The sequence below is a fragment of the Mesoplodon mirus genome (genome assembly GCF_964341445.2).
Source record: "Mesoplodon mirus genome assembly, chromosome: 8".
In the NCBI taxonomy this organism is placed as follows: domain Eukaryota; kingdom Metazoa; phylum Chordata; class Mammalia; order Artiodactyla; family Ziphiidae; genus Mesoplodon; species Mesoplodon mirus.
Genome location: NC_138984.1, coordinates 2768359 through 3005073, shown reverse-complemented (window position 1 = coordinate 3005073; position 236715 = coordinate 2768359). Strand labels below are relative to the sequence as shown.

The 236715-nt window shown below is 51.7% G+C and overlaps 6 protein-coding genes and 1 pseudogene across 18 annotated transcripts; 6 read left to right on the top strand and 1 right to left on the bottom strand.

The window, feature by feature from the left end:
* Nucleotides 1-34594: 34594 nt before the first annotated feature.
* On the top strand, nt 34595-86395 carry UBE2F (ubiquitin conjugating enzyme E2 F (putative)). 2 transcript variants are annotated; one of them, XM_082630471.1, is made up of 10 exons: nt 34595-34730; nt 40531-40664; nt 49924-49953; nt 54013-54078; nt 67366-67433; nt 74545-74615; nt 78365-78422; nt 79998-80030; nt 82267-82329; nt 85616-86395. In XM_082630471.1, the coding sequence occupies exons 2-10, from the start codon at nt 40547-40549 to the stop codon at nt 85664-85666; spliced, it is 558 nt and encodes a 185-aa protein (XP_082486597.1). In that variant the 5' UTR covers nt 34595-34730; nt 40531-40546; the 3' UTR covers nt 85667-86395. The 2 variants fall into 2 exon arrangements, with proteins under 2 accessions (XP_082486597.1, XP_082486598.1); XM_082630472.1 differs by lacking the exon at nt 54013-54078.
* Nucleotides 86396-99593: 13198 nt separating this feature from the next.
* SCLY (selenocysteine lyase) lies at nt 99594-129060 on the top strand. 6 transcript variants are annotated; one of them, XM_082630086.1, is made up of 12 exons: nt 99594-99873; nt 102668-102780; nt 108988-109088; nt 113539-113719; nt 116928-117055; nt 117236-117400; nt 118415-118521; nt 122146-122182; nt 124872-124955; nt 125426-125525; nt 127012-127087; nt 128009-129060. In XM_082630086.1, exons 1-12 carry the CDS (start codon nt 99785-99787, stop codon nt 128160-128162), a joined length of 1335 nt encoding a protein of 444 aa, XP_082486212.1. In that variant the 5' UTR covers nt 99594-99784; the 3' UTR covers nt 128163-129060. The 6 variants fall into 6 exon arrangements, with proteins under 6 accessions (XP_082486212.1, XP_082486211.1, XP_082486215.1 ...); XM_082630085.1 differs by having other exon boundaries at nt 102665-102780; XM_082630087.1 differs by lacking the exon at nt 99594-99873 and adding an exon at nt 102106-102333 and having other exon boundaries at nt 102665-102780.
* A 910-nt stretch (nt 129061-129970) lies between these two features.
* ESPNL (espin like) lies at nt 129971-158655 on the top strand (the record flags this gene model as incomplete). Its single annotated transcript, XM_082630833.1, has 9 exons — nt 129971-130374; nt 131675-131865; nt 133493-133679; nt 136600-136782; nt 146253-146384; nt 152597-152714; nt 153743-153852; nt 154736-154930; nt 157051-158655. Exons 1-9 carry the CDS (start codon nt 130081-130083, stop codon nt 158653-158655), a joined length of 3015 nt encoding a protein of 1004 aa, XP_082486959.1. The 5' UTR covers nt 129971-130080.
* A 5789-nt stretch (nt 158656-164444) lies between these two features.
* On the top strand, nt 164445-175682 carry KLHL30 (kelch like family member 30). The gene is made up of 8 exons (XM_082631317.1): nt 164445-164598; nt 166458-167271; nt 168539-168677; nt 170603-170689; nt 171225-171380; nt 172557-172773; nt 173279-173426; nt 174814-175682. The coding sequence occupies exons 2-8, from the start codon at nt 166498-166500 to the stop codon at nt 175063-175065; spliced, it is 1773 nt and encodes a 590-aa protein (XP_082487443.1). The 5' UTR covers nt 164445-164598; nt 166458-166497; the 3' UTR covers nt 175066-175682.
* Nucleotides 175683-182615: 6933 nt separating this feature from the next.
* Nucleotides 182616-191572, top strand: ERFE (erythroferrone). Of its 3 annotated transcripts, none has more exons than XM_082631131.1 (8): nt 182616-182847; nt 185285-185401; nt 186630-186732; nt 187952-188211; nt 188284-188392; nt 188485-188575; nt 189336-189414; nt 190673-191572. In XM_082631131.1, exons 1-8 carry the CDS (start codon nt 182677-182679, stop codon nt 190769-190771), a joined length of 1029 nt encoding a protein of 342 aa, XP_082487257.1. In that variant the 5' UTR covers nt 182616-182676; the 3' UTR covers nt 190772-191572. The 3 variants fall into 3 exon arrangements, with proteins under 3 accessions (XP_082487257.1, XP_082487256.1, XP_082487255.1); XM_082631130.1 differs by having other exon boundaries at nt 185285-185407; nt 187952-188208; XM_082631129.1 differs by having other exon boundaries at nt 185285-185407.
* A 1811-nt stretch (nt 191573-193383) lies between these two features.
* Nucleotides 193384-222583, bottom strand: ILKAP (ILK associated serine/threonine phosphatase). 4 transcript variants are annotated; one of them, XM_082629831.1, is made up of 12 exons: nt 222459-222583; nt 213825-213890; nt 213295-213351; nt 209737-209856; nt 208082-208208; nt 206561-206667; nt 206066-206159; nt 205694-205781; nt 204207-204328; nt 197106-197225; nt 193914-193995; nt 193384-193658 (listed from the first exon to the last, which is right to left on the bottom strand). In XM_082629831.1, the coding sequence occupies exons 1-12, from the start codon at nt 222511-222513 to the stop codon at nt 193518-193520; spliced, it is 1179 nt and encodes a 392-aa protein (XP_082485957.1). In that variant the 5' UTR covers nt 222514-222583; the 3' UTR covers nt 193384-193517. The 4 variants fall into 4 exon arrangements, 3 of the variants coding, with proteins under 3 accessions (XP_082485957.1, XP_082485958.1, XP_082485959.1); XR_014294804.1 differs by having other exon boundaries at nt 193624-193658; nt 197084-197225; XM_082629832.1 differs by lacking the exons at nt 213295-213351; nt 213825-213890; nt 222459-222583 and adding an exon at nt 211852-211945.
* On the top strand, nt 214583-216566 carry LOC309809095 (heterogeneous nuclear ribonucleoprotein A1-like; annotated as a pseudogene). Its single transcript has one exon. The product of its transcript is annotated as a heterogeneous nuclear ribonucleoprotein A1-like (transcript).
* Nucleotides 222584-236715: the final 14132 nt, after the last annotated feature.

Sequence of the window (236715 nt, the reverse complement as noted above, 5' to 3'; positions counted from 1 at the left end):
ACCTTTGGAAGTGTATTTCCTGCCATCATAGCCTATGAAGACTAATCGTGTTAAACCCGACAGAAAAGGCCAAGCTCAGCCACGCGACAGCCTTCCTACTGTGCCCCCCCCATGGCTCTGTGCCCTGCACCTCCTCGTCCATAAAGTGTAGAGGGTAATGGGGTCTCCCTCGAAGGGGTATGCGTTAATTAAGTAAAATGTCTTAGCCCCAGGTTTCCGCCCGCATGGGATTCTGGTGAGGCGGTTGTTGGCACAGCACCTATGAGCTGGGGAAGGTTCTAGATGCCATGTGATCTCAGGAGGGTCGGCGAAGCCATGGGGGTCCCTGTGCCAAAGCCCGCGGCCCGGAGCCCCGGCGAGCAGGCCTGCCTTGACCTGCCTGCCCCCCGCTCTCGCGAAGGGCCTCGTGGAGTGTGGCCTGCAGATAAAGGCCCGATGGGTAGCAGGGCTGGCAGGGGGCCGTGGGGCAGCCCCACTCCCGGTGATGGAGGGCCTGCCAGACTCTTCCTCAGGAACCACCCCCGCAAAGCGCAGAGCGCAGGCACGTGCTGCACGCTCGATGGTAGCTGTTAGTATTAAAACGTTTTACAGCCGGTGTCACTAACACTAAACAATATCATTATTTTAAAATTATCCAAGCTAATGGAAGAGAACAGTGATTGATCATTTTAAAGTATCTTTCAGGTTTATTAAATTTTTTTGTTTTTTTTTTTTGCGATACGCGGGCCTCTCGCTGTTGTGGCCTCTCCCGTTGCGGAGCACAGGCTCTGGACGCGCAGGCTCTAAATATGTTTTAAAGTACAAAAAAATTGGGTCTTGTCTTTAGAGACAATTTTTTTTTTAATTGAAGTATAGTTGATTTACAGTGTTGTGTTTCTGGTGTATAGCAAAGTGATTCAGTTATAAATATGCATATATATTCTTTTTCACATTGTTTTCCATTATAGGTTATTACAAGATATTGAATGTAGTTCTCGGTGCTATACGGTAGGACCTTGTTGTTTACCTATTTTATATATAGTAGTTTGTATCTGCTAATCCCAGACTTCTAATTTATATCCCCCCTTCCCCTTTGGTAACCATAAGTTTGCTTTCCATGTCTGTGAGTCTGTTTCCGTCTTGTAAATAAGTTCATTTGTATAATTTTTTTTAGATTCCACATATAAGTGCTATCATATGATATTTGTCTTTGTCTATATGACTTATTTCACTTAGTATGCTAATATCTAGGTCCCTCCATGTTGCTGCAAATGGCATTATTTCATTCTTTCTTGTGGCTGAGTAATATTCCATTGTATATGTGTACCACATCTTCTTTATCCATTCGTCTGTCAGTGGACATTGAGGTTGCTTCCATGTCCTGGCTATTGTAAATAGTGCTGCAATGAACATTTTGGTACATGACTCTTTTTGAATTATGGTTTTCTCAGGGTATATGCCCAGTAGTGGGATTGCTGGATCATATGGTAATTCTATTTTTAGTTTTTTAAGGAACCTCCATACTGTTCTCCATAGTGGCTGTATCAATTTACATTCCCACCAACAGTGCAGGAGGGTTCCCTTTTCTCCACACCCTCTCTAGCATTTGTTGTCTGTAGATTTTTTGATGATGGCCATTCTGATGGGTGTGAGTTGATACCTCAAGGTAGTTTTGATTTGCATTTCTCTAATGATTAGCGACATTGAGCCTCTTTTCATGTGCCCGTTGGCCACCTGTGTGACACAGAATCTTTTTTGCTAGATAAAGTTTCGCTAGATGTTGCGTTGTTGTATGCACACATGGCGTGCGGTCTCTACCCTCTCAGCAGGGTTTCAGGCGTTCAGTGGCGTCTTGTTCGCTGTCGGTGTGATGCCGTGCACCAGGTCTCCAGAACTGATTGATGTTGCTTCACTGAAATTCTGTGCCCCTTGATTAGCAGCTCCCCATTTCCGTCTCCCCACAGCCCTTGGCAACCACCATTCCACTCTTTGATTCTATGAATTTGACTGTTTTAGGTACCTCTTGTAAATAGAGTTCTGCAGTATTTGTCTTTATTTGACTGGCTTATCCCATTTAGCATAATGTCTTCAAGATTCATCCATGTTGTCACATATGACAAGATTTCCCTCCTTTTTAAGGCCAAGTAATATTCCACTGTATGGATAGACCACACTTTGTTTATCCCTTCATCTCTTGATGGACATATAGGTTGTTTGCACAGCTTGGCTATTGTGGATAATTTTTAAACATTTAGGTTGGACTTTGGAATGTGTGTTTGTAAGTACATTTGAGTATATGTGCACCTGATCTGGAACTTTCCTTCAAGTGAAATAGTTCTGCTGTAAAGCTTTAGGAGGACCCAGAGAGCATTCAGGTTTCCCTCTTCCTCGTCAGGTCACCAGTCTTGGCTGGCATGGAGGCCAGGTTCTGCTCGCCAGGGGCTTTCTGTCCAGTTCGAGTTTGTGGTCAAGCGTCTGCACATCACAGGGCTGAGGGCAAAGAACCCAACACTAGTGAATAAGGTGCTTAATGAGAATTAATAAACCAAACCAGAATTTTTGTATTATTAGTTTGTTTGTTATTATTAGTCACACAAATGACTTTCTTATTACACTCAGCCCTTCTGCATCCCCAGATAGAGGGCCAGTTGCAAGGGACTTGAGCCTCTGCAGATTTTGGTATGTATGGGGGTCCTGAACCCCATCCCCTGAGGATACCAAGGGACAATTGTAGTTTTCTAGGCCTGCCTTTAACAAATTATCAGAAGCTAGGTGGCTTAAAAACGACATGTGTTTTCCCTCACAGTTTTCTGGAGGCTAGATGTCCCGAGATCGAGGTCCTGTCAGGGCCACGCTCTCTCTCAGGGCTCCAGGGGAGGGTCCTTCCCACCTCTTCCAGCCTCTGCTCATGTCAGCATTCCTCGGTGTTCCCCAGCTCCGAGCTGCGTCCCACCAGTTCTTGCCACCTTCTGTCTGTGTGTCTTTGTGTCTTCCCTTCTTATAAGGTCACCAGTCACATTGGGTTGGGCCCACCCTAATCCAGCATGACCTCATTTTAACTTAACTAATTACATCTGCAAAGACCCTATTTCCAATGAAGGTCACATGCTGAGGTTCCACGTGAGCATGAATTTGGTGGGGGACACTGTTCAATCCAGTACACTCAAGAGCTGGTGCCACCTCGGTCCTCCCCTTTGTCCGGGCCATGAGAGGGGACAACATCTAATAACCTGCTGCAGAGGCTGTTTCCAAAGCCCAACCAATCAGGTGATAGAACGAGACCAGGTGTCCCAGGAACTCCTGAGAAATATGCCTTGTCCCGAAGGCTAGGGTGCAGGCCATTGTTCCCATAGACAGACCACTCTAACAGCTGCTTCAGGTTTGCCTTTGAGAGCCAGGGACCACTCCATGTGTGTGTGTGTGTGCACGTGCATGCGTGTGTACATGTGTGTATGTGCGTGTGTCTGCGCATGCACGTATGTGTGTGTGTCTTTGCATGTGTGCATGTGTGCACATGCGTATGTCTGGGTGTGTGTCTTTTCATGTATGTGTGGGTGTCGATGCATGTGTATGTCTGAGTGTGTGTCTTTGCATGTGTGTGTGTCCGTGCAGTGCATATGTCTGGGTGTGTGTCTTTGTGTGTGTGTGTCCGTGCATGTGCGTATGTCTGGGTGTTTGTCTTTGCGTGTGTGTCCGTGCATGTGCATATGTCTGGGTGTGTGTCTTTGCGTGTGTGTGTGTCTGTGCATGTGCGTATGTCTGAGTGTGTGTCTTTGCATGTGTGTGTGTGTCATGCATGTGTGTATGTCTGGGTGTGTGTCGTTGCGTGTGTGTGTGTCCGTGCATGTGCGTATGTCTGGGTGTGTGTCTTTGCGTGTGTGTGTCCGTGCACGTGCGTATGTCTGCGTTTGTGTCTTTGCGTGTGTGTGTCCGTGCACGTGCGTATGCGTGTGTGTCTTTGCGTGTGTGTGTGTCCGTGCATGTGCGTATGTCTGGGTGTGTGTCTTTGCATGTGTGTGTGTCCGTGCATGTGCATATGTCTGGGTGTGTGTCTTTGCGTGTGTGTGTGTCCGTGCAGTGCATGTGTCTTGGTGTGTGTCTTTGCGTGTGTGTGTCCGTGCATGTGCATATGTCTGGGTGTGTGTCCGTGCACGTGCGTATGTCATGTCTGGGTGTGTGTCTTTGTGTGTGTGTGTCCGTGCATGTGCATATGTCTGGGTGTGTGTCTTTGCGTGTGTGTGTGTGTCCATGCATGTGCGTATGTCTGGGTGTGTGTCTTTGCGTGTGTGTGTCCGTGCATGTGCATATGTCTGGGTGTGTGTCCGTGCATGTGCGTATGTCTGGGTGTGTGTCTTTGCGTGTGTGTCTTTGCGTGTGTGTGTGTCCGTGCATGTGCGTATGTCTGGGTGTGTGCACACATGGGTGAGGTAAGCAGAGGCCTCTGGCAGCTCTGTCCTGGCCCCCAGCCCTAGTCCTCTGGGCAGAAGCCACTCTCAACCACTTCCGTCCCACACCCCGGGCTGTGAGGGCCCCTCCCACGTTATCTCCTGGAGGGTCACTGAGTAGATGGTTGACTTTTCCAGGAAACGAGTTTCTAAGATGCCTTGAGAAGTGTTCCTGGAATTGCTATTGTGAGTCGCCCATCCCCTGAAGAGGTGCGGGCAGGGGGCAAGAGCCGTGTGAGGCGTCCGACCTTGGCAGCTGCTGTTGCAGAATGGGCACCTGCCAGGGTCACGTGGGATGATGCCAGACTCCCCAGGGCCACCTCAGGCAGGAGCTGTGGGGCTCCTCAGGTTCCCCCTGCTCAGGGGTCCGCCGTGGGGTGGGGTCGGGGAAGAAAGCGGGAGCTGTGGGCCCTCCCCACAGAGGGGCACTGCTCAGGCCCAGGGTGAGCCGGGGAGGCAAGGGGTGATGTGCACACATGACATCACCACGCCGGGCACTGCTCTCCCTCTGCCCCCCTGTGTTCTGCACTCTTCTCATGAGTCTTTCCCTGGGGCTGCCTGGAAAGTCAAAGAGGGACAGTGGTGGATTACACACCATCACAAACGATCACCCTCCTGTTTTCCCACCAGGAGCGCCCAGCCGAGCAGGTGGGCCCCTGGAGGGCTGCATGGAAGCAGCTAACCTTCTTTGGCTTCCCTGACAGGCCAACAGGGATTTCCGCTAAGCTGGCCAGGGAAGCTGAGGACAGTTTTAATTTGAAAAATAAGATGAACTAGCTTTATTTGTGTCCCAAGCTAGGTAAATGGCCCCTTCTCCAGAGCTTTGTCATGGAAATCCCCAGAAAATACTTGGTTGGAAGTCAAAGAACCCAAAAAAACAAAAGGAAAGGATTTGGGAAGTGGACTTGGCCAGGTATGTATTGTTCCCAAATTGCTCACATTAATGAGCTCCCTGGAATACAATTGCTCTGGAGACAGGGCTTCCTGCAAGCCAAGAAGCAGCTCTGAACTGAGATCATCTTCACAGAAAGGACATCCCTGATGGAGATGGCAGCTCAGGAGAGTGCAACAGCCTGGAGCCAAGAGAACTAAGATCCAGCAGAATGTAGAGTGAGCCTCAGGCTGGACACATGGCATTCCCTCTGGAGAAAAACCCTGAGTCTCCTGGAGATGAAATTCCCTCTTGTGCATCAAATATGAAAATCAGTACAGTCTTCGTGGAGGACAAATTAGATATATGTACCAAAAGTCTTGAAATGTTTCTTCCCAGTAATTTCCTTCCTAGGAATGTATTCCAAGGTCATAATTAGAGACGTGCTAAAGGACTTGTGTGGAATGACCTGCCCCCAGGGTTATTTATATGAGAGTGAGTGGAAATGTCCTGAGTGCCCGCACTAGATGGCTGTTCAAGTAGATTAAATGCAGATGATGGTGAAAAACTTTAAAAATTAAGTACATGGGAAATGTTTCTCACAGTATAGAGTTGATTGGAAAGGGCCGATTACAAAACAAGGAAACGAGATGATCTCAATTTGGGGTACGTGTATGATTGTGTGTGTGAGAGAGTGTGTGTCCCCAGGCCATACCTAACCAGGAAAAGACGGTATAATATGACTCACAGAAATGGTAACGACACACTACAGTTTGGATCTAGCTGCCCTGCTGTAATTGCTGGGATGGAAGGCCATTTAGAGCCGTGGTCGGGGGTCCCAGGGCTAGACTCAAGCTCGCTGGGATCTGGCTGGACCCCTGTCCACCTGTGTGGCTTTGAGCAGCTTCTTCATCCCTCTGATGAGTTTACGTGCTTGGAAAAGATGGCCTATCATCCGTCATAAGCTCCATCCCAAGGACTATGTTTAAGCACCAAAGAGCAGGCCCCTGGCCAGAGGATCCATATGTTTGTGGGGTAGGGGTGGAGGTGGGGTGTGGAGAACAAACAGTAGGCTGGGGGCTTTGAGAGAGCGAGAGGAAAGAGGTTTTAAGACACTTTTCTCTCTTTTATGAGCGTAACTGCCCTTTGGTTCCTTGTAAAACAAATTGAGGAAAGATCTGCAGTATTTCTCAAGGCGATTTTTGGAGTTGAACTTGGATCTGACTTTGGTTTCTTCTCCCTAGGAACATGTTGAGATGGGCCGTGAGGTTGCCCATCTTTACTTGGTTTCATAAATGTGCTACAGGGAGAGAGGACACCAGACTGATGGCAGCTTGAAGAATAGTTTGTGTATGGCCCTCAAAAGCACCCCTCCTGGCTAACGTCCCCCAGCCACAATCCCTGGGCTGTGGATGGCTACTGAGGAGCTCCTTCCCTGCGTTGGGCCCTCCTCCCAACAGACACGCTCACAGGAGGCTGGGCAGATGGCTCCCTGACTGTTTTCTGAGTGGGGGTGGAGACAGGCAGGGGTGCCTGCAGGTCAGTGCAGCCCATTATCATGATGGCACCTACATCCCAACACCTGCCCAGGCTCCCCAAGGTCACACCAAGAGGCTACTCAGCCTCTCACCCTAGCACCTTCTCCTTACGAGAAACAGTCCACAGTAAGAAAGAAAAAACTGGTAGTATAGAGGCGACGGCACCGAACTGCCTGCGATCGAATTGAATCCCAGCTCTGCACAGTAAAAACGGTCCTCAGTTTCCTCACCTGTAAAGGGATGGCCACAGGTGCTTTGGGGCGTCGCTGTAGAAAACCCCTGACACTGTGCCCAGCACAGCATAAACCCTCTTTCACTTGGCCATAGTGATGCATTTTCACGAAGGATCTGGGGCCTGATGGCTGCGGGGGTGTGTGAATGCACGTGCCTGGGTATCCATTTCTGTCTCTCAGTGTGGTTCCAGCCCCACTGCACAGAGGGCCGGAGGTGTGTAAAGGGACAAGAATCATGATAATTCAAGTGGTGACATTTGGGGATTCTCTCCCACTCCTGGGGTCCATCCCATTCGGTGCAGGCAGAGCTGTGTTAGTCAGCTCGGGCTGCTGTAGCAAAGTACCACAGATTGGGCCGCTTAAACAACAGAAATTTATTTTCTCACAGTTCTGGAGGCTGGAAATCCAAGATCAAGGTGTCATCGGGGTTGGTTTCTTGTGAGGCCTCCCTCCTTGGCTTGTAGACAGCCACCTTGCCCCTGTATCTTCACATGGTCGTCCCTCTGTGCATCTCTGTGTCCTAACCCCCTCTTCTTATGAGGACACCAGTCATATGGGATATGGGATTAGGGCCTACCCCAGTGACCTCTTTTCACCTTATTACCTCTTTAAAGACCTCATCTCCGGGGACTTCCCTGGTGGCGCAGTGGTTAAGAATCCGCCTGCCAATGTAGGGGTCACAGGTTCGAGCCCTGGTCTGGGGAGATCCCACATGCCACGGAGCAACTAAGCCCATGCGCCACAACTACTGAGCCTGCACTCTAGAGCCCACAAGCCACAACTACTGAGACTGTGTGCTGCAACTGCTGAAGCCCATGCGCCTAGAGCCATTGCTCCGCAACAAGAGAAGCCACCGCAATGAGAAGCCCATGCACCGCAATGAAGAGTAGCTCCCACTTGCCGCAACTAGAGAAAGCCCGCATGCAGCAATGAAAACCCGATGCAGCCAAAAATCAATAAATGTATTAAAAAAAAAAAAGATCCTATCTCTTGGACTTCCCTGGTGGCACAGTAGCTAAGGCTCTGCACTCCCAATGCAGGGGGCCTGGGTTCGATCCCTGGTCAGGGAACTAGATCCCATATGCCACAACTAAGGAGCCCACCTGCCGCAACTAAGACCCGGCACAACCAAATAAATAAATGAAAAATAAAAAAATAAATAAATAAAGACCCTATCTCCAAATATACTCACATTCTGAAAAACTGGGAGTTAGGACTTCAACACATGAACTGGGGGTGAGGGGGACACAACTCAGCCCTAACAAGGGCCCACCTTCCCCAGCCATGGAACTGCCACTCAGGTGGCGGTCAGCTTTTCCATTTGGCCTACAGCAGCCAATTTAAGCTGCAACAGAACTAAAGGGCTGTAATTCACCATGAAAATTAGCAGAAAACAGCATTGTAGCAAGGTGATTGCTATAGAAATATCACAAGATCAAATAAAAAACCTGCTTTAAGATGCATTACACATTCCTTCTGGGAGAGAGCAAGGCTTCAGGGGCAGGGGAAGATCTCGGTGGTGATTCCTAAGAGGCTCCCAGAGATGGTGCATTTGAGGGCATTGGCAGTTTGGCAACATAGACTTTTCATCTTGTCTTTTTTTGAAAAAGGGGCAGTTCTCCTCTTGCCTGATGCTGGCGTTTCTGCACAATAATTTTTCTTCCTTTTTTTTTTTTTCTTTTTTGGGCCCAGAAATTGAACAAAGAAATGAAGGGCTAAGGAGAGAGGAAGAAAAAGTACAGATGTTTTTCTTGAGTTAACCAGGTCAACCTTCAGGAGAGCAGGGAAAAGAGGAAGACTGTTAGAGAATGTTAAAGAGATGCCTGCAGAATCAGCCTGCTGTGAGCTGCGGGGAAGGAGGGCGGGCGAGGGCAGCCTGGGCCTACTTCCCGAGGGTGAGGGTGAGAGATGCCAGCCAGCCACCTACAGCAGGCCAGGCCGGGGAGAAGCACCACGGTGAAGGATGCTCTTGACTTATCTCTGCTCTTCTAGCCTTCATCGGACTGGGAAGTTAGGCCCATTTTGCAGATAAGGAGACTGAGGCACAGAGAGGTGACAACACACGCCCAGCTGTCCCTGACCGTGGGTGCTGGGGCCGAGGTTTGAAGCTGGAGCCTTCTGGCCCCCAGACCCCCGGTTCTCTCACCTGTGCCACCTCCCTTGGTTCAGGAGAGTGGAGAACAGTCAGGAACTGAGGGTTCCAAGAGGGCGACAGGGAGAGGTGGGTCACAACTGGGTGTTTGCGACTCCAGGTGGCTCGAGTACAAGTGGGCCCCCCTCTGCAGGACTCGTGCTCCTTCCTCCCCAAGCCCTCCTGGCCCTCCTCTGTCCCCACACAGCAGCCTCACGACTGATCCTTTGGGAAACCGTGGGATGGAGACCACCTTGGGGAGGCCCCATCCATCCCCTGCAGCCCCACGAGGTGCTCTGGTTCTCCAGGGCCCACCAGGTTGGAGGAAGGCTCTCCGTCTTGCCTGGGGGAAGGAACTGGGAGGCCTCTTGGTCCTTCCACCCCGCCTCTCCCCAGAGCTTATGGAAAGGAGAGGGTGTTAATAAGTCTTCCTGCCTCTCAGCCTCCTGTGCCCCCAGGAAGGATGACAGCTTGCCCCCCAACCAGAACAAGCTGTGCTTAAACTTTGGGGACATAAGGTGGCGTGTCTGAGGGAGGAATGTTTGTGTAGCCCAGGAGTAGGGCTCAGTCCCCTGTCCCAGGAGTAAGGGGCCAAGCAGACACCCCGCCCCGGGCCTCCTGCTGCCTTGTTCAGCCTCCACATCCTAATAGGCCCCCAGCCCCCAACCCAAACCCAAGGTTGCCAATGGGAACATTCCTTTCCATCACTGTTCTTTCTTCTCAATCCCCAATTTTCAATTAAAAAATTTTTTTTTCCAAAACTGGTACCAATAGAACAGTGATTTTCTGTTGATGGGTTTGGATGAGGGACTTTCTTAGTTCATAGTTTCCTTCCTTGTGATTTTAAAAAGATAACTGCTTTCTGGTTTTCAAGTCCTGGCCCTGTAGAAGGTCATGTACAGCTGGAAATGATTTTACGGATCAGGAAACAGGCTGGAGAGGCACCCACTCAGACGCGGCCTGTGCCCGGATGCCTTTTCTGCCCGTTTATCAGCCTGGGGGACACCTGGCTGCCACTGGCTGGGTCCTGACTTGGCTCCGTGGAGGTCGGGGGACTCTGGAAAGAAAACTGGGGTGCAGTTCAGGCAGTGCCTGCCTGGCGTTGCCTGGCTTAGCCGACAAGGTAAGAAACCCTGCACCAGGTGTTCGGCCCTCCGCTAGGGGCGCTCGCGAGTCGGAGGCCGCGGCTGGCGTGGGGCGGGGCGGGGGAGACCCAAGGCAGGAGGCGACCTGTCAGCTGAGCAGCAGCGCCTGCCACCTGCCCAGCCCAGGACCCGTCTTTACTTCTCTCTCTTTCTCCAGTCCCTTATCTTTTTCACTAAGGGCTTAGTCACATGTACAGCGCAGAACAGCTAAAGAACTTCCCAGTGTTTAAAGCAGTGCCCTGCACACGGTTGGCACTCAAAAAGTACTTATTGAATTAACTCACTGTAATTATCGATAATAACAGTGAATTGCAACCTCATCAGCCAATCCTGCATTGTCAGGCGTTTAACGTATTAGCAGTTTCCCTCTATTTCTATTGTCTTCCCAATAATAAGTAACTTTTATTATATCAATAGAAGTAACCTGTACATTGTAGAAACAAAATAAAATAAGCAAATAAAAAGCCTTCATTCTTACCATTCAGGTAATTCTAACACACGTTTTGGCATACAGTCTTCCAAACTTTAATTTGTACTTAGGTAGTACATGGATGATAGATAAACCAAAAAAACAAACAAACAATAAAATGGGCCCATACAGTTTTGTAAATGACGTTTTAAATTTTTAAAACGTCATTTAACAAAATGACTACACAGTCTTTATAAATTTCTAAAGACGGGGTTTGTCTGTTTTGCTTATTGCTGTGTAAAAATAATGCTCGGATGTGCATGTCCTTATTCTATTCCTTAAAACAAGTGTTTAGAAATAGAATTTGGGGAGCAAGTGGATTCAAGCTTTCTGTGAATATCGCTAGATCCATTTTGAACGTTTGCATCACCCACCCACCAGCGCCTGAGTCTCTACTCGCATAGACTGCTTTTTGTGTTGTGCATATCTGGTTACCTCGAGGCCAGCCTTTTCTTGGATACTGCCCATGGGAGTCTTCTGGAGCAAATTACCTCCCAGGTCCTTTACCCATTTCCAGATGATTTCACTCCACAATAGCACTCTGATTGCACAACTTGACTATATACACATTTTCAGGAACATATTTAATGCACAAAATGCCTCTGTTTTCTTTAGCGTTCTTGCATGTATATTCTTAAGTGCGTCTGTAGTTTTTTTCTGGGGAATCCTTTTGTCATGATTTTGTGTGTTGTGATCAGATTTGTGTTACCATGTTATTCTGTGCCCTGGAATGGTTTACAGAGCATGAGGAATGCAGAGAAAGAAAATGGAAATATATGAGTAAATGTATGAAAAGGTATGTGACAAATGTATGATAAGTATATGAAAAGATGCCCTTCCTCAAGGGGATCAGGGAAATGCAAATTCAAGCAATAATTCCTCAAGGGGATCAGGGAATGCATTATTCAAACAATAATGATACTATTTTTTGTACATCATGTTGGCAAAATTTTGAGTCATAATATCCAATATGACAGTTCACCATTTAATTCAGCAATTCCACTTTGAGGTATATATTTAAGAGAATTGAAAACATATATCCTATATACAATGGAATATTACTCAGCCATAAAGAAGAATGAAGTAATGCCATTTGCAGCAATATGGATGGACCTAGAGATTGTCATACTAAGTGAAGTAAGTCAGAAAGAGAAAGACAAATATCATATGATATTGCTTATATGTGGAATCGAAAAAAAGAGATACAAATGAACTTATTAACAAAGCAGAAATAGACCCACAAACATAAAAAACAAACTTATGGTTACCAAAGGGGAAGGCAGGGAGGGATAAATTAGGAGTCTGGAATGAATATATACACACTACTATATATAAAATAGATAAACAACAAGGACCTACTGTATAGCACAAGAAACTATACTCAATATTTTGTAATAAGCTATATTACAAAATATTGAGTATACACATATATATCTGAATCACTGTGCTGTACACCTGAAATTAGCATGATGTAAATCAACTATACTTCGATAAAAACAGATTCAATAATTGAAAAAAGAACTTGTATGTGAATGTTCATAGCAGCATTATTTGTAACAGGCAAAAAGTGAAAACAGGGCTTCCCTGGTGGCGCAGTGGTTGGGAGTCCGCCTGCCGATGCAGGGGACACGGGTTCGTGCCCCGGTCCAGGAAGATCCCACATGTTGCGGAGTGGCTGGGTCCGTGAGCCATGGCCGCTGAGCCTGCGCGTCCAAATCCTGTGCCCCGCAACGAGAGAGGCCACAACAGTGAGAGGCCCGCGTACCGCAAAAAAAAAAAAAAAAAGTGAAAACAACCCAAATGTTCATCAAGTATAAATGGATAAACAAATGTGGTCTGTCCATACAATGGAATATATTAATCCATAAAAGGAATGAAGAATTGACACATGCTACAACACAGCTGAATCTTGAAAACGTACCAAGTGAAAGAAGCCAGACATAAATGGCCGCATATTGTATGATTCAATTTATATGAAATGTTCAGAAAAGGCAAATCCATAGAGACAGAAAGTGGATTAGTGGTTGCCAGGGGCTGGCTAGAGGGGAATGGGGAGTGACTGTTAATAGGTATGGGTTTCTTTTGGTAATAATGAAAATGTTCTAGAATTAGACAGTGGTGATGTCTGCACAAAATTGGCAATATATTAAAAGCAACTGAATTGGATACTTTAAAATGGTGAGTTTTTGTTTCTTTTTAAAATTTATTTATTTATTTTTGGCTGCATTGGGTCTTCGTTGGTGTGCACGGACTTTTTCTAATTGCGGCGAGCGGGGGCTACTCTTCGTTGTGGTGCGCAGGCTTCTCATTGTGGTGGCTTCTCTTGTTGCGGAGCACGGGCTCTAGGCACGTGGGCTTCAGTAGTTGTGCCACACGGGCTCAGTAGTTGTGGCTTGTGGGCTCTAGACTGCAGGCTCAGTAGTTGTGGTGCATGGGCTTAGTTGTCCCGCAGCATGTGGGATCTTCCCGGGCCAGGGTTCGAACCTGTGTCCCCTGCATTGGCAGGCGGATTCTTAACCACTGCGCCACCAGGGAAGTCCTAAAATGGTGAGTTTTATGTTAAGTGAATTATATCTCAATTTTTTTAATTGCCAAAAAAAACCACAACTAATGGTAAAATAAAAGTAACCTTACAGTAGAGAATCCTGGCAGACACACGCTGAGCTGGCTGGTGACAGTTCACATCATCAGCGGTGACTCATGTTGATCATAGTATTCTTAATATAATGTGCTTCACCTCCTTGGTTTTCCTCCCCCAAAATGATAAGCTCCATCTAATCATGAAAAAAAACATCAAACAAATTCAAACTGAGGGACTATGTGACCAAACCTGTCTAGATCATCAAAAACTGAAAAAACCGTTACAGCCAAAAAGAGCCTTAGGAGACATGACAACAACATGTCATGTAGTGTCCTAGGTGGGATCTAGAATATAAAAAGGACTTTAGGGGAAAACCAAGGAAATCTGAATAAAGTATAAACTTTAGTTAATAATGATGTGTGTCCATACTGGCTCACTGATTGTTGCAAATGTACCATTGCTGATGTAAGATGTTAATAACAGGACTGACGGTGTGGGCTGTGTGGGAACTCTGCACTCTCTGCAGCTGTTCTGTAAATCTAAATCTATCCTGAAATAAAAACATTTATTTTTAAAAAGACAAAAACTGTGGCTGTCCCTCTGCCACCAGTCTTTGTGAGTCAGTGTCCCTGTAGATTGTTGAGTGCAAATATCCAACACTGCAATTAAAAATGATGCAAAGGGACTCCCCAGGTGGTGCAGTGGTTAAGAATCTGCCTGCCCATGCAGGGGACACGGGTTCAAGCCCTGGTCCAGGAAGATCCCACATGCCACGGAGCAACTAAGCTCATGAGCCACAACTACTGAGCCTGCGTTCTAGAGCCCACGAGCCACAGCTACTGAGCCCGCGTGCCACAGCTACTGAAGCCTGCACGCCTAGAGCCTGTGCTCTGCAACAAGAGAAGCCACCGCAATGAGAAGCCCGTGCACCGCAACGAAGAGCAGCCCCCGCTCGCCGCAACTAGAGAACGCCCGCATGCAAAAAGGAAGACCCAACACGGCCAAAAATTTAAAATTAATTAATTAATGTGATGCAAAAATGACAGTGGAGGTGGGTCAAGAGAATGACTTAAATATTAAAGGTCTTAGAGAGGCACTGAGAAAGCTGATGGAGCAGTTCTGCAAACCTGCCCCTCTTTCTTGGGCAAGTCAAGCATGCTGGGCAGGACGTCACATCACACTGGCCAACCTCATGGCTGCTGAGACCCCAGTCAATGCTTGATGGAGTCTTTGTTCTGAGAATCTGCAGGTGGCACCATCCCCAGGAAAAGGATGGGTCCTGGTTCCTGGAGCTGCACTTGGAGCTCAGCCCATGATGGCCTGGCGGCCTGGATCACTTGAATCCACCTGGGCTCTACTTAGGAGGGATGCCCAGGGACACCAGGGCCCCAAACCCACAGGGCTACAGGCTCTAAATATACAGCTGCAACTTGAAGAACACAGACCTCACGGCGGATGCTATCAAGGCCTTCTCTGGCTCTCCTGGGGTGGGCCGGAGGGGGCCTCCGTGGTTACAGGTGCACCCCACACCTGGAGCAGGGAAGGGGCTGGACGTACGTGTGTGTGTGTGTGTGTGTTTGGCAGTGGGGTGCTGGGAGATGGGCGGGAAGAATAGGGCGGTCCATTGTTTGCAAGTAGCAAGCAGATCTCTCTTTAGGATGGAGAGAATTAGCTCTGGCGCCACCTCTTTCTATGCTTTGAGAAAACCACTAGCATCAGCCTTTGGTTACAAACCCTCAAAGCTGCTCCCAAAATTCTTCTCGGGGGCAGCCTGGCCGCAGGAGCCTCACAGGGTCTGGAGTGGGGTGAACTTGGGGTTGGCTGAGCCGGAGCTGTGGCTGAGGTTTTTGTCTCCCCTTCCTCAGGCGAGAGTAGATGACTTTGTGTGTGAATTGAGATCACCTTGACCTTGAACTGTGGCTTGTTCTGGAGGATCTTGAGTGTTTTGCCAGGGAGGGCCGACACAGTAAACACACATCCACCCATACGACGGACAACCATGTAGCCACTACAAAGAACAGGGCAGATGCGTGAATACTGATGAGTGAAAAGAGCATAACAATATGATCCCATTTGTGCACTGAAAATGTCTAGAAGGTCAAACTGGAAACTTAACAGTGGTTGCCTTTGGGGGACAGTTACTGGGGACCGAGTTAGGAAGGGAACTTGTGTACCCTCTTAAACTGTTAGAATATTATAGGTTCATGTATTACATAATATTTCATGTGTAACATTATAACTTTTAAAATCTAACCAAACCAAACGGGGTCCAAAGGTTAAAAATGATACCAACAACCCTTTTCACACCAGTTAATGGTACAAGAATGCTCCAAGCAAACATCCTTTCAACAAGCCAGGTTCCAGTCCTGCCTCCCCCTCCTCCAGGTTCCTGGGCCCAGTTCTGAGTCCCAGGGTGGCCCGTAGGGACTTTAGCTACCATGATTCCATCTGCACTCCCATGTCACCCCAAATGAACACATAATTTAACACAAAATAGCATGTTCACCACCTGAAGACAAATTTCTTCCCTATGTCTTTCACCTATTTTCCAATTCCAACTGAACTGTATTCCCAAGACCCTCTGCATCAGCTACCTATTGCTGTGTAACAAAGCACCACAAACTCAGCACTGCGAACAACAGATGATTCTTATCTGGTCATAGTCCAAGCATGGCCTCACTGGGTCCTCGGAGACTGCAGCATCTCACAAGCCTATAACACAGGTGTTGGCCAGGCTGCGTTCTCATCTGGAGGCCTAACTGGGGAAGGACCTGCTTCCAAGTGCATTCAGGTTGTTGGCAGAATTCGTCTTCTTTTGGCTGAGTGACTGAGGGTGCTGCATTTTGCTGGCTGTCGACTGGAGGTCCCCCGCCCCCGTCAGGTCCTTGCTAGGTTCCTTGCTAAGTGAACTTCCAGAATATGTCTCTCCTTACTTTATCAAGCCAGCAAGGAGACTCTCTAGTGTGTGCTAGTAAGACAGTCTTACACAACTACATCGTAACATAGTCATGGGGGTGACACATCATCACCTTCCCCATATTCTATGGGTTATAAGCAAGTCACCAGTTCCACCCACCCTCAAGGGGAGGAGGGGATTATGCATTACAAGGCATGAACTTGGGGCCACCCTAGGGTCTGTCTGCCACACTCCCCACAAGGAGATTTTGGAGCTGCCTCTGGGAGGGCGCTTGGGGAAGAGTTCTGGGATGCCACACTGCAAGGGTCAGGGGAGCCTTGCAGTGTTTGTGCCCTGGCAGGCTCTCAGGTTCACAGTGGCTTGCTGAGAAAGGCATTTAGCACAGTAAGATCAAAAGGCTGCATCCTAGCCAAAACTTTTGCCAAGTAAGATTATGTGTGATATTAATGGTGGCCCTGAGTTGTGCAGTGCACACCTGCACAACTTTCCCTGGCAGCCCGGAATCACACCTGCAGATGAGAGGCTTTTTCAGAGCCTTACCTCTCTGAGGAGTAATATATGGTCTGACTCCAGTTCCACCAATGGACCATATGTCTGTACAGCTGAGTTTACTTTACACTACACCCTCTTTCCTAGCTAGTCCTTGACTTTTCTATTCCCCAAACACATCCAGAAAGCTTGAAATATTTTCTCTGGAATTTTTGACTGTTTTTACCCAAGGCAGTCCAAAACTCACAGCTTCTGAGTGTTTGTTTATTTTCTCCCACTGCTGGGTGGGTCTCTAGAAATGGAGCATCAAATTGAGTTGGAGTCTCCAATGAAAATCCTGATCCTTCCAGAGCAATGGTTGTCACAGCTGTCACATGGGTGGGGACGGCCCACTGCCACAATACATCTCAGTTGCAATGTCGCAATTACATGCTATGACATTGATATTATGATATAAAACCTCAGGTTGTTAAATTATTCCCAGACGTTTGGCACGGCCCAAGACTGCTTTTCAATTAACAATAAACATACAAGGTGCAGAATTTCAGGACAGCAGTCCTTTTTCTTGTGTCATCCTTAATTCTTATAATTCACGACAATGCCACCCATTTATTGAGCACTTACCATGTTTTACATATTTCTCCTAATGGTCTTCTAAGACAGGTACAATTATAAATACCAATTTACAGATGGAAAGATGAAAAACTGTGGCTTGAAGAGGCTTAGACCCTTGTCAAGGGAAGGGTGGGATGGCAAGGTCTGTCTGGCACAGAGCCTGGTTCCACCTGCGGGACACCAATACCTGTGCATTATGAGCGCAAACCCCTCACCTGGACCTGTGTGAGCAGTGCCCCTGGGTTGCCCCCATCCTGCGGTGACTGGTTAACGCTGACATGAATCTCTCCAACCTGCATGAACGTCGGCCGCTAGAACTACACATAACCCACCACTAATGGGTGGAAAATCAGGCGGGACACCTTTATTTCCATGGATTAATAGCGCCTGCTTCGCACTCCCTGGTGCAATGATTTCTGCCAGCTTTAACTTTTTTTTTTAACATATGTGATGCCAAATAACAGGCTCAGTAAAAAAGCGATCCCCCTCCCAAAACAAAGCGACCCAAACCTGGCCCTCAGTTTCCCAAGCAAAATTTTTATTTTGACTTTGCTCACCTGGAGTCCTGTTCCTCCATAGCTTTTTTTTTTTTTTTTTTTTTTTTTTTTTGGCTACGCCATGCGGGATCTTAGTTCTCCAACCAGGGATCAAACCTGTGCCCCCTGCACTGGAAGCGCAGAGTCTTAACCACTGGACTGCCAGGGAAGTCCCCTTCCGTAGCTTTCGTGTGTTCACCTTTGACCCGGGACAGGGGAGCTGCTGGCCAAGGGCACTGCCCCCACTGTGTCCCTCCCCCACAGGTTTCCTCCCCCCAGGCTTGGGCACTGTGCCCCCTCCCGGGTCTGCAGGCCCACCCAACCCTAGGCCTCCAACCACTCTTGCCTCTACTTCTGAGGAAGAAAGCGGGGGACTCCCCTAGAGAACTTGGGAGTGGCAAAGATCAAGAACCTCCCTGCTTTCAGGGCACCTGGCAGAGGCCGGGCAGGGCGGCTATTGGGAAGCCCGGCCCCTGCCGCTGGGGTTCATTTCAGGAAGGTGAAGGGCCAGGAGACTCAATTCCCTGGGCTCCAGCCTTAGAGAAGAAATGAATTTTGTGCTCAAAAATGTCTGTCTCAGCACATGTCTAGTCTTACAAACCCGTGACCCCAAGAAGGGCCCTTTGTGCCTCCCAGGGCTACAGAGGAGGGACCAGCCCTCTCTCGGGTGCTCTTGAATTCTTCAGCCCTGCTCCTCCCCACGCTCCCCACATTCCCCCCCTCACTCTCAGCTGATGACCTGGCTTCCTAGTGACTGACGCACAGCAGGGACCATCCACGTGCCCTGCCTTCCCTGTCACTGTGGCTTTCTGCTTAAAGCCCCACCCTCTCCTGTCAAGGACATCCCATAAGCAATGATCCTGTACCTCTCTCTGGCATCCTCAATGTTTCCCTCTTTGATTCCTACTGATAGCCTACAAATAAACTACAAAACCTCCCACCCTTAATGAACCCTCCTTGGACACGCCCACATCTCCCTCCTGTTACCCCATTTCTCCATTATCTGTTATAGAAAATTCCTTTGAAGCATTTTCTAACCCTGCCGTCTCCAACTCCTTTCCTCCTATTTTCCCTTGAAGTGACACAAGGCAGGCTTGCATCCCTGCTACTCCTCCGAAATAGCTCCTGCAGGAACACCAACGACTTCACTGTGGCCAATTCTCAGGTCACCTAACTTGAGCAATCAGAGATTTTCAATGCAGTTTTCTCACCTCCTTGAAGTATGTTCCTCATTTGGCTTTCAAGGCACCATAGCCTCTTGTTTCTCCTCCTGTTTCACTGGCCACTGCCTCTCAACCTCCTTTACTGGACATCACCCCACCAATTCCGCCACCTTCTAAAGTTCGAAGTGACCCAGGGCTTGGTCCTTTTCTGGATCCCCACTCACTCCATGGTTCTCATGGATTTAAATACCATCTATTATATTTCTAGAAGACTCCTAAATTTATTCTGCCATCCCAGACTTCTTCCTTCAACTCCAAATACACACATCTAACTATGGCCTCAATATTTCCATCTGGATGTTTGCTGGGCATCTCAGGAGACTCTGACTCTGGCCAGGATGTTGTCACAGGGACCAGATTTATGCAGCTGCCTGGAACACCACCAAATAAATCCGGACAAAATATACGAAAGAATAATTTTCAAGACACTGCATGCCAGACAAGGTGGACAGTGATCTCTGAGAGACGGGTAACAAACAAGGGGAGCCCCATGATGGCCCCAGCTCTCTGCCCGGGGAGTTCCCAGGCTGCAGCACAGGAAGGAGGACTGAAGCAGAGCCTGGTGGACCTGGAGTTGAGGAGATGGAGCTGAGAGTCCAGGGAGACCAAGGAGGCTGGAGTTCTCAGGACAGAGCCCCGGAGAGGGGCGAGCACAGAGAGAGCATTCAGCGCTGATCAGCACATGTGTGTGAGGAAACTACCCGAAGCTGAAACGGCCAAAGGGAGCAGAGGGAAGGGTGCCTGGAGGTCACGTCAACCTGGGAATAGCGCCGGTGCCCACGAGCCAAACTGGAAAACATTATGACTCCTGGGACCCTGGGTAGAGTACACAGAGGGGTTAGCTCAGTAGTGGGAATAATTAGCCTAATCTGAGCACTGCTCTGGTCCAGTCTAGCAAGTCTTAAAAGCAAGACCCAGGAGAATCAAACGGTTTCCAAGCAACTTAACTGCATCCCAGAACAAAGCTCAAGGATATTTCTAGGAGTTGTCGATATCCACCACTTGACAATGTGAAATTCACAATACTGGGCATCCAAGCAAATAGTACCAGGTATGGAAAGAAACAGGAAAATGTGACCCATGATGTGGACAAAACCAATCAATTGAAACTGATGGAGAGTTGACACAGGTGTTAGAATTAGTAGATGGGAATCTGTAGACAGTTATCCTGACTGATGCCAGTAATCAATTCATCGCCTCTCAGCTCCAAATTCACCCTTCAGTGCCTGCCCTGCAGTGATGGAGTAATTCCTTTAAGCCTTTCCCCTCACAGTGAGCAGTGTTAAACTCCCCAGCAGAGGGCGCTGTAGGGACACATCAAGAAGAAAGGTTCACCTGCCTGCAGCTGCTGTAGGATGGGTCCGCGGGCTGCTGCTCTGTCCCCAGCATGTACTGAGGACACATATGCCTTGTACATATACCTTGCAGCCTGATCTGGTGACAACTTTCCTATGGTCCCCCTGATACACCACGAGCTCCAGGTCTCCTGCCACACCAGTGCCCCGATCCCGTCTGCTCACCCACACACCTGGCCCCTGACTATGTCTTACCTGCATCCTCTTGCACCCGGAGGATTAACACTAGCCCCCACTCCCTCTGTGTGCCTGCCTGGGCATTGGTAGCTGATGGCCTGTTCTCAGCCGGAGCTCTGGAGGATAGCTTCCCACTAGCCCCGTGACTGCAGACCAATTCTGACCAGGATAAACCAGCAAACCTCTCCGGTATCCAGTGGGCTGTGCCTATAGCTTCTCCAACCAGGTCCAAACCCCAGTAGCAATGGGCATTCCAAGCACCCAGACACTGGCTTCTTTATTTATTTATTTTTTTTGGTCTGCATTGGGCCTTCATTGCTGTGCATGGTCTTTCTCTAGTTGCGGCAAGCGGGGGCTACTCTTCCTTGTGGTGCGCGGGCTTATTGTGATGGCTTCTCTTGTCATGGAGGACGGGCTCTAGGCGCACGGGCTTCAGTAGTTGTGGCGCATGGGCTCTAGGGCACAGGCTCAGTAATTGTGGCGCACGGGTTCAGTAGTTGTGGCTCACGGGCTTAGTTGCTCCGCGGCCTGTGGGATCTTCCCGGACCAGGGCTCGAACCTGTGTCCCTTGCCTTGGCAGGCGGATTCTTAACCACTGCGCCACCAGGGAAGCTCCAGATGTGGGTTTCTAACACCATTCTCCAAGAAAAGGAATCGAGCTTTTGGGTTAGTCTGTCATTTGCCCCACCTGTTAACCATCACCTCTGGCAGCAGCAACCCACCTGTGAATATTTTTGACAAACACCCCGTACAGGATGGCTTAAGCCCCGGGCCGAGTTCCAAGTCAGGAGAAACGAGGGTAAGTCTTTTGAGCTGGTCTTTCAGGGAGTTAGTTACCAGGTAGGTCAGATAATGACAATTCTTTGTGAAGGTCTGTTCTTCCCCCTGCCGGGAACGTGGGCTGTTATTTTTGTGAAAGTCAACAAAGACCAACCAAATGAGAAGAGCAAAGCCTATCTATTCATAACCATTAAAGTGTATAATAAATAGTATGTAGTAGGATAGACAGATAATAACACCCACACATACATATATGCCCCTTTCATAGTATTAATTATACTCAGTTATATTTAGGAACAGGTTGTGTAATTATTAATAAATGTAAGTTTTATATTTTAAACATCTCTTAAAAAAAAAAAAGCTTATCTATTCAGAGCCTGCTGTAGTAAGAGGGTCAACCACCATCATTTGTGTTTGACAGAGACTCAAAGACAGGCAGAGGAGCGGGAGAGCTTTCCAGTGGGAGACAGGGAAGGCTCCAGAGTGCCTGATGGGGCCATGGGCCTGGGGTGGCCCGTGTGATTAGTATTTTTGGCTTTCTCTGGTTGGTCCTTAGCTGGACATGAGGACAAAAATTAGGGAAGCTGTCAGTTATTAATCCAGTCCTGGCCATTTGGGGCAGATTGTTACAGAAGTAATTGTTTAGCTTCCTGGATTGTTACTAGAGACAACAATCCCATTCCCTGCAAGTCTGACTTACAGAAAGCCGGCTTCCTGCACTGTGTACTGTCGAGAAGGGGTTAGTGACCTGGGCCGCTGCTGCAGGCTGTGGGCCAGAGTTCTATTTTTATACACGGGCTGGCCATTGTCTGTTTATATTTCAGTCTCTCTCATTTTTCGGCTACTGCTGGGCTGGGGAGCCGGGGATGGGACCAGTGTAAGTTGACACCCACAAGTTCTAACTGTTCTTGCTGAGATTTGCCTGCTCCTTTTTTTTTTTTTTTTTTAGATGTTGAGGGTAGGAGTTTATTAATTTATTTATGTATTTTTGCTGTGTTGGGTCTTCGTTTCTGTGCGAGGGCTTTCTCTAGTTGTGGCAAGCAGGGGCCACTCTTCGTCGCATTGCATGGGCCTCTCACTATCGCGGCCTCTCTTGTTGCGGAGCACAGGCTCCAGACACACAGGCTCAGTAGTTGTGGCTCACAGGCCTAGTTGCTTCGCGGCATGTGGGATCTTCCCGGACCAGGGCACAAACCCGTGTCCCCTGCATCGGCAGGGGGACTCTCAACCACTGCGCCAACAGGGAAGCCCCCATATTCATTTTTTAAAAGGCACAGAGAAGGCTTCCCTGGTGGCTCAGTGGTTAAGAATCCGCCTGCCATGCAGGAGACACGGGTTCGAGAAGATCCCACATGCCGTGGAGGAACTGAGCCCACGTGCCACGACTACTGAGGCCTGCACGCCTAGAACCTGTGCTCCGTAACAAGAGAAGCCACAGCAACAAGAAGCCCGCGCACTGCAACCAAGAGTAGCCCCCTCTCGCAGCAACTAGAGAAAGCCCGCACGCAGCAACGAAGACCCAACGCAGTCAAAAATAAAATAAATAAAATAAACTTAAAAGGCACAGAGAATGGTCATTTTATAAGGGGAGTGTTCTCTGGAGGTTATGTTCACATTAGCTGACTTTTGCTTTCCAACCTGATCTTGTCATGGTGGGTAACGAGGCCCCCTCTGTGATTCCTATCTGTGCTGCCCAGATCCCGCTAAGCATGTAAACTGCCTGCCCTCAACCTTTAGTCAAAAGTACGTGCCTACCTTGTCTTTTTATCAACCCAGCATCAAGGTTTTTATCAACTATGATAAAAACCTAGCACAAGGTCTGATGCATGCTATCTAACTAATAAATTGGGTGGCTAGATAAGCCCCCTCTTGGCTGACATATTATTTCTTGGAACTCAGCACCCACCAGTCCTATGGGTGGCCATGGGAGCAGGTAGACATTGCTGGGCTTCCCACCGGGCAGAGGGAGCCTGATGAGGAGGGAGCAAGTGGTGGAGAGGCAGGACCGAGCAAGCCTCCTAGAAGCTTCCATTCCTGAAGGCCTCCTAGTATCCTGACGCTTGCTGGCTGATCTGCCCCCAGTTTAGAGATGCCAAGCTTGGAAGCAAGTTAGAGTGCGTTTCTGGGTGTTGCTACCAAAGAATCTTGACTAAAGCAAGGTGGGTTAATGGAAGGTAGAACCAAAGACAGGACGTGCAGGCAGCACGTGGATCGTCTGCCGTGTTGGTGTTTGCGTGCTATTGTGGGCCTCGATGTACATATGCCTTGACCCCTGAACCCCCAGAAACTCCCCCCTCCCCTCTCCCCCGCTAATGTTGCAGAGTAATTGAGCAGCACAGACCATGTCTGCAAGGCAGCTGTGCATTAGGGTGGGGTGGGGCTGGGGGTAGCACTTGGGTGTGGGTGACCCCACTTCCCCGGGGTCTGGGGGAGCAGTGGGAATGCTCATGAGCGTCAACACTGCGAGCCTTTAACACAAGTGAGGTGCTCTGCGTGTGCGTATAGAAAAGACCTTCAGGACTGTTGTTAGCTGGGAAAAGGGGCAAAGCAAGCTGCCGAGCCCAGGTAGAGTGTGACCCTGCTTGTGTAAGAGATGGTTCTAGAGGTAGCTATGGAGACAAGGCTGTGTGTGTGCTCTTCCTTCTGTAACAAATGACCCCAAGCCCAGTGGCTTCAAACAACACACTCTTGCTCTCTTATCATTCTGGAGGTGAGAATGCTGAAATCAGGGGGTCTGCAGTGCTGTGTTCCTTCTGGAGACTTTGGGGGGAAATCCGTTTCTTTGCCTTTTTCAGCTCCCAGAGGCTGCCTGTTTCTCTTGGCTTGTGGCCCTCTTCCTTCATCTTCAAAACTAGCAGCACAACATCTTCAAATCACTCTCTCTCCGACCTTCCATCCTCACATCTCTCTCCCTCTGACTTTGACCTTCCTGCCCCCTTCTTGTAAGGACCCTTATGATTACATTTAGGGACCACCCAGATAATCCAGGCTCATCTCCCCATTTTAAACCTGTCACTTAATCATATATGCAAAATCCCTTTGGCCAAGGGAGGTAACATATTCATAGGTTCCAAGGATTAGGATAAGGATATCTTGGTGTTAAGTGGCGTGTGTGTGTGTGTGTGTGTGTGTGCAATATTCTGCATATCACAATGGCTATAAAAACTTGGAGAAGTTTGTTATATAGTGGTGGGGGGCTCTTTAAGAAGACATTCAATTATGACTACAAAATTAGAGATGAAAGTAAACATTATTTAGAATGAGAAAGTAAGTTGCAAATACCACAAACATGAAAAAACAGAAAAAGATATAACTCACATATTGTATTTACTTATAATTTTATTTTATATACTATAAAATAAAATTTTATATTATATATTAAGTAAAATAAATATATTCTATTAAATAAATAAATTTTATATTATATATTACATATTATATATAAATATTATGTGATCATATTTTTGGGGTTTCATAATATTTTTAGTATTTATTATTTATTTTCTCACTCTAAATGAATATTCACTTTCATCTCTAACATTGAATTCTTTAAGTATACTTTGTATACCAACTTTATATAATTGAGTATAATCTTTCTTAAAGAGGGCTCCAAACTGTACATTGAGCCATAGACCCCCAAAACCTGATCTGCCCTGGAGTACTTTTTTTGGGGCCACGTGGCTTGCAGGATCTTAGTTCCCTGACCAGGGCACCAGGGGTGCCCTGGCAGTGAAAGCACCAAGTCCTAACCACTGGACTGCCAGGGAATTCCCAAGCCCTGGAGTATTTTTATAAAGAAAAATTTAATTGTTTTCTTAAGTCAGAATCAGGATGTGATTCAATTCAAATCCAATACATATTCAGAAAGAATTAGAAAAGCTGATTTTAAAATTCATATGGAAGAGTAAAGATTTTAGAACTGCTAAGGCATTTCTGGCAGGGTGCAGGGGAAGGATGATGAATTTGTGAAGGGAATTCGTGCTACCTGAGATTAAGATCTACCATCATAAAACTAATAATGAGAAGAGGGTAGTATTGGTGGGAAGATACATAGCTCAGTGGAACAGATTAGTGAGTCCAGAAACAGCCCCAAACACATTTGGGTACTTGACATATGATTGACATGACGTTACACTTCAGCGGGGAAAGAGCTGACAGCTCAATGACATACCGTTGGAACAACTGGTTTTCTGTACAGAAAAAAATGCAATATTTGCCTTTCCTGACGACTAGTGAGGAGGCATGTGTCATGTGCTTCTTGCCATTTGAGTAATCTTGTCTGCATGGCGCCTGTCCAAGTCTCTGGCTGGTTTTTCTTTGGGAATTTCTCCCTGTTCTTGTTTATCTGCAGAATCTTTATAGGTTCTGGACTTGAAGCCTTTGTGGAGTACACATATTGCAAATATATTCTTCCCCTCTATGGCTTTTTTTTTTTTTTTTTTTACTATTCTAATGGTATCATTTGATGAAGAGAAAGTCTCAATTTTAATGTAGTCCGTGGTATTCTTTTTGTTCTTTATGGTTAGTGCTTTTTGGGTTCCGTTTAAGGAATCTTTGCCTTCTCCGAGTAAAGTATTCTGAGTTCTTCTAAAGCATTATTACCATTCACATTTAGATCTACAGTCCACCTGTAACGGAAACACTTTGCGATCTCTCATGTGAGGTGGTGAGTAATTGTGGCGGGAGGGCTGGGATCGGGGTCCTAAAGTCCATCCTGGGAGGGGTAGCCGCCCTCCCCCGTGCAGGGAAGCTCTTCCCAAAGGTGTATAAAGCGTCTCCCTTCACGGATTTTCCTCTTCTCTGCTTCTCCACGGCTCCTCTAGATGCCCCCTGGAGGCTGGTCCTGCCCTGCAGCCAGCTCCTAAAGCCTCCTCCGAGGCCAGGACAGCCGGCTGCGGGAACACAGTTCGCAGCCCTGGGCTGGGCTGTCGGCCCTGCGGGCCCCGCCCTGCCCGCGACCGTCTCAGGCCCACCCTTGGAGCCACGCTCGGCGGCCCACAGCCCGAGTGCGGTTCCCACCCAGCCCCAGGCGGCCCGGGCTGCGGGATCTGGCAAAACTGCGGCGCTGGGCCACCTCCTGCGTGGAGCCGGGGAGAGGCCACTGCGCTCACCATCCGGAGGGCGCCCGAGAAGGGGGCCCCCGGGGGGTGGTGTCAGCGGCCGGGCGGTGCCCCCAGCCGCGCCCCGAGCGACCGTACGCTCCGGACCACCGCGCCCCCTGTAACCCCACGTCCCGTGTCCCCTAGTCCAGGGTAACCGCATGCCTTTGCGGTCAGCGCGCCCATGGTCCGGGGGAGCACGGCGTCCACCGGGTGGGCACCCGGCCTTCCGGGTCGCACCGAACCGGAGTCTCCCGAGGGTCTGGACCCCAGCAGCCCGGCCGAGTCTAAGGCCTGAGCCGAGAAGGGCATCCAGAGCGGCCGCGAGTGCCCCGCTGGTGTAGACGCGGTGGCCCAGGATGCCCGAGGTACCTCCGTGTTCCCCACGGGCTACCCTGGCAGGCAGGCAGGCACCTCGCACACTATCGCCCTGGTGGAAGGACACCCCTCGGGGCCCGGCCCTGGCGGCGCCTCCACGTGGCCTCGGAGAGGCAAGCGGGTTCGGGTGGAGCTGGGGGTGGGCGGCTTCCCCCTCTCCAGCCCCTCCACCCCCGGAAGAGGTGGGGAAGCTGCGGGCCTAGCCCTGCCCAGCAGCCTGCCTCCCCTCCCCTCCCCCTCCCCTCCCCTCCCCTCCCCTCCCCCTCCCCTTCTCCCTCCCCTCCCTCCCCTCCCCTCCCCCTCCCCTTCTCCCTCCCCTCCCTCCCCTCCCCCCTCTCCCCTCCCCTCCCCCCTCTCCCCTCCCCTCCCCCCTCTCCCCTCCCCTCCCCCTCCTCCTCCCTTTCCCCGTCCTCCAAAAGACGCCAAGTGACAGGAGATGGGGGGAGGCTATCTCGCTCGGGACTGCCTGGTCTCAGACCCTTACCTTCCCAGACCACTTACAGAGGTCTCTGAGATGTTCTCTGAGCCCCAGGGCTGTTCTGCCCCCAGCTCCCCACGTCAGGCGGGCCCAGGGACCTCCAATCGGGCAGTGTCCCCACCATCCACGACCGGGCTGCCTATGTGGCTTTGGAACCTGGAAGGTGAGCAGCTCCCACCCCTCTCAGCACTTGATGGGCAATATTTTGAACAAGGTCCTAGACTCTCCCTCCCTCCCCACCGCATACAAATCCCAACAGGGCAGGGTTCTAAGAAGTGAAAAACCAGGTTTCCACCTCCACCCCATCCCATAGCCCAGAGCAACTGTCAGCAGTCGGTGTATAAGTGTTACGAGTGGAATTGTGTCCCCTCTAAATTTATGTTGGAGCCCTAACCCCTGGACCCTCAAAATGTGACCTTATTTAGAGATTGGGCCTTTACAGATTTAATTAAAATAAAATGAGGTCATTGGGGTGGGGCCCAATCCAGTATGACTGGTGTCCTTGTAAGAAGGGGACATTTGTGCACAGGCATGCACAGAGGGAAGATGAGGTGAGGACAGAGGGAGAAGACACAAGCCAAGGAGAGAGGCCTGAACAGATTCCCCCTCGAGACATCGCCGACACCTTAGTCTCGGGCTTCCAGGCTCCAGAGCTGAGAGACAATGAATTTCTTTTGTTTAAGCCACTCCACTTACAGTACTTTGTTTCATCAGCTCTAGCAAACTAATACAATATGCTTCTAAATATTTTCTAATAGTTTGTAAACTTATCTCTAAACAGACTATTTTTACACAGTCATTATACTATTCATGAAATTATGCCACTAATTTTTCCATTTTATGATAGATGGTGGACACATTTCCATGCCAGGAGGTGCCCGTCTGCTGCTTCTGTGAGTAGCTACCTAACCTCACCCCCTGAAGCACCTGATTTCCTCAAGGACCTGTGGGTAGAGTCTTAGGTCGCTTCCAGGCTGATGCTGCTGAGAACAGTACAGCAGTGATGGGGTGATAGTAACCTGCTCTCTACCTGACATCCCATGTGGGCTCTAACCAGGCTCAGGTCCCACTCTCCCCTGCTAGCTAGTTCTCAATGGCTCCTTCACGTGATATGGGCTTCTCCATGCAGACGATGTCTTCAAACTCTTCCCTGATCAAGACATGTACATTCTGAGAAATGTAAAGTCTGTAATTTTCTTTACCCAGGTCATGCCTCTTTGCCATCAAGCTTATTTAAATATTTTACAGCTTTCTCTCCCCTCCCCCCCATTGTGAAAAGGGTTTCTTGATAACTTCTAATCGGTTGATGTTGGTACATAAAATTTACCTATTGATTTTTTTTTAATTTGAGTCACTTTGTTCAGTTTTAGTTTTTTACTAAACTAAAACTTTTTTAGTTTTCAGTTGCCTCTTGGATATTCTAGGGAGCCAATCACATTGTCTCATTATGTAATGCCACATTGCCTAGGTTTTGTGGCATTCTTCCCATATCACTCACCGGAACGGACAATGTCAGATACTTAGAACAACAAAAACTATAGGTATTATACAAAATATAAAACCCAGGCAGCAGCACCTCACTGCAAGAGTGGTCTGAGCATCCTGAATCCCTATGAATGTGTCATTATGAGCCCTGGGCTGATGGCACCTGCCCAGTCCTCCAGGGAGTCGCCTTAACACCCAGATTCTAGGCTGCCCTTGAAGCCACCAACCACCATTCTTGGCACGATTCCTGGAGACACTGTGCATGAGCTTCCTATGGGTACCATAACCAACAGTGGTTTAAAACACGTATTTATTCTCTAGCGGTCCTGAAACTCAGAAATCCAAAATCAGGGTGTGTACAGGGCCCTGTTCTTTCCAGAGGATTCAGGGGAGACATGTTCTTGCCTTTTTCAGCTTCTAGAGGCCACTTGTACTCCTTGGCTCAGGCCTCTTCCTCCAATCACCCCCACCTCTGCTTCCATTGTCACATCCTCTACTAGTAACTCTGATGTCCTTTCTCCTGTAAGGACCTTGTGATTATGATGGGCCCACCTGGATAATCCCCATTTTAGTCCATTTAGGCTACTATAACAAAATACCACAAACTGGGTGGTTATAAACAACAGAAATTTACTTCTCATGGTTCTGGAGGCTGGAATTCCAAGATCAAGGTGTCGGCAGATTTGGTAACAGGGGAGGTTCCACTTTCTGATTCATAGATGGCCACCTTCTCTCTGTGTCCCCACATGGCAGGAGGGACAAGGGAACTCTCTGACTTTTTTTAATAAAGTCATTAATCCCATTCATGAGGGTTCCACCCTGATGACCTAATCACCTCACGAAGTCCCCACCTCCTAATATAATCACCTTGGGGGCTAGGACTTCAACATCTGAATTTGGGGGGGGACATAAACATTCCATGTGTAGCACTCCCCATCTCAAAATCCTTAACTTAATCATAACTGCAAAGTCCATTTTACTATGTAAAGTAACATATTCACAGGTTCTAGTAATTAGTTCAAGGAGGCCTTCAGGGGGCTATTATTCAGCTTAGCATGTATGGTCACACACACACACACACACACCCCTACTATTCATGTCCCCTACCAGAACTGAACTATAAAAACTTTTCATCAGCAGCATAAAAATACCTGAAAACATGAACAGACTTCAGTCAGTGACTAATACAAAAGAATATGCAATGCAAAACAGGAGAGAGTGTGACAAAGCCAGATGATTTTAATATATTTTCCTGAGAAAGTAAAAGCAAAAGCCTCAGAGAAAGGCAGCTTCTCTCTTGTGTAATGCTCCCAGGGCTTTTCCACATAGGGGCCTGATCTGACGGGGTGACCTGAAGGGGGAAGAATCACAGAAGTGCAGTCTGCAGGAAGGAGCAGCAGGGACCACGGGGAGCTGACTGTACGATGTCTCCATTCCAGTTACAACGCACAACCCTCGTTAAAATGTGCCCAGTGTGGCTTTAGGGTGAGTGAGAAAATCTCAGTCCTGTAATAGTTAAAACACTGCTTTGAATCAGTCCCTTTTCAGGAAAGCTGTCGCAGCCCATTTATTATTTTTTAAAGGAATAAAAGGAAACATGATGCTTCCCCTGGAGGCCAGTTACGGAGCAGAGTCAAAAGCTAATTATACTAGACGTGTAGTTAGAGTCATACTACTTAGAATCCAATTGCCTGCTGCCTGGATGATAGCTGCTTCCACCATCATCATCATCATCACCAACGTTCAAGCCCCGATCTGGCCCAACTATAAGGGGCTTGCCCCTCCCTCAGGTTACAAAGGATCCCAGAACTGGTCGAACAAGGAGGCTGATGCGTCTTGGTTGACAACCTCTCCCGGTACCCCACAACCACTGCCAGCCACTGTTTGTCTGGTCTTGTCTTTGCTTCATCCTCTGCTCTCCAGATTAGACCCAGGGCACTGCCTTTCACCGTAAAAGGCCCAATAAAGCTTTTCCTAACAGTAACGTACCATCTCTACTTTTAGCATCAGAAAGCGCCAGGAGGACCTTGGGTTTTGTCCATTCGTCTTCAGCCTCCCCAGTTGGACTCTAAGGCATAGCTGTCCTCCCTCCCTCCTTCCCCCAACAGCCTCTAAACTCAAGTGGGACTGCGGAGTCGCTGATCTGCTGTGTGCAGAGCAAACCTTGAGTCCCAGTTGTATCCCTCATTCTATCATGATTCACCAGTACTAGTTCTCCAAGGAGCTCATGGTTTGGGAGGGCAGGGTCTGTGCTTTATACATTCTGTCCCCTTCCAGCACTCAGCACTTGGTAGATGCTCATGATACAGTTCTTGACTTACTGACATATTTTTCGGAAGAACCTGTAGGGACATGGGCCTGTGTGTGTCCAGGCCTGCTCTTCAGTGCCCTGGGCCTTACTCCCTAGGAGAATAGGGCCTGTTTGGAGGGTAGGATGCATGCCCTGGAATAACCTGGAACAACACAGAACAGGTTGGAGCATGTACCAGCTGAGGGTTGAGCTGGACCCTTCCATCCACGTCTACTCCACACCTAGTGTTGCCCGTGCAGTTTCCCAGTCCACGCAAGGGGCTGGGTTTGGAACATCGCTGAGGTCTCGCCCTGGCAAAGGCTTCGAGTCCACAGGACGGTGCAGGGCAGAGCAGCCTTCCACTGGAACACGGAGCCAGGAATGTCTTCCCCGATCGGGTGCCACTGGTGTGGGAGAGCTGTGCTCCGTCCACGGCGTGTGCAGGAGGGAGGAGTGGAGGCAATGGCTAAGGAAGGCGTATGCCCCTTAGGGCTTCCCTAGGCTTTTCCTGCCTAGGAAGCCCTGCCCTAACACAGCAGGCACCCAGGCCCTTGCACCAGACGATGTTAACCAGCTGGCAGGCTGCCCCAGGCTGAAGAGTGCCCAGAGCCCTGGCTTGGTGGTAGCATGTCACCCAGGTCAGTCCCAGGCCAGGCCTGGACAGCTTCTGGGACAGCCTGTGCAGCTGTGTCCAGAGACAGGAATGGCTGAAAAGTTAGGGGACATCTCCCCTTCCCTGTTCCAGCCAGAAGCCCTGGGTTGAGCTTCTCAGGGTAGGGGTGAAGGAGGTGGGAAGGACACCTAATGAGTTGTGTCCACTGGCTCATCCCCTGGCACCAGTACTATCCTGGGAGGCTTGTTACCGAGTCCAAGCTCATGCTGCTCACTGCACGACAGGCCAATAAATCAAGAGACAAGTTGTTGGGGAAAGGAATAGTGACTTTATTCAGGAAGCCAGCAAACCGAGAAGGTGGTGGACCAGTGTCCCAAAGAACCATCTCACCCAAGTTAGAATTCAGGCTTCTTTTATACTAAAAGGGAGGGGGTAAAGTCCCGGTTCTGGTCAGCCTCCCAAAGGGATGTGTTAATTTCTTCCTTTCTGCAGCCATTCACAGGTGGGCCTGGTCAGGATGTTTCCTGTGAGCTAAACACAGGCATTGTAGCTTAATGCTCATTACCTGGGAGGCAGGGTTCCCAGTGATGGGCCATTACGTGTAATTTAAGCTTCTAGGCAACATCCCTTTCGTGATTAACTTGTAATAAAATACAAAGGTTCTTCCCTATTAGAGGCTTACGATTGGTCCTTTACCCCTTCCTCTCATATGTTCGGGTGCGCGTGCGCACGCACACGCAGACACACACACACACACACACGCACAAGCAGGCACATGATCTGAGCCCAGCCATTCTCTCCCGGAAAATGTGAAATTGGGAGGGAAGGGACGGCCCCCTCTGTGGCCTGGATTGTAAAGATGTATCTGAGGCCAGGCCCCAGCTCCATTGAGGCATCTGGGAGGACAAGGCCAGCCCCCAGAGGCCAGGACTCAGATGGAGCCACAGAGAGCTAGAGGCCGGGCTCCCAGTTGCCTCCTTAGATCCTATGAGCGTATCTTGTCTTCTAAATCTTTTGTGCTTAAGCTAGTGAAAGTTCGGGTCTGAAGGAGCCGCAGATGAACATAAATTGCTTCTTCAGGAAGCAGGAGGGCCAGCTTTGCCCCTCTCCTGCCACCTAATGGACATGGTGCATTGGTTGAGGGCAAATCCCAGCTCTGCCTTATCAGGCAGACTACTTAATGTCTGTGCCTCGGTTTCCTCATCTGTAAAATGGGGATAATAAAACACCTGTTTCATGAGGTTGTTGTGAGGATTACATGAGTCAATAACTTAGTAAACCCTAAATAAGGCTCAGGGGAAGGCATGAGGCAGCCTCATGAAATGAAGCTTCATTTATCCACAGTGGTGAGATTTGGGCCATCACGGGCCCATGTGCGCTCAGGCTGTCCTATAGACAGTGTTCCTTAGCAAGACAAATACTCAAGCCAATGCACTGTACCTTAACTTGCTGCCTTGCTTCAGGCCTTATCTTCTCTCGCCAGGACTGCTGCTACAAGCTCATGCAGATGTGCTTGACCCGGCAGATGTGTTTTGACCACCTGTCGCCAGGATCGGGGAGGAGTGTTAGAAGGATGGGAAACACAGAAGAGGAGGACATGAGGAGCTGAGCTCAGGGAAACAGGCATTGACAGTGTCTTGAGCACCAGGAATGCGGAAGCACTGGGCTTCAGCAAAGTCACAGAAGGGCACCTGCCTCTCCCAGACCTTGGGCCCTCTCTGAGCAAGTGGTGTCTAAACTTAGGAAAATTTAGGAGTTAGCCAGGTGAAGAAGGAGAAAACTGTTCCCAGACAGAAGGAATACCGTGAATTTTGTCCATGACTGGTCTTCCTCACTCGGGTCTCCTCTCTGCCTGGCGCCCCTCCCACCAGCTCTCTCAGAGCCAGAAGCCTCTTTCAGAAAGGAAACTTGATATTGTCACTCCACCGTTTAAAGCCTATCAGTGGGGCTTCTGGAAATAAAATTCTAACTCCTTGGCTCTTTTGTCCCTGTCCACGAAGTGAACCTCCTCTCTCAGATGGCTCACTCCTCCAGGAGCCCTAACTGACCCTGCCAGAGCGCCTATTACCAACCACACCAGGACGCGAATGGACGGGAGAATAATTTGTATTCAACGAGCTAGAAATTAGAACAATTTGAAACAGATTTTTTAAAGTAAGTACTTTGCAAAAGTGTAAGAGCTAAAACAAGGCATGAAAACCGTAAGACAACAGGAAAGCGCCCACCCATTCCACTGCAGTCTCCCCGGAGCACCCCGGGGGTTGGTGGCTGCACGGCTCACCGCCCGGCCCCGCTCACTCCCGACACTGCGGGCTGTGGGGCGGCCGCTCCTCTGCATCCTGAGCACTGTGATGGGAACACAGCGGGCGCCCCATCCACCGAGGCAGTCAGTACCAGCCTAGCAGCCCCTGCAGGCCACGCTGCGCGGGGATCCTCGCAGCCGCAGGCCTAGACTTAGCACACGGCCAAGCGAATGGAGGTAGAAACACTGCGCAGACCCCCGGCCCTTCGGCGCGCAGGCTCGGAAACTGACTGGGCGACCTCGCCCCCGGTCGCCGCTGGCCAATCAACGCGGGCCGCTAGATCCATGCCCGCCCCAGACCGCGCCCGCAGCCAATGAGAGAGGCCCGAGAGGCCGGACCCCGAGCCCAGCCCCGGCCGGCGCACTGTGCTGTTCGCTTGTCAGGCTCCAAATAAAGTTCTTCGGGGCTTTGAATTTTTTTTTTAAAGCGCCCTCTGCAGTCTAGGCCGCCGCGAGCGAGAGCGGCCGAGTCCCCGCCCCGCCACTTCCGGTCTCGCCGCCCGGAGCCGGTGCGGCTGTGAGGGGCTGCGTTTCGCCGCCGCCGGCCGGCCGGGCATGGTGTTGGGCGCCGGGCCCGCCTCGCCTGTCTCGGGGTGCCCAGGTGAGGAGCGCGCGGCCATGCGGCGGGCGAGGGGCTGCCGCGGGCTGGAGGGTGGCTCGGCTCCCGCGGCGCCGCTGCACCCGGCGGGCGGGCCGGAGGGCGGGCGGCGCCGGGGCCGCCACAGGCCGTGCGGGTCCTCACGGCCGGGCGTCGGGGGCCTGAGGGCGGGCGGACGCTGTGGGGTGTGGGCCGGGGGGCTGGGGCTGGGTCCGGGGCGCTGGCTGCGGCCGGGCTCCAGGGGCAGCGCGCCCCGAGCCCGGACCTGTGCCGGGCACACACACGGCCTCGCTTGCGCCCGCCGTCGCGGGGGAGCTGCGAGACGCATTGTCCGGGAGAAAACGCAGCGCCGAGTGGGCCCAAGGTCACCGGCCCGACGTGGCCGGAGGCAACGGGACTCGGACTCGGGCAGCCGGACTCCTGATCGTCTGGGAATCGGGCTAGGCCAGGGGGACGCTGAGGGTGAGGAGGAGCCCGGCTGCCGCCTCGCCAACTTGCCTGCGACTTCCCCACAGCCGGGGGCGACCACGGCTGGTTTGGAGGGTCTTCCCGGGCCAGAGGAGCGGGGAGGACATCTTGGACCGATCCGTACGGCCAAGTCTGGTGTGTAATCTTGGGTGTGGCCCCACCCTCCCTGGGTTTCAGTTCCCTCATCCGTCCCACGAGGGGATCGGGTCCGCCCTTCTGCCTTCCCTCCAGCGCCGGAGTGGGGTCAGGATGGACTGGAGTGGCCGGAGAAGGCTTCTTGGAGGGGAGGTAGGAATCTGGATAGTCATCTGTTATCCTAAGGAAGCAGCAGGGTTAGGTGGTGAAGGGAAGGGAGGGCATTCCAGACCTGAATGTCAGAGTGAGCAGAAGCTTCCAGAAATGAGCGGGGTGTTGTTGAGGAACAGGGAGGAGGCCCACCTACCTTGTGCAGAGGATTCATGGCTGGGTAAGGGGATGAAGGCAGGGGAAGGGCACGGGTGGGGGAGATGTTCAAAGACAGAAATCATCACCAGGCTAAGTGGTGCAGGGCTGGACATACCTGCTGCTCAGGTAGTAGGCAGTGCAGGAGGAGGCAGGTTTACTGCTCAGGTAGAAGGGTTGGGCTCCAAAGGTCATCAGTCAGCCAGCCATGGAGCCAGGTGGGAGGTTCCTTGGGCCCTGGCATTCTAAAGGAGAAGGGTGGGGTGTGGACTTTTTTGTGTCCTGATCTGGGCCTCTTTGGCTGGAGAAGTTGGTTGTCCCCTAGTGACCTGCAGTTCCATCTTTTACACTTAGGTTGGGACTTGTCCAGGGCAGGAAGAATCGTAAATGAGGAGTTCCTCACCCCGTGAGCTGACTGGCCCCTGCACGGGTGACAGGGCCTGATTTTGCCACTAGAGGCAGGAACACTGAGTCAGTACTGCTCGATGATGAGCCTAGTAAATACGGCACATCAGAATCTTCTTTGGACAGTCTGCAAGCAGGTCCCACCCAGAGGAAGAACTTAAATGGGCCAATTACAACTTGTGGAATTTAGAGACTGAGGGTTCTGTTACCGAAAATGCTGCCATAGTCAAAGTGTAATTTGCAGTAAAGGGGAAGTTTAGTTTTAAATCACGTCTTCAAGGGGTGAAGCATACTGAAGAAAGAAAAGAGAATTCTGAAGCAAACTGCAGGTGTTCAGCTAACCTGACAGCTTGAATAATTATTTTCGTTCAGATCTCTTTGTATAGAGTTAGATTAACAGCTGTGTAGCATCCCCCAATTAGGCCTTTGGTTTATCCCTAAAGTGGTGTGTGAAAATGATACAGATGATGGGGAAATAGATGGTCATTATATACTTAGATTTCTTAGAATGTTAGGAAACTAAGTTTTGTTTTCTACAGAAAACAGAACAGTGTTTTCTTTTATATCTTGCATAGTCAGTGTCCAGTGTATTTTATTAAGGGCCACAAACTTGTTGAAGATTGAAAACCAGGAATCTGACTCTAGATGGAATTGAGTATGGGGCGTACTCTGCCCACAGGGAAGAATTCGGTGTGGGGTAGGAGTATAAGAGAATTAAGCAGAGTCCTCAGACTGCAGCCACACGGAAGAGTGCCTTGGTGTGAGCCTTTCTTTGTATGAGTGAGTCTTGCCAGGACCCTCTGAGCAGCTCCTTCGGTGCGGGTCTGCAGGGAGCTGGGTGCGGACCAGCCATGTGCCCTAGGACTCCCCTTTCTCCGGGGCTCTTTATTATGACTGTCCTAGGGTGCTGCCTACAGAACTCTCTTCACACACGCTGGGCTTTTATTGCTTGACGTGTTTGTATTAGCAAGGTCAGCTAGAGGATAGAAACCAAGGGGGCTTCGTGATTGATGCATATCTTGGCCCACCATCAGGTGACCCCGTCGATGGGCGAGAGTGATGTGTTCAGGTGTGGGTGCCTGGCAGTGGGCTTGCTGGGGAGGCAGACACTGCTTTGGGATCCAGATCTGCTTGAGGGATTCCTGGCAGCATCGTTTGGGGGCCGCTGAGCAGTGGGGGGCTGGCTCTAGCTGGTGCTGCTGTGTCTGGTAGCTTGTGGGCTGGAGCCTCCGCAGGAGCTCCCGACTCCGTCCCTCCCACCCCCCGCCCTCCCTTGTGAGGGCGCTTGGTAAACCGAACCATTAGTCCCCTGCCCTGGGTGAAGCTGGGAAGGTGTGTGTCCATCGGTGATGGTCCTCTCCATGGGTCCACCTGGGGTAGAGTGGGAATAAAGAAACTAGCGATGGTTTGGTTTCACATTTCTTTTCAATGTTCTTGAGGTATCACGGAAGTACACTAAACTGTACGTACGTAAACTGTGCAGTTTGATCAGTCTTGAGGTACGTATGTACCCCTGAAACCATCACCACATTCAGGGTAAAAACATTCCCATCATCTACATGAGGGAAACTAGTGTTTCGTGGTGACCTCTTCCAGCAGCTGAGTGGCCTCAGACAACCCAGTTCCTGGGCCCTGGTTGTCCCAGAGTCCACATCCATAAAATAGAGCGGGAGTCGGGGGAGAAGTCCTTCGCAGATTTGAAATTCTAGGAGCGTGTGAGCGCTTATGTGTAATAGAACTATCTCTTGAAGCATTTAGACCGGTGACTCTTTTTTTTTTTTTTTTTTTTTTTTGCGGTACGCGGGCCTCTCACCGTTGTGGCCCCTCCCGTTGCGGAGCACAGGCTCTGGACGCGCAGACTCAGCCGCCATGGCTCACGGGCCCAGCTGCTCCGCGGCATGTGGGATCTTCCCAGACCGGGTCACGAACCCGTGTCCCCTGCATCGGCAGGCGGACTCCCAACCACTGCGCCACCAGGGAAGTCCAGTGACTCTTTTTTAAAATTATTTATTTATTTGTTCGTTTATTTATTTATTTAGGCTGCATTGGGTCTTCATTGCTGCACGTGGGATTTCTCTAGTTGCGGCGAGCGGGGGCTACTCTTCGCTGTGGTGCACGGGCTTCTCATTGCCGATCACGGGCTCTAGGAGCGCGGGCTTCAGTAGTTGTGGCACGCGGGCTCAGTAGCTGTGGCTTATGGGCTGTAGAGCACAGGTTCGGTATTTGTAGCACATGGGCTTAGTTGCTCTGTGGCATGTGGGATCTTCCCGGACCAGGGCTCGAACCCATGTCCCCTGCATTGGCAGGTGGATTCTTAACCACTGTGCCACCAGGGAAGTCCCTAGACCAGTGACTCTTAAAGGGATTAGGTGTGTGTGTGTTTGTGCGTAGGTCCTGTACAATTCAGAAGATCACATTCAATATGTTGTTTTCATGGTACAAATAATAGAAAATTAAATCTTACAGCCTTTGTGGGCTGGGGGAATACACAGAAGATGGTGTGAAAAGCTCTGTGAGGGACCTGGGTTTAAATGGTTAAAAATACTGATGGGAGGAGAGTTATTCTTATAGTTTGGCTTTCAGGATCTTGGCTTCAGCCCCTGGCTGGCAGTGCAGAGGCTGCATGATGCCTAGAGTTTCTTGTAAAAGACGTGAACCAGCGGGAGTTCGTCAGAGCTCTGGCAGCCTTCCTCAGAAAGTCCGGAAGCTGAAAGTCCCTGAATGGGTGGACACTGTCAAGCTGGCCAAGCATAAAGGGCTCGCTCCCTACGATGAGAACTGGTTCTACACACGAGCTGCTTCCACAGCACGGCACCTGTACCTCCCGGGCGGTGCCGGGGTTGGTGCCATGACCAAGATCTATGGGGGGCGTCAGAGACATGGCGCCATGCCCAGCCACTTCAGCAGAGGCTCCAAGAGCGTGGCCCATTGGGTCCTCCAAGCCCTGGAGGGGCTGAAAACGGTGGAAAAGGACCAAGATGGGGGCCACAAACTAACACCTCAGGGACAGAGAAATCTGGACAGAATCGCTGGACAGGTGACAGCTGCCAAGAAGAAGCATCAGAACAAATGATGCTGGGTTAATAAATTGCCTCATTCGTAAAAACAAACAAACAAACAAACAAGATCTTGGCTTCAAACTAAAAGTTCTGTGTCATGTTTTTCATCTGGAAGCTTTTAGATCATTTTCTTTTGAAAATGATCAGAGTGGTATTGAAAGGAAATTACATTAAAGCAACAAAGGAAAATATGAAAATATTGAGCTAGTGACCAATTTTTGTCCTCAATCAAAAGAAGTTCCAGGGCTTCCCTGGTGGAGCATTGGTTAAGAATCTGCCTGCCAATGCAGGGGACACGGGTTCGAGCCCTGGTCCAGGAAGATCCACATGGCGCGGGGCAGCTAAGCCCGTGCGCCACAACTACTGACCCTGCACTCTAGCGCCCATGAGCCACAACTACTGAACCCCTGCGCCTAGAGCCTGTGCTCCGCAACAAGGGAAGCCACCACAGTGAGAAGCCTGTGCACCACAATGCAGAGTAGCCCCCGCTCGCTGCAACTAGAGAAAGCCCACACACAGCAACGAAGACCCAACACAGCCAAAAATAAAAATAAATAAAATTTAAAAATTAACAAAAAAAAGAAAGTTCCAGAATTCCTCTCCAACTGGTAAAGCAAGCAAGAAGAGTTAGGAGGCCTGTCAGATGAATGGCGGTTTATGTTAGAAACAGAAGGCAGATTCTAGAGGACAACTCTATCTGTAAACATTGCTGACATCTTTAGTCCTCTCTCCGAAGCAGTCAGGTGCATCACCTATTTTTGGTCTTTATCATCCTTCCCAGTGAGCTGTCAGTGAGGGAACCTGAAACATAGGTGGGTTGGAAGTAGCCAAGTGAAAAGAATCTAGTTTGGAGCATTAATTATAACTTAATTATGTTGCTATTGCCTAGCAATATAAATACAATGCAACGTAAATAAATGTGAAGATACTTATTAAGGTTCTAGCCACACCTTTACTAAAGGAAGGAGGAAAGAAAGCATTGCCGTGCTCCCTCCTCACCAGAGGTGGACACTCCCTTCAGTCTGTGCTGGGCCAGGCCCTGGGGCCACACCCTCAGGTGCACGGTCCACACAGCAGGGATGGGCAGACTTACCAGTGGACAGCGGTGGGCCTATGTGAGGCCCGTCAGCGGAGGTTGCCCTAGACCATGAGCGCCCAGGAACATTGCCACTGCTACATCCCAGGGCCTGGTGCCCAGTGAGTGTTAAATGCTTGGCTCTCCCTTGTTAAATTTTCATTCAGACTTTAAAACATGAGATTTAGAGAGGCATAGAGATTATCCAAATTCGTTATGAAGGAATGCAGTGTTATTAATGTATCTTACATGCTAAATTTTTCTATAACTAAATTATGGGAAAAATATTAAAAACCACCTTACGTCATTGTCTTCGCTGTCCAGTCACTGTCTTAACCTGCTTTTGGCCTTTCAGGATAAAGGTAGCAGTGATGCTGACGCTGGCAAGCAAACTGAAGCGGGATGACGGTCTCAAAGGGTCCCGGGCGTCAGCCACAGCCTCTGACTCCACTCGGCGGGTTTCTGTGAGAGACAGGCTGCTTGTCAAAGGTAATGACCATCCATGTGAGCTGTTTTTCTATCCCATAACAAAATGAAGTCTGGCTGGAGGCTCTTCTGGGATACGAAGCAACCTGTTGCTGAATAGAAGTACCTCTTTGAAAATATTTTGAAATATAATTGCTGTCACATACAACAGAAGCACTTTGTACTCTGCACACACTATGGGAATGCTGATGGCAAGAAAACGGTATTAAAACTGGTGTGTCTTATACACTTGGGATACTCTCTGTATGGGCTGCCGGGATGCTAGGGGAAGGAGTAAGGTCCTAGGAACCAGCAGACTGATGGCTCTGGTCTCATGCTCTCATTATCCGGCTGGGGTGGGGGTGGGGCTGGGGAGTTGGGGAGGTTCTTCCGTTCTGGACTCCTCAGCACCAGAGTGTCTGACCTGTAAAGGGAGGGAGTGGAGTTCGGTAATCTCTTAGGATCCTTCTCTCTTTTATTTATTCACAGCCTGAGGACAGCCTTGTGCAAAATTGGTTCTTGTCCCAGAATTAATAATAGAGTGTCCTAGAGCAGTAGTCTTTGGAGAAGGGTTACGTGGTGTGTGTGTGACTATGCGAGTGTTTGTGTGGAACTTTTGCATGTATTCGTTGAACAGATTTACAGCTATTGAGCGCAAAGGCCGTTTCCTAGGGTCATGAGGACTACGAAAGATCAGTTTCTGCCTTGAAGGAGCACTCTTTACTTTATGACACGTGTTTACATTTTTTAAGTATAAGGAGCTAGGAAGCACAGAGGGTTAAATGATTTGTTAGAACTGTCTGTTTTCATGTTGTGTTAGGTGGACACGGTGGGGGTGGCTGGCATCTGCATGTCCAGGAACAGATCTGATGGTGGGAAACCTGGCGTTAATGAATGCCCCGTGTTGGGCCTTCTCAGAAGCAAAACACGGCTGCGTTTGGGAAGGGGTGGGGACAGGAGATGCCGGGTTCAGGGAGACGTCAGTGGTGTACTCTTCCCTGTTCTCCCTCTGCCCCTGGATCGTGACTGAGCTCTGGCTTTCCCAGCCTGATGGGTGATAGGTTAAAGATGGAGTCAGAATCGTTTTTGACATTTTGGCAAAATACCTTCTGTGTCAGGGAGAGCGTTAGACTGAATTTCGTTTGTCACAACACAGGAAGGTTTACCCTGCGGGGTCTGGGGCTGTGGCCTGGGCTGCAGCCCCTCACTTGGGTGGTCTGATAGGACTTGAGTCTCTTTCCTGGATGCTGGCTCAAGGGTTCCACCTGCAGAGGAAGCCAGGAGCCAAGCAAGCCAGGGAAGGGGTTTGATGCGTGGGTCACAGTCCTTCGAGGGGAGGGTGTTCTGATGCCGGGGAGTGGCGGTGAGGAGGGGGGTTGCAGCTGAGGAGGAGCGGGTGGGAAGCTGGCAAGTAGACGGTGCCATCTTCTTTCCCATGTCCTCATCATGGCTGACAGCAGCGCCTGTCTGCTGAGCACTTGGGGCCAGGCCCTCTGTTGGGTACTGTATAGGGGCAGTTCTTGTTTGACTTTCGCTAAGCCTTGCCAGGTGGGTGGTTCATTTTACAGCTCAAGAACTGAGACTCGGAGGTTCAATAACTTGCCCAGGTCACAGCTTTATTGCAGCAAGACAGCCAGACCCGCATTTTGGGGTAAGGCAGGCACTTGGGGAACAGACCCAGCACGCAGAAACCGAAGGAGCAGAACAGAAGCGTGAGTCCCCAGAAGAGAGAATTCAGGGAGGCACAGAGGCTCCACCACACGCCCTCCTGCTCAGGGATTCCCTGAGAGCTCTCAAATGAGTCGGGGCCCTCACGCGGCCCAGGGGAGCCCACTGAGGCCCATGAAGCTGGACTCTGCGCCAGGCCTAGGACAGGAGATGTCTTTGGCTGGGTTTACAGGACCCAGCTGAGGTCCTTTGATTTTGTGAGGCTTATCAAGGAGAGGTGCAAAACCTCCGCAAGAGCCACCTGTTTCCATTCTCTCAGAGACACTGGGGGTTATTAGGTTTCTGGGCCCAGAGCACTTGCAGTTGACGGGTGGTTGTGCAGCACGGCTCAGTGTAACACGCCCCTTGTGTGGCCTGCTCTCTCCGTCTGCCTCGGGGGTGGCCAGGCCAGTGTGGGCCGGGCTGACTGAGTGGTGAGTAGTTTGGGCTCGTGGTGGAGGGTAGGTGGAGAGGAAGGGTGGGCCTGACCTGAGAGAGGAAGCTGTAACAAGAGTGTAACAGCGTAATAAAGAACGCTCTGATTGCTGGTGATGGTTTGGTCGGCACCTAGAGCGCTCCTTCAGACGGTGGCAGCGGCCTTCGTTCTGGGGATTTCTGATGGTCCGGTGGGGCCAGGCGGAGTCCACGGCTGTCGTGGGCCTGGAGAGGCACTTGGAGGGGTCGTTATTGTGAGAGTCCCTTCTAGCGGAAACTCCCCTTGGGGACTTTGAGAAAAGTCGGTTATCCGAGTTCAGTGAGATTGCTGCAGTTGGGACTGTCATCTGGGGCTGGGGCTGGGGCTGGGGCTCACGTGAGAACGTCACTCATGAGGGTCAATGAGTAGTAGAGCAGTGTAGTCATGTGTCTTTGGGGCTCGGTGCCATGGGCTGGGTTCCCGGGAGTGGGGAATTGGGCGTGCGGGGTCGTTATTAAAGGGTATCCTTGGGACTGATGCCTGTGGAGGGTGGTGAAGGGAGCAGGAGCAGGCGTGGCCCTTCCCAGCTGTCCCCACTCAGGTGAGATGGTCAGGCCTTCCTGCTCTGCTCGACCAGTCGTCATATGGGTCTGGCCTGAGGTGGGGCTCTGGGCAGCCCACACAGTCCCTGGAAGGGTCGAGAGCTGAAGGCCATCTGCTGAGAGCCCTTGCCGACAGGGCATCTGGGCCATGTGTCCATCGCCCAGAGGAAAGACCACAGACACTTAGAGGCAAAAATATGTTTTTAGCTGATCCACTGCCATGCTTGACTGACCATACATGGTGGAGATCTGGCTTGGTGCGGATGGCTGTAAGGTTAATGTGGGAGATCGGAGGTTGACAGGGACACTTGCCCCTAGTGGTGAGGGCCAGTGGTAGCTGCAGAACTGAAGCCCTGTTCTTTTTCTTGGGATAGTGGGCCCAGTTCTGAAGGTGACAGGTGGAGTCAGCTGTCCCTGGAATACTGTGGCCTGCCTCGGAGCAGCTGGCCAGTGTGAGGCTCTACCACACTGGCACCTGGGCCATACCAGCTTTTCATTGGCACCCCTGGGGTCATTCTCAAGGACATCCTCCAGGCTGGAACTGGAGAGATGCTTGCAGCAGCAGTCCCTGGAGGGTATAGAACGATCAGATGTTTCTGGGCGAGGACTGAGGGCTGCCCTGAATCCTGGGAGTTGGGGACACTGGGGAGAGAGAGTTTCAGATCTGCGCATTTCCTTTTGGCCCCAGCTCAGGTCTGGGCCTCTCTGGGAGCCATCACCAGTGTTTTCAGCCACAGGGCAGATGGCACTGCTTTTCTGGTGGACCCTTGTGGTTCCACCGAGTCCATCAATTTCTGAGTCTGATGATGCTCCCCACCTTCCAAAAAAGCCTCTGGGCAGAATGACCTACTTTCTTGTCTGTCTGAAGCTTGGCACTTTTCATATAATGGGAGCATGATTGTGTGTCTCCCTGTCCTTTGACCTGTTCACGTGACAAAGATTTTAGTGCCTGGTGTGTGCCAGCCTCCTGTTAGTGGCCCCTGAATACCTCAAGGGGCTCCAGGCAGGCTGGCCGGAAGCTTTTGCTAAATGTGGAGATTTGGAATTGAGCTGACTGAGTTCAGGGCCAGGTCTGGAGTTGGGAATGAACCTACAGCCATTGTTCAATCAACCCATGCGCTCCGTGTGGCTCCTGGTGTTCTCTTGTTTCAGCAGCTGTGGCGGCTCTCCATACTCTGAGCCCACTCTGCAGAGCAGAGAGGCCTGGCTGCCCTCCTGCATGGGCTTCCCAGCATTCAAGGTGCAGGTGTCTCCACGAGGTGCCTCACAGGGCCTCCTTTGGGTGAGCACTTCTGTGTCCACATGAGCGGTCTGGTCATGTGGTATAGGAACGGCTCCGGTTCAGGGCGCTTCCTGGAAGAATGGGCGAAAGAGAACCATTTATTGTTCTCTAGAGCTGCTCTCTCCATGCCAGGCCCTGGCCAGGACTCTGGAGGTGGGCTCAGGGTTGGCTTGTCATGTTGGCAGGGTATTCAGAGCACTTAGCAGCGTTTGAAGCTGTGGCTGTGTGTTCCAATATGTGTTCTAAAAACGAGGGCAGTGGCCCAAAGAGGAGGAGTCCTGCTAACGTGGAGTAAGGCAGCTGGCCCAAGCCTAACCTTTAAATGCTTGGCTGCAGGGTTAAACACCAGTGAAACTGCTCAGGGAATTTGGTGGCCCTCAGGTGTGCCGGACAGCCCAGGAATGGGGGTGGGCAGGGAGGATCTGTAGAAGACACACGAGGGCTCAAGTCAGCTCTGTCTGTTCATGTTGAAAGTGGGTGATACGAGGCCTTGGGGCTCCATTCCCAGAGACCGCTACGGGGCTGTGCTGGCTTTCGGGGTTACATCCTAGCTTCCCCACAGTGTGGAGGGAGGGGGCAGTGAGTACTCTGGGCCTGCACTCTGCAGTGTGCTGCTAGAAGGCCCTTGGAATGAGTGGAAGGGCTGATGTGGGGCTTGGTGGGACTCTTGGGCAGTAGCCATGCCGTCTCTGGGGATAGGATGATGCCGCTGGGGCAAGTGCCTCCCCCATAAGGGCACTGTGCATGGATGCTGCTGGTGCAGAAGAGGGGCTCAAGGCGTAAAGACAGACAGGAGGCTAAGAGATAAAGTTCTAGTTCAAGACATCGAAGAGGTAGTGGTTCAGGTGGAAAGAGGTAATCAAGTCTCATGGGACATAGCTGCCAGCTCTACCTGGGTCAAAGGGCACAGCTGCCCTGCCTGATGTTGCCTGATGGGGCTCGGAGCTGGCTCTTGCTAAGAACCATCTGCATCTGTGATTGGCCTTTGTCTTAGTCAGCTCAGGCTACCATAATAAAATACCATAGACTGGGGGGCTTAACCAATACACATTTATTTCTCATGGTTCTGGAGGCTGGGAAGTCCAAGATCAAGGCATCGGCAGATGCAGTTCCTGGTGAGGGCCCTCTTCCTGGCTTGTAAGCACCTGGTGTCTTTTCCCATAAGGGCACGAATCTCATCATGAGGGCCCCACCCTCCTGACCTCATTTGACCCTAATTACCTCCCAAAGGCCCCACCTCATACCATCACATGGTGGGTAGGGGTTTAGGGCTTCAGCATAAGAACTTGGGCGGGGGACACGGTTCAGTCCACAGCACCTTTGGAATGCCTCAGTCCCCAACTGTCTGAGGAGAAAGGCTCCCCACGTCTCAGGATTTTCACACTGAGAGTACTGCCACCCTGCTGGCAAGTGTGCTTGTTTGTCGAGCATTTCCTGAGCACTCCAAGTGTGCCAAGCTCAGGCCCAGGCACTGGGGTCCCAGGGCTGGGCCAGAATCTACAGCCCCCACCATGAAAAGGGCACAGGTTCGAGTGGCAGGTGGTGCGGAAACAGCTAGAGCACTGTGTTGTGGGCAGCCTACGGCAGAAGGGGGTGAATACGTGCTGTGTGGGGGCCATTGTGGTAATGGGGTGGATTTTGTAATCTGATATTTCAGGGCAGTCATGCTTCAAGTGGGCTCTGTGGTTTGATCTGTAGTTAGAAAGGAAAAGCATCTAATTTCTCAGAAAGAAGTTGTGCAGCCACTTAATTGTGCAAGGTGCCAGGTGCCTCCCCAAAGGCTGGGCCGGTGAGCTAGAGAGGTGTTAGCATCTTTGGAACAGGCGAGACTTTAGCAGTTTAAAAATATCTGAACTTCTTGTTACCTTCCAGGTGGGGGTAGTGTCCTTTGGGCATTGAGGTTATACACGGAAGGACTGCTGCTTTGCCAAGAGGCCTCTTGAGCATGTAAAGCAAATCACTGGTTTCTTTGGTCATAGTCTACTTGTAGGTGGATTCTGAGGTTATTACTATCGATGTCAATGAATTATTATTTGCCATCATTTGAATTATTATTTGCCATCAAACTACTTGTCATTTGTGACAACTCCCTGAGAGGAACACTGCGTTGTAGGTCGTTTATCTTCTATACTGGGCTGGACTAAAATGCCAGGCGACTTTAATGAAATCCTTCTGCCTCCAAGGTCATATTCCTTGCTCACACTGGTTCTTGGACCAGAAGTCTGCAGAGGCCCTGACTGTGGTGGGGGTCATCACTGGCCTAGGTCTGAGGGCTCTCCTCTTTGGAGTTTAATTCTAGACCACAGTGTGAAATTATGGAATCCATCTGTGTAAATAATTTAGCTTGGCAGAGTAGCGTACAGCAGTTCCTATACCTGGAGGAATAAAACATTCAGAGGCCTAGGCCCCAGCTAGGACTTTTGGTGTAATTGGTCTGGATAGGGTGGGGTGGCAGGGTTTGCTCAGCAGGTGCTAGGTTGTGGGGATGGATACACAGCTCCAAATTTTACTAAAAATCATTGACTTATACACTTAAAGTTGGTCTATTTTATAGTATGTAAATTGTACCTCACCAAAGCTGTTTATTTAAAAAAAAAAAAAAAAGCAAAAAAATTCCCCAGATGATTGTGTGCAGCCAGGGCGGAGAATCCCTGTCCTACAGTGAGGCGTCCTCTGGCCTAGAGCCCACACTAGGTCCCTGTAATGCAGCATCCGGTTCTGTTGCTCGGTCATCACGACACCCTGGTCAGTGCATCCTTGCCCTCCTATGTCCAGGCCTCACCTCTTCCCTGTTCCTTGGCAGTAGACTGTCTTCTCAAATTTTTCACTTCCGTCATGTGGCCCCATTTCACATCCTCTGGGCATGTTTTCTATTTCACTGGGTTTTTGTAAAACTGAATGACCAGAGTTCTCATGACAGGAGTCAGGATAGGCCCGCCAGAGAAAACCGGGTTCCAGTGGCCAGCATTAGTCTCTCAAAAGAAGGGTCCTCAAGAAGAGTTTCTTGTGAACTCTTATCAACAAAAAGTTAAGTACTAGTATAATAAATATGTAAATAGTATTCATCTTAAAACCATCTAGATTTAATTATGTGGATAACATTTATTAAAAGTGATTAATACACATGACTCACTTGATAAAAGGTGTGCTTTTTTGATAAAATGCGTGCCCTGTGTGGGCTGTTGGAGAAGAGCCTGGCTCGGACCCCATCCTGGCTGGAGGGCTGGGGTGGGTGGCCTCAGAGTGTGTCTTCACCCCGTGCCCTGCTAGAGTGAAAGGCGAAACTAAAGATCGCCGTGGTCGTTGTAAGTGTGATGCTAGTGAACCTTCCATAGGCTCTTCGTCATTTTGTTTGAAGCGCATATATTCTAGTATAAACCCTAACAGCAGACTGCCAGGGCTGCATCCTGAGCCTCTCCCTCCTCTGCCTCGCCTCACTTGTCTGGATTCCCATCCCGAGCGCCTGGAACCCAGAGCTAATACCTTTAGTGGGCCACCCGTCTCTACCCAGGTTCTCAACTAGCTGATGTCAGAGGCCTGTGCCTTTCCTAAACCCTTAGCCTCAAAATAGCCATCTGCCAGTCTCCCCACTAACGCACTCAGCTTTGCAAACATTGTGGCCTCTCCCTTCCCACCCATTCCCCCCTCGCCACGCCCGCCCTGCACTTGAAGGAGTCATTTGCTTCTTAGTGTTTTGTAGACTGGTTTCGTCTTTCCACTTACCTTCCTGTTGTTTTGAATGCCCTCAGGAGGGTCCAATCCACATCCCATGGCCTTGCCTCAGGCCTCATTCCCCTCGGACCAGTCTCTCCTCTCTACTGAATCATTCCTACTTTTCCTCCTGTCTCTCATCGATGACTTTCCCTGCTCCTGTCCTCTGCTTTCTGCCAAAGTTCGTTCTTCTCACCAGTCTCTCCCCTTTGTTGGTCCCATGACGTCAGGTGGCATCACTCTGCAGGGCTCCCCAGCCCCCGCCCTGGTCGTGCACCCAGACTTCAACTCCCCCACCCGCCCCCCTCAACTTCCCCAGCCCTCAAACACACACACACACACACACACACACACACACACACACGCACGCGCGCGCGCGGCAGAGCCTTCGTCCTCTGCTGTTAGGCACGCTGGCTCTCCCCACCTCTGCTGAGTCCTTGTTGCCTCTCAGCACCCACCTCACGGGTCACCTGGCCTCCGCTTTTCCCTTTCTAAAGGTGTCCTCTTGAGGCAAAGCTTAGGGACTTTTGTTCAGAAATCTCCCTTGGCTCCCTATTGCTGCAGAATAAAGTTGAGAATTCGGGGCCCTCCCCATCCTGGCCCTGGTTTTCCACCTTGTTTCCCATTGCTCTGGCTGCACTGCATACCATCTGGTTTCTGTGCTTGTCTGCGTTCTATGCTTCTGCACATTGCTAACTTATCTCCTTGAAATACCCTTTTCCCCACCTCTGTGGGACTGAATTCTACTGGTTCTTTAAAGTCCAGCTTGAAAACCTCCTCCTTCCTTTAGTCTCCACAGCTGGAGAGTCGCCAGAGCACGTTATGTTATGTCAGAGGCACAGACGACTTGCCTGCCCGGTTTCTTGTGGGTGCTCCCCCAGACCTCAGCTCGCTAATAGCAGGATTGGTGGGAGCCTTGCAGCTTGTCCTGGCGGAGGGGTGCTGGGCTTGAATGCCGAATGAGTGACTGATAGAAGAGGTCCCAGAGGAGAGCGCTAGGGCTGAGGAATGCAGCTCCCAGGAGGAGGCTTCCTTGGGTATCAGCTTGCCCAGGCTTCCTTGGGTATCAGATGGCAGGGGCAACACACGGGCCCAGCAGGAGGTAGAGAGTTTTCTCTCCCTGGAAAAGTTCTAGCGCAAACTGGGCAAGCCCTCACGGGAAGACAAATCCGGAAAAACTGGAAGAGGCAGAGATATAAATATAAGTCAGATTTTGAGGGCAGTAGTTCCACTACTTGGGGGAACAAGATTTTCAAAAACGCTTTAGTGACTGTTTACCTATAGATAATTTCTATGTTAATTTTGAGTAATTTTCATTCATGCTGAAGCAAAATTTCAAGGGCCCTTGACTGCACTTGTTGGCATCCTGCAAGTCACTTTGTATCTTTGAAAGCAACTTCATGGCTTAAAGTCTAAACTTTAGACCAAGTGTAGATTTCTGTTAATTCAGTTTTTTGTTTGTTTGTTTGTTTTCTTCATTGTTCTGGAGGGAATTGCCAGTTTAGAGCTGGTGATTTTATGTGGAGCAATTGACTAATATTAACAATAATCTCTTTGTTTCTACAGAGGTTGCAGAACTTGAAGCTAATTTACCTTGTAAGTATAGCATCCCCAAACATTAAATGCTGTAAAATAATTGCATGGAGAAGCTTGTTTTATGTTTTGATAACTTTGCCTAGCAAAAAGCCCGTTGTATATGTATGTTAGGAACAAACAGGATGTTTTTCGAGGCTCTGATAAGAAGGAGAATGTGGCACAGCAGTACTTCCTCTCCGTCCTGTTGCAGAGGTGCGTTTGGTTAGGGTTTGTTCCTCTTACACAGCATTCTGTCCCACGTCCTCTTCTGGTGAAAAGGCATGTAAATCAATGGTGGACAGTCCTATTTTTGTTAGTGACAATACCATGTTTTTGGCCCGAAAAGTGCTTATTTGTAATTTATCATTGTGCCCAAGGTAGGACAGCTGTGCTGCCTTGATGTCTCCAGGTCGCCTCACCTTGCTAGGTCCTTCTTGCCCCAGCACACAGGGACTGACTGCGGGCCTCACTCGTGAGCAGGCTCGCTTACCAGCCAGTTAACTCCTGTGATACGTGTCAGTGTTTCTTTTTTTCCCTATCATTGATGCCTTCCCAAGCCATTATACTTTGTAAGACCATCAAAGTCTGAAAGCTTCGACCATTTTAGTATTTTTTGAAATTAGAACTTTTTATCATTATACTTGGTTAAGGCTGAATATATTTATCAATATGAGTGAACTGTTGGGCTTCCCTGGTGGCGCAGTGGTTGAGAGTCCTCCTGCTGATGCGGGGGACACGGGTTCGTGCCCCGGTCCGGGAGGATCCCACATGCCGCGGGGCGGCTGGGCCCGTGAGCCATGGCTGCTGAGCCTGCGCGTCCGGAGCCTGTGCTCCGCAACGGGAGAGGCCACAACAGTGAGAGGCCCGTGTACCAAAAAAAAAATATATATGAGTGAACTATTTTATATGTGGGTCTCCTAGTCTGGGCGAATGCTTGAGAGAGTTTGATACGGAGGCCATCTGACACAGGGTGAGAGAGGGCCCATCCCAGCCTCCACCTAAAGTTGGAAAGGTAATTGTGGGGTGCAACCCTTAAGTGGTTGTGTAATCAGTGTGTAAGGGTAAGTACATATTGTTCCTTGAAAAATTATTTTTAATATATAGTATTTATGTATGAGTATAGTGGGTTGTGCTATAAAATATATTTTAGTGTAAGTCAAAAATGTCTGGATTTTTGACTTCAAAGTTGCTTGACTTCAAAGTTTTCTTCTAGTCAGAACTAGAAGGAAATATCTTGGCTTTCTATTAAAAGGTTATCTTTCCACCTACTGAAGTATTTACAAATGATTTGCTTTAAAACGTTCCAGGAAAACAAATAACTGTGTGTGGGTAGGACAGACGAAGCAAGATTAGTAGAATACCGAAGCTGGGTGATGGATTCATTATACTGTTCTCCCTCTTTTTTACTATTCTTTTCAGATTATATAATAATCTAATAAAGTCCAATTAAAAAGGAAAATGAAGTAATCCTTCTATTTTCCACCCCCATCATATCTTCCCCCTGGCCCTCCATCTTGAACATATATACACATGCAGACATTTAATCAAAGACCATAAAAAACTTCCAACTTACACCCAGTTTATTTTGTCCTTGTATGTTAATCTTACAGAGATAGTTGGTTTGTAACTAATAGAGTATAGTTTAGCGTTATCTAAATGTTTGGTTTAAAAACAATAAAACTGTAATTGGCTTTCAAACCAGGACTTTAACTAAAAACCTTAGGTTTGAAAAAGGCATGTGCCCCATCTTACTTGTCCTTATAGCTAAGATGTCAGATTTTAAAAACTACATGCTATATGCTTCCTTTCTCTTCTTCTCCCTGCCTATTCTCTCAAAGTGAGGGGACATGTAAATCAGTTTATACAAGTAAGCCAGGCTTTCCAAAAGTATGCAACTCACTAAGGAGGAAACAAGAAACCACCAAAGAATACATCTTTACTATCTGATTAATAATCTTTCTAAAATATTAAGGCAAACAAAATAACTTGCCATATAGCAGTGCTGCTTAGTAATGATTCAGAACTAGTTCAGGAGCTCTGTTCATGCATGTTTGTAGAGGTTTCTCTGTTTGCAAAAAGTAGAAGACATCTCTTTCAGATGGACGGAGATACTGTGAGAGCCTTAGCCTGTGCTTGCAGAGAAGAAAAGCTAGGTTCTGGAGTTTTAATAAAGCTGCTGCATTGAACTAAAACAAGAAGCTGACTTTTAACCTTTTGTTGTCATTGTTAGAACTTAAGACTTCTTTTTAGCTTTAAAATGTTTGGTTCTTTTTAGAAGTTTTATTGTTATTTTTAATCCATCTCAATAATTTCTTTATTCTTGGTGGGCCAGTCTATATTAGAAGGATTGATTTCTACATCTGTACTTTTATTAAAACAAACAAAGGAGAATACTAGACATTAAAAACAAATGGATGCTGCCAACTTTAATCAATGAAACATTTCCTAAGCCCTTGTCATATGTTTTTGTTACATATATTTCACTAGAAAAATGGTGTTTATCTTTCCAAGTTAAGATTAGGAAAAACGAATGCCATTTAAATTATTCCACACAGTTCAAGTGTGTGGTTTGGGTGAAAGCCTTGAACTCTTTGGCCCCTGGTTTCTTTATTTTGAAAACAAGGAAAATGACAATGTAACCTCTGAGACCCTTTCCTGTTCTTCTAGATGGAGTTGCCTTTCACTCTGCAGCGATTTTTCTGAGGGATTAGTCAGAAAAAGAAATCCCACTAACAGTTCTGCATTGTTTTTATGTGTCATCTCTGGCATGTTCATGAAGTAATGAAATGAGGCATGAACTAGTTTTTAATTTGGGAACTAAACTTCCTTCTGTTGATAACCTGTGTGGTCTGGGGCTGGTCACTGAACTTCTCTGGACCTTCATGTCATCTCTCACGATTGATGATGTTGGATTAGATGGTCTCTAAGGCTGTTTCCAAGGCTAAATTTGAATTGTCCTATTTTTGATGAAAATTCATACCATGTAAAACTAGGCAAATATTTTCATCAGGACTTGTAAGAAATAGCAGACGACCCAAGGAATCTAGCATAATATTTTCCAGGTTTATAAAATACAGACAATTTCTATGTATATTCCCTCCACATTCCTTCAGTATTTATCCCTTGGGTATTTACCCCTCTTCTGCATCGTTTGTCTGAAGGAGGCAGATGTAGGATGTCTTGCCCTGTCTGCACCTCTGCAGTAGCTCTTCTCCAGTGGAACTACTTGGGTCTCCTGATCCAGACCGTTCTGGTGCAGTGCACATACGCTTAGAGTGTTGCCGTCCAAGTCAGCAGAGCATCCTGTCACCAGCAAAACCAAGCTGAACTACCGGTCGGGTTGTGAAGACATTAAAAAAAAAAAAAAGAGGGCTTCCCTGGTGGCGCAGTGGTTGAGACTCCGCCTGCCGATGCAGGGGACACGGGTTCGTGCCCCAGTCCAGGAAGATCCCACATGCGGCTGGGCCCGTGAGCCATGGCCGCTGAGCCTGAGCGTCCGGAGCCTGTTGCTCCACAACGGGAGAGGCCACGACAGTGAGAGGCCCGCGTACCGCAAAAAAAGAAAAAAGAAAAGCCGTGGTCTGGGTGTGAGCTACCTTAGCTGGCACAGTTGCTTTTAACTTCTCTTTGCTGTGGTGGGTACAGATGACTGTGGTGCTGGGTGAACAGACCAGAAGTTTGGCCTGGGCTCTTTTTCTGTTTTTTCTGTGTTTAGTTAGCCTTTACCCACATACATTAATCTCCTTGAGGTATGGTTTCTTCTTTTCAAAGTAAAGTAGCATCATTCTTGAAATTAATGGAAAGATCTCTATTTTTAGGGACCATTTAAAGGGTTAAAGATAACATCCCAATTTGGAACTAACTAATAAAAAACTGTAAGGAGGAAAACACAAAGCAAATATCACTGGTTTGCAACTTCAGCACATTGGCATAATTATTATTAAACAGATGGGGAAATATACCGGTTTAGTCTGTAGATTCCTCAGCACCGTTAAACTTTCCCATGTGTTTCAAAGTTAGCCTCAACGTAAGGACTGCTGCTAACTGTCAGACCTTCATGACGGCCTGTTTCTTTTGCAGGTACGTGTAAAGTGTATTTTCCTGATCCAAACAAGCTTCATTGCTTTCAGCTAACTGTCACCCCAGGTAATATTCTTACATGTGTAAGTATTAAAGTGATCTTCAAACAGCAAATTCCAAAGGCTTTTGAAATCTATAATATTTGGTTTGATTTGTCCTCCAACTTTTTGAAAGTTATGACGGTAATGACCATTCCATACGAAGACGAGATACATGCTCTAGTCCAATAAAGCATAGGGAAGTGCTCTGAGGCATGTGGTGTGTACCCAGTAACTAGGTGCAGACATTAACGCCCCCAGCGAATGACAACGAAGGCTCCTGGTGTAGGGTGGAGAGTATGAGCTCTGAGGTCATAACTGGATTCAGATCCTGCTCTGCCATTTAGCAACAGTGTGGCCATGGTTAAATTTCTTAATAACGTCTCAGCTGCAGCCTACCCAGCTATACAGAGTGGGGATCAAATAGAACCTATCTCATGGGACTGTTGTGAGGATTAAATAGATAATGGGTGTGAAGCACTTCAGCCCGGCCTGTTACAGGCACCAGGAAGCAAGCAGATTACCAGCTGTCCTTGTTAGCACTGATCAAGTGTCCAAGCTCCAAGTGCTCCGAGCTGGTAGATATTTCTCCTTGGTCACACTGCGCAGCTAGAGGGAGGGCTTGGGTTTTTCCTGGTTACAGTGCAGCTCTGGGAGTTGCACGTTTCAACAGTGCAGCCCTGGCGTTTATGTTGACAATGGGTGCCATGGTCAGTGGAGCTGCTGTGGGCTGGGTGGTGAAGGAAGAAAGCAGGACAGAGGGAATTAACAAGAGGGGAAGCAGTGTTGTGGAGGAAGTAGAGGGTGTTATTTTATTTGGGGGAGGGAAAGGGAGTGAGAAACCGAGAATAATGAGTCACTAGCTAATTTAATTAAAAAGTGAAAGAACGCAGAATTTCAGTAGGTGGTAATGAACCCACAAATAAGCCCTGGCATTGTCTCCCTGCAGGTAGGATGGAAGATGTTGTATTATAACAGGAGAAATACCATTTTCAAAATGTGCTTGAAAACTTTAAAAAATTCATTTAGTCTGTGTGGTGGTTCTGCAGACGACTCTGGGGCGTATCCATAAATTCAGTCTGGTACCATTTCCATTTCTAAGATGAGTGAGTACTAGGGTAGAGATACTAACATCAGATCATCGTTCTCAGAAATGGGCGTTCCACAAGCCTGACCTCGAGAGAGGACTGAAGCTCAGGACTTTTAACTGTGAAGTGATGGAGGTTCTAACCATTCTTTGACCACCTTCATAAACACATTGCAAGTTCTGCCCTTTTTAGTGAGGGATACTGAGCACACTCTGTTACCAGGTGACCAGAGGTCACCATTATGAACGTCAGTTACCATTACTGTTAAGCAATGCAGGGTATTTTCAGAAATTGTGGCAATTCAGATCGGTTCTCTGTTTACTAAGTAGTCTCACACTTGGGTGTTTGTGGTAAAAATATTTTCTTCTCTCTGCCTTTTTAGGGCATTTGTGAGAGCTTTGTGATTCTCAGCTATTCAGAGACCTTATTTGCTTTTGCCAGGCTTATTACTGTCTTACATGAGTGAGTTTGTGTGGAGTCCAACCAACCTTTTTTTTGTTTTTTAACTGAATTTTTTTTACTAAATTACATGGATGTTGTTCTTATTGAGATTATGTCTATGACACCATCTTTGGTGTTCTTATTATTCTTGAAACTGCAGCCTTATTGTTTGTTACAGTTTTTGTGTTCACTATTCCATCAGGTAAAAAAGGAATTTGTGTTTTGGTGCCTGTAACTGCTTAGTACTTGAGCATTTATATTTGTGGAAGTGCACACATGGAGCTGTGTGTGGTGTGCTCTTTAGGTGCTGTGTGTGTGCCCATATTTTGTGGTGTCAGTGACTCAGAAAGCTGCTGTGGCTCTTGTCCTTTGTGATTAAGCGAAGCATGGCAGAGATCTGCCAACCCTAAAAACTTGCCCAATATCCTGGTTTTTTAAAAAACTTTTTGGAGTCATGCTCTTCTTAGTTATTAAAGGAAAACTATAGAGATAGGTCTAAGTAGTAAAGTTTTAACAGTATATGGAGCAGATGGTATTGAAACTGGCTCATTTGCAGCCAGTAATACTGGGGCTGAGTCTGAAAACTCAATAATATAGAGATCTAGATATTTAGGTGGTCAGGGTGGAAGAATTGCATCTGCGCTTGAAGCTCAAAGCTCTTCTTTATCTGGCTCCTGGCAAGATAGTTCCTGTTCGTACTTGGTAACATTTTTATAGTTTTGTTTGTTTTTGGAATGTCCCTCATGCTTGGGAATAAATGTACTCTTCAGAGAAAAGATGAAAATGTGATTTGGTGATAGAGGAAAAGAAAAGAAATGAACTTAGAAGAAAAAAATCCCCACATCAACTCACAAAACAAGAAACAATACTAGAAAGTAAAATAAAACAAAAGAAAGCAAAAATCTAAAGACTGGCTGAAATACCACCTGAGTCTTCTGTGAAGTTAGAGGGATGATTTAAAAAACTGGGCCAGGTCAGAGTTGCCCAGTTGACTTGTGGAGGTCCCCTCAGCCTGCTCCCACTGTGACATGGTGGCTTGTAGGCAGAGGGGACCATGGACCTTTTTTTTTTAATTTTACTTTTTACTTTTTAAATAAATTTTGCTGAGGTATAAAATTACAAACAATAAAATGTACTAACTTGAACTGTAGAGCATAATAAGTTTTGCAAAATGGATACACATCCCTGTGTAACCACAATCCCAGTAAACATATTTCCAGCATTCCCAAAGTTCCCTTCTTCCTCTTTGCAGTCAATTCCTCACTCCCTGCTACCCACCCAAAATTGCTTTCTGATTTCTCTTACCATAAATTAGTTTTGTAAGTTCTTGAATTTCATATAAATGGAATCATATTATGTATTCTTATTCTCTGGCTTCTTTCATGTAACATGTTTTTAAATTCATATGTATTGTGGTGGGTAGCAGTATTTGTTGTATGAATATGATGTAATTATTTATTTTCCTATTGATGGGCCTTTGAATTCTTTCCAGCTTTTGGCTATGATGAGTAACACTGCTCTTAGCATTCTCATACCATCCAAAGTTGTTTGGAATATTTTCTTATTAGTCTATTGATGTCTGTGGGATCTGTACTGATGTCCCTGTTTTTATTCCTGATGTTGGTTTATTTGGATCTTCTCTTTTTTTCCTTTATCATGTTAGCTTGAGGCTTATCCAGTTGATCTTTTACAAGAGCAAGTTTTTGTTTTTTCTCAGTTGTTTATCCATTTTATTGGTTTCTGCTCTTTATTATTTCCTTCCTTATACCTTGGGTTTAATTTGCTTTTCTTTTTCTACCTTCCTAAGGTGGAAACTTAGATTGATTTAAAAAAAATTTTTTAAGCAATGTTGATTGAGGTATAAGTTACATTATTTTAGTCAGCATAATGCTTTTGAGTTTCATCTATGTGGTATTTTGTATCTTTTTATTGATGGGCTGTATTCTATTGTATGGGTGTATTCCAGTTTATTTATAACAGGTTATTGATGGACCTTTGTGTTATTTCCACTTCTGGGCCATTGTGAATAAAGCTGCTGTAAACCTTTGTGGGCAGGTCTTCGTTTGCCAGTGTTTTTTATTTCTCCTGGCAGTGCAATTACTAGGTTATGTGATAAGAGTAAGTTTAACTGCATAAAACACTGCCATGCTCTTTTCCAAAACGAAAGTACTATTTTGCATTCCTGCTAGCAATGAATGAGAATTCCAGTTACGCTACATTCTTGCCAATAGCTGGTATTATCAGTCTTTTCAATTTTAGCCATTCTGTTAGGCATGTGTCTCACTGTGACTTTAATTTGCATTTCCCTAGTGACTAAAGATGTTGGGCATCATTTCCCAAGCTTGTTTACTCTCTGTATATCTCCTTTGTTCAAGTGTCTATTCAAATATTTTACCCATTTAAAAATTGTATTGCTTGTCTCATTATCAAGTTGTAAGTTTTATATACCTGGTATAAGTTCTTTATTAGATATGGGAGGTTGTTTCTTTGTTTGTTTGTTTTTTTGGGTTTTTTTTTTGCAGTACGCGGGCCTCTCACTGTTGTGGCCTCTCCCGTTGCGGAGCACAGGCTGCGGACGCACAGGCTCAGCGGCCATGGCTTACGGGCCCAGCCGCTCCGCGGCATGTGGGATCTTCCCGAACCGGGACACGAACCCGCGTCCCCTGCATCGGCAGGTGGACTCCCAACCACTGCGCCACCAGGGAAGCCCTGTTTTTTTGTTTTTTAATTTTATTTATTTTTGGCTGCGTTGGGTCTCAGTTGCTGCACGTGGGCTTTCTCTAGTTGCGGTGAGCACGGGCTACTCTTCAGTGTGGTGCGCTGGCTTCTCATTGTGGTGACTTGTTGTGGAGCACAGGCTCTAGGCGCGCGGGCTCTGTAGTTGTGGCACACGGGCTTAGTTGCTCCGTGGCACGTGGGATCTCCCCAGACCAGGGATCGAACCTGTGTCCCCTGCATTGGCAGGCGGATTCTTAACCACTGTGCCACCAGGAAAGTCCCTGTGAGAGGTTTTTTTAATGGTTAATAACATCCTTTTTATTATTGTTACATATATTAAAAATTCTGATTAGGGAATTCTATAGCTACATTGTAAATCTTGTATATTTATGTGTATATTCACATAAGTATGTTTTTAAATGTGTTGATTATTAGATTTGTCATGTTTTCTTAATTTTAACATTTAATTTATAAAAACTCCCTAACTGATGAGCATGATAATAAAAGTGTGCCTTACACTGAATCATGAAATTTAAATTGTTTTATCTGTTATCCCCATTATGTTTGGTTCTTAGTTATTCTAAGCTTTGTTTCAGAGCTTTGGAGTTATAGAAGGAAAAATTTCTTAGTGTGAAATAAAGTAAGATTCCCAGTTTCTGAGCAAAGAAATATGGTTAGTGAGCCTGAAACACAGGTTTGGTTCCACACATGAACATTTTGGAACAACATTTAAATAATCATGGACGTGTTAAAAGATACAGAAATGGGTCAGAGCACTGAAGCAGGCCTTTGGCTTGACCACCACCCCAGTCTCATAGTAGTTTGTGTGTATTTTACTGTTAATATGTCACGGTTTCAGACACAGAATGTGTACTCTCATCCCTGGTTCTTTCTAGGTTGATTTTTAGCTTTATATGGATACCCATCATGAGGGACAGACTTTTTCCTGATGGAGACTTTTCTTGCAAATAATCCTGGAAATGCAGGTGGCAATTCTTCTCCTTTCATATATAATAGATATGTGGTGATTGCTCTTGAGACAGTCGGTTATCTGCCTTCACATCAGCTAACTTTTCTTAGGGAAACATTCACTGCTCTTTTCCTTGCTGCTTGCAAGAACTGTGTTGAAGCAATATGTCTCTGCTTACTGCTGAGTAGGTGACATGTTGTCCGATATATACCGTTCTTCCACTGATTTCTGCCCTCTGCCTCGCACGTAAAACTGAGGCAACTTCTCTCTTGGGATGCTCAGGTTTCTAGGAGTGGGTGTGAAATTAAATGTCTGGCGTACTGTTTTAGAAGCCATTCATTACCACAGTTAAATATATATTCTTTGGTTACCAGTAAAAACGTGTATAATTATATAAAATATTTAAAAATGACACACTGTTTAAATGTTGAGCTTTTGGCATCGTAAAAATTGCCAGCGCTCCTTCATTTTCCTGGACCACCTGATGGTGCCTTTTATGTAGCAGGCTTTACCTTTATCTTTTTTAAAAATCATGTTTAGTGAGGTATAATTTACAGACAGTAAAGCCACTGTTCTTAGGTGTACTGTTCTCTACATTTTGACAGACACATACAGTTGTGTAAAACACCAACACAATCAAGATACACATAAAATATTTCCATCAGCTCAAAAGTTGGGCCCCTTTGTAGTCAGTTTCCTCTCCTCACCCCCAGCCCCTGGCAATCATTGATCTGAATTCTGCCCTGTTGTTTTACCTTTTCCAGAATGTCATATAAATGGCCCCAACCAGTATGTAGCATTTTGTCCATGGCTTCTTTCACTGAGCACAGTGCTTTTGAGAGTCATCCATGTTGTTGCATGTGTTATTATTTCCATTGGCCGTCAGTGACTTTGAAGGTGGAGGAAGGGGCTGTGAGCCAAGGAATACAGGTGGCTGCTTAAAGCTGGAAAGTGAGGGAAATGGATTTTTCCTAGAGCCACCAGAAAGAGATGCAGCCCTGCCAACTCTTACGTTAGCCCAGTGAGATTCGTTTTGGACAAATGACCTACAAAAGATAGTAAGTTTTTATTGTTTAAGCTGCTACGTTTGTGGTAATTTATTACAGCAACCAATACAAAACTAATACAGTGCTTTTTGTGTCCTAAGAAATCTTTGTCTAAGAAATGCAAAGATTTCCTTTTTTTTTTTTTTTAAGGCATTTTATAGCTTTAGGTTTTAAAGTTAGGTCTGTGAGTCATTTTGAGTTAATTTTTGCATATGGTGCAAGATAAGGCTCTAGTTTCTTTCCTTCCCCTCCCCTCCTTACTCTTCCTGGGATGAATGGGGAAGTGTAACCTTCTGTTTCCTGGAAGAGTTTTATGTAGAATTACTATTAATTCTTTATTAAATGGTAGAATTCGCCAGTAAAGCCACCTAGGTCTAGTATTTTGTTGTTTTTGTTTTTGTGGTAAGAGTTTAAGTACACTATGAATAAAAGTTCTTAAATAGATAAGGGTTACTTGGACTTCTTATTTTTGAGTGAGCTTTGGTGATTTGTATGTTTCAAAGAATTTGTTCATACATCTACATTTTCAAATTTATTGGTATAAGGTTGCTCTTAATATCTTCTGACCCTTTTAAGTTCTGTAGAGTCTGTGTTGATATCCCCTCTTTAATTCCTGCCATTGAAAATTTCTGTTTTCTGTATTCTTGATGAAGTTAGCTAGAGGTTATCAATTTTTTTTTTGTGGTACGCGGGCCTCTCACTGTTGTGGCCTCTCCTGTTGTGGAGCAAAGGCTCCGGACGCGCAGGCTCAGCGGCCATGGCTCACGGGCCCAGCCGCTCCGTGGCATGTGGGATCTTCCCAGACTGGGGCACGAACCCGTGTCCCCTGCATCGACAGGCGGACCCTCAACCACTGCACCACCAGGGAAGCCCTAGGTTATCAATTTTATTGGTCTCTGCAAGGAACCAGTTTTTGGTTTCATTGACTTTCCTCTAATATTTTTTTTGTTTTCTGCTCATATTTGCTTGTTTTCAGTTTAATTTGCCCTTCTTTCTTTAGTTCTTAAGGTGGAAGCTTAGACTAATATTGCTATACTTCCATTTCCCCATCCAACCCTTTATCTTATAGTCTCATTTACTGTACATTTGTTATAACCCAGAATACGTTATTATTTTTGTTTTAGATATATTTTCTTCATATATTTATCAACATATTTACCACTTAACAACGTTCATTCCTTTTTGTAGATCTGAGTTCCCATCTGTTATTTTTCTTCTGCCTGAAGAACATCCTTGGATTTTTTTTTGTAGTGCAGATTTTCTGAATGATGAATTCTGCCAGCTTTGCTGAATATTGAATTCTTAAGCTGACAATTTCCACATTTTAAGGATATCATTCTACTGCCTTCTGACATTTTTTTTTTTCTTATAAGAAGTTAGTGGTAATTCTTTGTTTCATTTTATGTGATGTGCATTTTATTCTCTGGCTGTTTTTAATGTTCTCTCTTTGTCACAGTTTTTAGCAGTGTTATTATGATGTGCTTTGATGTGGTTTTCTTTCTGTTTATCTCACTTGGGGTTTATTGACCTTTTTGGATCTGTGAGTTACAGTTTTCATAAAATTTAGAAATAACTGACCAACATTTCTTTCAGTATTTTATCTATAACCCCTTTATGGGACTCCAGTTAGATATACGAATGTTAATATCTCTTACCTAGGGACTTCCCTGGCGGTCCAGTGGTAAAGAATTCGCCTTCCAATGCAGGGAAGCGGGTTCAATCCCTGGTCGGGGAACTAAGATCCCACATGCTGCAGGGCATCTAAGCCCCCATGTCACAACTACTGAGCTCAAGCACGTCAACTAGAGAGCCTGTGTGCCACAAACTACAGAGCCCACGTGCTCTGGAGCCCGTGTGCCGCAGCTGGAGAAGAGAAAACCTGCATGCCGCAACTAGAGAGAAGCCCGAGCGCCACAACGAAGAGCCCACGTGCAACTAACACCCGACACAGCCAAAAAAAAAAAAAAAGATAATAAATAAATAAAATAAATATTTAAAAAGTATGCATATCCCCAAGTAAAACTTAAAAAAAGATATATCTCTTACCTATATATTCCCTGTACATATAAACTAGACCTCCATTGGGGTCACAAGGTTTTGTTCACTTTTCTCTCTGTGCCTCACTGTGGTCGTTTCTGTTTCTGCTGAGTTTTGTTTGCTTTGTTTTTGGCCACACTGCACAGCTTGTGGAATCTTAGTTCCCTGACCAGGGATTGAACCTGTGCCCTTGGCAGTGAGAGCTCCGAGTCCTAACCACAGGACGCCAGGGAAATCCCTGCAGCATTCGATTGACTCTGAGGCTCATCCAGTGAAGTGTTCGTTTCAGATATTATGTTTTTTAGCTCTTGATATTCTGTTTACTACATCTCAAAAGCCTTCTCCATTTCTTTCCTCACGTTCGCGGTTTCCTCTGAATCTCAGCACCCCTGTCTCACAGCTGACTCGGGGTCTGTCTGCAGCTCCGCCCGGCCTGGCTCCTTCTCTGCTCCCAGCGGCCTTCCTCTCTATGCTCCCCTCACCACCCACCCCCAACTCTGTCTCCTTTCCCCTGACCGGCTCATCCCCAGGTCCCTGTGGCACAGCCTGATGTGAAGCGGCCCGCCAGCCGTGGAGCAGCGGGTACTCAGTCCCTGTGCCTCAGTGGCTCCTTGAAAGCAGCCGCGGTGTGGCTGACTGGGCCGTGAGCAGAGCTTCCGGCGGCTGCACGTGGTCCACGCTCCACGTGCCCGCGTGCCTGTTGCTGTGCTGCCGCTGGTACTTGTCTTCAGGTCTTCTCTAACGCCCGCCCCACAGGCTCCCCTGACTAGCCCAGCCCACAGCGTCTCTCCCTCTTAAGTGAGCCCGCTGCACGGGTGCTCCGTGTCACTCAGCTTGGCGCCGCAGTTTTGTTTTGCTATATTTTCACCTGCATGTGGGCAAGCCAAGCCTGTGAGCCAAAGCCCACCCCAGGCCAGTTGTCGTGCAGCCCTCGAGCTGAGAATGGTTTCTGCATTTTTAAAGGGCTATTTAAAAAAATAAAAAATAAAACAGTATATGACAGAGGCCTGTAGCCCAAAGCCCCAAGTACGTAGCGCCTGGCCCTTTTCAGAGAGAGTTTGCCAACCCCCGATCTACAAGGTTATCTTGGCAGGGATTGTGTTTTTCCTGCCCTTAAGTTTAAAATTTGCATAGAGTGTAATTTCCAGTGTGCTGTAAATATTGACATTTAAAGGGGAAAGTATTATTTGACTCTTGAAAATGTTTCCAGTAGAATCTAAATACCATGGCTACACCCACCATCATGCATTAAAAAAATACATATATATATGAACAAGCTCCACTTTAATGGTTGGAAAATGTTCGTGGCTGCTTTTTCTCCTTGCACTCATATATTTTTATTTCACTTGTCTCATAGAATTTTATCCTGATATAAACATTCCTCTGCCTCTAAGAATTTTTTCACCCTGTCGTACTGTTTCGTAACTATATATTTATATTTAATTATTTCAGAAGTTCCTATCACCGTGAGACTCCTGGGTGTTGAGCATGTTCTTCTGAACGATTGTTGCCGTTGTTTGTACCAGCTCCTGGCTCCCGCTTTTCTTCTGTTGCTGCCACTGGCCCTCCTGTCCCGTCTCCTGACCCAAGTCGGGGATGCCTCAAGGCTTTGCACTGTCCTTGGACCTCCATAGTCAGGTCCTTGGGGACCTCGCCAGCTCATGAAATCTGGATGCTCCTATACACAGCTCCTGAACCTCGCATGCAGCCCTGACCTCTCCCCTACACTCCAGAAAGCTCTACCCAGAAAGCTCTGTCGGCTGCCGATCAGGGTCTCCACTTGGTTGTTGACGTGAAATCTCAAATTAATCTCAAGTCCGACGTTGGACTTGGCGCACCTGTGCCCTCTGCAGTCTTTTTATCTTCGAGGTGACGGCTCTGCCCTTCTCCATTGCAGGGTCAAACAGCGCAGCGCTTCGACTCCTTTCTTCCCCGCCCCACCCCTAATCTGCCAGCAAATCCTGGTGTTGCTACCATCCCAGTATCTCTACTCCAGCCGCTCCTACCCTGCTCCTAACCAGCATGATGTTTCTGTGGTCCTGCACCTCCTCTGCTCAGGCCCCTCTTGTGGCTCCCTGCCTTGCTGAATAAAAGCCAGCGCACTTGACAGTGGCCGGCGAGGCCAGGGCTGCTACCTCTGCAGCCGCAGCTTCCCCTTCCCCTGCCTCACCGTCTGGCCTCTGCGTGTCCCCTGAATGCATCAGGCCCTCTCACGGGTCTCTCACCACGCTTCCGTACCTGGAGTGTTCCTCTCCCGGATACCCTCCGTTTTCAAGCCTTCACTCTCAGACCTCCCACCTCCTGGCCCCTCAGCTCTTTTTCACTTTCTGTTATATGATTAGCTTCCTTACTTTGTTCTTCCCACTAGAATGTAAGTTTCTTGAGGGCAGGAAGGTCTCTTGCTGGTGGTGCCTGGAACAGTGCCTGACACATAGTCGCATTCATCAAATGTTTGTTGGATAAATAGTGATGGTTACTAAACAAAATAGCATTTCATCGGAAATGTATCTGAGAATGAGAGGCTACTCTTAGCATTTTTCTGATTTAGTTGATGTGCTTGTGAACGATGTTACTTAATGCCGGAAAGAAGGGGTCAATATCAGTTTTATTCCTTCCTTTTGTCTTGGTAGGTGTAGACACTGAGAGCTGCTTGTTCATATAAATAAGTAGGCAGGCACGGAAGGTGTTTGTTGTCACTACGTCTTTGTGTCCCTGGACTTCAAAGTTAGGGGCCAAAAATCATACAAGGTATTTTACTGTGGTCTTTCAGCTGATTACTAGATTAGGTTCCTTCTTATATTTTGTTGAAAGCAAAGAGTTGGGAACCACCTGGTTGGAAAATGGCTTTACAAACCCAGTCATCAGAATCCCTTTGTGTCGCATTTTCCGAGGTACGCACCAAAACCACTTTCCTAAGACCTGCCAACTGACCGCTAATCATACCCATCATTCTTCACTGGACGGCCTCTCATGTTACCTGAAATATTCAGAAAGCATTGAGAAAATTGTGATATTAATTTCTTCATACCCCTACCAATATAATATTAAAAACTTAGGCTTTACAAAAACTCGTGGCTGCAGATTTAGCTTATTCAGTGTATCAGAAATTTCTGCCTTGTGCATCAATAGGCAGGACCAGTTCTAACTGCCCAGACTCCCTCTTTGGCAAAGGCTCTAAATTAAGATGTGTCTCCAACAGCTACCTTACTTCAAGTTTAACCCCTAGTGGAGAGGTGAGGTGTGGGGCTGGCACCACGCGGGGGAAGGCACGGGCCTCTTGCTTCTTGGCACCCTCTTTGCTTGCGTCTCGTGGGGGTGAGGCATTCTGTTCCAGTAGTCCCATGATTGACGGTACTAAATGAAATCTAATCATCCCTGCCATCGGGCTCCACGGTGTGTCTAACTTCCAGACATTCCAGCTTGAACTGGGACATCTTATCTTTAATGCCATGCTTTGCCCTTTACAGAAATGGGTGTAAGATAGGGAAAGACACAGCCCCGCATGGTGCCTCGATTCAAGGAGCTTTATTCTGACCAGTGCATCACACCTTGGTGCAGTGCATCATAGGAAGAGGCTGGATGAGCAGTAGGCCTTCTTTTACAAGTGGGAGAAAGACAGTGGAAGGGGAGTTGGGAAGGGACAGCTGGCGGGACTCCTTGACCTCACAAGTACTGCTGGGCAGACTCATTTCATGATAGGGCACTCACGGACACTGGCCGTCTAGAAGTGGGTTCTCTTAAAGCCGTCAGTGCCCACAGACCCCGTGGAGAGTGTGTCCTCCCCACAGTACCCGTACCCTGGCTGGAAGACACTGGCATATGGTTCCTGGCAGGAAGCGGGGAGTAGGCTCCAGGGCACAGAGGGCTCCCTGTGTAACACAGCGAGATAAGGCGAGTTCTCACTGCGGGACAGACATAAATGTTGATGCAATCTCAACGCCCTTAAAGAAGAAAAATGGTTTTTTAGTGGTGGCTGGTTTGAGACCAACAACTTCCTATTAAATGTTCGTTGTATATAAAAAGCTGAGGGAAGTGATAAATGAAATATTGCTGATTTGTTCACGATGATAATAGTTTAGAGGAAGTTGAACATTCGTTTTAAAGATGGTGGTAATTTTATCAAATTGGGAAGTTCAGAGTAATTTAACTCCCGTGGGGGGCATTCATGCTGGAGCGCCCTCTGTTGGCAGCCACGCCAGCGGCGCTTGCAACTCAGCCGAGCCCACCGCCGGCGGACTCCAGGAGAGGCGGAGAGGTGGGCGGCGCAGCGAGGGAGTGGGACTGAGCTGTGGGGCCTGCAGACCTGGGGGGGCGGGGGGACACGGCGGTGCCGCTCTGACCCTGGACATTCTTCTGCGTGCCCTCCAGCCCCTTTCCAGAGGGCCTGCTCTGTTCTGAAGGCTGTACCAAGCCCCCGGCCAGCCAGCCCACGACTGCTGACTGGGCACAGTTGCTGAGACGGTGATTTTGTGTGTCTGGTTCACTGCTGTGTCCCCGGCCAGGGTCTGGAGCAGGGCCTGGCAGAGGGTCCATGCTCAGTCAGTGTTTACCGAGTGACTGGAAGCCACGTGCCAGGCACCGGGAAAAAAGCAGTCAACACAAGCCTGCCTCCCCCGTGGAACTGACCTCTCATGGGGAGACCAGCGGCAAACAGGTGACCAAGCGCTGAAGCAAGGTGGTTACCTGTCATGAGCTGTGCTTGAGGGGAGGCACTGGGTGCTGCGGGCCGGGATCGAGGGGCTGAGCGGAGGGAGGGGGCCAGTCTCCCAGGGGAGGCCTCCCCTTTCCCCGAGGGCGCGTGGCCAGTGAGGAGAGCACTGCAGGCGCCGGTCAGTGTGACTTGTAACCGTCAGGTCAGGGGCGAGGCTGGTGAAGTAACAAAGGAGCCCTGCAGTCCTCTCTTTCAACTCTTAATTCTCTGTATTTGCCATATGCTAACATAGTGTTTGCCTTTTGTTTCCTTTTTTTTTTTTAATTTAAAGGATTTTTTTGTTTTGTTTTGTGTTTTTTGATAGATGAGGGTTACTACCAGGGTGGAAAATTTCAGTTTGAAACTGAAGTTCCTGATGCATACAACATGGTGGTGAGTAGCCCGCGCTTGAGCTGTTGTTCCCCCTTCTTGTGGCGGGTGGCCGTCACAGGGCCCGGCAGTCCCCCTGCGTTGTGTCCGAGTGCAGCCCACCCGGTCCTGGGGATGAACACGAAATGGCTGACATTTGTGTGGTTAATGCCCCTCATCAGCACTATTGAGAGTTTTAGTGGAGAGGTTCCTTTTCTCAACAAGTGTTTGCGAGTACCGTGTGCCAGTGCGTGCTGGGGTGCAGCTCTGCCGAGGCTGGAATTACCGCCCCGAGGCTGGCACCTTTACAGGGGGCTGCTTGGGTATTTCATGCAAATCTTGTTAGATTCTGGCGCTGGAGAAAAGAGCATTTTATTTAAAACTGTAGTTCTGTTTATGGTATCACACCACAATTCCAGAAGTGTGAGAATGTGCATTTTAGAATTTTGGAAAAGAATAATGACCTGTAGTTTCAAATTATGAGTGACTTACACCCCTGGCTACGTGTTGGTCCCCCCGGGACCCTCCCAAGTGCTGTCACATCTGTCTTTGCCTTTAAGGAACGTGCTGACCCATTAGGAAGGGGAGAGAAAGTGTAGAACGTTATCATAAAATGACAAAAGTGGTAAGTAGCAGACAGCGATATTGGTTAATAATAGGAAAATGCTTTAGAGGAATTCAGAGAAGGAAGGGAGAGGGTCACTTTTGGAAAGTGGTCGGGGCCAGTTAAGCTTCTGAGGAGAGCTAGAATTGGAGTCGTCCTGCCTAGGGTTGGCTCACGCACAACTGGGGCGGGTGTCCTAGGTGACGAGGACGTCTCTGCAACTGTGTCAGCGGGTATGGAAATGAGAGCTGGCCACCTGTGTACAGGTCAAGTTGACCAGGTCTACTTAAATGAAGAATCAGGGTTGGGGAATAGTGGAGAGGTGAGAAAACTCAGATTTGGGGGTTTGGGGGCATTTTCCCTGTGGCTGTGAGAAATCATTGAAGGTTCGGGACAGCACCGCACACCCCTGAGTCAGGCGCTGGAGTGGGCATGGTACGCGGGCCCTCTCCGTCCCTGACCTGCCGAGGTTGGCACGTGGCCAGCTCTGCCGATGTTATGTACATCATTTCCCCCCTGACGTTCCTCAGCCTTCTCTGGCCTGTCGACTAGGAAAGAAAAATCTGACGGTGAAGTTCAGTCTCCTGTTAACCTGAGGCTGTGGGAATCGGGCACAGCGTGTGTCCCATTGCTTTCCCTGCAGTAACTGCTCCCTCCTTTCTGACAGTGGGAATCGCCTGCTCCCCGCGACCTCGGCCCATCTCCACCGCCCAGGTCTAGTTCAGTGGCTGTAACACTTGTTTGTTTAAAGCCGAACTTTTATCTATGGAAATTGATCTTCACTGGACTACTGTATTAAATGTTCTTTTGGAAACGTAATTTATGAGGATGGAAGAGTTAGCAATCCAAGAAAAACAAAAAATAAATTTAATTTTTAAGTGAAGACAGGAAAATATGCATTTCAGGTCTTTGTCAAGCCAGCCAGCCAGCCACCCGCTGAGACTTCCCCTGTTTCCCTGATCACCAACAGGGGAGCCCGGCCTGACACAGCACTGCACTCCCTCAGGTGAGAGCAGTTGGAGAACTTGGTTTAAGTGCACATAGGAAGGATTTGGGGCTATTTTGAGGGTTTCTGGAAATAACCCGATGTGCGGTACTTAAAACTCTAGACTCTCTAACCTTCTGGACATATGCCATATCTGTGGGTTACTCATCTAAAGAATGTTAAAATTAAAGGGCGGTGAGTTTGTGACAGTCTTCATTCAGAAAAGCAGTGAATTTGGCGGGGCTGAGAACCGTAGTTCGGGTGCGTCGGCATCATTTAGTGGCAGAGTGTCTTTTTCCCAGTGTGAGGAGAAAGCCAAACCTCGGAAACGTCAAGGAAGGAACAGAGTTTTGTTGAGGGCTCCTGTGTGTCAGGTGCTTCCCCTCAGTTTTACCTTATGTCACTCTCCAGTAGTTCTCTCGGTGACATTAATGTTCATACCTTTACCCATCAGGAAGTTAGGGCTCAGAAAGGTAAAGTTAAGAACTTGTGGGCTTTGCCGGTCTAGGTGGCTCAACTGCCCAAGCCGATTCTTGTCCAGAGCTGCCCGGCTTCCTAATGTGTGCCCTTCCCACCGCCCCTGGGGGCCACTTGGTAGTGAGAAGATGTTTGTCCTACGGCCCCGTTTAAGAAGCAGACGAGTAGGAGGTGAACTACACAGAGGAGAGAAAGCCACTGAGCCTCACAGTCACTGTTCCTGTATTAATTGGCGGCGTATAAAGACCTTACATGTTTATGGTTTAGTTTCTGTCTCCTTTGCAAAATTTCTAAATGATGGGCTAGTCCTGTTTCATCAGGAAGGAGACCCATGTTCTCCGGCCAGGAAGCACTGAGAGGCCAGGCCCTCGGGGCTGTATCCACACGCCACCCTGCCGCCGGGAGGGCCTCTCTGCCTCTCATCCAGGCAGAGGTGGCGCAGCTGCCTTAGCAGCAGGCCGGTGAGGGTCACAAGCTCACACAGGGCGCACAGGGCAGCCCTGCCCCCAGGGAGCGTGAGGTGAAGTGCTTCACTGATACAGAGGTAGTTGTGTTCACCTCTTCTGCGGTTAAGCTTTATCTACAGAATTCTCCTTAGCGTCTTTCTTCACTAGACCATCTGCTCCCTGAAGGAAGAGTCTGGAGGTGTCTTAATCTCCCTGTATTTCCAGTGCTGGGCGGGGGCTGCTACACCAGGCATGCCGTACGCATTTGTCCAGTGCTTGGCATGCTCTCTGTCCCTCAACAAGTTTATGGTGTTGCAGATTCAACCAGCATATGAAAATACATAGGTTACAGGCAACTGGGGTAGAGATTATGAGAGCAGACTTTAAGGAATTCATGTTTCATCTGGATGAGGAGATACAGCCAGTTTTTAGCAGGTCAGCCTGAAAGGGCTTTGTGGAGCTTTCTCAGGATGCATTTGCTCTAATGCCATAATTTACATGATTTCTGCACTTCATAAGGAATTTTTTTTAACCCCTAACACTTACAGTTCCTATAATTAAGGTCAGTTATTAAGGTTGTGAATGAAAACCTTTGAAGCAGTAAAGTAGATCATTATTTTAGAATAAGCTTTTTTAGAAAAGAAAGAATACACCTATTTGGTATCCCCCACCCCTCACACCCCTCTGCCCCAGCAGCTGAAAGGCAGATATTTCCTCTGGATCTTTGTCCTTTTTTCCCTGAACTTTATCTCACAGCCTCCAGCTGCCTCATAATTTCTCTCAGTCCTAGAAATAGGCTGCAATGATTGACTGACGTTTAATGAGCTCCTAAAATGCTCTGGGTTCTGTGTCAGACACTGTAGGCTGGAGAGGAGAGTCGAGCGGCCTTTGAAGAAGCTCAGTCTCTGGACACAGACACAGAAACAGTGACGAACCAAGGTGATGGGGATGCCCAGAGGAGGAGGAGGCCTGAGTGCAGATGGCAGCTTGGCTGTGATGGGACACAGTCCCAGGCCTCATGATGCTCCCATGGCACTTTGCTGTGAGTGGTCAGAGGAAACCGTGTGCTGAAGCAGGAGAAAGGAATGCGGCTTTTCTCTCCCCCTGGAAGTGAGGTTATGTGATGCGACCAAATCGAGTAATGTGACCGTGACCAGCCCTGAAAGGGGTCGGGAAGGGCTGCCCTGCCACGTTTCCAGAAGGAGGAGAACCGGAGGTACCACAAGTAACACTTGAATACCCAGTCGCCCCTCTTCTTTTTATGTAATTTATTATACTCTGTGGCAAATTGAGAAAATACCACTATGCAAAAATAGAATATTAACCACCTGTTATCTCTCCATCCAGAGATGATCACCGTTAACTTTTTGATGTATGTTATGCACAATATATAATCATACATATGAGTGGGATCACGCTACACATAGCTTGGTAACTTGGGGTTTTTTAACATTATAGTATAGGCCAATATGTCATCATATCGTGAGAACATATGTTCTCATGCCAATTAATATATAATTACATCATCATTAGTAAGAACACTTAACTGTATGATGTATCATGGTTTTAAACTAATCCTTTATAGTTGATCACTGGCTGACCAATATTTTGATTATATGAGCCAGACTTTATGTAAAGGGCAAAATAGTAAATATTTTAGGCCTTGTGGACCATATATGGTCTCTGTCATATATTCTTTTTTTAAAACAACCTTTTAAAACTGTAAAGGCCATGCTTAGATCATAGACCACGTGAAAACAAACCTGGCCTTGTTTGGTCCATGGGCTGTAGTTTACTGACCCCTGGAATAAGCAGTGCTGTGACACATGTCCTAGACAACGGCTTGTGCATGCTTGCCTCTGTCTTTGGATAAATTCTTAGAAGTGGAATTACAGGTACTGAGTAGCTGATGCTAATTTTAAGGCGTTTTATCAGAACTGTCCAGTTACCCTCCAGAGAGCTTTTCCAGTCGACATCCCCACCATCAGTGTGTGAAAATTCCCTTTTTCCTAAACCCTTACCAACATGGGATATTTTCATTATTTTTTTTCTTTTTGCTATTTTGGGAGGAAATAAATGGTATCTAAATGTCATTTGAATTTTCATTTCTTAAATAAGTGGGATGCTAATTTTTTTCCTACTTATTAGCTCTTTATGTCTTTTATGAGCTGTTGTTATGTGCTTAGCCCTTTTTTTCTGTTGAGGTATTTTTTTTTATTATAAGAGTTCTTATACAGAAATTATATGAAACTTTTTTCTTAGTTTACTTTGCTGTGCTGTAAACATTTTCCTGTTTTTCATTTTTTTTGTTGTTCTATAAAAGTTTTTGTTTTTTTGTTTCACCACTGTAGTCAAATCTACTTTTCCTTATTGAATTTTTCATGCTGTGAAATGCTTAAAACAGGCCTTCAGACCCCAAGATAACTCATCCACGTTTTCTTCTAGTCCTCTTAGAGTTCTGTGTCGTTTATGTGGAATAAAGCTCTAAGTGAGTATCTAACTGTACTTTTCCGAATGGTTAGCCAGTTGTCCACTGAAGAATCCCTGCTTCCCCATTGATTTGCACTGCAGTCTTTGTCATATACTAAACCCTTAGCTGTGTGATGGGATGGCTAGTCATGCCACCACTGAGGTAGGAGGTGGAGCTGGTATTTCTTGGTCTTGCTTTGTGGGTGGTAAGGGTCTACAAGAATGGTTCACTTTGGAAAGTGTGTGTCAGAATCCAGGACCACAGTTCTGGTGCAGTGGTTTGCTCTCTTTGTGGGGGACCGCTGTTACGAGGGCCATTGGCCCGGGAGGCGGCTGCACCAACATCTAACTGTGGACGGTGTGAGGGGACAAGGAGGAGAGGGGCAAGTGCAGTCGGACCCTTGGAGCCGCGTGGACACTCGGCGGGGCGACTGTGTCTCGGGGCCTCAGAGGAGGGAGGGGGTGAGCCTTCCGTCCCATCAGATACTGAGTCGGTGACGCGTTCTACCCAGTAGGTTACCTGTGTTCAGTGTTCATTAGAGAGATTTACCAATATGTACAGCGCCAGTGAGGCTGGCCTTCCCTCTTCAGCCTGAAGGCCTTGCTGAAAGTACAGGCCATGCTAGCATTCCTTCTGTGGAATGCATTCCTATTTACTTGCAGAAAAGCAAATTAGCATATTCAGTTGATTTCAACTCACTCTGAACCTAAATTCTGTAATCCTCAGACGTCTACATCCGCATGGTTGGATTAATCATTTGGGGGAGTGTAGGTGACATGACATATTTGACATTCTGATGTCATGATGTTTTGAAATCAGGAAGAAAACTTAGGAGGGTACTGAAAAATATGTTTGTTTTATACAAATAAGAAGCTGAAACTATTAGAGTACTAGAAATAGTACAGGAGAAGATCTGGATGGTGAAATATTTTCTAGATTGGTATCAAAGATAAAATTTGATGGCAAAGATTTCATATCTGTGAGATGACCTGTCTGGTGAGATTCTGTGAGACAACTGTCAAGCTCCTCAAAGCAAGGCCACCTCGCAGTGGAACTGGGCCTGGGGAAGAGGCGCACCCGCTGCAGGTGGGGTGGGCTCGCGGCCTTTCTGGAGGCAAGGGTACTTGGCGCTGAATCCGCAGCCTGCTCTCTGGCCAGCCCCTCCCCTTCCTGGCCTTCATCCTGGGGAAATATTTCATGTGGATGCGAATGAAGACAGCGTTGATTTAGCAGGTTTGTAGTGGAAGTGGACCTAAACGTCCAATAATAGGGAACTGGCTTGTTAAATACTAGTGTTTGTACCGTGGAATGCATAGAAGCCCAAAGTCATCGGAAATGGTGACAAAAATTAATGTGGAAAAGAAATATATAGCACATTTCCCTACTTCCATAAAGAAAAATGAATGTGCATCACACACACCTGTGTGTCGCCTAGAAAAGAGGCTCCAAAATATGCATCAGGTATTAACAGAGATTATTTCCGGGTAGAGTTTTATATATCTCTATATCTATATACATAGATATCTTTCCTTTTTGTTTTTTTCTTAGATGAGTATGGATTGCTTTTAAAACAGAGTAATATTAAAAGAACAATTTTATCCAAACATGCTTCACCCTAAGTAATGTTGATGTGCCTTATTCCCATGTACTTGTTTTCATTCTCTCTCCCTCCTTTAAGTATAAAGTGGACTAGGATTTGCATCTAGAAGAAAGTAAATGACAATAATGCCTTCAGAAACACCCACAGAGGGAACCAACGCTGCTGTGAGGGGCAATATTTCAGCCGCAGCTCAGCAACGTAGCGTCAAGGAGGCCGTGGGCTCCCGTAGGCAGTGGGGCCTGGAGGGTGCAGCGCTCCTCCCCGGAGGGCACCGTGGCTCCTCCTGCACAGCCTAGGCACAGGCGGGGTCAGAGGATGCAGAAGCCCAGCCGCCGGCACCAGCCGCCGGCAGCCCCGCGGCCTGTAGAGGGGTCCTGTTAGGGGTGCGGGCAGGCTTTACCCGTGAGAGCAGCACGGTGCGTGCAGTGTGCAGACACTGCCGCGGGGGTGACGGAGCCAGTGCCTGATGAGCCAAGTGAGCGGTGAGACAGGCACTAGGCGGGGTACATGGAAGGCTCTGGAGAGCCTGTGACCTCTTCCTTCTGTGTTGCAGCCTCCTAAAGTGAAATGCTTGACCAGGATCTGGCACCCCAATATCACAGAGACAGGCGAGATATGTCTCAGGTGAGTTCATCTCCGTTCCCGTCTTCCGTGTTGTGAGCACCGTGTGTGAGTGAAGGGCTTTCTACGTGGTATCTCCCCCGAGAGGAGATTTTGAGGCTGGACCAAGGTTAGGGAGGCTTCTGGCTGCACTCAAGTAACTGGAGTGGCCTCCCAGCTTCCCCAGCCCAGCCCGGCCTCTGCAGTCCACCCAGGTGCCCCCCTCTGAGGGCCCTTACCCTTTTCCCTCCATGTGGCTGATTTTAGCTAAGAGGGGAAAATGTGAATAATGGAATCCAGGGTGGGGGAAATGTGGATGGGAGGCTTCAGAAGACCCAAGCACTTGTATTTAAATGTCTTCTCTTTCCCAAAATAGTCTTGATGCGCATAGGAGCACTTTCGTAGCAGGATAAGCTTTCCCAGTTGTGCCTGGGTCCCCACCCTTCCAATGGCAGATGGTCAGGGGTCAGTGACTTCCTGCCTCTTAAGCTTGCTGGTCACTAACGTAGAGAACTGGAGGAGTTGTGTGGGGTGTTGGTGGTTGTCGTTTTTAAGTAAATTTAGCTTGTGGGCTTTATTTTTCTGCCTCTTGCGCTTTCTCTGGTAGGGCAGTGAGGTCAACTTGTGGGGCCTCTGGTGCTGGAGCCCCGGGCCAAGCCCCAGCCCCACCGCTGCCAGCTTCGGGACTGCGGGAGCCTGGAGAGCAGGCAGACAGGGTTTCTCCGGCGTGTCCTTTGCTTTCTTACTGTGATCTAGTCCCTCCTCAGGCCCTGCCTCTATATCCTGTCCTTTTACCCTCTTCTCCCCACACGTGCACTGTGACCGCTCCTCCCTGCGAGGACGACGATTAGGACTCATTTCCCCATTTTATTTTGTATGTGGAGCCCCCTTTTCTTTCATATCAGCTTCATTTTTTAATAGATAGTTAACGGGAATTCCCTGGTGGTCCAGTGGTTGGGTCTCCATGCTCTCACTGCCAAGGACCCAGGTTCAGTCCCCGGTTGGGGAACCACGATCCCGCCCCCAAAAAAAAGATAGTTAAAAATACACTTTATAAGTCAGTCATCTTCCCTTTTAAGTATCTGTCCTTTAAGTATTGAAACTTTAAAAATCTGTGATCTTCAGGTCCAGATTGTAAGTGGTTTCTGGTCCGGCCTTGTCTCCCCAGGCTTTTCACCTGTGCCCACTCTCCTGGGGGCTCCCCACACTCCACTTCCTGTCACGTCCCCTTCTCCGGTCAGAATTAGGTCCAGAGAGGGCATTTCTCTACTCACTTTTGCAGTCTTCTGAGAAATCAGATTATTAGCAAAGTATAATAGGAATTTAACAGATGGTTAAATTTAAATTTGGTTAAATTTGTAGTTAAATTTGGTTAAATTTGTAGCCTGCTACAAAAGACAGAAACTTTAAAGGAAAACCATTGATAGGTTTAGCCACATTAAAATTACAAAAGCACAAAATTGAAAGAGAAAAGATCAGCAAGATTACATCCATTGTATGTAAATAGTCCTTTCAATCAATATGAAAAAGATGTGACATATCCACTGGAAAAATGAGCATTGCCTACAAGTAGGTGATTCATAGAAGGAGAAATACAGTGGGTGGTAAGCATTTGCTTGATGCTCAGTCTCCTTGGTGATCAGAGGACACGTGGAAGCAAGGGGATGCCGCTCACCACTTCTCAGACTGGCAGATACAAAAGCAAAGTGTGTGTGAGAACAGGCTCCCTCATTCCACTGGAGGGTGCATGTACCTGTACACCTTTCATTGGTCCTTCAGCCATAAGGCCTACATTTAACTTGTATATACCCTCGGACCTGTCAGCTGCACCTCTGGGAATTTAACTGAGGGAAGTAATGTGCCAGGTTTATGTACAAAGACTACCTCTTTGTGAAAAACTAGACAGTGTCCAGCGATGGTTTTGGGCACAGCCGCCTCACGGCATCTCCTGAATAAAGGAAACGACGTGCCTTGCGCTCCGTGGGGCCTGGTCTAGTCACAGGGGTGCTTGCTTCTCTTAGTGAGACTTGCCCTGCTCCCACCAAGGGCCCACACCCTGCACTTGGCTCAGGGCCAGCAGTGCTGTGTCTGTGGGGTTGGAGGGACCAGAGCCATGAACCCGGCGGTTGCACTTCAGATTTTTTTTCTCCTAGAACCCGAGTTTCCAATGTAGTCCCTGGGGCATCCTCTGTCCCCTTGCCTGTACCCTCTCTGATGGCCACATGGCTGTCACCTGAGCTCCCTCGGGACTGCCATCTGCTCAGGCTGGGCCCGAACCTCCATGGTGTCACCCTGCCCAGATCTGTGGCCCCCAGACATGGGCACACCTGGCCTCCAGGGGCAGAGGCCTCCTGCTCTGTCTGTGCTTGTTGACAGAGAAGCTCAGAGGGCGCTGACTGGTCGCCCAGTCTGCCCACCTGCCTTCCATCAGCTAATGTTGGTTGAGCCCAGACACGGTGGGGAGCAGTTCTCTGCTTTATGGGGTTTGCCAGCTGGTGGGGAGACAGGCATTAAACAAGTAAACAAGCAAGGGTATAGCTGAAATTGCAATAAGGTCTATAAATGAAAAGGATAAGCTAGATCAGAAATAATTCGTTCCCCTGTCTTAGTAAAGAAGTCTCTCGTTGGATCATATAAACCACCAGGATTGGGCAGTTGGTTCCCAAAAAGTTATTAAAAAGTTGTAGAGATTTTATCTCAACAACTCACTGATACCTCTGCAGGGTGGAAAGATGTCCCCCGGGTAGATGGGAGTAGGGTACATGATGTGAGTTTTCTTTTTAGTGCTCGAAGTAAGCTGTAGGTTAGTTTTATTTATTCTAACTGATCTTCATGGGCAATTAAGATTATGGCATTGATTCAAATTCTGCATATTTGTATTTTCTCCTGATCGTCATTGATTTTTGTGAATTTGAACGTGTTCTGATTCAAAAATTTTCTTAACAGTAACAAGTATGACCTGGAAAGCCTCATATTGACGTGTTAGCTTAGGAGCTGTTAGCTTCAGGTGAAAGCAACAGTGTGATATAATTCAACAATGCCAAGCTCCTTTTTTCACCAGAAGGAAACTAGGCAGTAAGTGGTAATTTTTCAAAGTATGGAATGGTTATTTATATGAGAGTATATGCTGTGCATTTGCAGTTGATAGAACAGTCATGAAAATGACTCTTAGGTCAGCTCATATCACATACCCCTGGAGCCCACGTGACCTTCCCTGAGCCCACGGGTGAGCACCTTCCAGAATTTTGTGTTAATCTGCTTTTATTATTTAAACAGCTATTAAAATCATGTGCTAGGTGCGCACGTGGGTGTGAGTCCACAGCTCCATCTGGGGGCGCGTGCCCTGGGGCGGGTGCTGCCCTGTGCCTTGGTTTCTCCTCTGTAGCGTGGGACCCCTCCCTCTTTGGTCTTGGGGCACTGGGTGAGTGTTGGGTCCTGCTGACGCACAAACAGGAAGCTCTGCGGTCATTGTTGTCACCGTTCTTTTCCGAATGTTAAATTGACAGATGCGCTCTGTATGTTCTGATTTAAGCATGCTTTTCCCCTGCTGAGTGTACAGTATATAAAAATAACACTCGGGATTAGACTGGAGGACCCGTACAGGCGTGAGGCAGAGAAGGCCTTCTGCAGCGACACAGGAAACTGTGGAGCCACAGAGGAGAGACGGACTGCATGAGACATGCGCCTCCGTTCCGACAGAAATCACGCTGAGCAGCTCGCGGGACTGGAGGCTGCTCCCTGCTGACCGCTGTGCCTTTCTGTGTCTGTTTCAGTTTACTGAGAGAACATTCGATTGATGGCACCGGCTGGGCCCCCACGAGGACACTGAAGGTAGAGTGTCCTTTGCCCACAGCCTCCCCGGATGCCCCTCCGTCGGCAACCAGCCTCCTGTAAGGACAGCGATGTCCACGCTGTCCCGTCTGCATGGGTGGACGGGCCCACGCTGCTCACCCGCCACCCCCCGCCTGGGGCTGCTGGCCAAGCGCTGGCCCTGCTCAGCTCCTCGGTCCCCACTCCTCTTCGGTTGGGGGCGGGGATTAGGGTGTCGGGTCCTCTCCTCTCCCCTCTGCCCTTTACCATTTGTGCTTCGGTGGTTTACTGTTTCTACCCTTGTCTTGCTATTCGCCCCAGTCTTTGATAGTTGTCTCCCCCTTTAAGCAGTGGAGACTCGCCAGGCGTGGGTAGAGACGGAGGAAGGAAAGGCTGGATGTTCTGTGTCTGCTCTGAGTTACACTGGACGGAGAAGGGGTGGCAGGGTGCAGCCAGGTGTGCTGCACGGGGGCCCCTCTGCCGGGGCAGGGGGTGGAAAGGGGAGCCACGGGGACTAAATAAGTGGCCCCAGTTGCTTCTCCAACACGGCTTGAGTGGGTTTCAGGGGTGCATGTCGTGGGTACCCACGTGAGGCCGCCGGCTGTGCTTCCCCTCAGGGCTTTTCCATGGTGCTGTCCATAGGCACCTGCAGTTTCTTCCCATGCCTGACCTTTTATCAGAAGGAGTCGGGACTTTTGGCCAGTGTTCACCTAGTAGTAAGCAGCTACCTGACTTTTGCCATCTTCTTTGACTGAGTGGTGAACTGGGCCCACACGGTCGTAGCCTCTGCCGCCTGCTGAGGGATCGATCCTGCCCAGAAGAGCGATCACCTGGGACTGGGTTTGGGGGCAGCCATGCTCCCAGCCTGCACTTCAGCACAAAGGCATGGTCTTCTGAGCCAGGCCCGTCTTCCCTGGTGACCGTCCTGCTGCTCTGACGCTGATGGTCCCACCTTTCAACTTGAAAGGGCCGTGGGCGTCCAGTCAGCCTGTTTGTGAAGCTCTGAGAGCTGCGTGGCGTATCACACGTGCCGTCTCCCTGCCTCTCTCTCTCGTAACGTTTTTCCACACATGTCCACTTTGGCTCAGTCAGGCATGGATTATAAACGCTGTCCCAACTAAAACCACTCGTAGGTCTAAGTCTGTGCCAAGTGCACAAAAAGCGAGCAATGGCTGGTAACAGCTGCTGCGCTGGATGCTGTCCCCCAGGTTGCAAGGGGGAGCCTGAGATTGACTTTCTAGGCCCTACCTTTTTTTTTTTTTTTTTTTTTTTTTTGGCGGCACGCGGGCCTCTCACTGTTGTGGCCTCCCCCGTCGCGGAGCACAGGCTCCGGACGCACAGGCTCAGCGGCCATGGCTCATGGGCCCAGCCGCTCCGCGGCATGTGGGATCCTTCCGGACTGGGGCACGAACCCGTGTCCCCTGCATCGGCAGGCGGACTCTCAACCACTGCGCCTCCAGGGAAGCCCTAGGCCCTACCTTTTAAAATAACTCCTGCAGAAAACTAACCTCCTCCACTATATGCTGACTTAACTGGTTCATCTCTTAGAGACCATCCCCAGCTGAAACTTGTTTTCGTCTTTCTTTCTCATTTCAGGATGTTGTTTGGGGATTAAACTCTTTGTTTACTGTAAGTATGTTGACCAGAATCCGAAGCTTTTCTTGATTCCTCTGCCTCCTGGTTTTTTATAGATCACGTCAAGGATAACACGAGGGAGTCAAACAGCGGCGTGGGCGCACTGAAGCCCTCTTTTCTTTGGCACTTCTGTGAATCAGAAGAGCAGTGAGACAAGAACTGAGGGGCCTTTGGAGCCACACTCTGGGAGGTCCTGGGGCCGGGAGGGGCGGGAGCAGACCGTCCCCACTTCCGCCCTGCTGTCGTGGCCGCCTCGCTCCGGGGGGCCGGCGCGGGCCAGTTCTGCTCTCTGTGGTCTCCTCCACGCAGGCCCCTCTGGGAGCGCCTGGCCCACCTCACACTGTCCGCTCTCACCGGCAGCCAGTCCACAGCTTCCTTCGCTCCCAGGAGCTCGGTTTGGGAGAAGGAGTGTGTAGTCACCAACCTTTAGGCTTTTCACAAACCCAGAACCTTAGAATTATTCTCTTAATCAGTGAAGTTTGCTGTCCTCAGAGAACAGCACCTCGCAGGCAGGGGCTGGAGGGCGGGAAGAGGCATAGGAGAAGGGGAAAGGGGGAAAGCTGGTATTTGGATTTTTCTATGTATTATTTGTTCCTTTGAGTTTTGGCTTTTTGATCATAAAGAAGCTCTGAAAGAAATAAGCTTCAGGGATCTGTCTCTGGGCAAAAAAAAAAAAAATCTCTGCTACTTTTGGTAAAACCTAAGCCCCCCCATGAGAACGAGCCCATCCTGGACAGCCCCCAGGACGGTGGGACTGCTCCCTCACCCTGCCGTCCTCAGCCAGTGAAAACAGCAGAGCAGAGCCTCAGAGGAGACCCCTAAGTGCCTGCCCCCCCTGCCTTCTCGGCTGATGTCACCAGGTGGTCTGGTAACACCTCCTGATTTCAGGACCTGCCGTAATCTCCAGGAGAAGGCAATACCCAAGGGGTACCGGGCCATCTGGACAGTTTTCTGCTGGTCTCAGCCGTTTTGTTGTGATTGTTTTTGGCTTTTCCATTGAAGTGAATGAAGTTTTACTTCAGGAGATGAAGAGGCTGGAGCATGATTTAAAACCTGCCTGGCAGTTGTGCTGCTTTTCTTTTGAAGGACGTCTGGTGGGTCCCCATCTCTCCAAGCACTCCAAACCTTCCAAATTCTAAAGAGCCCATCAGACTTGCTAATGAAGTCTATAATGGTTATTCCAACTCATATATTCATTTTAGGTAAAATATATGGTAAAGAAGATAAAGAATTCTGTAGGTCTGGTGTAAGGCTTCATATGCACCGGGATTCTCATATAATATGTGCTTTATATTTTTGCCTATTTCTGGGACTTGGAACTAATTTCCCAGCTGCTAATGATCATAGAGATTTATAATTTTTCCTGGCTGTATTTGTGACATATTGGTCACACCGATATTTATTTCCAAATCAGGAATACAATCCCCAGATTAAACATTTCTCCTGAGGAGAAATAACAGTTGTCTTTACAGCGATCCATCAATGGCTTTGGAAAGCAGTGACTCATCATAAGCAATGTTTCTACCCTGATCTTTAAGAAGAGGAATAGGTAGTATAAAGGAAAGACATGGTCTTCAATCTAAAATCCGTCGTTATTCTTGGGGTCGGGGGGGGAGTAACATTCCAGGGCTCTTCTAAGGTGGAAAGGGTCTGGTGCTGGTTCCCTGGGGCCAGGGAGCACTGGCCCCAATGGCACCATCCTGCGTTGTTAGGTCGGGTTGCAGACATCCTTCCTACTGGATTGTGAGTGCCGTGCTTGTGGAGGTGAGTTAAAGGTGAAGGGAGAGTCTAGGCAAAGTCAGAATAGAAACATAGACTTAGAAGGCAGAGTTGTTAATCACAAAATAAAGGAGAAAATGAATTTTTAAGGAAAAATGAATAGGATTTTTATTTAGAAATGCTCATAATAAGAGTGGTTTGTCATTCCCCAAGTATCAAAACTAGCATTAGAAATTAGTGTGATCGCTGTTTCCTCACCAAACGGTGGATAATCGTGAGTAAACACATCCCTGCCTTCTTACAGTGGACCGTTAATCACCGTTCTGAAAAAGTATCTCACGTTCAGTGCTCCTGCATCAAAAGGAACTTTAGTTCTCAGGAGTTTTTTCAACTCTCTAGGTCGTTCTGTCATTTGATTAGGTTTCTGTTGCCTGCTTCATAAAATGAAGACTTGCAACAGCAGAAACACAGATTCTTCCCATTGTTTACTTTGAGTTTCTCTCTTTTTAAGGATCTTTTGAATTTTGATGACCCACTGAATATTGAAGCTGCAGAACATCATTTGAGGGACAAGGTAAGCTAGGAACAGGAGTATTCTAGGTTGATGTATTTGGTGAAAAGATAATTACTGCCCCTTGATTAAATAAGTATGACATTGAGAATGGTGACTAGAATTTAACTAGAATTAAATCCCATTGAATTAAATGGGACTAGAATGTAAAACAATTTATGAGTGATGTATTACAATACATGTGAGTGGTCTCAGAAAAGCGTTTGACCCAGGGTCAGACAGAAGTGTTTTTAGGTGTGGTTTCCTGGTAGAGTTCAGTGTGAGTGATCTACAGACCTACAACAGGCGGCTGTCACTTTACCGCATGATGGCGTAGGAGCACAGAAGGGAGAACGAAGGGTGTTGCCCCCGCCCCCCACCCCCACCCCCACCCCCGCCACCTCCGCCGCCACCCAGCGGGCTGACCGCCCTCCACACCCTCCCAGAGCGCAGGCACACGCGAGCCCATGGCGATGGGGTCGTGTTTGTTTTGTTGTTCGTGTATTTTCGCTTTTTCCCTTCAAGTCAGTGCATAAACTATCACTCGTTCATTTTAGGGGCTGTTGAATAATAATATCCCGCGGTGTGGCTCTACCGTACTTTTCTCAAGCATCCTCCTATGGCTGGGCACTCAGGTTTTTTCCACGGGATTATTTTCCAGCTACAGACAGCGCTGCAGTAATGCCCTTCGTACACACGTCCTTACCGCGTGCGGGCACAAGGCACAGGGCCTGGGGCGGGAGCCCGGGAGGCTGCTGGAGGTTGTTCAGAGCTGGTCGGGCCTAAGCAGACAGCTCTGCGGCGCTGACTCCGTTTAGTCACAGGACCTCATGTTTTGTTTTCTGAGTCACATTCCCTGCGAATCCTTGCCCCGCCCAGGAGTCAGCCACCTAACGCTGCTGGATCGGCTGGCGTGGCTCTGAACGTAGGACATTCCAAAGGCCATCAAGTTGGATCTAAATGCCGTGCTTAATGTTGAGGGCAGCTGCTTCTGTTCATGTAAGACCTACTGTGTGCCAGAGTGCGTGGGCGTTTTAAACGTGCCACGTGTGGTGTTCACCACAGCCTGCCTTATCAGGGCCCTGAAGCGCAGGCAGAAGGGCCCCCCAGCACATGTCCCGGCATGCGGGGAGCAGAGAGCCAGGTGGTGGCCCCGGAGGGTCAGCGGCTGCCTCTGGTCGGGCGGGCAGAGGAGGCCATGTCCTGCTGAGCAGGCCGGGAGGCAGCCGAGGTCTTAAGTCTCGCCTCGCCGGCAGTCAGCTGTCTGCACCCTTGGGGCAGCCCTGGCAGGGAGGAGGAGCCTTCGTTTGTCCGCCCATGCTGACAAGCCTTGCAGGCGGGCCCCCAGGAGGCTCTGTTCATGTTCTGACTCCACCTGTCATTGTCATCTGCCTGACAAGGATGTCCCCACTCAGCACTAACTAACTCTTGTAGCCCCTGTGGACTAAACCTTGTCGGGGAGGGAACACCCTTATAGAGCCAGGAGGAGAAAAAACATGTTAACGATTGTTTACTTTTTATTGTGCTTGGAAGGGTGTTTCCTGCTCTTTGTATGAAATAGGAAGAGGCTTGCAGCTTACAGCAGACTTCATTTGATTGTGCTTCGCAGATATGGGTGTTGCTGCTTTATGTCGGGTTCTCAGGGAAAGCCCTTCTGGTAACAAGATGTGAGTAGAGGCCGGTTGTGAACCACGTGGGCCTCAGGCAGGAGTGTTCCAGAGGCCTCAGCAGCAGCGCAAAGGCCCTGAGGCAGGACTGTGCTCCTGGTGCTCGGGGATGCTCCAGAGGCCCCGTGTGACTGGGGCAGGGCAGCAGGAGGGCAGTGGTGACGTGGAATAGCAGCAGCCCTGCGTGGCCCTCCAGGTGCCAGGCAGTCATACCTGCTCCCAGACACATTTGTTTCCCCGACAATCCACGAAGGAGGGACCCTTGCCCTTGATACGCTGCTGAGGGAGCAGGGCCACCAAGACGTGAAAGACTTGCAAGGAAGGGGCGGGGCCCAAGATTTGAACCCGGGCAGTTTGGCCCCAGAGCTCATGGTCTTCTCACTGCCGAGAGCAAAGGGGATTAGGGCTGAGCGGAGGCACCTGTGGTCCTGGGTCAGACGTTGAGGGGTTATAGGGGTGTCTGGGATCGTCACTCCACATCCCGGGGGCTTTGGCCACGCTCCCTGGGAGCCGATGGTATGTCGGCAGCTGGGTACTGTGGAGGTGACCTTGTGAGAGTTTTGCTGAAGGCAGCCAGGGCTTCTGTGCAGCCCGTGTTGGCTGTGGGCAGACGGCTGTGAGGGAGCCTTTGAGCACAGTCCTGGGCCACTTGGTGGCGACCACAGGTGTCCCCTTCTCCCCTTTCCCTGAACCCGCCCCACCCTGAAAGAGTGACTTCAGCGTGGCCAAGGAGAGCAGGCCCGTTCCGCCCGCACCTCCCAGGGTGGCCCCTACAGCAGGCAGGGCCTGGGGCTGTTCCTCTTGCTGGATGGGACTGAAGCCTGGGACCCTGTGTGCAGCTGTGGGTGGGAGTGAAAGGGTTGAGAGCCCGCCTTCAGGTCACAGGCTGTCCCGCCACCAATGCGGGCGGATGTTCTGAGGTGGACAGGCTCCAAGTCACTCGTGGCTCAGACAGTCCCAGGGGCCCTTCCTAGTCCTGTAAGGCCAGGGAATTTTGCTCCTGACCTTAGAGAGAAAAGACCTGGGGACACACTTGGGGTGTTGGCTCAGATCTGAGATGGCTTTCCCGTCCGCGCTGGCCTGGAAGATACCTGCATCCACACAGCGTTTTTACACCTGAGGGATCAGCCCAGGCCCCCAGGTGGCCTCTGCTTAATGCCCAAGGAGGGCCCTCTGTAGCAAGCCCGCCTCTCCTCTCAGGCAGGGTGGTCACCCTGATGGCGGACTGCACTTGGGCCACAGTAGCAGGGTCCTGGGGAGACAGATCAGGACACAAGGTTCTTCCTGAGAGCAGCAGCCAAGGCTCATGCCCATTTGTGGTCCAGAGTCCCAGCCGGACCCTCATCGTGACCTTGACCACACTGGTGAATCTCACTCTCCCCGTTCGCACAACGAAGGGTCTTCGGTTCCCTTCTGCCCCGAGCTTGTTTGTGTCCCCTCCCGGCACCCAGAGTGGCAGGGAGATGGCACTTAGCCCTGTGGGTCTCTGAGTCTCCTGCCACCTTGGCGACTGGAGGATTGGAGGCCGGACCCTGCACACCTCCCGAGAGCTGGCGGGGGTCCTTGGCTCAGGGGCACGCAGCTTGTCCCTGAAGTGTCGCCCTGTGCTGACTCACGCCCCCTTCCTCCCCTCTGCCCCCCAGGAGGACTTCCGGAATAAAGTTGAAGACTACATTAAGCGCTACGCCAGATGACAGGAGGAGAGGGCTGCGGGGCCGTGGACCGTGTGTTACCAGTTTGTCTCCAGCTGAAACGAGAAGGGAGTCTCCTCCCGTCCTCGGCTCCCCTCAGTCCCGCTGGGCCGCCCCAGTCCTGCGACCATGCTGTCCTGAGGAAGAACCTCTTCACGACCGCCCATTGTAGACAGAGAGTTCCACATAAATACAGCCAGAAAATGTGCTTCGGGTTCTAAAGAGTTGTCTGCTTACCTTAACATGTTTACTTTTTTGAAACTGTACTGTATAGGCTGTTAATGAGATTCTCGAGAAGTTGTGATGAACTCGGCATTGAGGCTAGAGCTTGCTTCTCCCCTTTCCCCACAGTCAGTCCCCGCACAGGTGATGCTAATGATGTGCTCAGTGTAGCTCGCAGATTGGCGACCAGAAACCCGCTACAAACTGTGATTGGACGCGAATTCTCTTAGCTCCTTCCACGAATGTTGGCCCTGCCTAGATGTCGTGAAGCTTCCCAGAATGCATAGTCATTCACTGTAGATCTCTTACTGAAATGCGTATTTTATTTAATGTAAGTATATTTTGGAACAGATTTGTAATTTGTACAATTTAATGCTTTAATTATTTTTTTCTATTCTCATTTAGTTTGTATTTTCATTGTATAGAGCAGACAGAAAGATGTTGGGTCAAGCAACTATTGAAGAGAAATACAAAGAAAATATAAAAGACACAGTATTCGTTCTCTCCAAATGCAGCGAGAATTTGGCTTTTGAAAATCCGCTCCTGTTTCCAGGTCCAGATGGGGCAAAGAAGTTTAGGGACCCTTTGAAGCTAGATCTGGATGAATTAAAAAAATAATAATAATCATAGCGGGGAGCCCTTTCTCACGTGCTGCCCCGAGGAAACTGGCTGGAGCGCAGTCCCACCCAGGGCGTGGTGTTGCTGCCGTGGTCATGTGTCTGTGAGCCACTGTGCAAGAAAGACAGACCCTCGTGTTCTGGGGGCGGGAGACCTCAGGAATCGGCCCAAACAATGTCTGATGCTACTGAGACCGCCCCTGTGGCCTTCCGAGTTCCTCTGGTTCTGGGCCCTGTCTCGGGGGTGAGTCTCCCAGGCCTTGGAGGGCCAGGAATCAGCACCACTTAGCCATTCCCGGGTCAGGTCAGTGCACTTCAGAGTCAGAACACCGAGGAGAGGTGAGTGGCTTTATTACAGCGTTGGACATCTGAACCCTTAGAATCAAATGCAAAATAAATATCTGTATGGTTTCGTCTGCTGCTCACCTAACACGCTCCGGTTTACCTGACAGCCTCCTTAGGCCTCTGGATTCCCCCGTCTACCAGGTAACCAGTCTGGCTTGTTTTTCTTAATTTATAACATAATCCCAGATTAGGAGATCAGTCTGTCCTGGAGATCAGCAGGGGAGGAATTCGGGCCATGCTTCCCATTTGTAACCAGGAATCATGCCCATTAGACTGGAGGGTGACCCTGGCTGACGGGCCACTCCATCAGGTGTGCAGAGCAGGAAGGATGGGGCTGGTTAAGGGCATGGTGGCGTCTCTGCGGCCCAGAGCCTGTCAGGCACAGTCACCCTGGGAGGGGCGCTCCAGTTCACATACTTCAACTCACCAGCTGGCCTCAGAGCCATCCTCTGCCGGGTGGGTCAGGAGGGCAGCAGCTGGCCGTCCACACGCCTGACTGGTGCCCCTGTGACCCAGGGCGCGCTGCTCTCTGCCAGCTCTAGCCTGAGCCATTTCACATCCCCCAGCTCTCCCGGCGGCACCCTCCCCTGGTGGTGCGGACAGAGGCGGAAGAAATGACGGCAGCGCCCGAAGTGAAATGGAAGCGTGTGTGATGCAGGTGAGGACTGTGCCCTCTGCACCAGACTGAGAGGGAGAGGATCCCTTGTTAATTCTGACCTCACACAATATAGAAAAATACTTTGCTTATCAGGGGTCAAGCAGTTCTTCAAAAAGGACATTTCCACGTAACTGGATCATCCCTTTCTGTGCAGTGGCGATCTCAGAGGCGTTTTACCTCCCTGCCCCCTCCCATCTTGTTAAGGAGCCCACCCAGCTTGGCCCATCTCCGTGGGCCAGTGGTACTGTGCTGGGTGCTTGGCCAGCGGGGCCCGTGGCACCTTTTGGTGGCTGCGGGACACTGACCTCCAGGACTTTTCGTTTCCTGGGGTCTTTTTCTCACTCTTAGGCCAAAGTAACATTTCTGGCTGCCATCCATGTGCCCCACCAGCCCAGAGACAGTTGATGATTTCTGATTTGCAGGGGGGTGGGATGCCGAGCCTCTGGCCAGCCAGACTAGCCCTGGGGCCGGGTGGGGTGGGGCAGGCCTGGGGAATGAAGCTGTGGCACAGCTGACTCTGAAAGTCAGTTGGATCCCCACGACTCTACTGTTTAAAATGGGGTATGTCAGCTGCGTGTTTTTCAGGCACACTTGGAAGGAAACAGCTCCCCAGGGTAGCCCTCTCAGAAGGAGAAGGCTCACATCTCGCCTCTCACCTTCCCTCAAACACACCACCTGCAGCTACCTCCTCTGCAGCCTTTCTAAGGAGCTGGGCCGAGTGTAACTCGGGTGTTGAGCACTGACCTCCCGGCTTTGTGTCTCCTCTTTCCCTGCAGTCCTGGTCTTTGCACCTCCTGTGTGTTTTCAGCCACTGTGCCTTGTTGCAGAACGCTGGCCCCAGGGAGCAGTGTGTCGTGGGTTATGGGTAGCTTCACGAGACTCCCTGCTTTACCTGCCCTCACCTCCAAGCACTGAAAGCCTCAGAGGCCTGTTTGTCTGATCGACCGACCTCAGATAAGTCGGGCTTTGCACATGGCTGGAGAAGTCTGCAGTACAAACTTCATGTTAAAACGTTGCCCTATTCAGACCATTTGCAGTAGCTAAACTATTTTGAATGTAGTCTTTGAGAGGAACACGTCCCTTCGTGTTTGCCAGTTTCAGTGCTCCGAAGTGTCCGTGCACGTCTTCCTCTGCCCTTCGTGACACTCCCGGGGCTTGCACACTCGTCTAGGAAGACTTCACAACTTCGGGAGGCGACAGCGCCCTTCCCCGTGGCTTGGCCGCAGCCAGGCCGCTCTCAGGACATCTGGGGGCAGAGGCAGCATGTCTTTGTCTTAGGGCAGCAGAAGCGGATTCAGCAGTCCTGCCGGATGCTGGAGCTTAGCAAAATAATCTCGGAGGGCAAACTCCCAGGCAGTGGTGATCATCACGATGTGTTACTTGTCTTCAGGGGACAAATCCCACTGTTCCCTGGGTTGCTCCGTTAGCCCCACCCTTCTTTCTTTAAAGAACTGCTGTGAAAAAAACCAAATTCCTGTTACCATTGGACTTTTTGCTGATTTGATTATCAGATCAAGCAGAATTTTTTTCATATAAAAAGCCCAGGGGCTTCCCTGGTGGCACAGTGGTTGAGAGTCCGCCTGCCGATGCCGGGGACGTGGGTTCGTGCCCCTGCCTGGGGAGATCCCACATGCCACGGAGCAGCTGGGCCTGTAAGCCATGGCTGCTGAGCTTGTGCATCCGGAGCCTGTGCTCCGCAACGGGAGAGGCCACACAGTGAGAGGCCCGTGTACCGCAAAAAAAAAAAAAAAAAAGTCCAACAAGATGTTAGCCACCACAGGGGACACAGGTTCGAGCCCTGGTCAAGGAAGATCCCACATGCTGCAGAGCAACTAAGCCCATGTGCCACAACTCCTGAACCTGTGCTCTAGAGCCTGCAAGCCTAGAGCCCACAACCGCAACAGGAGAAGCCACCGCAATGGGAAGCCTGCACTCTGCAACTAGAGAAAGCCCGCATACAGCAACGAAGACCCAACACAGCCAGAAATAAATAAATAAGTTAATTAATTAAAAAAAAAAAAAGACGTTGACCACCAATGGCAGCTTTAATGAGACCCTTTCCCAGGTGGTGCAATCTGTTCCGGGGTTGTTTCACTTCCATCCACCTAAAAATGTTTAATCTTGGAAAGTCAGGTTTGCTACAAGTTCATTATTCTTCATAAAATAAAGTGTCTAGTAAGATGCTAATATATAGTTTTAGTAAAATAGTGTTTTCCTTTGCCAAAGAAGAACTCGGAAAATGAGAAAACCTGTCACACCCTTCTTCCCCATGCTCCCGTGGCCTGGCCTCAAGCAAATCCAGCAGGCTGGAGGGGCCATTGCAGAGGGGTCCATATCACCTGCTGAAGTTACCGCTCATGCCCTGGGGTTCCATGGGTTACCAAAATTGATTTATTGAAAGAATTGTAGTTTGAAAAAGTTCTTCAAAAAACTCCATGATAGAGGCCTTTGGGGACCTTGCATTGTTAAGAATGTCTGTTTATTCATGTCAAGCTGTATAAACTGAATTATCTCTTTTTAAATATCCATCTTAGGTCTCATTCACTTTCATTACCAAATGCACTGGGCCAGAGCCCTTCTGGTAAATTCACTGTTCCTTTAGGTTTGGTTTTGGTTTGGTTTTTAACTTATGGCCAGTTGGAAGAAATAATCCATGTCCCACGAGTTCCCGGTGCTGGAGGGGAGACTACGGACAGGCCCTGTGCACTGCAGTCGAGGACAAATGCTGGTCCGGGGCCAGGGGTCCGGAGAGAGCGTTAGCACTGGCTGCACATGGGCCGGCACCTCGTGTGGCCCCCCACAGGTCACATCCAGGGATGCTCCCCCTGCTCTGTACCCGAGTGAGGCCTGTTGGGTCTCCTCTCCGCCTGGCAGGACTCACTCATCTGCGTTGTATTTTTCGGCGCTGGATCCTCATCGCCTCGGTGTCAGCCTTCACCTTCCTCACGACGCATCGTTCCCAGGAGATGCGCGGTGCTTGATGGCCAAAGATAGTTTTGTCTCTTACGCCAGTCGTTACCAAACAGCTCTTTTTAAAAAATTGTTCCAACCTCAGTGCCCCTGTTCACCTGCGTCCTCCCTTCCCCCAACCAGGGTGAGGCTGGGAGCCACAGCTGGGGGCAGCGCTCGGGAAAAAGAGCCTTTGCTGCAGCCTATGCCGAAGCAGTGTCAACCTCAGGTTACAGTCTGAGCAGAGGAAGCCTGTGTCCCGGGCGAGCGCTGTGACTGTGGAGCCAGTGTGGTCGCTGGTGTCTCGCCAGGCCAGTGACCGGGGTGTGACACGGACCGCAGTCTCTGCAGAAGAGCAGCAGTGGAGGAAGGCCCGGCCACAGCCGGCTGAGACCAAAGCAGACGTGGGGCGGCCACCTCACGTGCTGCCAGAGGGCTTCCTACAAGAGTCCGTCCCGTGCCACGTCTTCCCACGCATCCAGAAGAAGCACCTGGGCCTGGCACACGGAGCCCACTGTGACTGGGCCTGTCCACCCTGCCGGCCACTGTGCCGGGGACCCTGGCCTCAGAGCAGTGCTTTCCCACCTTGTGGTGAGGCCCGGTCTCCCCAGACTCTGAGCTTCCCTCCTGGGACTCCTTTCAGGATTCAGTTCAGGTGGTGCCCCCCGTGAAGCCTGTCTCACAGGCAGATGGGCAGTTCCTGGAGTGTCCTCATCTCGCCCAGGCTTCAGGAAGCACCGAGGAAGTGGTCCACGCTGGCTCGCAGATGTATTTCTGCCTGTCCCGGGCATCGGTCAGCACCTGGAGCACACAGCCTCACCTTAGTCACCCGGCAGTAACTGAGTAGGTTCTTACGCTGTGATGACTAACGTTGAGTAGATGTAGCAGGAGCTTCAGAGCACGAGTCCGCCAGAGGCAGGCCTGCTCAGGACAGGCCCCTGCCCGGAGACGGGGCACGCCGGCAGGCCCAGGCCCCACGGGCCGGCAGACCACCTGCCCTTCAGCTGACAGATGCCATGCCTGAACTGCTTGCTTAGCTTGAGTAAACAGCTCCGTGGAAAATCCTGCAGAGAAAGAAGGAAAAATATCCAGCAGACTCAGGATAAACATGAAGCTGGGAATGAAGTGTAGGATTTAAAGAAACTTCTTCAGGGGAAAAGAAGTCCACATGTTTAGGAAAATGCAGTAAACAGCACCTTTGACCCAGAATGAAAAATTCATAAGGAGACTACAGGCTAAGATGAAATGGCAACAGAATGAAACTATAACCATAATAATAAATGCACAACAGTACAGGGCAGGACTGATCCTGGGAAAACAGAGCAATGATGTGGAGACAAACTTGATTAATTCTCCCAGAATGCAGACAAGGACAACAGAGACAAAAGCCATCTGCAGACAGGGGATTACAGGACAGAGAGGACTCGTGCTTGTGGCTAAGATGGAGCAACGGGACTGGATTAATCTCTGTGTACTAGGAACAGGGACAAAGATGAACTATACATACTGTAAACAATATCATGATTAGTCATTAGCGAAATGCAAATCAAGACCACACCCACAAAGATGGCTAAAATTTAAAAAATAAAAGTTTTTTTTTTTTTTTTTTTTTTTTTTTTGTGGTACACGGGCCTCTCACTGCTGTGGCCTCTCCCGTTGCAGAGCACAGGCTCCCGACGCGCAGGCTCAGCGGCCATGGCTCACGGGCCCAGCCGCTCCGCGGCATGTGGGATCTTCCCGGACCGGGGCACGAACCCGTGTCCCCTGCCTCGGCAGGCAGACTCTCAACCACCGCGCCACCAGGGAAGCCCAAAAAATAAAAGTTTTTAAATTAAAAACAAAACAAAACAACCAGGCATCAGATGTTGCTGAGGATGCTGAGAAATTGGAATCCTCAGGTTAAATATAAAATTACCATATTTACCCAGCAATTCCACTCCTAATTATATAAGCAAGAGACCTGAAAATACATCTCCACGTGAAAACTTGTACATGAACGCTCAGAGCGGCATCCTTTATAATAGTCAAAAACTGGAGAAAATCCAAATGCCCATCAAGTGATGAATGGAAAAGCGGAATGTGGTATAGCCAGGCAAAGGAATAGTAATCATCAGCAAAAAGGAATTACTGATACATGCTACCACCTGGACTGAAACCTTGAAAACATTTTCCTAACTGAAAGAAGCTAGACACAAAAGGCCACATGCTGTATGATTCCATTTGTATGAAGCACCCAGAAAAGGCAAATCTATAGAGATAGAAAGTGGCTTGTTGACAGGGGTTGTGGTGAGGAGGAAGAGGGGACTGAATGCTAACGAGTACAGTGTTTCTTTTTTGGGTGATGAAAATGTGGGAGTAGACGGTGATAGGTGCATACCCTTGTGAATACGAAGTTTTACACTGTAAAAGGGTGAAATTTATGGTATGTGAATTATATCTTTGAGAAATTAAGATGGAAAACTAAAAAATGTTCAGTTACCCACAGGAAGGCAAGCAAAAAGAAACAGAGTTGAGAACCAGATGAAACAGATAGAAAGCAGATCATACAATGGTAGATTTAAGATTTATTACCATGTAATAATTATATGTAAATGGTCTAATACACCCAAAGACGAAGACTTACAGAGTGGAGTACTGTAGTGTGGAGAGGTGTTACCATTGTGGGAAACTGGGTGAGGGACTCTGTATCATTCTTACAACTGCATGAAACCTACAAGGATCTCAATAAAATTTTAAATTAAACTATATACCCAGCACCCTAGAAGGTATTGATAAAACTGACAATACCTAGTAATCAATACAAAATTTCAATGTATGCAAAGAGGCAAGAAAACAAGAGCCACGGCTAGAGGGGAGAAAAATCAGTCAGAACAGACCCAGAAATGACAAATATGTTAGGGACCAGAGCATTAAAACAGTTCCATAATAGAGAAAAGATTATTCATGTTAAGAGATGGAAAATATAAGACACAAAATAAGCCTCCTGAAGAAAAACACAAATGTGTGATGAAGAGTACACTGGATGGATGGGTTTAACAACAGATTACATATTGATGAAAAGATTCATGAACTTGAAGATACAGCAATTATAAAAACAAAATGAAAAACGGGGTGGGATCTAGGAAGAAAACAACCCTCAGAACTTCAGTGAGCTGTGGGAAAACGTCATACAGCCCAATCAACTTGTAATTAGAGTTTCTCAAAGGAGCAGGGGAGAGAGAAAACTATTTGAAGATATAATTACTGACAAATTTCCAACTTGATAAACACTACAAACCCACGGATACCAGCTTCAAAGCACAATAACATGAAGAAAGTTACATCAAATCACATTCTAAGTTGCTTAAAATCAGTGACAGCAAAAATATTAAAAGCAGTCAAGGAATAAAGACACATAATTTTTAAAGGGTGATCGCACATTTCTTGTTGGAAACAATGCGAGCAAGAAAACTGGAGAAAAATCTTTATTGAAAGAAAAAGCTCAAGCTGGAATTCTATACCTAGGGAAGATATCAAAGATGAAGGCAAAGTAAAGATTTTTCTCATACGTACAAAAGCTGAGAGTCGTACCAGCAGACTATCACTGCTAGAAACTGAACAAAGTCCTCAGGCAGAAGGACGTGATGCCAAGTGGGAATATGGAACCACATCAGGGTTTGTCAGCCACAGCACTATTGACGTTTGGGGCCAGATTTGGCCCCCGTTGGGCTATCCAGTGCATTGTAGGGTGGTTGGCAGCATATATGGCCTCCACTCACTAGATCCCAGAAGCACCGACCCTCAGTTACAACGGCTAACATTGTCTCTACACATTGTCAAATGTCCCCTGGTGGGAAAGTCACTCCCAGTTGAGAATCACTATTAGATGGATGTTTCTTTTCTTTCATATTTTTCATCTCTTTATGCTTTTGAGCAATAATCTGAGAGAATTCCTATGCTCGGGCATTTAGTGCATTAATTCACTTTTTATGCCTATTCTATTCAGCCCATCTATGGATTTAAAAAAATATTTATGTATTTGGCTGCGCTGGGTCTTTGTTGCAGCATGTGGGATCCTCCATTGTGACGTGTGGGCTTCTCTAGTTGTGGTGTGCGGGTTTTCTCTTCTTTAGTCGTGGTGTGCAGGCTCCAGAGCGTGTGGACTCCGTGTGTGGCATGCGGGCTCTCTCATTGAGGCGTGTGGGCTCAGTAGTTGTGGCGTGTAGGCTAAGTTGCCCCGCAGCACATGGGATCTTAATTCCCCAACCAGGGGTTGAACCCGCATCCCCTGAATTGGAAGGTGGATTCTTTACCACTGGACCACCAAGGAAGTCCCTCTATTGATTTTTTAAAAACAGACTTTATTTTTCAGAGCAGTTTTAGGTTCCCAGGAAAACTGAGCAGGACAGAGTTCCCGTATAACCCTGTCCCTATATGTCTAACCTCGTCTACTACCGAGATCCCACAAAGGTAACATTTGTTACAACGAATGAACCTACATGGACACATCATTGTCCCCCACATGTTACATTGGGGTTCACTCTTGGCGTTGTACATGAGTTTTCACAACTGTATAATTACATCTGTCTATTATGGTATCATTCAAAATGGTTTCACTGCCCTAAAAATCCTGTGCTCTACCTATCCATCCTTCCCTTCCCCCCAATCCCTGGCAACTCTATTGTTTTTAAACCTCAATTATATTTTATTTATTTATTTATGTATTTATTTATTTTGGGCTGCACTGGGTCTTTGTTGCTGCGCATGGGCTTTCTCTGGTTGCGGCGAGGGGGCTGCTCTTCATTGCAGTGTGTGGGCTTCTCATGGCAGTGGCTTCTCTTGTTGTGGAGCATGGGCTCTAGGTGCGAGGGCTTCAGTAGTTGTGGCATGTGGGTTCAGTAGTTGTGGCTCACGGGCTCTAGAGCGCAGGCTCAGTAGTTGTGGCGCACGGGCTTAGTTGCTCCACAGTATGTGGCATCTTCCCAGACCAGGGCTTGAAACTGTGTCCCCTGCATTGGCAGGAGGATTCTTAACCACTGTGCCACCAGGGAAGCCCTAAACCTCGATTATTATAGTTTCTGTCAGATATGGGGTTTGTTTTTGTTTTTGTTTTTGTTTTTTGCCTCACCACTCAGCATGCGGGATCTTAGTTCCCCAACCAGGGGTTGAACCTGCGCCCCCTGCAGTGGGAGCGCAGAGTCTTCACCACCCGGCTGCCAGGGAAGTCCCGATATGTTTTTGTTTTTTCTTTTGAGGTACGCGAGCCTCTCACTGTTGTGGCCTCTCCCGTTGCGGAGCACAGGCTCCGGACGCGCAGGCTCAGCGGCCATGGCTCACGGGCCCAGCCGCTCCGCGGCATGTGGGATCCTCCCGGACCGGGGCATGAACCCGTGTCCCCTGCATCGGCAGGTGGACTCTCAACCACTGCAGCACCAGGGAAGGCCCCGATATGTTTTTTTAATTGTTGTTTGTTCCTGTTTTATGACTGCCTTTTTAAAAAATAAGATATACGCCCTTCTCTCCTTGTAGACCTTTCCTGTACTGAAGACACTGAGTGCTGTATGCCTTTTTCTCCTCGTAGACCTTTCCTGTACTGAAGACACTGAGTGCTGTATGCCTTTTTCTCCTCGTAGACCTTTCCTGTACTGAAGACACTGAGTGCTGTATGCCTTTTTCTCCTCGTAGACCTTTCCTGTACTGAAGACACTGAGTGCTGTATGCCTTTTTCTCCTCGTAGACCTTTCCTGTACTGAAGACACTGAGTGCTGTATGCCTTTTTCTCCTCGTAGACCTTTCCTGTACTGAAGACACTGAGTGCTGTATGCCTTTTTCTCCTCGTAGACCTTTCCTGTACTGAAGACACTGAGTGCTGTATGCCTTTTTCTCCTCGTAGACCTTTCCTGTACTGAAGACACTGAGTGCTGTATGCCTTTTTCTCCTCGTAGACCTTTCCTGTACTGAAGACACTGAGTGCTGTATGCCTTTTTCTCCTCGTAGACCTTTCCTGTACTGAAGACACTGAGTGCTGTATGCCTTTTTCTCCTCGTAGACCTTTCCTGTACTGAAGACACTGAGTGCTGTATGCCTTTTTCTCCTCGTAGACCTTTCCTGTACTGAAGACACTGAGTGCTGTATGCCTTTTTCTCCTCGTAGACCTTTCCTGTACTGAAGACACTGAGTGCTGTATGCCTTTTTCTCCTCGTAGACCTTTCCTGTACTGAAGACACTGAGTGCTGTATGCCTTTTTCTCCTCGTAGACCTTTCCTGTACTGAAGACACTGAGTGCTGTATGCCTTTTTCTCCTCGTAGACCTTTCCTGTACTGAAGACACTGAGTGCTGTATGCCTTTTTCTCCTCGTAGACCTTTCCTGTACTGAAGACACTGAGTGCTGTATGCCTTTTTCTCCTCGTAGACCTTTCCTGTACTGAAGACACTGAGTGCTGTATGCCTTTTTCTCCTCGTAGACCTTTCCTGTACTGAAGACACTGAGTGCTGTATGCCTTTTTCTCCTCGTAGACCTTTCCTGTACTGAAGACACTGAGTGCTGTATGCCCTTCTCTCCTTGTAGACCTTTCCTGTACTGAAGACACTGAGTGCTGTATATGCCTTTTTTCCCTTAGGTGTGAGCGCTGTTTGGTGCAGTTACTACCTCATGTCCATGGAGATGGCATTCCTCAAATGTTTGTCTGTATTGGGCACTGATTTCATAGTTAAGACACCCTGTTAGGGCACCTGTTGCATCTGTCTGACCAGCCCACTTGGAATCGTGGTGGCTGCTACCGCTTGTAGGAAGAGTGGAGAAGAGGCCACTGGTCCTCTGTGTGTGGGTATCGCCAGCCACATGGGGCGCTGTCTTGTCTCTGACTTCACCACTACACTCACTATATCCACCTGGAAACACAAACCCTCTAACCGCTGCCTAACTGGTCCAAGGGGGGCTGGAGATGAATCAACCCCCTTGTCAGTGGTCCCTGGGCCCCTCCAGCTCCCACCCTTATGGCCTTCCATATAGACTTAGAGAATGAAACATGCCCCCCACCTTTGCTCTTGACCTCGTGCCCGCTCACTGCCTCCAGGACTTTACCTCTTCTTTCTCTTTTATCTTCAGCTTCCTTGTTAGCTACCTCCCGTCAGCTATAAACATGCTCAGCCTCTAAAGCATTTCCCCTTCATCTTGTACCCCTTTTACCTCCTTCCTCCACCTTTTGATGAGCTGACTGCCTTCTCCACTCTTTCTTGTCCTGTTCTTTCCTCAGCTCTGAATCACCCCTGCCCGACCACTGCTCTACTGAAATTCCTCTCGCTGAAACCATCAGTGTCTCCTGATTCACTACTGAGTATCAGCAGACACTTCAGATTTCCTCTCAGCTGCACTTACACTACCTTCTGTATTTTGACACTTCCTTCATTCCCTTTCCTTTCCTCCTCTTTTGACTGGCCTTGAGCTTCTGTATATCTATTTGCTTCTTTTTTATTATTATTATTTTAATTCAAAAAGGTATTTTTAAAAATTAATTTATTTTGGCTGTGCTGGGTCTTCGTTGCTGCACGTGGGCTTTCTCTAGTTGCAGCGAGCAGGAGCTACTCTTCCTTGCGGTGCGAGGGCTTCTCATTGTGGTGGCTTCTCTTGTTGCAGAGCACAGTTCTAAGCGCCCAGGCTTCAGGAGTTGTGGCTTGTGGGCTCTAGAGCACAGGCTCAGTAGTTGTGGCGCATGTGCTTAGTTGCTCCGCGGCATGTGGCATCTTCCTGGACCAGGGCTCGAACCCGTGTCCCCTGCATTGGCAAGCGGATTCTTAACCATTGGGCCACCAGGGAAGCCCTCTATTTGCTTCTTAAATGTTGGTGTGTCCTTTGCTCCTGGCCGCATTTGGCAAGAAATGAGCTCGGTTTGCAAGCAAGAATGAAAGAAAATAAAGAGTCCAGAAATATGGAAACTTGAAGAGCTGGAAAAAAACAACTTCTTCTGGACCCCAACAGGAGATTAAATTGAGCAAGTCTACAAACATCCAATTAAAATTCAATTTTTTTTTTTTTTTTTTGCGGTACGCGGGCCTCTCTCTGCTGTGGCCTCTCCCACTGTGGAGCACAGGCTCCAGACGCGCAGGCTCAGTGACCATGGGTCACGAGCCCAGCCGCTCCGCGGCATGTGGGATCTTCCCGGACCGGGGCACGAACCCGTGTCCCCTGCATTAGCAGGCGAACTCTCAACCACTGCGCCACCAGGGAAGCCCCAAAATTCAATTTCTTGACAAAGCATTCCTGCATTCAAATTCTGGCTCCATTACTCCCCGTGTAAAGTTGGGCAAGATGCTGACCTTTTCTGTACCTGACTTTCCTCATACATAAAGTGGGGATAAAGGCACCCACTTGATAAGGGTGTTATCAAGAGGAAACTAGTGAATACAGGAAAGGCGCTTGGAACAGTGCCTGACACATGCTCAGGGCTCAATTAAACTTAGAAATTGTTATTTTGTCAAAAGGGCGAGACGGGGGGTGGCTTCATTAGAATTCAAGCATCTGGATCTTTGCCCTCTCTCACCGCTTTCGCAACTGACTTGTGTTATGGTTGGCAGGATACACGAATGCTAGACATGTCCATTTGGCTGCCTCTCAGACAAAGCAACAGGTCGGAAACTCAGCCCATCACCTTCCCCGCCCCGGGGCTCCTTCCTGTCCGGGTAAAGGGACTAACATCCTCCTCCCTCACCCTCCCGCGTGCCCCACATTCAGCAGACCCCGTTCCCTAAATCTGTCCCGGATCCATCTTTCCTGCGTTTTGCGCCCGGGCCTGGTGTTCCTCGTGTCTTGCCTTGGCTCCTGTAACAGCCTCCACTCCAGACCCCTCAGATCCACCCGCAGGAAATGAGCCCTAATTTCACCCGAAGTCACCCAAGCAGAGGGTCGGATCATGGTGGAGCCCCCCGGGACAGCGGTGACGTAGGGCGTGGCCCGCCGGCCTCGGAGGACCGGGGCTCCCGCTCCAGCCGGGCGGAAGCACGCTGACCCCTCGCTCCCCGGCCGCCCCCGGGCCCCCGCCGCCCTCGCTCCCGGTGCCGCCTACCCGCTCACCGCCCAGGGCCCGCGCACAGAACTTCCATCCGCGCTCCGCCGCCGGGACCACGCCCCCTGTGACGCGCCTGCAGCCCCGCCCCCTGACCGCACGCTGCCGGGGCCCCGCCTCCCGGCGGAACGCCACTGAAGCGCGAGGATTGGCTGGGAGGGCGCACCTCAGCCAATCCGGACTCGGCCCGGCCCTCGTGGCCCCGCCTCCTCCCGGTGGCGCTCCTGGCAGCTGCATGCTCTGCGGGTTGGGGCCGAGCCCGGGGCGGCCGGGCTGGGAGGTGTTGGGATGGAGGCGGCCGGGCCGCGGAACAGGGACGCGCGGGGGCGAGCGGCGAGTCAGCCTGGCAGCCGAGCAGAAAAGAGCCCGCCGGAGAGGTGCGCTCCTTGAGCGGAAGGCAGGGGAAGCCGTCGGCGCCCTCCTCCAGGAAGCCCTCCAGGCGCCGCGTGGCGAGGTCTGAGGGTGGCGGCCGGCCGGTGGTCACTCCCTGAGGGAGGGGGCGGTCAGATGGTGGTCACTTTCCAGGGGAGGGGTCCTTCCCGGAGAGGGGCCGCCAGCTGGCCGGTCTCTCGCGGGCATGAGGGTCCGCGCGGGGATGCAGCGCCGCCCGGCTGTCCGCGCGGGAGGCCTAAAGCAGGGATGAGCGCTGGGAGGACGAGCGGATGCGAGGCGTGGCCTGCAAAGGGCTCCGGGAAGGTGACGCTTGGGCTAAAACCTGAGTGACATCCAGGAGTGAGCCGCACAAGTTCTGGGAGCGAGCGCGCGGGGAAGAGGAAACCGCAGCAAAGGACCCGAGGGCAGGAACGAGCCCTCGGCGTCCAGGGCAGCGAAAACTGCGGAGCGGAGGGGCTTGGGGCCACTGTCCGCGAGCAGAGCCGCAGAGCCCAGGAAGGACTTGGGGTGTCCTGGAGGTTTGAGAGGGGAGTGACGTCATTTAATTATATTACAAATTACTACTTTATATTTTAAAGGAATCCTTCTGGCTGCTTTGTAGGGAGTAGGGGTTGCAGGTAGCAGGGAAGCCAGTTGGGAATCTTTTGTCCTAATCGAGGAGGGAGAGGCGGTGTGGACCGCAGTGGTGGCAGGGGTGGCGGGAGGAGGGTTTGTACTGAGAATAAACCCGCACTTGCTGATGCGTCCTCCGAGTAGGGGGGAGATGGGGTTAAGAAGGATGCCCCGAGGCTGCTGGCCTGAGCACCTGGCAGAGTGGGGGTGAAGACAGGGGGCCACTCCAGCCCACAGAGCTGTTCCAGCCTGCTGGGACCTTCCCCTAGGTGGGGGGGGGGGGAATGCATCTTTGTTTGTTTGTTTGTGAGTCTTCACCCTCAATCCAGGAATTTGTTAAATACTTTCTGGGTAGGAAGGGTAATCCTCTCTACCTGAGTATGAGGAGCGGGTGTGTGTCTTTAAAATGTGGGTCCAGGCCTAAATCTGCCACGTCTTTCGTTAGGTCTCATTTGCTTGGAACTGAGAAAAGGGAGCGGGGAGAATGTACTGAGTGGAGAAGAGATTCGTGATGCCTTTTTCATTTTGGTTACGACCTTAATGAAGTTAAGCTTTCCGTGGAATACTTACAGAAGTAACAAATGATGGGGCGGAGGGATCTCCGAAGTGTTCTGAAGTTCAGGCTTTGAATGAGCTTGGCCAAGCAGGAGAGGGAAGAGCTGTGGTCACTAGTAGTTTGAGTCATTTTGGAATACTTATCATTGGAAGTGAGAGCAGAGTTAGGGGCACGTGCAGGTTTAAGACTCAACAGGACCCAGGGATTCCTAATACCCGGGTGGCCAAGGATGGCTGCTCAGACTTCCCAAGCCCCAAAGCCTTGTGCTTGGGCATCTTAGAGACAAGATGCTGCATTAAAACACTCCATGGGGGAGCTTCCCTGGTGGTCCAGTGGTTAAGAGGCCTCACTTACATTGCAGGGGCCACGGGTTTGATCCCTGGTCGGGGAACTAAGATCCCACATGCTGCAAGGCGCGACCAAAAGAAAAACACTCCATGGGTTAAAGAACCTGCGTTTTAACAGCCACCATTGGAAATTGTGCTTGAATTTTCATGTGGATTGGTTTAAATGCTATTGCTGACTTTAAAGTCAGGTGAAATAATTAATGGTATCTGGCAGGATTGCCTACTATTACATATTCACGAAAGTTTCTGAAAGTTTTTGATACTGGTAAAAAGATATACGGATAAATTTCACTTAGGGGTCTTTCAGGGGCTGTGCACTTGCTGTGACATTTGTCATCTTGTAAACCGAGCCCCTACGCTGTGCCAGCCGTTGTCCTCAGTGTTGGCGACAGAGCTGGGAGGAAAACGGGGGCTTGTGGAGCTGCTGTTCTGTTACTTTCTGTTGATATAGAGAATAAACAAGGGACAAGTCTAGTGTGTTAGATGATGGGGTGCCTTGGAGAAACGGGGTGCCAGGGGGCACAGCCCTGGGGAGGAGGGCATGGGTGGCTGCAATTTTATTTAGAGCCCAGTTTGCCTCACAAGAAGGTCAAGTTGGAGCAAAGACCTAAAAAGTAAGGGGGGGTGTGTCGGTGTGGTCATTCTAGGCGAAGAAAACGGAGAGTGCAAAGGGAGGAGAAGCAAGCCTGCACATGCCCCCCACCCCGCAGAGGAGACTGCAGCTCAGGGGAAGCAGAGTGGGGAGAGGGGGAGCAGTGGTCGCCTAGATCACCCGAGCCTCACAGCCATCGCAGGCACTGCAGGGAAACAAAGGAAAACTACTGGTGAAGTGGTGAAGTTGAAAAACCAGGGGAAAAGCCCTGGGGAATGTGTGGCTCCCTGGGACTGCAAGGTTCCCCTGCTTCCTTCAGGAGGAAGGCCGGAGTCAGGTAGGTAGCCGAGGCCCAGCGGGCCACCCCTCCTACCAAGCGGTGGAAAGAAGTTTTGAAAGTTTTGAAAGTCCAAAGGGACAATTTCCTAACAGTGATAAAGGAAACTAGCAAATACTATTGATAGATGGTTGGAAAACACGTATACATTTTCCATAAATAATGAAGATGTGGAGACTTCTGAGCACAGCTTGTAGAATCCGGCACATGTAAATGCAGAGAAGCACCCTAACCTTGACATTATTTGCTCCTGTTGATATGATAGGGTGCAGCTGTGTTTCCAGATTTCACCTTCTTTTCCCTAATAGGCACGTCTTTATTTTCTCTCCAGCAGGAAAGTGTATATGGACTATAATGCAACCACCCCCCTGGAGCCAGAAGTCATCCAGGCCATGACTGAAGCCATGCAGGAAGCCTGGGGAAATCCCAGCAGCCCTTACCCGGCAGGTAATTCTGGAAGACACACACAGATCAGAGACGTGGGGGGCAGAGGTACTCTTAGAGAAATTGTGTACCACGTGGTATGACTCGGTTTTGGATAGATTTTCTGTTCACGGCAAATCTTTAGCTGTGATTTTGGGTAGTTTTTTCCTGAGAAGCCCAAATTTGAGTCTTGTTGATGCCATAATCTTTCATCTTTAACATACTCTCCTGTCCTCCTTTCCCAGATGAAAAAGCTGTCTTATTAAGAGTTGTTTGTAGTGACAGTGCCTATTAAAACCCTGTCACGTATCTGTCTCAGTCAACCATTACAAAATTTACAAAATAGATCTTTTGCAACATCAGGATCACATAGAATCCTGGTCTCCTTTTTTTAAAAATAAAAATGACTTTCAAATTCTTTAATTATAAATATTCTTCTATGTTTCTCGTTTATTCTTGTTTTAATGTAGAGCATTAAATTGGGGGTCTTGGAAAAGAATTTGCTTCAAATCAGGAGTTACATGGCAGAGTCACGTTGTGTCTTTCAGACAGTGAGCTGAAGCTGTGTCTTATTTAATGCTTTATCAGGGATAGTGAAGATAAACTGTCTTAACTGTGGATCACGATGAACTAAAATAACTTTCAGACTACTACCACGCCCTAGGATTTAGCAATACCTGTGTACAAATTTATAGGCTTTTGTGGGTTTTCATGTCAGTTTGCTTATTGAAAGCTTCACAACTTGATAACTAAAAGCTTTTGCAAAATCAGATACTAGTCATTCATTAACTTTGTTGTTGGTTTATCTTATACATATGTTCTGGCTAATCTGGACGTTGCCTTGTAGCTAATCTTTCCTGTAGTGAAACTGAAGTTTCTGACGCATAAAACTGGAGAATCCAGAGAACAGTTAAGTGCTAATAAAAAGCATTTATCATGAAGAAATTTAGGAATAACCCTCAGGGAGAAATAGCCCTTCTAGACCTGATGAACCTTGTCTGTGGACTGCATGTTGCCTTGACAGCCTTTGTTTCCACAAATTAAGAACCATAACTAAAAATGCATTGCAGTAATTCTCTGTTGACACTCAGGTAGAAATGGAAAAGAAAAAAAAAAAGGAAAGAAAGAAAAAATCACCGTATGATAGAATGGTTTAATTATTTTCACAATATTATGATTTAATAATGATAATAATTCCTTGGAGGGTAATCTGTTTTAAGGCAGATATTAAGGCAGTATGGGAAGAGTTTAGAAACCCAAGATGTTTTTTACTACCTTGCTTATAAACTCAGTGTCCATCAGTCAAGGATGGATCACATAAAGTATGCAGAAGCCCTGGCGTGAGTTCTGGTCCCCCTTAAAGCAATGGTGTGGACTATATTGATGACCTAGGAGGAGAGTTGCGGCATTTGGCCCAAGTGGAAAATGCACGTTATAAATGTGCAGTGTGATTGATTTGCCCTGCCCACCACCCAAGAAAAAATTATGTAGAGCAAGTATGGAAAATGTATTGTTTTGCTGTGAGAGACAGAAACTCCCAAATAACTGTAGATTAAACAGCTTGAAATTTATTTCTTTCACAATCCAGAGCCCATGTGGCTGCTCAGCCACTACCAGAGACCCAGCTCCTTCTATCTTAAAACTTTTTCCATCTTTAACATGCACCTGCCCCTTGGGGTCAAGATGGCTCCTGCAGTTCAAGCCATCATGTAAGCAGTCCGACCTGTGGGACGGAGAGAAAGAGGAGGAGAAAGGGCTGCCTGAGTCCTTCAGAGACACTTCTGGAAGTTGCAAGTACCACTCTGGCCTGTAACCCATTGCCAGAGGTTGGTCCCATGGCCACGCGTTGGCATTTCAGTTGCAGTGGAAGTTGGGAAATGGGGTCTAAATTCTTAACTCATCTAAGACTTTCTTCATTTAAATGTGGCCTTAATTAAGATGTGTTCCAGCTGAAAATGGCTCTGTGGTAGAGGGAGGGAGAGTGGCAGCAAGGGCAGCCCCAGCGCAGATGGGACGCCCACCGGATACTCCTGCCGCAGTTATCTTGGAGTAGCGGGATTGCAGGAGGTTTTGAGTATTTTCTTTTTGTATCATGGTATTTAATTCTTCTACAATCAGCATGCCTAGGGTAATGAGAAGAAAACTTTACTAAAGCCAAGCTTCTGTCTCTTCAAAACTCTGTTTCTTAGCTGACACGGCAGCACACACGCTGTGCTATGACGTTCCCTGGCTCACCCCCCAGCGCTTGTGGGTGCCTCTGGCTGTGGAAGTGCGGGGAGGGTCACTGTGTGCACAGTGAGTTAGGTTGATGGTGCTCTCGCATGCACCCACTTCTCTTATTAGTGAGAACCTGCATGGTGGGTGGGGATCAGAGCTCAGGTTCACAGCTGAGGGCGTCCTCTCTCAGAGTGGGCCAGCGGCCTGCAGCATCTCGGGCTGGTCCCCAGATGGAACCCAGCTCTCCTAGCCCTGGATTCTGGGGTTTTCCCACCATCACCCCTCCTGCTGCAGTCAGGGATTCCCTAGGGCCTTTTCCCCAGGTGTCTTCTGACGCACTCAAGGGCAGCCCTCCCTCAGGAGGGAGGGTCTGGGGCTCACCTTCAAGGGCTCCAGTCCTCCCCTGTGAGCCGTCCACTCAGCTTGCCTGGAGGGCGCTTACTCTGTGTCTGGTGGGTGGAGCAGCCAACAGACAAAGGTCCTGCTCTTGGGAGGGGGCAGCGGGCAGTTAACAGATGTAAGTGTGTGAGGTGGACAAAGCCCTGTGGGGAGCAGTGAAGCCGGATAAAGGGCAGACAGTTCTGGGGGAGGGGTCCCGCTTTGCAGAGGATGATCCTAATCTCGGATGACATACGTTTGCAGACATGAGGAGGGGACACCTGGGGAGGCACTGCAGGCAGAGGGTTGTGGGTGACAGCAGGGGCTTCGGGGGACCAAGGGGTTTGGGGGCAGTGCCACGCTGGGCTGTGGAGGCCACTGTGAGGTGAGAGCCGGCTCTCGTGGGCCTGGGGTGGAGTGCGTCTGGAGGGCCTGAGCAGAGGGGTGACATAACTGAGGTCACTCACGAGACCCCACACTCTGAAAACGTATTAAGGACCCCAAAGAGCCTCTGCTTATGCACGCTTTGTCTGTAGATATTTGCCATATCAGAACTTAACACTAAAAAACTTTAGATACGTATCTATTCATTAAAAGTAACAATAATAAATCCATTACGTGTTAACTTTTTTTTTATGAAAAAGAAACTATCTTTTCCAAAACAGAACAAATTTAGTGAGAAGAATGGCACTGTTGTACATGTTTGAAAATCTTCAAGGTCTGGATAAACAGAAGATGTTTGGGTCCCATACCTGGCTCTGTATCCAGTCCATTGCAATATTCACATCACGTAGCCTCTGGAGGGCTTCCTTACATACCTGTGAGAAAATGAGTGAAAAAAAGGCAAATGATGTCTCAGTATTATTATGAAAATAGCTTTGACTTTGTGGACCCCCAGAGTTCCCCAGACCACACTTTGAACACAGGTGATTTAACCAATATTGGTTGAGTACCTACTGTGTGCTGAGCATTGTTCCCGGTGAGGGAAAAGCACAGAGCACAAAGAATTGTTGGGTTTTCAAGGTATTACTTTGGCCGCTTTGTGGAGAATGGACCACAGTGGGGTCCGTGGAGTTGGGGTCATGCCAGGGGAATATCACAGCAGTGGCCTTGACTCAGCTGGTGGCTGGGGCAGGGGGAGGTGGGGTTGGATTCTGGATATTTTTGACGGCAGTTCCTACAGGATTTGATAATGGGTTGGGTGATGGGGTAGGAGAAAGACAGGAGCTTTCACCCTGGTCCCCTGGAAGGATTGAGTTGCCGTTTACTTACTGAAAAAGGAAAGGCTGGGAGCCTTTGAGAAAGGAGCCAGTTTGGGGGGAGGGAGGCAGGCATTCAGCTTTTTTGTTTGTTTGTTTTTGTTTTTAAATTTATTATTTATTTATTTTTGGCTGCATTGGGTCTTCATTGCTGCGCACGGGCTTTCTCTAGTTGCGGCGAGCGGGGGCTACTTTTCATTGCGGTGCGCGGGCTTCTCATTGCGGTGACTTCTCTTGTTGCAGAGCACGGGCTCTAGGCGCGTGGGCTTCAGTAGTTGTGGCACGTGGGCTCAGTAGTTGTGGCTCGCGGGCTCTAGAGCGCAGGCTCAGTAGTTGCGGCACACGGGCTTAGTTGCTCTGCAGCATGTGGGATCTTCCCGGACCAGGGCTCGAACCCGTGTCCCCTGCCTTGGCAGGCGGATTCTTAACCACTGCGCCACCAGGGAAGTCCCCGGACGTTCAGCTTTGAATGTATGTAGTTTCAGATGCCTGTTGGACATCCAGGTAGGGTGAGTGGCATCCAGAACAAGGTCTGGGTTGGAATTTTGGGCATATGTTGATGTACAAGTTGTGGACATCACCTTCTTTTTTCTTGGGTAAACACTATTTGCCATAAACACCTAGGAGCAGAACGGCGGGGTCAGATGGGAGGTGTAAGTTTGACTTCCTAAGGAACTGCTGTGCTCTCTCCAAAGTGCTTGTACCCGTTTCTGTTCCCACTGATGTGAATGAGAGTTGCGTTTTCTCCACATCCTCCCGACCACTTGGACTGACCAATCTCTTCATTTTAGCTGTTCCAATAGGTACATCACGGTGGTGAGGTAGCCCCCCGAATCCTTGTGTAGAAGGGTCTCCAAGACTTGTCGATAAGTGGAAAGGGAAGGTGTTTTGGGGTTTTTGTTTGTTTGTTTGTTTGTTTGTTTGTTTTTGTAGTACGCAGGCCTCTCACTGTTGTGGCCTCTCCCGTTGTGGAGCACAGGATCCAGACGCACAGGCTCAGAGGCTATGGCTCACGGGCCCAGCCACTCCGCGGCACATGGGATCTTCCCAGACCGGGGCACGAACCTGTGTCCCCTGTATCGGCAGGTGGACTCTCAATCACTGCGCCACCAGGGAAGCCCTGAAAGGGAAGTTTTTGCAAACCAATTTGTAAATTATGAAACCCATTTTTGAAAAGGAAAAAGAAAACCCTGTGAAATGCTTATATGAAGGTCTACAGGCACATCGAAACAGGCTCTGGGGGCTACATGCCACATGGGCCACCCGATTGTCCTGGGAAGGGCAGTGGGGCATGGGCAAGGGACCTGCCGCTGTGGGACCAGCCCAGCAGCCCCTCAGAGGGGGCTTCTCAGCAGAATCCTGGAAGAAGAGTGGGCCGTGAGCTGGTGGACGGGCTTTGAGCGGCACTCAGGAGGAGCTAACAGTGTACCGGGCCGGGGTCCTGGCCAAACTGATTGACGTTTACTGCAGTCTTTTAAAGTATCACTGACTGAAAGGACTGGGTTTCCTAGACACCCCAGACCTTCATTGCTTGTAATTAGAACCTACACAGTAGTCTTAAGGAGTGTGTGGATTACTTTGTATATTTATTTTTACCACATCGTTTTACATTTCTATCTTTACATATGTTTTATTATTTATATGTTTATTTTAGTGGTACCTGCTCAAAAATTTTTTTTTATAAATAGGACCGAATAGTCAAAGTTTGGAGTCTACTGGTCTACAGACTAAAAATGGTCATCAAAATTTTCAGAATTCCCATCCCAGAGCCTTTCTTTCTCTGCCACATGAAGTTTGATTCCTGTTTTCCTGCTCTCCAGTGAAACTGGGAGTAGCTGGGCTCCTAGCAGCTGTTTGAAAGCAAACGTGTCCCTGAGGCGGTGACCTTTCTCGTTACCTAGGGGACGGGCAGTATGACATATGGCATTGGGCTTTGTGTCGAGGAGTCACAAGTTCTATTTTTGCTTATTTTTGTTGTTTTGCAGCGTGATCTTAAGCAAATTATTCTATCCTTTCATTCTCCTGTCCTGACGGATGGGAAGCAAGGCAAATGGCCACAGCTTCCCCTCTCCCGTAGCATCCGGTAAGAAGGAAACCATGTCTCAGGGAATTTTAGGGTTCCCAGGCATCATCCCATATTTGTTTCTGGCTCTTACTAAGTTACTGAAATCTCAGTAGTTTTCACTGATTTGCTCACATCTTACAGCTGCCCCTTGGCCGAGTGATTTCTGGTTGTAGCTCACGTAGGTGGAGCACGTTTTGTCTTAGAACTGCCCACTCAGATCTCTCGCTCCTTCATGTCTGGTTGTTCTTTTAAACATGTGTTGATTGGACTTGGTGAAGCAAAGTTAATGAATTTCCACTTTGGTCCCTCAAGGTAGGAAGGCCAAGGAGATTATCAATGCAGCTCGGGAAAACCTTGCCAAGATGATAGGTGGGAGACCTCAAGACATGATCTTCACTTCCGGGGGCACAGAGGTAAACAGTCTCAACAGTCTCATGTTCTTTTAGCTGTAAGTTATTTTTTTAAAAAAGTAGAAGGTGACTGCCTCTTGGTATTATTGTTTTTTGAAGAAAGAGTAATACTTTGTCCTTGATATAATTAGCCAACATTTATCCTATAAGTGAATTCCAGGGGGCTGATAGGATATTTGTTACATAACGTATAAATTAATTTGCTTTGCATTGCTATTTCAATAAAGAGAGTTTCCCCTTCATTTTGGCCTGTAATCATTCCTTTGAATCCCACTAAGTTGCTTACCTTGTTAAGAGTGAGGTTTCCAGTCAGAATGGCCATCATCAGAACATCTACAAATAATAAATGTGGAGAGGGTGTGGAGAAGAGAGGACCCTTCTACATTGTTGGTAGGAATGTAAATTGGTGCAGCCACCATGGAGAACAGTACGGAGGTTCCTTAAAAAACTAAAAATAGAACTGCCATATGACCCAGCAATCCCACTCCTGGTCATATATCTGGAAAAGACAAAAACTCTAATTCGAAAAGATACATGCACCCCAATGTTGATAGCAGCACTATTTACAATAACCAAGACATGGGAACAACCTGAATGTCCATGGACAGATGAATGGATCAAGATGTGGCACATATACACAACGGAATACTACTCAGCCATAAAAAAAGAATGAAATAATGCCATTTGCAGCAACATGGATGGACCTAGAGATTATCATACTGAGTGAAGTAAGTCAGAGAAAGACAAATATAATGTGATATCACTTATATGTGGAACCTTGAAAAATGATTTAAATGAACTTATTTACAAAACAAATAGACTCACAGACACAGAAAACAAACTAAGGGTTATCAAAGGGGAAATGGGGGAGAGATAAATTAGGAGTTTGGGATTAACAGATACACACTACTTTATATAAAATAAACAACCAACAAGGACCTACTGTATAGCACAGGGAACTATATTCAGTATCTGGTAATAATCTGTAATGGAAGAGAATCTGAAAAAGAACATATGTATAATGGAATCACTTTGCTGTAACCTGAAACTAACACATTGTAAATCAACTCTACTTCAATTAAAAAAAAACACAAAAGAGCTTGAGGTTTGACCCGATTTCAAAGGTACTTCTTTTTAAATTGATAGAAGATACTCAGTGACAGTGTGATGATGTCAAGGTCTACTCAAGTAGTAATTCTCACCATCTCATTTCCTTATTGGAGAAGAAGGTCATCCACAGGTGATGTGACTGTCCACATAAAAAACCAAGAGAATCTGCAGCTAGATTATTAGAGTTAGTAAGTAAATTCAGCAAAGTTATTAGATAAAAAAATCAACTGTATTTTTATGTACCAGCAACAAACAGGTATTTACCAGAGCACCAAAAAATATCAAATACTTAGGAAATAAATCTAGTAAAAAAGCTTTTGTAAGACATCTGCACACACACGTTGGGAAAGGAATAGAAACATGACCGAGAGCTTTCAAAGAAGTTCTAAATAAATGCAGCATATACCATGTTCACAGATGGGAAGACTCAGTATGATAAGTATGTCAGCTCTTTCCAGATGGATCTGTAGATTGAAAGCAACTTCAGTCAAAATTCTGACTCTTCTTTGATGGAATCTCGCAAACTAATTTATATGGAAATACACAATGCCAAGAATAGCCAAATCTTCAAGATTAAGAACACAGTGAATTGTTGTACTAATTAAGGCAGACGGTCTTGGGGCAAGGAGAGACACGAGGCCCAAAACGGCCATCCATACCTGGATGGGTCCTTGTCACGTGACAAGGCCTGGCCTTTGTGATGTTGAAGAGGTGGATTTCTTAGATAAAATACAGAAAACTTTAATCATAAAAGAAGAGGTCGATGAATTCTCCCACCACCACCACCACTAAACAATTTGTAGTTCATCAGAGAACCTTGGAGGAAATCAGAAGACCAGCCTGACAGTGGGCGAAGATGGTAGAAAAATGGGCGAGAAAAGTGAACATGCACTTCACAGAGAAACCCCTGTGGTTTCTACGTGGGAGAAGGTGCTCAGCCTCATTACGTGGTCAGAATACAAAGGTAAACAACAACATGGGTCGCCTCTGCCCACCCATCAGGACGGTAACAATTAAGAAGTCCAACGGCAGGAAGTATCAGCAAAGGATGCACAGCAGCGAGCACGCACGGCGCTGGCAGGAGTGTAGACTGGAAACCGTTCTGGAAGGTGGGTTGGCATCACCTCGTGAAGTCGAGGCCACGCCGCCCTATCAGCCAGCAGCTCCTCTCAGGTACGTACCATAGAAGAACGGGGCACGTGGGCCGCAGGGGCAGGCAGGACTGTCAGTGGTAGCGTTCACGACAGCCAGAGACTGGGGACAGCGCAGATGTCCCTCCAAGTAGCACGGACCAATATTCACACCTCTGCTGCAGTCCCGGGTGGAAGGGTACCACACAGTCCCCTGCAGCCGCGCGGAGGGATGGTGAGTGTGGAGCGGAGGGCGTCAGCCAGAGGCTGTGCTGAGCCGGGCCGGGCCGGGCCAAGCTGACCAGAGGGGAGGGGAGCTGCTGCCAGGCCCCTGGGCACCGACCACCCCCCAGGACCAGACTCTGGTGCCCCGCAAGGGGCCGCCCCAGCTGCCCTGTGGGCCGTCCTGGTCTTGCCTGGGGCCAGGTGCTGAGGGGCCTGGGTGCCTGGGGGCATGTGGTACATTTTTAGTTGTGACTGACCGGTTCCGACAGAGGCTGCTGTGCCCCCAGTGCCACCTGGGCGCTCAGCGTGGAGTCCTGTGCCCTTTGGTACCTGCAGGTGGAGCCGGCACATGGGAGGGGCCCAGGCACCTTTGTCGCGTTCACGGTGGGTTGGCTCAGCTCTGACCTGAGGTGTGCGGCCCCCGAAGGCCCTCCTTTCTGGACCAGGAGTCGCTGTGTTTTCTGCAAGGGGCTGACCTGGGGCTTTCAAGGGCCATCCACCTTCAGAGGAACACATGCAGCCTTCCATCCTGGCCGTCTCCTCCCCATCATCTGGTTTGCTGTGTCTCAGACCTGGGTGAGCCCTGCCGTCGGCCGCCTTGTCCTCCATCAGGGCCACCTGTTGGACTCTCAGTGCCTTTCAAGTCCTCTGAGCACCGGCTGACCCTGTGTGGGTTCCTCAGCACAGGACAAGCAGCAGCCACCGCCTTCCCGCTGGGCAGTGCCTTCAGACACGTGAATAGGTTGGATCTTCAGTTGAGAAAAAAATTAATTCAGCCCAATTCCATTCATTTGAAGGTCAAAAAGAGGCAAAATAAGCAAAATCACTTAGGGATCTTTACCTAGGAAGGAAAAGCATAAAGAAAAGCAAGGAAACGATTACCATGCAAATCAGGGTGGAGGTTAGCTGGCATGGGGGTGGGGCAGTGATTGAGGACGGGTGGGAGGTGTTCCCTGGTGTGGGTCATGTTTTCATCTTGACCCAGGTCACGGTTACTCAGGCCTTCACTGTCATACTTTCTCATGAAACTTAAATTTCTATTTTATACACTTTTCTGTGTATATGTTGTATTTAGCAATAAGAGAAAAGGTCCTTAAAAACAAAAATCTCCCACCCATCCCCTCAGTTATCCACTTCCTCTCCCTACAGGAGACCAGCATTGTTAGTTTCTGTCGAGTCCTGCAGAGATAGCCTTTGCCTTAGAAACAGATTAGGTGTGTAGATTTATATGTTCTTTTCTCCTTCCCTTTTTACCTCTTCAAGGATTTGGGGGATGTATAAGCAAATGTGTATGTATCTCGCCCTTTTTATACAAATTGTATGATGCTGTATATAATGCTCGCTACCTTTTTTCATTTAACAAGTTCCTCTGAGATCTCTGGCATCAGCCCTTAGGGCATTCCCTCTGTGCTTTTACATCTGCTTGGTGTCCACTTGGCGTCCACTGAACAAGTCCCCTTATGGATAGACGTTGAAGGGTTTCCTAAGGTTTTGCTGTTACGTCATTGTACACTTAACCAGTAACCTTTTACATCCATCATTTTGCTTCTGTTTAAGTGTAGCTGTAGGATCAAGTCCAAGAACTAGACTTCCTGGGTCAGAGGGCCTGTTTGATAGATATGCCAGATGGCCCTTAACAGAGGTTGTGCCAGTTCACGTTCCCACCAGCGATGGGTGCCTGGGCAAAATACTCTTTTTTGACAGATTTAGAAAATTTTTAAAATGCATAATGTTGCTTAACAAAAAGCCTGCGTAATCCACCGGAAACGAATTCTGTCATTTTTGAGAGTTGAAAACCCCCAAATCTTTGTAGTTAGGCCTTTCAGAAGGTGCAGCTCAGGAGCTGATTTTCTTTGAGACCATTTTTTTTGTTTGGTTGTTTTCTTTTTAAATGTTAGCTACAAAGGAAACTACAAATGAGAGAGATTGTTACTCTAAGTCTCCCCTTAGGATAGTTTTCGTCAATGATTTTTCTGCTCTGTCTGCAGTCAAATAACTTAGTCATCCATTCTGTGGTGAAACACTTCCACAAAGTCCATGCTGCAGTGGGGGACCCGGCCGAGCATCCCAGCCCAGTGGAGGGGACCCTGCCTCACATCGTCACCTGCACCGTGGAACACGACTCCATCCGCCTGCCCCTGGAGCACCTGGTGGAAGAACAAGTGGCCGGTGAGTGGGCAGCTGGCTGAGGTCCGGCGACCCGGGTGCCCCGTGTATCACTTACCCTCTGGCGCTTGGGCTGCCTGGCTGTGCCCAGGGGCGAAGGTTACAAGGCCTGTCCTTCCAGATTTTCCTTGAGGGAGAAATCAGTCACCAGTGCGTGGAACTGGTCATTTATCACCACATGATACGTCAGACTCTTGTACGTGATATATACGTGCATATTTACTAGCATGCCTATAAATGCTAACCCGTGCTTTTCATTGTTTGATTTTAATGATTGAATGTTGGCTTGCACTCCCTCTGGTAGAAAGAAAAAGGATCCAATGGACCTCAACTTCTGGTGGTAAAGACAAGAATAGGTGCACCCCTGCTGGGAGCCTGTTATCTCAGTAGAGAGGAGGTGAGGGCCTCCCGGGGTGAGGAGAGCAGAGGTGGGGGGGGGTGCTGGGGCCCCACTGGGAGGTGCACCTGGCCAGGCAGTCTGAGGGGCAGGTGGAGCCTGCCCAGCAGTGGCAGTGGCCCTGGTTACTTCTGGTCCTTTCATATTTCCTGTGATGTGACATCTCAAGACACAGGGTATAGATACTAACTTTTGAAAATGTAAGAGACATTTTTCCCAGGACTGCCAGGGTTGACCTCTCCTTGGAATAAGACTGGTTTTCTCCAAAGCATTTGCCTTCTTACCTAATCTGCCTGGAAACCTGAAGGGGAGGCAGGGGAGAGTGTTCTTATCTTAAAGATAAAGGAGGGCTTCCCTGGTGGCGCAGTGGTTGAGAGTCCGCCGGCCGATGCAGGGGACACGGGTTCGTGCCCTGGTCCGGGAAGATCCCACATGCCGCAGAGCGGCTGGGCTCGTGAGCCATGACCGCTGAGCCTGCGCGTCCGGAGGCTGTGCTCCGCAACGGGAGAGGCCACAACAGTGAGACATCCGCGTACCGCAAAAAAAAAAAAGATAAAGGAGTGTGCCAGAACTGCTGGGTTTGACTGTGAGCCTTGTTACCACTTTTCCCCTTTGACCACTGGAAAGGTTTTTCTCTTTATGCACCACTCTATCTAAAAAAAAGTCAGGTCCAACTTTCTTGTTTAAACTGTCCTTGCTTTTAATCCCTGGTGCCTTTTTTTCTGTGTCTCAGGTACAGGGAAGGGCAACTTAATACATTGTTATTAGTTGCTGTTACATTTTACCTCTTGTTTAAAATTGTACACGTTTTTATGAAGAATAGACGTGCACCTAAAGATCACAGAAGGGCTTCAAGCATTGCTATAAAGTACAGGCTCTTCCCCGCCACCCCCAGTCCCGCCCCTCAGAGGCAGCCGCCCCTCAAGTCTGCCTTCAGGTTTTCTCGTGGTTGTGGCATTTTCACTTTAATTACTTCCACTTTACTACTTAATACCTTACACACATAATCTTCATTTCTTACTTTATTAACTCAAGCATCTATTGGTTGACTCCCTGGTATAAACTGGGGGCTTGACCCCACCTGTCTCACACCCCTCCACCTCCACACTGTCCAGTTGTTGCTGTTGTTTTTTACTATATATGTGTCAGCTCTATGGAGATGGAACTCACGTATGATACTCTTCACCCGGTTGAAGTGTGCGATTCAGTAGTTTTTAGTGAATCCACAGAGTTGTGCAACCATCACCACAGTCAATTATAGAGCATTTCCTGACCCTCAGAAGAACCTCGCATCTGTTAACTGTAACTCTGTTTCCCTCAACCCTGGGCAACCACTAATACATTCTGTCTCTGGAGATTTCCCCATTCTGGACTTTCATATGAATGGAGCCACATGATATGTGGTCTTTTGTAATTGGCTTCTTTCACTTAGCATCATGTTTTCAGGGTTCATCCACGTTGTAGCCTGTGTCAGTATTCCATTCCTTTTTATGGGTGAATAATATTCACATTTTATCCATTCGTCAGTTGATGAACATTTGATGGACATTTGATACTATGAATAATGCCATTGTGAGCATTTGTGTAGAAGTCTTTGTGTGGACGAATGTTTTTGTTTCTCTTGAGTATATACCCCGTAGTGGAATTGCTGTGTCACGTGGTAACTCTTGTTTCCCCTTTTGAAGTATCTGGGTGTTTAACCCTAACCTCTGTATTCCGCAGTAGCTGCACCATTTTACATTCCCACCAGCAGTGCCTGGGGGCTGCATTTTCTCCATGTCCTCGCCAACATGTGTCAGTGTCTGTGTTTTCTGTAACAGCCGTCCTAGCGGGTGTGAAGTGGGAGCCCATGGGGGTTTTGATCTGCGTCTCCCTGAGGGCTGATGCTGTTGAGCAGGTGCTCACACACTTCATACAAAGGCAGAAGTCCTGGCCGGAGGTGCCGTTCCTTTGCTCCCCTTTGAGCCCCGCCGTGGATGCACCAGCCCCTCCCTTCTCTTGCTGCCCCGCACCCCGCCCACCCCGGAGCCCGCCTGCTGTCGAGGCCAGCGTTACTGCCATCCACTTGCTGGGCAGGAGGCGGGGGTCCTTGTCCGTCGGAACCTGGTCCTCTGCCTGCCTCAGCAGTCGGCCCCCACCCTGCCCTCCACAAGTGCACCCTGAATGTGGGTGGCCTCTGGATCCTTTCCTACTCTCTGTGGAGTTAGTTTTCACCTGTCAGTGTCCGGGGTGGGTTTTCCCTGATGCTGTTAGTCTAATGACATCATCTTTCTGTATTCTGGGCATGGCTCAAAATTCCTTGTCCACAGGTGGTCGCCCTTATTGAGAAATATATCCTTTCTCTTGTTTCAGTGGGACCTTGAGGGGAAAGTGGGTGTGTTTGTCTTCACCATTTTGAACCCAAAACTTCGATTTGGTTACCTCTCGTTATTTTCCATCTGCAGTAGTAGGATTCTAGGTGCCCAGAGCAGCGCCTGGCACACGGTAGGTGCTTAACAAAGGCTGGGTCAGTGCCGAGTGAGGGAAGGTTAAGTACTTAGCACCTCGAGATGCTCCCACGAACTGAGGGTGTCTCAGCTGCTTGCGGGTCCCTTAGAGGCGGAACAGGGTGTCCCCAGACAGCCCCCTAACTGAAGCTCATTGACGAAGCCTTAAAGCCAGTTGTCTGTGGGCGGGGCGATAAAGGGGGCTCATATTCCTTCTTCATAGTTTTCTGAACCTTTATGATAAATTGCTTTTTTCACTGTGTCTAAATAAACGTTCCAGAAAGGATACTTTGTGGGTTTGACCTCATACTTGTGTCTTATTCCTCAGAGGTCACCTTTGTCCCCGTGTCCAAGGTGAATGGGCAGGTGGAGACCGAGGACATCCTGGCGGCCGTCCGCCCGGCCACGTGCCTCGTGACCATCATGCTGGCCAATAACGAGACAGGCGTCATCATGGTGAGTCGCTGTCCCTCTTAGGAAGATGGAGTGGGGACTCTGGCTTCCCAGCCCCACCTCTTCTTTCCCCTGTTCTTCAATCCGGGAACTTTTTGGTGCATCCTCATTAACAACTCCTCATTTCTTTCATTCCGTCTTCATCACATCAACACCCTCAGCCGTGTGTTTCTCCCTCTCCAGCCGGTGTCTGAGATCAGCCGGCGAGTCCGAGCCCTGAACCAGCAGCGGGCGGCGGGCGGGCTGCCAGGGGTGCTTGTGCACACGGACGCCGCCCAGGCCTTGGGGAAGCGGCGTGTGGACGTGCGGGACCTGGGCGTGGACTTCCTGACCGTCGTGGGGCACAAGGTGCGTCCATCCGCCTTCCTGCCCTCCTGCCGGGGAGACACCTCGATGCCCGCGAGGCTCACCTGCGAGCAGAGCCCGTGGCCCCGCTCATCCTCCATCACCGGTGCACCCGGCGCACATGCCCAGCGAGGCCCTGGGTCATGGTGATGGGCAGACTGCAGCCCTGCCCTCGGCAGCTCAGACGAGAGCCCGGCAGAGCTAGGATGCCGAGGGCTGAGTGCCCACTGGGAATGCTGGGCAGCGCAGCCCATAGCGGGCAGGAGGGGAGGCCAGGCAAGGCCTTCGGGGGAGGTGGTAGTGGGAGGGGGAGAGGCGGGGTCGGGGGGAGGATGGGGGGAGTGGAGGTCACAGGTGGGTTTAGCCCAGGAGTGAGTGATCTCTGCAGCCCGGAGCGTGCGTGCAGACCCCTCCTCAGCCCACTCACCCCCACACCCAGGGACGGAAGATGCAGGATTCAGGAATGATGGCCTCTCTAACTTGACTTAAAGTGTGGCTCTGAGTGTGAGGGTGTGGTTTTCACGGCCCTCATCTCTAGGGTGTGCTGGGGAAATAGTTAACATTGAAGACCCTTCTGAAGCTTTTGCTCATCTTTCCAGCAGCTGACTAGAGCTGGAATATTTTTAGTAATTTCCCCTCAGCTGGTTCCCAAGGGAGTGAGGTGCTGGCCTGACACGGCGGCCCTTAAGATTTCTAGCTAACGTGGATGTGAGAGCGTGGAGTCCTCCGCAGGACGGCCCTTGGCCACCTCTCTCCCCAGCCCCTCCTCCTTCACAGGGTCTCCCAGTGCCGTGCAGGTGCTCTGCTGCCCCCGAGCTGGAGGCCAGAGTCCAGCACCTGCCCCCACCCGAAGGCTTCTGTGACCCCCGCGTGTCTGCAGTGGGGATGGGTGGCCACCTGCGGGACCAGAGGAGGTGGGCCCGGACGTCGTAGAGTATCTCTGTGGGCCTCTCAATACGTATACGGAGAAGGTCCCCAGAAGGTTCTTGTTAAATAAATGACTGACTTTTCTTTCAGTTCTACGGCCCCAGGATTGGAGCACTTTATATCCGAGGGCTCGGTGAGCTCACCCCTCTGTACCCCATGCTGTTTGGAGGTGGACAAGAACGGAATTTCAGGCCGGGGTAAGGTAGAAGGTGAACGAGGTGTCTGGCCCGCTGGCTGTGTTGTCTGTATGCAGGGCAGTGGCTCTCCCGTCTCTTGGAAGCACGGTGATAGCACAGCGCTCTCATCTCCACTGAGTCAGACGTGGCTCCACTGGCCGGTTCTACACTTGGGACTCAAAGATCTGCAGTCTCGTTGGGGATGATTCAAAGCAGATGAAGGAAGTCTCTTTCAGCTGCTTCAAAGCATCCAGTTCCTTTGGTTATTTTGGCCCAGCCCACCAAAGAGGTGCCACCGGAGCCCCCCGGCTGAGATGTGCTGTCCTTCTCTTGCCTGTGGGGTGAGCAGGGCCACGTAGAAGCACCTGGTTTCCTCTCTGAAAGCTCCTGTGTCCCCATGGCCTGCAGGGGCGTTTTAACCGAGGCCTGAGGTGGCACCAGCACCGCACGTGTTGTCCGAAGCTTGATGACAGGAGGAAGAAACAGACAACATGTGGTGAGTTCCCTAGGGTTTCTCTTGCTTCCTTTATTCCAGAATTAGAGCAGAAGAAGCCAGCAACTCAGAAACACCAATAAGGGCTGATGAAAAATGCCCAAGAAAGCCCTCTCTCTCCAGCCAGTGGACCAGGGAAAGGAGAGCCTAGCAATACAGAGAACTTTTAGACAATACTTGCTTTTCTCCAGCCAGTCACCATGGTAAACTGATGCCATCCCCACCTGTGCCACAAAGGAGAGTCGGGAGCCCAGACTTCACCCACACAGGCTGTGACAAGAGCCCCACGCCCCTCCTGTGTCAGACAGGGCCTAGTGAAGAGCCAGGACTTTTGCCCCCCCACAGTCGTGCACCCCACCAAGGTGTCAGTGGAGACCATGTGGGCACCCTGGGCTTCCACCCATACTCATCACTAACAAGGTGAGTTCTCCTCTTGGATGTTGACATAGGCCGAGGAGGGAACCTGGATGTCTACTCCCGCTTGGCAGTAGTCAGTTGGCACACTCCTCCTGCCAGAGGAAGGTCAGAAAAAGACAGCTAATACGCAAGGGTTAAGAAACATCCAGACTCATAATGACATAGGGCTGTCCAGGTTTCAACTGAAAATCGCTCATCATACTGAGAACCAGAAAGATCTTAAATCAAAGAAAAAAGACGATCGATAGATGTCAACACTGAGATGACAAAGATGTTAGGGTTATCTGATAAAAGAGATTTTAAGGCAAAAACAATAAAAATGCTTTAATGAGCAATTATGAACACACTTGAAACAGAAGAAATAGAAAGTGTCAGCAAAGAAGAAGAAGATGTAGAGAAGAACTAGACAGAAATTTTAGAACTAAAAACTACAACAGCCAAAGTAAAAAGCTCAGTGGACAGGCTCACCAGCAGAATAGGGGCAACAGAGGAAAGAGTGAACTGAAAGAACAATAGAAGTAACCAATATGAAAAACGGACAGGAAGTAGACTGGAAGAAGATTGAACAGAGCCTCCGGGGACCTGTGGGACTATAGCAAAAGATCTAACATTCATTTCGTTGAGGTCCTGGAGGGGTAGGAGAAAGAGGGTGGGATGAAAAAGAACTTCAAGAAATAATGGCTGAAAACTTCCCAAATTTGGCAAGAGACACAAACCCACAGATTCAAGAAGCTGAACAAAACCCAAACAGGATAAACCAAAAGAAATCTACCCTAAGACATAAAAAGTAAACTTCTGTAAATGAAAGACAAAGAAAAATCTTGAAAGCAGCCAGAGGAAAGAATAAATAACACCTTATCTATAGGAAAAAAATAATTCAAATGACAGTAGATTACTCATCTGAAGCCATGGAGGCCAGAGGAAGTATGCAAAAATTTTCAAGTGCTCAAAGAAAAGAACTGTCAAGCCAAATTAAAAACACAGCAGAAATATTCTTCAGGAACAAAGAGGAAATCAAGGCATTCTCAGATGAAGGACAAAGCTAACAGAATTTGTCACCAGAAAACCTATGCTAAAAATGACTAAAGAAGTTCTTTACACAGAAAAGAAACAGTAAAAGAAGGAACCTTGGAACATCAGAGAGAAAGAGCATGGTAAACAAAAATATGGGTAAATAAAATAGACTTTCCTTCTCTTCAGTTTTCTAAATTATGTTTGATGGCCTAAGCAAAAATCATAGCACTGTCTGATGTGGTTCAAAATGTATGTGGAAGAAATATTTAAGATAATTATATTATAAATGGGGGAGGGTAAAGGGATGTAAAAGGAGGTAAGGTTTCTGTTCGTCACTTGAACTTCTGAAAACTGTTTAAGTAACCCACAGAAAGGTAGGAAAAAGAAAACAGAAAAAATAAAATGGAAGACTTAAGCCTGAACATCAACAATTACATTAAATGTAAATGGTATAAATATACCAATTAAAAGGCAGAGATTGGCAGAATAAAAATTTTTAAAACTCATCCAACTATATTCAGTCTATAAGAAACTTGCTTCAAATATAGCAAGAGGCAAGTTGAAAGTAAAGGTTGGAAAAAAGTATATCACACTAACATTAATCTAAGGAAAGCAGGAATGGCTATATAACATGAGATAAAGGAGACTCCAGAGCAGAGAAAATAGAAAATTACCGGGGGTGGGGGAGGCAGGGGGAATTATATAATGATAAAAGAATCAGTCCACCAAGAAGACATAGCAATCCTAATGTGGATGCACTAAACAGTAGAGCTGAAAAATATGTGAGGAAAAAAAAAACCAAACTAAACTGAAAGGAAAAATAGACAAATCCACAATTATAGATGGAGACTTCAACACCCTTCCCTCAACAACGGATAGAACAACTAGACAAAAATTGTCTAAGGTATAGAAGAACGCAATAACACCCATCAACCAACAGGATCTAATCAACCTGTTTGGAACACTCCACCCAACAACAGCAAAATACACATTCTTTTTTTTTTTTTTTTGCAGTACGCGGGCCTCTCACTGCTGTGGCCTCTCCCGTTGCGGAGCACAGGCTCCAGACGCAGGCTCAGTGGCATGGCTCATGGTCCCAGCCGCTCCGTGGCATGTGGGATCCTCCCGGACTGGGGCACAAATCTGTGTCCCCTGAATGGGCAGGCGGACTCTCAACCACCGCGCCACCAGGGAAGCCTGAAGAGTTGTTTTTCAGTTTGTTACATCAGTGTATGGGAACCACTGGTCTTCGGGGGTGTTCCTGTCCCCTCCAGCACAGCCCCCCTGAACACACACACTACGCCCCAAGTCTCTAGTAACAAAAGATTCATCCCATATTACAGTTGAGAGGCTTCAGCTGAAACATCAGCTGAAGGGAATGGGGTGGGGAGTGAGTTCCTCAGACCCTCACCTGGTTTGGCAGGGAGACCAAAGATGGGGGCTCTGGGGCCTGCAGTCGGAGGAGGGCTTTCTCCTGGGTAGGAGGTGGGTCCAGGTAGAATTGTCACTTGGACACCTACTGTATATTGCCCACAGTGAGCCATGTCTACTGTCTCTGGGCGATGACGAGGGTTTGGGGGCTGGCAGCTGCCCTTGTTCAGGAAAGATGTTGATGTGACTTTTTATTTGAACACCTGACTTTCAGATACACAGGATTCCTTCCGGGGATGTTTGTTAATCGCTTTGCATGGAAATAGGATTGAATCCCTTGTCTCTTACAGGACAGAAAACACCCCAATGATTGCCGGCCTTGGGAAGGTAAGCCTTGGTGACCTCGACAGCTGAAGCCGTTGCGTTGTCCCATCGATGTCTTCCTCCTGTGTTTCCGCCTCACTCTCACACCACTGCCACACTCACCACACTTCTGACACCAGATGTGCGGGGTTGGGGGTCCCCACCCAGCAATTCTGTGGCACCAGCTGAGTTTCCTACAATTCAATTCTGACACTGTCTACCCAGAGTTAGTGTCAGAGCCCACAGGCTAAGGGTTCAGTTGTGGGCACCCACAGCTTCAGATGCCAACTGTCACCTGCACTTCTGACCAGCCAGCTGTAAATCAGAGGTTCCCATGGCCCCCTCCTTGAGTTCAGTGTATTTGCTAGAACAGCTCACAGAACTCAGAGAAACTAGATTACTGGTTTATTATGAAAGGATATGATAAAGGATACAGGTGAACATCCAGAAGGAAGAGAAGTGTAGGGCAGGGGATGTGGGAAGGGGCTTCCATGCCCTCTCCAGGCACCAGCCTCCTAGCACCTCTGTGATCAGCAACCTGGAAGCTTTCTGAACCCACATTGTTGAGGTTTCCATGGAGGCTTTGATCAGTCATCAACTCCATTTCCAGCCCCTCTCCCGTCTCTACAAAAATTCCAGGCTTCTAATCAGGGCTCGGTGACCAGCCCCTATCCAGGAGCCCACCCAGGGTCGCCTCATTAGGGCAAAAGACACTGTCACCCAGGAAGTTCCAAAGGATTTAGGAGCTCGGCAGCAGGAAGCAGAGCCCAAGACCGAATATTAGAATAAAGGCTGCTCCTCGTGCTTAGGAAATTCCAAGGGTCTCAGGAGCTCTGTGCCTGGTCCAGGGCGGAGACCAGAGCGCATATTTTCTGTGATCTCACATCAGTTTCCCAGCAGCTTTAATAGGTTTCCTGGCTTTAGGAGAGATCACGTTCATGATCCCAAGAAACAGACCAACATGCGAGGAACCTTGAATTTTATTTATCAACCTGGAGATGCACTTTTTAAGATCTGTGGAGTGGGTTTCATACGCTTAGCATTTAAAAGGGAAGTATCTTTTCTCAAGTCTCTTCTAATATTAAAAGCAATGACATCATGACCACAGGTTTGCTCATCCCCTGGGTCCAGTTACCCCCCCGCCCCCCAAGATGGGGACAGGGGCAGCTTCTTAAAGGTCTTCCTGGTGAGGATTAGATGGCGGCGCAGCCGCAGGCCCCTCCGCTCCCTTCTGCAGCCGTGACCCTTTCCCCGCTCCTGCCTTGCAGCTTTGCCCAGGCCCTCTGACCCTGCTGACACTGGGTGGGGGGGGGGGTGGCACACCATTGTCGCCCCCTCCCCTTGCGCAGCCTGGCCCTCCTCGCTGTGGTCTGGCTCGGGACGCGCCCCGGCCCCTCTCTCCTGGGAAGTGTGTCCTGGCCCCCCTGGGGCGAGTCAAGGTCTCCCCGCTGCCTTTCACCCCTTCCCCGTGTGCCGGCGGAAGAAAGGCGCCCCCCTGCAGCTGCCCCCTGCCCTGCACCCTCACAGTCCTCTGCCAGGGTGTTCCGTCCTCCCCTGGTCCTCGCCACTCCAGCCTCTTCCCGCGTCCTCCGCCCCGCGGAGCAGCCCGCACGCGCACTCGCCCCCTCCCATTCTCCGGACACCTCTGCTCCATAGAAGCTGGTCGAGGGGGTCCCCATGTGACCTCCTGCAGCTGTGGGACCGCTTCTCCCCCCAGAGGTGCCTTCTCTGCCTCTTCACCTGTCAGCCTCCTGGGTGCTGGCCTAGCCTCCTCTCCCTCTCACTGTGCTCACCCTGTCCCGTGGCTCTGATGCCAGCCTGTGCTCTGGTCTCGGACTCGACATCTCAGGGCAGGTCCTGACCTGCTGGGAGGCCCGCGTCCCACCTGCTTCCTCAGCATGTCCTCTGAGCCCACGATGTGTCCTGCTCTCTCTCCTGCATCGTGGGCGTCTCTCTCTGTGGTGCCTCCTGCCACCCAGGCTCAGCTGAGAAATCTAGGAGGTGCCCTTGATCTGCCCTGCCCCGTCCCCCGCACCTGGTGCAGCAGCCGGGCCTGTCTGTTCAGTCTCCACGAGAGGTCCAGGACCTGCCTCTTGTACCGACTCTAGGCCAGGTCATCCCCGTCTTGTGTGTGGACGCCTCATCCATTCTCCACGTAGCCTCCAGTTCTAACACACACATCAGAGCAGCTCACCCCTTCCTCAAAATCCACGTGCATCTGCCTTGTGTTTAGGCTCAGATCCCGCCTGTCCTGGGGCCTCTGGGGCGCTGTCCCCCTCGCGAACTCTGTTCCAGGAGCGCTCGCCTTTCCCCCTGCAGGGCCTTTGCCTGGAATGCCCTTCCCCGCTGCCCCGAGTTCCCGTCACGGCGCCCACCCGTCGGTCTACCATGGTCACCTCTTCCCTGGTGTGTCTGTCCCTGGGATGGGTGTGCCTTCAGGACTGGGATTGCCTTTGGTCACCGGCTAGGGACTCTCCAGTGCCTGGGGTATCCGGAAGCCTGAAAAAGTAAATTCCTGTTAACAAGTGAAGGGGACTCGGCACTTATCCCGGCCCCGGTCACTCGGCGCATACTGTGTATGTGGGAGGTTCCAGAGAATGAGCAATTTGAGGCCATGTCACCTGTCTGTCTTCGGGGAGAATCCCCTCTGCTGCTTAAAGCTGTCTTGCTCCCCTTGTTTTACCATAACTGAGGGGCCCTCCTGTGTCCCTAGGCGGCTGAGCTGGTGGCAGAGAAGTGCGAGGCCTACGAAGCCCACATGCGGGCTGTGCGCGACTACCTGGAGGAGAGGCTGGTGGTGAGTGCCCGTGGCCTGGAGCTCTGGGGACAGCGGGGCCGAGACCCCCAAGGACGGCTGCAGACCAGGCGACTTTCTCACAGACACGTGACAGAAATTACCAGAGACGGAATATCTAAGGGCTGTGTGAAGACGATCCAAATGCATTCAGAAGTTGTTTCTCCCAATTACCTTTGCTGTCCATAGTCAGTCTCCCTGACTATTATCAGTAGATGCTTATCAGTAAGATAATCATTCTGTGTGTTGAGGGTGAGGGTTTTTTTTTTCCTGCCACACCGTGTGGCTTCCGAGATCTTAGTTCCCCAACCAGGGATTGCACCCAGGCCCTGAGCAGTGAGAGTGTAGTCCTAACCACCGGACTGCCAGGGAACTCCCGAGAGTGAGGTTTTGTTTTCCAGAAAGTCTGAAGTTCAAACAGTTGGCCGGAGGGGGCTTCAAAGATGTGACTGCATCTTCTGTTAATTTTCCAGGCTGAGTTTGGTGAGAGAATCCACCTGAACAGCCAGTTTCCAGGCACTGAGCGACTCCCCAACACCTGTAACTTCTCCATCCAGGGACCCCAGCTGCAAGGTGACGACTGCCCCCAGCTCTCCCTGGCTGGGGGCTGGGCTGGGCTGGGCTGGGCACAGCTTGAGCTGTGGGGAGGTGTGGGCACTGGCCGAGGGCAGGGTCACCCCACCAGGCACTGTCCCGTGGTGGTGGGACCCTGGGCACAGCTGCTGACCTGCTCCGGGTGCTAAGGCCCTGGACACAGCACAGCGGCGCTCAGCTCTCACAGGGTCCTAGCCCCGCCCCAAAGATGTGAGGGACAGAGATAAAGTGAACTGAATTTTAGGCTAGTTGGTCCATCTTTGCAATTTTTACAAAACATTTTATGAGGGTCAGGAAAGTAGAGGCAACCAACTGAAAACTGTCTCAGAGTCAGGCTGAAGTACAGATCTGTGGGCTTCATTAGTACCTGCAATCTCTGCCTCCCAGCTGGAAAAGTTAGGGTTAGGGTTAGGATTAGGCTTGGGGTTAGCGTTAGGATTAGCCTTAGGGCGACTCGTACCCCAGACGCGTGTGTAGGACTTGGCTGCCCGGAGTCCCTGAGGCTTGAGTCCAGGGTGTAGAGCGTCCTGTTTGTCTGGGAGGAGATTACGGTGGCCCCGAGAGCACGGGAGAGCCGACCTGAAGGGCAGTTTTCACCTCTTAGAAGAAGAGGTCGTTGCCTCGTGGTTACTCTGAGAAATGGGGCAGCGTGTTTGGACCATGAAGAAACCCTGGGGCGGCCGTCACCGGGGCTGAAGTGCATCCTCATTGTGAAGGAAGCACATGGCAAACTCTCCACATCTCCCTGCTGTGGGAAGGGAAGTTCCTCCCTCTAGTGTCTTCGCCCCTTTTTCTGGGGGCAGACTTTATATTCTGTGATGACCTGTGTTAATTTAAATGAGACAGGCTGGCTGTTTTAATTAAATCGGCAGTCATCAGTGTTGGGTTTTTTTTTTGTTTGTTTATGTTTTGGGGTTTTTTTGGCTGCACCACGTGGCTTGTGGGATTTTTAGTTCCCCGACCAGGGATCGAACCCGGGTCCTCGGCAGTGAGAGGGCAGAGTCGTACCCACTGGACCGCCAGGGAATTCCCATCATTGTATTTTTTTAAATCTCTGTGCCTGTGAAGGAAGAGGGAAGTGCCTCCTAGCTTAACAAGGACAGCTCCCAGTGTCTCTCCCTTTAGGAAACAGAGACGCTAGGTTAGACGTTATAACCAGGACAACACGTTATTCGGTAAAGCAGCTCGTCAGGATTCTGCGGGTCCTGCCAGGCAGCTGACGGATACCACATTCTCAAGGCCAGTCTTACGAGGCCGAAGCGTATCTGCTTTTCTGCAGCCAAGGGGCAGAGGAAGCGCTTCCTCTGGGACCTGCTGTGCTTTCTCTCACCTGCCGTCAGAGGGACCTGTGCCCTGGGATTCCGTCAGGTGGTAGGAGGGAGGGAGCCTCCAAACTTGCAGCAGGGAAGAGAGGCAGCCCCCCCCCCCGGACTCCACCTCAGGGGCCCTGTGCTATGTCTCCTAGGCCGCGTGGTGCTGGCCCAGTGCCGGACGCTGCTGGCCAGCCTGGGGGCTGCGTGCCACTCGGACCATGGAGACCGGTGAGTGTGCTCTCCACGTACTTGGCCGCGGCGTCCAGGGCGCATCCGGGCTCTAGGTTTGGGCAGCTCTGCAGCCTAGCAGGGACGTGGACAGTGACCAGACGGTGCAGGCCCTCGGGAGGAACAAGTGGGAGCTGCAGCCTACAGGGGCCTCGGGCTGGACCGGGAAACAGGCAGCAGGGCTCCACGTGAGGCAGGGAGAGGGGAGGAGGGGCGGGCTGGCGCAGCAGGGCCGGGCTGCGGGCGCCCACTTCGGCCTCGAGAAAACCGGGAGCTGTGACCAGATTTGGGTTCAGATCACGCCCCCTGCCAGGAGCAGGCGGAAGCAGGAGGGGAGGGTGTGGAGCCTCGGGCATGGGCGTTGGGAGCAGCCCTGCTGGAGGAGGAGAAGGGGGTTGGGTTTCTTGTGGGGCCCCGCAGGCGGGAGTAGGGCTGGATGCAGCCGCCTGGGCTCTGGAGAGAGCGGAGCTGTGGTCGTGATGAGCGACAGGCCTCTGTTCGAGGCCAGGGCTGTGGTCGTGATGAGCGACAGGCCTCTGTTCGAGGCCAGGGCACCGGGACTAAACTCAGCACTGACTTGGGCGGGCCGCAGGCTCCAGTGTCTGCAGGAGGCCGTCCCTCTGCCTCGCGTGTGGCTCTGCATCCCCTCCGGGAACCGAGCCCGCTAGCTCCTTGGAGACGGGAGTTGCCACTGTACCCCGGGCTCCGGCTCTCGGGTGCAGGGGCCGACGGCCACCTCTGTGCTCCCGGGGTCAGGGTCTGTGCCGGGGCAGGCCCGGCTGGAGAGCAGGGAGGCTTTGAGCCGGCCCTTGGCGACGGTGGGCCAAAGAGTGTGCGTAGCCAGTGGGGAGCTGGCCGAGGACACGCGGCAGCCCGGGAAAGCCTGTGTCCTGACGGCTGGCCCGTCGCCCCGCCCCACAGGCCATCCCCGGTGCTGCTGAGCTGCGGCGTCCCCTTGGACCTGGCCAGGAACGCCATCCGGCTCAGCGTGGGCCGCAGCACCACCCGGGCCGAAGTGGACCTCGTCGTGCAGGACCTGAAGCAGGCAGTGGCCCGGCTGGAGGGCCAGGCCTAGTGCCCAGGGCGGTGCCAGAAGGAGTCTTCCGCTTGTCCCAGAGTGTGTGGGCTCCGGGCTCCCTCCCGTCCCTTGGTCAGTGAGGGAGCGGGTCTGCTGGACCCACAGACGCCACCAGTGCTGAGGGGCCCAGGACAAGATGCCCTCATGGGACCGTCCCTGTCACTGCTGCCCAGTGGCACCAGTTGGATTAGAAACACTTTAGCCGCGTCCACCCTCCCCTCTGGGAAGTGGGGCGAGCTTGTTATAAGCACGCCCTTCCTAGAAGGTGGCATTTTTACCCGAAAGGTAAAATCCTAGTATTTATAATTGATTGTCAGCTGCTCTCATGGAAATAGGAGACCTGGTTTTTGGCTGCTGTCCTGGCCTCTGTGCACCTGTTGGCTGAGAGGTCGGTCCCTCCTCACCCTCATGGCCCTTCTCAAGCCCTTTCCAGAGGGTGGGGGCCCCTGCGGTCAGGCCCCCTCCCTGCTTGGCGTCCCCCCGCCTCCTGGGCCTGCCCATCCTCCTGATCACTTGGGCACTCGGGCCATCGACCACTGGGCGCCCTCTCTCCCAGTCCGCAGGCCCCTCCCGTCCCTTCCATTCGATCATTTTACTCAGGGTTTCAGCTCAGCCATCAGAGTCACGGGCGGCAGCGCCTGCGTTACGCTGGCTCATTCCCAAGGCGGAAAATCGTTCATCCCTCGCTCAGCTCCCATCTCAGTTGTATTTGCGGGAGGATTCTTTGATCTTCACAGAGGCATTGTGGTGTCTGATTCACATCAAATGTCATGTCTATGGAGACATTTACATAGGAGTGGTTTTTTTTTTTAATTGAATAACACTTTTAACGTGCGGTTGAAAGGTGCAAGGAACTTCGTGATGGCACTGAGGAAACAACCGTCAGAAATTAGATGAACTAATAAAAGCTTCCAATGCTTGTTTTGGACATTTTGTGGTTCTTCTAGTGGGTGCTTCTCTTGGGGGCACCAGTGTGTCTGCGCCGGCAGTGGGGTGGAGTCAGACCCACTGCTCACTGCATAATCACGCTTTAGCTTCAGGAACTCGGCTTGCGACTGTGTCTCTGGGAGCTCTAGAAAGTAGGTCCCTAACATGCAGCATCCTGCTTTCACCAGGCAGAGGCTGTGGTGTCCCGATTCCCCCAGCAAAGAACTATGGGTGTCCAGCCCCACGGAAGAGAACAGTCTGGAAAAAGATGCTTGGCAGCTCTGAAAAATGCACTCGGGACCTTTAGCTGCAGCCCCAGAGACTCTCGGTCAGGGCCCTGTGCCTGTCACCGGCCCTGGGGAGCAGCTGCTGTCCAGAGGTTCACGGAGCCTCCAAGGCCAGCTGAGGCCAGGATCCAGCATAGATTTCCCAGGGGCCAGGCAGGCCCCCAGCTCCCAGTGGGTGACAACACGTCCCAAACACTTAAGGTCCCCAGGAAGGGCTCCACTTGGATGGGTCTGCCCTCCTGTGAGAAGGGTCTCCCAGGTGGCCTCCCGTGGCCCAGCACAGCCCTCAGGGCGGCTTCCCCCAGCCTGGGGGAAGCAGATGCTCAGCCTACCACTTTCTGGAAAGGACACGGTACTGTGAACACCCGCTCGACGCGGGAAGTCCATCCCAGCCCTCGCTCCACGGGAGAAGGAGGCATGGGCCAGCACAGGGCAGTGCCCCCTGGGCCAGCGCCCATCCCCAATCCAAACCCGGTGTGGGCCCTTCCCCCACGCCCTCTGCCCACTACAGCTCCGGGCACCGCGGGAGCGGCTGGGGCTGGGCTGCGGAGGCCCGGTCCCCAAGGCCCGTCCCCCCACCCCCCGCCGCCTCCCATCTGCCCTCTGCGCCGCTTATCAGGTAACCGGAGCCGGGAGCTGCGTCCACGCCTGAAACAGGAAGCCCGGGCCTGTGCGCGAGTCGAGGAGAGCCGGCCGGGTGGATGGAGGAGCAGCGGGCGCTCGCGGCCGCCAAGGATGGGGACCTGGCCACCCTGGAGCGGCTGCTGGAGGCGGGCGCCCTGGGCCCGGGCGTCACCGACGCCCTGGGGGCTGGCCTGGTGCACCACGCCACCCGGGCCGGCCACCTGGCCTGCGTCAAGTTCCTGGTGCAGCGGGCCCAGCTGCCCGGCAACCAGCGGGCCCATAACGGGGCCACGCCAGTGCATGACGCCGCCGCCACCGGCAGCCTGGCCGAGCTGTGCTGGCTGGTTCGCGAAGGGGGCTGCGGTCTGCAGGTGAGCCGAGCGGGCACGGTGGCTGCTGGGGGACCCGTGTTCATGGGGATCGAGGGAGGCGTGAGCCAAGAGCCGGATCCGGAGCCCTCGGCCTCCGCTGGGCACCTCGGCCCTGGGCTGTCCCTCTCGGGGAGTCACCACGCGAGCCCCACAGCACAGTCAGCGGCGTCTGTCTCTGCCCCACATCCCTCCGCCCCCAAAGTGGGCACCTCCTAAACCCCCTCGCGTTCCCCAGCGCCCAGCAGAGTGGCCACCCTTGTTCTTTCTCCCCGCGTCCCACCCAGGAGCGCCTGGCCTTGCCAGTGGCGACCTCACGGGGCCCTTTTCAGGCCTGATCCGTGGGGCCTGTTTCCGAAGGGTCTAGAAAAGGGTCCGTACGAAGAGAAGCAAGGTGGGCACTTGGGCTCGGGAGCTGTGGGCACCGGCCTGGACGCCCGGGGGCCCCGGTGGGTGACAGCACAGGCGCAGCTGTGGGGGGCAGTGGGACGAGAACCTGGATGTAAAGAGAAGAGTCTCGGGGCTCAGTGACGGTCTCGTCAGGCTCGTTTCTACCCGGCCCTCCTCTCCCTTCTCCTGCCGGCCCGGTGGGTGCTCCGTGTGTGGGTGAAGGACCTCGGGAGGTCGGTGAGCCAGCTCTGACGGTGTAAGGACGTCCTCCCAGAGGCCGGAGCCGGGGTGGGGCATCACCGTGACCCGCTCGGTCCGGGATGGGGAGGACTCAGCGGTCACAGCCGGAGTGTCCCAACAGCCTCCAAGCCGCCGTCCTCATCCTCAGCGGCTCTTCCCACAACCCCGAGGGCGGGAGCGGGGCCACTTCTGTGCCTGGGAGAACGCCCAGGTCTGCCAGAGGCCCACGGTGGATAGGGTCCCGCAAGAGGACTCGGGGGCCGGCGGGTGGGCGCTCAGTGGGGGTGGGGCAGAGGCCCAGAGATGCAGCCCTGGACACGGGGCAGGCCACCGGCCGGGCGCGGGCGCAGCTGGGCGAGCGGAAGCCCTTCTGACTGCGAGCAGAGAAGGGGAGGGAGCTCGGATGCTCAGAATCAGGGACTTGGACCCAAAAGGCCTGGGCTTGATCCTGGCCCTGCCGCCGACCTCGAGCAGGTGGCCGGGCTCAGTCCCAGAGACCTCCCTCCCCACGCCCCGCGATGGAGCACGCCGGAGGGAGGGCCGGGGCGGAAGCTCTCCGGCGGGGTCCCGGGCGCTGTGGTCCTGGGCGGCTGGCCCTGGCCACGCTGGTGCTGCCCGGCAGGGCTGGGTTCGGGCCCGCCGTCCGCTCACCGCCCCGTCCGTGCCTCCGTAGGACCGAGACTCCTCGGGCGTCTCCCCGCTGCACCTGGCCGCCCGCTTCGGACACCCGGTGCTGGTGGAGTGGCTGCTGCGAGAGGGCCACGCGGCCACGCTGGAGACGCTGGAGGGGGCCTTGCCGCTGCACCACGCCGCCGTCAGCGGGGACCTGACCTGCCTGAAGCTCCTGACGGCCGCCCACGGCAGGTGAGGAGCCGCAGCGCCGCCTGTTGGGCAGTCCGGGGGGTGCAGGTGCTGGGGAGGCCGCACCGAGGGGGCGGAGGAGGAGGGGCTGCCGCCTTGGAGGCGGGCCTTGGGGGAGGGGGAGTGTGGAGGGACAAGTCTGGAGCCAAGGCGCGGGCGGAGAGCGCTCGGGGTGAGGCTCGGACCGCGGAGGGGGCAGTGAGAACGGCGAGGAAGCTGCTGCAGCAGTCAGAGCAGGAGGCGCTCTATATGCTCAGGCAGCTCCCGGCCCTGCCTGGGGGCGTCTCAGGGCCCGGCTTCCCCTGGCTGGGAAGGTGGCCCCCTCAGGTCACCCGAAGGGAGCAGAGGCTGTGCAGTGGACTTGGGGCCCCATCAGGTCGGCCTGAATTCTCCCTCCACACTGTCCTGTTCCTGACACTGCGAACCCCTGTCCCACCGCCTGGAGTTGGTGGATGGTGAGGTGGGGGCAGGGGGCAGCAGGAGTCCCCTTCCCCGTCGTGGGCACCGCCGTGGTCCTTGCCCCCCACAGAAGATACCCTGGGCACACAACGGGCCATCTAGGGTGCCGTGCACGAGGCCTGCCCCCCACCGTCTGTTCTCAGGGCTACTGCCCTGGCTGGGGGTGAGACTCTGTGTCCACCCCACACCTGACCTGGCCTTTGTCCCCCAAACCCGCCTGCCTCTGTAACCACACCCCTTCTCCTCTGCGGGGCCTCTTGTTGGCCGGCTGGCTGTCCTGGCCACCCCACGGTTGTTTCCGGACTAGGCCGGACAGCTCAGCTGTGGAACAGTGTTCCTGTTCCTGGGCCTTCCCATCCCGACCCCTCGGCAAAGGCCTTTGGGACTCGCTTCTGCGGATCTTCCCCAGAGCGTCCATACCAGCTGCCCCGGGCCCGGCCGGCCAGAGTGTCTCTTAGACCCGCAGTTTTAGAAGCAGTTTCTGTCATTTGAAAAGTGGAAGATTTCACATTAAAGCACACACAAGCACACAGGAAGGTTCCCCGCCCCAGGGCCCACATTCCCACCGGCACCGACCACAGGATCTAGAGGTGAAGTCTTTGTCAACAGGGCGAGTCCGGTTTGGGGAGGGGGCTGCCCTGGGGACTCTCCTGGACCTGCAGCACCACAGAGGCAAAGCCGGATGCAGGAAATCGGACGACCCTGCCCCAGTCCATCCACGTGGGGGCCTGGAATTCTGATGCCAGGGCTGGGCACCACAGAAGGGCTAGTGTCCTGCTCACTGGCCCCTTGTACAGAGCAGGCCCCCAGCTCTGGAGGTTCCCTGACCCATCCACTGCAGGCCCTGCTGGGCTAGTCACCCCCTAAGAAGCGCCCCCTGCCGGCCAAACCCCGGCGGCGCGCACATCTTGACGGAGCGTGGGTGTGGGGGAGAGGAAGCTGGATTCCCGCGGCCGTTCCCACCTCACCTCCACCCCGTGCCCTTGCGCCATGCGCAACCTGTGCAAGGCTACAGGTGGCCGACTGGGCCCCTCACCTCAGCCGGGAAGCGGGGTGGCCGCAACAGCTCAGCCAGGTGCCGGGACGCCCCTTCCCAATCTGGGCCCTTGGCTGGAGCGGCTCCCCGCGACCCCCGGGCCGAGCGCCCTCTGAACCCCGCCCTCCCCCATAGTGGCGTGAACCGGCGGACGCGCAGCGGCGCCTCCCCGCTCTACCTGGCCTGCCAGGAGGGCCACCTGCACCTGGCCCAGTTCCTGGTGAAGGACTGCGGCGCCGACGTGCACCTGCGCGCCCTCGACGGCATGAGCGCCCTGCACGCCGCCGCTGCCCGCGGCCACTACTCGCTCGTCGTCTGGCTGGTAAGGGGCCGCCGGGGGCGCGGGCAGGGGAGGGCCGGGAAGGCTGGCACCTCGCCTGCAGAACCGCCTTCGAGCGAGTGGCGCCCGGCTGGGGTGGGCGCGGCACACCCAAACTGGGTCTCAGTTTGCCCGCAGGAAGTCCGAGGACCCACACAGTGATTAGGAGAGCAGATGGGCCGGCCCATGGCTCAGAGCACCCACATGCCAGGCCCAGTCTCGGCCCCGGGGTGCAGCCCGGAGCCCACAGCTTTGACTGGAGGTGGCTGCGGACTGAAAGTCAGCCCCTGCAGGACCGTGGGCGTGTGCAGGGCCCCCTGGGGGCTCTCCTGCCCCTCCCCCAGGAGTCCTGGTGGGTCTCCTGGGTGCTCTCAGGGTCGGTGGCACCCAGCTGCTCTGTCTGGCACAGGCGGTGCCTGGCCCTGGCCATTTGGAGCCCAGGGCCAGACCCCACCCCTCTTGCCCTCTGGACCCACAGAAGGGTCACCCAGGCCTCCTTCCAGAAGGAACACAGAGTGACCCAGCTTGGGGAGGATGCCTTCCGCCAAGACTTCTTCCAGGGCTGAGGACTTCCCGGCTCTGCCACCAAAAACCTGGCCTGCTCGGGGGTCTGGGAGCTCTGAGGGTCCATTACAGAGACCCGGCCACGTCTCAGAGTGGGGAGGTCTCTCTGGGAAGGGGCGGAACTGAGGCTGGGCAGGGGGTGGGGGCCCCAGAGCAGGTTCCTGGAGGAGCGGGGGCCCGGCTCAGTCACAGTTGGGAGAGCCCGTGGGGCGGGGTGAGGCGGAAAGGCAGGCCGAGGCCCCGGGAGGACCTGGGCTCTTTCCTGGGGCACTGGGGAGCCGCTGAAGGGCTGCGAGCTGGGAGCGCCAGGGTCTGCTGGCATCTCTGAAGGTCACGCAGGTCACTGGTGGAGAAGGGAGAGCCCTTCCTCACTCGGAACCTCCCTCCCTTCGCGTTGGGCCTGCTTTTCCAGCCCTCCCTCCAGCAGGCCGGCCTCCCTGCCCCAGGGACCTTTGCGCGTGCTGCACCCTCTGCCTGGTGACAGCGCCCCAGGTGTGCCTCCCCCCCACTGCATCCCTCGTCCACCTGTTCAGGATGGCAGCCACCTGGCCCAGCACCCCGTCCTGCTCTCCTGCTGTCTTTCCTGCACCAACATTGGTAAACGTTGTGTTCGACTTCATCTTGGTGGTTGTCTGTCCCCACCCCAGGCTGCAAGTTCCAGCAGCTCCAGGAAGCAGTGGCGCAGCCTTGCTGCTGCATTCCTTGTGCCTGGCACATAGTAAGGGCTCCAGAGATGTTTGATGAGTGAGTGAAGGAGGGAAGGGATCTGGCCTCCAGCCACTTACCTTGGCCTCAGAGGCCGCCAGCAGCTGCCTCCAGCCTCCCTTCACTGCTGGATCTCCCAGGCTGGCCTTAGCCCCTCAGGCAGCCGCACCTTAGTACAGGCTGCGTCCCCTCCCGGGCTGCATCCCCCCCGGGCCCCCTGGCTGCAGCCCCTCCTACATGGCCAGCTCCTCTCGCAGGAGAAAGCTCTGCGGCTCCTGCTGCACTAACTTTCCTGTCTTTGGCCCCGCCCGGGCCGTTGGGTGGAGTTGTCCTTATGTCCCCTCACTGTAGTTCAGATCTTGGCCTCCCAGAAATGTGCCTGTCCCCAGACCTGGACTCCTCGCCCTGCGGGAGCCTGAGTCCTGGTCATCTCTGGCCGCAGGGCCACAAACACAGCAGGTGCTCAGCAAACGGTGTGCGAGTGAGGCACTGGGCTGTGCAGGGCGAGGAGAAGCAGCTCGGAGCAGCGGGGGTGCCAGGAGCAGGGGGAGGGTGGGCAGGAGGGAAGAATGTCCACCGAGCCCCATGGAGCCCCACAGGGGCTCATCCTGGGAAAAAACAGCTGGGGCCACGGGGTCCCAGGGCCAGAAAGGCTTTTCCAGATGTGACTCCCCATCCCCGCCTCCTGCAGGATGGACCGAGAGGGGAGGGGCCAGCGTCCAGCCTGGCTCACCCACTCAGCGCCGGGCACCCCCTCCCTTTGGGGAGCTGGCTGATGGGAGGGTCTCTGTTCCCGGTTCACTGTCCTTTTTCTAACAGACACGTTTGGATGTTGGATCAGCCAGCATTTGGCTGCAGTGACCAGTGCACTAAACCACAAAAGGTTGTCCCTCCCACCTAGAGGCCGTTGACACTGGGTCACATCTCTGCTGTTCTCCTGGCCTCTCTCTCATGGTGAAAGTTGGCCGCGTTCAAGGCAGGAAGAGGGAGAAAAGGGGGTGACCCCACATCCACCAGCCCCTTCTATCAGGAAGGCAGAAGAAGAGCCCCTTACGTCTCACTGTCACACGGCTGCCCCGGGTGCACGCAGTCCATTGCGTGCCCACAGGCCTGACCGGGTGCCGTGGACCAGAGCCCACCGGTGCCCTCACAGAGGGGCAGCTGAGGGCCCGTGAGGAGAGCCGGCCAGAAGTCACTCATGTGGCTGCCAGCAGGACGGGGCCCAAGCCACAGGGTGACCAGGCTTGGTCCACCATGAGGAAGGCTGCTCAGGACCCACCTCCCAGCACCCCTGCATCTTCGTGCTGGAGACGTGATCAGGGTACAAACAGGCCTGGTGCCAGGATGTCCTTTCTCTCCCTCCCTCCCTCCCTTCATCAGCAAACATTTGTGTACTGTCCCTTAGGTGCTGCCCGAAGGCATTTCTTTATTTGAGATGTGAAACCAGCCCCTGGGGGTGTTCAGCTTAGGGTCAGGGCTGGGGCAGGTTTGGGGACCATGGAACCTCCCAGCAAAATCCCCGAGCTCACTTCCTCCCGTGTTGCCCGGGACGCGCCAAGAGGAGCCAGCTCTGTCCCAGGGCTTCCTGCCCCGAGGTAGGAGTGGTCACCCCCGTCCAGCCTCAGCTGGCCCATCCCCCCTCCTCGTCCCTCAGGTCACCTTCACGGACATCGGCCTGACGGCGCGGGATAACGAGGGGGCCACCGTCCTCCACTTTGCCGCTCGAGGCGGCCACACGCCCATTCTAGACCGGCTCCTGCTGATGGGCGCCCCCATCATGAGAGACTCCTGGGGTGGGACCCCTCTCCATGACGCAGCGGAGAATGGGCAAATGGAGGTGAGGCAGGGGCCGGGGGAGGATGCATGGTGGGGCTGGGGGGCCCCCGAGAGCCAGCAGTGCTGGAAGGCTTCCTATGAATAAGTCATTTAACCCTTACCACAACCCTGTAGAATAGATGTTATTAGTCCCCTTTTACAGACAGGTAAACTGAGGCTCACAGGGCCAGTCACTTGCCCAGGATCCAGACTCTGACCTATCGGGGAACAAAATCCGTGCTCTCGGCCCCTCCCTTCGCACAGAGACTCCCTGGGTGCCCGCTCAGGGAGTGGTCTTCCTGCCGGTCCTCCCCGGAGGGCCTTTTGGCTGCTGGCCCCCTGATGTGAGCAGCCTGGGAGAAGAGCCCTGCCGGGGGTGTGAGGTTAGCCCCTTCGCTATGATCCAGATAGACCTGGGGGCTCCTATGGCCCAGTTCCCAGGAAACAGCATCCAGAAATCCAGAGTAGGCAGGGATGGTGTTCAAATATTTAAGGTCCAACGCTGGGAATAGACCTGGCCATCAGCCACTGGCCCCGCACTGGCATCACCTGCCCACTGACCTCCTGTAAAGGCAAGGCTGCATCTGAGGGGAATGCACAGGTTGGCTCCTCTACCTGCCCCACCCAGGCCCACACAGCAGGGCTCCGAAGTGAGTCAGCTCATCCCATGACGTCTCCTGGGCTTTCCCGTGTCATTTCCACGGCCCCCAGGGCTCAGCCTGCTGCATCTGCAGTCATGAGAAATGTGCTCCTGGTCCAGGAAAGGCTAGTCAAGGGGGAGGGCTTCACTGAGGTGCAACCGGGTATCCCATTTTGGGCCTACATTCTGGACAGCTGTTTCCAGCTGGAACCCAAAGTGTTCCTGGGGCCCAGTCTGAGCAGCGTTGTGTAAAAGCAGCACAGGGCAGCCACCAAGAGTCATGGGAAGGCACATGGTCCTTTTTTTTTTTTTTTTTTTTTGCGGTACGCGGGCCTCTCACTGTTGTGGCCTCTCCTGTTGCGGAGCATAGGCTCCGGACGCGCAGGCTCAGCGGCCATGGTTCACGGGCCCAGCCGCTCCGCGGCATGTGGGGATCTTCCCGGACGGGGCACGAACCCGCGTCCCCTGCATCGGCAGGCAGACCCTCAACCACTGCGCCACCAGGGAAACCCCACATGGTCCTTCTGAAGAATCAGAAAGAGACCCAATCCAGCTCAAGGCAGTGCTGCTGAAAATTGTCTTCCTCTGACTCTCAGGAGTCCTGAGGGCCCCTCCTGCTCTCCACCCCTCCACCCCTCCACCCCAGCCCCCTCCTCTCACCCCTGCAAGCCACCACTCCACCCTCCCTGGCTCAATGCCCCCAATCTGCCCCTATCTAGAGGGAGGGGAAGGGCAGGCATGAACCTCAGTCCGGGCCAGGCCAGTCCTCAGAGAAGAGGAAGAGCCTGCAGTTACCCCTACAGTCATCCCTTTTGTCCTAGACACGAGAGAAGAAGAAGCTGAGCAGATGACAGGATGGGGAGTCCAGAGGTGCCCCTGGGTGGGAGGCGGGGAGGGCGTGTCCCCGCAGGCGGTTGGTGGCCTGAAGAGCCCTGAGCCATTGCAGTGTGGCTCAGACAGCCGCCCGTCTCCCAGCCTCCGGCTCCATAATTGGGAGGGTGGCTGGAACAGCACTCTAAAAACTCTATTTTTAAGCAGCATCACCTTTTTCAAGTGAAATAGTCTATAGGAGCCCGAGAAGCTCACCAGATAAGCCAAGAGACCACCACCTCCTCACCCTCCCTTAGTACGAAAATAAAATAGCTCAAGCCTCAAAGCTGAGAACTGCTTTCCTTTTCAATCTGTTTGTTATGAAAACTCTAAACACACAAGAGCACGAGCCTCCTGCCTCAGCTCATTGGCCTTTCTTGGCCATTCCCTCCACCCCACTATTATTTAAGATCAAGTCAGAGAAGGCACATCTTTTTATCCATAAATACTTTAGTGGACTTCTCCAGGAGACAAAGACTCCCTTTGTTTCTTATCACAACCTCAAACCATTATCACGCCTAAAAATAATTCATGATCATTTCTTTTATTTATTTATTTATTAGACTACTTTTTAAAAATAATTAATTAAATTTTTTGTCCTGCGTTGGGTCTTCGTTGCTAAGCATGGGCTTTCTCTAGTTGCGGTGAGCGGGGGATATTCTCTGTTGCGGTGCGCGGGCTTCTCACTGCAGTGGCTTCTCTTGTTCTAGAGCACCAGCTCTAGGCATGTGGGCTTCAGTAGTTGCAGCATGTGGGCTCAGTAGTTGTGGCTCGCAGGCTCTAGAGCGCAGGGTCAGTAGTTGTGGCGCACGGGCTTAGTTGCTCCGCGGCATGTGGGATCCTCCCGGACCAGGGCTCGAACCCATGTCCCCTGCATTGGCAGGTGGATTCCTAACCACTGCGCCACCAGGGAAGCCCCCAATAATTTCTTAATATCATCTAATGTCCAGTCTGTCTAGTAGCCATCTAATATCCATGTCCCCTGCATTGGCAGGTGGATTCCTAACCACTGCGCCACCAGGGAAGCCCCCAATAATTTCTTAATATCATCTAATGTCCAGTCTGTCTAGTAGCCATCTAATATCCATGTCCCCTGCATTGGCAGGTGGATTCCTAACCACTGCGCCACCAGGGAAGCCCCCAATAATTTCTTAATATCATCTAATGTCCAGTCTGTCTAGTAGCCATCTAATATCCATGTCCCCTGCATTGGCAGGTGGATTCCTAACCACTGCGCCACCAGGGAAGCCCCCAATAATTTCTTAATATCATCTAATGTCCAGTCTGTCTAGTAGCCATCTAATATCCATGTCCCCTGCATTGGCAGGTGGATTCCTAACCACTGCGCCACCAGGGAAGCCCCCAATAATTTCTTAATATCATCTAATGTCCAGTCTGTCTAGTAGCCATCTAATATCCATGTCCCCTGCATTGGCAGGTGGATTCCTAACCACTGCGCCACCAGGGAAGCCCCCAATAATTTCTTAATATCATCTAATGTCCAGTCTGTCTAGTAGCCATCTAATATCCATGTCCCCTGCATTGGCAGGTGGATTCCTAACCACTGCGCCACCAGGGAAGCCCCCAATAATTTCTTAATATCATCTAATGTCCAGTCTGTCTAGTAGCCATCTAATATCCATGTCCCCTGCATTGGCAGGTGGATTCCTAACCACTGCGCCACCAGGGAAGCCCCCAATAATTTCTTGATATCATCTAATGTCCAGTCTGTCTAGTAGCCATCTAATATCCATGTCCCCTGCATTGGCAGGTGGATTCCTAACCACTGCGCCACCAGGGAAGCCCCCAATAATTTCTTAATATCATCTAATGTCCAGTCTGTCTAGTAGCCATCTAATATCCATGTCCCCTGCATTGGCAGGTGGATTCCTAACCACTGCGCCACCAGGGAAGCCCCCAATAATTTCTTGATATCATCTAATGTCCAGTCTGTCTAGTAGCCATCTAATATCCATGTCCCCTGCATTGGCAGGTGGATTCCTAACCACTGCGCCACCAGGGAAGCCCCCAATAATTTCTTAATATCATCTAATGTCCAGTCTGTCTAGTAGCCATCTAATATCCATGTCCCCTGCATTGGCAGGTGGATTCCTAACCACTGCGCCACCAGGGAAGCCCCCAATAATTTCTTGATATCATCTAATGTCCAGTCTGTCTAGTAGCCATCTAATATCCATGTCCCCTGCATTGGCAGGTGGATTCCTAACCACTGCGCCACCAGGGAAGCCCCCAATAATTTCTTGATATCATCTAATGTCCAGTCTGTCTAGTAGCCATCTAATATCCATGTCCCCTGCATTGGCAGGTGGATTCCTAACCACTGCGCCACCAGGGAAGCCCCCAATAATTTCTTAATATCATCTAATGTCCAGTCTGTCTAGTAGCCATCTAATATCCATGTCCCCTGCATTGGCAGGTGGATTCCTAACCACTGCGCCACCAGGGAAGCCCCCAATAATTTCTTGATATCATCTAATGTCCAGTCTGTCTAGTAGCCATCTAATATCCATGTCCCCTGCTTGTGCTGTGATCAGGAGCGAAGCAAAGTCCGCACATTATTGATTCGTCTGTTGGGTCTTAATCTGTTAGCAATTCCAGAAATATATTCATCCAGGAAATATAGGCTAATGCTTCCTTCCCACCGCACGCCAAACCTCGTTTTAAAATACATTCTAGTTTAGAATGGTTTGGAAGAGTTTTAGATTTGTAGAACACTTGAGATACTAGGGCAGACAGTGCTCACAGAGTTCACACCCATCTCCCCATTATTAACAAGTTACATCAGCATATGGTATGTTTGTCACAATCAAGGCACCAAAATGGATACAGTGGTACTAACAGAAGTCCATTCTTCATTCAGGTTTCCTTACTTTTCACCTGATGTACTTTTCCTGTTCCAGGATCCCTTCCGTGACACCACGTGGCATTTCATCATCTTGTCTCCTTAGGCTCCCCCGAGCTGTGACAGTTCCCCCCCCCCACAACCCTTTAAAAACAAAACTTCAGAATAATGAGCTGGTGCCCTAGCATCCCCACTGGGGGATGATGATAGTTTAGTATGTGTTTTGTTTTGCTATATCGCAGTCTTTTGTATGTCACAAATTACACTGATTACTTGGTTTTTTAATTGAGTAAAAAATACATAACATAAAATTGACCATCTTCACCATTTCTAAGTATACAGTGCGGAAGTGTAAATATATGCACATTGTTGTACAACACATCTCCAGAACCTTTATCTTGCAAAACGGAAAGTCTGTACCCATTAAGCAACAACTGCCCATCCCCACTTCCCCAGCCCCTGACAACCACCATTCTCCTTTCTGTCTCTATGAGTTTGATTACTCTAGGGACCTCATACAAGTGGAATCATACAGTATTTATCTTTTTGTGACCGGCTTATTTCACGTAGCATAACGTCCTCAAGGTTCATTCATGTTGTGGCATGTACCAGGATTTCTTTCTTTTATAAGGCTGAATAATATTTGACGGTATGCTATGCCACGTTATCTTTATCCATTCCTCCATCACTGGACATTCGGGTTCCACCTTTGGGCTACTGTGACTAATGCTGCAGTGAACATGGGTGTGCAACGATCTCTTCAAGACCTTGCTTTCCACTCTGATCACTCTTTAGAATGTTAACCCAACCTTGCATTCTTGGAGTAAACTCGACTTGGTCATGAAAAGCGATCTCTTTTATACATAGGTGAATTTAATTTGCTAACATTTAGTTTAGGATTTTAAGTGTGGTAGATAGCACTGCTATCATGGTTCTCAAACGTGGCTGCACACTAGAACTCTCCAGAACAGGTTTAAAATATTCTAATACCTGAGCTCCACCCACCCCAGCGATTCTGGTTTAGTTGGTCCTAGGGAGCCCACGTATCAGGACTTCTTAAAGCTCCCCGGGGGACTCTAATATATGTAAAATGTTGAGAACCATCTATGTGAGTAGCGTTAGCTGAGCTAATCTAGAAAGAATGCATAGAGATGGTCGTTCTTTTCTTTTTGAGTTACTGACACAGAGTTTATTGGAAGACGGTCATTCTTAAAGCAGTGATTTGAATGTCGGAAGGAGCAGGATTTCTAGCAAGGGAGAGAGGGTTATAAGTGCTCAGAGGGCTAGGACGGAGTGGAGAGTAGAAGCTGGGGCTTGTAGTGAGAGGTCAGTGGTGGAAGACCTTGAACTAGTTTTAATATTGTGTAAGGAGCCATTTGGGAGCTGCTGTGGGATCCCGAGAAGAGGGCATATGATTTCTTTGCTGTTTGGAGGAGGGCTAGCTGTGGACCGGGAAGTTGCCATAAGATGGGGTGTGGTCTGGGGCTTTGCTGATGAGGTTGAAGAGGAAACGGCAGAAGACAGGTGTAAGCGAGGTCCCTTCAAGGTTTAGATACGCGGTTAAGACTCGTTGGTAGTTCTCTACCAAGCTTAACATTGCTGCTAATTCAAGAGAGAATTTTTACTGAGTATTGTGAGTCCCCAAAAAGGCGTTCCGAGCAGACGATTGCCTCTGTCAACTTTCTGTGCTGGCTAATTTTCTAGAGTTTTTAATGGTCAACGATTCATGTCCACGCTTTCCTTCATGCAGACACTCACTCATTCAACGAAGAGTTATTGAGCACTTGCTTAGTATGTGACCAAGGATTCGAGAACCAGAGAATATCTGCAATAGATGAGTGGTCGGTTTTGGAAATTTCCGGGCTGTTTCTGTTGTTACAACGATTGGGGTGCTCTGGTGGGGAGGCCGGGTGGCCCGCTATTCCAGAACATTCCTGCACAGTGAGCAAGGGTCTTGTGCCCCAAGCAACTTCCCAATGGATCGGACATGTATGTAGGTAGAAAACCTGTTCATAGTTACCTGAGCTTTGAACCTAACTCAAGTACATGTAATTATCTAAGCTTAGAACCTAAATTCAAATATACGTACACATACAACAATGTTTCTTCATAGTTTTAACCTACATAAGAGTTTTCCAAGAATGGTCCACCTGTATATATTGAGGGAAGATAGAATATTGTTTTATTTAGCACTTTACCAAAAATTATCACTATTTGAGCAAATGACATCACCAATGGCAATGCTGAACCTGATGTTTGAGTCTTCAGTTGTCTGATTTTTAACTGTGAATTTGTAATGATTCCACATGTTAAAGGATAATTTTTTAAAGTGCTGGTAATCATAACTTTCATTCAACTATAAAATGAGCCTGTGTCAAACATTTTTATTTAATTCATTAATTAATGAGGAAACCAGTAATTCAAAGTGATAGTATCTTTTCAAATTAGAGTTTTCATTTTTCCAGATATATGCCCAGGAGTGGGATTGCTGGGTCAATATAGTAGTTCTATTTTTAGTTTTTTAAGGAACCTCCATACTGTTCTCCATAGTGGCTGTATCAATTTACATCCCCACCAACAGTGCAGGAGGGTTCCCTTTTCTCCACACCCTCTCCAGCATTTATTGTTTGTAGACTTTTTGATGATGGCCATTCTGACCAGTGTGAGGTGATTGTGGTTTTGATCTGCATCCTCTAATAATTAGCGATGTTGAGCATCTTTGCATGTGCCTGTTGCCCATCTGTATGTCTTCTTTGGAGAAATGGCTATTTAGGTCTTCTACCCTTTTTTTTTTTTTTTGGTTGCGCCAGGTCTTAGTTGCAGCAGGTGGTCTCCTTAGTTGCGGCTGGAGGGCTCCTTAGTTGTGGCATGTGAACTCTTAGTTGCCGTATGTGGGATCTAGTTCCCTGACCAGATATCGAACCCGGGCCCCCTGCATTGGGAGTGCAGAGTCTTAACCACTGCGCCAGCAAGGAAGTCCCTTCTGCCCATTTTTTTTTTTTTTTTTTTTTTTTTTTTTTTTGCTGTACACGGGCCTCTCACTGCTGCGGCCTCTCCCGTTGTGGAGCACAGGCTCCGGGCGCGCAGGCCCAGCGGCCATGGCTCACGGGCCCAGCCGCTCCGCAGCACGTGGGACCCTCCCGGACCGGGGCACGAACCCGCGTCCCCTGCATCGGCAGGCGGACTCTAAACCACTGCGCCACCAGGGAAGCCCTCTGCCCATTTTTTGGTTGGGTTGTTTTTGATGTTGAGTTGTATGAGCTGTTTTGTATATTTTGGATATTAACCCCTTGTCAGTCACATTGTTTGCAAGTATTTTCTCCCATTCCATAGGTTGTCTTTTCATTTTGCTGATGGTTTAAAATCTGTGCTGCTTTTTAGAATTTACAATTCCATGCCTAAATTTTCAAGCTTGGTTTTTACTTCTTTGAAAGCAGTGAGCACAGCTGTGTTACCGTCTGCTATTTCTCAGGACTTGGTGGGTCTGTTTCTTTGTGTGTTGGGTCCTCTGGTTCTCGTTTCTGGTATCTTATTTCCTTGTGCTCCTGGTTTGGTTTGACTCTATGCTGCACATCATTATTTACGGCCTTAGGTGACATCTTATTTGCTTCTGGCTGACAGGCGCATTTGGGAACTGTGGGTCAGGATCATCTTAGTCCACAATCCGGGCTTGAGATTCCTGGGGCACCCGTGTGACGGGAAGCAGAGGGCGGGCTGGCTCCTGCTTCACCGTTTTCTGAGGGTGGAGGCCCAGCCTGCGGTGGACCCTGAGCTGTTGCTGGTCTCCCTAGTCTCGTGAGCCTGTGACGCAGCTGCTCTTGTTACAGCCATTTCTTCTGCGTCAGCCTGCTCTCAGGGCGAAAGCTGTTCTGAGTGGTGGGCTTATCCCTCGGGATTTTCCTTGTCTCTCGAACTTGGTCTGACAAGTCCTCACTTCCTTGTTGCCTGTCTGATGCTCTAGGAAGGTGCCTTTCACATTTAGTCCATTTTTTACGTTGACTCTGGAGAGTGGATTGGTGTTACCTGCCTGGTTCTCTATTCCTTGACGCGGATCCGTCTGCCCACCTGTTTTTGCCGCTGGCACGGCTACGTCATGGATTTCCAGACCTAACTCTTGGTCCTCTGTAACCACCCACCCTCTGCTCACAGATGGGTCACCATCATTTGCCAGCAGTAATCGCTGTCATTCTGCGGGAAAGTTCTCTCCTCCCCCTCTCCCTCCCCCGGCTGCTGTCCCCGCCCCATCTGGGGCCAGGCCTGACACTCGGTGCCCCCTGCTCCACTCCGCTTCCACTGTGACCGCCCCTCCATGCTCTGGACGCACAGCCGGCTCCTGCAGCGCCCTGTATCCTCCCCCCCACCCCACCGCAGCCTCCTTTACGAAGGGCCCTTCACAGACCCGGACCTCCTCTCGCTTTGCTCTCCTCCCTCCTCCCCGCTCCTCCCAGCTTCTGAGCCTCCAGGCCTTCCTCTCCTCCCAGCTCCCCTCACACGAGCCCAGAGGACCAGTCAGGAGGGAGACAAAGGGGCCCAGGCCCGCCGTGACCAAGGAGGGAGCACGCGTGTGGCTGGTGGAGCCGTGTGCTCAGACAGAGAGACACAGAGGAGGAGGGTGGGAGCCCCCAGAGCTCGCCTAGGCTTGGGGCCAAGAAGAGGGGCTCATCGAGTGCCAGGCCTGACCGGGAGGCCAAGGAGTGGGCAGGGTGAGGTGGGCGAGGGCACAGACCCGGAGTCCTGGGTGTGGAGCCACGCTGTTTAGCCTCCTGCACCCCGGTTTCTTCGTGTGAAAATGACACACACCTCCAAAGGTCGCTGTAAAAATGGAAACCGGCTCCGTATTTGAACCCGAGGCAAGGGTTACAAGGACAAAGTCGGGATCAGGCTGCCTGGCTAGGATCCGGCTGGGTTGCTGACTGGCCAGCTGGGCCCTTGGTGAGCTCCTGAGCGCGGGCGCCTGGGGTTCCCGCCCGGGACAGGGGCATGCTGGTGCCCGCGGGCAGGGTGGCCTGGGTCCGGGTACGGGTTCAGGCCGTGCCCCAGACTTAACGGGCTCGGTGCCCCAGCTCGGGGCTGGGGGTGGGGGGACAGCGGTGCGGCCACGGGTGCGCCCTCCCCGCAGTGCTGCCAGACCCTGCTCTCCCACCGCGTGGACCCCGCCCTGCGGGACGAGGACGGCTACACGGCCGCAGACCTGGCGGAGTACCACGGCCACCGCGACTGCGCCCAGTACCTCCGCGACAGCAGCCGGCCGGTAAGCTTCGCGGTCCCCATCCCCCGGGCCGGCTGACAGACCCCTGCCGCACTGACGGCGGGTAGCTGGGGAGCCGTCTGCGTACGCAGTGTCATCGTCAGGGGAAAGGTCCTGGCCACACCTAAGCCGGTGCCAGGACCAGGGCCGTGACCGGGGCCGGGACCAGGGCTGGGCTGTGGATGGACCTCGGCCGAGGTCTGCCCTCCACCTGGGCCACAGCAACCACACTTGGGACCTGGGATCCACGCTTCCAGCCAGGGCTGCTGTTGGGTGACGCTGTGTCAGGCTGAAGACACCCCGGGGGTGGGAGCAGGGCCCTGGGCCCTCGGTGAGTGACCCAGTGAGGCGGGCCAGCCCCGTGCAGCCCTCCCATCTGGGCACGTGACCTCGCCGGGCCTCGGTCCGCGAGGGCAAGGACCTCGTGGGTCCCAGCCCCCAGCACGTGACAGGCCACGCGTGTGTGCTGAATGAGTGGAGCAGTGGACAGGCGGGTGAGCGAGTGGACAGGTGAGGGTGGCTGGGCGGGTGTGTGGTGGGGAAGCGTAGGGCCAGTGCCCTCCCGCCCCGCCTCCACCCCCGACTCCAGGCCCCGGGCGGCGGCCGACAATTCATCCCAACCTGCACAGACCGTGCCGCAGTTTTCTGTTGCGGCCACCCCTTTGGAAGGCGTCCCTGCGATCGCCTGGCCCTGCCTTCAGGTGAGCGCACCGAGGCCCAGAGGGGCGATGTGCCCCCCACAACGGGTCTCACCCGCGGCTGCTGTGCTTCCTTTTCCCTCGGGGATTCCCCCGGGGCATCCGCGACCAATTGAGGCTGAGCCCCGGCCCTGGGCCAGTGGGATGGTCCTCACCCGACCACCACTGAGAGCCTCTTGTCTCCACTGCCTGAAAGCCACACCCAGGCGGCCTTGGGTCAAAGGCCAGGGGTGCTTCGGGGCACACGAGTTGGAGTCCTGGTTTGTCCTGGTGTCGTAGTTTCAGAAACAGGACTATACTCACTGCTTGAAGTAATCAATGTACTGATTATTCACTAACCCTTTGATTGGCTATTGTATGATAAGGGTTGTCTTTCTGGCTTGGGTTCCTGAAGTTGCGGGAACTCAGTGGGTTCCTGGTGTAGCGGACAGAGCTCTGCAGTCCACCGGCCAGGGATGCCCTGGCCGCCTGAGCCCCCCAGCCTCTGTGTGGGCCCTGGGGCCGGCCTGGAGGTGGGGTGGGCAGCTGCTCAGCTGCCAGGGAGCAGGTGCCGCCTGGCCTCTGGCTGGGGTCCCCTGCTTGTCCCCAGCCCACATGGCGGTGCCCATGTCCAAGCAGGGTCTCTGCCCCCTGCTCTCCATCCCCAGGTCCTGGCACATCTGCCAGCCCCTCCTGGCCACTGTGCCCAGCTCTTCTAGGGGGGTGGAGGCTCTGGGCACTCTCCTGAGCCCCCAGGGTTTTGGGGACCAGCCCATGTCAGGCTTCCTGCAGTTTCGCCTGGTCCTGGTGGTCTCCTTGGTGTCACCACAGGATACAAGGCAGCATCCCCTCCACTCAGGATTCCCCAAGCCGGGCTGGGCTGTCTGTGTAGCCTCCCCTCCCGGCCTTCCGGCCCGCTGTGTCCAGCCTGTCCACATGCCCCGCCTGCGGTGGTGGAGTGTGGGCAGGCTGGGCCACCTCCCTGAGATCCACTGCGTCCGGGGCTGGCTGGAGTCGCTCCCCGCCAGCCCCCGCCTCACCGGCAGTCTCGGCCCCGCGGACGGCAGGCCGTCAGCTGTGCGCCTGATGCAGTATTGATGGAAACACAATATCCAGAGGTCGCCCGCGCGGCCTCTCCCTATGTCGGGCTCAGAGGAGGTGGTGAAAGCCATCTTTTTCCTCTCCACAGGGCCACCTGCCTCTGCCCCCAGGGAGCCGTGGGTCCCAAGAGAGGCAGCGCTGGGGGGCACGGCTGGACGGGGAGCAGAGACCTGCCCTGTGGGAGGCGCCCCCTTCCTGGGAGGCTTTGCGGGGCCTGGGTTCCCCCGCTGCCCGTTGCAGGGCCTCCACGAGGCTCGGGAAGGCCAGGCCCTGCCTCGGCCACGCCACCCCGACCTTGACCAAGTCTTGCCACCCCCTGGGCCTGGGGTACCCCTCTGCACAGTGAGGGCTTGGGCCTCTCTGACCTGGATGGGGCAGCGGCTAGAGGGGTCCCCTGCATCCCGACCCCCGAGGAGTGGGCCGGGCAGCTGGGCTCCTGGCTGCAGGGCCAGGTTAGAGTGAGACGCTGGATGGCAGCAACAGTGAGGAGGGGCCCAGGACGGGGAGCCCAGCCCTTCAGCTTGCCCCCAGCCCGGCACTCAGCGCTCACCAGAGCCGGAGTGAGTCTCCCAGGCCGGGTGGCACCCCCAGTTCTGAGCATCTGTGAGCCTCGATGTTCTTATCTGTATAATGTAACTCAGGAGCCTTGCTGGCCAGTAGACGTGTGCCTTGAGCACACAGAGGGTGCTAATTTCCCTCCCCTGGGTCCAGAAGAGCCCTAGGACCCCTTCCTTTTACAGATGGGGAAACTGAGGCCCAGAGAGGGCAAGGGACTCCCCTGGGCAGTCTCCTCCCCCAGGGAGGGGCGGGGCCTGGCTGTGCAGCCAGTAACCGAATCTCAGCCGTCGCCCATCTGTGGGTCATGATTTTCTCGGCCCGGGTGGCATTACAGGCCTGTAACCCGGCTCGCCACAGCTGTCCTCGATGTATAATGCATGGCAGGCATGGCGCTGCTCAAATCTCATCAAAAACACAGAAAAGGAGACACCAGGCCGTGGGAAGGGCACCAGCCCAGGGCCAGCTACCGCCAACCTTAGGGCAACAGCCCCCTTTGGAGGCAGCACACGCCCAGCTGTCAGAACCCCAAATGTCAGGACCCAACATCTGCCACTCCCTCGGGTCCTCGTAGATTTGGTTAGTGTCCAGGGCCTGAATGAGGGACACGGGGATGTGGATACTCCTGTCACCTGGGAAACACCACAGCCGACCCCCGTCCCGGCTGAAATGCAGAGATCATCAATCCACTGTGCTAACAACAGTAGAGAGGTCTGAGTGCCACGGTGTGCCAGGCCCTGCCAGGGGCCCTCAGTAACTCCTCATCTTCCCAGCAAAGGCAGAGAAACTCAGACCTGGGGGACACTGAGTGACTCTGCAAGGCTTCTCCTTGGTGAGGGTTGGAGCAGACTTCAGCCTCAGGGACCAGGTGGCATGAGGTCTCCCTGGCTGTGGGTACTGTACTGGCGCCAAGTCCATCCCCCTGGGCCCTGGACCAACTTCCTGCCTCTTCCATCTTCCCCGGAATGAGAGGGCCCCGGCCACCCCAGCTGAGCCCTTCACTCTGCAGGGACTGGGAGGCCCTTGCCCCTCAGCCCGAGAGCAGATTCAATTGCGGGGAGGGGCTGCGGGCTCCCAGGCAGGGGCAGGAGGCAGGGGAGAGCGTGGCAGCCTCACAGCCCAGTCCTGGCTGCGCAGGGGCCCGGGGCCGACCTGGGACTCAGCCTGCTCTGCCCATCAGACTGTCAGCGCCAGCCGTGGGGTCTGGGGTCTGACTCGACCCTGCATAAAGTTCCTAAGCCAACTTGCTCCTGCCTTGCAGACGCTGGAAGAAGACGGGGATTCCTAGGTCGGAGACACACGGCAGGGAGAAAGCATCGTGTTTTGTCAGATCCCCTCCCCCTCCAAGTCCCAGTGTGACCGATATGGGCCCAGGTGGCTGCTGCGTGCACACACTTGTGTCACAGGCAGGGACCCCTGGGCCTGGGAAGGCCCGTATTCTGTAGCAGTCGCGAGCAGCCTGCTCTTCCTTTTGGGTCCCTCCTGTGCAAAGGCAGCCCAGAGGAAGAGCCGGGTGAAGAGCAGCCAGGGCTTTGCATCCTTGGTAGGGGCGTGAGGCCCCGCCTGCCTGCCTCTTCCTCCACTGCTGCTGCCCCTGGACAAAAGGAGCAGCGATTCGAGGGGCTCTCAGTCCTGGAAGGAGCAAGGAGGGGGGTCTCAAGTAAGATTCTGGTCCCAACTCTGCCCCGTTCCAGCTGTGGGCCCTTGAGAAAGCCCCTTGCCTCTCTGAGTCTCGGTTTCCCCATCTGTGCCTGGGGGGCTGTACTGCAGGAGTCCTCTGGGTGGTCTCTTCTTGCGTGACCAGGGATCTCAGGTCTCCCCCACCTCTCCCGAGGGTCTGCTCCCCCGGCCCCTGCGCTGTGGAGGGTTAAAGCACAGTGGTAAGGGATCCCACACCCAGCCCAAGCCCGCCGGGCCACCTGACACCTCAGGCTTCAAATATTAATGCGACACCTCCAGCTCCTGGGGGCGGCAGCTGGGACGGCCCCCGACGGCCCAGGACGGCCACAGCTTCCTGTGCTCACAGCCCAGCACCTGCTTCTGAAGGTCCTCCCGGCTGGGGGCTGGCGGACACCCCCCGCCCTGCCGGACCAGGGCTCCTGGGCTCTCGGCACAGATACCTGCAGAGAGCGAGGTATGAGGTGCAGGGTGGTGGCAGATGAGGGCTCGGGCTGTGTTCCCCTCCCCATGGCTGCGGCGGGCCGAGGGTCCTGGACGGGAATGCGACTGAGGGGCCCGAGGCAGTGGCTGCAGAGCCGGGGATTCTTCTGACGGAACCCCCCAGGCTGGGGAGGCCACCTAATGCCTGTGCCTCCTTGCCCGCGGGAGGGACAGGGCCCACCTACGGGTGAGCCAGGGGACGCTCAGCGTGGCCAGGGGACTTGGCCCTGCAGCTCCAGCTACATCACGTGCAGGGCTTAGTGCAAAATGCAAACGTGGGCTTCTTGTTAACAACTGATTAAGAATTTCAAGACAGAGACTGGAGAACCTTCAGCAGAGCTGCGGCACGAGCCAGCCACGCGTGACGCCGGCGCCGGTGCCAAAGCACACGTCCAACCTGGGGGCGGCGGGCTGGGACCAGCCCCTCTGCCCCGCCTGGCAGCCCTGAGGCCACCTTCCGCCGCAGCTACCCACTGGAGGGAGGGGGGTGAGGAGCTTCGGTCTGACGGCCAGTGGTGGTTGCCCAGAGGGACTGCCGTGAGTGGCCCTCCTGGCTGGGGACCCGAGCTGGGGCGGCCGTGTGCTCTCAGGCATCCAGGCGACACTGGCTCAGCCGGGAGCCACGTCATTTGAAAGATGGCCGGCCAGCCTTTTGACGTTCAGCTTTAAACCAAAAGGCAGCAAGCCCGGCTCTGGAGTCCTTGGAGGACAGCTCAGCGTCCTCCTGGAGAACTTCTCTGCCGCCTGGGGAGGGACAGGCGGAGGCAGGGAGGCAAGGGCAGTCCCACTCCTGTCACCACCTGTGGCCTCACAGCAGCCTGCGCGCTCCAGTCTCGACTCTTAGCTCCGATCGGTCAGATGCAAAAGCTGAGACCTTGCAGGCCTCAGCTGGGGGGGATGCAGGGGGCAGTGGCACCTCCAGGTCGAGGATTCTTTCCGGCTGCCCACCAGTCAGCGCTTGGGGGCAGGGGAGATGGTCAAGGCCAGGTCTGTGCCTCGCCCCAGACCCGGGGAAGACATGGGGTTGAAATGCGGGTACCCCTGCCGCCGCAGACTGGGGCTGATGGATCTCCCTGACCCCAGGCTGCCGGGGACCAATGTCGGTGGTCTCTGTCTCCAGGTGGCCCTTGGGAGAGTGGCCTAGACACTGCATGGTGGGTCCTGGGCACAGCGCCCCTGCTCTGAGGCACGGTCACACGGCCACACTGTTTACGGGGCTGAGACGAGTTGCAAGTTCGTTGTGGTTTCCCCTATGCCCAGGGCTGAGAGAGGGGGCAGGTCCAGGCAGTGTGTCTCAGCACAGTCAGGGGACAGTCAGGGAGGGTGTGTGTGTGTGTGCAAGTGTGCACGTGTCTCTTGTAAGGCCAAGGAGTGGTGAGTGAGCACAAGGGGGGCACCAGACTCTGACCCAGAGCCCAGAGCCGCTGAGTTAAGCTGCCTCCAGAGGGAGCCGGGCCTTGAGATGAGGGGTGGCAGCCCTCAGACAAGTGCGCGCATGTGTTTGGGGAGCCCTGCTCACCAGTGTGGACGGGTGGACAGAACCTCTAGGGGCGCCGCGCCTCACTCCCGCAAACTTACCTCTCTGAGCTCGGTTCAGATGCACAGCCCCAGCCCCAGGGAGACCGGGCCAGGGCTAGCCTGCTGGATGCCTCCCACCCCCACCTGGGAGCCCAAGTCGAGGCCCACCTGGGCCTCCCAGTGACCAGGCCTGTCTGCCCCCAGGTGCCACTCCTGATGGCGCCCCCGCCGCCGCCGCCGTTCCCCCCTCCTCCGCTGTCGGCTGCAAGGCACTCCCTGGAGGATGGACGAAGAGGGGGCCCAGGTCTCGGGGATCGCACTGGTGCGTACACGTCTCCAGGGAGGACTGGCCTGGGCCGTGGGTGCTGGCAGTGGGCCTTCCTGGCCTCACCTCCGAGGTCCTTCGAAGGGGCCGGGGGGAGGTGGGGGGCAGCAGACTCGGCAGCTGGGCACGCAGGACACTGAGGACAGGGCCGGGACCACCCCTTCCCATGGGCCAGCACCCCAACTCTTCCAGGATTCCTTTATTGTCCTGTGGCCTTTTTCAAGTGAGGACAAACGTGTTCCATAAGCACAATTAAACAGCCTCCTGCCCAGCCCTCGGGCATCTCTCTGTGAGCCCTGAACCCCCCGCGGCCTGACTCTCCTGCCGCTGTGATCTCAGGCAGCCTCCTCCCTTCTCTGGGCCTCAGCCTGTCCAGAGGGAAATCAAAGGTTGTGTCTGAAGGGGCCTTCCGAGTCCGCTGCTGTTGCCTGAGATTCCAGCAGGGGGCAGGGGAACGGTCCTCAAACTGCAGGTCACCACCCGTTAGGGAACTGTAACAGCACTTATCAAACTGAAATGGCACGGGAGAGCATGACAAATGTCAGCAGGCCCCACGTGCAGCGAAGGTTAGCATGCTTCATGGAATGGGCTGTAGTTATACAGTCACACGTAGGGGTGCGTGCGTGCGTGTGTGTGTGTGTGTGTGTGTGTGTGTTTAGTGGAGAGAAGAGCAGTGAAAGGACAGGTCTGTGGTCTGATGGGGCTGCATTAGATCCGCAGACCACGGAACCCTATGCCCTTTCTAGCTCCTTGTAGGCTACAGGAGGGGCTGCGGAGGGGATGAGGTGGGTAAAATGCAGGGTCCCCAACCAGCAGGGCTTGGAGGGGGCTCCAAGGACACCTCTGGAACGCCAGGGATGAATGAGTTTGCCCAGGTCCCAGGGCACTTGGCAGGGAGCTGCTTGGGCCTTTGGCTCCAAGTCCAGTGGTCCTTCAGGACAGCCGGTCCTGCCCCAGGTCCGGGGTCTCCTGATCCCCATCCCCTGACCTCTCTGACTCCAGCTGCCCCTTTCTTCCAGTGGCAGCGTCTCTCAGCCCAGCCTGGCCCGGCCAGCCTGACCAGCCTCTTCCGAGGGAGCACGTGACCCGCACAGCACCCCCGAGGGTCACCACCGGTGCCACAGCTGTCCCTATGGTGAGAGCCCCCGCCATATCCCTGTCTCCCAAGGTACCCCAGCCAAAGCCCGGCTGGCTTCTCACCGTGTTCTCCTATATAGGCCCCAGCCAGGTCACTCCTGGGGCAGCCAGGCCCTTTCCTCCAGGAGGCCCCTGGGGTGACTGGCTGGCATCTGAGGAGATGGAGATTCCAAGGCCAGAAGCAACCTGTCTCCCCGTCATAGTAGACGAGGGACACTGCTCTGATTCCAGGGGCTCCCAGTGGCCCAAGCCCCTCATCCTGACAGACGCTTCTGTCACGGTGCAGGGGAGCATCAGTCCATGGGAAGGGTGTGCCTGGCGCCCACTGCTCTCCTCCTCGGGGGGCTCCCAGCGGCCCACTCCTCCTTCTCCTCTTTCTGGGCACCAGCCCCTTTTAAATCCAGCCCACCCTTTCCCTGAATGGGTCCTGGGAACTCTCAGCCCCTGAGATGCTCTTTTTGAGTTTGGGAAATGCTGCATAGCGCTGCCCCCTTGTAGAGTCACAGTGCACACAGCACATTAAAGGCTCTGACAAGTCCTGCAGTCCAGAATTGGCCACCAGACTGTCTATGCAACTGTTCCCCAAACGAGTTTGCCCATCCACATGGCATGCTCTGGGCGGAATCTCTGATTGCCTCTCTCAGCCAGCAAGCCTCCCAACACGTGCCTGGGTCCCACAGGGCACAGCGGGGTCCCTGCCCTCAGAAGACTCACACTTAGACAGGCTGGGGGTGCCGCTAGTGGTCAGCTCCCCTGCCCTACCTGGTCAGCCTCCACCGCCCCTCCTCCCTCAGCTGCGCTTGCCCCGGGCGGTCCTCCCTTCCGCTCCCTCCCGGACCAGAGGCCCATAGGGGCCTTGAACGACCTGCCTGTCCACACAGGGGACGGAGACGGCAGCGGGGGGCGCCCCGGACAGCCTGGTCGCGCTGCAGCTGGACGGGCTGCCCTTGGGCGACCTCGACGGGCTGGTGCCCACGCGGGATGAGCGCGGCCGGCCCATCCCCGAGTGGAAGCGGCAGGTGATGGTGCGGAAGCTGCAGGCTCGCCTGGGCGCAGCTGCAGCGCCAGAGGCCCAGGTGGGGCCCGGCGGGGAGAGGGTGGGGGCGGGGCCTGGCTTGGAGGGCAGGGCTGGACGGGGTGAGGGGCGGGGCGTTGTGGGAGGTGGGCGGGGCCAGGGTGGGACCAGAGCGTGGAGGGCGGAGGCGGGGGCAGGAGGCTTTGTACTGGCTGGTGGACGTGGAAGGTGGGGTCCCTGAGCACACACCTCGAGTCCTGAGACCCGGAACCCCACTGCGTGTCCCTCTGTGGCCTCAGCTTCCTCTTCTGCCAGACCATGAAGCTGAACCAGATCAGAGGGCTGTGTCCCTTCACCTGTAACCCTTCATCTCTAACGATGTGGTCCCCACATGTTCTTGGATCTAACGATTGTATCCCGTGCCCACCGTGTGCCAAGCTCTGTCCTCAGCAGCGAAGGAGACCAGCCCCGCCCCCTGGCGCTTATATTCCAGCAGGGAAGGCAGGGTGACTGGGCAGCTGCGCTGAGGGTGGTTCCAAGAGCTAAGGAGAGAAGCGAAGCAGTGAAAAGGGGAGGGGCTATTCCGTCCGGGTGGTCAGGGGCAGCCTCTCTGGGGCGTGGCCTTGAGCAGGGGCCGGAAGGAAGTGAGAGGGGAGCCCTATGGGAACGTGGGACAAGTGATTGGGAGCAGAGGGAACAGCAAGTGCAAAGGTCCTGAGGCATGGATGGGCTGGCCCAGGGGAGGAGCAGGAGGATGCTGTACTGGTACTGCCGGAGTGCAGTGAATAAGGCCTGGTGGGCAGAGGTGAGGTCAGAGAGGGGTCAGGCAGATATTACCTTGGTGGGAACCGTTGAGAATCTGAGCAGGGAAGGGCTGTGATCTGACTTGGATTTCAACAGGCTCCCTCTGGCTACCATGTGGACCGTTGTTGTAGAGTCTTATCCTGGAGGGATACAATTTTGTCTGAATGATGTATTCTGCACCCTTGGTCTAGAGCTGCCCTGTCAATACAATAATGCCAGCCATATGTGGCTATTTAAATGAATTAAAATGAAATAAAAATAAACCCCCTGCCCCTCAGTTAGCTGCATTAGCCACATTTCACTTCCGTAGCCCCAGGTGGCTAATGGCCACCGCAGGTTTTGGTATGCCATCCCCTCAGCTCAGAAGTGTTGGGTGGCGCTGGTCTAATGGCCCAGCCTGTCCTCGAAGTCCGGGATGGACACCCATGGGGTTGAGGGTGGAGCAAAGCAGGGGTGGGCGGGGCCTCCTGCCACAGCCGGGAAGCCCTTTGGAATCTGACCCTGGGGCAGGGCCAAGGGTATGGGGAAGAGCTCCGGGAACCAGGAAGGACAGACTGAAGGGGGAGGGGATTGGCTCAGTCACAGCATGGCTGTAGGCTGCGAGTTCCTGTGCCCGACCCTTGTGGGCCGGACACTGCCCAGGGCAGCAGCTGCCCCCCCACCCCCAGCGCCTGCTCCCCTCCCCGGGCCTCCTGGGACAAGGAATCAGAACTTACTTGTGCAGAGTGCCACCTGGCACTAGACAATCCCGGGCCTCTTGGCAACCAGGTGGCAACTCAGTCCCCTCACCTGTGAAATGGGGCAGACGCAGGACCTCCGTCAGGGGTCTCGGAGAAGTAATCAGGTGGGCACAGAGCTGCACCCAGAGGGAGCCCAGCTCGGAGGCTCTCTGTGTCGGTCTCCCCCGCAAACTGTGAGCGCTGGCGGCAGAGCTGTATCCTGGTGCCAGGGGAAGCCCCGAGGGGTGGCGTTTTGGGGTGAAGTTGGCCACGTGCTGCGAGAACTGAGAGCAGAGCTGTTGAGGCCGCCCATCCTTAGGGCCGCCGTCCGACCGCAGAAGACTCTGTGGAGACGTTGGGGGGCTCTGGGGAGAGAGAAATCAACATTGAGGAGATGAGGAGGATGTGGGGGTTTACCCCTTCTGAGGGGAAGGCTGGGCCCTCCAGGGTGGGTGACTGCCCTGAGCCTCAGACTTGGAAACGGGGCTGGCTGCTCACCTCGTTGGCCCTCCGAGTCCAGGCAGTGGCCAGCAGGTGTCCAGGGGCTGGGCTGGGGTTCCCAGGGGTACCCGGGCCCAGGCCACCCAGGGGAGCTTGTGTCCAGCAGGAACTCGCCATGTGGGCTGTGGCCCCGCTGAGCTGCCCTCCCTGTGCCCAGGACGATGGTGGGAGCGCAGGCACCACGGAGCAGGCGGCCTGGCGGTACTCGCAGACTCACCAGGCCATCCTGGGCCCCTTCGGGGAGCTGCTGACCGAGGACGACCTGGTGTACCTGGAGAAGCAGATCGCAGACCTGCAGCTGCGGCGCCGCTGCCAGGAGTACGAGAGCGAGCTGGGCCGGCTGGCGGCCGAGCTGCAGGCCCTGCTGCCTGCGCCCCTCGTCAGCATCACTGTCAACAGCCATTTCCTGCCCCACGCGCCCGGGCTGGAGGGCGAGGAAGCCCCCAGCCCCGAGGTCGAGCCTGAGGGCTCCACGGGCGCTTCACAGGCCACACCCGGCGCGCAGCCCCTGCCCTTCTGGTGCAGCCACGTCGCCCGGCTGGTGCGCAGCTTGTCCCTGCTGCTGAAGGGTGTGAACGGGCTGGTGCAGGGCGAGGAGAGGCCCCCACTGGAGGCCCACAGGGAGGCCCACAGGGAGGCCCCAGCCAGCCCTCCGAGGAGCGAGGCCCAGCGCGAGATCCAGGAGTATGGGGTGTCGGTGCAGACACTTCGTGGCAACTTCGAATCAGCCCCCGGCCGGCCCTGCGCCCGGAGCGCTGGCCCCTGTGAGCTGGGGCCCCATCCGGGGCCGTGCCTGAGAGGCTGCTGGCCCTCCCCCTTGCAGCCCCGTGGCGGCCCGATCGGAGGGGAGCCGGGGCTGGGCGACGCGGAGGAGGCCAGCGACTCGGGCATCAGCTGCGAGGAGGCCCCATCGGAGGCGGGAGCCGTGCCCGGCCCTGACCTGGCCAGCCTGCGCAAGGAGCGCATCGTTATGCTCTTCCTCAGCCACTGGAAGAAGTCGGCCTATACGCCGGCCCTGAAGACGGCGGCCTGCAGGACCATGGAGGCCCGGCGCGTGGAGCCGCGGGGCCGGGAGGCGGCGGGGGCCCCTCGGCTGCCCTCCCCGCCGCCCAGCGAGAGCCCGCGGCTGGGCCACCTGTGGCAGCAACGCAGCATCATCGCCCACCTGCTGGGCAACTGGAAGTCCATCCTGGCCCACGTGCCCGCCCGGCAGCTGCGGCGGCTGAGCCGGCGGCCCCGCGGCCCCCTGTCCCCCGAGCAGTTCCTGCCCCACGTGGACGGGGCGCCGGTGCCCTACGGCAGCCTCACGCTGGACCTCTTCATGCTGGGCTACTTCCAGCTCCTGGAGTGCGACCTGTCGGCCGAGGAGCGTAAGATGCGCCACCTGCTCTGCTTCGAGGTCTTCGAGCACCTCGGCGCCCACGGCTGGGAGGCCGCGCGCGCCTTCCACAAGGCCGTGACGGACGAGGTGGCTGCCGGCCGCCGTGCCTGGACCGACGGCTTCGAGGACATCAAAGCCCGCTTTTTCGGCTCCAGCCGCAGTCTCCCCTGGGGCGCAGAGCCCGGCCGCAAGTCGGGCCTGACCCCGCTCCGGCCCCCGCCCCATGCCGGGCCCAGCGGCGGCCCCGGGCCCGCGGCACAGAGCCTGGGGTCCGGCCCCCAGCAGGGCAGCTTCAACAGCGAGGACATCTGTGGCTACATCGACCGGAGCTTCGCCTTCTGGAAGGAGAAAGAGGCCGAGATGTTCAGCTTCGGGGAGTGAGAAGGGCTGGCGGCCTGCCTTCCTCCCAGCGGGGCTTCCGGGGTGGTTGTGGTCCTCTCTTCTCTTTTCCTTTCGCCCACCTGGTGGCCAGGTGAGCCTTGAGGGCAGGCCGGCGGACCCTCAGCGTGCTGGTTGCCACCCTCCAGGTCTGCCCCCTGGCAGGAATCCACTTCAGAGCCCTTCTCACCGCTGGCCCGAGAGTCAGTCCCCCAGTCGGTCCCGAAGTTGGATGACTTGCCCTCTCGGCCCGCGCGCTTCTGCCTGGTCTTCCCTCAGGCACCTGAGATTCCAGCCCGGGTTTCCCACTGGTCCTCCTTCCGGAGTCGCCTGGGTGTCCCTTCTCTCAGTTCCTCTGGTGCCGGTGGCTCTGGTCGCGTCCCGAGCCTCTGCCTGCCCCCCTCGGGTCCTGCCTTGGTTCCTTCTGGTGACCTTGGGCCATGCCCCTCCCCCTCTTCTGTCCCCTTTCCCCACCTGTGAGGTGGCGGAGGCGCTGGGGGTCGGAGAGAACGGGATTCGACGGGCAAGAGACCAGACTCCCGAATTCTCTGGGTCAGGGAGGGAAACCCAGGGCTTTAGGGGAGAGGTGTCTTGCAGCCGAGCCGCAGCCCCAGCAGGCAGTGTGTGCGGGAGAGTTTTCAGGACTCTCCTACGGGCCGCCGCCTCCCTGCAGACAGACCCGTTGGGATAGGGGTCTCTTGTGGTGTCCCTACGTGCCTACAGAGCTTGGAGGGCTCAGACAAGATGTGGGATGGAACAGAGGGTCCTCCTAGCCAGCTGACTTGAGGCTGTCACAGGGAGGGACGATCAGGAAAATATAAAGTCGGAGCTGCCAGGGCCGGGCGGGGGGCAGCGCTGGCAATGGCTCCAGGTCCAGACCCTCCTGCAGGGCGGACACCGGACGTGAGTTTGCTAAATAAAGATCCATTCCTGGCCGGCCTTCCCACCTGTGCCCATAGAGAGAGAGAGCCCCACCTGGTGGGCACTGAGACCCCAGTCCTCAGCTCAGCTCGGCCGAAACAACAGAGGCAACATCCTTAGCCCCACAGAGCCTCCACGTCCTCATCTGTAAAATGGGGGTATGGCATCGACCGCCCATTCCCAGCGTCCTGGTGAGGGTGGACTGAGGTCCCGTATGAGGGGGTCTCTGTCCTGGGGTGACAGTGACACCATCCTGTGTCAGTATTTTAAGGAGCAGGTTCTAATAAGCAGGGCACCAACCCCAGGCAGCTGGGAGCGTCCCACACGCTGTTGCCGTCATGAGGCCCTGGCGCTTAGACCCAAAACTCAACCTTTGGAGCTAGACAAGGGCTGGTCCGCAGGGTGCTTCCGCTGCCCAGGCTGGCGGGGTGCAGGTCCAAGGGGGGTGGGGGGAGCCTGGGGGCCGGGCGTCAGAAGGTGCTGGGCACTCCGATGTCTCTCTCCCTGTGGGCCTCCCGCAGGACACTGTTGTTCAGAGGAGGCCTGGAGCGGGGTGGGCGGCAGACACAGAGCGCAGTCCCAGAGGTCACCTGCTGGCCAGGGTGCTCAGGAGAGCACTGAGCGGGGGGCCAGCAGCCCAACTTAAGGCGTCCCTGCCTACTCACTATGGCCTTGGGCAAGTGCCTCCATGCCCTCGCTTTCCCAGCTAAGGGACTGGACCAAGGCCAGCTGGGAGCAGCCCACAGTATCCTGGGGTCCAGGAGGGCCTGGGCTCAAGGTGAGTGGCAGGCAAGGGTTGAGGCAGGGCCTCAGATCCAAGCTTGAGGCCTGGAAGGGAGGAGAGGACTTCTCTGCTTGGCACTCGGGGGGACCCCCCAAATGCCCTTCTGTGGACACTCTGCTTCCTGGGGGTCCTTCTTATAAAAACACGGTGTCCTGGGAGCAGCCCCAGGGATTCTGAGTCCCTTGGCCTGGGCTGGGCCTGATAAAGCTGGGTTTCTTTTTAAAGATATTCCAGGTGATTCTGATGCTCAGCGACCTGGGAAACCCTGGCCCACTAGCAACTCTCCTGTGGGAAGCAGGTGTCCCCGGCCGTAGGCGAGGGCTGACCCTGGCAAGGCCACACATGCAGCTGTAAGGCCTGTTTGGTCCCTATAATCCTGTCATCCAGTTGTCAAAAGCTCACCGAGGACCCTGGAGCCACTACCTAAGGATCCGGAGGCTGTGAGGTGACCAGACACAAAACAAGGTGCAAAACCAGGGGCTTCCAGAAGAGTCGGGAAAATAGCGGAGAAAGGGAACCCTGTCTCTCTCCCCGGCTCATAAATATGTTCAGGACAAATATGAAGAAAAAGCTGTATGGGAAAAATATGGGAATAGTGTAAGCTGTTCACATATCAATGCATAGATTTAGGAAAGTCAAACTTTTTTTTTTTTTTTTGCGGTATGCGGGCCTCTCACTGCTGTGGCCTCTCCCGCTGCGGAGCACAGGCTCCGGACGCGCAGGCTCAGCGGCCATGGCTCACGGGCCCAGCCGCTCCGCGGCATGTGGGATCCTCCCGGACCGGGGCACGAACCCATGTCCCCTGCATCGGCAGGCGGACTCTCAACCACTGCACCACCAGGGAAGCCCCAAACTCTTTTTTATGACTCTAAAGTTCTTTTGAAGCAAACCATGAACAAAGCCAGCTGTGGAAGCCAGCCTCCAAGAAGGCCTCCAGTAAGCCCACCTCCTGGAAGCACGTCTGCTGGAGTCCCTCCCACATTGTACCTCAGAATACGGCAGAAGCCACAGACAGCACCTCCAAGTAGATTATGAAAGACTCCCATCTTTGTTGCTGTCTTATCTCTGGGGGAAGCTGGCTGCCATGTTCGGAGCAGCCCTGTGGGGAGGTCTGTGTGGGCCCCCACCCAAGGCCAGCCTTCAGACAACTGCGGTCTGGCTAGCCCCTTGGAGCCAGCTAAGGACAGATCCTGAGGCAGAACCACCCACTAAAGTGGTCCCAGAACCATGGAACTGTGTGAGATAATAAATGTTCATTGTTTTAAGACACTAGGCTTTGGGGTCATTTGTTATGCAGCAATAGCTAACTAATACAACAGACTAGAAGATTTTAAATAGAAGAGTAACGAAGGGGCTTACATTTCAAATATGATGACATCATAATTATAAAGCAATAGTCCATCAAACAAGGTGGTTCTGACCGCAGAATATGGTCACTCAGATCAACAGACCAGAAGAGAGAAAGCTGAGATATTTCACACAGAAAACTTTGCCCTTGAGATAAAGGCACTGCAGCAAATCCGTGGGGGAAAGAAGGAATTATTAATAACAGTACAGAGAATGTTGGTAACTATTTTGGGAAAAAAATGTATGACCGAGGGGGTGGACGAGTCTGGTTGAGCAGGACCTCACGGTGTGAAGGCACTGGGCCAAGTGTAGGGGACAGTTTTACCTCCTGCTGGAGAAAGTGCCTCCATCACCCAAGATGACAACCCTCTTGTCCACACATCGAGCTGTAAACCTTGGTGATCTCACTCTCCAAATCTGTTCTGGGGGAGTAATCACAGAGGTGACACCGTACTAGTCATCATAGTCCAAAATGGCACACAACTCACACGTCCATTAATAGGACTGACTGAGTGTCACTTCCACCTTCTTAAAGTGTGATATGTTCCCTTTATGATGAAATTAAAAATCGTATTTTCTTTTTATTTTTTTGATGTGGACCACTTTTTAAAGTCTTTATTGAATTTGTTACAATATTGCTTCTCTTTTATGTTTTTTTTTTTGGCCACGAGGCATGTGGGATCTTAGCTCCCCGACCAGGGATCGAACCCACACTCCCTGCCTTGAAAGGTGAACTCTTAACCACTGGACCTCTAGGGAAGTCCCCAAAATCATATTTTCAAAAACTAATCACATCAGAAATGCTCACGATAGAATATTGTGATAAAACAGGACACACAACACACTGCAGTCATTCTAACGCCAGTGTGTTTATGGGGATTTTCTTCTACCAGTTTTCTTCTTTGTACTTCTCTGTGTTTTCCAAATTTCCCACAATGAACATGTGTTATTTTTATCATCATAAAAAGAAACAAGCAGCGTATTTTTAAAAACTGCACCACTCGGTAGCAATCTGATGATGAGGATATGCTGAGCCCCTGGTTTCAAGTTTCCCAAACTGACCTGTCATCCGAGGCGTTGGGTCCCCGAAGGGCCTCCTTTCTTGGCACACGAGGGGAGGCGGCTGCCCGTGACAGTGGCCTGTCATCAGAATCCCCTGTCCTCATTTCCTCCAGCCTGAGCCAGGAATGCCTTAACCCTTCGCGTTCTGCCTGCAAACACAGTGGGGTTGGGAGGCGAGACCAATGACTCTGTTCCCCCTCCAGCGCCTTCCCCAGGATGGCCCTGGACACAGTGAGAGGTGGGGACATCCATGAGGCCCCCGGGCTTGAGGCTGATGCCGGAGGCTAGGGGGAAAGTCCTGGGACTCTCTGGGGGCAGGGGGCAGGGCCTTGGGCTGGGCTGGGCTATGACTGGACTGGCCTGAACTGGGATATGACTGGGCTGGGCTGGGCTGGGCTGGGGAGGGAAGCATGGATTCAGGAAAACTGAGTGAGCAAAGTATGGAAGAATTTTGTGACCGTATAATCAACTAGGCAATCACTGCAGTATGTGTGTGACGACTAGGTCCTCACGTCATGAGAGCAGAGACTGTGGTGCCCAGCTCACAACCAGCACCCCAGCAGGAAGCAGAGCCATCTGTCTCGGACGCGAGGTGTCATGACACCCAGATACCCTTGGGAAATTACCAAATCTTGCCAGGAGTGAGACTGTCACCCTGGGACCCCCGGGCCTCTCTGCACCGTAAGAGCATCAAGCCAATCCTTAGTGGGTGTCAGGAGGCCTCTGTCAGCCTCGGCCCTACCTGACTCTTCCATATTGCAGCACGCCTAGAAAATGGTTGCATTGGTAAGGCCCACGCGGGTACAGGAAGGAGGGGCTGACAGGTAGAGGCCCCACCTGGCCTCACCAGGCTGCAGGCTTCTCTCCTGTGTACCTGCAGGCCCTGGGCCAGGAAGCTTTCCTCTGACCGCTGGTATGAGAGACACGCCCGCAGCTCCCTGGCTCAAGCCCAGACTCAGTCAGGGCCTGTGGCTCCAGAGCCCCTCCGAGACCCAGACAGCAGGGACTGCCCACTCCAGGGAGGCTGTGAGCCGCCGCTGCTGTATTTGTAGACGATCCCATTTCTTAGCCATCTTTGATGCTCACGACTAATGAAGACAGCAGGGCAGGGAGGCCAAGGCCACGATACGAGGGGACAGATCCTTGGGATCCCACGACCCTGTTAGCAGCCTGAAAGGCACCTCTCTGGGCCCCTCCTTTACCACCGAGACTCCTTGACCCCAGGGACCCAAGGTTTTGAAAGTCTTTGCTGAGCAACCCAATTTCTTCATGATGATAACTTTTTCCCACTTGACGGAGAATAAGAGGCCATGTGGGCACCTGTCAATAACCACAGGGAAGCTGGTACCTGCTGAGTGCTCAGGACACCCAAGCCCTGAACAGGGGGCTCCGTGTGGCCCCTGAGTCCCCAGCTCAGGCTTCACCGTCCCCCTCTTGCAGAAGAATAGACAGAAGTGGGGGGAACCGTGCCACCCCCGCCGTCAGCCAAACTCCACTGGGAGGGGGTAAGCCCAGACTCGCCCCTGCCCTGCGGTGCCTCCTGCCACCTGTCCTGGCTCAGGGGGTCACAGGAGGCTCCAGGCCAGTGTGGGCTTTCAGGGAGGACAGCCAGGGAAGAGCTGTCACCTCTCTCCTTCCCCCACTGGCCACCCTCCCTCCCTCCCTCCCCACACTGACAGAGGCTAAAAATACCCTTCCGTCCCCACGTGGCCGCCCTGCCCAGCCCAGCCCAGCCCAGTCATATCCCAGCAGGCCCTCCATACCCCTTGGCCGCTGGGCAGTCCTGCTCTCCAGCCTGAGTTCTGAGACAAGGTCCAGGTGCCGACTGAGAGGTAGGGTCTGGGGGGGGCAGATGGGATGGGGAGGTGAGGACCAGGGCTGGGACCAGAAGGGGAGGGTGGGTTCTAGTCAGACAGCTCAGTGGGCTTGGAGATCACAGCGCTGGGTGCTTTGGAGAGACCCTGCACACTGGCTAGGCCAGGCCCCTCAGCGCGGGGTAGGGGCTCAGTGGGCCTGCTTCCTTCCAGGTCCTGGCTGGGGAAGAGGGTGAGGGTGGGCCGGGGGAGGCTGGACCACACCTCTGACTGCAGCCAGGGCCACAGCGTCCAGCCCCTGGCCGGAGCTGGGTTAAGGCCCTTTGGTGTCCTGCCCACTCTGCCCTCCTCTCTCCTGGGCTGGCAGGCACTGGGTGGAGGCTCTGAGACCCTCTGGAAGTGCCCGCCCCCCTGCTGGAACTGCGGGGCAGCAGGTGTCAGCAGACAACCTGAGGCCCCAAGGGAAGGTGCTGGGCACCCTGGCCCGCTGGTCCCTGGGGCTGCAATACCTGGAGAACAGGGACACAGCAATGAGGGGAATGTGAAGCCTGGGGGGGATGGCCGCCTGACTGATCTCCTGCGCTCCCCTGGGAGGGAAGGGCAGCCTTCATCCTGGCCAGAGAGACTACTGGGTCAGGCAGGATGGACACTGACCAGGGCTCCCTACCAGTCCTGTCTGGGCAGAGCCCAGGCAGGTCCTTGGGCCCCTAGGTGGGTTCCTTGGGTGCTTCCCTGCTCAACTCCCGCCAACAGCACACCCGCCCCGGGGCATCCGTGGTGCACGGTTCTGCTTATGGGGCTTTGTCACTCTGAAGGCTCTTGGTTGACCCAGAATTTTGCACTGGCCTCCGCTTTGATGGGTCCGAAGCTGCCCCCTGGTGGACAGACAGCTTTTTTGCTGTGTGGTAACTCGGGGTGAGATCACCTGTGCAGAACTTTTCTTTCTCTGGGGCGGTTTTCTTAGGGCAAAAATATCCGAAGATCATAAAGAAATATGCACATCATTAAATAAGCCCAGAAAAGGATTTGCTGAATCAGGCAATGTGAACAGTGACCGCCCTCCGGAAAGTTTCCTCTGCCTGCTTATCTTTACCAACCTACGCCCAGCGACGTGTAACCTGGGGGTTCAGGGCCCAGGCCCCCGAGCCTGGTTCCCCCACGTCTGAGCTGTGTGGTCTTGGACAAGCGACCTGAGCCTTTTTTGCCTCTGTCTCCCCACTTGTAAAAGGGACTCAAACAGCACCCAGCTCTCGGGGTTGCCGCGAGGGCTGAGTGATGAGTATTTGTGCAAAGCTCAGGATAGGCCTGGCACGTGGGGGGCACCGTGACAGCACAAGCTGCCACGGGGACGTGACCCCTCGGCCCCTTTCACCGCCAGCCTCTTAATCGGCAGATGAGGAAGCTGGGATCAGAGAGGGGCATGACTCACCCAAGGTCACCCAGCAAGGTCATGGCCAGTGAGGACCTATGGGGCAGAAACTATTCAAATGCCGATGCTCTCCCCAGCAAGGTGGGATCTGGGAGCAGAGGAGGCCACTTGGGGGTTTGGGGGGCCACAGGGATCCCCACGCTCCAGGAGGTCTGTTCTGCATAGCGCAGAGGTATGGAAGGGGGGCTGAGGCTTGGTTCTCTTGCTGGCCTGTCCTGCCCTGGTCGCTTGACCACGGCTAGGTCTCCTGCCCTCTCTGAGCCTCAGCCTCCTCCCTGTAACCTGGGAAAGACACTGCCTGCCGTCCAGGGCTGTGGGGATGGCTTAGGTGACAGGCTGGGCGAAGCGCTTCACACAGAGTTGATGCTCAGACCGACGGGCGGGTGGATGGGTGACTCGGGCCAACGAGACCGTCCCCGTGGCTGACTGTGCTGGCTCCTCTCCCTAGGAGCCCGTGGGGACGCCCGTGAGTAGGTGGCCGCGCAGTCATGGTGTGGAACGTGGACGACCTGGACTTCCACCTGCCCTCGCATGCCCAGGACATGCTGGACGGCCTCCGGCGGCTGCGCTCCCAGCCCAAGCTGGCAGACGTCACGCTGCTGGTGGGTGGCCGGGAGCTGCCCTGCCACCGGGGGCTCCTGGCACTGAGCAGCCCCTACTTCCACGCCATGTTCGCGGGCGACTTCGCCGAGAGCTTCTCGGCGCGTGTGGAGCTGAGGGACATGGAGCCTGCTGTGGTGGCGCAGCTGGTGGACTTCGTGTACACGGGCCGGCTGACCATCACCCAGGGCAACGTGGAGGCGCTGACCCGCACGGCCGCGCGCCTCCACTTCCCCGCCGTGCAGAAGGTCTGCGGCCGCTACCTGCAGCAGCAGCTCGATGCCACCAACTGCCTCGGCATCTGTGAGTTTGGGGAGCAGCAGGGGTTGCTGGGTGTGGCTGCCAAGGCCTGGGCCTTCCTGCGGGAGAACTTTGAGGCTGTGGCACAGGAGGATGAGTTTCTGCAGCTGTCCCAAGAGCGGCTGGCCACTTGTCTGGCCGGCGACCTGTTGCAGGTGCAGCCGGAGCAGAGCCGGCTGGAGGCCCTGCTGCGCTGGGTCCGCCACGACCCCCAGGCCCGGGCCCCCCACCTGCCCGAGCTGCTCGGCCTGGTGCACCTGGACGCCGTGCCCCGGCCCCGCGTGCAGCAGCTGCTGGCCACGGAGCCGCTGATCCGGGAGTCGGAGGCCTGTCGGGAGGCCCTGTCCCAGGGCCATGAGGGGGTGAGTGACGGGTGGGGAGTGGGGAGAGGAGCTCCAGAGACCCCACCGGCATGGGGACAGACAGTGTGACGGGGGTGTCCCCAACCTTGCAACTCTGCCGCCCTTGGGCCGGTTACCTGTGAGGGGGTCGCAGTTCATCCCCAAGTACAGGTTGCGCCCCTGTGTGTGCCATATGCTGGACGTGAGGGGAGAGGGACCCCAGAAGTGGTCACTCCCAACCCCTGTCTTGAAGGAGCCCACGGCTTGGTGGGGACAAACCTGGAAACACACCTAAGGCAGCATGAGAAAGGCCAGCGCTGGACTGTGGGCATCCTCAGAGGGTCAGGCAGTCACGGAGAGCTCTCCGGAGGCGGCGGCATCTGAGCTGGGCTTTAGAGGAAGGATAGGAGCTCGGCAAGGGGGGAAATACTACAGGAAGATGGCACAGCTTGTGCCCAGGCAAGGAGCACGGACAGGCGTGGCAGCCGGCCACCACCCGCCCCTCAGGAAGCTGCTCGAGCGTCTATCGGGTGCAATTTCCTATCTGTGCTGGAGGTGGGCCCGGCGGGTGGACAGGTCCTAATGAAGCGACGGGCCAGGGGAGCCGAAGTCTGTCTGCTGCCGGGCAGCCTTGCTCAGAAGGACTTCTTAGGAGCCACGTCAGGGGATAAAGACGTGGCTCAGGCCAGGGGCGGGGTGTGTGGTGGCAGATACTAACCGCTGCTCCGCCAGGCAGAGGGCGGCCTCGTGCTGGAGCCAGCTAGGAGCCCCGCCCACTAGGTCACCCTGTGACTGAGGGTGGTGGGAGGGCAGGTCTGAGAGGCAGTGGAACCCCGGGATCCTGGGAGCTCTGGGCGGTGGCTACTTACCCAGCCAGGTAGGAGCATCCCAACATTTCCTGCTGGGCCATCCCAGCGCGACCTGCCACAGGCTGGCTCGGGGAGCTGGGCTCCTAGTGGGGAGCTGGGGAAACGTATGGGCCTTGGCCGCTCGAAGGGAGCAGGTCTCACGCGCAGGCACACCAGGACCTGCTTCCCCCCCGCCTCTCCCGGTCCTGAGTGCTTCTTACCCGTCGCCAGCACGGCGTGTGGACATGTGCGCGTGAGTGCACACCCACGCACAAGCACACCCGGGCACGCACGCCCTGCAGCTCGCCCCGCCCTGGCACAGGGCCACATGGAGGACCCACGGCTGCCCCCAAATGCCCCGGCCACCCCCCGCCGCAGAAGCCACCTTAGCGGCCTGCCGGCACCCGGCGCCTCTGACCCCAGCCCTCCCGGCCCCACAGGCGCTGCTGGACCTCCCGCAGGAACTGGAGGAGGTTCTGGTGGTGGTTGGCGGGCGGGCGCTGGAGGAAGAAGAGGAGGAGGGCGCCGAGCAGCTGGCTCCCCGCCCCGGGAACTTCGCCTTCTACGACCCCAAGGCCAGTGAGTGCCCGTCCCGGCGTCCAGGGCACGGGCCCTGTTGTCCCCACACCCCGACACGGGCTGCACAGAGAGCGGGGCACCCACCGGCCTCGCGGGGGCGGGATTGGGGGCTGCAGAGGAAACCGGGGCCCCTGCAGGGGAGGGAGCTGACCGTGCGGGGCGCTGTGGCCCCCTCTCCCTCCAGCCTCAGCCCTAACTTTGGGCCCTGGGGCCCTGGGTAAAGGGTCCTACCGCCCAGACGGCACAGTGTGGGAAGGTGGCCGCTGGCCGGAGTGGGAGGGCGGCCTGACCGCTGCTTCCTCTTGGCACCCCTGCCCTGTGCGCCCAGTGGAACCAGGTCCCAGGGGGTGGATAGAGGGCTGGGGGTGCAGGCAGCCTGGGGAGTGAGAGCTCAGGCTCTGGGTTGGCCCAGCGGGGCCCTGATTCCGGCCTTTGAGCGGGTCTCTCCACCTCCTTGAGCCTCGGTTTCCTCATCTGTGAGATGGGCTTTGTAACAAGGGGCCAATGGGAAGAGGGGCCAGGCCTGCCATCAGGATGGGGCCTCTCCTGCCCGGGAGCCCCGTTACGTGCCCCCACCTGCAAGAAAGCAGGGTTCAGAGGGCAGCAGGACGGTGGAGGGGCCACACTGGCCCCAGGAAGCTCTGTGGAAAGCACTGAGGAGCTGGCCGCTGCCCTGGGGCCGCTCGGCAGGTGGCCACCACCCCCATGGCGTCAGCGGCTGGCGGGCTCCAGGAAGTCCAAGACCGGCTGTCCCAAGTCAGGGGCTGACGAGAAGGGATTTGGGGGCTGACGTCAGGAGCTGAGCCCAGGAGCAGCTGTCCCTCGGACCCCGAGGGGAGGGGGCAGGGGGGCACTGGCAGGCAAAGGTCTGGTGACCGCTGGGCAGTCCCCACCCTGGGGTGACACAGACATGAGTCAGTGGGACACGCAGTCCCTGTCCAGCGGGCAGGCACCCGGCGAAGCCTGGGGTTTCACATGTCCTGAAAACTGTTGTAAACAGTAAACAAAGTCCTCCCAGAGACATCCCCGAGGCCCAGGTCTCTCCCACAGCCTCCCACAAGCACCCAAATGTGTCCATTATAGGACTTAACCACTCCCACACTTATTGCCTCATTTCGGTTTTTTCAAAGCACTTTCTCATCTCTTGCTTCAGTTTCCCTCATGTAGCTTCGTGAAGGCAGGTCCAGCGTGGGTGCATTATCCCATCCCTCACATTAGGGACTGTATTTTTAACAGCAGCTGCCGTCTGACAGACGAGTCTCCTGTAGTCCCCACACCCCCGAGAGATGGGAATTAGCCCCATTCTACAGAGGAGGAAACCGAGGCTGGGGTTTATCCAAGGTCACACCGCTGGTACAGAAGAGCTGGGATTGGGACCCGCTCTGCCTGCTACATGGCCGTGTCTGATCCCCCCCACGCTGCCCCTGGGCACGGAAGGTGCTCAGGATGAATGAACGGATGAGAAATGAGTGAATGAATGAGGCTTGTGTCATAACCCACCTGTGGCTAGTGATCAGGCCCCTTAACCCCTTCCCCCATCCGACTGAGGTGGGACCTGACTCAGGCCCAAGAGGGCCATCGGGGGTCAGTGGGATCAGCTGCAGGGCCAGGGTGAGACCTGGCCTCTGGAGCCTGGACTACTTCTCGGCACACCCTGGGTGCAGTCAGGTGTCCAGTCTGGGTGCCGGGCTCTGAAGGCGGCGTGGGGCACCAGGGGTCTCCAGGAGCCGAGCCTGATGCACACGCAGCACCTGGGGCCACCTCGAGCCTCACCCCACCCGGTGTCCTCCCCCACCTCTGCCCCCAGCTGAGTCCCGCCCCTCGGCCCTCCCCACCGGTGCAGGGACATTTCTTTACCCCTAGAGCGGGGAGGAGAGGCCCCCGCAATGAGCCCAGCCACCCTGACCCCTCTCTCTTCTTGCCAGAGAGGTGGATGGCGCTCCCAGACTTCCCTGACTACCACAAGTGGGGCTTCTCTCTGGCGGCGCTGAACAACGATGTCTACGTGACAGGTGGGCAGGCAGGCGCTCCCCGCCTTGAGCCAGGCTCCCAGCAGCTTAATCCACAGAGCAGATCTGACCCCTGAACGTAATGCCCATGAGAACCAACCCTCACCCTCCCCTCAGTGGGATCCCTGCCCGTTTAGTCAAGGCTCTTCCAGACCTTTCCATCATGTGAAAACAAGGACATTTAAAATCCACACGAGGGTGCAGGGAACCGTTCTGTGTTCTGTCCTACAGCCGGGGCCTCCCCAGAAGGAACTGTGATGGAGGGTGCCGGGGTCAGTCTTCTGTTTTATATCTTAGAAGTTGGGGGGTCCTTGTAAGGTTTGATTGAGAAAAAAGCTTCCACTGGTGGAGGTTTGAAACCACTGATCTTGTCCCGCTTGTTTCTGGGGTGTCCAAGTCACACGGCGAGACTGCGCCACCACGGTCACCCCCCCGCCCAGTGTCCAGCAGGACGGAGGCCTGGCGTGGGGGGAAGGGGGCGGGGCCCTGGAGAGCCCAGGCTGGCGGGCGCCCGAGTGGACAGAGCCTCTCCCGGCAGGGGGCTCTCGGGGCACCAAGACGGACACCTGGTCCACGACGCAGGCCTGGTGCTTCCCGCTGAGGGAGGCAGCCTGGAGGCCTGTGGCGCCCATGCTGAAGGCCCGCACGAACCACGCCAGCGCGGCGCTCAACGGGGAGATCTACGCCATTGGCGGTGAGGCTCCCTCCCCTCGCCTCCTGCCTCCTTCCGGCCCCTCCTCGCCCTCTGCCGCCTGGCAGCCTCTCCCCCCCACACCAGGGCCACCTACTCCCTGGGCATTCGGAGTGAGGCTCAGACGCGAGCCTTGGTAGCCGGCCCCAGGGTGATTCAATGCTCTCCAGGGACGCAAGAACAGGACAAGGAGTCAGTCCCCGAAAGGGACCCATGAGGAGCTGGGGCCTCAAGCTGCCAGCACGGACGACCACTCCCATCCCAGACACTTGGGCTCAGCCCTCAGCTTGGGGTCACCTCCTCGGTGACGTCCCTGGGGTGAGGGGACCCACCGTGCCTCCTTTTGCTGTCACCTTTGCCCACACCACGCCCTCAGCCTGAGCCCAGGGCCCACCTTATCCCCCTTACACCCCAGAGCTGCTGCAAGGAGACGCTAACGGTTAGATGAGTATGGGAGATGTACATGAGATGCGTGTGGGAGTTTCCCAAGGCCTCTGGAGGTGACAAGCTGGCCCTGAGGCCATCCTAGGTGCCCCACCTGTCCTGGCAAGCCCCCTTGCCCTCCGTGGCTGCCGTATCTCTGACCCAAGGGTAGAGGGCACGCGTAGGGCCCAGGGCAGCTCAGGGTCCCCAGGCTCTCAGAGCCCAAGGTGGGCTCCAGGGAGAGCAGGAAGCCCTCCCACCCACGGCTGGTCTATGTCATTGTCACATCCAGAGCAGAGGTGCTGCCTAAAGCCCCCTCCACACTGACTTCCTCTCTCCCACGGAAGGACCCCACCATGTGAGGGGTCGGGGGGGTGGCTTCCTGGGGGCCCCACGGGCACCTCTCCAAGCGCCCTGGGCTCTGAAAGGTTCAGAGAGGCTGGGCTTCACCGTGAGGCCCCATTGCCCACTCTGGAGTCGGGCAGTCCTGGGTCCAGGTGCCCACCCTCATGCCACTTCTTGGAGGTGAGGCCTTGGGCAAACACCCTCACCTCTCCGAGCCTCAGCTCCGCTCTCTGTAAAATGAGGATGTCACCTGTCTCTCAAGGCCGTGCCCCTCTTCTCTTGCCCTTCCCCTCCTGGGGCACCCGGAGTGGTCCCTGCGGCCTCTACAGAGCCCCAGACCCTACGTTTCCAGGAACCTTCCCTCATCCTAGCCCCCTGAAGCCCAGACACCTCCACCCCTTTCGCCTGCAGGCACCACTCTGGGTGTTGTAGAGGTGGAGAGCTATGACCCCTACACAGACACCTGGACGCCCATCAGCCCAGCCCTCAAGTACGTCAGCAACTTCTCGGCGGCCGGCTGCCAGGGCAGGCTCTACCTGGTGGGCTCCAGCGCCTGCAAGTACAACGCCCTGGCTCTGCAGTGCTACAATCCGGTCACAGGTCGGGGAGAGGGGGCATGGGGCACGGGGTGGGGGGGCCGGGGCCGGGCCACCAGTCCCTCCCAGAGTGGCTGAGGGGTAGGTGGGACCCGGGGGCAGGGCACAGGTGGGATCCCACCTCAGTGAGCGGGAGGGTGGGGGCCCCAGGGGTAGGTGAGGCCGAGGGGGGCAGGGCGCGGGCTGCCACGGCCCCATCAGCGGCGGATGGGACAGTCGAGGAAGGCAGGGGACCAAGGGGGCAGGGGACAAAGGGGGTCACCAGCTCAGAGCCACAGCTCCATCCCAGCCTAGAGGTATAGGGGGCTGGGGGCAGAGTGCCCAGGGCGGGGGACAGGGTAGCCCAGCCCTGGGACTGAAAGCTGTCTGGCTGCTGCATCTGCCTGGAACTGGCCTCCTGGGAGGAGCAGTGGCCCGGACCCCCAAGGCACAGTGGGCGCCAGCTTGGGCTCTAGACTCTGTGCCAGGCTTTGGGCCCCCTCGGGAGCCCTGGCCGCATGGCCGCCTGGTGACCTGGCCTGGGGCGTGTCCCCGCAGACGCGCGTGGAGCGTGATTGCCTCGCCCTTCCTCCCCAAGTACTTGTCCTCACCACGCTGCACCGCGTTGCACGGGGCGCTCTACCTGGTGGGGGACAATACCAAGAAGGTCTACGTGTACGACCCCGGGGCCAACCTGTGGCAGAAGGTGAGCCAGCCTCACCTCCCAGGGCGACCCCCACCTGGACCCCAGACCCTGCAGAGAGCAGGCCTGGGGACGGTGGGGTCTGGGGGTGTTGCCACCGAGGGAGGTGGGGACAGTGAATGGAGACACAAGAGCCCAGAGCCCCCCTGAGGATGGGCGCGCCGAGGACCTCGGGCTGCTGGTCACGGAGGATGCTCCGTCCCCAGCACACAGTGCCTGTCCTCCTCCTCAGGGGGCAAAACCGGGCTCAGCCGGGGGTACTCAGGGACCTGTGGACTCAGAGACAGTGCTTCCTTCTTGGTGTCGGCCGGGCCCGAGGGGGAGTGAGTCTCCCGGCCCTGGGGGTGGTCAAGCCAGGGAGGGGATTCCTGAGCTATGGAAGCAGGGAGCAGCCATTCCTAGGCACCCCATTCCGCCCACCCCCATTGCCGCTACTCTCTCCCTCCTCCATCAGGCCCGGGGGAGGGGGCGGTGGGTGGACCCCTGGAGGCAACGGAGCCCTGGCCTTTCTCCCTGTTTCTTCCCAAGAAGGAGGAGGGACAGTGCCCGGAGCCCGTGGTGGCCTCAGCACTAGCTGGGCCAGCAGGGCAACAGCAAGGCCTCTGTGATCCTGCTGACCGCAGCTGTCCCCTGGCGTCAGCGCTCAGCTGACCGGAGGCCCCCATTACAGCGGCAAAACAGGTGCAGGGAGGACCTGCCAGGCTGACGCTTTCTTCCTGGGTCCCGTCAGCTGGGCCCATCCCAGCCCACAGCATGGTTCTGGGTTGGGTCCCAGCTGTGTGGGGCTCCACTTGGTCCTTCCCAAGCCTGGGGGTTTGCCGCCCGTTACTTTCTTCACCTGGAGACCTCTCTCTTCCTGCCCTCCCAGGCTCTTCCAGAAGGGCCCACATCTTTAGCCCTCGCCCCGGGGCCCCCATCCAGGGCACCCCTGAGGCTACGGGCCGAGGCAAGGGGTGCAGGGGCAGGGCGATGGGTCCCATGGGGCACCAGTCAGGACTGCGGCCACGTCGGTTCCCTCCGAGAGAGAACAGCCAAGAGTCAGAAGCGCAGCCCAGCCCTCACCCTGGGAGGGAGCCCTGGGGTCAGGCCTCCACATCTCCCACCCCCTTTGACTCCCCAGCTTCAGATGTGAGCAAATTCAGGCCTAAGAGAGAAAGAGGGGGCTGGGAACATCATCTTGGGAGACAGGAGCAGTGGGGTCTCTCCACTGAAGGGAGAGTCTGGGGGGTCCTGGAGGGGCAGCCGGGGTGAGGTCCCAGGCAGCAGGTGTGCTGGTGCAGTGGATGGAGTGCGGGCCGTCCTCTCTGCATGTCCCCCCGTCCCACCCCGAGGGCACTGTCGCCACCACCCTCCAGTCGCCCACTGGACGCTGACTGAGGACCGTCCACAGGTGCAGTCCCTGAACAGCCTGCACGAGAACGGGGCGCTGGTGCCGCTGGGGGACGAGCTGTACGTGACGGGCGGCCGCTGGCAGGGCATGGACGGCGACTACCACGTGGAGATGGAGGCCTACGACCCCCGGCGCGACACCTGGACCCGCCACGGCGCCCTGCCCCGCCTCTGGCTCTACCACGGGGCCTCCGCCGTCTTCCTGGACGTCTCCAAGTGGACCCAGCCCTTCGGGGCCACCCAGGAGCCCTAAGCCGCCCCTCGGCGCACCTGGAGCAGGCCCGGCTGAGCCCCCGCCCCGGGGGACGGCCCCCTTTCACTGTGGTTTGTGAACCAAAGTGTCGCCGTCCCCTCCAGGGCTTGGGCTGGGTTCGGGCCACCAGGGGACGTCAGAGACACAGCCTTGGTCTCCGCAGCCACCACGCCCAACTCTGAGCTGACCCGCGGGAAGGGCTGGGCCTCTGGAAGCCTGCATGCATGGGAGAAGCAGCTCTCCTGCCCGTGGGGTGTCTGGGACCTCAGAGGAAGGAGCTCAGGGCCGGGGGAGCCTTGAGAGAACTCCGGTGCTCTCTGAATACTGGCCGCTCCTGGCTGTGTGTCCCACTGGTGGCTTTTGGAGGACCTGCACAGGTGAGGGTGACATGGAGGCCCAGGAAGCTGAGGCTGTTGCAGAGGGTGGGCAGCACAGAGCAAAGGGCCTGAGGGGGGGGGTCAGCGTCCAGCCCTGGGGGGCCTGCTTCTGCCTGTCCCACAGCTGTGTGACCACGGCTGGCAGCCGACCCTCTCTGGGCCTCAGGCACATGGGGCTGCCTCGGGTGGGCTGTCTGCTCTCCCTGCCCCCAGCCTTACGTTGGCACCTTGTTTCCAGACTGTTTCTGGGCACAAAGGAGAGCCAGCTTTTTCTGTGTCAGCCCCAGGAGGGCAGCACTCACAGAGGCTCTGAGGGAAGGGGGTGGGGCGTGGGGGGAAGGAGAGAGGGTCCTTCCACCTGCTTGGGGGCTGGGGGCAGAGAGGGCAGCAGGGCTTCCCAGGGAGGCGAGCAGCAAGAGCCAGGATCCCCCCTGTTTCTTGGGGTGGTTTGCTTCAAAACAAAGGCTCTTCATCAGAATGAAGGTCCCCAGACGGGGGCCCACAGGGGGTCCTGCCGGGACTTCGGGGGATGGCCCTTGGGCACTTTGGTGGCTTGCGCCCAGGCGGCCTCCTGAGCGAGGAAGAGCAGCACTTGGAGTGACTCGCGTGGCTCGCGCCTGCCCAGAGCCCCCCGACTTGGACTGGGTCCCCTCGCGGGGCTGGCCCCGCCTCCCTGCTCCTTCTCACTCATCCTGAACAAGGCCAAGTTTGTAGCCAAGGGGATGATGAAGGACTCTCACTGGGTGCTCAGTGGGCCAACCCCTTTGACACAGGCTCCATCAGGGGACACAGGGCTACAGATGGGGAGTTCTGGGTCCAGCCTGGCACCGACCAGCTGAGGTCTCGGGTACTTCCCATCCCCCTCTGGACCCGGGTTTCCTCGCCAGGAGCAGCCCGCAGGCTCCTCTGTGAAGGCATCAGGGACCAGAGGGGCCTCTGACATCCCTGGTTCTGAGGAAGGAATCCCTGGTCCCTCCAGCTTCTATGGATCCAGATCCACTTTGCTCCCAGACCTGAGCCCTCACAGCCAGGTCTTATGGGAGAATTGAGTTGGCCCCAGGGCCCAGACGGAGCGGGGCCTGCTGAGCGTCTGCTCTCTGCACCTGAGGACACGTGGTGGGCTGGTGGCCTGGGTGAAAATGCGGATGAAGGTTTCTGGATCCTTGAATCTTTCCGTAAGAAAATCTTCTGAATTTTCAATCCAGACAGTGATTGAAAGTGCTATTTCAAAACAAAGACTCAGCGTGTCAAAGTGGACTTATTTTGATGACAAACGGGTAGTTGAAAAGGTGGTGTTCTAGGAGAAGGCCTGCTTTCTGCCCCACTTGCCCTCACGGCACTGGGGGGGCAGTACTTGGGATGGGGGAGCATGGCCCGCTCCAGGGCCTTGTCCTCAACTTTGGGGCGCCAAACCGCCCTTCGTCTGATCAGCAGAGCTGGAATCGGGCCCCTCCAGTTGAGTGATGGAGAATAGTTTAATGAGGAGCTATTTCCGAGGTGCAGGCAGGCTGAGGGGGACCCAGCAAGGGCTCGCGCAGCTCCCAGGGCTACCGACGGTGGGGAGCTGCCACCATCCCTCGGCCTCCAGGGCTGAGCAGAGGTGATGCAGACCCCAGAAAGGGAGCTAGAGGGAAAGGGCTGCCAAGGAGCTGGGGCCTTGGCTAGAGGAATGCAGCCACTGCCACTGCCACTGCCCCAGTGCCTCCCACTGGCCAAACCCAACCAGAATCAGAGAAAGATAGGCCACTGACACAGTCTGTAGTGGCCAGCCTGCAGGGGCAGAGAGCAGGTGGAGAGGGCTGGACAGGGCACCAGGATGGGCAAACAAGATCTCCAGCACACAAATCAAATAAGAGATTCTCATGTAAAATGGACACTCGTGTACTAATTCAAGCAAGGATGGTTATGGAGAACCCAGGCCTCCACACCCCTTTTCAAAGCCCCCAGAAAACAAGGCTCATCAGAAGGTTTGGGGCTAGTGCGGAATCTAGAAAAGGGAACAGGTAACCTTGGAACATGTGCAAATGCCCAGCACTCTCAGACCCACGGCAGGTGACCACCTGCCCCGCTCCGGAATACTCGTGTGTGCCGGGTGGGTGCGTGTTGTCTTTCCCTCAGACCATGTAGGGTAAACTGAGACACCTCCAGCAGACCCTGCCTGCAGTGACCACAGTGCTCTCAGCAGCCAGACCCAGCACAGCCGAGCCGGGTGAAGCTCCCTTTGGTTCCCAGATGAGCCAGGGTCTGGGGATGCTTCTAGCCATTTCCACTGGACTTGGATTTTCCAGTACCTCCTAGACAAGACCATTTCATTACTGAGCATCTTCCCTGTACCAGGCAGGGACAGGGATTGCTGGAATCAGCCAGTTGACATTTGTAATTAAATGGACTGGTCAAATGACAGTTCACTGTAGTCAATTTAGACCACTGCACCAGTTGGTTGGTTGACCGGTTGGCCCAGTGGAAAGTATGCGTATTGACCTGGATTCTGGTAGTGACTGAAGAACGGGGTGGTCTCAGCCACATACAGCGTAAGGATGTCCACTCCTCCAGGGCTGTGTCATTCATCTTTGATTCCCAGCGCCCAGCACAGCGCTGGACACTCAGGCTGAAGGGTAGCTGCTGTTGGTACGTGTGCAGGACCAGGTACGTAGGAGAACAGCCAGGCATGAAGTGGATTCATTGAAGAATGGAGTGGACTGCGATGAGACTCTTCATGGAGAAAGTAATTGCCTGTTTGGCATGAACACCCTAGGAGGCGACGTGATGTCCTCAAAGCTAACAGACTGTCCTAGGAGTTATCTTGGTCACAATCACATTTAAGAATGTGCTTCTTCCCACAATGGCAAACACAGCCATCGAGAGCCTACCATCTTGCATTAAGCTGAGAGGTGGGCCAAGGCCTAATTTTAAAATGAATCTCTTGAAAACATGGAGACAATTAGCAGAAAATAACCCAAGAGACCCTCCTGGTGAGAGGTGAGAAGGAATGCTTCCCCTGAGCATTAGACCTGAGGTCGCCCATGGTCCCGTCCAGGAAGTACATGCAGGTTCCCAGCACTTGTCCCTGTGCTTGGCACGTAGCAGGAACTGAGTCAACATTCATTGAATTGAATTGAATCTGTGGGCTTCAGAGCTACTGACCACAAGTTGCGGGGGCCGGATCTGGACGAGTTTTAATTTGGTGGCTCCGTGACCTCAGGCCAATCCCAAGACCTAGCCTCAGTTTCCTCGTCTGTGCAATGGGAACAACCACGTGATTTGAGAATTAGATGATGTCATGCTGGGAAGGCTCCGACAGACAGCAAAGGTTGCCCGCCTGTATACTGGGAGGCCACACAACAAGGTTCCCATTGTTTTGGGGGGCAGAGGGAGCTTTGATTCCCATGACTTCATCTGCAAAGGTCCTTCCTTTGGAGGAAGAGAGAAGAGTGGGAACAGCTTGACTGCATCAGGCCGCTGGGAAGCCAGGGCTGAGGCCGTGACATGAGGGCCCAAGAATGAGGATTAGATTTCAGCCAGGCATGAAGGCGCGTGGGGGAGGCCACCTCGAGCCCCACCCGCCCCCTCCTGCGGCCACTCCATCCAGTCCCTCCTCCCTGGGATCCGTGAACTCACCCTCAGATGTCACCCTCACTTCTGAGCCCACGGGATGCTGCTGCAGTGGAAGGGGCCCCCGGGGCCATCGGAGCCTTGTTTGTGGTGGTCCTTGAGCTGCGTGATGCTTTGCTAAGCTCCCCCCTCCTCTGAGTAGAGGCCGTTTTTGGAATGTGACCCCAGAAACCTGCAGGGAGCCCCACCTGAGGGCCCCAGCCCTCTGCGCTCTCCTGCCCCACAGCCAGGCTGTGTCATCACCTCCGGAGAGGGTTACTGGAGGCTGCACAGCACCAGAACGGATTTGATTTGGGCCCTCTGGCAGGCCTATGACATCATGAGGATTGTTCACTGTTTGGGAAAATAACTGTTTTTCACATGGCAACAGCTCCTGTCCTCAATGCTGGCCTTGTGAGGACTGGGGCTCCCTACTGTGAGTTGGAAATGATATCACAAGACTATCTTAAGGATCACGTGACCCAAGTCTGGTCCCTCCCTCCCCACACGTCCCCCATGTTGCCAAAGTAGACAGAGCCTGAGCCTCACCTTCCCAGGGTGTAGGTTGGGACTAAAGGTATCTGGTCCTGAGAGCAGCCTGCCTCACCTGCTGTGGACTGGATTCAGGCCAGCAACCCAGAAGCAGAGTCCCCAAGCAGCCGGCCTCCATGCTGGGGGGGATCATCACCAGCTACCTTACACCTCCCTAATGAATGGGTCCCAGACGAAGGCTCGGGACTGACAGCTGTTGTTGTGCCCATTGTACAGAGCAGTAAACTGAGGCTCCGAGGGATGAGTGCCTAAAGGCCCTGAGGTGTGCCTCCTCCAAAGCCTCAGAGGGCCGTGTGAGGACCAGGTTTGCTGAGCAGACCCGCAGCTGGGTGTGACCTCTGCTCTGACCATGCTCTGCCATGGCCTCCACGGCCCAGGGCCTCTGTCTTCAGGTAGGTCTGAGGGCACCTACCCCCCACGCCCCCATGATGTGATGTGATGACCCTCACTGCTCAGGCAGCCTGGAAGGCAAACAGGCCTCGCTTGTGGCTCCACACAGGACCCGCCATGGACTCAGCTCCTCCTAGAGCAGGCCCCGAGGACATGTGCATTAATCCCAGCTCTCAGCCAAGGAAGCTGAGACTCCAAGGAGCTCGAGGACAGGCTGGCCACCCTCAGGTGAGGGGCAGAGCCCAGGTGGAGCCCCTTTCCCACCACATCGGGCTTCCCCCCTGGACTTCCATCCCCCCAGGAAGGGAAAGCTCGTGATGACCCCCCTGGTTCAAGAGTGGCAGCCGCATGCATTTCCCTGGGCTTCCCTCACAGCCAGACCTCCATAGGAAACCCCACACCTACGGGGTTCCCATCTCAGGGAAAAGACAGAGCTGTATTTTCAATAACCTTCGAGTTCATCAGCAAGAATAGGCAGGACCCTGATGGGCAAAACATGTGGCTGTGAAGATGTGACCATGCCCAGGGGGCAAGAGGGCCCAGCCCGGCCCCAGCCCCGAGCCCAGGCTGTGAGTCTCTAGCGAACCCTCATCTCTCTGGGCTGACCAGTGAGAAGAATGAGGTGCTGGATGTGGACAAGCTTTTTCCGAAACATGAAGGTACCGTTCACAGAGCTGTATCTCCTGAGGACAGAAGCCCCTCTCTGCCAGCGGACTGTGGGTTTCAACGATGAAAACACCCCACACTCGGCATCCCACGGTCCCAGATGAAGTCTGCCCCGCAAAATGGAAGTGAACAAAATTTTAATACCTAACGCTGAAGCACATGCCCAGCACACACACACATGTCATTACAAAGTTCCAACGCCCGGCTTCCTAACAGATGTTCCTTGTGGGACCAGAAGTGAGAAGCCACCCAAGAAATCCTGAATTCTTTGAGAACCTTCTGGCAACACCATCTACAAATTTTGGAGCAAATGGCCTTATTTGTAACAAATGGTTGCCGATGGAATAAGTTCCTATAGTTTATTGAGTATGTATTATAAAAGCCAGTATTTCTCAAATATCTTCTTGGAGAGCTTCAATTTCTATAGGAATTTCAGTTTTTTCATTCCACTGATAATTTTCCCCCCAAACTGTATAAAGATAAAGACAGAACTCCTTTGCAGTTCTAATTTGCCTTTCAGTAAGTCTCATAGAGTAAGTCTGTAGGACACACCCTGACGGGGACACATTCTCAGGGTGGGAAGGGTATTTGTCTCTTTAAAACCCCCCAAAACTACCACCATCCCCCCATCCTACAAGAAAAGAGGCAGAACCACAGGGAAAACTTAACATCTAATACCAGGCTTTTTCTAAAGTATTAAGTGTTTCCTGTCCCCGGGAAACAGTGCAGGGGTGGCAAAGACCGCAGGCGATGCGGTGAGGCCCTGACTGAGGATGACCCCCAGCCCCTCCCCCAGGCCCTGGCTGCACTTGCTGAAATTGGTGGAGCCACCCTCTGAAACAGGACAGGGGGAGGTCACCCCTCTTCTCAGAAGAGGTGGAAACCATCCCTTGTGAGGGTGGCAGGCCCTTGTAAGGTGCAATCCTGAGCTGTGCCCTTCCCTTGAACCCCCTGAATAAAATGCACTGTTTACCCACCAGGTTCAGGCACCTCGGGAGGGACACAGGAGAGACTGGAGTGCCAGCCTCGGCAGTCAGGGCGGGGTGTGGGCGGAGTGGACGGTAGGGGTGGAGAGGCGACACGCAGGTGATAGAACAAACAGCCCAGGGAAGAGTGAAGGGGCTGCTCTTTTCTGGGAGGAGCCTGGACCCCAGGCCTGAAGGGCCTGGTCCACCTGTGCCCGCGGCGTGCCCTGCGCTGATCCTCGTGGGCTGCGGGTAATCTGGTCTCGGGTCGGATCGGCCCCCCCGCCCCGCCCCCCCGGCCCCCAGGTCGAGATTGGGCTCAATCCTCCCAGTCCAGGCCTCAGGGCGCCCGCTTCAGTGCAGGGCGCCTGTCCCCGGCTGTAGATTTGCTCCGTGCCCCACCGCCGCCCCCGGAGGCCCCTGCAGGTGCGCCCTGCTGGGGAGGAAGAGCCCGTCCCTGACCTCAGGGCGCCCCAGCCTTGGGGAGAAGGCCGCCTCGGAAGGGAGGGGCCGCCGCCTGGGAAAGGGGCTCCAAGGAGGGACCCTGACGGTCTTCGCGCTCCGATGTGCTCAATCTAACACGCAGGGCGCGGCTGGGAGAATGGGGAGAAGGCGTCTCGAGGTCCCCGCAGAAGACGCGCGGGATAGGGAAGGGAGAAGGAATGCCCCGGGTCGGGAGAAGGGGCGTCCGGGCTCCCCGCCAAGCAGAAGCGCGGGACAGAGCGCAGGAGGGACCGGGAGCTCCGAGTTGGGGCGGAAAGGCGCTCGACAGGAGGGGGCGCTCAGGCCACCGCCAGCCAGCGCTCCCCGAGCCCCCTGCCTCCCCTGTACTGCCTTCCTCGACCCAGCGCCCCCTTTCCTAACGTGTACCCCGCACCGCAGCGCCCCCTTCCCTCCCCGCACCGCCCCTCCGCCCCCGGGGCTGCAGCGCGCGCGGGAGCCGGGAGGGGGCGCCGGCGGTGATGCGCGCTCTCCGGGCGACGCGGGGGATTCAAGCGCGTTATAAGGCGCGGAGCCGGAGGGCGAGTCCCAGACTCCGCGCTCGGAGGAGAGAGGGACCCGCCGCCCGCATGGCCCCCGCCTGCTGCCCTGCCGGAGCCCTGATGCTCGCGTACGCGGGCCTGCTGGCAGCCGCCGCGGGCCTCGGCTCCCTGGAGCCCGGCGCGCCCTCGGGGAGCCGCGCCCGCGAAGAGCCGCCGCCCGGGAACGAGCTGCCCGCGGGGTCGGCCGCCCGCCCGCAGGTAAGACGCCGCCCGACTACTCGCCCGGGCCCCAGCGCCCCAGAGACCTCCGGGCCTCAGCTTCCCCACTCGGAGCCCTCACCTCCTGAGCTCCAGGGCGCCCTGGAGGCGGAGGGCGCTTGCTTCCGGGGCGGTGGGGAGCGCGGCGCCGCGAGCGGGGACCTGGGCTGGCTTGGGTGTCCTCCTTTGTGAAGTGGGCAGAAAAACGCTTAGCTTGCGGGGGAGGCCCAGGAGGTCTGGACGCCTCCCCACTGCACAGACGGGCGCCTTAAGGCCAGCCTTGACCTTGGCTTTTTGGGTAGTTCTTCGGCATTGAAGCAAAGTTCTACCAGACCCGGGGGAAATGCCTTTTCTTTGGGGACTTCTGCGTTGGGAAGTGAGTAAAGTGTAAATAACTTCATTCTCCTGAAATTGGGAAGAACGTATTTGTAAAAGTGTGAGCAAGTTACTGACCACCACCGCACCCCACCCCTGCCCCCAGTCTGTTTGGTGCAAGTCTCTCTGGAAAACAAAAACTGCCTTCCTGCCGGCTGGGGAGGGTGAAGGGGAGAAAGGGGTGGGGTGCCGGGCCCCGAGTGACGTGTGGCCGAGGCCGGTGATGCTTAGCTCTGCCTGCTTCTTCCTTCCCCTGCTACAAAAGAGGGTGCTCAGGTTGGAGGAGGCTGGGGAATTGGGGCCTTCAGAGGGGCCCTCAGTGTGGGTGGAGCCTTTCAGACAGGGAGGTGAGGGCCGTCGGGGAAGGAGCTTTGAGTTTCTTTTTTCTGAAGATGCCTGTGGGCAGTGCAAAGGGCAGAGCCTTGCTGGGGCCTCAAGCCTGCACGTCTGCTCTCAGCATCACTCTGGGAACCGTGATGCCCCCGCTAAAGAACACCCCCATTAAAGACAAGTGGAGGTGGCAGCCAGCCCTGCCTGCCCCCTGGGAGGGGCCTCCCCGAAGCCCTCGTTCTCATCACCTCTGGCCACTTCCCATGGACTGAAGGCAAACCCTACCCAGCCAGCCAGCCACAACCCCTGGGGGGCAGGGTTGCCAGATGTCGGGCTGTGGTGGCCGGGAAGCAGAGGGGGCTTCACATGCTTCCAGGTGGGGTTCTGGCCTTGGACCCTCCTTGGGTCCATGGAGGCTCCTTTCTGAGAGCCCCTGGAGGCTGGAGACTTCAGTCGGCCAGGGCAGTTGCCAGATACCCACCCATACTGCCGCAGGCCCATCTCCCAGACCCCCAGACCAACGTGGTCCCACCTGCTTCAGTTCCCCAAACCAAACTGGGGTCCACAGGCTGCTGGTCCAGCTGGGAGGGCCAGTGTGGCACACCATCCAGCCCATGTAGAATCCTCCTGCCACGTGTTTCCACTGAGGGCAGCGTGAGGCCGTGAAGTGAGGCCACAGGTCCTGGTGTCCGTGGAGAGGAACCAGTCAGGGGGCGCCTCGCGGGGCCCAGCACCCAGGGAGATGTGGGGAAGCCCCAGGCGCTCTGAGGCCTTTCCGAGGCCCCTCCGTCCCACCCAGGCCCCCTCCCCATCACAGCACACTGGCTCCTGCTGGGAGGCCCCGGATCCTTGCAGAGGGGCTGCCAGACCACTGGGTCTGCCTCTGACGAAAGGGCCTGGTGGCTCCAAGATCCCAGGGTCCTTCCATCAGTCACCGGAGTCGGCGCCCATGACCTCATCTAAGCCCTCTTGAGCCAGTTTCCGTCCCAGCTGGCAGCCCTGCCTGGAGCTCAGACTGTACTAGGCCCACTGCCCAGAGGGCCAAGGGCCTCCCCCTGCAAGGTACCTCCTGGAACTCTCCTCCATGTCAGGACTAGTCAGAATGCACTACGAAGGGGAATGGACATTTCTGGAACCGTCACTGTCCTTGCTTAGGTCACGCGTCTCAGAAGTCCTGAGGCAGATGAGTGGTCACATGCTGTGCAGGCGCCTGGAGTCATGATATCTCAGTGCTGGACACACCCCCACCCCGGTCCCCCTAACAGCCCTGGACTGTAGGCCTCAACATCCCTGAGGGCTGAAATTGGCTTCCCTGGAACTTCGGACCATCGGGCTTGGTCGGGGGGCCTGCTGGCAGTGGGGGGCCCTGCCTGAGCACCCGTGCATGCCGGTGGTCTGATCCTCTGACTCCCAGGAAGGTGCATTCACTGCAGCTCCCGGGACGGAGGCTGGGACAGGCCTGGTGGCCCAGCAGAGCCCGATTCCCACCTGCTCTGAAGCTCTGCACCCCGTCTTCCTCCACCCATGCCCAGGGGCCTCTTCTCCTGCAAAGTCCAGGTTGTGGAGGGGCCTGTCCCCCAGGGGTCGTCCTCCGCAGGGCTGGGGGCCGGGGCTGTGCTGTCTTGGAGGGCGCTGTGGCAGGGGCCCGAGGGTGCCGGAGGCCAGTCCTGCACAGTGACCTCCTGCAAAACGTCCAGGGGAGGCAGACCAGCTGATGGCCACTGTGTTCCAGGAGCCCACCGTGGAGCAAGTGCACGGCATCGATCCCCGAGATGCCTGGATGCTCTTCGTTAGGCAGAGTGACAAGGGCGTCAACAGCAAGAAGGGGGGCAGAGGCCAAGCCAAGAAGGTGAAGGTGAGCCCTGGAGTGTGTGTGTGTGTGTGTGTGTGTGTGTGTCCTGGGTGTGTGTCCTAGGGTGTGTGTGTGTGTCCTGGGTGTATGTCCTAGGGTGTGTGTGTGTGTCCTGGGTGTGTGTGTGTGTGAGCCCCCACCCACGGGCCTTTCCCCAAACCCCCTGTCCACCACCACCACCCCACACCCCTCACTGGCTCCCACTGGACACTCTGAGCATTTCCAACAAGCACAGACCCTCACCCTCAGGCCAGAGGGCACAGAAGTGTCAAGCTGGGGCCTAGTGACCCTGAGTTTGGGGCCTGTTCCATCCATTTACCCTGCACCCCTAGAATGCCAGGCAGCCTCATTGGCTCCGCGCTTTCTCTCCCCTCTGCATCCTGGCACAGGAGGCCTGGGCTGGCCTGGTATGGCAGTCAGGGACCAAGCTGGAGGGGCCTACAGGTGGGCTGGGATGACACAGTCTGGTTCCTAGTGACTGGGGGACATGGGGGCCCTGGCAGCTGCTGGCCCCCACTCTCATTCAGCCTGGCCAGGGACCTGGCACCTGGTCCTGATGGCTGACTCTTGCCTTGAGCCCCAAAGAGGGCTGTGTCCTCTGGGGTGAGGCGCTCTGGTCACGGCTGTGCTGCCCATGCTGAGTTCGGGCCTCACCCCGCCCCAGATCTGACCCAGTGACCGAGTGCCGGGCTGCTGGGCTGTCACCATGGCCTGACCCGTCACCCCCGACGCTGAGCTGGGGGCTCCCCCAGGCTCCTCCTTGCAGGGGACTTCCTTGCTCCTGGGTGGGTACCAGCCCAGCCCAGTGAGGGCTCCTTGAGGACCCCAGGCCCCGGTGCTGGGCCAGGCACAGGGAGGACTTGCCAACTGGTGCCGTGACAGACCTTGAGAGTCGAAAGCAGCCTGGCGTGCCCCTCCCTCCCCTTTTCCCTCCATCAGGAAATCCAGCCCCAGGGCTGGGCTGCAGCCCTCTGCTTCCCCACTCGTGCACTTTCCTCCCCCCCAGCCCTGCCCCCAGGGGCCCCACCACCCTGAGGCTCTGTGCCTGCAGCTTTCACTGCCGCCTCAGGGGAATCGGAGGCCCCGGAGGCTGACCTCCACCTCAGGGGTCAAAGCAGGAGCCCCCCCACCCTTGCCAGGCTCGGTGGCAAGAGCTTGCAGAGGGGGTGCCCGCGGTCCCCAGCCTGCCTGTTCAGATGTCTTCACCGTCCAGCTTCTCTTTCAGCTCGGCCTGCCAGGGCCTCCAGGGCCCCCCGGCCCCCAGGGCCCCCCGGGCCCCATCACCCCACCTGAGGTACTGCTGAAAGAGTTCCAGCTGCTGCTGAAAGGTAGGGAGGGGCACCCACCCCACCCCCAGTGTGAGCGGGGCCGGGGAGGGCATCCTGGAGGAGCAGGGGTGGGCTAGACCTTTGTCTGTTGACTGGTATCCCAGGGAGGCTTCTGCTCTGCTGCTGGCCTGGGTCAAGGCCGTGGGTCAGGAGCTTGCGGGGGAGGTGGGAGGAGGGTGGTGAGGAGGTGGCTTCACGGAGGCAGGTGGGCTTGGCCACTCGGGGTTCAGTAGGTGCGTGGGGACCAGCATCCATGCCCCACCTGGGAGTCCAGTGAGCCTAGTAAAGGCTGAGAGATCTAAGCCCGTGCCCCCCAGGTGGGGACTGTCAGGGAGGACTCAGGGCCCCTTAAGCTTGCAAAGTGCTCCTCTGATCCCCGCAGTGACACCAGGGAGATCGGAGGCTCACCCCAGTAACACAGGCCCCCTTTCTACCCCCTGATCACCTGTGCCCCCGCCTCTTCTCCTGACAGATCTCTGCCGCTGGCCTCAGAGCCCCATGGGAGGGCACCAGGAGGCTGCCCTCACGGGGCAAGGAGGATGGTGTCTGGGGGCAGCACAGGGAGGAGGAGGATGGGGCAGCTGAGCTGGAGGCCGCAGGGGGGGACAGCAGCGCTGAGCGGGGCTCTGGCACCTAGGGCGGTGTCCCTGCACTGTGACCAGCTGCTGAGTCGCGGCTCACGCTGTTGACTAGAGTTAATGTCATTGTGAAGAGCTACTGAGCCTTTTTCCCCCTTCAATTTAATGTACTGTTCATTTAAATAGACCAGCTTTAGCAGCTGAAGAACCTCCATATTATGTGCAATATAGCTGCAAAATTATTTATTTATACCCAAGCTTCTTTTCAAAAATGACCATCTGGCTTAAACTACTGCATTCCCTGATACAACAAAAATGTAAACAGAGAAGAAACAGCAGCGGGAAGGGGGAAGAAGCGGTAGGATAGGCAGGTGAAGCAGGAGAACGAGGGTCCTGGGTGAATCAGCCCTGAGCTTCCCGGTAGCCAAAGCGTGAAAGGAAACAGGTGCAGCCGCAGGATCAGGAGGCAATTTCCGAAGGCCCGCCAGGCCCGACTGCGTGCGCCCGGCGCGCGGTTCCGGGGTAACCGGTAATAGTCCTCCGCGCTCTTAGCAGCGCCCGGTTTTAGGGAAGGGGTCCGGGCGGGACACGGAAGGGCGAGCGAGGCGGTCCCGGCGCGGCCACCGCTCGCTCTGTGCCAGGCGCAGTGCGCACACGCGAGTGCGCGGAGCCTGAGCCCCGCCCGCGCGGCCCCGCCGCGGTGCCGGCCGTCCCCGCGGAGGACGAGGAGGACGAGGAGGAGGAGGCGGCGGCGGGGGGCGCGGGCGTGCTGGCGCTGCTGGCTGCGCCCCTGGCCCCGGGTCCGCGGGCGCCGCGCGTCGAGGCCGCCTTCCACTGCCGCCTGCGCCGGGACGCGTCGGTGGAGCGGCGCGCGCTGCACGAGCTCGGCGTCTACTACGTGGTGAGTCCGGGCCGGGGTGGCCGGGGCGGGGCGGGCGCGGCGGGCCCGGGGTGACCGTCCGTGCGCCCGCAGCCCGACGCCGAAGGCGCCTTCCGCCGCGGCCCGGGCCTGAACCTGACCAGCGGCCAGTACACGGCGCCCGTCGCCGGCTTCTACGCGCTCGCCGCCACGCTGCACGTGGGTGAGGCCCGGGGCTGGGGCGGGGCCTGGGGGGGGCGCCCCGCCGCGCTCGGTTCGCGCCGCCCGGTGACCACCCCCGCGCCTCCCCCGCAGCGCTGGCGGAGCAAGCGAGACGGGCGCCGCCGCGCCCCCGGGACCGCCTGCGCCTGCTCATCTGCATCCAGTCCCGGTGCCAGCACCACGCGTGAGTGGGCGCGGGCAGGGCGCGTAGCCCGGGCGCCTGCCTCCTCCCTCGGGGCTTCCCCCGGTTACCGTCAGGCGTTCCTCCCGCCCCGGCACGCGCTCCCAGAACCCCGACCTGGGACGTGGGGGCCCGGCCCGCCCCAGCCCCTGCTCTGCCCGCCCCCCACAGGGGACTGACTCCCATCCGGCGACCCGAGGCGCCAGCGTCGCGTCCCCAGGCCTGTCCTGACCAGTCTATGCGGACCCTCCCCAGGCGCTCTCCCAGCCCTTCTCCGTGAACTTGTCCAGCTTCCCGTCGCTTGCTGGTCCGGGAGGGCAGGGCTGCTCCTTCGGTGTCCCCAGCACCCAGAACAGCCCAGGCAGAGAGCAGGTGCTCCACAGCGGTTGCAGAAGGCATGCATGGGTGAAGTTCAAATCTTCTCACTCTGGTTTGGAAAGCCCTGCACCGATTGGCCTGAACCCAACCTCACTGCTGCCAGCCCCGCACCTCCAGCTGCACCGGCCATTGTCTCGCTTCCCATCAGAGCCAGGATTTGCTGCCCGGCCCTCACGGCACACCTTCAGCCCTGTGGAGCCTGTCCTTACTCCTCTTGGGGACCCAGTTCAGATGCCACCTCCACCAGAAGCCCTGGCTAAGACAGCCATTCTCATGGCACTTTGCTGGGTGTCGGGCACTGCGGTGATTGTGAACACATTGTGGGTGAAGTTGGTGGTTCTGGGGCGGGGGTCTCAGGCCCACCCTCTTTCTGTTTTGGCCGCAGCTCCCTGGAGGCTGTCATGGGGCTGGAGAGCAGCAGCGAGTTCTTCACCATCTCGGTCAACGGCGTTCTGTATCTGCAGGTGTGTGGGGCAGGCTCAGCTATGGGGGGGCCACCACCTGGACACAGCCGTGGGGGTGACTGGGCAGGGAGCGGTGCTGCTGGGTGCTCAGAGCTCTGGGTGCAGTGCCCTCAGCCTCCAGGCCCGGGCAAGGGTCAGGTCAGGGCGGCACAGAGCGCTCCCGCTAGTCCAGGCAGAGCCAGGCCGAGACCGGGGCTCCTTTCCCCAGACCTGGCCCTCCCACACTGAGGACTGGTGCTTCTGGCCGTAAGGAGCCCTTTGGAAGGGACTCTGGGCAAGGGGGCGGGGGGCAGTGACAGAGGTCAGCTCTTTGCCCAGGATGACAGCATGACCCCCTGGCCCATTGGGACTTCGGGAAGCAGATGCAGTTATTTCCTACACAAAACCCCGACTGACAAGTCTCTTTCTAGAACTGTGGGGATTTGGGCAAAGGCTTGAGAAACTGATGAAAAGATGAGATTTCCTTAAAAAGAAAAATTTAGGTACAGATGTGTGGAATAAAGCTCACATGTAAATAGCACTAACTAGGCCAGGCCCATTCTGAGCACTTAACATAAATTACCCATTACTCACGGCGCTTTGAGGTAGAAAATACTATTCCCGTTTACAAATAAGGGAACTAGGGCACAGAAACGTTAAGTAATTTGCCCAAGCTCGCACAGCAAAGCCAGGAGTGGAGGCCAGGCTGTGGCTGCAGGCGGCTGTGGTTGCTGGAAGGCGTTTAGAGGTCTGGTCCCTGGCGCTGCTGCGTGAACTCAGATGGCACACAGCGTGCCTGGGGTCTTAAGATGCAAATGCCCAGATTCTGCATCTCTGGGAGTTCCCAGGTCACATCTGGGGATGTGACCCTGCTGATGCCTGGACCACATTCGGAGTAGCCAGGCCAGAGTACCAGTCCCACAGTGGCTCTACCAAATGGGTCAGTGGCCAGGCCTGTGGGGGGAAGGGGCACCCTCACACGTGAGTTCAGCACACTTTCAGGCTTCGAGTGCAGCAGAGGGAACTGTTTGATGCTCGAGCCCCACTCTGGCCCTGAGCGGAGGCTTGCATCCCTGCACATGCACTACAGGGAACCCATTGGTGCCGGGGCTGATGGAGCTGGGGAGGAAGCACTAGACCAGGTGTCAGGGGTGCTGGGTGTGAGGGCAAGGCCTTCCGGCCCTCGTCCTTGTCCTTGGGCGGGGCGAGGCGGGCGTGGTGTGTGGTCCGAGCGCCTGCAGACCTGTGACATCCAGGCTGACGCTGACCCTCCCCGCAGGCGGGGCAGTACACCTCTGTCTTCCTGGATAATGCCAGCAGCTCCTCCCTCACGGTGCGTGGTGGCTCCCACTTCAGTGCTGTCCTCCTCGGTGTATGACCGGCCACCCCAGGCCCTCCCTCTTGCTGGGCAAACGGAGCAGGAGTGCGAACAATCTCGGGGCCGTGGCGGAGTGGCGGGGGCCACATGCAGGAGGGAGCCCGCCGAACTGCCCACACTGGCCACCGCAGTCCAACCCAGAGATGCCACTACAGGCAGCCCGGGGAGGTGACACGCAAACTGGCAGTCCCAGATGGGAATGATTTCAGGGTGCCAGCTTAAGTTAAAGGGGAGACGTTTCAGCGTGCCCAGGAGCACATGCTTTGTCCCTCCCCAGCTGCAGACCTGGGCCCCTCCTGGCCCCACGGCCCCGGCAGCCTCAGCCTCATTGCTGTGGCCCAGCCCCACCTTTTCCATCTTTCTTAGTGTTCTCATGGGCTGCCTGCTGGGAGTGCCAGGAAGGAGGGTAAAGGCCGCCCAGCCTGCCTGGTCCCCGCCTGCCCCTTTCCCAGCCCTGCCTTTAGCCTGCCATGGACCTCAGGGCCCTGCTTGGCCTGCAGGGACCACGGGGCCCAAGCCTCTCCTTGTGGCCCCGGGGCATAGCAGCCTTAGGCACCAGAGAGACACTGGATGGGGGCTGACGGGGGACAGTGACAATCTGGAGCTGTTTTCACTTGTGACATGTGCAAGGTCACTTGCATGCTTACCCAGCCTTTCCACAAAGGAGCTGAACCCTCCCCCTCTGTCGCAGACCCTCTCACGGATGAGGGCCCCTTGCCCACCCCACTGCAGCCCTGGCTCACTGCTCGGATCCACCCACCAGAGGAAAGAGCTAGAACACCCTTTCAGGTCGGGGACGGCCAGGCCTAGCTGATCCCCTGGAGCCCTAAGCTTCCAGCGCCACAGTCAGGCTCAGACATTTCCCTCCCAGCCAGGGGACCCCAGGCGCAATGTACACAAACCGACCACTCTGTGCCCTTTGGCAGTCCTGGCACAGTTCTCAGTAGGACTCGTACCCGCCCTACCAGGAAGTGCCAGCTGGCCGGTGTCCTGCCTGCCCATGCTCTTTGATAAGGGATGGTGTGGCCACGCCCTTTTCTGGATTTCACTTTGTATCCAGTGGGCACAGATATTTTAGAGAAGCTATCTTTTACCCTTGAAAAACCCACAGATCTCTTTCATTTTCTCAATATGAGTGTGTCACACAGCAATCTATTGAAGTATTTATTGTATAATATTGTCAGGTGGAATATATATTTTATATATACATATACAAACATATATATATATATATAAAACTGACTTTTGAGAATTATTTTATGTGATTATACAAAATAACAGAAACAAAGGGCAGACCTTAAAATATAGAGTCTTAGTCATTTAGGCCAGGCTCACCAAGGACAGAGGAGTGAGCTCTGGGAGGGGAGGTGGAAGGATGTTTCCAGCCCATGGGGGCCCTCAGACCCATGGAGAAGGTGGCAGGGAAAGCCCGTCCAGGGAAGCCCAGCGCCAAGCCTCTCCCAGCTCTAGGACACTAGCGGTCTGGGGATTAGGGATACATGGTCACAGACTGGTGCCTTGTTGCTGTAAGAAAATGTTTATTGAATAAATTGTTCTACTTCTCAATTCTGAGATGCCGAGGTTCTTTCCTTCCATGATGCCACACCGCACTGTCCCAGTCCTCAGCAGAAATGAAACCTGGCTCTTAACACTCTGGGAAAGGGTGTGCTGGAAACGTTCCCGAGGTACTTGTGACGAGGTGATAAGGCCATGTGCGCAGGCTGGGCAGGGCCAGCAAACATGACAAAACAGCTTCAAAAGCAAATTTTCAGAATCTTACATCATCCTGAGGCAGCATTCACACAGAAAGACCGAAAAGCTGCTTTACTAAGTAACTACAGCAATTCCAATGGCCTGCTCTACATGTAAATAAGGGCTTGAGAAGAATTTGAGTTTGTTTTTCTGAGTAGGCTCGTCACGCATTTTTCACATCTTTGACAGAAGTGTTATCCTGACCATCAACCTCAGCCCAGCACAGAACCAACTGAAAGCACATTCCTAAGATGGGAGGCTGGACTTGGCCACAGGGAACAGCAGCTTGACTGCTCAAACCTGGAAAAGTACGCATTTTACACCCAGGGGACCCAGACGTGAGACGCAGTAAACCCAGCCCTTCATAGAGTCCCTCAGCCAGACTGCATCTGTCATCACAGAATTGGAAATAAGCAGAATTCTGTGGTGTTTCTGGAGGGCCCGTTGGGGGCACACTGCTCTACAGAGTGACGGCCTCATCTCGTTCCACTGGCTGAGCCTGGGATCATGCCGCATAACGTTTTGTAACCTTATTTTTGTATAGAAAGCTGGAAGCAGCCAGAGCGCTCCAGCAGCCCTGGACTCTGGTCGTGGCCTGTCCAATCCAGTCATTACCTCGATTTCCTCATTGTAAAATGCCACTTCCCCAACCAGTTATCATGAGGGTGAAACGGCATAGGACAGGTGCGTATAAACTACAAAGCACTGCACAATGAGCAGCTTACGATGGGCCGTTATCACTGGCCAACCCAAGATGCCTATAATGGTTTTAACAAGGAGAGACCCAAAGCATATTCGAAAGCAAACACAACCTCTGAAAGGTCAAGAGTTACTCAAAATGTAGTAAGATAACTCAAAAGTCTAGAAAAAAAAAAAAAAAACCTTTATTTACAACCATGGGAATCCAACAGGAGTACACGAAACACATAATGTGCACAACACACAAAATGAACATCGGAAGTCCACACCATGCCGCGCTCCGGCCCGCAGCACCTCAGCGCCCTATCCGCACCACCATCACGGTGACATTGTCCGCCGAGCCCCGCTGCACCGCCTTGTTGGCCAGCCTGTTGCAGGCGGCTTCATAGCGGGCATCCACGGCGGGCTTCCCTTCGCGGCTCTGGATCTTCTCATCCTACCGGACAGGAAAGGGGCACTGGTGAGTGGGGATCCTGCACCCCACCACTCTCCTGAGACACCAGAGCCACAAGGAAGAACTGCTCCCCAGTCCCCATCAGGGCGGACAGGACAAACTGACCGGTGAGTGCCCGGGCTGGAGTTCCCACTCCCAACTACAGGGAACGTGGGGGAGGAAGGGGGCTTCGGGACTTCTGTAAAGCCCAAGTGCAGCTGGAACGACTGGCACCCTCTCCCTTGTGAGACTTCTTACCTCAAGGCAGGACAAGATGAAGTTCACGGCTTCTTCTGGGGTAAAGACCTTGAAGAGGCCATCACAGGCCAGCAAAATAAACCTACAACACAGAAAAAAATATAAATGGGTTTTAGCAGCAAACTTTATTAAATGACCTGGCAGTGGAGGTAAAAATATTTGTCCAACTACTCAAAGGCTAAACATTTTTTAGAACCAATTTAACTTCTACGAGACAAAGGTTAAAACTACTTAAAAATATTTGTAGGTGAAATGTTATACATCAAAATTGGGACTACTCTCTGTTCACCAAACATTATGGATTAACCCAAACCCACTTCTTAGACAAACTCTAGGAAAATCACCAAATAAAATCCGTCAGGTGTTATGATAAATACATGCTAAATTTCTATCACCACATGCCTCGAGCCATTTCCCAAACATCCTGTGTGGGCCAAAAGGTTCATTCGGTTTTTTCTGTAAGCTGGCTCTAGTAGCACTCAGTTGTCTTTAACGTCATTCGAAACCATTTTGTTAGATTGTATGTGACAGCTGTCATATCAGCGTGCATTTTAAAAAAGACATTGGGTTTCCCTGGCGGCGCAGTGGTTGAGAGTCTGCCTGCCGATGCAGGGGACACGGGTTCGTGCCCCGGTCCGGGAAGATCCCACGTGCCATGGAGCGGCTGGGCCCGTGAGCCATGGCCGCTGAGCCTGCACATCTGGAGCCTGTGCTCCGCAACGGGAGAGGCCACAACAGCGAGAGGCCCGCGTACTGCCAAAAAAAAAAAAAAAAAAAAAAGACATCAAAATTGGTGAATTTTTGTGTAGCTGTTTTAATACTGAAGATGGGAGAAAAAAAAGCAACATTTTCAGCATATTATGATTATTTCAATAAAGGTAAAAACTCAAGTGAAATGCAAAAAAAGATTTGTGCAGTGTATGGAGAAGGTGCTGTGACTGATCAAACGTGTCAAAAGTGGTCTGTGAAGTTTCGTGCTGGAGATTTCTCACTGGATGCTGCTCCATGGTCGGGTAGACCAGTTGAAGTAGACAGTGATCAAATCGAGATATTAATTGAGAACAATCAATGTTATACCACGCTGGAGATAGCCGACATATCCAAATCAAGCGCTGAAAATTATTTGCACCAGCTTGGTTATGTTCATCGCTTTGATGTTTCGGTTCCACGTAAGTTAAGCGAAAAAAACCTTCTTGACCACATTTCCGCATGCGATTCTCTACTGAAATGTAATGAAAATGTTCCGTTTTTAAAAATCATGATGGGCGATGAAAAGTGACAATGTGGAACGGAAGAGATCGTGGGGCAAGCGAAATGAACCACCACCAACCACACCAAAGGCCGGTCTTCATCCAGAGAAGGTGATGTTGTGTATATGGTGGGATTGGAAGGGAGTCGTCTATTATGAGATCCTTCTGGAAAACCAAACGATTAATTCCAACAAGTACTGCTCCCAATTAGACCAACTGAAAGCAGCACTCGACGAAAAGCATCCAGAATTAGTCAACAGAAAACGCATAATCTTCCATCAGGATAAGGCAAGATCTCATGTTTCTTTGATGACCAGGCAAAAACTGTCACAGCTTGGCTGGGAAGTTTGATTCATCCACCATATTCACCAGACATTGCACCTTCGGATTTCCATTTATTCCAGTCTTTACAAAATTCTCTCAATGGAAAACAATGTCAATTCCCTGGAGGACTGTAAAAGGCCCCTGGAACAGTTCTTTGCTCAAAAAGATAAAAAGTTTGGGGAAGATGGGATTGTGAAGTTGCCTGAAAAATGGCAGAAGGTAGTGGAACAAAAGGGTGAATACGCTGTTCAATAAAGTTCTTGGTGAAAATGAAAAATGTGTCTTTTATTTTTACTTAAAAAACTGAAGGCACTTTTTGGCCCACCCAATAAAACTGACAGTCTGTGTGACAGTCTGTGGACTTAAGGAATGTTCTCAAGCACTCACTCCCCACGTGGAGGGAGAACCACCTTCCACTTTCACCATCTGAGAACAGGACTACCTTCCTTTCAAAGCTCCCTCTAGGCTTCCCAAGGAGTGTCTGTCTGAACAATGATGGATGAGACGAGACAGTTCTGGTTCTCCTAGGACAGTTTCCCCACAGATCTAACACCCTTCTCTCCTCATTTTAATACCCAGGTCCTGGTTTTCCTCTTTTGACTGGGCATTCATTCAACAAGTATCTACCAGGCACATGGTTCGTGCTTGGGACCTAGCAAGGCACAGGTCCAAGCAGGTGCCGGCCCCTTCCACTGAGGTGACAGACCCTAAGCAACAGGCCACACAAACACACAACCATGATCCAAAGCAGAGGGAGCTCGAGCAGCACCTACAACAGGGGGCCTGGTCTAATGGGGACAGACGAGACTCCCCTGAGGCATCATCTGGCAAACCAGAGGAGCTGGGGGAACCGTGTCCCAAGACGCTCGCTCAGCAGGCGGGGGGCCGGGGTAAGGCTCCTCCCTCGCAGCACTGGCCTCCCCGGTCTCCTTCCACTGCTGCCTTAGTTCACCTCTCCCATCCCCACCCGCAGCAAGGGCCAGTGCCTCAGGTCCTAACTGGCCGCTGGGCTCCATCCTACTCCAGCCTCCAACACTGACTTGCTGAGGGCTTCCGGCACCAGGTACGGTGCCTCACCTTCAAGCAGCTCAGAATTAGGGGCTGGACAATTAAACAAGGGGTCTCTTTCTCAATCTAACGACTCTGCTTCAAAACCTCCCACGATTCTCCACCAATTATGAGCTAAAATTCAAGCTCCTCAGCAAAGAATCCAGGGCCTTTACAATCTGTCCCCAGGTACCCTGCCATCACTTTCCTGACTCCCTATTATGGCATCTGCCTGGCCACATTTTCATCCTGTCCGTTGTGTCCGCTCTGCCAAAAAGCCCTTCTCTTTTCTCCAGCAAGGATGTCTCTCTCCCCGCCACAGCCAAAGTCTCCCAGAGCACCCCACACTCTTAAGACACACTAGGCTGGAACCGCCCATTCACAGGTGCCCCCGCCGGCAGACTGGACCCCACGAGAGCACGAACGGTATCTTATTTATCCCTGCACCTCTAAGGCCTAGCACAGTGCCCGAGACACGGCGGCCCGCCCCAGCTTCACTACACAAACTGGAAGAGGTCAGAAGAGAAACAAAACCATGTGTGTGCACACCTGTGCCTCTGGGAGGTTTTACCTGTCGTTGGGGGTCAGCTGGCAGCGTCTGATATCTGGCACAGAAGTGACCCCACAGCGCTTGTACTGCCCATCCCCAATGGAGCGGGACACCTCCAGCACACCCAGGACACGCCCGTCCCTAAAATGAGGGGAAAAGCAGATTCAGATTCCATCTGACAGATCACAGGCCACAGTACTCGGAATCCAATCTTAAAAGCAGAAAAATGGGATAGAGTAAAAGATGTAACCTGTGGAATCCACAGCTCTTAGCCTCTAACACATAGCAGCGTCTGAGCATTTTTGTGCTGAGGCTTCTTTGTTCTAGGTCGTTCACACTCCTGCTGCCCCTGGTTCCTCAGCCCAACAGCACACTGATGGGGACAGCGCCCCCTCTAGCTGGCATATGGCAGCCCTGGGCCTAATCCACTGATGTGCCCACAGCCCAGGGTCAAACTTGACTGGATGGGGACCTGGCTTTGTTTTTATGTTAAAGCTGCTCACGTGATTCAACCATGTCACCAGAGTTAAGAATAGCTGGAACAGAGGGATATTTTGCATTTCACTCTGATCAGGTTCGGAAAATACCTGAAAGTGACTATTCCCAGATTTGGAAGCGAGTTTCCTTTACACTGGGTATGAGTACGATTTAATATGACTTAAATACACGGCATTATACTTCCACCCATTCTATTTTTAGAGGAGGGATAGGGAGAGGGGAAGGTGACCTATAAAAAGACTCCATATTGGAAGACAGAGTTCTGTCAGCAGGAGCAGCAGTCCCTAGCCTGACGCTCCCCAGGACAAGTCTGGCAGTGTACTTGCTGTGTGACCTCGGGCAGCTGCAACCCCCCAAGCATCTAGACCCTCGTGTGTAAACCCAGAACCCACGCCTGACAAGGTGCATCGGAGCCCTGAGCAAACAGCGAAGCTGTGTGTGGAGGCGCCCTGTCACCACGGGGCTCCCCAACGATGGAACAAGCTCTGGAGACGCTGTGTGATGGACACACGTGGCCAGAAGCCGCTCGCCTGGGTCTGGGCGGCTGTCTCAGAGTCAGAGCTCAGCCTGGCCCCTGGCCCTTCACTGCGCCCACAAAGTCGCCCTCACCCTCCCAGTGGTCACAGCTGCATCACCAGCAACGAAGACTTCTGCCGGTGTCTGCGAAGAGCTGAGCAGTCTTCTCACGTGCAAACGGTAAAACGCGCAGCAAGAGGGGCCGAAGTGCCCAGGGGCCGAGCTGAAGAGTGAAGTGGGGCGGGGGGCGGGGTCCCTCAGCCTCAAGAGCGCCTTTGAGGAAGCAGCTCAAAGCACGAGCACCGCGAGAAGCCAACAAAGCGCTTCTTCAGGACCAAGGGACTGGGTGCCTGGTGCGCACCCAACCCCACCCCCAAGTCATAAACCCAGCTTGTTTCAACGAGATTGGGTGCAATGGCAGGTCCCAAAGCCCCGGTGACGACCAGCACAACTCAGTACAGAAAACGTGGAACAATTCCTGAGTCTGATGAAGAAAAATGTGTGCGCCACAACACAGAAGTGCCATTTTCATTCTTGTTTACTGAGCAAAGTTCTATACCGAGTGGAAACCTTACACTCACTCAACTACTGGAGTGACAGGAGAAAGCAACAACGGACAGAATCGCACACTCAGGAAAAGCCACTTACACTTCAGAAACGGACACTGCAAGCTGGCCGTCACTCTGCCCGCACTCAGTGTGACAGGCTATCTAAGACGTGCGTGTGCAAACGCCTGTCAGCTCCAGAGGCCAGTGCCAACTCTAAGGCTGTGCATCACAAGAGCACGAAGTCACACCACCTGCCCTTCGTGGTCAGTGACAACTGCAACAGGACCACACCCGACGAGGCCTGTCCGGAACCAGCCACGTGGATGTGTGGGCTTGCACTTCCCGGCCTGCTCCAATCCTCCTCAGCAGAGCTCCTCCACACGTACCCGATACGCGGCCAGCTTCCTAAACGCACAATAGGAAGCTGCGTGCTCTGCAGCGGGTTCTCCCTCAACAAACGGCTGAAAATCCACTCTCCTCCCGCTACCCTCAAAGTTCTCCCCCAAGACCACCATGCTGAGGAGGGAGTGGGTTTTGAGGTCCACACTCGTGACCCATGTGCCTGCCCTCGGTACCAGTCGTCCACGGGCCTGGCCTCCCGCGCTCAAGCAACTCTTGCTCCCTGCTGCTTTGCTCTTCATCTCCTTCCCATGTGCCCAGCAATCACAGAACTGCTGTTCTACTGGTGGGAAAGTCGTTCAACAGAGTCCCCTGATCGTAGCTCTGTTTGCTGCCATTTTCTGTTCCGGTTCTCCCTTCACAATCGGAGAGGGAGGCACTGAGACAGCCAGTCTGGCTGTGAGGACAAGCCAGGCCCTGCTCGGACTTCAGCAACTCTGGCAGATGGGCAATGGCAGGGACCCAGTGGTCCTGACAGGCTCACAGAGCTGAGGCTGGGACTCCATCTTCTTCTGACCATCCCAAGATTGCAGATGCCAAGACCCGGTGTATTAATACGATGGGTGCTACAGAGAAGACTGCAGGTGTGACTCCAGAACTGTTTCGTTTTGTCATCAGAGACCTGTGCCAGCACAAGCACTGCGAATCTGACACTAAATGCTTGCCACACGGGCAAGCTTCCCTTCAGCGGTTCAGTTGCCCTCCTTGTAAAATAAACACAGAACTGTTTTCACCTTCTCCGAGGAAGTCACCGGAAGGAGTGTAACGCACTGCAGCGTACCGTATGCTACCTTCAGCGTAAGCAAGCAGGAAAATAAAAATACATACATGGATTTGCTTATTTTTGTAAAAAGAAACACTGGAAAGAATCAGGAGATAAGGGTGAAGGGAACAGAGACAAAAGCATGTCTAACTGTGCCTTCTATTTAACTTAGATAATTAACCACGTACATGTGGGGGGGTTTCATTTTTTAAATTGTGGTAAAAATACACGTAACAGAAAATTTACCATCTTAACCACTTTTTTTTTTTTTTTTTTTTTTTGGCGGTACGTGGGCCCCTCACTGTTGTGGCCCCTCCCGTTGTGGAGCACAGGCTCTGGACGTGCAGGCCCAGTGGCCATGGCTCACGGGCCCAGCTGTTCCGCAGCATGTGGGATCTTCCCGGACCGGGGCACGAACCCGCGTCCCCTGCATCGGCAGGCGGACTCTCAACCACTGCGCCACCAGGGAAGCCCCATCTTAACTACTTTTAAATGTACAGTTGAGTGGCATTAAGTACATTCACGTTGTTGTGCGACCATCACCACAATCCACCTCCAAAAACCTTCCGATCTTCCCAAACTGAACTCTGGGGCCATTAAACACCGACTCCCCCTCCCCCTCCCCCGACAACTCCCACCCTACTTTCTGTCCCGGTGACGATTCTGACCACTCAGGGACCTCATATAAGTGAAACCATACGGCAATCACTCTTCTGTGACCAGCTTATTCCACTTAGCAAAATGTCCTCAAGGTTCATCCATGCGAGAGGATTTCCTTCCTTGTTAAGGCTGAATAGTATTTCCACTGTATGGAGAAATCGTATTTTGTTCATCACTTCATCTATGGATGGACACTTGGGTTGCTTCCACCTTTTGGTTCTTGTGAAAAATGCTGCTATGAACATGGGTGCATGCCTATCTCTTCAAATCCACTGCTTTGAATTTTGGGGGGTATATACCCAGGAGTGGAATTGCTAGATCATATGGTAGATCTATTTATTTTTTATTTTTAAATTTATTTTTTATTGAAGTACAGTTGATTTACAATGTTGTGATGATAGATCTATTTTTAATTTGTGAGGAACTGCCAAACTATTTTCCACAGCAGATGCACCATTTTACATTCCCACCAGCAGGAAAAGCCCTGAAGTTGAAAGCAAAATGAAACTAATGATCATAATAACCAGAGTGTAACAAAACCGCAGTGAAATTAATTATTCCATGTTTACACACAGTATTCTGTATATCCTCAGTGAAGCATGCTAAGGATAAGAGAACCACAAGGAACTCAAATTCATTAATAGTGATACTGTTGATACTATTGATTTCCAAGCTATTTTGGCAAATAAATATACTAATGTTGTTAGAAGCCAAGATTTTCAGCATAAAAGAAGACACTACAACTACTGAATCAAAGAAGTTAAGAGAAAGCCCTATAAGGGTCCAATATGAATGAGAAATAGCCATCTAAGCTCACAGCCGAGAGAGAAAGAGAGAGAGAGAGAGTGTGAGTGTGTGTGTGTGTGTGTGTGTGTGTGTGTGTGTGTGTGTGTGTGTGTGTGTGTGTGTGTGTGTGTGTGTGTGTGTGTGTGTGTGTGTGTGTGTGTGTGTGTGTGTGTGTGTGTGTGTGTCTGTCCCCTGGCTCTTAGAACAGATGCAGAATTGATGACGCTGCAGTTGAAGCAAGCATCCCCAACACATGGAGCTCAGTTTTAAGACAAAGGCAGAGTGTCTGAAGCAAGCTGAAGCTCCCTCCCACTGGCCACAGATGAGGTCATGTGAGCAGCAAGAGCACCCTGCCTCTACAGCTAGAATCAGCACCTCAAATACATAAAGCCACCTGCAGTGACTCATGGAGCAAGGAAAAGGGGATGGAGAGAAGCAGAGAAGGGAAAGAAAACACTAGTTTCCACAACTGTGGGTGGCTCTCACTCTGCAAATGGTGATTAAAGAATTCAACATTTACCTTGCTTTCAGGGAGAAAGAAACTATGGTTCATCCCCTATTGATGAAGGAAAGCCTTTTTTTACAGGATGCCTGCCAATACACGTAGAAGGAAGCACAGAAGTAGATGATCATCTTTGCCATCCCTGTGAAATAAATGATTCATGCAAGGATCACTAAGGGATGCTAAAATCGTCAGCTGAAAGGCTGGTGGGCCACAATGTTCACAAGGTGCTTGAGTGCATCTCCCTGGATCATGGGCTGATTACACGGAAACATGTCCTTTCACTCTGGAGCCATCTGTTGTCACCACATGGTAGCCAGCATGGAATCAGTATCACACCAGTGACCTTACATGGCTACTGAAGTGAGGGACTATCAAAAGTACATAGCATCCCCCATCAAATTTTTTTTTTTTTTTTTTTTTTTGCGGTACGCAGGCCTCTCACTGCTGTGGCCTCTCCCGTTGCGGAGCACAGGCTCTGGACGCGCAGGCTCAGCGGCCATGGCTCACGGGCCCAGCCGCTCCGCGGCACGCGGGATCCTCCCGGACCGGGGCACGAACCCGTGTCCCCTGCATCGGCAGGCGCACTCTCAACCACTGCGCCACCAGGGAAGCCCCCCATCAAATATTTTTGCTGAAAATGTTTAATCTGAATTTAAAGAAGCCTTTAGACCTAACTTCTAGTTTACAAGAAATACACACAAGCAACTTAAACGATACCATGAAAAAACAGCACTGGTGACCCTGTACAAGTGCTGACTAGTGATGATCCAAGCCTAGTACAAGTGGAGACGATTCTACACGGAAAGATGTGAGTCCAAGGTAGATGCGAACACTGACCAGAGCCTGGTTTCAGAGACACTGTGGGGACAATTGGGGAAATATGAGTACAGACGGGATATCAGATAACCTAATACAACCTAAGGAATTATTATTTTCTTAGGTGTTATGTCTGCAACTAACTTTTAAATAGTTCAGCCAAACACATCCATAAACAGACAAAGCAAAATGGCAAAATGTTAACTACTGAATCTAGGTGGTAGATAATGAAATGTTTACTCTTTTAAAATTTTTTCTGCATGTTTGAAAATTTTAATAATAAAAGGGGGAGGGGGTGGAGGAAAAGAAAAAGCATGCCAACCCTGGCCTCAGGCAGGAGATGGGCCACAGCGTGGCCCTGCTGCTCAGGAACAGAAAGCCCCTGCTGTCTCTGAGCCTCCCACCCCACTTCTCTAAATTGAGGGGCTCACCCTAAGCCCACACTGTTCTTAGTAAGTAGGGACTGGGAAACAGGAAGTAAATGCAATGCAGCTAATCTTACTTTCAGCCATAGGACTGCCAAAGTCAAAATCTTTTCAAGGAGTTCAGGCAAAAGCAGAATTTTAAAGTTATAATAAAGGGCAGAAAAGGTGATGCTGACACTAACACTGGGGTCACATTCTCGGGCATTAACTTCCACAGCAGTCGTGGGGGAGAAGTCAGGCACAGAGCACTGGCCAAGGTCTGAACCCAGCCTACAATTCCGTCAATGCTCACGTAGACAGCCACAACCAAGACCCAAATCACCTTTTACTAACCCAGGAGTTTTTTTAACCAACCCTAAGAATTCTAACTGCTCTCCAGAGACCTCCCTGCACCCCTGGCTAGAAACAGCCTGAAGCAATAATAAAAACTGCCCCAAATAAACAACAGAAGAGAAACTACACATCCAAGGACAAATAACTGCACTCTTACACTGATATATTACTTCTCCCTTATCTCCAACAGGAGACAAAATCCTCATTGGGTCAAACTGTAAGATGAACCAGAAAACACCTCTGATCAAATTCATAATGCAATGTCCTTAAAGTATAATTCTCCTAAAGTGCAGAAAAGACTTAAGCCCTCCTTCAACTACCTGAGAGATGGCAGATGATAAACCAGAGCCGGCACACACTCTGCAAAGGTGTAAAGAGAGATGAACTGGAATTGCCGCGGACGCAGCCAGGTAAGAGCGGCCCTCTGGGCTAGAAAAGTTGTTCCCCAGGAAGACCAGAGGTGATCAGCACACACTACTGTCTTACATTTACTGTCTTAAGCACTTTAGATTTTCTCTCTGGAGAATTTGCCGAAAACTGTAGCTTACCGGGTTGTGACAAATGACAGCTTTTGTGAGAGTTACCAGGACCAGAGACAATGCTGCAAACAGTGAACTTGAATTTGAGACAGGTCTCCTTCTTTTGCAAACGTAGGGAAGCACGTTTCTGGCATACATTTTTTGCTCCCACCTGGACACAGGTGAAACCCTACAACACTCGTTCACCTACTTCAGCTTCACCAGGTTAGACCTCAATACAGAGTCTCATTACGCTGAAGACTGCGTGACACAGCACGTTCCACCCTCAGAGGGCTCAAGGCTGCTTTTACATAGTGAACCCTCCTTCCCGGAGTTCCCGTCACTCCCTGGTTACCTGACATTCCCTCCAGCCTTCTGTATTCTCATTCGTTCTTCATACTGGGTTGGATTATGCTCCTTGCTGAGGCTTAAGGCTGCATGTTTTTGACTCTCCTCATTGTAACGACACAGGATTGCCTGGGAAGATGGAGAGTACAATGGCTGTGAAATTTAATGACCCCAGCACCTGAAGTTGACAGCTGAAGAGAAAGGTTAACAATGGAGTTTCAGATTCAGCCTCCGGCTGACAAACTTGAGTTCAGTGGATCAAGCATCAAAAGTACAAGTAGCAAAGTGGCGTCACAAAAAAAATTCAGGGAGAGAAGCCCCGGGCTTGGGTCTCAACTCTGGTGCAAACTCTGCTGGGTGACCATAGCTCACTGCTCACCCTCACTAGGCCATTATCTTCTCATCTGTGACGTGAAAGGGAGGACCTAACAGGTACCAAGGCCCCTTTAGGCGTTACCATTCCAAGAGTTTACAATGGCAAAGACGAGGGCAGTTTGGTGGGCTGACCAAGTACCTCTCCGTGGGTTCCCACCACCATGTTTACTGTGTGGTAACTTCCGGACAAACCTCTTATTCTACAGAGGAGGAAGCCTGAGGCCCAGGGGATAAGCATCGTGCCTAGAGTCAGCGAGCAAGGCCAGGACTCAAACTTGGGCCTGACTCCAAAGTCTCTCTTTTTTTTGGCCAATTTTACTCATGTTGTTTTTTTAAGTCCTTTGATCTAAACACCTATGTACAAGAGACAGTCCACCAGACAGATCCACTAAAGCATCACCAGAATATGAACTCCACTAGGGCAGGGCTGTCATCTGTGATGCTCACAGCTCCTAGTGCTCCATATTTATAAATCACCCTAAAAGCAACAGGGGTGGGGAGCAGCTATTTCCATGTCTGAAGATGATATTAAGAGTGGGAAGGTCACTTTGTCCAGTGACTGCTGAACAAACATGGAGAATGGCTGAAAAGCAAGCGGCAATGGAGGTGAACATCCGCCCCTGGCAGGGGAGGTGGGAGGGACTGCAGAGACCCTGCAGAGCACTGCCCTCCAGCTCTGAGTCATTCCCCACAACTGGGACTGGGACACAGGATGTCACCAGTGGGAAATCATCGGGTTTCTCCCTCAGCCATGTGTATGGGGCTCAACGGATACATGTCACATCATCTAGCACTTTCTAGCTACAGCTTTTGAGTTATTCACTCATTACGGCCTGAGGTCAGAGAAATGAAGATGAATATTTAAGGTACTTGCAGGCCAATTAAATTCCAACTCACAGCTCTGTATCTGACAGACAGGGTATAAGCCTTCCCAGAGAAAAAACAGCCTCAAGCTTAGCTGCTGTTCCCTGACCCAGAACTTAAACTCTGCAGCAACCCCACAAGAAGGAAGATTCCAACCCAGCCATCATCACTGTAATTTTATTCAGCAAGTGCTTCTACAGCTCTTCCCCCATATGACATGCTGTTATCTAAGTGGGTGGCTCCAGAGTCACATACCCGACTATCTCCGAGGTTGGCAATATAAAGAATGTTGTCTACAGCCAGAACACAGGTAGCAGTGGACCCATCTTTCCAGGCAGGCTTCCTGGGGGGAAACACATCAGAAATACAGTCACCACCAACATGCTAGCACTTTGAGACTAATTTCCAGAGTTGAATGGGAAGTGTCATATACTTTTAAAATGGATGGTTTCTTTGATATGTGCTTTTTTCTGTTCCAGATTTCGTTAAGTTGTGAGAGATTACTTGGTGCTAGGAACTTTTCAAACGTGAGCATTAGCATTAAACTGTATTAGAAGGCCTGGAATGCGTTTAGGAAAACAACACGTGCACTCCACTCACGTGTCTTCATGTGGTTATTACACTTACTGGCTTGAAGCTTGCTTCAGGAATTCTTCATCAGTATGCTTGAAAGTATCCAAGAGGCATCTTTTCACGGTTTTCTCTACACTGATTACATCTCCTGTTACAGAAGGAACAAAAGAAAACAAACTCTTAAGGAGGGAAGATTATCCTCCCGCCACTGTCATTTTGTTTCTATATTACGACCAAGGACAACCTGTACTTCCTCACCTTTAAGTGCCATCTGCATTTGGTTTTAGTAGTCTCCCAAATACAAAGGCAAGACACTCACTTGTACCCAAAGACATTCCACGAGAGGGGCCAATCACTCAGAGACACGAGAAGTTCCATACCAGGCACACCTGCACGGCCACTGCACCTGCTCACCTCGGAGCCGCCTCCTCTGAGTCCTGCTTTTTTAGAGTCACCAAGGACTCTTTGCTAAAGCCAGTGACATGTCACTGATCAGCACAAACAGCCAACACCAAGATGAACATGAACCGATTTAGCTCTCAGTCTCACCTTTAGGAAATTTCCTGATTAAGTTCTGATGCAAATTCTGTGCAGCAAATTTTGAGGCTCGAATTCCTCCATGTCCATCGAAAACAGCAAAATATGAAACCCGGGTACTGGAACAATGAACTGAGAGTCAGAGAGATTCTCATGGCAAAGACTATTCCTCTCCATAAAAGCTGTTAACTCTTATTAGACAGCGAACATTTAACACTACCCTGAGACAAACATTTAAGTAACTTCAGTGACGTTTTAAAATTAAGAATGAAAAACTCACACTTGTTTTTAAAAATCAAGATCTATTAACCCTGATTTTTCACTAAACTAAAATTCAGAACTTTTTTCTATTTAAAGCAGATTTAGTTTGAAACACTAACACACAGATAAACAGTTACTGATCCAAGACGGTCAAAAATATCTGTAAGAGTTATAGCTGATTCACTTTGTTGTATAGCAGAAACTAACACAATATTGTAAAGCAATTATACTCCAATAAAGATATTTTTAAAAATTATTTTAAAAAATCTATGAGAGAGAGAACAGGTGATTTCAGAATTCTTGCTCAAACTTTGACCAATAGAGAATTCTTAAAGCCTACCCTACTAGTCTTATTCCTATTCCCCTTTCAAGTTTTGCCAAAAAACATAAATAGAACAATTGTCATTAAAAAACTGTTTCAAGAAGGATAGAACAAAAATGCCTATGAGAAATGACATTTATTCTGCAGAGCTGCTCTTTTTTCGAACATTTTTGGAATTCCTTTTCAATTTGGGACATCAAAAGCCATGAAAAAATAAACTTCATGTGGTTGATAACTCAGAATCTTACAGCATAGTATTTGCTAGTTATGGCTTAGTGTTCCTCAATTAAATCTATCCCGAAAATATCTGCCCCCATGGGGCTCTCCAGAAGCCCCTTTCCTGGGTTTAAAAGCAACTCCAAAGCCTATTCCTGCTCTTGGTGAGCAATGGCTTTTCCTCCATGCCTCTTCCTTCATTCTAGTTTGCACAACTGCAGGAAATCTTTCACTGTCTTCTTCTTGATGCCATTTCTGCTTTTTTGTTCTCTTTCTGGGCCCTCACTATATGCACTAGCTCTCCCGGATCACCACTCACCTCTGTAATTAGCAGCTTCTACCTCTATCCCCTGGGTCAAAGAATAAGAATACTATCTGCCAGAACCTCTTCAGGTACTGGTGGAAAGCAGCACACCCCAAGACCCAAAATAGGGAGAGTCATTGCCCAATTAGCAGGGTTTCTCAAGTTCAGCAGGACAACTGTTGTAGGGCTAACCCATGCACTACAGGGTAACATCCTGGCCTCCACTCACCATATGCCAGGAGCACATCCCCCACTGTGACAACCAAAATGTTCCTAGGGGGCAAAACCAACCCCAGCTGAGAACTACTGATGTTGAACCAAGCAGCTCAAGAAATATGTCTTTCTAATAAACACAAACTGGATACAGTCCAAAGTTCCCATCAGAACAGAGACGTCTATGCCATCAGGCTGCTGGAGCACAGACACTCACATGAGGGAGGAGGGGGGCCTACACTCCTCAGTGATGTCATTCAGGATGACATGGGCGTCCTGCATCTCCTCCCGCTCGCCCTTCCGCTCAGCCACATAGCCTTTCAAACCAAAGATCACCGAAGCGCCTAAGAAAAAGAGAACAAAAAGCCAATACAAAACTGTGCCCTTCTCTCCAGAAGCCCTAGTCCCAGAGCAAATGAGAGGGAACTATGGCTGTTCTACTCAGCAATGCCCTAATGCTGCACACAAATAAGCTATACCCCTCAAGGCATCTCCCGGGCTGCAAGTCTGTTACAAGATTCAGATCACTGCTGGACAGGGCCGGTCTCTGCAAGGCTGAGCGGTGGAAAGGAGATAGCAGACGACAGCGAGTTAGTACAGAGCGGCTCCCCTTGAGAGTTAGTACAGAGCGGCTCCCCTTGAGAGTTAGTGCAGAGCGGCTCCCCTTGAGAGTTAGTACAGAGCGGCTCCCCTTGAGAGGACAGTAAGTCAAAGCACCAGAGCAAGGAACGTGCTGTCATCCCACAGAAGTGGGATTTGAGCTGGGGCAAGGAATGCTGTGCAAATCTCGTCTGTCAATAATTTAATAAGGACAGAAAAATTCCTAGTTTAGAGGAATGCAAGCAAGTAGAGTTTATCCCTAATGCCCTGCTGGATACACTGGAAATATATATTTCCATGCTTGAGGCTGGAAGAATTTGAACAAATGGTAAGATCAGCTGCTTTTACTTTAACTGAGGAAGGAAAGGAAAAAGGAGTTCACTGGAGGAGCAGAAATTTCTCTTTAATGGCTGGTTGAAGCTTTTTCTGACACCTAGAGCCATAGAAGTGATAGAAAGAGCGCTTTCTGAAGAGCGGCTGGTGGCAGGCACAGTGCTCTCCAGGCTCAAGGCAGTGACAAGCCAAGCTGAGCGCACATCTTCACAGCAGAGGCGGAGCAGGTCCTCTCACACCTCCACGTGCAGCCTACAGCCTCTGCCTTGAGATCACTTATGGCACAAGACAAAGTGGCCGGTGCAATAAGTGAAAATCCACAGTTTTTCTCTTTAGCTGATACTTTTCATTTCTTCCCTACTCACTGGGACATGTTACAAAGCTGACTACAAATTTCAATTGCTTTTTCCAGCCTCAGGCTGTCTCTTGGGACCTGCCTACTGAGCTATTCACAGAATTCCGAGTGCTAACCAACAGGCTGGGGACAAGGACAGGTGGCCAGAGAGAAACTGGGGGGCCAATAAGCTAAACACTCACTGCCGAAGGCTAAGTAAGAACTACCTGTGGTTTTTAACCCTTGAAGGACAAATGCAGGTTTCCTATCTGACCAAAGGTAACAGATGTACATGGAGAGCAAAGAGAGAGGGGAAGCAAAAGTAAACTTTTGGAAATCCGTTTGCAAATAAGAAACCCTATCCACTTCTTAAATACAGACATTAAAAGGAAGCATTGGGTTGGCCAAAAAGGTCATTCAGTTAATGAATACATTATTCAATGAAGTTCTTGGGGAAAACGAAAAATGTCTTTTATTTTTACTTAAAACCGAACGAACTTTTTGGCCAACCCAATATTATCGTCAGAAAGCTGAGCTTGTTTTTTTGCTCTGGGTTGTCTTACAATATGAAGTCTAATACATTTGTTTTCAAACTGTCTGAAAACCTTTACAAACTTTCTTTTCCACAAGCTCTTCACTGCCATTCTTCTCTTCTTCAGAGGTTTTTCTCTTTGCTCCTTTCCCTTCATTCTTTACCACCTGGGATATCGAAGTGTCAAGAGAACCTGGAAATATAAAGTCAAAGCCAGACAGAAACACAGCTGTAGACGGTAAGAGTCCCTAGCAGACCAGGCTCCCTCCCAGCCCCCAGAGACAAAAGACATTTGAGAGAGGCCTGGCAGAGAGAGAGGCACAGCAGTCACGGCTATGACTTTGAGGGGTGGGGCAGTGCCTGGGTACCCACAGTGGGAGACCACAAATTAAGATCCAGACCCTGCTCAGACTGACATAAGAGGACATGCAAGAGAGGCTTCTCAGTGGTAAAAATACACATTCATACCTTGGGGCTATGGCACATATATGATGTTTTACATCCACAAGCCCTTACTTATAAATAAGTTTCCCAAATCTGCAAAGTGAAATATCCTGAACCAGTTCAAAAGAGTAACAAGTGTAGGGCTTCCCTGGTGGTGCAGTGGTTGAGAGTCCGCCTGCCAATGCAGGGGACACGGGTTTGTGCCCCGGTCCAGGAAGATCCCACATGCCGCGGAGCGGCTGGGCCCGTGAGCCATGGCCGCTGAGCCTGCGCGTCCGGAGCCTGTGCTCCACAACGGGAGAGGCCACAACAGTGAGAGGCCCACGTACAGAAAAAAAAAAAAAGAGTAACAAGTGCCAAAAAAGGCTTAAAATAAACATCAGGCTTTAAGAACTGTATGTATCCTGAAAGGCAAAATAGGACTGCTGAAGCCATTCCCACTTGCAAAGGGACGAATTTGTATTCAAAGCCAGAGCTAAGAGCACCTGCAGTGTGTATGCATCTTGGAACAACAGAAGTCTAGTTTCAAATCTCTGCCACTTCCAAGGGGTGTGCCCTTAAGGCAAGTTACTTAACCTTCCAGCCTCAGTTTCTTCACCCGTAAAAGGGTGAATACTGTCCTCTCCGGGGGTTGTTTGAAAACTGCTGGGGAGAAGGTATGTAAAGCATTCATCACAGTGCCTGGTCCATCAGGTATCCAATAAATGGCCCTAAGTATTCTCTGCATTTAGGTATAAAAGCATGCAACCATTTATTATTCATTCAACTATTCTTTGCCAGACATTTCTGAGTACTGAGAAAAAAAAGGAAAGAAATGTCCCTGCCCTCAAGAAGGGTCAATTACTTGCAAAGGACAGATTTCTACAACAGTATAACACACACATCCCACCCCACATAGTAAGGCAAATTAACTGGGACAATGTCACGGATTTCCCAATGGTCTCTTCATTAGCCTCCTGTCACTTACTGTTTGTGTTCCAGTTTTCCCAATGTGTATGTAAAAGAATCTTCCTTTCTTTTAAATTGAAAAACAGAGAAATTTTTTGAACTGTTATTGACTTCTAAGTGAATCACACTGTCATCAGAGAATGTGGTCTACGTATGAAGCTGATTCTTTATTGGGACTTACTTTATGGCCTAGCATGCAGTCAATTTTTGTAAATGGCTCTTGCCTGCTTAAGAAGAAAAATATGTCTTCTCAAGAAAGCCTAAGTACTGGATACAAGATTGGATTCTATATCCAAAAAAAAAAAAAATCAAGCTTGTTAACAATGGTGTTGACGTCTTCTAAGTCGCTACTAGTTTATTGCCTTTTGCCGTGTGGATAACTAAGATGTAACTATGCTAGATCTTCCTTTTTTAAATTAAATCTGTTAAGAGCCCTAGTTACACACGTTAACTTTCATTTTAAGTAAGTGCACTGTCTTTATTGGGAAGGTTTTAGGGTAAATTGTACGAGAATGTTGTAATTTTTTGGTACGGATACATAGCCTGAAAACCTGAGACTTCTTATGTAAGACGATTGTGATACTTTTTCTAAATATAGGAATGATACCTAATTTAATCCCATACTTTCTAGGCTAATCCCAATGAATTTATGGTAAAGAATTAATAATACAAAAAATATACTTGAAAAGCAGCAAGTGTTCTATTTGACAACATAAGGAAGGTTTTTTACACTAGAGGATAACTGCACATGAAAAAGGACAGCCTGCATCCCCACTGTCCCCCACCATTGCCCTACCTTCCCCCTCCCTTGGGGGGAATTCCATGTGAGAAGTTCTCGGTTAGTGGAATAATACATTCGTCATATATGACAACCTAGAAGAATCGGCTCTATTTTCCCCTTCTGTGTAATTGGGACATAAAAGGAAAAGTTAAACATTTACAGGAACAGGTAGAGCCAATGTTAATAGGCTTGACAAACATGAAATCAAATCAAAAAAAAGAATCTTGAGAACATAAAAGGACTGACTGGAAAATAATTAACTATGGTCTTGAATTTCAAGAATTCAAATTCCTGCACATGGTCTATACCAGTCAGTAAAGCAGTGTCATTCTGACTTCATTTTCTTAAAATCAAAATTCTTTTTAATGTAAGTGGCATAAAACAGATGACTTATTTATCAGGAATACTGAAAATATTTTAACGATACTTCATATATTCAGACACTTCTGCTGGATACATTTGGGTCTGTCAGGAATATAACAAGACAAAACCAGAATGACAGACTGAGATTTTCTTTTAAACGTTAGTAACAGGGGCTTCCCTGGTGGCGCAGTGGTTGAGAATCTGCCTGCTAATGCAGGGGACACGGGTTCGAGCCCTGGTCTGGGAAGATCCCACAGGCCATGGAGCAACTAGGCCCGTGAGCCACAACTACTGAGCCTGCGCGTCTGGAGCCTGTGATCCGCAACAAGAGAGGCCGCGATCGTGAGAGGCCCGCACACCGCGATGAAGAGTGGCCCCCGCTTGCCACAACTAGAGAAAGCCCTCGCACAGAAACGAAGACCCAACACAGCCAAAAGTAAATAAATAAATTTAAAAAAAAAACGTTAATAACAAAGATCAAAGTAAATTACTGAACTCTCACTTCTTAAAAGTCAGTTGCAAGAGGTTAAACCCCAAGAAGTAAAAAATAATCACCAAAAAGTGACGTAGCATTTAAGTGTCTTTTTGCTCCCACCTAATGGTATCTATTTAGGGTTTTTTTTGCGGGAACTTAGTTCCCCAACCAGGGATCAAACCTTGGCCCCAGCAGTGAAAGCACTGAGTCCTAACGACTGGACTGCCAAGAAATTCCTGGTATCTATTTAGTTTTTATGTGGTTTTTTTTTTTTTGCGGTATGTGGGCCTCTCACTGTTGTGGCCTCTCCTGTTGCGGAGCACAGGCTCCGGACGCGCAGGCTCAGCGGCCATGGCTCACGGGCCCAGCCGCTCCGCGGCATGTGGGATCTTCCCGGATCGGGGCACGAACCCGTGTCCCCTGCATCGGCAGGCGGACTCTCAACCACTGCGCCGCCAGGGAGGCCCTCTATTTAATAGTTTTAATAAACCTTATGTTGTATTATGATTTAATGTCATCCTAAGGCTTGTTACAAGCTATAAATAAATAAATTTTACGTAAGGGTAAAATACTACATATTATTTCCATCAGCATGTTGGACATTTTTTCCTACCACTTACCTGAATCACCACTGCTGGCTGGTGGGAGATCATCAAAAAGCAAAGGTCCCCCCGATCCTGAAACACAGCAGAACACTGAGTGAGCCCACAAAACCAGGAGGATGCTTAAGTTTCAGAATCCATCCCACCAGGACACCTACACAGGTCATTGAAATAAACTCAAAACTCTTGTGTCAATCCAGTGGCAACTCATACTGTGCTAAATAACGTCTTGAACCTATTTTATTTTAAAGTCCTATCATTTCAAAGGAAACAAAAAAATCTGCCTTAAAGAGTTAAATCTTATTCCAGCTAGTATATTAAACACTCAAATGAACCAGAGAAAACTGCTCAACACTTTTATGCAGTTTCTCAGGGCTAGCGACTAGCGGATTTTTCTGCCTTACCTGATGCCATGGATTCAAAACTTAAGACAGTCCAACACCTAAAACATCTGTGTGTTGAAAATGGGGGAAAGGGAAAAAGATTGAGACAACTACAATCCCAGGATGACATGTTGACACACACCTGGGAGAGCCTGAAGACTGTACCTGAGTCAGTACTGCTGGCCGGAGGGAGATCATCAAAGAGCAGAGATCCTTTCTGAGCTTCTTTCCCTAGAACACGGAACACCTGCTTAGAGAGCATTTGGTCATTGGCCAGATGGGATTCAAAGGGGGACATCTTTAAGTTTGCCATTAAATTCAAATCTTCTCCCCGCTGCTGGACAAAGCTGATTTTTAAAAAATATTTTCTTGACAGCCATTTAATACGGACATTTGTTTCCAAAAAGTTACAGTCAACATATAATACAAGCAATGTAAGATGACCCAACAGGCGTTTTAAGGGCTATTGGGTGTTTTGAGGGAAACAAGTATTTTTTTTTTGATAATTTCACTATTGAACAAATATTTTAAAATCTTTCTTTAAAAGTGAATCCTGGGAAGAAAAAACTGACTCTAGAGCAAAACAATAATTCTATCTTGGTACCTCAATACAGAACTTCAGAGATAAAGGGACCCTTCAAAGATCTACAGGTCTTAAAAATCCTATTTCAGTACCATTCTGAATTAACCACCAGGGAGAATCTTAAACACACGGAGCACAGAGATGGTGAGAGGCCTGAGGGAAGCCAATCTGCCTTAACAGCCCAGTGCCCAATTCAATAAATATCTAGGAAGAAAATGAGGGATTTCAGATACTCCAAGGTAAACTCAGGAGAAAGCCAGGAGGAAACTTTCTATCTAAAAACCTAAAGATCTACCTACCAAAAGTACTTATCTGAAATGTTTTATACTCAATTATCCCTTTCCACATAAAATTTAACCATTATTCCTTCTCCAGCTTTCCCCCAAATTTCTATTGAAGCTATGAAATACATGAACTGGCCCACAGGAACGTGGGGGAAACAGAGGGCTAAAGATGAAGGTGTGGACATCCACGTCCTATGAAGTTCAACACACTGATCTTCTTCCTCTGAGTTCAAGTACAGAAATGCATTTAAAAACCAATTCAGAGATACGTTCGGTAGATTACTCCTTTCTGCTCATGGACGCCGCCAAGTAAGCATCGTTGACTTCTCACCCCCGCCCCCACTGCCGTCATGTCTAAGTCACAGTCACCCAAAGAGCCCGAACAGCTGTGGAAGCTCTTCATCGGAGGTTTGAGCTTTGAAACAACCGATGAGAGTCTGAGGAGCCATTGTGAGCAGTGGGGAACGCTCACAGATTGTGTGGTAATGAGAGATCCAAACACCAAACGCTCCAGAGGCTTCGGGTTTGTCACATATGCCACTGTGGAGGAGGTGGATGTGGCCATGAATGCAAGGCCACACAAGGTGGATGGAAGAGTTGTGGAACCAAAGAGGGCCATCTCAAGAGAAGATTCTCAAAGACCTGGTGCCCACTTAACTGTGAAAAAGATTTTGTTGGTGGCATTAAAAAAGACACTGAAGAATATCATCTAAGAGATTATTTTGAACAGTCTGGGAAAATTGAAGTGACTGAAATCATGACTGATCGAGGCAGTGGCCAAAAGGGAGGCTTTGCTCTCATAACCTTTGACGACCATGACTCTGTAGACAAGACTGTCAGTCAGAAATGCCACACTGTGGATGGCCACAGCTGTGAAGTAAGGAAAGCCCTACCTGAGCAAGAGATGGCTAGTTCCTCATCCAGCCAAAGAGGCCGAAGTGGTTCTGGAAACTTTGGTGGTGGTCGTGGAGGTGGTTTTGGTGGGAATGACAACTTTGTCGTGGAGGAGACTTCAGTGGCCGAGGTGGCTTTGGTGGCAGCCGCGGTGGTGGTGGCTATGGTGGCCGTGGGGATGACTATAATGGGTTTGGTAATGATGGCAGCAATTTTGGAGGTGGTGGAAGCTACCATGATTTGGGCAGTTACAACAATCAATCTTCCAATTTTGGACCCATGAAAGGAGGAAACTTTGGAGGCAGAAGTGCTGGCCCCTATGGTGGTGGAGGCCAATGCTTTGCCAAACCCCGAAACCAAGGTGGCTGTGGTGGTTCCCGCAGCAGCAGTAGCTATGGCAGTGGCAGAAGGTTTTGACGACTGCCAGGAAACAAAGCTTAGCAGGAGCCGAGAGCCAGAGAAGTGACGGGGAAGCTACAGGTTACAACAGATTTGTGAACTCAGCCAAGCACAGTGGTGGCAGGGCCTAGCTGCTACCAAGAAGACATGTTTTAGACAATACTCATGTGTACGGGCAAAAAAACTCGAGGACTGTGTTTGTGACTAATTGTATAACAGGTTATTTTAGTTTCTGTTCTGTGGAAAGTGTAAAGCATTCCAACAAAGGGTTTTAATGTAGATTTTTTTTTTTTTGCACCCATGCTGTTGATTGCTAAGTGTAATAGTCTGATCATGACGCTGAATAAATGTGTCTTTTTTTAAATGTGCTGTGTAAAGTTAGTCTACTCCGAAGCCATTTTGGTAAACTACCCCAACAGTGTGAAGTTAGTATTCCTTCAGGGTGATGCCAGGTTCCATTCAAAATTTATTTACAACTTGCTTTGGGGGAGAAGTTATTGTCTTCTGAAACCTTGGTGTAGTTGAACTGACAGTTACTGCGTTGTGACCTGGAGTTCACCGTGAAAAGGGTCACCCAAGCCAAGTCATGGAGTTTTTTGATTATTAATATATGATTGTTGGCATATCCTATGCAATATATCTAAATTGGATTATGGTACCAGATATAGATGGGAATGAAGCTTGTGTATCATCCATTATCATGTGTAATAAATAAACAATTTAATACCCTCTTAAAAAAATAAAAAACCAATTCAATGTGTATGCTCCAAAAGTTTCATCCATATTGTCTTTCTGCCTAGAAATGAGCTGGGTATCAATTTTACTTTTGTAAAAAAGTAAAAATTTTAATTAAAATTTATAAACTCCAAGAAAGGAAATTTCTTCAGGAGTCTTTAGGTCAGAAGCACATTAAGCATCTGGTAATTCCTAATTTAACAAAAAGTAACTCTTCTGCTTTATACCCCTAATGCAAATGGGAAATGTCTACTCCATAAATTACATTTTTATCCCTTAGGATTACCCTAAAGATATTAAGTAATTACAAATACTTTCATTTTTCTCACAAGTGACATAAAGACTCTGTGGGAAGTATCCAAAACACAGCATTAGGAGGACACTAAAAGGCATTTAGGATAACCATTTACTCACTGTATTAATCCTCCTACAAGAATTGCTAATATTCTAGCAAGCCACTTCCAAGGGAAACTCAAACGGTATTGGTCTAAGCATCAACATGCCCATTCCAACAGACTCAAAACCGAATAGGATGACCCAGAACAATCACACTGGATTCAGTGGGGCCAGGGCACCAGGCATCTTGGGAGAGGGGGACATTACAGGGAGGAGGCCAACCTGAAGACAATCAACCCTTCCCCTTACGCAGGGTCCGATTTTAAGTTCTGAATTAAACTACCCATCTAAATCAGGTCTTTCCAAATCCAATGTCCAATGGGGCAAAGTCCTCTTTTACGCAGGTATTAATACATTTTCGGTCCTGGCAAGCATTCCTCATAATAGACTTTCCAGCTTAGCACTAGCCTGGCCTCTCTCCTTTGGCGACAACTCAGTCTAAGTCAGTTCCCCAAACCTACCACCAGCCCCAGAGAAGGGCTCATCTTCCCATGCTGAACAGAACGAGCCTCTCCTCTCCTCTGTCACTCTGGAATACTGTGAGTGGTATTTCAATTAAACACAATGAGATCATCTCATATTTCTGTTGGCCACAACTTATATAAATGATAATTAACATTCGCTGCCCGTCAGGAACTATTCTCGTGCTCTACATATTTTAGCGGATTTAATCCTTACAATAATCTTATGAGGTGGGTACTATTATTATTGTAACTTCCTGATAAGGAAACTGAGGCACTTAGGTTAAGTAACTGTCCAAGAGAGAGCCAGTCAGGAGTGGAGATCCAAACCCAGGCAGCCTGCTTTCCCAGCCCATGTTCTTGGTGAGGTGCTACACTGCCCCCACCCCACACTGTTCTAGGAACTTCACAAGGATCATCTCATTTAACCCTTAAACAACCCCACAAAGAGAATCCCGAGGCTCTGTAAGATCTCTGGAACACCTTTTTGCATCATCAAAAGGGTCAGAGTTAGAACAGCTTGCATCTGGGTTCTTTAACAACTATCTGTAGGTCACAGATGCTATAAAGGGAACTTCTGGTTAGCCAGAACCTTACATTCTGTTTTGGATAAATAGTAATTCGAAGTATTTGGGGCTGCAATCATTGGACCAAGTGTGACCTTGACCCTAAACTTTGGAAGAGGCCCCTGAGTTCTAAATATAAGTACTCTCATAAAGAAAGAAACAAGACAGAAAACAAGTTTTTCACTACAGTTAATCTTATCTAGGTTGTTGTTTTAAGTTACCTACATTCTGAAGCTAAGTCTACTGAAAGTTACATACTATGCTGAGAAAAACACTCTTGGGCTGATTATATTCATATTAGCTATGAGTTGCTACGTACAGTAAAGCAACAACAAGCTTTTAAATATTTTGCCTAAATTGCTTCGTATACCTGGATTTTCTTTTCAACTACAAATGTGACACAGTTGACCTCCTCGTCCGAGGATGTGGAACCTGTGGATACTGAGGGCCATTGTACTAGGCCATTTTATTGATATATAAGGGACTTGAGCATCCTCGGATTTTGGTATCCGAAGGGGATCCTGGAACCAATCCCCCACAGATACTGAGGGACCACTGTACATGTTTTCCAAATACCACGGATGTATTAGAAAAAGGCCCCGCCTCCCCACCACTGTAACAGTTTATTGTATACTTTCCACTTTCCTTTATGCTCATGAACTTGTGTATGTGCATTTTAATTTTTAACAGGGAGAAGTATACTATACACAGCACTCTACATATATCATTATTCATGTAAGCCATCACACTGGGTCTAATGATTCATTTCAACAGCCGCACACTATTCTCTATGGGAAGCACTGCCACTCACTTGGTCTGGTTCTCTTACTGATGGGCAAGCAGCATGATTCTGGTTTATTTACATGACAAATAATGCCACAATAAACAACCCTAGGCTTATATCCTTATTTTATCTGCTAACTGCTGGTCAAAGGGTAAATAAATAAATCTGACAAATGCCAAAATTTGTTCCAAAAAAAGTTGTGGTAACTTTCACCCCCCACACACTTTATGAGAATATCCATTTCTCTACATCCTCATTACCATCTTGCCAATTTTTAAATCTGATGGGTGAAAAATATGGCACATCAGTGATTTGCTATTCCTTTCCAGTGACGGAGGAAGCTGAGCATCTGGTTGATGGGTCATTTGCATTTCTTCCTCTATAAACTGTCAGGACACATCCTATGACCATTTTTCTAACGGGTCATCTCTTTTTCTTATTAATTTATCTGCGCCTTTCCCTTACTAGGGATAGTAACCTTTAGTAATGTGTACCACATCTCAGTCTGTCTTTTGCCTTTGTGCTATTTTGCCTGCAGAAACTTTTTATTTTTACATAGCTAAATCCATTCTGATTTTTATGACTTGCGTTTTTTCTTATTAACCCTGAAGTTTTACAATCAGTCCAAGTTTTTTCTAATACCTTAGCCTTTATTTTATATTCAGATCTCCAATTTTCTAAAAGGAAATATTTTGAAGATGGCCTGCCAAGCAAATATTTATTTAGTCCCTGACAGCTGACCATCAGCTTTAAAGTGTACTGGTGTAGTGAAAGAACCACCCTATAAAACTGAAACTAGGTTACTGCCCAAACAACTTTAAAGCAGGACTCCTTTAACTTGTTTGGACTGCCAAATATAAGCTGTCAGTCTTTAAAGACATCAAGTCAGCACTTTTATGAGTATGATGTACCAGAGAAATTCCAGTTCTATCTGATAATAACAAACATACCTCCTTTTTTAGGTAAGCTATGTATACTGTATATAAAAAACCTGATTTCACTCAGCAGTCAAAACATGTTAGGGGCTGGGATGAAACCTCCTAATTTAGCACAAAATCTGAAAACATTTAATGCGTTCTTTCCACATTTTTCTTCAGACCATAAAAATTAAGAGGCTTGGGGTAGGAACATTAGATGTAACGTTTAAAACAAAAATCAAAGAACTAAATAAAATACACTTGATGTGATCTGAGGAGTGCGATACTTCCTCCCTTTGGACACGCAGTGTTTTCACAAAATCCACTGAAGAGTGCATTTTCCCCCCTTTCGAATGGCTGTGAAAGTTAACTCATAGAGTAGCATCTACTAAGCGCGGACCTCGTACTCTACCTGTGCTAAATACTGTGCCCACAGCGCCCTTTCTAACCTGTGGGCTGTGGGCTGACAGGACGAGGCGACACTCGTCTTGCCCAGAAGCAGGGACAGCCGCAGAAGACAGCAGGCGCAGGGTTGGGATCAGAAACCACACAGTCTGCTAACATGTCTGGAACAACTCTGTTTGGGGACTGCGAGAGTGTCTAGGTCTTTTATTGTTCCCTGAATTAGCTCAGAAATTGGTGGCACCTGCACATCCTTTGTGAGGGTCATGATGGTGCGATTTAGCCTCATCTCTCCATCCACTTCACGAAACCAACTTTATTTTCCTTTCATTCTCTCTACGTTCAATTTTGTCAACCAATGTGATCCGTTTTTCGGAAACAAAAAGTACGACGTTTTGAATTAAGTTTTCAAAACTCAAAGCATTTCCACAAAACTGTGAAATCAGGTTCTGTTCTCGTTCAAATGATTTTCTTAACCTGTTAAGACTCCTCTTGTTGGTTTGAACTAAATGCCTGTCAAGATAACTTTGTTTCCCGATTCTGTCACTCACTTGAGTACTTATCCCTCTCGGCCTTCTGTCATCTAGACATTCAGAAAGCATGCCTTCTTTGTTTTTCAGGCTATTTAAAAACATACACTCAGCCAAGCAGGACCTGTGACAGTGTCAGTGCCCTCCCCACAGGCAGGGAGCAGTTCACGAATCCACGCTTCAGGGAAGGGGGCGTTTAAACTTCACGCAGCACCCCTCACCCTGTCATCGCAGACAGGGCTGGATACGCCCTCCCAAGCACCAACCTATAAGAGTTGTCAAGTTTTGTATCATTTCAAGGGTCCCTTTGCGATTCAAGAAAATGACAGGCCCACAGGCACATCTGCGAATCCAAACGCTGCCCCAAACATATTCAGATAGAGGTTATACTCCATCAACAGAGGAAGGAAGAGTGCATACACAAGCCAGAGTTTTCACCCATACCTAGAACAATCTAGAAAACAAACCTAAGAAACAATCCACAAAACGAATGTCTGGTAGGGAAGAGGCACGGCACCGTTACTGGGAATAATGGCCCGACAAAGACTGGCCAGCCTGGTGGTCCATGTGTGACAAGCCAGAATCCAGGCCCCATGGAGGGCACAACAACCCCTTCTCTGGGGGCCTTTTTTTTAGGGCCCCATGTCACAGCAGCCCTCCACGCTGGTACGCCCAGGCCAACTAGAGAACGAAACGTTCCCCAAAGAGCACACCGTTCCCTTGCCTAGAGTCTCCGCAAATCCCAAGTCTCCCCAGCTTCCGAGAAGAGGCCAGATGCCAGCACCACCTCCTTCCCCGCTCTCTGTCCGCGGACTGCAAACGTCGCTCCTCTGGACACTCAGCGTTTCCCACAGGCATCCCCCTTAGCCATGTTCAATTTTAATCACTTGCGTGCAGAATGAGGCTCCTGGGAAGCAAAGGCAGGGCTTCCGTCGCCTTCCCCTCCCCCTACGACAACGGGAGTTCCCGAACCGGGCTCTCCAGACCCGCGCCGGGCGGTCCCGAATCGCCCGCGGATCCCCCGCCGCAGACGCGGCCCCCCGCCCCCCGCCGGCTTCCCGACTGAGCCCCGGCGCCGGGGTGAGCCTGGAGCCTGAACGCGTTTTTAGAGTTTTCCATGTTTCCTGCCACCAAGCTGGGCTCGTCAGGAAGGCCCTAAACCACAGCGCCCAGCTGCGTACCTAGCCCGTGAAAACATTCACACGTCTTGCCAACCTCAACCTGGCGTGGCCGTCACCCGCTGGGCACACGGGACCAAGCGTGCGGTCCCCGCGCTGCCGCCGTGTGTGCAGCTCCAACCCCAGCCTCCAGGAAGGACCCGGCACAGCGGCCGAGGTCGGGGGCCGGCAGGGGAGCGGGCACTTCCCGGGGCCCCGGAAAGAACAAAAACTACCAGGAATCGTTAGATCCGACGAGAGGAGCAGAGAGGACGAATCCTCTGGGCCTCACAACGACAAGGACTGAGTCGGAGATCACTTCCATCTCCGGGGTAGAGACGACAAACAAAGCCGAAGAAAACGCACAACTGGGAGCGCGCCCGGATCGACGCGGCCCACACGGCGAGCTGCTCGAACGCAGGCCGGCGGACCCGGCGCGCGGCTCCCGTGAGGGGACGGCGGTGGTTGTGCGCGGGCCGCGGCGGCCACACGTGTGGGCCGCACACAAAGGTCCCCGAGCCGCGGTCCCCTCCTCCTGCGCAGCGAACATGGCGGAGACCGCGAGCTCCCCGCGCCGGTGCAGGCCGCACTCGCCCTCCCGCGTCCCCGCCGCCGCCTCAGACGCCGCGGCCTCCAGGCCGCCGCCCGCCCGCCCTCCTTCTCCTCACAGTCCGGGCGGCCATCCGCTTACCCGCAGCCGGGCGCGGCGAGCGCTCGGGCTCCGGCAGGTCCCCGAACAGGTCCATCGCGGAGGCTGGGAGGCGGCGGCGGCGGCGGCGGCGGCAGCGGCAGCGGCGGCGGCGGCAGACGCGCAGCCCGCGAGCGGCGGCGGGCTCCACACCCTGCGGCCGAGGCGGAGACGGAGGCGGCGGCGGCAGCGGCAGCTGGGCGGTGGCGGCCGGGGAGCCATCAATCACCCGAAGGCGGGCCCGGAACGCCACCAATCGGCGCGCGGCGTGGCCCGGCCGCCCCAAAGGCCTGCGCGCGGGCATTGGGGTGGCGGGGAGGGGGGGACGGGGCGGCGGCGCGCACGCGCACAGGTCTACTCTCCGCCGGCTGCGCGAGCGGATACCTGGGCGGGCAGGGCTGAAGTGCCGCGGACGGTGTCATGTTTCTCTCGGACGCCGTTCCCGGGCCCCTCCTGCTCTCCCGAGGCACGGGCGTCCGATTCCAAGAAGGCCCTTCCAGACAGACATGTCTGAGCTCGAGGGCAGCTGTAGTGAGCCCTGGTGGCCCGGAAAGCTTTATGGGGTTTTCACATCGGTTCCATCCCTTCATCCTCACACCACCACGGTGGGCCTGCATCCCTGGCCAATTTGCGATTGAGAAGCCGAAGCCTCATAGAGTGGCCCCTTAAGATGCAGAGTGGAGAGGAGGCATGTCTCGACTGCCGCCATCTGGGCACGTGGGGGGAGGGGAAAGGGAGCGTCCATGGCAGGTTCCAGAGAGCAGTGACGTCAGGAAGCTGGCCTGGCACACAGCTGGGCCTCGGTGTTCTGTTGAATATACACAGGTTCATAAAACGACATCAGGCTCTGATGACCGATCAAGCCAAAAACGAGGCCCCTCTCTTCACGTCTGAACACAGACGAAAAGACGAGCGTTGGCCAAGCCACAAAAGTGACCAAACGTCTTTCTGTCTTGGCCAATAAGAGTGACTGCTGCTTCTTTACCAATTACAAGTTTAGGCTTTCTCTAGTCTTCCTGCCTTTAAGATACGATTTATTAAGACACCCAGTCAAGGAATTGCCTCCTTTTCCTGGCATAATCCAATCCAGAGCAAAGCCCTGCTTCCTTAAATGTGTCCCCAAATCAACTAACACAGACCCAAATGTTGTAAGTCCTCTGCACGTCCCTTTACTGAGGTTTCCCGTGGTAGCAGTCTCCCTGGCTGGGATGAGTAATAACCCAATTCCGGCGACTGCAGGTGTGTTTCTGGTGATCTCTGGCTGAGGACATTGTTGGGCTCAGCAGGCCTTCATGCCTCTCATCTGCTTGCCTGCTCACTCACCACTATTTGAAACCCTCACTGCTCTCTGCTCTCCCTTTAACAGATGAACTGCCTCATCCCTGCAGAAATGCTCTAAAGTAGCAATACAGTCCTATTTGCTCACCTCTCATCCACTTCTCAGCCCACCCCAACCTAGCTTCACCTCATCACTTCCCCATAACTGTTCCTGCTAAGCTCACCAGTCATTTCTCACTCTGTGGCTAAATGGAGGTGATGTTTTTAGTCATCACCATACATGAATCCCAGCGGTATGACACGGTCAGTGTCTCTTTCCCTTTGGTTTGTGGAACACATCGCTCTCCTGGTTTGACGCCTGTTCTCTGTCTGCTTTGCAGGCCCACGTCTTCTGCCCAGCGATTAACTGATGGAATTCTTTAAGACTTGATCCTGGGTCCTCCTCATCCCACACTCCCTCCTTCGGTAAATCTCATCCCCACTTGGCTTGAATTACCACTCATCTAAACGTGGTTCGTTAATTTATGTTTCCTACCAGCTCCAGATCCACATGTTCAAATATCACTCATGTGATATCTCTTGGATGTCTCAAAAGTACCTCAAACTCAACATGTCCCAACCAAAATCATTTTCTCGACTCCTCACCGTATCCCCTTCGATTTCTCCTTCCAGGATTGACACCTCCCTGTGTCCCTACCCCAGAATCCCTCTTAGGAAGATAGCCGCCAAGGTGGCTTCCACAATCTCCGTCTCCTAGTATTCAGCTCTTGTGTGGTCACCATCTTTTGAACGTGGCTGGTGTGACTTGCTCTGGTCAATAGAGTACAGCAAACGTGTCAGGAGCTATGTGATTACGTGGATGTAATTCCTTCACACAGGTTAGTGACACCCATCCTGCTAGTGTGACCCAGCAGGATCCTATGAGGACTTCTCAGAATAGACTCCCACCCATGTCCTCCACCTGCCTTTTGTCCGTAGAAAAACTTTAGTCAAAGAATAAATTTAATCAGAGAAGTGACAAAATGCAGAAAGAAAGGAAAACAGTCAAACAAGACAAAATAATAATACTTTAGTCATTAAACAAAGTCAAGAACCTTTAGTTCTTCCTCAAGGACTCTAGATAATATTCTGAGCCACACCCCTTGAGCTGTTTTGCAGATACTGAAACCCACACCAAGTGGAAGAAGTTAACTGTATGCTGCCCACAAGCACATAGACCCCAAACCAGTTGGAACCAAAAGGTTGATGATGCTGATTCCCAATAACCTCACCACCAACCAATCAGAAGAATGTCCATGAGCTGACCACGCCCTGTTCCTTGAACTCTGTAAGACTCCTCACTACCCCCTCCAGGGAGGGACACACAGTCTTGAGGGAAGTAGCCCGCTGTGGCCCCCTTTGCCTGGCAAAGCAATAAAGCGCTTTCTTTCTATTTCACCCAAAACTCTGTCTCCGAGATTTAATCCGGTGCCGGTGTACAGAGGCCAAGTTTCAGCAACACTAAGAGACTCTCTCTTGCTGACTTTGAAGAAGCAAGACACCATGCTGTGAGCTGCAGAATGGAGAGGGCCACAGCGAGGACCTGAGGGTGGATTCCAGCTGACGGAAGCGGAGGGCTTCAATCCAGGAGCACACAAGGAAACGGGTGCTGCAACAACTTGTGAGCTTGGAAGCTGGTCCTTCCTAGTCGAGCCTCAGATGAGACTTCTGTCCAGGCCCACACCTTGACTGCAGCCTTGCAGAGGACTCTATGGTGCCTGGACTCCTGACCCATGGAAACTGTGCCATAACAGATGGATGTGGTTTTAAGCTGCTCAATCGTGGTAATTTGTTATGCAACAATAGATAACAAATACACCCTCCATCACCAAATCCTATCAGTTTTATCCCTGACTGCCTTTTGAATCCACCCCCTGACCCCTGCGCCCACCAAGTCTGTGTCACCGAATCATGGCCTCCTTTCGGGCTTCTCCTTGAGGCCTTTTCTCAATCCCTGCACTAGTTTTTCTCTCTCTGGTCCCAGCACATTTTCTCATGTGGGTCCTTTGGCTTGGGATGTTCTTCTAGGTCCTCCACTCGAGGAAAATTTCATCTGTTCCTCAGATTTCAGTAATCGATTCCTCAGGAAAACCATTCTTGAGTGACCTAAGTACAATCCCCCTTTACACCTCTCCTTTATGGCTTTTGTCATAGTTGCCATTTTACAGTTATTTATGTGATTATGTCATTAACGACTGGATCTCCTAACAAAATGTAAGCTGTAGGAGGTCAGGAACTGTGTTTGGTTTTGCATGTTACTGCACCTGGCACGCAGTAGATGCTCACATACACTGGCTAGGTGAATGATGAAGAATCAATGAACGAATGGATGAATGAGTGAATGGATGAATATGTCCATTCTTGATTCTCCAAGTTCATGACACAAGCCTTCCTACCTCAGGAACGTCAGGAAGTTTGGAGCCAAGAGTATTGCCTCCTGTGTGCTTGCTCAGGACTGCCCAGACTAAGTTCACTGTTGTGCTCTTAGAAAAAGGTCATAGATTTCTGATTTTGAGAGCTTAAACTGTCTAGAGATAAGGAAGGTACCGGATGTCCTAGGACATTATCAGCTGCCTGAGTGGCAGACGGTATTTTCCAAAGTTTGCTGCAACAATGTATCCCATCCCCTGTGCTCTTCTAAGTGGGCCCTTGCCACTCCCCCCATCAACAGGTAGGTTCTGAGTCTCCTCCTCTTCAACCTGGGTGAGCTGTGACTACTTGGACGAATAGAGAGTGGAAGATGTGCCATTATATTATCTCCAAGGCTAGGTCATAAAAGCCCACGCAGCTTCTGCCTGGTTCTCTGGAGATGCTTGCTCTCGAGGAAGTCAGTCACCCAGTAAGAAGTCCAATGACTCTGAGGCTGCCGTGATGGAAAAGCCTCACGTAGGCACTGTATTCCACAACCCTGCTGAGCTGCCAGCCAACAGCCAGCAGTGACTGCCAGCCAAGTCGAATGAGTCATCTTGGACATCCATTCCAGGGGAACACTCAGACTAGGGTTCTGAACCCCAGCCAACAGCTGATTACAACCTCATGAGAGACCCCAAGCAAGGACTGCACAGCTAAGCCCTTTATGAAATCCTGACCCACAAAACCACAAGCAAAATAAAATAAGGTTTCTTTTTTAAAATGGAAGTATAGTTGATTAACTATATTGTGTTAGTTTCATGTCTATAGCAAAGTGATTCTGTTATATATATATATATATTTTAAAATATATCTTTATTGAAGTATAATTGCTCCACAGTACTGTTAGTTTCTGTTGTACACCAAAGTGAATCAGCCATATGCACACATATGTCCCCTTATCCCCTCCCCGTTGAGCCTCCCTCCCACCCTCCCTATCCCACCCCTCTAGGTCATCGCAAAGCACCGAGCTGACCTCCCTGTGCTATGCTGCTTCTTCCCACTAGCTAACTATTTTACATTCGGTAGTGTATATATGTCCATGCTACTCTCACTTTGTCCCAGCTTCCCCCTCCCACCCCGTGTCCTCAAGTCCATTCTCTATGTCTACATCTTTATTCCTGCCCTGCCATTAGTTTCATCAGTGCCACTTTTTTTTAGATTCCATATATATGTGTTAGCATATGGTATTTGTTTTTCTCTTTCTGACTTACTTCACTCTGTATGACAGTCTCTAGGTCCATCCACCTCACTACAAATAACTCAGTTTCGTTTCTTTTTATGGCTGAGTAATATTCCATTGTATATATGTGCCACATCTTCTTTATCCATTCATCTGTCAGTGGACATTTAGGTTGCTTCCATGTCCTGGCTATTGGAAATAGTGCTGCAATGAATATTGTGGTACATGACTCTTTTTGAATTATGGTTTTCTCAGGGTATATGCCCAGTAGTGGGATTGCTGGGTCATATGGTAGTTCTAGTTTTAGTTTTTTAAGGAACCTCCATACTGTTCTTCATAGTGGCTGTATCAGTTTACATTCCCACTAATAGTGCAGGAGGGTTCCCTTTTCTCCACACCCTTTCCAGCATTTATTGTTTCTAGATTTTTTGATAATGGCCATTCTCACTGGTGTGAGGTGATACCTCACTGTGGTTTTGATTTGCATTTCTCTAATAATTAGTGATGTTGAGCATCTTTTCCTGTGCCTCTTAGCCATCTGTACGTCTTCCTCGGTGAAATGTCTGTTTAGGTCTTCCACCCATTTTTTAACTGGATTGTTTGTTTTTTTGATATTGAGCTCCATGGGCTGTTTGTATATTTTGGAGATTAATCCTTTGTTGTTTCATTTGCAAATACTTTCTCCCATTCTGAGGGTTGTCTTTTTATCTTGTTTATGGTTTCCTTTGCTGTGCAAAAGCTTTTAAGTTTAATTATGTCCCATTTTATTTTTGTTTTTATTTCCGTTACTCTAGGAGGTGGGTCAAAAAAGATCTTGCTGTGGTTTATGTCAAAGGGTGTTTTTTCCTATGTTTTCCTCTAAGAGTTTTATAGTGTCTCATCTTACATTTAAGTCTTTAATCCATTTGGAGTTTATTTTTGTGTATGGTGTAGGGTAGTGTTCTAATTTCATTCTTTTACATGTAGCTGTCCTGTTTTCCCAGCACCACTTATTGAAGAGGCTGTCTTTTCTCCATTTTATGTTCTTGCCTCCTTTGTTGTAAATTAGGTGCCCATATGTGCATGGGTTTATCTCTGGGCTTTCTATCCCGTACCACTGATCTGTATTTCTGTTTTTGTGCCAGTACCATACTGTCTTGATTAGCTTTGTGGTATAGTTTGAAGTCAGGGAGCCTGATTCCTCCAACTCCATTTTTCTTTCTCAAGATTGCTTTGGCTATTCGGGGTCTTCTGTGTTTCCATACGAATTGTAAAATTTTTTGTTCTAATTCTGTGAAGAATGTTACTGGTAGTTTCATAGGGATTGCATTGAATCTGTAGATTGCTTTGGGTAGTATAGTCATTTTAACTGTGTTGATTCTTCCAATCCAAGAACATGGTATATTTCTCCATCTGTTTATGTCATCTTTGATTTCTTTCATTAGTGTTTTATAGTTTTCTGAGTGCAAGTCTTTCGCCTCCTTAGGCAGGTTTATTCCTAGACATTTAATTCTTTTTGTTGCAGTGGTAAATGGGAGTGTTTCCTTAATTTCTGATTTTTCATTGTTGGTGTATAGGAATGCCAGAGATTTCTGTGCATTAATTTTGTATTCTGCAACGTTGCCAAATTTATTGATTAGTTCTAGTAGTTTTCTGGTAGCATCTTTAGGATTTTCTATGTATAGTATCATCTCATCTGCAAAGAGCAACAGCTTTACTTCCTCTTTTCCAATTTGTATTCCTTTTATTTCTTTTCCTTCTCTGATTGCCGTGGCTGGAACTTCCAAAACTACGTTGAATAAGAGTTGTGAGAGTGGACATCCTTGTCTTTTTCCTGATCTTAGTGGAAATGCTTTTAGGTTTTCACCATTGAGTATGATGCTTGCTGTGGGTTTGTCATATATGGCTTTTATGATGTTGAGGTAGGTTCCCTCTATGCCCATTTTCTGGAGAGTTTTTATCATAAATGGGTGTTGAATTTTGTCAAAAGCTTTTTCTGCATCTATTGAGATGATCATATGGTTTCTATTCCTTAATTTGTTAATGTTCTGTATCACATTGATTGATTTGCTTATATTGAAGAATACTTGCATCCCTGGGATAAACCCCACTTGATCATGGTGTATGATCCTTTTAATGTGCTGTTGGATTCTGTTTGCTAGTATTTTGTTCAGGGTTTTTGCATCTATGTTCATCAGTGATATTGGTCTATAATTTTCTCTTTTTTGTGGTATCTTATTCTGGTTTTGATATCAGGGTGATGGTGGCTTCATAGAATGAATTTGGTAGTGTTTCCCCCTCTGCAATTTTTTGGAAGAGTTTCAGAAGCATCAGTGTTAGCTCTTCTCTAAATGTTTGATAGAATTCGCCTGTGAAGCCCTCTGGTCCTGTACTTTTGTTTGTTGGAAGATTTTTAATTACAGTTTCAATTTCATTGCTTGTGATAGGTCTGTTTATATTTTCTAATTCTTCCTGGTTCAGTTGTGGAAAATTGTACCTTTCCAAGAATTTGTCCATTTCATCAGGGTTGTCCATTTTATTGGCATATAGCTGTTTGTAGTAGTCTCTTATAATCCTTTGTATTTCTGCCGTGTCAGTTGTGATTTCTCCTTTTTCCTTTCTAATTTTATTGATTTTCATCCTCTCCCTTTTTTTCTTGATGCATCTGGCTAAGGGTTTATCAATTTTGTTTACCTTCTCAAAGAACCATTTTTAGTTTTATTGATCTTTGCTACTGTTTTCTTCATTTCTATTCCATTTATTTCTGCTCTGACCTTTATGATTTCTTTCCTTCTACTGACTTTGGGTTTTCTTTGTTCTTCTTTCTCTAGCCCCTTAACTGTAGGGTTAGATTGTTTATTTGATTTTTCTTGTTTCTTGAGGTGAGATTGAATTGCTATAAACTTCCCTCTTAGAACTGCTTTTGCTGCATCCCATAGGTTTTGGGTCGTCGTGTTTTCGCTGTCATTTGTTTCTGTGCGTTTTTTTTATTTCTTCTCTGATTTCTTCAGTGATCTCTTGGTTATTTAGTAGCGCACTGTTTAGCCTCCATGTATTTGTGGTTTTTACAATTTTTTTTTTTGCTGTAATTGATTCCCAATCTCACAATGTTGTGGTCAGAAAACATGCTTGATATGATTTCAATTTTCTTAAATTTTCCATGGCTTGATTTGTGACCCAAGATGTGATCTACCCTGGAGAATGTTCTGTGTGCACTTGAGAAGAAAGTGTACCCTGCCACTTTTTGGTGGAATGGTCTATAAATATCAATTAAATCTATCTGGTCTATTGTGTCATTTAAAGCTTGTGTTTCCTTATTTATTTTCTGGTTGGATGATCTGTCCATGGTGTAAGTGTGGTGTTAAAGTCCCCTACTATTATTGTGTTACTGTCAATTTCTCCTTTCATGGTTGTTAGCATTTGCCTTATGTATTGAGGTGCTCCTATGTTGGGTGCATAAACATTTATAATTGTTATATCTTCTTCTTGGATTGATCCTTTGATCATTATGTAGTGTCCCTCCTTATCTCTTGTAACAGTCTTTATTTTAAAGTCTATTTTGTCTGATACGAGTATTGCTACTCCAGCTTTCTTTTGAGTTCCATTTGCATGGAGTATCTTTTTCCATCCTTTCACTTTCAGTCTGTATGTGTCCCTAGGTCTGAAGTGGGTCTCTTGTAGACAGCATATATATGGGTCTTGTTTTTGTATCCATTCAGCCAGTCTGTGTCTTTTGGTTGGAGCATTTAATCCATTTACATTCAAGGTTATTGTCGATATGTATGTTCCTATTACCATTTTCTTAATTGTTTTGGGTTTGTTTTTGTGGGTCTTTTTCTTCTCTTGTGTTTCCCACTTAGAGAGGTTTCTTTAGCATTTGTTGTAAAGCTGGTTTGGTGATGCTGAATTCGCTTAGCTTTTGCTTGTCTGAAAAGCTTTTGATTTTTCCATTGAATCTGAATGAGATCCTTGCTGGGTAGAGTAATCTTGGTTGTAGGTTTTTCTTTTTCATCACTTTAAGCATATCCTGCCACTCCCTTCTGGCCTGCAGTGTTTCTGCTGAAAAATCAGCTGATAATCTTATGGGGATTCCTTTGTATGTTATTTTTTGTTTTTCCCTTGCTGGTTTTTACATTTTTTTCTTTGAATTTAATTTTTGTTAGTTTGATTTATATGTGTCTTTGTGTGTTTTCCCTAGGGTTTACCTTGTATGGGACTCTTTGTGCTTCCTGGACTTGGGTGACTATTTCCTTTCCCATGTTAGGGAAGTTTTCGACTATAATCTCTTCAAATATTTCCTCAGACCCTTTTTCTCTTCTTCTTCTGGGACCCGTATAATTTGAATGTTGGTGCATTTAGTGTTGTCCCAGAGGTCTCTGAGATTGTCTTCTTTTCATTCTTTTTTCTTTGTTCTGCTCCTCAGCAGTTATTTCCACCATTTTATCTTCCAGCTCACTTATTCATTCTTCTGCCTCAGTTATTCTGTTATTGATTCCTTCTAGTGTATTTTCACTTCAGTTATTGTGTTACTCATCTCTGTTTGTTTGTTCTTTAGTTCTTCTATAAATTTATTTATTTATTTATTTTGGGCTGCTTTGGGTCTTTGTTGCTGCACGCGAGGTTTCTCTAGTTGTGGCAAGTTGGGGCTACTCTTCATTGTGGTGTGCAGGCTTCTCATTGCGGTGGCTTCTCTTGTTACGGAGCATGGGCTGTAGATGCACAGGCTTCAGTAGTTGTGGCATGCAGGCTCAGTAGTTGTGGCTCGCAGGCTCTAGAGCACAGGCTCAGTGGTTGTGGTGCACAGGCTTAGTTGCTCCACGGCATATGGGATCTTCCTGGACCAGGACTCGAACCCATGTCTCCTGCATTGGCAGGTGGATTCTTAACCACTGTGCCACTGGGGAAGCCCCGAATTCTTCTAGATCTTTGTTATACATTTCTTGTATTTTCTCAATCCATGCCTCCATTCTATTGCCGAGATTCTGGATCATCTTTACTGTCATTACTTTTTCAGGTAGATTGCTTATTTCCTCTTCATTTATTTGTTCTTGTAGGTTTTTACCTTGCTCCTTCAACTGTGACATATTTTTTTTGTTGTTGTCTCATTTTTACATTTTTTTTATGAGTGGGACTGAGTTCCTGTCTTACTGGTTGTTTGGCCTGAAGCTTCCAACACTGCAGTTTGTAGGCTGTTTGGTATAGCTGGGTCTTGGTGCTGAGATGAGGACCTCCATGAGACCTCACTCCAACGGATATTCCCTGGGGTCTGAGGTTCTCTGTTAGTCCAGTGGTTTGGACTTGGAGCTCCCACCGCAGGAGTTTTGCCTGACCCCCGGCTCGTGAAGCAAGATCCCCCAAGCCGCATGGGGTAGCAAAAACAAACAAACAAAAAAAGAACAATAACAAAGTAAAGAATAAAATTAGACTAGGAAACTAAGAAATATGTTAGAAAGAATATAAAAATAAAAATATAGATGAATCAACAACTGGGATGTACAACAGTACCACAATAGTAAAAAAGAGAAGATTTCCAGGAAAAATGTCGGAAGTTTCAACTGCAACCAAGGGAAGGGTCTGAAGCAAGAAGTGCCAGGCCAAGCACAAATGAAGGGGTTGTCATAAACTGCCAAGTTTTGGGGTCTGTAAAATGCAGCAATAATGATTGAACAACCTGTCATTCAGGCATGTTTTGTGCACTGTGAGAAAGGACTGAAAAAGGAAGAAAATGCCAAATAACTGTTCTATTTTCCGTGGCAATGGGGAAATGAACTTTATAGCAACACTGGTTTGGGGAAATTGGAGTAAATGTCAGAAAATCTCTCACACTGTGCAAAATTAATTGGCGGTGCTATTTTTATTGTGAAACGTGTCCTTTAAGAAAGGGGCAGAGGGGCTTCCCTGGTGGCGCAGTGGTTGAGAGTCCGCCTGCCGCTGCAGGGGACAGGGGTTCGTGCCCCGGTCCAGGAAGATCCCACATGCCGTGGAGCGGCTAGGCCCGTGAGCCATGGACGCTGAGCCTGCGCGTCCGGAGCCTGTGCTCCGCATCGGGAGAGGCCACAATAGTGAGAGGCCCAAGTACCGCAAAAAAAAAAAGAAAGGAGCAGAGAGCTGAGACCACCACTTGCCTGTGTGGGACCAAACAGGTAGGTCTCTCAACTTGTGAGGAAGGTGATATTGCCTTTTGATAGGCTGCAGAGGGTGCCCCTGGCGCTTCAGGTGAGAACCCATTAGCATGTGGGTGAGAAATCTCTCTAAGGCTGAGGAAAGAACAATCAGGAAGGAAGAGGGACCCTAATTCTTGCAGCTCACACAGGGCCAGGAATAATTCCTATATGCACTAGCCAGAGTGGAAAATCTTCCTTGAAAGTTGGGTGTGATGTTCAGATACCAAAATGAGAGATTCACTGTGGGCAGAGGGCAGAGCAGGAAGGCATGGGTGTGGTGCTGCTAGGCCTCCATAAGGGATAGAGAGGACTTGGGTTGGTGGGTGGGACAGTTAACTTGGGGTCACTTCGCAAGGGTCCTAAATGCCAAGAGGGTGAGCCAATCTCAATGGAGGAGCCATAGACATTTTTACCGTTAGAAAAATCTCCGTGTTCCTGAAAGGTGGTGGACGGTTGCGCCCTCCCCCGCCTCCACCCTCTGTCTGCAATCTGTAGCTGTCTCACAGTATTATAGACCCAGACATTATCAGGGCAGAAAGAGCCCCAGAGGCCTTGCAATCCCACCTGCTTCACATTAGAGGGAAATGCGAGCCCACTCTGAGCCCCTTTTTTCAGATTCAAGTTTTTGGCTTCTTTTTATTTAAATGTTGGTGTGCCCAGGGCATAGTCCTTAGACCCTCTTTTGTCTTCAGTTTACTCTCTTCCAAAGTCATCCTTATTAGTTCTTTGGCTTTAAAGACACCATATTCTGATGACACATTCATGCATGACTCTTGCCCTGACCTCTTCTCGGAACTCTGCATGCATACATCTCCACCTGTCTCCTCATCATCCCCACTTGGATGACTAACAGGCATCTCAGATTAAACATATGCCAAATACAACTCCTGCCTTCTCCCCCCAAACCTGTTCTCCCCAGTCTTTCTCAACTCACCATCCACCCAGTGGCTCCTGCCAAAACCTAGGTGTCACCCCTGATTCCTACCTTCCTTCACCCCGACGTCCAATTCAGGTGGTAGGTCTTGCCTGTCCTACTTCCAGAACTCTTCAACATCCCATTTCTGTGACCATGATGGCACACCAAGCCCTGGTATTTCTTTCCTAGACAAATGAGACTGCCTTCTCTCTGGTAGATTCCTTGCTCTCCTGATTTTCCAGAAAAGGAGAGAGCTCTTTGAAAATATGACTCAGTCCATTGCCCTCCTGGCTTTAAGTCATCCAACTGGAAGACCCCCATCTCGGGCATTTAGGTGAGCAATACAAATTTTATTTATGAATATAATTTGACTTCCCTAAATGAGACTTGATCAAACATTTTCTGAAATTTTTTAACCAGAAAAATAAACTTACCAGGAAACTTTCATACTCTATTCACTTAAGACTGTGAGAAATAGTTCAGCATTGTTTACTATTTACATAAAAAGGTCTTTACTACTTTATCTCCACTGGGTACATAATTTTCTGCTATTTGTAGTAATGGATTTCTGTGGGTTTTTTTAAGTAAGCTTTTTTTTTTTATTGAAGTAAAACCATACTTAAAAGCACAGATCATAAGTGTACAGCTTGATGAATTTTCACAAAGTAAATATGCCCATTAACCAGGGCCCAGATCAAAAAACAGAACATTTCATGCACCCCAGAAGCCCCTTCCAGTCATCACGCCCCAAGATTAGCACCATGCCACAGATTTGTCTTGCCCGGGTTTGGACTCTACGTAAATGGCATCACACAGTCTGTGTTCCTCCACCTCTGACTTCTCTCGCCCAGCATTTTGTTGGTGAGATTCACCTGCATTGTTGCTTAGTCAGTCCTGTTCATTGCGGTACAATACTTCTTCATCTGGATGTACCACCACTTACTTGTGCATCCTCATGTTGATGAAAAGCTGAGTTGTAGCCAGTCTAGGGCTATTGCAAATAGTGCTGCTATGAACATTCCTGTATGAGTCTTTTGGTGAACACTGGTACCCATTTCCATTGGGATATACCCAGAGATGGAATTATTGGGTCATAGGCTACATTTATGTTCAGCTTAGTCGATACTCTCTTTAGCTGATTTTTTTTATTGTAGTAAAATATACATAACAGAAAATTTAGCATTTTAGCCATTTTTCCTCTCTCTCTCTTTTTTTTTTTTTTTTGGCCATGCCACATGGCATGCAGTATCTTAGTTCCCCGACCAGGGATTGAAACTGTGCCCCCTGCAGTGGAAGCGTGGAGTCCTCACCACTGGACTACCAGGGAATTTCCGATTTTACCCATTTTTAAGTGTACAATTCAGTGGCTTTTAATACTTTAACAATGTCAGGCAACCATCATTATTATCTATTTCCAGAACTTTTTCACTATCCCAAGCAGAAACTCTGTACTCATTAAATGACATCTCCTTATCCCTACCTTCCCCCCACCTCTGGTAACCCCAATTCTACTGTTTTTATGAATTTGCCTCTTGTAGGTACCTCATATAAGTGGAATCATACACTATTTGTTCTTTTGTGTTTGGCTTATTTCACCTAGCAAAATGTTCTCGAGATTCATCCATGTTGTAGTCTGTATTAGAACTTCATTCCTTTTTTTTCTTTTGGCTAAACAATATTCTATTGTATAAATATACCACATTTTGTTTAAACATTCACCTGTTGAAGGACACTTGAGTTGTTTCCACCTTTTCGCTATCGTGACTGACACTGCTGTGAACATTGATGTACAACAATCGGTTTGAGTCCTTGTTTTCACTTCTTTTGGGTTTTTGCCTAGGCGTGGAATTGCTAGGTCATAAAGTAGTTCTACGTGTAACTTTGAAAAACCATCAAACTCTTTTCCACAGTGAGTATACAATTTTACATTCCAAACAGCAATTGATTTCTCTATTTTTGATGCAAAACTTTATGTATGCCTACTTGTTAACTATTATAATTCATATTAAGTTAATGTAAATTAAATATTATATTTGTTATAATTAAATAATTCATTAATAAATATATTTTAAATGTATACTAAATTGTTTTAGACACATGTGGTAACTACAAAGCCAAGTGGTGCAATATTCAGGAAAGGAAGAAAAATATGTGCAGAAATGGATCAAAATTATAGGGGACAATTGCAAGTTTGACTAGAAAAACAGTATTCCAGCTACTAAAAATAAGGGTCCCTTAACACTGACATTATTAGAACAGAGCTACCATCAAATTCAGAGCTAAAGATTTTTA

Coding starts and splice junctions, on each gene's coding strand:
- KLHL30 (XM_082631317.1), top strand. CDS start 166,498: ATGGTGTGGAACGTGGACGACCTGGACTTCCACCTGCCCTCGCATGCC. Junction 170,690..171,224: donor CAACGATGTCTACGTGACAG/GTGGGCAGGCAG, acceptor CTCTCCCGGCAG/GGGGCTCTCGGGGCACCAAG. Junction 171,381..172,556: donor GGAGATCTACGCCATTGGCG/GTGAGGCTCCCT, acceptor TTTCGCCTGCAG/GCACCACTCTGGGTGTTGTA.
- ERFE (XM_082631129.1), top strand. CDS start 182,677: ATGGCCCCCGCCTGCTGCCCTGCCGGAGCCCTGATGCTCGCGTACGCG. Junction 186,733..187,951: donor GTTCCAGCTGCTGCTGAAAG/GTAGGGAGGGGC, acceptor GCTCTGTGCCAG/GCGCAGTGCGCACACGCGAG. Junction 188,576..189,335: donor TCCCGGTGCCAGCACCACGC/GTGAGTGGGCGC, acceptor TTTTGGCCGCAG/CTCCCTGGAGGCTGTCATGG.
- SCLY (XM_082630085.1), top strand. CDS start 99,785: ATGGAGGCGGCCGGGCCGCGGAACAGGGACGCGCGGGGGCGAGCGGCG. Junction 117,401..118,414: donor TGACCGTCGTGGGGCACAAG/GTGCGTCCATCC, acceptor CTTTTCTTTCAG/TTCTACGGCCCCAGGATTGG. Junction 125,526..127,011: donor CCAGGGACCCCAGCTGCAAG/GTGACGACTGCC, acceptor TATGTCTCCTAG/GCCGCGTGGTGCTGGCCCAG.
- UBE2F (XM_082630471.1), top strand. CDS start 40,547: ATGCTGACGCTGGCAAGCAAACTGAAGCGGGATGACGGTCTCAAAGGG. Junction 54,079..67,365: donor TCAGCTAACTGTCACCCCAG/GTAATATTCTTA, acceptor GTTTTTTGATAG/ATGAGGGTTACTACCAGGGT. Junction 74,616..78,364: donor ACAGGCGAGATATGTCTCAG/GTGAGTTCATCT, acceptor TGTCTGTTTCAG/TTTACTGAGAGAACATTCGA.
- ILKAP (XM_082629831.1), bottom strand. CDS start 222,513: ATGGACCTGTTCGGGGACCTGCCGGAGCCCGAGCGCTCGCCGCGCCCG. Junction 209,857..213,294: donor AGCCAGCAGTGGTGATTCAG/GTAAGTGGTAGG, acceptor TTATATTTCCAG/GTTCTCTTGACACTTCGATA. Junction 206,668..208,081: donor AGGCCCCCCTCCTCCCTCAT/GTGAGTGTCTGT, acceptor TCATTGTTCCAG/TACCCGGGTTTCATATTTTG.